The sequence below is a fragment of the Vicugna pacos genome, chromosome 2, assembly GCF_048564905.1.
Source record: "Vicugna pacos chromosome 2, VicPac4, whole genome shotgun sequence".
Lineage (NCBI taxonomy): Eukaryota > Metazoa > Chordata > Mammalia > Artiodactyla > Camelidae > Vicugna > Vicugna pacos.
The window spans coordinates 40,209,123-40,497,480 of NC_132988.1; the positions used below are offsets into that span (position 1 = coordinate 40,209,123).

General features: G+C 35.6%; 1 protein-coding gene and 1 pseudogene across 2 annotated transcripts; both read left to right on the forward strand.

Moving 5' to 3' along the window:
- The first annotated feature begins 3,550 nt into the window (after positions 1-3,550).
- Positions 3,551-233,761, forward strand: LOC102525260 (N-deacetylase and N-sulfotransferase 4). Of its 2 annotated transcripts, XM_006217356.3 has the most exons (14): positions 3,551-3,986; positions 36,879-38,101; positions 122,264-122,351; positions 129,020-129,174; positions 152,815-153,000; positions 154,889-155,017; positions 202,413-202,595; positions 213,891-213,987; positions 218,461-218,584; positions 220,472-220,646; positions 226,097-226,267; positions 227,205-227,314; positions 230,784-230,886; positions 233,482-233,761. In XM_006217356.3, exons 2-14 carry the CDS (start codon positions 37,124-37,126, stop codon positions 233,599-233,601), a joined length of 2,619 nt encoding a protein of 872 aa, XP_006217418.1. In that variant the 5' UTR covers positions 3,551-3,986; positions 36,879-37,123; the 3' UTR covers positions 233,602-233,761. The 2 variants fall into 2 exon arrangements, with proteins under 2 accessions (XP_006217418.1, XP_072828820.1); XM_072972719.1 differs by lacking the exons at positions 3,551-3,986; positions 202,413-202,595; positions 213,891-213,987; ... (4 more) ...; positions 230,784-230,886; positions 233,482-233,761 and adding an exon at positions 184,176-184,218 and having other exon boundaries at positions 37,124-38,101.
- On the forward strand, positions 133,474-145,654 carry LOC140688524 (guanidinoacetate N-methyltransferase pseudogene; annotated as a pseudogene).
- Positions 233,762-288,358: the final 54,597 nt, after the last annotated feature.

Below are 288,358 nucleotides of genomic sequence, written 5' to 3' on the forward strand. Positions count from 1 at the left end.
TAGAGGCTTTTCCCCTCAAGGCATTAACTTTGAACATAGCAGTTTCTCTTATTCATGCTTTTTCCTTTAAAAAAGAGTTAGAGCCTTTCTATGTTACTTGGGACAACTGGAAAGTTGCTTATGATTAAAAAAAAAATCTTTATAAGGAAAGGGGAAAGAAAGTGGCACCATGGTAAAAGAATCCTGCACGCATGAGCTTTAGTAGTTTAAACTGTAAAATAAATTAGTATTTAAATTGTACATATTCAAAACTGTCATTTTTATGGTAGAATTAAGGAAGAGAAATGAAACTTAGAAAAATAAAAATACATATTTAAAACGATAATATTTATAATCTGTACATGCATGTGAAAGGTTTTAAAATTAGAAATGACAAGGCACTTGTAAATATTTCTTTGGCATTTTCTTTGCAAATTTCTGTTTATTGTACATGCATAGATTTAAAACTTGCCTTTAATAATAATTAACAAAAAAGTAGTTAATGAGAAAAAAATAATGAATGGAAATTTTAGCACTTGTTAAGTTTGCTGAATTATTCTGAATTCTTCTGTTATTTCTGTTAGTAGATATACTTACCCTCTGACTTTTACCATATAAAAATGAATTGACACATAAACCAAACAGTGGGTTTCTTCTTTAATAAATATGTCTTGGTTTTGTTTCCTGTTTCCTCTACTGAATAAATAAGCACTGATATATTCTTTCTATGCTCTGTATACATTTTAAATGTGTATTATGGACTATTTTCAAAGTTTTATTTTTTATAATTTCAAAACCATGCATATGATTCATTTTTTGAATTTTCTAGGAAACTCATTCTTCTTTTAAAAGAGTTTTTGTTAGCAATTGAATAAAAATATATAGAGTACCAAAACTTTAGTTGTTCAACAAATTTAATTCGACTTAATAAAGATCCATTAAGGGTTTAGTATATATCTCAGGACCTGGACCTATGTCTAAATAGATAAAGAAAAAATTATACTGTACTTTGTAGGATGTCAAAAAATAATAGAATTCAACTATGAGCAGGTGGGCAAATGCTTTGCATAATGTGTATTATTACAAGTTAACTGGATAGATGCTATATCTAACTTAAGTGGAAGGCCTATAATCGTGGAGCACAAGTTGACTGATTAAAAAACACTTTGAGAAAATAATTCTTCCCTGTCTTCTCTTGCATATCACATTCCTTCTTTCCAACACTCAAGATCATTTAATTTCCCCAACATAACAGATTTTAAAATAATAAATATTAAAATTTTCACATAAATTATTTAATAAAAATACAATATACAAAGGAAATTATAAGATAAATATTCAAGGTATTTTGGGGATTATTTTATTTGTACTGTTTAATATGGACACTATGAATTTCTCCAACTTTCCCCAGGAGTAGCAAAGAAAGCACTTTTTAGTTGGTTTCCGTCATTTATACATGGTATATCTGGTAGGACTCTCTGTCCCCGAGACTTTATTTCTGAATGAGAAATGAACAGTAAATTGCTTTTTTTTTCTTTTCCCGCTAGGAAGTTGATCTCAGAAACTTGGGTTTTTTTTATTTTGAAGTTTGTGTTTAACAGATAATTTAAAATACTTTGTGTTAATATCTTCCATTAATGTTGTATATAACACTTACATTGTCAAAGTGGTTTCACTTATTATTTATTACACTCCAAATGATAATGCTGTTGCTTTAGCTACAAGCATTGTTTATAGACTAATATTGGATAAAAAAACCTACCAACAACTTTCACTTGTAATCAGTTCATAACAGCTATGGTTATCACCAATGCTAAGGATATAAATATGTCAATAGGATAAAGAACTTTAGTAATTTTAAAATGTTTATGTTTATTTTCATTTTGTATTTGTAAGGCAGAAATGATGACTAAACTTGAGTAAATAAAAAGACATTCATATGGGTACTTACATAAAATGGAAAATCTTCAGTGCATTTTTTAAATTTATTTTATTTTACCTCTCAGTAGTTAGTGTTTGGCATAATGCTGGCCTAATAATAATTATTTTATTAAGCTATCATTAAAGTATTTAACTGCAATTTATTTATCCATTTTGAATTTTGATGTGAATCACTGTGGAAATCCTGACTTAATCTTCAAATACATCTTTGCCTTCTGAAGATTCTTTAAAGGTAGTAAGTAGTTCTTTGACTCTTCTCTGAGGGGTTTCAAAATACAAAGTTTTCCTTTAGCAACTTTTAGCTTTTGCACCTGAAAAAAAATAACTGACACATGATCCACAATTTAGTAGTGATAGTGTTGTTAGGTTATGAAATAACTGGTAGATATTCATTATAATTTACTAGATTTTTTTTCTAGCCTCTACTTAGCATATGCCTACAGATTGCTTAACCTCAAAACTTTGTGCAGCACAATAGCACTAGTAAGACTGAGTGCCTTAAAATTATTCACCCAAAGAGCACATCATCAATAAATCCTTTGCTTTGAAGGATAACCTCCTCCACCTGCAGCATACTGAAAGGGTCACTGACACCACCCCAACAACTCAAGCAGAACTTTTTCTCACCAAAGACACAAAAATACCAGAAAAGAACTCTGGGTTTGAGGAAAGTTTGCAGCTCTGTTCTTTAGCCTATAAGGGGTCTTGGGTCAAATTGTCATAAACACATTTTATCTCATTAAATTAAATGGTGGAGGCTAAAGAAGATTCAAAAGCAAGAAAAGCCCAGGGAATCAGATACCCTGGAATGAGGGGATACACTTGATACCTTTGCTTTCATCTTGTACTTATCTGAATAAAGGTTTCAAAGAATTTTACATAATGTAATTAAATGCAATTTATAAAATCTTTGTGAGTTAATATGAGTTAGAAGAGAGCAAAAAGCAGATAATTTTCATCCTGTACTGCTGAGGAGAAAATGAGACATGGGACAATTAACTTTTGTCCATCCTGGGAGGAGAAGAGGACTTTTCCATAATAATCCAGTAATCTGCCTCAATTAATGAAACCATTTATACACTAAACACACACATGACTACTCATTTTGTTCTTCTTCCTACATTTATTATGATCTAAAATATTATTATTAATTTCAGGAGTGTGTAGGTCACTAATATTTCTCCAAGTTTCCTATGGCTTATCTTTGGATTTTGTTGAGTTCATAACTCATGGGTTTGACTGGCACGTATTTACTGGAGAAAACCTTGCCATCAACTTTTCTTTTTTTACACAAGAGAATCTTTCAGTATAGTGTCATAGCTGCAAAGTGGAATTTTACTCTCGAATTTCATAGGAAATAGTCCAACTGTACAATGAAAGATTATGCAAATCCTCAAGGAGCATCTAATCAATCACCGTGGTGTGAGAGGAATGCAGCTGATCGCTGAATTAGCTTCTGTTGGAATGTATTCATGTGTAACATCCCACTGACTGGATGACATCACAAGAGCTCCAGGTCCTTGAAAGTCTTGAGGATGATTAGCTGAAGGAATTGGCTGTTTCTGCCAATCATAATCGGGCAGAGCTGCCTTTATAGTTCTGGAGATGTGAGAGAAAGAGGGAGGGAGGGAAAGACCGACCGCAGCTAAACAAGGAGCACAGCAGCAGCAGCAGCAGCAGCAGAGCAGGAGCAGCTGGTATTCCGGTGATTAAATAGTTCTCATAGCCTTTTTCTGTACTCGGTCCGCTCCCTGGTGTAATTCTCGTGTCCAAGAAGGAAGCTGCATTTTAACGGTGTGCTGAACAGAGGTTTGAATCATTCCAGCTGGCTGCTTGTTTTGAAAAGGACAATGTGGGTATAAATAAAAAGAGACTCTGCTGGAAGAGTTGAGATACTAGGACTGGAGCTAAAGAGTGAGCTCGGAATATTAAGGCAGATTGCACGAACGGAAAGCTCCTTCTAATTAACCTGGAGTCAAGTGAATCTGAATACCGGATATCTCATTTTCTAACTTGGGATAAATTCAAGTTAGGAAAAGAAAAAAAAAATTGAAATGCTTCTCTAGGTAAGTTATTGCTTAATTTGCTGAAACTAAGGTATATACATTAAATGAATATATGCTGCTTAGCTATGTAAACAAGTTGAACACAATAAAGTTTTATTTGTGAAAGATTTATGTAGAAGAAGGTATTTTTTAAATCAAATGTGGTGTCCGTTTTCAGCATATGTGTGCTTACTTGTCATTACGCTTTGTAGAAGTTATATTTGCACTGTAAATGGAAAATACAGTCCTGCCTTAAAAAAAAAGAACTTGAAATATTTGTAAACTGTTGCTGCAACATTTGCATAATAAACACCTCACTTGATAACAGTTTTAGCCTTTTTGTATTGAAAATGCCGACATTCCAAACTCAACAGCAAAACTGTGGGTTATAAATGTTTGCCTGAGAAGTGTTACTGATAACATGGCATTCAAATTACTAGAGATGGAAACTTCTCTCTTTGGGACCTGAGATTTATAGCCACGCTCTGTCCTAATGGTCTGCTTTGGAGAAACAGCTGTCACAGACATTTGAAATCGTATGATACAGTCATAAATTGCTGTTAAAAAAATAGATGCTTTCCTACTAGGTCCTATTAGGAAAGAAAAATAAATTTTTAGAACAATATATGCTATAAGCCCTAAGCACAGATTCCCAGGAAGACAAAAACAGCTGTGTGTTATACCTGTAAGTACTTCCAAATTCCTCATGAATAGAATAAGTTGGAAAATAAGAAATGTTATTCAAATATGGTTTTCATTCAGCTCTTCCAATACCTCTGATAGAGAAAGCTGGAAAAAAAAGGGGGGGAGGGGACTTTAAAGCTGTATTTTCCTTGTAATTTGTCCTGATTAATAAGATGCTGTATTTTTCAGTTACTATCAAGAGTACTTTCAAGTGATGATATATTTTGTTCATTATAATAGGTTATACTGTGAGTTCTACTATAGCTCTGAAAAAGTTTCAGTAGTTTATAGTTTATTATGTTTTTTAAAACTCAGCTTTTCTTGCTTTCACGGTGTCTATCAGAATATTTTCATCAACTGAAGATCGTAAATGTTTGAAGGAAATTGCACACAAAGATATTGATGTGTTTTCTTAACGATTTTAGTTATGCGCTTTCTCACCAACTTCATGGTTCAAATCCTGTGAGTTTGTTGCCACACATGGAAATAGATGAAAACAGAAGTTGCTGTAATTGGTTGACTATCTTCAAAACTAGGAGGCAATAATTTTTTCCCACAAAGACTTAAAAGGCCTTTTTTTATATCAAAAGAATAATTTTAATTTCTTCAATTAAAATATTCCAGTTAGCTACATCCTGATGCCAGGTAGGTGCTGTGTTGGTCATGGTTTTTCATGAAACAACTAACTGTATGTCAAGAATGTAAGGTCCACTGACTAAAACAGTCTAAGTCTTAAACTGGAATTTATAAAAAAAAGAATGATTAATAGGCAAAATATATTCACCAGTTACATTTATCTCAGTGCAAAAATGAAAATTTAACACCTGCTGAGATCATTGATATTTTTATAGTAAGGAATCCTGTGAATATTCATCTTACAATGATCAATATCACACAGCACCTACCTTGATAGAAGGCTCATGATAAGCTAATGGAGAAGATTTTTGGAAACTGAACACTAAACGAAATTATCTTTTTTCTTTCCTTTAAACTCTATCTTAATGACAGTTGGTCAGCACTAAGATTGATGCTTAGAAAATCCTTTGAAAAAATAATAATATGTATGACTTATTAACTATAACATGAAATTCACTCTTAGAGGGAAGCTATAAATGCAATTCAGAAACTCAGGCATCATTCTTAAATAAAAAAGAGAGAAAACTTCATAAGGATTTTTAGTATTTACTTTCTATAAACTTGCCAGTGTATACAAGTTGCATTTTGTCAACTGAAGTTATTATCTGAGAAATGTGTCCATTTAAGTGATTTTCCTTAAATACCAAAAGAAAGTAAATGGAGACTATTTTATATATAAATACATAAAAATCCTAATTAGGAATTTCTATATTTGATAACCAAAATCAAAATGCATGTTTATGTATGTATTCAACTCAAAAAAGGACAATCATTCATATTTTATCTGAGTATTAAAACTATTGTACCTATTCTGCTCCCCCCCCAAAAAAAATCATTCTTAAGTGAGTGTAGTTTCTTAATTCAAATCCAAATGCTAGCCTTATTTCTTAAAGATGGGAATAAATGCTTCTAACTCAGTAAAATATTTGTACCTTCTAACATTTATATGATCCTCTAGCACATTCTGTTTGAGCGGGAAATGTACCACTGAGAATAAAATCCAAAGATCAAACTTTCTGTGCCTCGTGTAGTAGTAACTACTCAGGGAGAAAAACAGAGACGCGTTTTAGCATGCTTTGTTCAAACCAGAAGATTCTAGCTGGTGTTAGAAGATTCCCAGATTTGGGAAGCAGCTGGGGAAACTTATAAAATAAAGCTAGAATATCAGTCCTGGCTGGAAGCCAAGGCAGAGAAGCAGTGCACCCAGAAGGCTAATTCTTTACAGGCTGAAATTCATTGATAACGCATTATGTTTAAAGTCTGACCTGAAGTTGTCGTACTTTTTTTCTCTCTAGTACAAACTGTGGGATATTTAAGGAACACATATCTTTTCTGAATAGAATACAATTTTAAAATAGCGAAGTTTTCTTCTTTATTAAAGGTTGCTCTAATTTAGAAAAATTTAAATAGTATAGCTGAAACTTCTAAAATACAGTTTATACTTAGGAGCAGAAAGAGACAAAGATGAGCTGCATCGCCTAACCATTACCTTGGAGATGACAGAGTGGTCAGAAATGCCACACATGGATACAAGCCCAAAAGAAGTGTGAAGGTTTTCTGAAAGTAACTGGCCTAGCAAAATTTACAGAAGTAGACATGCTAAAACTGAGGTAGTGTATGTCTTGTGAAGCTAGACAACAAAAGAGAAAGCTACTCTCATCCATTATGTATTCCAAATACTAGGAAAAAGGGAAACCATGTTGTCTGTGAATTTATTTTAAGTTTATGAAGTGAGAGAAGTGGGTCGGGTGGCAGACATAATGCTGCTGCCTTCAGCCATCCAGGAATAACATTTAGTCAACCTTTTCTTTAACACTTCAGGAAATTTTCAGCTATACTGTTACAGGGAGTGTCAAATGGACTTTTTTTTTAGTTATTTTGAGCAAACTTTAGACATCAGAAGTATCAATTGCAGTACAGAACTTTTATAAATACAGTCTTATTTCCAAGCTTTCTTTATCTCAGTTTTCTAAGGAATGCTATCACATTCTAGAGTTGACAAGTCTAAAATTTCTTTTAGAATCATATTGAATTGATAACAGATTTTCCCCAAAGCCAAAACAGTCTGATGACGAAATCCAAACCTATCAATGGCTTTGAGCATTTCAAAACAAATAGATTTTTAAAAATGTGAATAGTAACACGTTATTCATTCCTACTGGTGAAAATGTTTGCAGATATAAACTGATCTATTCATTTCCTTTGCCATCTTATAATTTCTCTGTAGTCAAAATATCCATATAATTCAGGCCATGACAGACTATGATAAAACAGCCTACATAAGACAAACTAAATTTTGGCTTTAAACTGACTCACTGAGGAAATTAGCATCTATAGACCACCTTAAAAATATTTTTTCAGGAGATATATTTGATACTTTATAAATATGAAGTGATAATCATGATTAAGTAATTGGAATTAAGGAAACTTGAGAAGAAATGAAGGAGTTAAAAAAGATTGTGCTTGAATGCTTGAGAACTTAATTTGGTGTGATATACTCAGGAGATTTTGAGAAAACAAAACTGAATATTCTGTTAAGTTCTAGAATAAAAACTTCTGTGTCAAACTCAATTTTCATACTTCTTAGAAATTATTGTTTTCAATATTTAAAGAGTTTGATAGGAAGGCAGCTTTTAATAAGCTAACACACACCACGTGCACACACGCAACAAAAACACTTCTTCTCTTTCCCCAGATTAAGAGAATTTTCCCCATTTTGGACCTTCTACCATCAGATAAAGCTGTGTTGTGCTTGATTTCAAATATTTAACCTCCTCATTAATAGTCTTTAATGCAATGTATTTTCCATCATAACTTTATGGAAGTTGAAAGCTGGGCACATGAGTTCACACAAAGAGTAAATGTAGAAATGCTTCCTTAATCTCTTTTCCCTCACTTTTTTCTCCTTTTCTTTTCCTCCTTTTCCTCCTTCTTTCCTTTTTCTTCCTCTCTCTTCCCTTCCCTTTTCCTCCTTTCTTCTTGTCCCCCCTCTTTCCTCTCTCCCCACTTCTTCCTTTTCTTTCTTTCCTTCCTTCCTCTCTCCCTGTCTCCCTCCTACCCTTCCTTCCTCATTCCCTCCTTTCTTCTCTCTCTTGACTTTTGCCACTTCAGCTCAAAGGCTGTTGTGCAAAGTCCAGGAGCACAGCACTCGTGTTAATACATCAGGTATTATTCATCTGAAGGCCAGGTCAGAACATGGGAATGGGTGGGGAAAAAGGCACAGAGAAAGGGGGTCAGATACGCGAAACCATAAAAGAAAGGTAAGATAGGATGGGAAATTCATGTCAGAGAAGTAGTGATGTTCACCTTAAAATAGTACCTGTTCTTCTACCTATGAATTTCCATTTAATTGACTAAATTCTTTAAGTAGAATCTTTTGCTCTCTTTCCATATGCTTCCCTTTCATCGCCAGTGGAAATTTTTTCATGCAGTAAATGCAGCTTAGTGGCAAAAATAAAATAACAATAAATGGAAATAATCTTTATGATGGTATTTTAAACCCCCATAAATCATTTTTATATTTAATAGTTTAAACATAGTAACATTCATATACAGCCTAAAGGCCGACTGCCATGTGCTAATGGAAGAAAAAGAGAGAAGAGAAAGCTATTTTGTACATTAAGATGCTTTGGCTTGACTCCATTCCTGAATCAGAAATTCAATTGTAGACTGCTGATCCACAGAATTTGTCGTATTTCATCAGACATCTCGAAAGAGTTCTTCTTCCTGATGTACTGAATAGTCTTTCACGCCTACATAAAAATAATTTAAACCTCAGAGATAAATATAGCGACAAAGATTAATACAGGAAAAGGAAACAGATGCAGAAATGCATATGCTCCTATGAACGCATATAAAAGTCCTAATTCTATTCATTACTCTAAAGTGCAAATGAATAATTAGAATTTGAATTAAATTTCATTTGTTTCCCAACCAGTCTTTCACAAATAGTTATGTCAATCCAATTGAGATTTCAGATACTATAATACATAATACACAGTAAATAATACATAAAGTCAAACCCAGGCAATAAAATTACACTTATTAATTCATTTCAACTATTATGTTTCCTGATAATCTCAGCTTGTGAAGCCACTTTCCTTGAAATAGGGCACTTTTTTAATAACCACGGAAAAGATGCCTAAATTGGTCAGTCGAAGTTGAACTCAATTTAGTATTTAGGTTATTCTCTTTCTCCATCTGGACATATTTTTCACTTTAAACAGAAAAAAACAGCTTATCATTTTTGTTCAGTAATGTTCATAGTGATAAAAATAATAAATATACCTATTATTTTTAACATGACACCGTTGAAAATACGAGACTGAACAAAACAGCTCTCAGGAGACTTGCATTCTGGTGGGAGAAGGAGGGGAGTAAACAAATAAAGACCCTGTGGTGAGGCTGTTTTGTTCTATGAGATGAACAAGGTGCTAGGTTCAAGGGTGTAGGTGAAAGCTAGAAAGCTGATCAGGAAGTACAGTTCTGATAAACTGAGACTCAGAAAGTCTATTTACCATAGACTATATGCCAAAGTAAGAACATTGCTTCATTTTGTAGACAAAATGTAATGAGGACTAGCAACTTCTTGTAATATGCAAGCTGACAAGCTGAATTTTGACTCCGCCTTTTGATTATTCTCCTTGATTCTGTGAAATCGTCTGGTAGAGTTTGGGGTATGACACATGGTTTACTGTTACTTTCCCTGGAAAATGGAAAGACCAATGTGTTTTAGAAAATGTAATTCTCAACTTTACGTCTACTTTTTACATTCCAAGGTATTTAACAAGTAGTGTGTGAGTAGATTATCTCAAATTATTGTATTTTTTTTTCTAGTGCCTGAAAGTTAATGCTATTATTTAAATTCAAGCAACAGAAGAACTGGTCCCCTATCTCATTCTCACAAATTGGTGGGTGTAAGAAGTCATATTCCAAATCATCACTCAGTTGGCTGGAACAATGGGCTTAGCATAATGAACTTACAGAGGGATAAATGTAATTACTGAATTTTTAAAAAACATTCCATCAATTACAAAAGTATGTGAAAGTCAACAAGAAGCAAAAGTATAATAAGGCTAATACGATGCTAATCAACCTTAAACTGAATTAACAGAATCACAGCACCAAGAGCAAAGACACAGTGATCCTAGTTAGCACAGGTCTGACATCATTTGGCCTGCTTGCCCATCTCAGGTTCCTGATGCCTCATGTCAGGAGCAGTCTTCTCTGAGCTTCCTTTCCCTGCCGGGTGGACCACTGTCCTTTCTCTATTCTCATGATTGTATCACAGTGCCTATTACCTTGTGATGTAATTATTATGTGTTTAGCACCACCCCTCATTTAACCAAAAAACTTGATAGAATGAATGCTTAGAGAGTGTTTGACCAAGAGGCAGATAGCAAGAGTGTGATAAATGTCAAATGTGATGAATGTAAAATGTGACCTCTGGGTAGCCTGTCAGGTGAACAAAAGTTGAAGAAATCTTGATATGATATATAAGGAAGAAAAGACTATGGAGAAACAGTATAGGTACCTTTATATGTTGCAGGATTTTTTTCTTAATGAAAATGGAATTTGCTTTATAGTATGTGGCACCAGCAGACTAATATGAAATATATTGGGATGTAGTTTCTGTCCAATATCAAGAGAAACTGTACATCCTGAAAATCAATGAGGTTTCAGTCAGACAGAGCAATCACAGGTTGGAGTGCTACTTATCCAGAAGACTTCTGTGGAAGGAAAGTCTGCCATGTGTAGACAAATGTGGCTACCAAAGTGTCTTGAGTTTTTCATCATGTGACTATAAGGAGTGTGGATAAGGCTTTAGATTAAACAATCTGCCCACTTCAAATGCAGCTCTAGCATTTAGTTAGAAGACTGGTCAACAAAATTCAAGTAAATAATGATTAGGTAAAATTACATAGCAGGAATATTTATATTAATCAGTCTGTGTCCTAGAGCATAAAAGCAACTTTTCTTAAAAAGGTCATTTTAAAAAGTGCATAAGCTCTTAAAGAAAATGAAATGATAAATTTCTTAACTGAGCAATGAATTGATTTTTTTTTAATTTAAACATATTGGTTTAACTCCTCATTTGAGCCTATCCAAGGAAGAAAATATCGAAAGATTAGGTGCATGAGTGAGAAAGATACTTCTGGTTTCCATGAACTTCTAAGTGATAAGGATTATAAAGATTGTTTGGCTTCATTGTGACATATGAGTCTTGTTAGAGAAGAGTTGCAGTCATATTATCAAACTGAATTGATTTAAATGTGAAGTGGCATTACAACGCAGAAGGCAGGAGATAATGTTAAATTCCACCAAAGCTAGAGTTAGAAACTTGTAATATAACCTTAACAAAGCTAATTAACCCTTCTGGGCCTCAGATTCATGATCTGCAAATAATAATATACTTTTTTTAAATATAAAGAATAATAACTACTTCATAGAATTGCTGGGAAAGCTAAATATGACAATAAGCATAAAGTTCCGAGTGCAATTTTGGAAGCATGAAAGGTGTTAAAATAGTAGAAGTAATTATTACTTACATGCGTCAGTACTCTGACTGTGGCCTGCAATGGAGCATTTTGTACTGATTTAAACAAACACTTGAGTGATGAGTATTGACTGCTTCCAGTCCTCTTCACTTGGAGATAATGGTCGAAATCACATTTTGCACTGTCTTTACTGTATTTTTGATCACATATTTGAATATTAACAATATTAAATCCATCTTAAAGGATCAAACTTCATTGGTCAACAGTTCAATCTGACTCCACACAGTTTTGAAAATTAACTGAGATTCAAATATCTTAAGGGAGACAGACCACTAACCAGAAGAAACTACTATCAGAAAAAGGTGCCAAACAGTTTGTCTTAATTTTCTGGCATGCTGAAGTAAGGAAAAATGTGGGATTGGAAGAAGATAAGGCAAAGTTTCAGAAACTGAAACTGGATAGAACTAAAACAAATACAAATGTTACTTCACTTGCAATTTTCTCTAGTAAAACACTAAGAACTATTTCATGTGGTGTCTATATTGACATATTTCCTAGAATTTTTACAAAAGTTACTTACGAATGTTTTAAAAGGATGCTAGGCACTGAATCAAAATAATTCTCTCAGGAAGCCTATTTGGTAGAAAATACTGGGAACGTATGGCATGTAAAACATTTTGTTGATCTTCAGGATATCTTTGGGGAAAAGAAAGAATAGGGAAAATGACAAAAATGGTTTTGTTTTACACGTGGAAACCATGTAAACATGTGAAAATTATGCTGCTACGTAATTTTACCCAGTTGTTTTCCTTGAAATTTATTGAACAAGTTTCTAACCAACTGCTGGAGCCAGCTTTGAGGTGAGCAGACTGGTTATTATCCACATTGCTTGTAGCCCAACAATGAGAAACACAAGAGAGCTTGGTAACCCCCATCTTACTCGTACTCATGGCAGGCCTTCCTTCCACAGATGCCTTTGGACAATAGACTGAACTTCTCTAAATTACTAATGTTGACCCAGACTGAGAATAAAAAGATACCGATTATATTTTCAGTTTTACCACACATGTGTTGGTATCTTAAATTGACCTTACGGCTTGCACATTTAGCACAAGATCACTTTCACTCCTCCTGTTCTTTTCTCCCAAAGATATTTTGAAGATCAACAAAATATTCTACATTTCATGATCTCCCAGTATTTTTTACCAAATAAGCTTGGTAAGTGATTATATTGGTACAGTGCCTAACATCCTTTTAAAGCATTCATAATACTGTTTGTAATAATTCTAGATTCCAGTCATCGAGTATTAAAATAGGAGCCTCTCAAAAAATGTTGCCTCTGACAAGAAGCAGAATGCTTGAAATCTTTCCAAGTCTCTTCTCATGAGTTTTTATCATGAGCTTTTTCCAAACTTTGAGAATTGTGTATCCTGAATCAGTTTGGGTGGGAAGATGAACTTCTATATGGAATGTATTTATGTGTGACCAGTCATGTTATTTCTGGTTGATGGCCAAGCTGGTGTTTTACTCTGCAGTATCTAAAAGTTAAAATAACATAAAATACAAAGCAATTATGTAAAAAAAATAGACACAGATTACCAGTGAAACTGAATGGAGCATGTCTGTCTTTGGTAAAGGACTATCTGACTGTTTTGTGCTGTGTAAAATGAAGAAGCTCTGAGAGAGAAAAATAAGTAAACGGTGGAAATAGTAACTATAAGATATAGAAAAGCCAGTTAGGAAATAGATCAGCAAAAAAAAAAGCTCAGTATTTCCATTTCAATAAAGTTCTTTATATCTCTTGTTTATAGCAATGAAATTCTACCTCTTGCCATGTAGGGTGTGGCTACAGATAAGCTGTAAAGGAGGAGGACACCTAGAATCAGTCAGAAAATGTGGGCTCACATCAGCTGTGTGATTGGACAGGTGTCTTCACTTTTCTGTGCATTAAATTCTCCGCTTATTCATTCCTGGAGTTCTTTAAAAAAATAATCTCAATAACTAAAATTTATAGCTGTTTGTACACAGGATAAAGAGTGTCCTTTTAAAAAGAGTTTATTTATATTTCCATTACAAGCAGCTCAAAATCAGTAGTATATAATGTTACACAGATAATATCCTGATAGTGAGATAATATAATGAAAAAAAAACCTACTAGAACTTCCTATAAACTAGATAATAGACTTCAGTTATACTGCCCAAAAACAATCTAAATTTTCTCCAGGCATTTATGTATTGAGTCCTTTAAGAGTCTCTAGATAAGAAAGTCAGTGGTAGAAAAGTGGTTGTTGAAATGAATTTTAGGAGATAGTAATCTTTTGTTACTTCTGCTGTAGGCAAATCCTATCAATAATGATAAAGTAATACTTCAATTCAAAGGGAGAATAATTAAAATATTGAAAGTATAGATTCTGAGAGACTCTGGATTTTTATGTAACTTGTGAACATAAGTTGTAATACTATTAGTAACACATTAAAGTCACAAATAAAGACAATATAAATTTTTAAGTAATTTATAGTTTAATAAATCCCTTTGTGATTTCTTGAAATTAAACTTTGATACTAAATATCAAGCAAAATTCTTTTTCTCTCTCCTCTATGCATTCATAGGTCAAGAAGCTCTCATATGGTAATTTCATTCATTCATCTCTATATCTTATAGTTTTCTTACCTGTAAGAATAGGAGAGCTAAGTGAGTATTTTATGTTTCATGGATAACTGCTTCCACGATTGTCTGCTGAGATAATTAACAAGGATGCAGATCAATATTAAATATAGTAACAGTATTTAAAGAATGATTATTGAGCTAACCCAAAACAATTATCAGTTGATGGCAGTCACTTTATTGTCATTGGCTGTAAGTTGATTTAACTAAAATGTTGGAAGAAAAATACCAAAAAATTAATACTGTATTGGAATTCTAAGGGCAAAATCGGCATGTCATTCCCCTGCCTGGTCCTGGCTCTTGTTTTCTTCTCTGTTTCAGATCTCTTCCCTCCCCCCTAAAATCCAAATCCTCTCATTCTTCCTTCTCTGAGTCCTCTCCTAATTACGTCAAGTCCATAGGACTCTCTCATTTCCCTGAAATCTCAGCACACCGTTACAGTTTTCACTTGGCAACAGGTTTATGTTTCTATTAACTCTTTTGCTTTTTCTTTTTACTTGCAGTTATTCTTAACTTGTTCACCACATACTTCCTTCTCAACTTAGCTTAATCTTTTACTTGACTTCACTACACACTGGACATTTTGTTAAGGTCATCAAAGTCAAGGTCAATTTTTCTGTTGTATTTCTTGATTCATTTATAGTATTCACTTCTTGATGAGACACATTTGTGTCCCTTTGCCTGTAGCTTTCATGGCTCTCTTTCTCTAACCATAATTCAAGCCATGTCAAAGGTTTTAATGGTAGACCTCTACCCTTTAACATACCATTCCAGCATAGACCTTAAATTCTATTCTGATATATTTAACAGCCTAGTGGACATTGTTTTTGAATATCTCATAGACATTTCCAAAAAAATGTATTGCATTCCACTTATTTTCTCTACCCACATCTTTTCTGCTTCCATATAACTTTTTACTTTTTCTATTATCTCACCTGTCATGGTCTATTGCAATTGCCTTTTTACTCAAATGTGTCATAGAATAGATTTCCACTGCTTTGAGAGAGAAGAAGCAATGTTTATCAGGTGAATAGTGCAGCTGTTACTTGGTAAGCATTTAGTAAATATTGAATCAATGAATGTGAAAGTCTGAAGTCTTTTGGAGATTTTTTCCCCTCTCCATTCAAATACCAAGTCATGAAATTCAAATACCATGTCATGAAGTTTCTCTTTCTTATGTGACAGAATAAAAAGAATTCATATGAGGATGTTCACAATATTGCCCCTCCAACAGAGTAAAACATTCACCCATTCCATTTTCCCCCTTAAGAGAAAAATACTTCATTTTCTGAGTATAAAGTTAATTGATCAATATAATAGAGTCTTAAAGGAAATAAGTAAGAGGAAAGGGAAAAGAAGAAATAGTGAATCAGTTGGCAGAAAGGAAATTTTGTCATGTGGGATTTCCACAGTAGCTTTGGGGTACAGGAAAATTGAAAGTAGGAACACCAACATTTTAGAAGTGTCATTTTGTTTTATGAATTGGAACTCTAATGCTGTTTAGAAAATGTGAGTGAAGAATGTAATTTTTTTCAAATAAATTACTGTAACTCTTATATTGTGCTTCTTAAATGCATCTAACTGTGCTACCCAAATGGGGCTACAAATATATAAGAGCTAGAAAATTATGTATTAATGCTGTGAAACTTCTTACACTTAAAAAAATGCACTTTACTTTTTAGAGCAGCAAAAATGATCAGAAAGTACACAGAGTTCCATACACCCCCCACAACAGGGATACATACACATGCTCACCTCCCACACCGCCAACATTCCTTACAATTGATGGGCCTACATTGACACATCATTATCACTAAAGTCCATAGTTTATATTAGGGTTTATTCTTGGTTCTGTATATTCTCTGGAGTTTGACAAATGTGTAATAAATGTATTCATTGTTGCAGTATCACATGGAATAGTTTCACTGCCCTAAATATCCCTGTCCTCCACCTGCTCATCCCTCCTTACCTCTTCCCCCAACTGACAACTACCAGTCTTTTTAGTGTCTGTATAGTTTTGCCTTTTCCATTTGTCATGTAGTTGGAATTGTACTGTATGTAGCCTTTTATGACTGGCTTCTTTCACTTGGTAATGTGCATGTTGGATTTCTCCATATATTTATGTGGTTTGATAGTTCAGTTCTTTTTAACGCTGAATAACAGTCCATTATTTCATTATTTGGTACAAATGTACCAAAGTTTATTTTTTTATCCATTCATTTACTGAAGGACATCTTGGCTGTTTCCAAGTTTGGGGAACTCTGAGTAAAACTGCAATAAACATCTGTACAGGGGTTTTCTTGTGGATGGGAATTTTCAACATTTTTGGGCAAATAACAAGTTGCTCAACTGCTGGATCATAAAAGATTATGTTTAGTTTTGTAAGAAACTGTCATAGTGTCTTCCAAAGTGTCTGTACCACTGTGCATTCCCACCAGCAATGAATGAGACTTCCTGTTGCTCCACATCTTTCTCCAGCATGTGGTGTTGCCACTGTTTGGGATTTTAGCTATTCTAACAGTGTGTAGTGGTAGCTCATTGCCATTTTAACATACAGTTTCCTAATAACATACGATGCAGAACATCTTCCCATATGTTTATCTGCCACCTGTATATTTTCTTTGGTGAGGTGTCTGTTCAGGTCTTTGGCTCATTTGTAAGTTAGGTTATTAAATTTCTTATTGTTGAGTTTTAAGTGTCCTTTGTATATTTTGAGTAACAGTCCTTTATCAGATATGCCTGCTACAACTATTTTCTCCCAGTCTGTAGCTTGTCTTTTTTTAAATTGAAGTATAGTCAGTTACAAAGTGTCAATTTCTGGTGTACAGCTAATGTCACAGTCATGCATATACATACATATATTCGTTTTCACATTCTTTTTCATTAAAGGTTATTACAAGTATGGAACATATTTCCCTGTGCTATACAGAAGAAATTTTTTTATCTATTTATATACGTAGCTTGTCTTTTTATTCTCTTGGGAGTGTCTTTCACAGAGAAGGCTTTTATTTTAATGATGTCCAACTTACCATTTTTTTCTTTTATGGATTATGCCTTTGGTGTTGTATCAAAAAAGTCATCACCAAAGCCAAGGTCACCTAGATTTTCTCCTGTGTTGTCTTCTAAGAGTTTTATAGTTTTTTCATTTTACATTTATGTTTCTGATTCACTTTGAGTTAATTTTTTGGAAGGGTAGAAGATCTGTGTAGATGTATATTTTTAACATGTGGTTGTCCAGTTGTTCTGTTTTCATTTATTGAAAACCTATCCTTTCTCCACTGAATTGCCTTTGCTCTTTGCAAAAGATTAGTTGACTGTCTTTGTGTGGGTTTAATCCTAGGTTCTCTATTCTGTTCCATCGATCTATGTATCCTTTTGTTTGCCAATATCACACTGTCTTGATTACTGTGGCTTTATCATAAGTCTTGAAATTTGTTAGTGTTAGTCCTATGACTTTGTTCTTCTTCAGTGTAGTGTTGGCTATTCTGAGCCTTGCTTTCCATATAAACTTTGCTTGCTCTTTTTAAAATCCCTATCTCTATTTTGTTAAGTCTTCATCTGGACTATTGTAATCAATTCTTAACTAGTCTCTTGTCTCATGGCTCCAGTCTATCCTCATACTCCCTCAAATTTTTTTTTAAAAAACATTTACCATGTCAGTCTCGAAATTAAAGTGTTTCAGTCGTTGTCCAATATTTAAGGCAATGGTAAATCTGTAACATTTTGAATAACATCCTTTATCTTCTGGTGCCTACCTCTCTTTTCAATTCAATTGCCTACTGTTCCCTTTTAAAGTAAGGCATAGACACTGAGAATAGAAGAGAACAAGAGAGAATAAGATAAGATCCCTGATTAAAAGGCTGGATTCTAATGAAAATGATAAACAAGAAAAAAATAGTAATATTACTGATATAGTATAATAAGTTGTTAAAATCACACACACACACACAAGAAAAACAAAAGGAGAGGTTAAGAAGTGTTGGGAGGGGGCTAGCAATTTTGCATTGGGAGGCCAGAAGCAGATATACTGAGAATATTACATTTAAGTAGGACTAAAAGAAATGAGAGTGTATGTCATGTTTATACTTGGGGACAAGTATTCTAGATGGAAGAAACAGCAAGTGCAGAGGCCCAGAGCTAGGTATCTGAAGAACACTGCATGCTCACAGAGAACATGAGAAGTCCGGTGTGGATGCTGAGAGTTCAGTGAAAGAGAAGTGGTAGATTAGGTAGAACTCTATAGACCACTCTATGGGCTTTACTCTTACTCTGAGTGAAACGAGGGAGCCCCTGTGAGGGTGGAGGTTGATCAGAGGATCAATTTGCCTGATGTACATTGTAAAATGAATCTTCTGGCCAAAAAATTGATATGGGGAAAGGTAGAGGCAGAGATCAAATGGGAGGATATCTCAATAATCCAGTGGAGACATAATGCTAATATGGACTAGGGTGATAGCTGAGAAGATTTTAAGATGTGTTCAGATTCTAGATATATTTTACAGGTAGAGCCAGTGGATTGAAAATCAAGTGGGTCTGGTGGGAAAGAAACAGAAGAGTCAACTAACCCCAGGAGTAGGGAGGGGGTTGTTTGTGCATATGTGTGTCCCTAAGCAAATAAAATAACAATGCTATCATTTACTTATCTGGGGAAACTGAGAGGAATCAGTTTGAGGTTAAGAAAATATCTGGCAACTAGATTGGGTTTTATTCAAGTTTGAGATGTCCATTAGATTTCCAAGTGGAAATACCAAATAGTAGTTGAATATACAAGTAGAAGCAAGTAAAAGGTTTAGTTGGAGATGTGAATTTTGAAGTCAGCCTCTAGTCAGTGTTTAAAACCATGAAACAGTGTGAGGTCACCAGGTAAATAAATGCAAATAAAAATTAGGTTCAAGTGCTAAGCCCTAGGAAACTTAACTCCACATTTGGAGGACAGAGAGATGAGAAGAAATCAGAAAATATGACTAAGAAGTTATAGAAAACCAAAAATATATGATTTCCTAGAAGTTGGGTAAAGATAGTTTTTGTGTGGATAATGGGTTAATTAGTGATGTAAAATACTCCTGACAGGTAAAGTAAGGTGAGGAGTGAGAACTGACAGTTGGATCACACAACATAAATTTTTTTGAGCAGTTTTGATAAGATGATGAAGGTTGCCTGATTGGAGCAGGTTCCAGAGAAAACTAGACACGTTATTCCAAAGAGTTTTTCTATAAAGACAAAGAATGGAGGACTAGCTTATGGGGTAAGTGAATCATGAGAAAAATAATAGAATGTTTATATACTAGTATGAATATTGAATAGAGAAGGAAAGCACTGTGGCTGTGGAACAGAGGAGAATATTATTAAAGCAGTGCCTCCAATGATTAGGTGATAAAGCCCAGAACTGATACACAGGGGAGGGTTGTTCTTGGCTAGAATGGAGGATTCATCCATAGGAAAACATCTGCTCACATAAGTGAGTACCTGCACTAGTAGGTACTTGTGGAAAGTCTTTATGCTTGCTGCTGTGTTCTCCGTGTAATAGAAAATAAGATCATCAGCTGAGAGTGAGGGAAAGGAAAGAAACAGAAGTTTGAAGAGAGAGGACAAGGTTATAAAACAGTCATATAGGAGAGGAGACAATGAATGGACTAAGAAAATGTAGCATGGTTGACAGCAGCATTGAAGGGCCACTTGAAGTTACTGATCATGAATTTAAGGGGAGACCAGTTAGTTTGGTGAAGTCTCATCTATCTTCAGAATAGCAGGTGAATTGTGAAATTTAGTCTTGTTGTTTAGACAAATGTGACTGATGAAATAAGAGAAGATAAAAGGATTTAAGAATAGATTAAATGGAATGAATATAATTATTGATTATGAAATTTAAACTGGGTGGGAAGGGATGTGAGGCCATGAGATCAAGAGTAAAAAGTGAAAGGATCATGCCTTAAAGTTGAAATATTTTTGAAGTTGGGGGTGACAGGTGAATTGAGCTAAAAGGATAGGAGATTGATATTGCATAGCAGACTATATAAAATGAATGTTACGAATCGGTTACAGTTATACAGTTGTTTGTTATGATGAAAAGCTCTTAACACATAACTATGGGACTAGTGGCAATGGCAGGGAGAAAGACAAGAATATTAAAGAGAGGACTTAAAAACTGAGTGTATCCCATGGTAGAAGGATCATCTATAAAAATGTCTAGTAGTTTTTAAAAGAACATTATCCAGAAACTAAGATTCCAAGGGTTGAAGGAGCCTAACCCAAGCACTAGTTGACAACTGCTACAAGGAGACGAGGTGTTTGCTATGGGCTGACAAGATGAAAAGTGAGAGATTTTTCAGGAGTAGGAATGGAGAATAGTCTAGAATTAACAATGAGAAACAAGAAGAACATCTAACCAAGCTTCTTTCCAACCAGTGGTAGGAAAACAGGGAACAAAAATAAATCACCAGAGGGGTCCAAGGTTTCAGAGCTAGAAGATGAAGAAAACCTTCAGAAAAGAGTTTCACTGCCTAGGGAAAGAATTTTGCTAGCAATTTACCATGTATTCTGATAAGCACAGTGAAAGGTTTAAAAAAGATGGAGAGGGTGAAGAATAGGACCACAAAAGCATTTTCTAGAATGATAAGCAAAGTCCTCGGAGTCATGAGTGTATGTGGTGACTGACATGGTCAGGAAAAAATGGCATCATGAGAGGAGTTGTGAAGGTCCCTTTACGATGAGTTATGTCCTGAGGGGCCCAAATAATCAGCAATGATCAGGCTATAAGAGTTGGATGGGGTGGGCCATGCAAAGACGAGTAGGAATCCGGTGGACAGTTAAAGGTCTCTGTCATAGTTTTGGAAGCTTTGAGTCATTTCCTAATGTTAAAACCAACCCTGTATTTCACAGCTACTAAATTAGTTTTCTAGGGCTACCATAATAAAGTAGCACAAACTGAGGAGCTTAAACAACAGAAGTTTATTGTCACACAGTTCTGGAGACTGGAAGTCTGAGATCAGGGTGTCAGCAGAGCCCTGCTCCCTCTGAAGGCACTCGGGAAGGGTCTGTTTCAGGCCTGCCTGCGGCTTCTGACAATTCCTTGGTTTGTGGCAGCATAATTCCAGTCTTCGCATGGCATTCTCCCTTTGCATGTGTTTGTGTTAAATTTCCCCATTTTACACTTTCCTTTTCACCATTCATATGGGTTTAGGGATCTACCTTACTCCAGTATGACTGCATCTTAACTTACTTAGTCACGCCTGTAATAGTCTCATTTCCATATAAGATTCTGAAGTACTTGGAGTGAGGACTTCCATGTACAAATTCGGGGAGGGACACAAGTCAGCCCGCAGGAGCTACTCTCAGCTTTTTTATAGATCGCTGGTTTGCTTTATAAATACTTTGTTTAGAATTTTTGCATCTTATATTCTTGGGTCATATTCCCTACGATTTCCTTTTTCATATTATCCCTTCATCAGTTACTACTATCAAGGTTACAGTAGCCTGATAAAATGGGATTGACAGGTATTAGTTTTTTTTCACTTCTCTAAAAAAGACTGTATAAGATTGGAATTATTTGTTCCTTGAGGCTTTGATAGAACCTTATGGTGAAAGAATCAGTTCCTGGAGTGTTCTTTGTGGAAATATTTTTGACTGTTCAAATGCTTGTATTTTGCTTTATTCATTTTGAGGCTTCTTTTATATCAGTTTTATTAAGCTACATTTTCTCAAAAGTTCATTTACTTAAACTCTTGAAATTAAAACATTTTCTCTTCAATTCATCAATAATTTTATTTTTTAATATCTGAAGGAAATGTTATCTTCTCATTCTCATCCCTATATTTTATATGTTATTCATCTCTTTTTATCTTAAAGCTTGTCAAATTGACTAGCCTTTTTAAAAGAACCAAGTTTTAGGTTTGTTTTTTATTGTATTTTTATTTGATTATTTTCAGTTCATCTCTGTTATGTCTTTTCTTCTACCGTCTGTTATTATTTTATTATTTTCTAATTTCTTGAGAAGAATGCTAAGCTTATTAGCTCATTAATTTTCACTTTTTTCGAGTACCTGTTTCTAAGGCTCTAAAATTCTCTATTATGATAGCATAATTCACAAATTTTGATATATGTTATTTTGGATATAATTTTAAACATATAATATATATTCATCTTTTTCTTTGCCTTAAGTTATTTAGGATTATGTTTCTTAAGTTTGTAATAAATTAGAATTTTCTAGTTGTTTTGTTGTTAGTTTTGAAATCAATTATAACATGCTTACAGTACATCTCTGTGTGGTTTTTAGTTCTCTGAAATTTACTGAGACTTCCTTGGGACTCAGTATGAGACTAATTTTTGTAAATATCTTCAAGTTCAATATGCATTCTACAGCTGTTGAGCACCATACTTTAAGTATGTCTTTTAGAGCAAATTTGTTAATTGCGTTGCTTAGGTATTCTTAATCTTACTAATCTTCTATCCAAATTTTCAATTTACTTTTGAGAAATGCCAAACCCATCCTCTACAATTGGGAATTTGTAAATGACACCTTGTAGTTTGGCTTGTTTCTGCTTTACATATTTGAGGTTATGATATCAGATGCATTCAAATTTAAATTTTAATGACTTCCTAGTGAATTGAACTTTTTATTTTAAAGTGATTTCTGTATCTCTAGTAATTGTTTTTGCCTTAACTCTAACTTCCTGATATTTACACAGCTTTATCAGTTTTCTTTTAATTAAAATATTTCTGATATACCTTTTTCCAGATATTTACTTTCATATATTCTTTTTTATTTTAAACAGCATACAATTGGATTTGTGAGGTTTTTTTAGTCAATCTGACAATCTTTGTTTTTAAAAGATAATTTATTTGTATTGAATGTAATTACTAACATAAAGAGACCTATTCATTTTGTGTTTTACATTAGTCTTACCTATTTTAGGTTTCTTTTCCTCCCCTTTATTCTTTTCTTAATTGAATATTTTCTTACATTTCATTATTTCTTCTCTGCTCCTTTGGATATGTATTCTTTATTGGTTTCATTAGCAATCAAAATATGCACACTTAACAACATCTGAAGTCAATTAATATCATGACCTTAATACAGGGTTCTTAGAACATCTTACTTCATTTACTCCCTTCTGACTTCTAAGGTATTGTTCTTATTTCTTTCAATTAGGCTTTGATTTTATTTTTAATCCCCTAAGGCTTTATTATTACAATTTTATGTATTTAAGGTCATTTAGATTAAATTACATTGTATCAATTACTTTATCTTTGCTCTGTTCAACAATTTGAATACTCTTCCTATGTTTGAGAAATTCATGATTTTAGAAGTTTCCACTTCTTCACTTTACATACTAGATAATTATTTCCCAGCTCCCCTCAGTCAAAGCATGGACGTGCCAACTAAAAGTGTCTTCTCAGATGTACCACTACCAGACTTGGAATCAGAACCCAGTGAAGTGAAGAAACCGGTCCAGAGCAGATTCCCTTTAGGTTAGGCTGTCTTCACTTACGTCCATGGTCCAGAGACATCAGTAAAAGAGTCTCTTCAAGAACTAATCTCAATAATGACAATGCTGTTTGTGCAATATTTTGCCTATGGACACTTTTTCCAAATGGACCTTTATGATTTGGGGGTGTGTGTGTGTGTGTGTGGCCTTAACTGTCATATGAACAGAATTATGTAACTAAATCTAATTAAGAACTATTTTTGGATTGCGTTTTTCAATTACCTTGATGTTTAAATTCCAATTATAGTTCGTAAGTTATATTACCATCTGATTTAGTACTCATTTACGATATATTCTGTGATATTGAACATCATTTCTTAGCCTCTAAAAATACTTTAAGAAATTTTTAAATTGGGAGATGACTAGATCATGGTGTTTACACTTCTCTTTTGTGTCTAAGTTGTGCTTATTATTCATTTTATGCTACTTGTTTACTCTTAAGATTGTTAAAAGGAGTTAATCATTTAAGGAGATTCAAATCTTCAAAAATCATGTCTTTTAAGAAAAATGAAATTATTGCACAAGCATGATTGCATATTAGAGAAATGTAAAACTGAATGGTAATTCTGTTACACACAAAAAAGCATATTATTATATTTACTTAAGATACAAATGCATATATCCTAGAGAAAATGCTAATTTGGAAACAACATATCGTAAAACTGGTTTTATACATCTTTGATTTATAGATATTATACTTCTGTCCCCTTAAGAAAAAGATTTAGATCTTAAGAGTTTGCAAAAATTAGCAAGCTATTAAGAAGAGCTGATAGTTCATTTATCTTTTGGGGGGCACAACAGCAAAAAATATATATATTTAATTAAAAAACAGAAATGAGAATTCAGAAACAGAGTTATACAAGCAATATAATACTGGTTGTTTATTTCAAATATGAAGAAGACATTAAATAATGTATCAGCATATAGTTGTGGCATAATTGGTGTTTTAACAGTAAAAATCAGTGATGTTTCTTTCATCTCAGCAGCAGGATACTCTCCTGAGAGCAAAGTTACCTGTGAGCTCTGAGCTCAGATACTTAGCACTTAAGCTGGAAGAGGAAGCACTATGGGTCTATTTTTGCAATAAAAGCAAGAACATATCGCCCTCTTGTGTTGAAAAAGCCAGGAGACTCAAGGATTGCTTAGAAATACAGGAATAATGCATTTTCAAAAGCAAATGTTGTATTTTCTCTTTTCAGATAAATGTGATACAGCAATATTTAGATTAACATTTTGAATTCTAGAAAAACAAATGGCAAATATGATTGATTAACCTTTTGTATGTCCTCTGTTTTTAAACAAATGTTGACTAGAGTATTTAACATTTTGCTGTTTTTTTAAAAAACATACTACATTTTATTGTAGTTTTAAACTTTATGAAAAATGAACTAATTATAATACTTCATCTCCTAGTATTTGTAATAACTTTGCTTACATTGTAAAAAAATTAGTTGTAAGTATTCTTTTAATTGTTAAAAAAGCAGTGAGCACAATTCTGTAGCATGGGTCACCCAACTGGCAAAGGAGACTTTATGCGGTTTTTGTAGCAAGTGTGTGCCTAGTGAAAAATCTTTTCATTTCTCTACAATGCAAGATTGAGGACTATGAGAAAAGTTTGTTAGAAAAAATCTTTTAGAAAATTTAAGTAGGAAGTTAATGATTAAGGCAGAAAAAATAACATTTATCATTATATTCATAAAATGAAAGACTGAGACAAAGTAAATTCTGGGGGACAATATACTAATATTAATATAATCCAAAACTTTCCAGACTTCCACTGTGTGGGGGCACAAATGGGGTCTGGTTAATAATAATATCCTATGAATTACTGGCTCCTCTTTCTTGTCATGCAGTCATTTCTGTGTCCTTCAGGGTCTCACTTGTGCTTGTCAAATGGTGGATCTATCCTGGCTTTCCTGCCTGTCACCAGTCTCAATGCCCAGAAATCACTGAATGTCTCAGCAAGGCCACCGCTGCAGGTGCCCACCGTGGAAACACTGGTGTGCATGCAGAGCTGTGGCTTCCTATACCCCCAGTGCTCCATGTGCATGAGGGCCTTGAGAAAATGTTGCAGATCATCCCAGACAAATCCATGAGTGCGTGTTTGCCACTCCCTAAAGACTCAAGTTGATCGGAGATACCACAGCCTGTCTCAGGGGGAGACAAAACTTTGACATGTGGGGATCCTGACAGCCTTTTTAATCCAAGTATTTTATTCTCCTTTTCAATAACAGATTAATACAAATTTGGTATTTTTAAAGAATTACTTACATATATAATATCTTCTGATGAATTTGGACTCTTCAGAAACAACTGATGTATCATAATATCCTAGTCATAAGTAAACTTAAGAGATAATTTGGTGCAATTGATTTTCCGGTTTTCAAAACCTTAGGCTTAACTTCTGAAATCATTTCTCCAGTAGGACGGTTACAAATATCATAACATGGAATATCAATTTAACTGATTTAGTCAAGATTACTAAGGTTCAACTACATGTCTAATTTAGTTTTGGGTTATGCTTGAGGAGAGAGAAAGTATTTTAGTGTGAAAAGAAATTAATATACAGACTAGGCTATTGAAAATGTACCCGCAATCATCATGGGAAGACGTGTAAATCAATTAAATAAAAATGTAAAATTATCACAAAAAAGATATGGGCAACATATTCTCCAGCTATTTACAGGAAGAAGGATTACCAAGGACTAACATGAATAGGGATGGCTTCTTATTCACAAGATTATAGAATTTAATGATTTTGAAGCAATCTTAATGTTATGAAATTCACCTCCTTTAAAATTTTCCTTACATATTTTATGAAGATAGTACATAGATCCTACAGAAAATTTAAATATAGAAAAGTATAAGGAAAAGATGATCAATCTTTTGATGAGTAGCCTTTCACATCTCCCCTTTTGGATGGATACATGGAAATAGAAAGATAAACAGCTAAGTTCCTTTCTTTTTCCAATGAAGAAACTGAAGCGCAGACTTGTTCTCCCACACTGCAAGTCTCTGGAAAGCATATGAACTGCTCCTTGGGGTAGAGAAAGAAGGTTAATATATGAAAGATGTGAATAAATTGACTTAGCATGATTATTTTGTGCATGTGAAAAAGACTCTCTTCTTGACTAGACTTTAGGCAGGCTTCTGAACCTTCTCCCAGGTGTGCACATTCTTTGGAAAATCTCATTTTAGCAAGAATCCTGCTAACTCCATTCAACCAGAACCCCTCACTCTTAATATCTGGTCACCCTCAGTATCTGATCAGGTTTCCCATCCTCCACCGTCCCCTAGATGATATTGATAACCCTTCTCTGCCTTCACCAAGAATCCTGTTAGGGAGTTTTAGATAGAACCACCCTTACATATAATGTTTCCTCTTAGTAAGTTTCCAGGCACTGACTCCCACTCTGCTGCTTGTCTATAAATTCCTGCTTGTCCATACTGTACTTGGATTTTAGCGCCAACTCTCTCCCCCACCATAAAACCCCACTGCAGTGGTCCCTATACCCGAATAAAGGTTGCCTGACCACCTTTAGGTATCATTTTGTTTTGTTAAGATATGATATACAAGGTGGTCTACAACATGCTGAAGGCTCAATTCGGAATAAATCACCGTCCCCTGGCTCCATGGAAATTCATGGATAATTAAACTGGAATGCCCTTTAATAGAGGCGGCACTGGGATTGCACAATGGAGACACACCCATCTGAACCAGCTGTTGCAGGGCGAGGAAGGGAGAGGGAATTTCTTGATGTGGTTTTATCTAAACTGAATTTCTAAAGGTGAAATCGAGCTGGTCAAACTTAGAAATAGGAGAGACATATTGATCATTCTAGAACTGCAGATTGTTCAGCACGTAAAGTGCAGGAATAACAGGATGAAAGGACTGTGCAAGAGAAAGCATAAGGGTTTGACTGTAATGGTGCAAAGAAAGAGGAAGGCAGTTGCTAGTATTGGGTGTGGGGGTAACTGTAAGAGGAAATTTTACAAAGATGGATGTGAGTTAAATTTGTTAAGGAGAGTTTATCTGGAATCTTAAACTAAGATAAACAGAGGCCAGGCAGATAGACTTAAAGTAGTGAGCAAATGGGATAGACTAAAGCCATTCAGATATTAAAATATTATAATTACTAGACAAAACATATGCAAATGTTGTTTAGATCAAATTACATACATGGTTAGCCCCGGATTTTGACTAAATCCTCAGAAAAGAGAAGCTGAATTTCTAGGAAAGAGGTAAAGACAGAAGGAAAAAGAAATGACTTTACAAGCAATATACATTTTCTACAGAATCAGGAAGCAAATCAGTAAATTGAGCGATTCTTTAGGTTTGGGAAACACTGATGTGAGCACCTTCGCTCCTTGGGTGGCGTTCAACTAGTTCAACCCTCACTTTCTATTTTCTTTGTTAGGGAGTTAAGTAGTGGAGCTACCAGGCTTACGAAGTTACTGAAATCATCAAAACATAACAAGTTGGGGCAACAGAAATGAAAAAATAATGATAGATATAAGGATTTCTCAAACATGTGTCCCTTTTATTATAACAAGTTATGTTCTAATTTTAAGTTAAAAGATAGAATAAAAAATGTATGTTTTTAGCTCACAGAGAAAAAAATGTGACAATAAATATACATATGTTCATGTATAACTGAAAAATTGTACTCTACACTGGAATTTGACACAACATTGTAAAATGATTATAAATCAATAAAAAAATCTTTAAAAAAGTATGTTTTGTAATGACAACTACAAAAAAATAAATTACATAAAGTGAAAGGACTAGAAAGAAATACATGAGGTTTTTTGTTAAGCAATATTCATATTATTTTTATTTTCCTGGGTTTTCAAATTTTGCATGCTTTTGTAGTAGGCAATTTACATACATTGGGTAAAGAAAAAAAGTAGGACTGTCAGTTTTTTAAAAAATATTTTTCAAATTATCTTTGTAGATGAGACAATTTATAGAAAAAGGGCCTGTTTTTGAGAGAAAATTGTTAATAAAGATTACGTCTAAATAAGGAAGCATACCATGACATTGTATTTCCTCAGTTATCTTTCATAGCTCTCCTATAAATTGTTAATATTGAGAGAAAATAAAATGGAGATAAGAAATGGAAATATTGTTAATGCCCACACTCTTCACATTAATTCTATTAGCACAAGCTTTACACCAGTAACTTAAAAACCATCCTCTACTAAAAAAAAAAGGTGGGGAGACTTTCTAGAGATGAAAGGAGAATAGATAGTAAATAGAAGAAATTAAGAACAAATGAAAGCAAAGTAAATTTGGTGTTTTTCATGATGATATTATATACAGTTGAATATGCAGATGTGCCTGCAAAATAGTAGGCTCTTAATAAAGGTTAGTAAATTTATGTGTTGAATGAATGTTGGATGAATGTCTTTGTTTCTCACCTAAGGGAGAAAATAGGAGCATCTCCAAACTTGAACTGAATTTTACACAGCCTCTGGTCTTACTTGGGTCATGAATGCCCCATGGTATATAATACCCCCAAATCTAGCCGAAAATGAGACAGAAGCTACAGATCTATTGAAAGTCATCTCAAGTTTTTAAGGGAATTTTCTAGATTTCAGGTACCTTTAGGATGGACACAGGCATTCCAAAGCTGTTTAATTCTATTTAATTCTGGACCATACTGAAGATATTATTTCAGTACTGTTAAGGCAAAAAATCAATAATGAATTTTTGGGGTTTTTTGGCTTTTTAATATGTTTTTATTGAAGTATAGTCAGTTTACAATGTAGTGTCAATTTCTGGTGTACAGCACAATACTTCAGCCATATAGGAGCATACATACATTTGTTTCCATATTCTTTTTCACCGTAAGTTACAGTTCCTTGTGCTATACAGTATAAACTTCTTGTTTATCAGATTTTGTGAGAATCATCCTGTATTTTGAAATGAGAGACACCCTGCCAGAGTTCAGCAGGTGTTCTGTGCGATTCAGTGGGTTTGTAGATGTAATTCTTGGTGTATTTGTGGGAGAGGGCGAGCTTTGAGTCTCTCCACGCCACCATCTTGGCTCAACCCCCAATAATGAAATTTTGAATATTAAAATAAAACAGAGTTTTAAACAATGATTACTAGGTCACCCGACTTGGGCACAAATAGCATTTCTGCTACTATAAAACTCATATGTGGCAAAACAGAATAAATGTCCATTTAATATTTTCCTTCTCAAAGTTCCCATGTTTTTCTAATGAGCAAGATAAATACACAGATATTTGTGGTTTGATTTTTAAAAACTAGATTCTTCATTTTGAAAAATTATATGTTTCTCTGCTTTAGAAAATAAGACCTAGGAACACGGCAAATAAATGAAATGGTGAGAGAAGACATCACCTGATATTTACTCTTCTATTTACTGATTTGCCTTCATAATCTTTTGAAGTGTGAATATTGCTGATAGCTCAGAACTATATACCTAGTAATATGTTACAATATAATATGGTAGCAGTAATACTATTATTATGTTTGAAATAACATTTTTAGGAGTTTGCACTGATATAAATGCCCAGTTTGGGGACTCAAATAAATGTATATTATGTCACTGAAATCAACAAAATATGAAGTGTTTAAAAGTTAGGTAACAGTCAATTGATTATTTACAAGGGTAGAAAAGATCGTTATTGCATAAAATCATAAACTAAGCATACACCTTTGATTTTGATTAAATATAACAATTACTAATCACTTTAGACCTTTATTTGAAAAAACTTATATATGCAGTTATGGTCGTTGCCCAAATATAATACCACAGTATTTTGCGTCACTGATGCTGAAAGGAGCTTCAAGTGACCAAAACCATATGATATCAACCAATTTCTAGTTTCAAATTCTCTTGAAACAATAATGGATGTTTTCAGGAACCACTTGGAATCATTCAGCTAAAACCTCTGTGGTATTTATAATTCTCTTAAAACCAGTGTTAAACGATTTGAATTAGCTGTGCCCTCTTGCATAGTGTTTCTCAAACACTTCTGACCCTTACTCAGAAAGAAAAATAATCTTACATTGAGATCCAGAAACACAAATAGACACACACACACACACACACACACACACACACACACACACACACACACACACACAGTGAACAAACACGTTTCCTAAAGCACTACTTATCTTTATCCTTCATGAAGTACATCAATATTTCTATTCTGGTCTATTTCATTTTCTTTTATGTGATGGTGACCTATAATTTAAAAAAAAATCTCTCTTGAAATATAGTTATGAATTTTAGAATTCTCTTCTAAATAATGAAGATGTCATTAATATATTTCAATAAATGGTTAAATGTCTTAATTTTCATTAAAAACACTGCTTTATTAATATGAAGTATAAGCTAATTCTTTATAATATTCTTAAGGACAAACAAAAACTCATGAAGCATATAGAAGCAGGATACTTGATAAAATATATTTTCCCTGTCATGTATCACAAGACGTCAAATTTAGTCAAATTATTGCAAATTCTTATTCATCCCAACTTACAACACAGCTTCTTTTGAGCTGATCCAATTTACTTCTGGATGTTTTCTGAATTTCTGTTAGATATTTATAGCTTTAAATATCTGAATTTTTAGAGTTGAAATAAAACTTGCTGATATCTGGGTTAAAGTACTTAATTATGCTAACTGCTAAAGTTTTGGTTTCACCTAACTTAATTCTTGTTTTTTCTCATCAGTACAATGGTGAGTAAATAGAACTTTAGCATCACAAATCATTAGTGGTGTAATCTGTCTTTCTCTTACGCACTCCAAATCTCAATTTCTTCATTTTAAAAATAGACATATAATGGCTAAACAAGATGGATGCAAAAAATGTAGCACAATGACTGGCAAGTAGTAGCTATTCACTAAATGCTGGTAAATGTTTTCTTTTTCTTTTCTTTTCAATTTCAGCTGAGCTTTAAGAGCCTCTTTGATGATCTGTATAGTTCATCAGATCACTTTCAAGAAAGAAACGGTCATGTGTACAGTAATTGTGATTCCTAGCCCTTGGCTTACTTCTGCATTTCCTTCCTGCCCCAAAATAGTAGTAACTACAGTAGTACCTGCAGTTAGTTTGTTTACTGATTTCTCTGCTGCTGCCAGAGATCACTAAAAATTTACAATGATTGAGAACCCTTGGTAAATGGACTCTGCAGATTGTATTTTAGAAAATATACCAACAGTTTGCAAATACGTCAAAGAATGATTTTAAAACAGATAGGCAAAATAATAATCTCTTCATAGTATCTAATCTTAAAAGATAGGGAAATTCTGGGAGACGTTTATTCCACTACCATTGATGTTGAGTCACACTTGGAAGATTAGAAGTAAAAAAAAGAAAGGAAAGAAAAGAATGAGAACAAGGAAAGGCACACCTTAAAAAAAGCCTCTATTTCTCACCACAGTCTGCACAGGATTCACACAGCCCAAATTTTGCGATAGACTGTTGCTGAAATAAATTTACAAATTTTTAACAATAGATTCATTAGAATATGTGAAAGGCAGATTTAGCAGAATTGGGATCAAGTCCTATTTAACTTGCTTGATCTGGTGCTTAAGGAAATGTCAGTTCTTCACAGATGCAACTTACTCAGGCACCCACACAGTTGCTCATTCATTCTGTAACGAAAAGCCAACATCATGGTGGAAATGGAAACTGGGTTAAGAGCACTTTTTAGTGTCATTTGTTGCTAACTGGTCTCAGGTTCGTCCTTCACAATGGATTATATTTAGGTAAAATGAACATTTTAGGCTGTCATCTACACTCCTTAAGAACAGATGCCACATGTTTTTAGACTTCTGGAGCAGCATTTTAATGCCTTCACCATTATCCTTAAATGAATATTCTTAATTTGATATGACTCATTTAACATATGTGTGTCTTTTAAAACAATCTCCATTGTCTTATTTGACTTTTCCAAGATGCTTAAGTTCATGTTCCTACCGCTTGCACTCTGCCTAGCCTTTCTTTTTTATTTTTTTGAAGGGTCACAGTGCTAGACAGGTGTATAGAAAACCTACTTCCCCTCTGTGTGTTTCTCCTTTACTGTCACACTCTACCGTTCTCATAACACTTCTGACACCTGACACCAGTGTATGAGGTTCCCCCCAACACACACACACACCAAGCACTGCTTTGGGACACCACCTGGGTGTCTTACAATTCAAATTTGACACTAACCAGGATTAGCACAGACCCCGCAAGTTAAGGTCTCAGTCCCACAGGACCACTCCCCTTTTCAGCTCCAGTGGCAAATGGTAGGTCTCCAGCGCTGTCCAACTCAGCTGCAAATCGGAGCTTCCCATGATGTCCCCACCTTGGATTTGATTATTTGCAGGAACATCTCACAGAACTCAGGGAAATATTTACTTAGATTTTCCAGTTTATTATGTGATAGAGGACCCAGATGAACAGCTCGATGAAGAGACACATTGGGCAAGGACTGGTAGGGTCCTGAGAGTAGGAGCTTCTGTCCTCATGGAGTTGGGGTGTGTTACTCTCCCGGTGAGTGGATGAGTTCACAAGCCTGGAAGCTCTCCGAACCTCATACTTTGGGGAGATTTACAGAGGCTTCCTTCATAGTCATGATCAATATTTCTAGCCCTTCTCCCCTTCCCCAGAGGACAAGGCTGAGCTGAAAGTTCCAAGCTTCTAATTATTATTTGGTCTTTCTGGTGTCCAGCTCCCATCTAGGAACCCATTAAGAGTTGCCTCATTAGAACAAAAGACTTTCATATCACCCAGGAAATTAAGAGGGATTTAGGCCCTCTGTCCCAGGAACTGGAGGGCAGAAACCAATATATATTGTTGGAGCTCAGGGCAAGTGGCCCCAAAATGTGCCAAAGTGGCATATTGATTATTTTGAATTACAGTTACTTAAGAAGTAGCCAGTGCAAGAACACTCTAACTCTTCTTTGTCTCCAGAAATCAGGAGATAAATCTGCCATGTGAATGGTACCCTTCCTGCACCAGGAGGTAGAGAAAATCCTTATCACAGAGATAGGGTGGAAAAGGCTGTGTAAACAAACTCTGCTTAGATTTTTCACTAACTAGTAGCCAAACCCAAGTTTCCTTGTCTTATAAATTCATCACAAATTTATTATTTCTTTACCTAGGAGGCATAAAAGCTGCCTGCTTTGGTCACTTAAGTCTTATATCTACAAGACCTCCATGCAGATGAAATGAAATTTGATTGTCTCCTGCTAATGTGTTTTCTTTTTCATTTTAATCATTAGACCAGCCAAAAAAACAAAGTGGGCTAGGGGGAAAATTTTTCCCCTCCCCCCTACCTATCTATTGATCGATCTAACTCTATTTGATTTAAACAAATCACAAACTACATCTCTTTGGCATCCCAAACAATGCCTACTATCTCCGATTTCAAGCACAGAACATAAATGAACTTTCTTGTTATATCATCTTTTATTGTCCAGGCTTCCTCACCTCCACTGGCCAATTTTTGTTACGGAAGAATAGATGGGAGGATGGAATGGGAAGTATAATTTATCCACTTAACACACACAAACAAAGAATGAAACACATATCTACAGTGGTAATAATGTGCATCTATCATTCTTCTAACTCTGAACATATTAATGTTAAATAAATGTCACATTTAAATTTTATTTATTCTTTTGGTTGGCAGATTCTAGTCCCATATGCTTTTTTATTTCTTTTTCACTATTGCATAGAATGAGTTGTTCTGATATGCAAAATTGACATCTCATCCTTTGTACTTTCAAAAATAAAAGTCATATTTTTGATGTCAGAATAGATAACAATTTAACAAATATTACCTTGTCGTGTACTTAGCTTCTTTTCAAATTCCTGATTGAATGTATTCTTAAAATACTAAACAAACCACCAGAGCATGTGGATTTGATATGTCGTTTTGTGAGGTGATGCAGGGTGGGGGTGGGAATGGACTGATTCCATGTTTCCTTAAATGGGTTTTTTAATCAAATGCATGGAGAAGTCTGGGAAGGAATATAATACAAGACTGGATAATTTTCCTGGGCAAATTCCAAATATCTTTCAATATTTATTATATATTACATATATAATTTAGTTTGATTTTTATTTTTAAAATTTACTGTATGAACATTTTCAGATACACACAAAAATAGAAGGTAGACCATAATTGACTTATGTATATTTATCCTAAACCTAACACTTTTTATTGTTGTATTTTATTTCTTTTTAGTAAAATCTAATTCAATTTCTTTAAAAGGAACAGAATTTTAAAATAATTGAAATGATTTTGGACAGCAAGTAATTATCTTAAAAATTATTTTTGATACCAGGGTATTAGTAAGTTCTTAGCATGTGGAACTAATTTTCCTTTAAAGGAAATGTGAAATCACTGGGGAGATTTTTAAAATTGGTTCATTGTCTTTCAAAAGAAAAATTCAGGTCTATGTATATGTTTAGAATTTGAAGAATTATGTTTGGTAGACTTTTAAATTTTAAGTTGTGGACTTTTGAGATTGTTTTAAAAATTTTTTTCCAAAATCTAAGACAAAAACATTATTTCAACTTATTGTTGATTTTTTAAAATTTAAATTGCTAAGTAGGAAAAATGTTTTTCAGAACATAAAAGTATTAAATGAATGTATTAATATATTATATTTAATCATTTAATCTAATAATCTCTTAATATCATTAATTATTCAAATTCCTCAAATTAAAAAATTTTAAAAACTTGTAAAATATTTATAACATAATAGAATATACAACTCATCTAATAAAACATGCTAATCTGATTCTTTATGATATAGTGCATCAGTAATACACACCTTGAAGTCTAGGTATCAGATTGAAAATCTGAGCTCTTTTGGTTACTTTCCTAGGGACACTATTTTGGTAAACTGGGAAATGGAGAGTTCCATTAGTAGTCAAACACAGTTTTGAAGGGAATGAAGAAAACTTGTATAGAAAGAAATTCACTAAAAATTAGAGTCATGCATACAAAGAAAAATGCCTAAAAATAACTGAAAATTATGTCCATTTGTAGTGAAGCAATACGGGAAAGATTTTTGTTGTTGTTGTTGTTACTGTTTCAATGCTTTCTTTATTTTTTTCTTTTGAACCAAAGAAGGTGATAAGGGAAATAGAACATGTGATTATTGGATAAAAATTAACAATGAAACACTCATTTTTATTCTGATTATAGAAATTGGCCAAATTGAAGAATGTGCTGTGAGAAAAACACGTCAAGGTTTTTATTCTACTCTAGGCTCCCTGGCCTCTGCTTCATTGGGAAGAGCTGAAGATGCTTGTTCTCATTTAGTTCTTTGTCCCATAGCTTCTCTCTCACTTTGCTTCTAAGAATGGAGGAGAAATCCTATTTATTTTGGCTGTTATGATGAAGAGGGCCAAGTGACACCCTGTGACTTCAGAAAAGAGTATGCCACTAAAGGGAAAACCCTGTAACTACTGTATACTTAAGGCAAAATCATTCCCTCAGTTTGGCATTCCAGAAAATTCGGTGGACACTGAAGAGCAGGTTCCACTGCTCCAACCCCCACACAGATGCCTGATTTCCTGATTCCATAATGTATATAATGTTTACCAGCCTTGTAGAAGCAAGGCTTATGGTAATTACCATTTTACACTAAGCTTTTTTTCTTACGTCTTGTTTTTTGAGGTGACTAGTTTGAAAAATGATCTCAATCTGTGTTTCTATATATATGGATATTTTGGCAAAATCAAATAGGCATCCTTATTCTTGAGGACATGAAAAAAATCTACTATACTCTAAGTAGTAAAATCTAGACTGAAAACATCAGGCTATTAATATTTTAGCATATTAACACACTAAAACTATCGTTTATATATTTGTTTCCTATATATTAGCATATGTATACACATAAATACTTATATTTCTATTTTTGTTTTAGTCTTTATTATTTCTCATCTTTTTCAGATAATGTTTAAAGGACCCTACAGCAATCTTTGGTGTTGGCCATATTCAAAAGCTCTTCAATTTTTACCCTCCTGGTCCACTGCCCTCCAGCTTTAACTTGCTTGCAATCCCTTCAAGCATTTTACATGTTTTGCAATGGTTACATGAACTTTTGGAAAGTGGCATTTGCACCATCTCATACTTTATTCACAATGGCACTTTAGGAAGAGATCTTGGAAAAAGCTTCCAAAGCAGTATTTTAAAAAATGAATCTTATTGGGAAGCTTCGGAGAAGTTTTCGAACCCTGATTGTTCTTTTAGCTACCTTTTGCCTGTTGAGCATTGTCATTTCTGCCTATTTCCTCTACTCTGGCTATAAACAGGAAATGACACTTATTGAAACCACTGCGGAAGCAGAATGTACTGACATTAAAATCCTACCGTATCGATCAATGGAGCTGAAGACAGTTAAACCTATTGATACATCCAAAACGGATCCTACTGTCCTCCTGTTTGTGGAGAGCCAATATTCTCAACTTGGTCAAGATATTATAGCTATCTTGGAGTCCAGCCGATTTCAGTACCACATGGTCATTGCCCCCGGCAAGGGAGACATACCTCCTCTTACAGACAATGGCAGAGGGAAATATATTTTAGTTATTTATGAAAATATTCTGAAGTATGTTAGCATGGACTCATGGAATCGAGAGCTTTTAGAAAAATACTGTGTGGAATACAGTGTTAGTATAATTGGTTTTCATAAAGCCAATGAGAACAGCTTACCTAGTACACAATTAAAAGGTTTTCCATTAAACCTTTTCAATAATCTGGCTCTAAAGGACTGTTTTGTCAACCCTCAGTCTCCTTTGCTGCATATTACCAAAGCCCCCAAAGTTGAGAAAGGCCCTCTTCCTGGGGAGGACTGGACAATTTTTCATTATAATCATTCAACCTACCAGCCTGTGCTTTTAACTGAGTTACAGACGGAAAAACCCCTTCCATCCTTGTCTGGCAAACCGCTCTATGCGACGGTGATTCAGGATCTGGGGCTTCATGATGGAATTCAGCGAGTACTTTTTGGCAACAACTTGAACTTTTGGCTGCATAAGCTCATCTTCATAGATGCCATCTCCTTCTTGTCAGGGAAGAGGCTGACATTGTCTTTGGACAGATACATCCTCGTGGACATTGATGACATCTTTGTTGGGAAGGAAGGAACAAGGATGAATGTCAAAGATGTAAAGGTAAGAACATTTATAAATAACATCATGATTTTACTTCACTGACTTGGTGGTATTGATAAAATATAATTTTGAATATCTTATATTCCTAATTACTCAAACCTTTAAGAGGCAGTAGGTTTGAAATAAAGTAAGCATTAAAAAAAAAACAAACTTGAACTAAGCCTTATCCATTCCTCAGCTACACCTTAGATGTGTCAGAGGACCATTGAATTAAATATTTCAAAGAGTATTTGAATTTAATCCCCCTGCCTCTTCCTAGGCTTTGCCCATCCCAGCTACCCCCCCCCATAGAAATGGCCTCCTTTACTCTGCACATGTTGCAGTTTGTAGCAGCGAGACTAATAGAGGCATGGAAACCTATCACTGGGCTGGACTAATTATTCTTCTGCCCGACCTGGGTTTGACAATGGTGTATGAAATACAAGATGGAGAAGCAACCCAGGACCTTTCTGCAACCTCAAGTAAGCATAATTCTTGCCTATATGAAATATTCATACACTTGTAAATATAGCTATGAACAAAAAAAAGTTTTACAGGGAATGTGGTATTGGACTGACCTCAGGAGGCTTCCATCACTATCTCTATTACCATATCGTTTTGGGTAAAACAGTAGAGTTACTGGAATCGCTCCTAGGTTATGATCAAATTGACTGCAGAATAACAAATTTACCCCATGATTGCTATTAGATAAAGAAAATGCCAAATATGTTTTGCTGGGTTAGGTAGGCAGTTCTGAGAATAATTCCTTTTTTTATCATCTTGATTCAACATTCTCACTTGGGTCTATCTTGTTTTATGTATAATTAAATTCATTCTGTGAATCAATAATTTTAGCAAACATAGAAACAAAAATAATAGGACACAGCTTAGAATTATAAAGGAACTAAAGATTGCTAAGATCATATCATCTTTTTTGAATTTCTGCTGTTTAGTCTTTTTATCCTCTAAAGATGAAGCCTTCATACCACTTCAAAATAACAGCTTTTTCCCCTTATCCTAACATATTATGACCACTATCATAAAATATAATTAAGACCAGTGAAATAATTTCACTTTTTAAAAATCTTCAAAGGAAATGTAGACCAAGAAACTGTTTTTAGTGAGCCACTAAATGAAGAAACACTTAACTGAGATCCAACAATTTCATTTTGGGCATAGTTGTAAAGGGATTTCTGGAGTTCAATCTAGATTTCTCTTTTTTTTTCCTGTTATGTTTCTCATATTTACTGTTCCTTTTAATTAATATAAATGCTAGTTTTATTTTAATTTCAAAATCATAAACTTAAGGCAAGGTCCTGTGCTTCAGATGGTTCCCTAAGCGATTCCTATCCTGAAATCTTGAAAAGAGAAGGTTTTCCGATGTCAGTCTAACAAACTATATTGCTTGAAAAAGTTCTTTATAATTCTAACAAGATTTTCCCACTCCAATTCAGCTATCTCACTTACTCTCTATAGAGAAACAAAGAGCTATTCACCTCTACTCAAATAATATACAGGATTATTGATGATTTCTTAAGTGATATAACCCCAAACAAAATAACTGAATACTGAAATTTAACGAAGGCTAGAGCAATGCCACAGGCAGATAAAGAATCAGTAAAGTTGAGTGTGTGTGTGTGTGTGTGTGTGGGTGTGTATGTGTGCATACGTATACTAATTATATAGTCTACACACACACACACACACATGGTAAGTTAACTGGAAATACTCTTTTCTACCCCTTCAGATGTTATTTCTGGTTCTCTCTCAGAAGTATTAATCAAAGAATATCAGAAACTTTGTAGGGAGTGAGGTCTATTAACCTCTTGGGTTTCTTACAGGTCAATTGGAATTATTGGTTTTCAATATAAAAATCATAGTTCTAGTCTTTGGCATTTGATTTCTATTTTGACTAATGTTTTTTCCATAAATATGATTTTGTGGGAGAGAATCAGATTCTCTGTGTAGAGAAGTTCTGCATACTCCCAGTTCTCCATCCTCATGTTCATTTCCTGGTGCTGTAACATTTCATAACACACAGATAGATGAGCAGAAATCCATCCTCCTTCAAAAGTGCCCTGAATTTTCTAGAGGAAGGGTACTGGATATCTAGTAACATTTTTCTGTATTATTCTGAAATTGAGAGTACAGGTGTTTTGTTCCCCAGTGGAACAAACTGAGGAAAGCTGGAGGGTCATGGTTGAAAATGCTTGATTATGTGTGCCACTCACCCCAGGCCACTCCCACAGTTAGATTGGGAGCAGGGAGCGGGGAGTAGTTAACAGCAGATTCAAACATAGCCTTGTCTGCAGCACTCTATGGACAAAAATGTAGTAGCATATTTTTATTTGAGCCAATTTACCCACTTTGAGATAGAGATTCTGGATCACAGTGCTAAAGAATCAGCATTTTTAATGTACAGAATCTGATGCAGTGAAAAGAATATGAGCTGTTTAACTGAATTTGAAAGTCCGTATTCTTTCCACTGCATGGTTCTGTCAGATTTAAACTATAACATATCTAGTTTTGGGGTTTGGGGGGTTTTATTAGAAATTTTCATACTTTATCTTATTTCATCATGCTCTCATTTGACCAAAGCTACTGAGGCAGAAATTAATTTGTCCATTTCCAAATCAGGCAAAATTAAGATCAGGCAGTTTCAGTAACTATCATCTAATTGTTAATAAAATTTCATTGTGTATCTAAAAACTCAAGATATGAGAGAAAAATTAATGAATAGAAACTTCTAAAAACTAATTATATTTTGAAAGATTGTGAAATATTAACTAGGGATAGATCAGAAAATATAGCCACATTTTGATTTGGTAATATTTCAGTGTGGTCCTCAAGGCAATCCCAGAATACTTCCTGTATATCTAAAGCTCTATTAGCAAGATGACCTTAGGCTATTTAGGGGGATTTCTTATACACTCGAATTTATTCTTTCTTGGTTTTGAAAACAACTCTTGTTTTCATTATGATCTTAATTATATGTAGGTAATGTTCATTCCAAAAGTGGTATTGGTTGAGTGAGCACGCATTTTTAGAGAAATCTAAAATAATAAAGGGCCATCCTGATTATTAAAAATTAAAAAATTAATTTTAAAAGTTTCCTTGCAGCCCAATAACCTGATTTCTGTGAACAGTGTTTTACCCCTGGTTGGAACACTTGGTACTGTACATAAAACTTTGGTAGCGTACAGAAACTATGTTCTTTGTTCATAGTTTCCCTAAGGCAGAATAAACACTCTTTCTCAATGAGGTTTTTGAAAATCGTGAACATGGTGAATGTAAGCTTCCACACTGGCAGCAAAATCAGATTTATTGTTGATGCTACCAGTAAGTTTGGTTCTCTACTCAGGCATGTTGACCTGTCGTTATTCTTTCTGTTGGCAACAAAACATCATTAGTAGCATTTTTATATGTCTGCACTTCTTGAAGAAATACATCCATTTATTTATTGAACATCTACTGTATGCAAGGATATATTTAAGTCATTATCTGCCTAAGAAATCCAAACTTATTTTAAGTATGTGATCCTGCTTAATTTACCTTTTCAATATTTATTCTTACTACTTCTCAATACACACTGTTTCTGTTAGGCTAGCCCACTGTGTATTCATTCCTCTGTGACTGCCTGCTCATGTTCACTTTCACCTCTTTTCTCAGCTTCCATGCCTTGACTAAAATACTTTCCTTGAATCTACCCATATTTCAAAAGATAGTTCAAACAGCAACTTCCTGTGAGAAGGTGACACATGTAGAAAGTGACTTCACTTTAAGCTGAGACTGAGTCCTTGAATAATCATTGGCCTTAACTGTCACTTAGCATCTTCAAGTACATGAGTCAACTCCAAAAGCAGGTGGTGAACTAGTTTTCCTCTTACATCTAATTATGTCCCAACATATGTAATAAGCAACCTTAGACATAATTGAAAATATTATATTGACAGTTATTATATTGTTTTTAACTGATGAGTGCAGAATTAATTAGTCTCAGAATTGGCTTACTACTGTAGAAAATAGTAACTTAAATACAGTTTTGAGCTTTGTCTCAAACCTAGTGATATGTATATTTTGAGTCAGTTGCAAAACTAGGGGGAAAAAAATCTACATTGTAAACCTGAAGTCCAAATCAATAATAGACTCTAAGCACTGGGCTAATCGTTAATGGGTAATATGTCATTTAGTATGACAGTACTAAGAGGAAACATTTTGTACATTTTTTGTATGAATAAAATGAGGCTTAGCAATATTAAGATACTCATCTAGCTAGTAAATGGCAGAGCAAATCCAGACTATTTGTCCTGGATGTGTGAGCTTTCTTTTAGAAAACAATGGCTTGTGCTTGGGTTTCAGTCTGGGCATCTACACTTACTAGTTAACCTTGAATATGGCTGAAAACCTCTCTAATTCTGAGACTGCAGATCTGTAGCACCACAGGAAGCAACACTATTTTTAGTATCATGGTGAGGCCTGAATGAGAGGAATGGAAGAAGCTAGGACAGAGCCTGGCCTGTTGGATTGACTCAGCTTAGGTTGGTGGCAGTCAGGATGGAAAGGGGAGATTGAGAACACCCAGACAGAAGTAGAATTGACAGGACTTGTGCACATATTCAAGGAAGGAGCAGAAAAGAAGGTGGAGATGATGTAGCATCATGATTTTTAGCCTGGGTATGTCCGTAACATACGCAGAATCAGGCAGAGGAAAAGTTGCTAGGAAGATGAGCAGTTTGATTTAAGACCGAACAATTTAACATGGGACATCTAGATGCAGGCATTTGAAAAGGTATATCTAGATTTTGGATACCATCAGAGGTGGCAGTGTAGATTTATAAATTATCAAGCTTAATACTTGTAATTTTCATAATGATCACTAAAGGGAAATGAGTCAAAGAAGAAGAAAAACAGATTGAATGCATCATCTTGGATACCCTGGAACAAATCCTAGGTCATTAAAAGTTAGTTTCACACAAAGAAAAATCATCACATGTACCAAGATGGTAGCCTTCCCCTCAGACTCTCATTGTTTATAAAGAAGAAAGCCTGGACCTCAGTAAGTACTGGCAGTCCTCAGAAAAATAAAATTAAAGGAATGCCTGACTGGGAACAACAGTATGTTTGTGCAGCAGAAAAGGCACAATCTTTCATCTGGAATCTGTAATTTTGAATTTTTTTCTTCTCATTTATGACCCCTTGATTAATAAGAAATGCAATAGGACCCCCTCCTAACATGTCTGTGAGATGTACCAAATGTCATAAATATTCCTGATTTATAGTAATATATAGAAGTTAAGTGTTAAATGAACAAGGAAGCTAAATCTTCGTTTTTAGCTCTTGTACCCAACAATTATGTTCTACTAAGAGCATTTTACTTAGTTTTTATGTATTATTTTTTTCTTGATGACATTGTTTATTGTGAATGTCTATTTTTTGGTTAGAAAAAATGGATTTTAGAGGCATACTTTCATTTAAACCTGTTTTCTGGATTTCAGTCAATTATTATTACTTCTTTATGAAGCATATTTTAAAACAAGACCTGTTACCAAGTAAGGGTTTTCTTTTTTTTTGTAAGTTTTCTATATGCAGATGAGATTTTAATTTATGATTAGACATTCCCTGAATTCATTTGCACTCAAAACAGGCTAAATAGGAATGGATCTGACACTAACTTGAGTGCTCACTTTTTTAGTTCACAGTATAAGGTAATTTCTGAGCAGAGAGCAGTCTCTTGATACACCAGGGGAAGAACACACTTAAAGTCTGGGAGCTCCATTTTGTTACTCAAGATATAGCTATTGTCTCCATGGGAAAGAGAAAATGTTAGAAACATTTTGGTAAAAGCAACCAAGCTGGCCAGGTCCCAGCAAAATAAAAAACAACCCCAATTAGAGCCCTTAAATGTTATGAATAATGCTTTAAAAGTCCCAGGGATATCCATGGGGGGTATTTTCCAATTGGTTTTATATATTTTGCCATTCTCTGTGATTATACAAATAGTGATTAATTAATTAGCCAGTTAATTGGCTCAGATTATAATAAGGCTCTTCAGTGAAGGTTGTTGTTAATGATAATCATCAAAATATACTACAAAGTGGTTTCCTATCTGAAGCATGACTAAAGAGAAAAACAAAACAAAATAAAACTTGCTCCTTTATACTCCTTGTAGAAATACACAGTATGTTATAAAATATATTAAATTATCACAGAGGAAAGCACCTTGGTTATAGAATCTTGCAGCAGCTAGAATATATTATAATTATTCAGATAACAGATTAAAATGTTAAAGCTGTCATAGGTATTGAATTTTACTTTCATTCAACCCATCATTTTTTTATATCTACTCCAAGTTTTGCTCTCCATCTTTCTGCTGGGGTTGATAATTTCCATCCAGTAACTTTTTCTTCTTTTTTTTTTAAATTGAAATACAGTTGACATACAATATTAAGTTAGTTTCAGGTTTGATACATAGTGATTTGATATTTTCATACTTTACAAAATGATCACCATTGTAAGTCTAGTAAGCATGAGTCCTCAGAATTATTACAATATTATTGATCATATTTCCTATGCTGCATATTATATCACTGTGGCTTATTTATTGTGTAACTGGGAGTTTGTACATCTTTATTTGCTTCACCTAAATCACCTAACCACCCACTGTACTCCTGTCGGGCAACCAGCAGTTTGTTCCCTGTATCTATCCATCTGCTTTCATTCTGTTTGTTTTGTTTTTTTAAGTTTCCATATATAAGAGAATATGCAGTATTTGTCTTTCTCTATATAGCTTATGTCACTTAGCATGATACCCTCTAGGTCCACTCATGTCATTTTTTATGGCTAAGTAATATTCCATGGTACATATATACCACACCTTCTTAGTCCATTCATCTATTGATGGACACTTAGGCTGCTTCCATATCATGGTTTTTGTAACTAATGCTATAATGAACATTGGCATGCATATACCTTTTGGAATGAGTGTTTTTGTTTTCTTCAGCTAAATACTCAGAAGTGAAATTGCTAGATCATATGGTAGTTCTATTTTTAATTATTTGAGAAACCTCTATACTATTTTCTATAGTAGACCCACTGATACACAATCTCTCCAATAGTGTACAGTGGTTCCCCTTTCTCCACATCCTCACCAACACTTGTTATTGTTGTTCTGATGATAGCCATTCTGACAGATGTGAAGTGGTATCTCATTCTCTTTTTGATTTACATTTACCTGATGATTAGTAATGTTGAACATCTTTTTATGTGTCCATGGGCCACCTGTATGTCTTTTTTGGAAAAATGTCTATTCCGTCTTCTACTCATTTTTTATTGGATTGTTTGTTTTTTTCATTTTGAGTTGTGAGAGATCTTCTGTGTATTTGAATATTAACCCTTTTCAGATATATCATTTGCAAATATCTTCTCACATTCAGTCAGCTTCCTTTTCATTTTTTGATGACTTATTTCACTAAACAAAATCTTTTCAGTTTGATGTAGTCTTTCTTATTTATTTTCACTTTACTTGCCTTGTCTGAGGAGATAGATACAAAAATATACTGCCAAGGCTGATGTCAAAAAGAATACTGCCTATGTTTTCTTCTAGGAGGTTTATGGTTTCTCATCTTAGATTTGGGTCATTAATCCATTTTGAGTTTATTTTCATATATGGTGTGAGAAAATGTTCTAATTTTAATCTTTTACATGTAGATGCCCAGTTTTCCAACACCACTTACTGAAAAGGTTGTCCTTTCCCCATTGTTTATTCTTGCCTCCTTTGTTGTTGATTAATTAACCATAGAAATGTAGAGTTTATTTCTGGGCTCTCTATTCTGTTTCATTGATCTATGTATCTTTAGCTGTTGAAAACTTTTTCTGCTAGTCTTCAGGTTGTTCTCATGGATAGTTGCTCTATTAATATATATGTAAATATCTAACTAGATAAATTATAATGACACAAAATAACACAATATGGAGTATTCTTCCTGCAGTAAAAAATAAGACTGTCAGTTAACTTTTCTGAAGCAGCAATGGAAGCAAGATCTAAAATCATCTTTCTTTATGGATGATTAGTCTTTTTCTTTGCTAAACAGAGAAACAGAGAGTTATTTTCTTAGCATAGACACTGAATGATGGGAAGATACTCTAACCCAGTCTTAAAAGTCTACCTCAAACTAACCTGGTCTGAATACAAGTTGCTTGTTTTCTGGACATGAGCATATGTTTTACTGAAGGAGATGATTTGGGTGAAAACAAAATTTTCATTGGTAGGTGAAAATAAAATTTAAAAACACTGGTTTTGAGAACAGGACTGAATCCTGGTTCTTCTAGTCATTAACAGTGATCTTGTGCAAATTACATCATTTTATGTGCCATCCTTTTCTCCCTAGTAAAGTTAGATCAAGTAATACTACATATTCAACGAGTTGCTGAGAAGATTAAATGATTTAACCCATGAATAACACTAAGAAACATGCTTGACATTTTGTAAATTAGTTAATTTATTTAATAATAGAGAGTTCAAGAAAAAAGATTTCTTTTTTTTCAATAATTTGCTTACTGTATTTCATTGATTCTGATTCACATTTTTAGTTTCACAGTTTAGCATCTCAGATGTTGAAGTGTAAGGGTATGTCTTTTAATTGATAGCATCTTATATTCTATGAAGTTCAGTGATCTATATTGATTTTGTTTAAACTGAGATCATAGTTCCTAATTTACCTACCAGATTACCTAATATAAGTTCACATGATCAAATCTGAAAGTTGTCGTCATTAGGTGTTTTGCCCTTTTGTTTTGAAAAATAAACCTATGAAAAAAACATCTCTGCTCATCAGGAAGATAATACTGTATAAAAAGGAAGTGCTTCCTCCAGTTGCTTATAATAAAGTTGTGGGAAATATAGTTAACATAACCTTTATGATTCTGTGTGATTGCAAATGGATGAGTTTGGAATGCATCAAGTAATAGCACATACTTTTAAATGAAAAAGATGCTCTCCCTATTTGAAATATATAAATAAAAAGAGTTTCTGAAGTCTGTATTTCATAGTTAAAACTTTTACAGTTATTTGCTTGCCAATAACTCTTACAAATAATATTTTATAAAAGATATTTGATAGCCAAAATGCCTTATGAGATTTATACCACATAAATGCTGCATCTGTTTTTCTTTTTAAAGGAAAGACGTAATGAACAAACCACAAAATAAATATAAGTTAAAAAGAAAACAGAAATTTGTCTTTCTTAAGAATGTCTATACTTGTAAAGCTTATACACCTGGGCAAAATTTTTTGTATCCTTGAATAATATAATTTTTCTTTAAAAAAAATTGTCTATCTATCCATCTATATTATAGTACTAACATGCAGTGTTTAATTCTCAATTAATTTTACAAAGGGAATTGAATTCAGTAAATAAATATTTCCTATTGCTTGTTTTAATTTTATTATTTTTTATTCACTTTACTATTCCAGGATAAGCCATTACACACAGTAAACATTTCTCATATAAGATGAAATATGTAAAAAGTTCCATAGGTTTTTTTCACGCCCACTGTTACTTTTCCAACATTAACTTCATTTCACATATAAGTAGAAACAGCCATAACTTTTGGACTATTTCATATTCTTAATAATAGAGCAATATTCCAAAATCTTATTTCAATATACTCAACTAGAAATCACTTAAAAATACCAATTTGAAAGATAAAATTTGCTTACTCTATCTGTGTGTTATAGATTGCCTAATTTAATTATTTTAAGGACTTCTCACTCATAAATGCTACATGTAACCTACAATGAAAGAAAAAAGAAATTTTTTTTGTGTCTGTGGAGAAATGTTCATATGAAATACTGCTGCTAGTAAGAAAAAGTACCATTCCTTATCATACAAACCCCCAAATATATACCAGACCCCAAAATGATATGTAATAATACCTACGATGGACTCTCACAGTCTGCTCTTGTTACTCCCACATTCAAAAGACATAAATTTTAAACAGTAAACTATGTTTCAAATATTCAATTTTTATTGAGAATTTTGAATGAAATTTTAGTTTTTGTTACATAACTATTTAAAATTTAAATTTTGTTTTTAAATTTCTCAGACTGTCAGTAATAGTTATTTGATTGCAATTAAAGCTTTTATGATGCTTAAAGACGACTACCTCGACCTCTCAAAATAAAAATGCATTTTGTATTTTCACAGTGAAAAGGAAGTTATAGTAATTTACAAGAAATACAGTAAAGTGCTCTCTCTTTTAAAAAGTTTTACCAAATTAAGGTAGAAGAAGGTCCCTGCTGCGAATTGTTCATCTTAAGGCCAATAAGCCTTGTTGGGCCTTTTTTTCCCTCCAAATGGCACAAATGAAGAAAAGACCTAGCACATTTTTAAAAATGAAATACGAAGTCATTGACTGACAACTGTGTAGCAATACTCTGGAGTATAAATGAATTTCATTTGAATGATTTGTGTACCACAATAGCCACTGTTACCATACTGTATTTGTCACTTAGTACATAGAATGTAAACAATAAATAAATTTTTATATGGGAAATAAGAAGAAGGTAGAAAAGGAAACATCTGAGGGAAGACAAGAGATAGCACTTGAAAGAACCAGCTTTTAGAGGTTTAGCGGAAACAACCCAAGACACATGTCAGGTTGTTCCTATACTGAAGCTTTAGAGAGAGCTAACCTAGTAAGATTAGGTGAGTTCCAGGAACACTATTATAAAAGTTTTAAGATTTCTGGTGACTGCTCCTTTATGTGTCATTTATGGAATTTGTTTTTCTTTGTTTAGTTAAAAATCTTAGAAAACTTTGAAATAGATGTGACTAATTTGTGGGGTTAGTAGAAAATAGAATAACTATATGAATGTGCCTCTGTTTAAAGAAAGAAACTTGGATGAAACACAAGGTTCTGCTAGAATAGAAAAAGTGGGTGAAAAGAGAGATGATCTATAAAAAAAATTCTTCAGAAGAATTTTATAAGGAAAAAAATCATTGAATTCTATAGGTTAGTAATGTCTACAGCTTTGACAGTTCTCTATGGCTGTCCTTGGTCTCTGCACAAATGTATTATCAGTTCATTGGAAGGCCAAATGTATCTCTTTGTAATCCCTCATTGTAAAATATTACATCCAAGTATGGTCACATGTGTACTTTATGAAACCCCTTCCCTAGTGAAGGTAATATAAGACATGGTGAAATGAAATATTATGGATGTCTGCAGGTATGTGTTTGGGGTCTGTAAGCAAAGAGGTAATATGCAACTGTGTTTATTCCCTAAGATTATATTGCTCATTCCATATCCAATTTAACATCCTTTCCATTTAATTTCTGTTATCTTATCTTTGGTTATGATCAATTTTTACTATATTTGTTGTTATAGTCAGAAGTCAATTATTTTTTTTTCTTTTTCTTATTTTGATTGTTGGCGATGGATGAAGTTATATTTTGGACAGTTGTCTTCATCACACTAAGAAAAATTTTAATAATTTTCTGTTCAGTGCTATGTGCTAATAGAAAAGAATATAAGTTCTTGCTTCTTAGTCTTAATAAATTTGGTTTTGAGTGTGTGTGCAACTTAAGATTACTTTGCATGGTGCCAGCTACTCTTCTGTTCTGACTCTCTGAAACCTTTTTTTTTTAAATAAGAAGGCACAATTAATTTTTGCTACCCACTAAGTTTATATAATTTAATTCTAAGCCTTTCTTACTGCTCTACTCAAGAAAAAGAAAAAGTGTGGAGTTCCTGTGGAGTACAATTTTACTTTGTACCATTACTACTGAAAAAAGAGAATTGAAAGAGATCTTGAAATTGAAACTGTTTCAGAATATGCTACATTCAAACATGGCCACATTTACCTCAAAGCAGGAGAAATCAATTCAAAGCTTTGTGTTCTGCTATAAAAAAAGTGTATCTGGATTTCAATGTCTTAAAATGTTAAAAAAAAGAAAAAAGAAAAGGAAAGAAAAAATAGATGGTGTATGTTGAGCACAGGATAAAGTTAAAAACTATGTTCTAAAATCTCAGAACAAAATATTAAAATTTAACAGGAAAACAAAAAGAATTGTTTCCTATACTGGAAAACTGAACATAGGAAGCACAAATATCTTACTCAGATAACTAGCTCATCCAAATTTAAAAAGAAGTTTTATAATGATTAGCTTGAAAACCTTTGTTGCAGCAACAAACCCATCCCCCCAAAAATAAAATTGTCAAATATATTGTTTTTCCATTTGCAATGGTACTATTGAAGTTGCTTTGCTATTCAGTGCAAGTGAAAGAATAAGTCCTTAGAGCAGTAATACAATTTAATATCATTAACATTATTCAAGCAGTTCAGAGTCCTGTTCATCAGTGACAGTAACAGCTCAGGTGGGCTGACAGCTATGAAAAGGTAAAGGTGTCATTTCCTATCCACAATAAAGAGGAAAAAAAGGTGGAAAGGGACCCCTGTATATATATTTATTGATATATAAGTACATACATGTGTATACATATATATATATAGTGAATATACATGTGTGTATATATATATATATATGGATTCCCATAAAAGACATCAAGCAGTAAATACGCACATATATAAATATGCATATCTATAAAAGTCATCATGCAGCTTGATAAACAGGAATCTCACATCTGAAACCTGCCCATTCTGATATGTGCGTGTGTACATGCATTCAAATGTGTGTATACATGGGTGCAGTGATGCAGAAAATTTCTAGTCACAAAATCAAAGCTGTGTCCGTGTATCACAGTCATTCCTTCAAGCTCCGCAGCTGAATTGATCTGCTTATTAAATCAGCCAGAATAATAGTCTTGAAAGACTAAATTGAAATATTTAAATAGTTTATGCTAAATGTAAACTGCCTACCTGTATGCAGCTGTTTTCCAAAACAAAAAAAATTAGGTTTTAAAATTTTGAAATTTCTGCCGATGTCTTATGCTTATATTTAAGCATTGCTTGATTGGATCACTTGGCTGAAAAAGAAATGAAATAATAAGAATGCCATAGTAGTGAATGGAATTGAAGTGTTAGAATAGATAGTCTAACAACAAAGCAATAGGTAAAAAAAGCAACAATGATAAACAAAAGTGGGTTTTTTGTTTTTTGTTTTTTACTACTGACTATGCAAAGCATTATTCTCTGTGTTCTACAGATTTTAATTTAAATCTTCAAGATTAAGACATGGGTGCTTCTAGTACTCCACTTTACAGAAGAAACAACGGAGATGCTTTTGAGTTTAAAAAACTTGTTCAAAGTTACATAACCAGAAGGTAGCAAAGTTGTTGTCCAAACTCTGAAAGTCTTAATTCCTACTAAATATACTACAGTGCCTCTTAATATTGACTTTTGATCTTGAATTTTCCCATTGAACATTATATTTTCAAATTGTTTGCTTTTCTGTAGATATTTTTACTTGAACAAATCTTTTGTAATTTGACTGTCCTCATTAGAAGATGTAACCTTAGTATATGGAAATTTAAGATAGGCATTATAATTCATGATTTGTTCCTTGGTTCATCTTTTTTTTATTTTTAAAATATTATAGTGAAGCTTAAATTTTAAATTATTAGATATTATTTGATCTATTACATTCCTCTGTTATGAGTATTAGATTTTGATAAAACATCCAAATGCACATGTTATAGATGCATGTGTTTATATACTTAATCACATTAATAAAAGTGATTTTTTTCTTCCAAAGATCTGAAAATTTATCTCTTTATAGCTAGTCTGTTCAGTTCTTACTATGTAATACTGGAAGGAAGAAAAGATTTTTAGAAATGTACTTAGTTTATCTCAAGCATATATTCTAACAGTGCGTAGATATTACTATTATGGTTTGCCTGTTGTTGGCTATATTTTTACTTTAATGCTCAAACAATAAATTGGTAAAAATGCTTTGTTTTAAACACCAGATATACAGGGAGAATCTAGGTAAAGAGTCTTGAAAACATATTTTAATGAAATATGTTAGATGACGTTGTGAGAGTTGTTTAATTCTTTAAAAGTAATTTTTCAGTATTTTAAATCTTAATTCACTGAATTACTCCAAATTTGATATTTTAAAATGGTGTTGGAAGTTAAGGAATTTGTAGGAAAGTAGCAGTTTTACATCTGGTTCTTCTATCTTAAGGATTTTGGTCATATTAAATATCATTCCACTATAAATACCAGAATATGAAGTGAAAGACTGAAAATATTTTATCCGTTTATTTGGGTATGAATTCATCTGTATGCACAGAAAGTCATAGATGATAGAGAATACAGAATATTTTAAAATATCAGGGTATTCACATTTTTGTTGTCTATTTGGTTGAAAAAAACCACAAAGTCCAATTTTTTAATGGAAATTGAAGCATATTTTTTAGCCTCTGAACTGAAACTGCTTCTTGCCTTACGTGGGTTTATAATTTTCATATAGAAATTTAGATTTTCATTATAGGAGAACTTTACATTTTAGCTGATCAAGAATGTATGAGAGGGGCGTGTGTGTGTGTGTGTGTGTCCATGTGTCCTATCAGTCTTATAGTCCCTGGAAACTATTTAATTTCTTTTAGCAAATAGACAGGACACACCAGAAAGCAAGCTTCTGATAGTCTTGTTAAATATGGTTAATCAGTAAGTCAACCACTTTATGCTTACTTTATGCTACTTCCAGTAAATATCAAAATATGTAACACTGTGTACATATGTTTACTTATAAATGTTAGTAATGATACAGAAATATGTCAGAATTATCTGATATCTGCCAATAACTGGTGGTCATAGAGTTCAACATAATTTAAGAGATGAACTGGTTTAGCCATGGTTGAGATTCAAGAGAAGCTAAATTCAATCAATAAAATGTATCAATGAAATTCCTACTGCAATCAAAGTATAATTTTACATGATTAGGATTAGAACACAGGAATAACTTCTGGAAATTTAGGTTAAGATCTATAGTCTGCTAGAAGCAACACAAATGCAAATAATTTAAAGGTATTACAAAATATGATAAAAGCAAGATACAAATAAAAGATGGTTTGTAGCCACTAGACTGTTGAAATTGTGATGAAGTTAACCAGAAAAAAAATTTTTATGGAGAAGGTAGTATTTGAACCAGACTATCAATGATTTAAGGGAATGTCACCAATCAGATAATAGTATAAACAGAAAGAATTCCTCAGGAAAATTCTGAGAAGAGAAGGTACAATATTTGTCTGGTGTGACTGGATCTTATATTTGTGTAGAAACTACGACAGAGAGACCAGAAAGTTATTTTAGTATGATTTTGTGTAGTGTCTCGAAGGGCACATTGAGTTTCGCTTCATTCTGCAGTACATGAAGAACCATTGGATGTTTTCTGCTTTTGTTTCGTTATGTTTCAAGAAGGACCAATCGAAGTTTTGATTTAGAAAAATAACAGTGTAGGATGGGTGGTAGGACTTGAGGCAGGAGACAAGCCCTCAGAGACATGGTTCAGGGACTTGTGGCAATAAATCATGCAGGCGATAATAAGGCATAAACAAGCCCTGTGTCAGCAGAAATAGACAGGAGAGGATGGATCCAGAAGACATCCCACAGATAAAACTGTGCTTCTTTCAAAGAAGGGATAGTGGAGGCAGGCAGGCATCTCGAAGGACGAGAAGAAAAGAAATAGTCAAAAATGATTCTAAGGATTGATCTAGTGCCATTTAAATGCTGGTGATGCCATCCAGAGAGAAAAAAACTCAGTGTGTATTTTGGGGGTGCAGTTAGGGAGAGAGCTGGAGTAATAAGCAAGAAATCCAACTACAAAATAGGAAACGTATTACTGTTTAAAAATGAAAAAGCAGTGAACTGTTGAAAAATTTAGGTCGGGTTCATGAAGATGCTGAGTATTGATATGATTGTTCAAGAAAAGTAGAAAGAGACAGAAGAAAAAGGGCACCCTGTGGAAATCCAGCAGGGAAGGAGGGCTAAGGAAGGATTTGGCAGTCCTTACAGGGAAGCATTAAAAGTCACAAATGAAATTAGCTAAGGTAAGTGGTGTCTTTAAGTATATTCGTTTTGCTCCTACAGACCTAATGAAGGGAGTAACAGAGGTTTGGCAGGAGAGACTTTCCAGGAGACTTGTGGTATATTGAAGCAGGAAAGTATATCCTACGTGAGATTAGATCCTAAGATGGATACAAGCAGGAAAGCAGGAAGTGCCACTTCTAGGAGGTGATGGTGATTACATCAGCATGTCCACATAAGAGCTGGAAGGAAGAGATAAACCTGAGATGTTTAAAGGACAAGTCACTGAATGAGATGAGTTGAATCAGACCCATGAGTATCACTTCAAGTTTACATTGGGAAGCTAAGCTGTGAGGTGGAGCTAATGCCATTGACACAAAGAAGGCCTTTGGTGGAAAACCCAATTCGAGAAGATTTCCATTTTAAGCAAATAGACTTGGTGAAAAAAAAAATCTAAAGAAAATACTTTCTAAGTTTAGAGACACATATTTATAAGTTAACAAAAAGGAAAACAAATAAGAAAGGTTTAGAACAGCATCTCCTGATGATCTTCCTAATATTTATTAATAATGTGGAAGTTATATTGCAAATATGTATTTTAAGTGTATACATTGCATTTGGTAGTTTCTATTTCCTCTAATCTTTTCAGTAATTTAGTGTTTATAATTATACTTGGATCATTTTGAGGATTTGAATTAAAATTTTTGGAACACTAAGAATAATGCTTTTTTGCACAGAGTAGGTAGTAAATATTGAGTGATTCATTTAAAGCCACACAGTGTGAGAGTGATGCTGAAACAGAACTGAGCATTCTGGTCTATATCCTTGTCCCCACGCTTAATTATAACAGATTTTGATGGAGGCTTGTGGTTACAAAAGAGACTATACTACAACACTATGAAACAACAATTAAAATGCAATACTGTACATCCAACTTTTAAAAAATCGTTTAGCCACCTCCATATCTGACATTAATTTCTGGCTGACATTTTTCTGTGAGTCCCTCAGGGGTTGCTGTATTGCTAAGACTCTTTCTTCTCCCCTCCTCCTTACTTTTTCCCTCTTCACCTCCCTTCCTCTTCCTTCTGCCTGCTCATCCTCCTCCCCCTCCTCCTCTCTTTTTCTCCTCCTTTCCCTCTGCTTCTCTTTCTCTTCCCTCCTTTCACTTGCTTAATGCTCATCCAAGACTGCCGATTTGACAGTTGACTGCCTTTATCAAGAACAACTTAAACAGCTCTTTGTTTAGCTATCTCCTCTTCCCTTCCAATCTTTGCCCTTTCATGGGCTGAGGTTGCTGAACAGTTGTACCTCCATTAACATATTTGCTAACCGAGGACCACTCTCTTGCTCATAAGCAGAAGCAGCATAAGCTCTGCGGTTACGCACGGCCGATTTACTACGTATTGTAAGTCACCTTGGTTGAAGTAACTACAATACAGTGTACTACTCCTCCTCCCATTCAGCAGTATATTAATACAAAATATCAACTCTTGCATTGACCATTGACCACCTCCTCATTTGACAGTACCTATTCCTGTACACTGAATATGCTGATGTCTTCCTATTAGGCAACATATAATCTGCTATAATCTGTTGTCTGATGCCTTCATCTTTGGAATTTTCTCAAGCTTAGATGACCAAGAGGCTATGATGCATAGTTCACCAAGCCACTGACACGACGGTGTAATCTGGCCTGATCATTATTAATAATAGCAGCTTCAAGAATGGCAGCCTACCATATCTGAGAGTCTAGATGTTAAGTTTAAACTAATACTTGATATGGTCATATTTGTGATAGATTTTGTTCCAAGTCTTTTTCAAAGACTCTTTATGAACAAATGTGTGTGGAGGGGGAAAGAAAAAGACTAAATACAAATAGTAAGCCAGGGGCATTACATTAAAACCATTTAAAGTATTTATAACTATGCCTATACTAATATGGAAATGTAAGACATTTCTATTTTTATTAATGTTAGAATCCTTAGGGAAATAAATGCTGCCTGAAGTATGTGATCTATGAGTAACAATTCCAGTTAAATTGACATTTTAATTTATAAAGATTGTTTTACCATAAACTGAATGTGTGTGGGGGTGGGGGTTATGGGTGTCTTTGTGAGAGTAAGAAAAAGAAAGGATGAAAACACACAAAAGAGCAGAAAAATAACCCAAAATGGTGTTACTTTTTCTTACCAGAATTTGTTGTTGATATTAGGACTTACAATAGCTTAGCTTTCAGAATTGAAACCTCTGATTAAAAGCATCCAGAGGCACGAAGGATTTCTTTTTCTGTAATCGAAATTTCTTAGAAAATGAGCAATTAGTCTTCGGAAATAAAGAGATCATGTTAACATTAAGATCCATGGTCTTGCAAGTCTATAAACCATGCTTAAATCGTAGTATAAATATTTATTCACTGAGCATGACCAGAAATATAGTGAAGAGTTTGGTTTTATGGTGATACAACAATTTCTAATAAAAGTTGTGTGGCACATTGTGAAAGTGGCATTCTATCATAGACTGGGTAGACGGAATCTGAGTCTGAGTTTATTTCCTATGGCCAATGAAATGGCCTTTCAGAATGCTTTATGAAACTACAAATCATTTGAGCTGCTCCCTGGTTGAGAAACTTAAAATTAAATTGGAAAGAACCTCCAAGACAAATCAGGAGTCTTCTGAAACTAAGTTAACTCTGTCAATACCACCATCACCCTTACAAGATTACAACTCATTTAGAGGCCTATGGGGGTTACTGTATTCTTTTAAAAAGTATAAGCTAATCTTAGGATTTTAATGCAAGTTGCTATTAATTGCATTATTAGTCAAATTTGAATGTTTTACTGGTCCCTTTTAAAGAAAAATAATTATAAACCACAGTGATAATTTAAATCAAGTTTATACTACAATATTTGTTAATACTAAACTAAAAGTGAACTCGTAGTCTGTATCCAGTTATAACCCCCCATTTGTAATTCACATAAAAACAAGGTTAACTCACAGTCAGTATTAAAATTTGAAACATTAATTTAAGTGATAGAAGATGTTACTACTTAATTATTTCCTACAATGTGAGTAACCTGAGCAGTGTGAATGTGGTACATCTGTGCAGAGACTCATTTAAGTTCAGTGTCCTCAAACTTTCTCTTGGCATCAGTGACTCATTTATACATCCTGTTGGCCTTTGCTTGGTGTCATCCTACTAGTTATTTATTAATTATCCCTGTGTCCTTTCTCATTAACTTACAGAATCAAATAGGTACCACTTGCACAAATTGCACTAAAATAGAGACCCAGGTTAGGCAGTAATACTACCTGGACTAGGCCATGAGTTGGAAAGTTAAGCGAGACCACAAAATCTGTTTGGACTCAAGAACTGACATGAGTTACAGTTTGAATTCAGATCAAGCTTGTTTTTTAGTTTATTTCCAAATGAAAAATACAACAGTAAGAAGCTTTGTACAAGTTAATAACATGATGAGGAGGACAGCTATCTATTCCGTCATGGGTATGCATGGACTTTACAATAAGCAAAGAAACTGTAATGGAATAAGGAGCACTCCAGGTCAAAGGAGATTTGAGTTTTGGTTTTTCTGACTTTTATAAAATAATCAGCTGAGGGATAGGGACCACAACAAGAATCAAGGACCTAAGATTTCCATATAATAGTGAAATATGAGGAAATTCTTGATATGTAATTGTCAGGTCTACACCATAAGGCTCATAACAGGCCATTGGCTGCCCTCAGTGTTTGGATCTGCACTCTACAGAGGAAGTGGGTGCACCCCATTGGAATGCCAAGAGAAAACATTTGGGTTTCAACTCTTTAGGTTTCATCTCACTTTTCTAATAATTACATTTTGAAGCATGTCTGTTTAAATCTATATAACATCAAAATTGTTGGTAATCATATTTCTATTTGATCTGAAATATGATGATACTGTTAAAGATTATCATTGAAATAAAATACAAAATTATGAGTCATATATGATTATAACAGAAATCTTGTATGTTCGTTCACTAAAATAAATCCAAGGAATCCAGTTTAAAAAATACTGCCCTAGATAAAGGCACCAAATCACAAAGAAAATGATTCCATTCAATGACGTTTTGTCTGATACTCCTTTCTTACTTAGTGAAACTCATGCAAGTGTGTGACTCCAGTGATTTCTTGGGTCACAATACATACAAGGTTCTGTTTATTTGTCTAGTTCTCCTGTGATTCTTATAGTGAAAATAAACCTACCATGTCTTATCTTTTTATACCATTTCATATCTTTAGATAGATCATGCTTTAAATATTGTAAATATTTATATTATTAAATATTACAAAATTTTAAACTTTAATCATTCTTGTTACTTTTTTCCTTTTAAAAAACTTTTTAAAAACTTGGGTCTCTAGTTTAGTGTAATTTGTTTAAATAGTGACTTGTTAGCATTTAGAGAAATTCAATGGGTAACACACCTAAAGATTAAGTAGATACAGGATTCTTTACTGGGAGCCAACATAATTAGGCTCCATTATGTTTTCATATCTGAGATAACTGCACAAAGACATTTTAGATATTGAGGTAGATGTCCCTCAGTGTAAGAAGGGGCAGTAACATTGTCATGACTGAGTAGTTACGGGAAGCTGACGAACCAGTATGGTATTGATTAAAAAGCTGAGATCAGCGGCATTTGGGAGGAGCCATGTTATCTAGATTCATATTCCCTCACTCTCTTCATCAGATGACTGTACTTTTCCTAACACTGTACGTGCATGGTAGGACAGTACTAGTTATTGTAACAACAGTTTCAGTAAATAGTACACCTGATATCTGCCTCCCCAGGAAAATGTTCATGTCCTTGAGTATCATTTTGTGTGTGACTGTGTTTATTATTCAAGTGTCAGAACTACCCAAGCACATAATAAAATGTTCTGGGAGTACAGCAGACTGAGGATTTAATAGTCAGTGAAAATCACCCAGAAAAGGGTATGGCATGGAAAAGGAGACAGAATTAGGTTCCAGAAAATAATAAAATGTGTAGTCCTGAGACAGTTACCGCATCAGTTTTTCCAGCTTTATTGAGATATAATTGACATATAACTTTGTGTAAGTTTAAGGCATACAACATGATGATGTGATACACTTACATATTGCAAAATAATTACCACCATTCTCACCATTTTTAAAGAAAAAGTCTATGCATTGAGTATTTTTTTTTGAAATTCCACTATTAAGTCTTTACTGCTGGTTAGAATGTTCTTTAGTGGTTACCATCCAGATTTCTTTATAAATCAGACAACAAGATCTTATTAACATTGCCTTTATCGTCTGCATCTGCTGCTCACTGGCACTGAGAGAAATGTGTTTCTTTTTTCGTTTTTTATTGAAGTGTGGCTGATTTACAATGTTGTGTTAGTTTCTGGTGTACAGTATAGTAGTGTTTCATTTATACATATATATTCCTTTTCATATTGTTTTTCATTATAAGTTATTACAAGTTATTGAACATAGTTCTCTGAGCTACACAGTAGGACCTTGTTGTTTCTCTATTCTGAATATAGTGATTTGTATCTACTAATTCCAAACTCCCAATTTAGCCCTTCCCTCTCCTTTCACCTTTGGTAATCATAAGTTTGTTTTCTATGTCTGTGTGTCTCTTTCTGTTTTGTAAATAAGTTCATTTGTGTCATCTTTTTTAGATTCCACATGCAAGTGATATTATATGATATTTGTCTTTCTCTGTCTGACTTACTTCACTTAGTGAGAGAAAAGTGTCTCTCATTTAGTTTTATTGGTGGTTGATATACTAATCTCCCATAATGTATGATGGAGTGTCCATTTATTGAAAGTTCAGCAATATGCTGGCCACCCTGATTTTTTCCACTGGACTCTAGTATGGAATAAACGGCCTTGTTTCCTTATAAACAACTATCTTTTGTGTAAGTCATCCAGTGACATTTTGGCATAAAATATTCTTGGTTTGTTTGTTAACTTGGTTTACATCTGTATTTAACATCTGCATTAATTATGTGGCTTTTCTACACTAGTAATCAAGACAAAGTTCGAAGTGATTATCCTCTTTCTTAAATGCCTTTCTCTCAGCAGGTTCTTAATAATCATGCTAAGTGGGTTGGAATGAAGCTGCCAACGCTGTACAATGTTTATAGAATCCACTGAATATTGGTTTGAATGAATGAAAAGGTGAATGAAGGACTGTATCCTGGAAAAATACAAGATGAAAATTTATATCTATAACTTTCTCTTTGTGTCTTCTGAGAGGAGTTGGGTAAAAACTATACGGGATAAAATGCTGTTTCAGTCTGATTGCCTATCAACAGAGCTGGCTTGTGAAGCAACCGCAGACAATTCTGATAAAAAAAAACAAAACAAAACAAAAACTGGAGATGGAAAAGTATTTAGGTTTGGATTCATGTAAATTTTAAGCCAGTCCTTCAATGTTTGGGAAGCCAGAGCCCAGTTTTCCCATAAAATTTACAGGAATATATGCTTTATATAACTTAGATAACCAGTATGTAGAGGCTCTGAATTTTGAACTATAGCTAGGGACACATTTAAAACTAAAAGTAATAAAAGCAAATAAGAATTTAATAAAACTAGAAAATTTAAATAATAACTTACTGTTTTGGGGGAAAAATATAGGAAACCAGGGAACAACTCTTAGTTAAGTAAAATCTTGCAATTTTAAAAAGAATTCTATCTATAAAAAATTGTTTAGCTTGAAATTATAAAAGCATATTCTTATTTAGGTAAGTTCAGAGATACTTAGAACAATTTTCTAAAACGCATACAATCTAAATAAAATGCAGTCTGTCACTCTAAGAAACCATTTCCCACTGATTAATCTGGGGATTTGCTACTGGAATAGGATTTTCTGCATTACAGATCAATAGTATTTTCCTATTTGAAGACTTTGTATTATCGAGGCATGTATAACCTACTTATTTCTACAGTCATAAGAATTTAATATAGTGTAACATCTGACATCTCATATTTTAGAATTGTGACTAATAACAGTCCATTTGGAGAGAAACATGCAAACACAGACTACGAATCCTTTATGGCGCTCACAAGCTGTGCATGTCTCCTCCCAGTAGTACCTGCTAAGATTCATAGACACAATAACCAAGCGTGATTAGTATATTACAAACTATAATTCTATTTAATTTATTGTTGAAGATGAAAACAAAGTTTCCCATAAAATGACATCATTATTCCTTTGAGAACTGAAAGCACTCTTCTAAAGCATGGCCAGGACCATAAGTACCATAAATATCTCTGGGCAGTCTCTAAAGTATTTCATTCCATTAAAAATCAACAGACATGTTCTCAGCAGTGGGGTCTGTGTGCGTGTGTGTGTGTGTGTGTGTGTGTGTGTGTGAGAGAGAGAGAGAGAGAGAAAGAGAGATGCTTCACTTTTAGAGCAATATGTGCCAAGTAAGTAGATATAATTTATGATTAACTAGACTCTTACCTGTTTACATGCTTCCAGAGGTCATTTTGCAATATTTGCAATAATTGATGCCCTCAGAAAAGTTTTAATTTTGATGAAATATACTTACATGTTTGAGGATTGTGGTTTCCCAGGGCGTTGACATAGAACAGACCCCAACAATTATTATTAAGATCTTTCTTGCATATGGAAGAGTAAAACTTTAAAAAATCACTTCATTTGTAATCTAAAAGGAGGAAAAATATGAACTGTGTGGAAGTTGGTAGGAATACATGAAAACAACATATTGAAAAAAAGTCACTTTAAAAAGGAAGAAATAAAACAATGACCCCAATAATCAGAAAAGTCAGATTTTAGACCTAGCTCTGATAGAATTTTACACAAAACCACCTCATTTATAGTCACTGGGTTTCAATGTCTTCACCTGTAAAATAAAAATAATGGACTAGAGGTGCTATAATGAGCCATAAAGACTCCTACACATTACGAATTGATTATTTTGTATGGGTGTAACAAAGAGCATAGAGCATGTTTTACATAATTTCTTTTTTTTTTTATTGAAGTATAGTCGATATATAGTGTGTCAATTTCTGGTGCACAGCATAATATTTCAATCATACAATATATATACACGTATTTGTTTTCACATTCTTTTTGATTATATGTTACTACAAGATATTGAATAGAGTTCCCTGGGCTATACAGAAGAAACTTGTTGTTTATCTATTTTATATATAGTAGTTAGTATCTGCAAATCTCAAACTCCCAGTTTATCCCTTCCCACCCTCTTCCCCCAGTGGTAACCATGAGTTTGTTTTCTGTCTATGTGTCTGTTTCTGTTTGTAAAATAAGTTCATTTGCATCTTTTTTTTTTAGATTCCACATATGAGTAATAGCATATGGTGTATTTCTTTCTCTTTCTGGCTTACTTCACTTAGAATGACAGTCTCCATGTCCATCCATGTTGCTGCAAATGTCATTATTTTATTCTTTTTTATGGCTGAGTAGTATTCCATTATATAAGTATACAACAATTTTTACCCAGCTATTTGCCAATGAACATTCAAGTTGTTTCCATGGCTTGGCTGTTGTAAATAGTGCTGCTATTAGCATCGGGGTGCTACATAACTTCAATTTTAAACTCCCCCCTTTGATACCATCACCTCATATTTTTTTCTCTATTACCCAAATTCCAACACTTTTTTTTTTTTACCTCTCTCTCCCTCCTCACACACATGTTCTTATATCTCGATCAATTCACTATAGGTTTAATCCCTTGTATACACCTTCAACCTCTGGCCATAACTCACAGGGAAAAACTCCAGCCATGTTTAAATTTAACTGTCCATTTACCCCGCTTATGACTCCAGTTGTTAAAGTTCATCAGAGAAAAACACACAATCACAATCTGATGCACTTTTAATTGATTCCCTCTTACCTTACAAAGGTGCTACACAACTACCCTAGTGCTGGGGTCTACCAAACAGCTGGCTTAAGAGTATTCCCTGGAGTGCACAAGGACATTTCTAGCATGAGTGGTTTTAAGCAAATCAGTCACAACATCCTCAGCTTTCCTATGCCTTCTTTCTTGCACTTGGTCTACACGTGACGGCACCAAGATCCCAACGTTGTACTTGTCTCCTTTTCCACTCTCCTTTGCATAATCGTCCTTTTCCCAATTTGTAAAAGAAAGACATTACTCCTCATCAACCTAAATTTTGCCACAGTGCATTACTCAGTTACAGAACAAATAGCTTCAAAATATTGGTGTTGATAGAATACACTGACTAAACATGAATGAACAAATCCTGTTTCAAGTGGTTCAAGTCAAGTGGTTCCCATTACTGCTTTCAACAAAAGTAAGTGAACATCCTCAATAATTCTGGGAGCTGAGGGGGACACAGAGTACGCATAAAGAAAGCCCTTCTTTAAGATTCAAAAGAATTATTGTTTATTTGTTTACTATTGTTTGTTTTTTCCAAAAACTTTGATTCCACTCAATTTACCACACACAAAAAACCTTATCCTAATGTACTTTATGTATGGAAATATTTCGTTGTTCATATGCTCACGTAACTTTCGCAAAATGTAATAACTTGAAATTTTATAACGTATTCCATTCCCTCCTTTCTGTAAAATTCTAAGCCTTAGAAAAGTATTCTTCTGGATTGAGTTAGCATTATCATTACTGAGATTTTGACCAGAATGCAGTGATCATATAAACTTTGAAAAGGAATTAGTAAGCATAAAATATTTTATTTGAAATGATGTCTTAAGGATGCTGAACGAAGCCTTTTTTTCAATGAGTTTATGTTTTCATGAATAAATTTGATTTATTTTAGAAACAGATTAGTTCAATATCAGTTCTTTCTACCTTTTGTTTTCATAACTGTAATGCTAAAAGCCTTGTTTGTATAACTAAGTAATTCGAATTGGAAGTTGTCCTTTAGCAAAACGATTCAATTCTTTTAACTGCTTCCAAATGAGATGCTAAAAAAACCCAGGGAACAATCTCTCATTCCAAAAAAAAAAAAAAAATTCTCTTTAAAGATCTGTCAGCTAAAAACTTGATTAGGTTACATGCTCCTTCAACTTTTTTCAGGTAAAAAATTATAAACCTCCTGCTCTATAACAGAATGTATACCCGATCCTTAGAGTCCATTCTTTATTAAGTTTCTAGAAAAAGCACAAAAATACTTTCCCACATTTATCACATAACTACTTGCATACTACAATTTACATGATGCCATTTTGTTTAATCTCGTACACTCAGGAAGTATTCGAAGAATAAAAATATTTTTAATTTTATTTCAATTTAAACAATGCATTTTTTCATAGGATTTTTTAATTGGAAATTAGAGAGGGAGACATAGATATATAGCCATCACAACTATGGAGCTGTAGATTTGGCTCAATTAATTTCTTCAGCATATCTGCCATTAAAACTATTTGGCATGGGCAGTCTTTACTATCAGAACTATCAACTGAATCATACTTATTTACTCTTAGAAAAGTCTATCTTCATTATTAAATTTAAAAAATACTTTCATCATAATATTAAAAACTACTCAAATAAATTAAAGACACATCTTGTGAAATAGGTTACACAGCAAGCAGAATTAAAATCAGATGGATCTAACTTCATTGTCCTTATAAGGAGATGATAAATACATGTGCTATTCTCATGACTAATTTATAATAATGCTAATAATGTGTAACTAGAATATTATAGATGGAGCAAGACAAACAATATGCTAAAAGTCTTACTTTTCCTTTGGTTAAACATGTGCCTGTCTATCCAGTATTTGGCTTGGGGAATATTTATAATATTATAATAACATAATACTTACTAATAATAGTGATATAAAAACTCAGAAAGAATCCTATTAATTTCTGTAAGTTTTATAAAAATAAATATGTATACTGTTAAAACATAGTGGGTCTGAAATATCACATAATTTTACTTTAACAGGTTTTAAAAATATTAAATATTTTAAAATGAAAAATAGTAATAGACTCTAATGGATAATTTTGTGATATAACTGATAACATAGTTTTTAAGTATCTTACTACTACAGATGAAAGAAATTCACACTTACATACTTTTTTTCTGGAGGTTTCATCTATTATATCTTGCAAAATTTAGAAGTCTTGGAAAATATTCCTATTCTATTTTAAAAAATGAATCCCACTAAGTGCTTAAGCTGTTAGAATATATTTTATAGTCTGACTAAAGGTACAAACTTGGGAGGAATTTCAAAATTAGTTGAAATATACTTATTTAAATATGTGAAAATGAAGTCATTTTGGGAATTAATGCTTCATGATGATTTTCTCTTTGATTTGCCCTCAGTGGACTTTCTGTCAAGTGCAATGAATTCTTTGACAGTAATTCAGAAATGGAACATATATTAATAAACAACTGTCATTACTCCTGTCACCCCATTTTTCAAAGTTCTAAATAATGTTCCAACAAATACTGGCTTAACAGAAGTTACCCTTAATACCAAATCTATATATGTATGTATGAATCATCTATCTGATACATACACACATACCAAACAGGAAAAAATCAAAAACCTGATGTGTTTTTGATATTGATTAATGATTAAAAGAGGCTATCATAAAATCAGTATTATGAATTATCCCTTTGGCCACCCCCATATACACCAAGAAGTTTCCACCTTGGGAAAACGTACCACAGTACAACACAACTGAGGCAACGGGTCTTTTACTGAGTAGCAGAAGGACTACCATGAATGCAGGCAAGTACTAAATATATTTTTAATAAAAAGAACATGTGAAAGAAGGATCTGGACAGTTATTCCCTCGAAGTTAGTGTAGTTTGGGCTCCCTAGAAACAAGAGAACTGTTTTTCAAGAGCTTTATTGAGGAAGGGCTCAGGAGGAGGACAACATGGAGGCAGGCTAGGGCAGGTCAAGGTGAAGAGGAAGGGTCTCAGCTCGTAATCAGCGTTAGTCTTTTCCCAAGGGGAAATCAGGCATGAGCTGCTTCACAGCCACTGACCTGGGATGAGGGTAAGGTAGGCGGGTGGCTCTTCATAAACAGACTGGGCAAGTAGGCTCCTGTTTGGCCTAGACTAGAGAAGGAAGGAACCAGAGAAGGAAACAGCTGTGGACCATTAGCAAGACATCAAGAGACCTACTACAACTATACATAACCCCAATCCTTTGCCATTTCTAGAATTAGTAGCTCAGTATGGAGTTCATTGCTCATGGACTTTGCTCCAGCAATTCTCCCTTCTCTTTCCCCCATCAGTTTTTCCTTCTATTATGTGAGACTGCAAGATCTAGAACATCCTTATGAGAGGGTGTCCCTAAATAGCTTTCATATCTAAAAACACAGCCATTCCTTTCATAAAATATTCTTATGGAAGTGACTAGAAGACTCAGTTGAAGTTGAATTCCTCTAAGAGATCTACATTCACTTACATCAATCTCCTAGGGGCATGATCAACAAAAGATAATCTTAATTAAATTACCCAGGGAGGGTTTTTGTACAGCATATGTAGTATGATTTTGCACTTCAGATCTCTGAGGATTGGCTTATGGTCCCAACTTCTTCCACCACCCAGGCTAATTTCCCCACCACTTAGGCAGATTTCCTTGTTCCTCTTCTATAAGGGAGGTTTATTTTCCCCTTCCCCTCCAACTTTGAATGTAAAAACCTGGGTTCTCATTTTGGTAGGTTTCTCTTGTTAGACCTCATTAGAGTTTTTCTAGGAGTAGAATGCCAAGTTGTAGAGGATGCACATGTTCATTGTTACAATTAGTGCCAAACTGTTTTACAAAGTGATTCTACTAATTTTCATTCCCTCTAGGAGAGTATAAAAGTTTCCATTGCTTCACATTCTTGCCAACACTTAACATTTCCAGACCTTCATCCTTCCCCATCTAGTGGGTGTGAAATAGCATCCATTGTGAGCTAATTTACATTGCCATGATTACTAATGAGTTTGAGCATCTTTTCATATGTTTCTTAGCCATTTCTGTGAAATTTACCTGGTCATTTTCTTTTTTGGTCTCATTTTACTTGCTTAATTTATCTGTCTATCCTTAAACATTCACACATAATTATATTGTATTGTTCATCTAATAACTCCAATATCCAGTGTTCTTGGTGGTCTAAATCTTTTTTTTTTCCTCCCCCACTGCTGACTTTTACTCACGTTTCCTTATGTGTTTGGAACATTTGATTTTGAGTTTAATCTTTGAAAATATGTGGGGTCTAAACTTGGAGATGCTTCTCATCTGAGAAGATTTGTGTTTTCTCCTACTGCTGAATCAGTAGGAACAATTGACTTGGAATATTTTGGCTCTTATAAATGAGCCTGATTTAATTAGAAACTCTCTGGTTGACCCCCTCCATCTTGCCATCGCTCTGAGATTTATTTTGTTTCCCTATAGAATACTAACATGGATATTTGCCCTAGCGGAAAAAGCACCCTTTACCAGTACCTCCCCCTACTCACTGACTTCCTCTTATTGCTTCCTGCTCGTGGTTCAGCTTATACGTGTGTATGTGTGTGAGATTATTACTCCGAATCTTTAGTCTTTCTTCTCTTAATTTTAGTGAGCACACCAATGTGAAATATATATGCCATTGTAATATGTTCCAAATCTTATTGTAATTTTATTGTCAACATCTGCATATAACCCACCATACTCTTAGAAGAATCAATCCCTGTGTACAATTTGATTCTGAAATAAAAGTTCTGATCTGACTCAGTTTCTGTCCATACTTTAAATCAGTTTCTTTCAAATTATGTGACATAAAAATAATTTAGTACGTTGTAAGCAAGATGCATCAAATATGAAAGCAAATTATTATTCTGAGTATATTAAAATTTTGCCAGCAAAGCTTTAATGAGTCATATAAAAATGGGTTTTGTGGTCATGGTAAAAATTTTGAAAGTCACTGCTCTAAGCTGCCCTCAAAAGCTACTCCTATAACATCTTTTTTGATTCCTCAAGCTGTAATTTCTCCTTCCTTGGAAATACCATGGCATTTTGATTATATTACTCATATAATATTTCATGAGGTAACCTTTTCAACAATATCCCTTCTTTATTTCATTTATTCAGTATTTATTTCATTAGTAATGTGTGACAAGCAATAAGCATTCTTGGTATCTTATTTAATTCAGAACAAGTTATGAATATTATTTGCCCATCTGACAGATGAGGAAAGTGATGTTCTAAGAGACATTAGATAGTTTGTCCGTGATCTCACAGTTATTTCATTGATTGATCCAGGACTCTAATCCAGGTCTCTCATACTGAAAATCTATGGTCTTCACTTCATCATGCTGCCTTTATGAAATGCTAAACTGTGGTTCTTGACTTCATTTTTTGGCAAAAGATATGGCCCCTGGTGAACAGTTGTATATTACCACTACTCATAAATGTATCTTGTATAAAGATAATACTGAGCAATTCCTGATGAGCTGGATATACATATAATAGTTTATTTTCTCCAGTCAATAAAATATGTAGAAATAAAAGTACATTTTAGTGATAACTTTGAATCAACTTTATGCCACTTTTAAAATATACCTCATTCTCAAACCTTGGGGACTGTAGCTCATACTAAACATTCTTATACTACTTCTACCAACTGTGACACACATTCTAGTGTATTGGTAGAAGACCATGACTGAGGACCAGTACTTTGAAGGACACAGTATTGGATTTCGTTCTGAATTTTGGCTATAATTTTATTTATATCTTGACTTGATTTTTAAAAGTGATTTTTAAATTGATAGGATATTTGTGGTTTCTTTATGGTCCGAGTCCAGACAAAGAGTAGGTACTGTTTTTTATATGTAAGCAGCATGTGTAGTGGGTTAAACAAGTTAAATCTGCATTTCCCAAACTGTGTACCTCAGTACCTGGGGTGCACAGTAACCTTCCAGGAGTGCCACAGGATCTTTCAAATATTTGAGAGAAACACAGGGACATCTGCCAGGTACCACAGATACTACCATTATCAGGTTTGAGAAACCAAACATGTAATAATGGAACTTTGGCTATTTCCCTTGGTCTAGGGATACCATGAAATAACTTACTGAGACACGGAAAGTGCTGTGAATGGAAAAAGTTTGGGAACCACTGACACAGAAACAGAGGGCCAACTCTCTGTTTAAGTCACCGGTCTGCCAGTTGCAAAGACATACAGTATATAATGAGTACTGTAAACTCTTTGTTAAATAAATTTAATAAGTCAATTATTATATCTCTAGCACCACCCTTGGAAGTTGGCATATAATAGGCACTTGGTAAATATTTGATGGCAGTGAATAAACAACTGTCTAACTAAGCCCTTTCCAAGAAGCCTTTGCTTCATAAGGAAAAAATTACCACCTGTTTTTTATTTCTCAAGTTACTCCACAAATATCTAAGGGGCATAGTCTTTACTGAGTGTATGTTGAGAAAATTCAAAGCTATAGACAGGGACTCAGACATCTCACAAGTACATAATGTGATCTGTCAGAAAAAAAAAATAAATGAAAAACACCAAATTCTGGGGATAATGATCAGTAACATCCTTGGAATGAAAAGGAGAGTGATATCAAAGCTAGAGTGATATCAAAGCTCTGTGATTAAAATAACTTCAAAACAAGACATTAAATCCTTTTCCTCAACAGTCATATTTCAGTGATACACTTTCAATCAGAGGTAATCCTTCTCAGAGAATGCCATTAGCCAGTCTGTCAGCACAGGGCTAACCAGAAATCACCTTGAACTGATTTGCATTATAGCCATATTTAATACTGAGGATTTTCTAAAAATCTGTTTGAATTTTCCTTCAATGAACTGTGAAAGTTCTTCTGGAAGACTGAGGCAACTGATAAATAATTACATGTATTTAAAAAGTTATATTTAGTAAATAATAATAAGAGATACAGGGAAAAAAGCAGTCACTTGTTAACTAATTTGTCTAAAAGTTATCTTTAACATACTCTGTATTTTCTATAAATTGAGAGTTGGATCTAGAGACTAGATGAGATTCAGGCTCAATATCTGAGTAAGGCTCCTTCAAAAAAAGGGTTATCCTCTTTCATCTGGAGACACATAACGTCTGGCTGTCTCCTTTCGTTTGCTTTTAGCAGCCATTAATGATCAATGCCTAGATCAATTAATTCATTAGGAGTTGTGAAATGATGATACTGTAATTCCTTCTTTATTCATTAACTAGAGTACCTCTAGAAAGAGAAAGTTCTCTTCTATTCAGTTATTTGTGGCACAGTTCATAAAGGAAAGGTGAAATAAATGCCATGAGCACCATGAAGGATGCTCACTGTTTTCATATCAAATACATTATCTGTTTAAATGTCATATTCCCAACTCATACTGGACCACAAGCTTTCATTTCTGTCTCGCATGTATATCTCCTTTATGCAATGCTGAGAGGTCGTCAACGACACTGAGAATACTTGAAGAGGACACAGATGACTTATTTCCTATAACTTACCATTCCAACTCTTTTGTGGTTCCTTTACTTCTTAAGATGTAGTCCAGTAGAAAAGTACAGGACAGTCATTTTGATTAAAAGGCTGATTTGATAGTAGCCTACTGTGTGGTTATGCCTCTGACTGGATGCACATTTATCTTCATTTCTTTCATTTCATTTTTAATATTTATAGATTGCTTTTTAAAAAATAATTTTAAAAATATATAAACTTATCACATGCTTCCAAAGAAAAATTCACCAAAGAATACTCAAAGAAGTCTAGTATTCGTGTCTGTCTTCTTTCTATTCCATCAATCCCATTTAGGTTACCTTTTCAAAAAACTAGCTTTGATTTATCCTTTTATTTTTTAAAAAAGAAGTAGATACCTATGTACTACTCATACTCCCCTCTTTTTTAGATAAATGCTATTATACAATACAAACTCTTCTGTGTATTAATTTTTTTTCTTAACAAGAGAAACTGGAGATGAATTCATACTAGTATGGAGAGATATACAGCATAGTATTGGATTTAGACTTCAGCAGTATGAATACATTTTCTTCTAACAGATGAGTTAAGCCATTATATTTATTGATTAATCAATATGTGCAGCTTTGGTTCTGTTATATTATGCATATATGTGCACAGACACACAAACATCTTGTTATCAATGCATTTGCCCTGCTTTCATTCCGTGCTTAATTTGGATTTACTACTAACAGATTTTTTCCCCGACTCAGTATAGAGTTTGTTCACACTGAAAGCTTCTGTTCGTTTGTTCTGAATTCCATATGCCCAGATCTCTCTAATTCCTGTAACTGTTCAATGTTTTCCTTGGGCTCATTTGTTTAAGGACACATGTCTGTTCTCAGGAGTTTCACACTTTGCTCCCTCCCCCACAGGTGCTGTAACTACATTAATCTCTTGCCTGTAGGTAGTTTGATCCTACACTTTCATTTTGAGGGTTTCATTGGACTAACTGCTCACCTACTTTTGTATTAGATGTAGTCTCTGGTTTCTAGTTTCCCTATATTTCTATGTTTGTGGGATATTCAGAGAGATACGTTGCTGTAACCATATTCTCAGAATATTTCTTATAATTTAATTTTTAAAGCAGAAAAGTCACATGTTAAAAAACTTACATGCTTATTAACAGCTTATTTAATGCTTTGAAAATAAATGATCATAAGTCTTTATTTGAAGATAGAATATTGATATTAGAGATGGGGTGAGTCCAGTTTTTTTCATTTGTCGAATGTTAAATTTAACGAATGGACATAGGCCACTGGACCCTTTTTCAGACTCGGGTTTGCTTCACTAGCTTTCCTTTTTTTCTTTTTTTTTTTCTTTTCTTTTCGTTTTTTTTGTTTTGTTTTGTTTTTTGTTTTTGTTTTTTTTTTGCAAAAGATCAGAGAAATTTCTGGCTTCTTTGATGGTATTCATAACACCCTTCTTTTGCAAAGAGATATGAATACCATCCTTTTTCTATTGTCTATTCTTTCCCCAGCTTTCCCCTCCTGTTGCCTCTGAAGTTAAGAACAAATCCAGTTGTAATGATTTTCCTAGCCAACAGCCACATAAAAAAGATTGAAGATAGCAAAAAGAAAAAAAGGGGGGGGTAGTTAGGTTATTGGACTTCCTAAAATTTATTGCAGTTGTCCCTGTTTATAGTTTCTCACTCTTTTATGAAATGGTAAAGAAAAGCCCACTTGAGTACATTCACCCCCTAAACAAACATTAATTGAACAGGTATAAAGTGTAGGGCACTGTGCTTGATTCTAGACACACAAAATATACAGTCTGTTCTATCTAGATGAGGTTTTGACTTCTGTTTTTAATCCCCACTTTCTGATTTTGGCTTCAGATGCAAAGTCAAAACATGCATTTAACATAGAAGAAGTCACCTGTGAACTTAACCTCAAGTTCCCATCTTTGATGGCCTGTTTATTCCAAAGGGTCATTCTCCCATCCTCTGCTTGCTCCTTTCAGATATTTCGTCATAAATATATTTCTTCTACTTTAAGTGTAAGGTTTTGAAGCTGGCATAATATTGTGGCTTAAGTCGCTGAATACCAAAATCATTCATGATGACTCAGAACTGACGCCAACTAGAATTACTAGCACCCTAACTTTGGCCTCCAGCATTAGCTATTTATTGGAAGGTGTTCAAACTAATTATTTATCCATCGATTCTAAAAATATTGAACACATGTGAGATTCTAGATACTACATTTATGCCCTGGAGATATTTTTGAAAGTCCCTGATCACACAGAACATTCTGAAATGTCTGTACATCATATATACATAAACATACATGTATAAATATGCATACATGTAACAAGATAGCAAGAACAACCAAAAATTCTGTTACTGAGGATTTGCATGATGTGTAGGTAGATACTTCAGAAGATGAAATTACATCTTTCTCGGTTAGCTATGGATTCATAGACTCAACTTTTGGTCCACAAATTAGCAAGTATATGTTTAACATTCAGAAGTCACCCATATCTTCTTCAGCTCCCCAGTGGTACATTTTGCTTATTTACCTTGACTTGTTTTGCTTTGACTCTATTTCCATGGGTCACTACTCTCTAGCAGTGTTCACTGTGTTACAGACTACTCTCGCCTCTCAAACTTCTTTCTTTCTGGAAAGCTCATTAATGCTCGCCATCCTTACAAAAGAAAGAGAACCTTAGGGTTACAGCCTTATTGATCTTAATTAAGTCAGTCTCTCTTTTTCTGAAAGCTCTTGTCGCATACACATTCCTTCTCTGTCCTCCCCCCACCATTCCTCTTTCACCTCTTCCATTTGGATAAAAATATTATAAGTATAAAAATAAACAGATATGAAGAGTATTATGTAATTGTATTCATTATTCAATATCAAAATGTTGAAAAATGTTGTTGCTACTGAATAATGATTTTGTTTTAATATCTTTATAGTTAAGACTGTCTTTAGACATCAGAGACTTGAGGTAGATATTTCATATATCATTAAAGTGTACCTTTAGGTTGATTCTGTATATATAGAAAAGATGCACAAACTTGCAGTAAAAATCCTGGTAAAGAATTTGAGTTTTAACATCTGCCTGTTATATAACCTTGGGAAATTCATTAATCTCTTGTTGTAGACTGTTCACTTATAAAGGAAGAATACATAAGGATTTTTATTTTCATCCTTCTGCTGAAATGACTAGATAAAGGGATTTATTTTAGATCACTTTATAAATTATAAATATTTACTATTATTTCTTTTTCTTGTTAGAAAATTTATACTATTTATACCACATACATTCACATATGTAATTACTATATTTAAAATTATAGAAATGTATAGTTTATGCTAAATCTGTGTTTTAAAATGAACAGTTTATAGCTGTAAACTATTGCAACCAGAGATGTTTTATATTAAAATAATAAGAAAGTAAACAGAAAAATCATAGTTTCCTTTAAAACTTGTGTTCCAAAGATCTTTTAAAGAAAAAGCTCTGTTAAAAAAATTATACAGTAGTCAACTTACAGAAGATTTCCTGACCAATGAAAATTTTCCTCCTTTGAGAAGTAAGATTTTTGAAATAAGAAACACAATTAGCATTTACATTTTTAGTAATTCTGAGTTCCTCTACTACCTGTTAAAACTGCTATGCCTTAATAAACAATCAAAGAAAGCAGTCTAACTGAATCTTTGTTTCCCAAGATAACTACTCAAAAGCTTAGAATCCCAATTATCTTGGCCTGCATACAGTGGCATAAAATAAATCCAAGCTATGCTCTCATTATCTTTCTGTATCCTTACTGGTAATGACATTTTCCATTTTAAGTAGAGTTCTATAATTGACTTTCAATAAATGAATTAGATTTTCTGCTACATTCTTGGTATGCAGCTGACAAAGGAGACACTGACCAGGGAGTCAGGAATCAACATGGTACTTCTAGACCCATATGTGACTGATACATTCTACTGGTTTTAAACATTCACTACGCACATATCCTTATGTCGAATGTTCTTACTCCTTAACTGGTAGTTCAGATAGGTACACTTACAGAATAAAAGTCAACTGATTAAACATTTCATCAGGTTCTCTTAAAACCAAAAACATGCATTATAGGTTAAATAACATGGCATGTATTTTAATCTCCAAATTTAAGGGTGACTATAAATTATATTTCCATAACTAGTCACTCATTACTTTTCAAGCATGTCACACATGCATTTTGTTTACCTCTTCTATAGTTTCTATGTCCCTTGTCCAAACAGTCCCTGCGACTCTCTTTCCTTGTATTATCTTACCTTGAAGAACCAGCTCCAATCCTAAGACCATGTAGACTTTACTCATTACTTCAGCTATGACCTTTGTCTTTTCACAAATCGGAGTTTTTGTTTTCTATTTTTCTGTGTCATATAATGAAATACTATCTAGTGAAATTTATTTTATTCTATTTTGCATATTCCTATTGTTTAAGTTAGACGATCTTTTTTTAACCTCAAATTTTCATGTCCTTAATGGTATGGATTCTCTGGTTTGAGGGGATGATATTAAATATATGGTAAACAAGTTTAAGTTGCAAGCAAATGAAATAACAGAATAATGGGTTAGTATTTGACTATGTTCTGGAATACAACAATCTTTGGAAAAAATAAAAGAAAATTATAACTACCAGTAATTCAGTCCCTCAAAGACTATTTTGTTCATTTGAGTACTTTGAGGAATAGATGCCAAGTTGAGATTAGACATGCAAGAGATTTGTTGGAAGGAAGGAGGATGGAGAAGAGATGCTAGATGAATGAGAAATCCTTGATCCAGAGATACCCATTAAATGAGTCATGTTTCTCACAGGAATAGTCCTGAATTAGCACCCCTGCTCTCCTCAGTGATCAGGTGGGAGTCGGATGGTGTGGAACACTTGGTGCAAAAGGGGATCATGGATCCAAGGGACCACCCCTGGGGTCATCAATCAGGGGTGCTCCCTTAGGAGATGAGAATAGAGCATTTTCATGGTCATCACAATTATCAAGACGATATTTTGGTTATTTTCTCCCAATCGTTTTAAGGTATATATATTTTAGAAGAAAGTAATAGAATTTTGAATCCTGCATGTTTCTATTTACTATTATAACATAAGCACCTCAAATGTGATGTAAGTAGTTGTAAAGTTTTATTAATCATTGCATAATATTTTATTATTGTTTTAATCACCTCCATGTCACCCTGTTGTGAGGGTGGCTGAACACATAATACTTGACTCTGGACAGATGAGATCAATAGCAGTTTATTGCTCATATATACTCACAGCTTGAAAAAAAAAAAAGGAAGACACCACATATCATGCAGGGCCACATGGGGCTGTACTTGGGAAGAGAGTGAACAACCAGAGGGTTTAGGAGACAGGCTTTGTATCATCAAGAGGACACAGTGCCTCTAGCTCTTACTGGAAGATAAAATTGACTTCTTCAAAAAGTTCTGCAGGCTGGCAGGGAACTGAAGCTTGCTGTTCAAGAATAAGGAGGAACTCTGCCTAGTCGCTCGATAAGGAGGATTTTTGGCTAGGGGACCTTTTCTGCTGGAGCAAAGTGAGAAGGGGAACTTGTGGTTAGGCCCTTCGAGGCCCCCTCTATTCCCCAGATGTCAAAGCAGCACATAATTAATAAGAGTATTAATATGCCTTACACCACAATAAGCAGGGTCAAGATATAATTAACATGTTAGTATCAAAATACAGTTAACTTCTTTCGATACTGAGTCATCAGGTTGTTTGCAACTAACCAGAAAATTTAAGTAATTCTGCAACTAGCATATTGCGAATAATCTTTTTGAATCGAGATTTATTCTGAAATAGCTTCTCAGAAGTTTGTTTCTTATTAATTTTTTTAAATGCTTGGTAAACATTGTTCAAGTGCTACCCCAAAGACTGACAAACAACCTGCCACTAGGCTTAGGTGGTGCAGCTTTTCTGTACCACCCTCACTAATGGGAATTATCACTTAACAAGTGATAAAAATGGAATCTGAATTGGTGGGTAAATTCTGCATTATTAAATAAATAGAACTGATTTGTGAGAAAAAATCAAACGTGAACTCTCCATATAATGTGTCAAAATAACTTACCATTAGATTAAAAAGTGGAATATTTGGGGTTTTTTTCAGTTTACATTTATTTATTGTTGTAACATTTTGTTTCAAACATCACACAATGCACCCAGATATCAGCTGTTTATTGTAAGATAATTGTCTCTGCCATAACTAAGAATAGTGGACTGATGTTTACAATTCATTTCTGACAGCTTAAAACTTATTAGTGGCATTGCTGTCTAATAATCAAATACTTCATCCTAGACTGAATGTCATAATTAAATTAACAAAGTTCTCCCCTCTCTCTCTCTTACTTTCAAAACAAATCAAATAAAAAAAAGCAGTTTTCATTTGTCAAGAATACTTATTCTAAACAAAAAGTTATTTTTTTGTTTCATTAACCCAGGAGGCTCCAAAACAGTAGAAAACAAGACTTCCAGAGTAAATATGTGAATACTGAAAAAGATGATAAAATTACCTGGAAGAGCCTCCTTTTCAACCACTTGCAAAAAGAGGAAGAGTTTACTTTCTATATAATTTTTTGAAAAGCCTTGCCTGCACCTTCAAGAACACATAATCCAAAAGGGCCGTGTGCGGTCTCTAGGGCAGAGTAGGTCCCAGACATTCCTTAGCTCTTCTCCTCAGATTTTTAGCAGCTTTCATTTTACAACATCACATTGGTAAGATTTTGCTTTTTTCAGCTGAAGACTACGCAGATGTTTTTAAGCACTGCAAGCAAAGCACTCACACATGGGACTAACGTGGCATGCTCCCAGCCCACACATCACTTCCTGGCGCCTGCAGACATGCAGCTGTCCACGCCACACCACACCCTGCAAGCTTCAGCATGCGGACGTCAAGGCAAATATTAAAGTCAGATTAAACTGGAAAGAAAGAGAGGGCCCATGGTCATTTTACCATTGGAGCCATTGAGAAAGTGGCTTAGAAGAGCCCAATCTGCCTGCGATCTCCCTGTGAAATCATCCATCACCGAAATCAGAGCAAGTCTAACAGTTCTTCATGAACTCACCATCATAAGGGTCTGTGTACTAACACACTCCAGGGCATCTCTCTTTCACAGAAAGAACAAATGTCATTTACCAAATGGCAGTGGATTCTCAGCACAAACTTAATACTTTCATAACAGTATAGTAATAGTAATCATCCGCTTTCAGCAAGAGACACTCCTTTCAATAAGAAAAAAAAAAGACTCATATTAATTAGCATATATACCCACTGTATCAATCTGCAGTGACAAAATGACCACATCTAGTGCTTATGGACCCTGGGACAAAGGGATCAGCCACCCTCAATGCAGGGCAGAGGGACCCAGCTTTTCTAGTTTGACCCCCTAAGAAGCCCTTTGTGTCCAGAGAGAAGAGCTTATCAAGAAAAAGAAACTGTCCAATTAAAAACTCCTTAAAGGACAAGGTAAAAAGGACTTCAGAAGGTGTATATTAAGATTTGCCATTGTGCACATATGCAAAGAAGCCCCACTAAGCTCAGGTTAAGCACATGAAGTTCACGTTGTCCTAAAGCAAAGGAGGTCAGGAGGTCACGGTGATGCCACCTAGGAGATAAAGTAACGGCAGGACTGCCCTGCTAGGAGCTTAACTCACTGACTGGACAGAAGTTCGTATTAAACATCACCTAGTTTCCCTAACCCACTGTATATAACTAAACTCACTAAGTGATCAGTCCTTGAACTGTTTAAGGTGGGAAGGTTTGCACTGGAGGAAGCCTGTGTTGTTCCTCCTTTTGGAACATGAGTGTCCAGGCTGTGCCACTGAGAACTGTGTTCAGGAGACCTTACTATTGTCTCTATCTAACAACACTACGAAAACTTCTGAACTAAGTCAGGGACTTCAGCTCTCTTGTTTGGGAAATAGCCACCCTGTTTCTCCATCTCTAGATCAGTTGAGCCTTTATGTGCTTACTTGTCATTCCACTCACTTGTTCCTCCCAAAGGTAATAAAAAACACACATCATGTTGCCCTCTACTCAACAGCCTTTAGCCTTTAAAAAAAATTGTATCCTCTACTTCATAAAGAAAATGAAGGTTACCCATATGATCTCACTAATATAGTATTTCTCATACATAAAACATATCTAAATATGCATGCATCCTTCTTTTTCTTTCTAAAATATCAGATGAAGAAGTGTCCCTCTTCCTCTTTACTACGAGCTCCTCATTCTGTGTCTCTGATCCCAATTCATTCTTCCCTGGAGTCTTATTTTGTGAATGAATCACTCTGGTCCCTATATTTTCAATCTATCCTCCTCTAAGGCATTCTTTTTTTTAATTTTAATTGAAGTATAGTTGATTTACAATGTCAGTTTCAAGTGTACAGCAAAGTGATTCAGTTATACATATACTTACATATATATATATTCTTTTCAGATTCCTTTCCACTGCATGGTATTATAAGAAATTGAATATAAACCTGTGCTATATAGTAGGTCCTTGTTTTTTATACTATATATAAATTATATATAAAACTAACAGTGTCTGTTAATTCCCAGCCCCTAATTTATACCTCTGCCCTTTCCCCTCTTGTAACCATAGTCTGTTTTCTATGTCTGTGAGTCAGTTTTTGGCTTGTAAATAGAATTTGTATCATTTTTAAGGTGTTCTTCTTTACAGCCTGTTAACATGCCCAATGCTTGCTTATCCTAAAAACCCTTCTTTGAACTCTCATGCATTTCTAGGTGCAGCTGATGTTTTTTTTCTTTTCCTTCTTATTGACACTTTTTGAAACAGTAGTCTACTCTTGATTTAACACTTCCTTTTATCACATTTGTGCCAGATTATCTTACATGTGCCTCTCCAGATCTGGGCTGACCTGTATGGATTACATCAATGAACTACCTTGTTCCACAGCTTCCAATTGAGTTTTGCTGATATGAAACACGTATGGAAGCTTGGCAGAAGGAAAGTGAGGTAACAATATCCGTTTACCTGTGGGGTTGCTGCACTCTGGCTGAGTGTTATGACTGAAACTCTCGCCTCTCCTAGGTGGCCCCTCTACATAGAATTCATTTTCTCTTGGCTCTGATAAACACTCCGGTCCTCATGACCTCATGACCTGTAAGGTTTGGAAGTGGTCATGGAGCCCTGTGTTTAGGTCCTAAGCTATTATCCTTTGTGTTTTGCCTACTCCCCATCCTCATCTTTATAAATCACTTCATTATAAATTCTCCTCCATCTTCTTAATTTTAACGAGGCATGCTTTCTGCAAGCATCTTAACTAATAAATACTATGTCCAGTCTTCACCCAGTGTACTCTGGCTTCTACCACATCTCTGTAACACAGCCGTTTTTGCTAAATGTTCTAAATACTTGCTAAGTGTCCCTAATTTCTATTTCCAGTTTGTCTTTTTTAATTCTTATTTTATTGATATTGCTACTACAGACAGTGATATGCTCCTGCAAACTTGCTGTCTTCACAAATCCAGGCACACAGTCACCTTCTTGTCTTCCTTGTAGCTCCCTATCTCTTCTTCTTCAGTTCTTTTTCTTTTTGTATCTGATATTGCCTTTGCAATGTTGTTGCTCCCAGTGGTTTCAGCTCAGCCCATTTTTATTTTTATTCTGCACCTTCAGATTTGTGAGGCTGATTAACAAAGTTTCAGCAATGACATGGACACTAATATACTCCAAATTTATGCTTGCACCCATGTCTCTTTCCCAAGATTCAGATTTTAATAGTAAACCACCTGTGAGGCACAACCCTCCTGACAGTTCCTGTCCAAAGTGTACCCATAAATTCTACCCTTTACAAAGGATTTTCATCCTACATGTTTATTGTTCTTTAATAGCAAGTTCATACAACCAGACGTTCATACTAAGAGTCCTGAGAGTCATGTCTGATCCTGTCTGTCACCTCTAACACCTAATCAGGACTTACTACTGATTATATCCCATAAATATCTCAGTCGGTGGATTAATATCTGTGGAGCTCCTATGACAGCACCTGCCAAAACAGTTGAGTGCTCAAAAACAGTGCTTTAGCGTGATGTTAAACTTTAAGTTTCCAACAAGATACAACAGACACGAAATTACAAAATCAGATCAGGATATGAAGGGTTTACAAAAGAAATAGTCAAAAACTGCATCCATGATACTAGAAACTTCCCACTCACTAAGAGACTGTTAAAAAAAAGATCAAGAGATCAATTTGAGAAAAATTCTTCAAAAAGATCTTGTGAAGCCTCATTTTCCTCCCCAGGAGAAGTTAAAATGTAGGTTACTCTCTTTTTCATGTCAGACATACAGAGATTGCACCTCAAGGAGACAACTCAGAGAGCTTAGTATGTTTTACCTCCAGTTTTGAGACTAACTGCTCTCACCCAGAAATCCAGAAATCCAGAAATCAATACGTGGTCTGACAAACTGCTCTGGTGGAGAAGTTAAGGGAGAGAGGGTTTCATTTACCATCCCAGAGGGCAAAGTATGTGTGTTTCAAAGGGGAGCAAATTTAAGACTCAGGGCCAGAAAGGGCAGTCCGTAGGTTTTAAGTCTTGTCCAGGAGGAACTTCTGCGGACACATGTAGACTCCAGCATGTGTACGGAGCTGCCCACCCGTGAAACTCACTGAAAAGGAGTGAAACAGGGAAATTAAATACCACACCTACACAGCATGGGGAAACACAGTCTGAGAACTCATAGGATTCACAGCATTGGGAACATTCAAAGAACCTGTGAAAACACCCCAACAGAGGAGGGGTCAGCCAGGTTACCTCTTTTCCCAGCCATCCTTCTTTTGAACCAGGCTGGAAGCTAAACAACAGCTGAACCTCAGGAAAGTGTGGGAGTCAACAGATAAGACAGGAGCCAATCGTACCTTCTTTTAAAAGACAGGCTGGAGAGTGAGGTAGGGAGATGTCTTACCTGAAATATCGGTTGATTTGTGTTTAATGTGATTAATATTTTCGTCTGCCTAGTTTTAACTATGGAGTGAATGAACCTGTGAGGAAGGAGGACTGACTGCTATTTAAAATTGAGCAGAAAAGTCAGAAAACTGCTCAGGTTTTCTTTGTAGTACAGAGAAACAGTGCACCTTATTGTATGCATTCAAAATGATCATGGAAGACGAAATAAAGTCGAGTTTTGGTTATGCTGCAAGCTGCACCCAGGCTCTCTGGGTTCATTCCTATGATTGTTTCTATTATTATTATTATTATTATTATTATTATTATTATTATTATTAATGATGATCATGATGATGGTTACTATCCTCTCTTTTGTAAAATTGTAACAGCTTCCCAGCTCTTTTACTGATTCTACTTTGGTTCCTTTTAAGTTCATCTTCCACAAAATCACAAGAAGAATCCATACAAAACATGAACCAGTCAAGTCTCATATAAAGTCCTATACGAAACCCTTCAGTGACTCCTTTCTCTATAAACTTCTATGCCTTACAGTAGCCTCCACAATGCCGTGCCTGCACATCTCTCTAGTGGCACAGAGACATCTGAGATGACAATCTGAGTCAAGGCCAAAAAATAGAGCATGATGAATAAGAACAACAAATCTCTCCTAACTGGACTCGAACATGGCAGACACAGAGTAGCAAGAGAGTAAACCAGAGAGGTGGTGATAGTATTTCATGAATTCTGTGTATGTAAATTATTTTTTTCCTTCAAGAAATGAAACTATGAGAAAACGTGTGTCTGAGTGTGTATATGCATATGACTGTGTACATGTGTGTGTAAATTTGTGTATGTATATGAGTGTTTTTGAGAACAAGCATGCAGAAACTGTACTTCAAATATATTTTACTGAGAAGTTAGTCTCCACCATATTTCCTGTTTTAGACAGTGACTTACAACACATCTTTCTTTCAGAGCCCTAAACTGACCCAAACCAATGTGTTTCCATAAACACAATAAACTCCACTAAAATCAATGATACAACATGTTTGTTATAGGAAATTAACTTCAGGTTTACCTATGTGCAATCAAATGGAAAATGGGCTACCCCAAAAAGTTGAAAGGTGAAAGTAAGCTTTATTATTCTAGAACTAGAGTAAGGAGTTTTGGAAAGAAAAGCACTCATTTATGACATTCAGTACTATGAATGGAAAATCATAAATACTAATTTTAAGACTATAAAACCGGTTCAATGGCAATACGAGTATTAGCTCACTAATCTAAGTGACACTTTGATAGAAAGGAACAAACTGAGCAGATATTATTTGAGAAATTGGTTCAGTCTGTAAGAGATTTATGTAGGATTTACACAAACTCTAATCAACAAAGTCATAGTGTAAACATGCTTTTAGAAATGTGTCCAGGACTGGTCAGCTTGAAAGTAAATATTTCAGGCATCACTTTAAATTATGTCCCTGTATACTAATTTCTATTCATCTATGGTGATAAATATATACCACAGGATCTATGAATTCTAGAAATGTAATGCATGCTATACACATGATAACAAGTCAATAAGACATTTATGGAAAAAAATCACTTTTGATCATGGTCATTATGAAGAGCAAATAACAGAGATGGAAGCTTACTAATAAATTTAAATTTCCCCCAAAGATTAGATTCTGTCAAGAACTCTCAAATATATCTTTTAGTTTTAAGTTTGTTTTTGAGTGTACAGTTTGTTTCTTCGTGTTGACAAGATAAGTTTTATCAGGAAATTACATATCTTTGCCTCATCAAAGTCATTCATTCTCCAGGGAAGGTTCTGAGCTAGAAAACAGAACCAGATTGTCAACTCAGACTGACATAGGTTAAGTATCATATAGTCTCACACTTTCCAGAATTTCAAGGATACAGGCAAACAAGAAGCTCAGATGAAGCAGAAAATGTTCCAGGATGACAAGGCTGCCCTCCAGGTCCCGTCTTCCCATGTTAAACACACCAGTCTCACCCAATAGAGTGAGGTCCCGGGGGGAGGTTTTGAGGTTCCTAGCACAATGGGGAGAAGTTAAATTATGAAATGTGTTCATTTTATAACCTGAAGCTTTCACAGCTTATGTAATAGTCTCATAGAGAGATGCAGAGTTCAATTTACTGTAAATAATCTTAATTCTCAGGGCATTTCAAAAATCTGGTCTCTTCCTTCTAGCAAATTGAATCAGGTTATTTACCCAAAGATTCAGCTGATAAGACTAGACTAGGTCACCTGCCTTCTGTTCTTTTTTTCTGAGGATGTCCTCAAAAAAGGGAAAGCTCAGATCACAGGTCAGTTGCTCTGATTCCTTTTCCCAGGTAATATATTCTGTAACTGTCTGTGCATACATGTATAATCCTTGTTTAAAGAAATGTACATTTTCATGAAAAGTTTTTAAAAAGTTTCCCCTAATAGCATATTCTGTTTGGGGGGAAACCTAAGAAGCCCGTTAGACAAGGTTAGTAATTTACCCAGAATTATGTATTTGGCATAAAATGTCTGAAAACATTTTTCAAATAGTTAAAGCAAAGCCAAATATTATATAGGTGAGGAACCTTTCCTTAGTCTAAGTTATTTGACAGCCACATTGCTGATCATGCAGGATCCACAAGAAATGGTAAATGAGGACAAAAATTGTTAAATGAATATTTGGAGGAAAAAAACAAGAAAGAGGAAATGGTTTTGAAGAGAGAGCTGCAAAGAAGGCATGGAGGATGTGTTGTCTTAGAGTTTATGATTATTACCTTAAAAATTAGCAGCTGTGTTCTGACAGAGAAAGTATACTTCTCAATAAATATAAGAACTGACACACTGTTTTGAAAAAAAAGAGGAATTTTAGAAGATCACAGTTTTCACCTTCCGGTACCTTATTTTTTTTTAACATTTTTTATTGATTTATAATCATTTTACAATGTTGTGTCAAATTCCAGTGTTCAGCACAATTTTTCAGTCATTCATGGACATATACATACTCATTGTCACATTTTTTTCTCTGTGATTTATCATAACATTTTGTATATATTTCCCTGTGCTATACAGTGTAATCTTGTTTACCTATTCTACAATTTTGAAATCCCAGTCTATCCCTTCCCACCCCCCACCCCCCCGGTAACCACAAGTCTGTATTCTCTGTCCATGAGTCTATTTCTGTCCTGTATTTATGCTTTGTTTTTGTTTGTTTGTTTGTTTTTGTTTTTTAGATTCCACATATGAGCGATCTCATATGGTATTTTTCTTTCTCTTTCTGGCTTACTTCACTTAGAATGACATTCTCTAGGAGCATCCATGTTGCTGCAAATGGCATTATGTTGTCGGTTTTTATGGCTGAGTAGTATTCTCCGGTACCTTATTTTTGATTGTATTGATTGATAAATATTTTGCTGACCAGGAACAGTAAGCTTAATAATAATTATATAAATTTTATAAGTGCTTTATTATCTTAGCTTTACAACTTATTTTATGAAGATTCTGAATTTTGGAATCTTAAAAAGTAAAATAACACACATCTACCACAGACACCATTTAATTTTGTCTCCTGGTGTTTATGTAAAACTCTGCCCAGGGTACTAATTGGTAAAAGAAGATTTATAGTCCATCTTGCAATCACTGACAAATCACTTATTTGAATAGAATAATATGGAAACACACTTTAATAATTTTGATTGAGTTCCTTCACTTTTAGCCATTTGTGAAAAAATAAAGTCAAAATAATGCAGCTGAAATTGCTTCCAAAGAGGAATTTTAAAATAGTTAATGACTCCTCAGTGCCTATATTGTTTATATTGAAAAGGAGGTTTCATTAACAAAATTCAAATTGACACATTTCCGTATTGTACAGAGGATCTTAACTCTGTCTTGTATGAAGAAACCTGCTACACATACTAGTTAATATGGCAAAATTTCTGCTGCACATGTACATATGCAAATATTGCAATTTGGGTTGAAGAGACTTGGAAATCAGTACATCAGGAGTGGGGTTGGTCATTGCTCTCAATGGTTATCTTTTTCTATTTTTGAAAGTAAATTACTATTAGTTTAATTTCACTTATAATTAGTAATTTTAAATTTTTGCATTACAGGAGTGTTTAGGGACAGACATAGGCATGCTTCAACTGCATTTTGACTTATAAAAATAACTAGATCTTGAGGAAAATATGTATTGTTCAGATACATATATCCAAACCCCTACTACTGATCCATAATATCATACCTTTATTAATACAGTAATATGTATTACATTTTTCTTCTCCAATTTTTTGTGGGAAAAGATCTGTAATTGTTACAAGCAAAAAAATACGTGCTACTCTCCACTCCTCTCTCTGCCTACCAGATTAGGAAAGGGCTGTGAAGCTGGGCTCTGGGAGCCTGTGCTTCGCTTCTCAATGATCTCTAGCCCAAAATGTTTGGGATGCACTGTTCTAGATAAACTACTGCTTTCTTATTCCTAAGTAATCAAGACATTCTATGGTATAGCTAGCATATTTTTACACTGGCTTCACACCTTGTCATCTGAATGTTTTATCCTTTAGGAAATAAAATGTCTTCCTTTCAAAGGAGTGACTTAGGTGGCAAGGAAAAATCAAATCCTTGTGTGGTGTTGTCCAAACTAACCTTCATGGTGTGTAAGGATTCACAGCCTGAATGGAGTTAAGATGATACTGGGAATTTACCTGTGTTTAGGGAAGGAAGAAATGTCTATGGAGGGAGTGCTCTGGAGAAAAGAGTATTGTATGTAGCAATGTTTCATGCAGAAAAATATTATGTGGCTCTTTATATGGATAATATGTTTGGTGGATAAAACAAAGAAGAAAAATATGTATGTTGAAAAAAATGCCCTTAAAGTAATTGAATTCCATAGAATTTGAAAGTGACATTAAGCAAAGAAAATACTTAGTAATCTATCCTTGCTTTTCCTATAATAGTTTGCTGAAGTTTTAAAAAGCTAATTTGCTTTCTTAAATAGAATGTTCTCCCTTAATGACAATTAGTAATATTTGACAACCTTTAAGTGTTTGTTCTGTTTGAGTGACTTAATTGTAATTGAAACTGTTTCATACTTAAACATCAAGTAACTAATTGAGCAATAAAATTCATTTCAAGAGCACAATAATTCCCTAGGTTCTGTTAAAGAAAAACGATTTCTTAATCTTAAGATCTCTCATTTTTTCCCAAAACTACTCTGAAGTCTGATTCTGATAGTTAGCAATACTTTGTAGTATATTTGAAACTTGCTTAGAGAATAGCTCTTAAAAGTTCTCATCACAAGAAAGAAAAATTGTAAGTATGTGAGGTGATGAATAGTCAGTAAACTTGTGGTAATCATTTTGCGATATATACATACATCAAATCATTATATTATACAACTTAAACTAATACAGTGTTACATTCAATTTCATCTCAATAACATTGGAATAAATTAATATATTCATGCATTAGTCAGGGTTCTCAAGAGAAACACAATCAATAAGAGATAGAGATAGAGACAGGGAGATTAATTTATTGTAAGGGATTGGGTCACGTGATTATGGAGGCTGAGAAGTCCCATAATCTGAAGACCCTGGAGGGCTGATGGTGTAAGATCCAATCTGAAAGCCAGAAAGCTCAAGATCCAGAAAGTGCTGCCTTTTCATTTTAGTCTACAGGCAAGAAAAGACTGATGCCCCAGCTCAAACTATCAGATAGGAGGAGTTCCCTCTTACTCAGCCTTTTTCTCCATTTAAATCTTCAATTGACTAAATGAGGCCAACACATATTAGGGAAGGCAATCTTCTTTACTCAGGCTCCCAATTCAGATATCAGTCTCATCCAGAAACACCATCACAGACTCCCCTAGGATAACATCTGAACAAATGTCTGGGTATCCTGTGGTCCAGGCAAGTTGACAGATAAAATTAACACAAGGAATTTCAGTTAACTGAGTTATTTATTCAATAAATGTTTGAGACCCCACACTAAGTATGGTAAAGTGGTAGCAGATACAAATATTATGGACTATTCTTAAGTCCAACTGGAAGTATAATGCATCTGTAATTTACTTATGGTAGAATGTCATTAAATGGTGTAAATAATGTACTCAAGGCAGGACTTTAAGTGCAGTCCATGTGGCTGAGCTGTTAGTCCAAGCTGGTTGGCTGGGGAGGTAGGAGAGGCATCATTTAGGCTTAGAGGAGAAACCAATATTTGCTCTAGGCTTTGAATTATAAATTCAACTCGAATAGGTGAATATGAAAGTTAAGCAGAATGTCATTTCCCATGGAGGATGAAACACAGATGATGTACACAGAAAAATTTCCCCATTGGAACTTCATTTAATATGATGTGGACTTGGATGGCAGAAGGACAACTCTGGGAGGTAGGCTCGGAAAATGACACGGGAGACACATTTGAGAGGATTCTGTGTGTCAGACAATAGCATTTGTATAAGCTACAGTAGATAATATGTAGCCACTGACTATTTTTGACTGGGCTAACATTTACAATGGTCTAGTACTGGGTAGGTAAGAGTTTGGAGTAGCTGGAGGCAATGAAAAGATTAAAAAGTGGATCATGAGAGGAAAACTCTTGAAGACACAGTAGGTGGCAGATGCTGAGAGACTGGAGCATGACCTTGATTGGTTTTAGCCTTGGGAAAAACGTTAGAAATGATTGCAGCGTTAGAGGAAATCAGAGCACTGGAAGGAGTCTGATTTTGAAATGGAGACAGATTAAATTTTAGATATACTGAACTTGAGGTGATGGAAGGCATTTGACTTGAGAAGTTCCTTAGGCAATTAGCAAATGGACTGTGACTCAGGAAAGAGTTCCAAGCTAGATGTGTATTTAATGGGCATATGTAATATGGTGATGGTTAAAATAATTTTATTTTAAAAGTATATAAATTTCATAGGAGTGAAAGAAGTAAGTATGAGGCTTAGGAATTACTCTGCATTGAAAGATGAGGAAAGCCACTGCAATAGAAAAGATAGGAGTAATAGAAGAAACCTACCCAGTTTAATAAATCCTATCATAAAAAGACAGAATTTGTAAAATGTGATCAAAGAAAATAAAGACTGAGAAAAAGATCTATTCTGCAATTAGATTTTCTTAGTAGAAATTTATGATAGTGCTAATTCTAGCTAAATTATTGGAAAGAAAGGAGTAAATGTAGCTTGTTTTCAAAGACGCTTGCCAATAAAAGGACAGATGGAATAATACTGAGGGAGCAAGAAAATTTTGGTGTCTTTTTTTCCAGAGAGGGATTTTTTTTGTATTCTTTATACATTTAAGTACAGTTTATAAAAGGCAAAAAGAAAAGTCACAAGTTAGAGGTAGAAAATTCTGTTAATTGAGTTATTCATGAAGTGCTTGATCACTTGGCAAAGTTAGCATAGTCAGCAAAATCAGTTACGGTGTTGAGAAGATATTTACATCAACCTTTACATTACAGGAATTATAATTTATTTTAAGTTATATTCTTTATCTTAAGAACCATAGAGCAAGCACTTACTCCAATAGAAAATATTTATTTTACTTATTTGGGTGAAGAAATTCCAGTAAGAAAAAAAAGCAAGTGAGGTCACTTAAACTATGGTGTTGGGATGATAGTTTTATTTTGTAACCATCAAATAATAACAGCATTGATTTAGAGTGACATTGAGCCATAACATCAGGTTGTGAAAATTTAAGATGCCGGTTCAATTTCCCATCAGATAACCCAGCCATTTATAAGTGAAAGCTCCCATATATCAGTGATAAACATTAAAACAAGATGTTTTTCTGGTTGTAAAAAATGGCCTCAGGAATACCTGGCTTTAACAGGCATAATATCTAGATTGTAAAATTGATAAATTTTCATTTGTTTTATGATGATAGCACTGACGGTTAGAATCAATTGTTGCCTCCTTATTGGTTTGTATTTTTTTGTTTTATTTTGTTCTCTGAAATGATGGATTAGGCCTAAGACTCTAGTACTCATTTTAGGTGGTCATTAAATCCTCCTTTCACTTCTCCATCCACTTCGGCTCTGGCATAGGCACACACACAGAGGCACAGACACACACACAGACACACACACACGCACACACAGACACAGACACAGAAACTCTTTCTCTCTTTTTCATTTTGCTATTTATGTATCCTGTTTGTAATGTCTTTCATGAATTATTACAATTCTTCTATTAAAATTAACAAACTATGTGTTTTTGAATGTAGACATGAAAAGTTAACAACTGGTCTATGTATCTGCAACACTCTTCCTGTAGGGCTATGTAACTATTATAAGTTAAATATGTTATTTTGTATTTCTGTTATTAGAGGCTGGGTTTCAGGTGAAATAGAATCCTTTTGCCTTAGGAAGATATATTGGAATATAAAATAAAGTAACTTCTGCAGTTCTTCAGAGAGATAAGATATTTTTAAATAAATTATAGATATTATATTACTTATGATTTGGAGATAAGTAGACCTTAAAGAAATAGATTTTTGTTGTCTATTATTACTTGATATTGCTATTTCTCTAACTCATTAAATACTTAAGAAAAGGGGTGTCTAAGTTGACAGCAGTAGATCTTACAAGAAATGTCAGTTCATAAAGCTATCAATCATTGTAGAAAAGCAAGTACACATGGAGATTGCAGCATGGAAAAAAAAAAGTGATGCTTTAGTGTTGGTCGGAAACTGTTATAAAAGTAGAAAGTTTGATGGTGCATGAAGTATAATGAAAGGTTAAGAGAGAGAGAGTTGAATGGTGTATCTGAAGGGATAAGTGATAAGACTTTTCTCAGAGTGTAGAAATCAGATAAGCACCAGGGTGGCATGACAGCTGTGCAGTGAGGTTAAGGGAATTGTTTAGGTACCAGTAGACACGTGACACAGAGATGAATAGAAACTATTCAACAGACAAGTCATATAGTGGGGTAAGATAAGCACGTTATGTCTGACTGCTAAACTTCTGAAGGCAAACTGAATGTAAATATTATGGATGATTTTGTTATTTTTCTGTGTTTTACTTGTCAGTGGCAAGTTGCCCCATATTGTGGTGATTGCTGGAAAGGAAAGGCACTGCAATTAAATTGCATAAGAAAACTAAACTATCATCAATGGGAAAAAAACCCTACAACACAGGCTTCTTTGATTACCAATGTTTGTATTATCCAATTCTGAGCTAGTGATAAACGTCAGCATTTTATTTAATCAAATGTTGCTGAATGGTTGCTAAGTTTTCTTAAGCAAAGTTTCATCTCTTATTTTAACTGAGCAAAGTGCATAGCAGCTTTATTTTTAGGCACAATTTAAAAGAAATTTAGATTGTATTTTAAAGAATGAAGAGTTTATATACAAACTGTCTTTTATATCATCTGAAATTCCAAGTCTGTATTCAGACAACCATTTAAGATATCGAAATCACAGGGAGCCATTTGACAAAATGAAGTTACAGATATCAAGAGCTCTATCTATCTTATGTTAATTGGAGTGACAGAAGAAGAGACTAAATAAGGAAGGCAAAATATTTTAAGATATAATGGCTGAGACTATTCCAAGAATATTCCAAAATTGATGAAAGATATTAACATCATGTTCAAGAAATCAGGCAAAAAACAAGAAAAAAATACAAAAAAAGAAAGAAAGAACGGAAAAAAATCTCACTTAGGCACATTATGTCCAAGCTACAGAAAACCAAAGTAAAGGAGAAAATCCAAAAGAAGCATACATATAGGGGAGCAACTATACAAATCATGGCTGACTTACCAGAAATAAAAGGCTTGAAGACATTGAAAGACATCTTTAAAATGCCTAAAGAGAAAAATAAAACCTGTGTATTAGTCTACTTGAGCCACCATAACAAATTACCATAAGTTGGGTGGCTAATCCAACAGAAATTTATTTCTCACAGTTCTGGAAACTGCGAAGTCCAAAATCCAGGTGAAGGTTGATTCACTTCCTGGTGAGACCTTTCTTCCTGGCTTGCAGATGGCTGTCTCCTTGCTGTGTCCTCACACAGCCTTTCCTAGGTGCCTGTATGCAGAGAGAGTGATCTTTCTCTCTCTTCATCTTATTATAAAGCCACTAATCCCATGTGACAGCCCCACCTTCATGGCCTTCTCTAACCTGTATTACCTCCTAAAGGCCACATCTCCAAATGTAATGTTGAGGATGAAGGCTTCAACATATGAATTTTGAGGGACACAAACATTCAGTCCACTCTTCCTCTGGCTTCCCAGAGTTCATGTCCTTCTCACGTGCAAAATATGTTCATTCTATCCCAACAGCTCTCCAAATCTTAACTCATTCCAGCATAAAGTCTGAAGTCAAAGTTTTATCTAAATGTCATCTAAGTCAGACATAGTGAGACTTGCGATACAGCTCATCTTAAGGCAGAATTCCTGTCCAGCTGTGAACTTGTAAAACTGGAGAAGTGTTTTGAAAACACAATGTTGGGGCAGGCATAAGTAGACATTCCCATTCCAAAAGGGAGAAAAAGCTAAGAAGGAAAGGGTGACAGGTCTCAAATAAGTCCAGTCCAAAACCTAGCAAGGCAAATTTCATCAGATCTTATGCTCAAGAATAATCCTCTATACAGTCTCTGAAATAAATTGTCTTGGAAAAAACGAATATCCACATGCAAAAGATTTCACCAGACTGTCCATGTTTCTAGTATGTATCTGAAAAATCCTCCAGTTTCTACCCATTACCCAGTTCCAAAATTGCCTCTGTCTTTAAAGTTTTTGTTACAGTAGCACCCTACTTCTCAGTAAAAAATCTGCATTTGTTTGTTCAAGCTGCCCTAGCAAAGCACTGTAGATGGTGGATTAAGCATCAGATTTATTTCTCACAGTCTTGAAAGCTGGAAACTCTAAGATCAAACTGCTAGCTGATTTTTTCCCTGGATTTAAGAGAGCTGACTTCTTGCTACATCTTCACATGCCTTTTCCTGAATGTAGAAATACAGAGAGATACCTCTTTCCACTAATCCCATCATGAAGGCCCCACAGTTATTACCTAATCTAACTCTAACGACCTCCCAAAGGACATATGTCCAAATACCACACACTGGGGGTTACGGCTTCAACATATGAATTTAGGGGGATACAAACATGTAGTCCATAACAATCTGAGACTTAAAGTTCTGTACCTTCTAAATAAATTCTTCGAAAATCAAGGTGAAATAACATTTGAGATAAAATGAAAATTGAAAGGATTTGTTTTCAATACATATAACCTATGAGAAGTGGTAAAAAGATGTTCTTAAATCTGAAGTGAAATAATGCCACATAAAAGCCAGTATCTGCAGGAAGCAATGAAGAACACCAATAAGAGATTAATATTATTGATGTCTTTATGTTCTATACATACAGAATTTAATTTTTTAAAAGACTATTAACTGTTTGAAGTGACAGAAATAGCGATGTATTTTGGAATTCACAGCATATGTATCAGTAAAATATATGCCAAGAGCACAGAGAAAATAATTACAGGATTGTGGTATTGTAAGGCCCTTACATTGTCAGTGAAGTAGTATATTATTTGAATATATACTGTAATGCCTTAAAGATACAGATTATAATATTTATAGCATTTAAAAATTACTATAGCTAAAAAGTCGAAAGAGGGGAATGACTAGATCATGAAATGTTCCATTTACCCAAAAGAATGCTTAAATGGAAGAATAAAGGACAAAAAAAAATATGAGACACACCGAAAATAAACACTGGGATGGTTGATGTAAAACATAGCCGTATCAGTAATTATTTAAATTTAAGTGATTCAGACTCCAGTTAAAAGACAGAATATAACATTGATGCAAGCTCCGACTCTATGCTATTTATAGGAAACGCATTTTAACTATCAAGAGTAAAAGTGAAAAGGTAGAAAAAATAGAGACATGAAAGCATAAAGCAAAGAAAGCCAGTATGTATAGATTAATAGCAGACAATAAAATTCAGCATAAATAGTGCCACCAGATATAAACAGTGATTTTCATAATAATGAGAGGGCCAATCCATCAAGAAAAAGACATACTAATCCTAAACATGTACACAACTGATAATGAAGTTACAAAATACATAATGGCTGTATTATTAAAATAATGATAAAACAGACAAATCCATAATCATGGATGGAGATTTTTAAGACTCCTCTTTCAGTACTTGACAGAAAAAGTAATAAAAATTTAGCAAAGATGCAGAAGACTTGAATAATGCTAGCAACAAAAGTGACCTAATTGGTATCTATAGAACATTATAGCAAAGAACCATGCAAATATGCAAAACATTTTACACTGAAAACCACCAAACATCACTTAGAGAAATTAAAGACCTAAAAAAAGTAGGAATATACAAGTTCTTGGATTGGAAGAATTTACATTGTTATGATGTCTGTTCCTGCAATTTTCCACTTCTCAACAGATTCTTAACATGTATGCTTCTTGCTTGTTGATATCTGTTAAGAATCACGAAGCTGAGACTCTATAACTTGTATTCACTTTAAAAGTGAAAGTATAAAGTACCCTAGTATAATGTGACACAAAAGAGTAATCGTCATCTGACAGGGTGAAAGGAAGACAGAAAGAGCATACAACAGAACTATTTCTTGAAGAGTTAATACTAGTTTGGTATCCATACAGATATTTTAACAAATGATTTTGGAGATGACAGTCCAACTGCAAAAGTCTTCTCCAATTCAGTTCCCTCTCTTGTTTAATTACCTATTTTCAATGAACTCGTTCTCAAAATTTTAAAGAGAGCACAGCACATTACCGACACTGTCCTATATATCAATGACTCATTTGTCCAGAATAGCTATTTCAGAAGCAAGTGAGTGGTTAATTCAGTGAGTTTTATGAGCAGTTTTTTTCCCCCAGAAATACTTATTGGAAGGTTACTCTAGTAAATTATTTAGTAAAGCACTGGAAGATCGGGGAAATTGCTGTGACCTCATCTCAAAACATTTGAAGCTCTGCAGTTTATGGGAGGGCTAATAGGCAGATTGTATCAACCTCAGAAAACACAGTGTGCCGTCTGACAACCACACGAGTGAGTGCAAGTGTGTGTGATTGCTTTAGGCAAGAGCAATGGCAATCCGCTGTGTTAACTATAGTATGTGTGTGATATTTTTTGGTCCAATATCATAAAGTAAGCTATTTGTAAATCCTATAAAGCCGTGCCTGTGTCTTTCAAAGACAATCACATAATGTCACTGCCACATACTATTGCCAAATAAATATAGAAGATAAATGAAGTTGAGGTAAATGCAACAACTTCTACATAAGATTACCATCTAAAATTTTAGTTGAAATCTGGAAGAAATCTTGAGTAAACTATGAGTGTAGGTAAAAGAAAAATCTTCTAAAATATTGAATTTATGGAGCTAGACTTAGATAGTCCATGAATTTACTCAAAAGAGAACTACAAAATCAACTCATCATAACAGGCTATGAATAAAAGTCATTGGTAACCATATGGCAATAAGGAAAAGACAAATAGTATATTTATGACATAATAGTTTTTATTATGCTGTCTTGAAATATATTACATTTGATGTGTGTATGACGAAAATTGTATAGTGAAAATGTCCCCATCTCGTCCATCCATAAAGATCTATAAGAGTTTATCATATCTTTGAGGCTATTCTTAAGGCCAACTCAGAGATTCCCTTCTGGGTCAGAAACCCTAGAAAAACATACTAAGCGCTAGGTCACTCCCTAGTTCTGGAAATAGTCAACAAATATTTAGTGAAAAATGAATAGAAAAAGTGATAAATGAATTATTATTCTTTTTAGGCAATGTAGCACCAAACATATAATAGGTATTCAATAAATGTTCATAGAGTTAGTAATAAAACTTTTAAGTATTAAATTTTAGCAATTAAATTAAGTATAAACAATTTAAAATTAAAGAATCAAGTCCTTGTTAAAATTAGAAGGAAAATTCCCCCATTATGGTAAGACTGAAAAATATTCAACCTTGTCAATTCAACTATATTTCAGTTTGATCACCTGCAAATTAAGTTAGTTACAGCTTAATTTTCCTATGAAAGAGGTTAAACTATTTTTCACTTTTTCTCCTATCACCAATTTAGAGACAATCCTAGGGATTCTTTGCCTGATTAGTCCTGAAAAGGATGAAACATTAAGTACTGAGGAAATACCATACATGTCATATATAACTCACCAAACTAATACAACTGTTATAGTAAAATAACTTCCTATTACAGGTTCAAATGGTACTGTGATTTGGGGGTGACTGAGAAGGGGCAGTTAGTGTGACGAGCAGCAAGATGAAGATACATTTATACCAACTCCATGCTCAAGGCCAGTTTAGTTTACAGGATGACAGATAGCCATGCGGTTTGTCTGCCACAGCTCAGAAAGCCTCCTGTTGTACTCAGCGTGTGTAATGCACTCGAAGCTTAGGGGCTGGGGAATAGAGTATTACCAAGGGTCAGCCGCAAAAGCAATTGGCAAAGGCCTTTTACCTCCCAAAGGAATGAAAACTGAACTGTCCTATTTGGAAGACTCTTTTTCTAGATCTCCACTGAAAATCCTTTTATCGTTATTGTTTTCATAATTAATAAGTAATACAAATTTAAAGCCAAAACATGTATTAATATTGAAGGGTGATCATGATAAAACACCTCTAATTATTTGTGTTTGTTTTAATGGGCTGTGGCGTTGTATTAGTACAAGTGATTGATGTTTGCCTCACTGTTTATATTTTAAACTTGAATTATTTTATTTTTGGCTACTTAATTTAAACTATTAGAATTTAGGAGATTAGATCCATATAGATAAGCAAAGGGCAGGACATTTATTTAATTTTGAGAAGTAAAGACAGCCATTGGTCAATAAGTAAGGAGAAAGAAGGTCATTGCTGTAACAGGCCACCCAGTAGTCTAGGGACACACAGATCCGAGTCTCCTCCTCATTCAGCCACTTACTGACCATGGGAACAGGCAAAATCCACTTAAACATTTTGTGCTTCACTTTATTTATAAAATTATTATAAAATAATTAATATTTATTAAATCCTAGTATCAATTCTATAACTCCCTTTACATCATAATATAGTAACCTCACAATTTAAGTTAGAAGTTATCTATTTGTTCTTGAACAGAAGAGGAGCAGACCATAGAGACATTGCATGACGAAAGCCCCTAAATGTTGGAGCAGGATTCAAACCTCTCTCTGCCCATGCTCTTTCCTGTTGACAATGCTGTCTTTAAGGATAGTAATAATATGTGTCTTAGGAAGTACACACAATGAATATAAAAGCAAATTGATTTTATGAAGCAAATTGAAAATTGTAAACCGTTAATGAAAACTGGACACATTTTAAACATTACTATTAAGTACTGACCAATGCTATGTTGCTGGATGCTGTAAAAATAAAATATGCTACATGATTTCAACCCTGAAGGAGTTTACGATATTATATACAGTCAAGACTAACACACTAGTGAAAAAATAGCTAGTGAAAACACTTGTAAAGATGTAACGAAATTCTAATATGGGGCTCCAGTAAAAGTTACCTAATATACACAGTTGTTTTTTGGTAATCAAACAGGATCAGACTCTGGTTATCTTAGGCAAAGTCAGTTGGTTGGAAGCTATATGATAATTCACGTTTTATTAAAAAGTTGGGGGGAGTGAAAAAACAGTTTTCAAAACGGGGAGCATGACTGATAGTCTAGGTGGGGGAAAGTAATGGCCATACTTTCTACAGCAACTCTTTAATAAATCAATCAGATCTAACCATCTGTCTATAGATCACTCCACTGAATAATTAAAATCCTGGAAAAGACAGCCTGATTAGTCTAGTTTGAGTGCGTGCTCACTTCTTAGGTAAAGCTGAGCAGGCATTAAGAATCTCACTAAGACCTCATACAATGGAGGAAAATTAAGGTGCTGTTACCAGTACAAAGGAAATGAATAATTGACAGGGAAAATAAAAATGACTGCTTTAAGGAGAAAATCAAATATTATGATGGGTGGAGGATTTCAATGAAATCTTCAGGAAAGATGTAGATCCTGAGAGATAAATAGGATTTGAACACATGGATGCAGAAAAATCTTTCAGAAGCGGAAGAATATTTGCATAAAAATTAATATCATACCAAGTCTTTGGATAATGAAGACAGATTTTTAAGTTTCTGCTTCAAGGAATCTGGGGACTGTTTTGTTTTACTTTGCTTTCTTTTTAAAATGATTAGCAAGCCACTTGGAACTGTGTTTAAACAAAGTTCTCACTGCATACGTAGAAGGGCTACAACATCTTAATATCCTTTGTATCTTTGTGATTTATCATCATGAGTTGATTAGGGAAATATCTGATTTCTTAGCAGACTTCTAAGAAGTCATATCCCCATGAGGCAATATATAAGAGAAATGAAAGATTAAATTCTTGGGAAATCAGGTAAAATGTTAAAATGAAGATACTTGGTTTCCCTACATTGTCTGTAATTTATATCAGTTAACTTTACCCTAATTTTATCATTCTTTTGATTTGGCATAATAGTCAAACCAATTCCCATTTAATACCAGATGATCTAGCTGCCATGATATTTTAGAGCAAATTGAATTGATAAACATAGCTTTTAAACAATTATAAGATTTAGTATTTTAAAACATACTTTTATATTCTATTACATTCCAACATGGAATAACAGATGTTAGTGACTGCTGATAAAAAAAAAGTCAGAAGCGTATATTAATTACAGATTTTGAATATATTCTAGAAAGATGGCAATGTTGACACAAACTAAAATTGGCAAAGTGAGGATTGATAAGTATAGGTCTTTTAATTGATCACTTTCACCAAGGGACTTCCAAACATGTCAATTTCAGGCTTACTAAATATCTCATTGAGACTATGAGGTATTATACACTTCCTGTCCTTACTATGATTTTTTTTCCCCTACTGCAGCCCATATTTCAGAATAATCTTCCTGGAAAGCCTTTATGGTTACCAAGTGCCTAAAAAATAACTTCCAACTTCTTAGCAAGAAAAGAACAGAAAGAACACTCAGAATGTTTTACCATTCTGTGAACAAGCTAGGACCTTTGATAAGTCTGTCCTTCTGTGTTTTTTCTTAGGCTTTAAATCTTCTCCATTTGAGAATGTCAGGTATCCAGTAAGTTTAGTTAAATGAATGCACATCCAGATAACATTTGTGATAAAGGTTTTAATTTATCATAATATTAATCATCTTTATTGAGCACTTTCTTTGTGCCTGGAAGCAATTCTAAGCACTTTCTATGTAACATCTCAATTATTGCTCACGAGGAACTATTGAGTAAATGCAAATATTAGTCCCATTTTACAGATGATGGAATTAATAAATAAATAAAAATCCAAATGGTCACACACCAGTGCTGAACAAACCAGGATTCATAATCCAGAGATTCTACAAGGGATCTAAAGCAAGACCATCTATGATTAAATCTAGCCTTTGCCTTACACCAGCTGTTTTACTTTAAGCGATATTCTTAACCTCTCTGCGCCACAGTTTCATCATCTGTAAAATGAAGCAGTAGTATCATGTGCCCAATTGGTACGATTAAATGAGTTAATATGCATATACTGCTTACAACAGTGCTTAATAAATGCTCAGTAGAGGTTAGTTTTTTTATTACCTATTAATTTCTACCTGAAATTACATTTATAAATGTACAACCTGAAAGCACATTTACAAAAATGAGCAGATGATTAAATATCTCAATAAATCATAAAACGGACATTGATGTGTTAGTCTGTCCGTTCATTTGCACACATGCATTTAAGTACTTAGTACAAACCAGAAACTGTGCTTGGCATCGGTGATACAGCAGTAAACAAACAGACTTGACTCTGCTTTCATTAAGCTTATTCCCTAATCTTTTGTGATTATAGTAGGAGATAAACAAGATACATTCTCAGCTTGATCCAAGGTTTAGGCCCAGAATGGAGGGGATAGCAAATCATGCCTTGTTACAAGCCCTGGGACTGAGGTGACTCATCTGAGAAAGGCAAGCCAAATTTAAATCCAAAGCCTGAAAGCAATCTTTCTGCGCCAGTAAGAGACCCTCAACCAAAGGGCAAAATATGTGCCATGAGGCAGGAGCGTAGGCAAACAGAGGCAAGACCACAAAACACTCTATTGATTAAGCCTGGAGTTAAGTTAAAAAAAAAAAGTCTGATTGCAAAACTATAGTCAGACCACAAAATTTCCTCTATCAGCAATGTCACTTTGATGATATATCTGAGAGCAATGAGGCTTAAAAGCCTGAATTCTAGCTCTTACGTTATAAGACTGCTTTTAATTCTTGCCCAGAGCCTGCTTTCTTTTAGAAGCAATGTTTCCCTAAGGCCTTCATCAAGGGGGTGAAGTATGTGCTACTCCAGTGTATCTCCTACCCAGGGAATAGTTAATGGGGTTGCACAATGTGAGCCCTGACCTCCAGGTCTCTGCACTTTGGGGAATCCGTTTTCAACTCGGATTCTAAGCTGGAAGTGATTCTTTCCATTAAAACAGGTTTTAAAAAGCCTCTCTCATGCTCATAGTATTCCAGTAAAAAAAAAAAAAAAAGGATCTCCAGAAGAGGCTGTAGATATATGATGCTCACTTGAGGGGACAGAAGGAGAATGTTGCAGAATGAAACAGCTTTCTTGCATCTAGCAAAGCAAACGCTAAGTTTTGTGGACAGTTGAAGAATTCTGAGACTGGAGAACAGAACGGGAAAGCAGGCAAGGGATAATAAGAGCCTCTGGTGGAAATGATTAATCCCCGGGCCCTCTAAGCACAGAAATCCAGTCCAAAGCAGAACGATTCCATTAGCCACAGTACTTAAGTTATCATCAGTGGAGGAAAACCAGAGATGACTATCACAATGTATTGTAGATATTTATGTATCATAGGCTACATATAATTTCCAATATAGAGTGTCATTTCCAACAAATCCTTTAATCCTCTTCAAAAGGATGCAAGTTTAAAACCCCTAGAACCAGGGAAATATTACTCTTATATTAAAATCAGGATTTTGATGGTTGGAGTGGGCAAAAAGAACATCACTTACCTAATTCTTCCATAATGAGTCATATTTCTCTCTGGGTATATTAAGAAATCCAGTGGTATATTCAGTTCAGTTCAGTCCAATACAGGGCCTAGACTCAGGACAGTGCATTGTGTGTGTTTGTTTATAAAAGAAATATGAAAATAAGATTAAGTTCTTTCTTCCTAAGCCCTTGCTGTCATGTAGGAAGTTAAGAATAGACCTACAAAAACTACAAGACTGAATCATTTACACAGCTTTCCTTGGATATAATGTTATTCCTATATATTCAGATTACTTATAAATGCAGGTGGACATTATTTTCTACCTTATGGGAAAAATCTGTCACCAAACAATTAGAATGGTGACATACCTCTCACCTTTAAGAGCTGATTTTATGAATTTTTGATGCTGTTATCACCCATTTTACAGATATATGTTTTCTTTAGAAACTTGAAGAATGTATCTCCGTTTTTTAACTTGTTCTATCTCCTTCATCTATGTTGATGACTAAATATCCTAAGAGAAGTAAAATGAAAATAAGATGGAAATGCTCTCCTAATAAAGAATTGAGAAAAACATGATGGAAATTTTAGATGTATAAGCAGATTTGGAGGAAGAGTAATTTTTATAATAGGTAGAGCTGCAGTGGAGTAAAAAGTACCCCACAAACACAGCAGCTCCAAAGTTGGAAAAAGAATCGTATTTGCTATGCAACAGGCAATAGCATCAGCCTGGATAATACAGAAATGAGAGAAGATTCAAGAGATAATACATGACTCCCTCCAGGGTCCCTCCGTTTAACTAAGTACAGCCTGGCCAGGTCAGATAGCTGCTTCATGGAAACCTGTTCAACTGAACACCCTGCAGCATCATTGATTTTCAAGAATGCATTGAAGTAACAGTAAGTAGTTATTTCTTCTAAATGTGACTTTCTTTTTTTCATTTTGGTCTATGAGGCCACCTATGAACACGTAAAAAGGAATTCTTCAGAGTCCTTTTCTAATTTAGCCTGAAAGAAGAGCCTCATACTGGCAAGTAATTTGAGTTCTCAATTTAAACCAGCGGAAGGCTGCATACTGAATGAAAATTGGATTTTTAATATTGGCCTTGTTGAAATAACTTAAGGAGTTGGCGGTAATGAAAATGAGGGATGTTTATTTGATTCCAGGCTGATCACCTTTCTGACAGGTACAAGGAGGGGCACGAGGTTTGCTGCAGAAAGTAAGGGCCTCCAGATCGGAGATGGAACTTTGGAAACAGAAGTAAGAGATGAACATTTGGACCTTAGAACGCCTCTTGCTTATTACTATGACTTAAAAATGTCCTTGAGGTGAAAAGGCATTCTCTGACACTACAATTTGGAGGTAGACATGAATAATAGCATAGCATAGTAAAAAGATGAGGGGCCGGGAAATATGCATCCCAATCTCTACTCTAAGATGAACTCCCTGTAGGAATTTAAGCAGTCTTATGACCATAGTATTCTACTTCTTCGTACATAAAAAGTATATGCACAAGGCAGGTTTTCATGATTTATATCATTTATATCTCATATTAATTCTTCAAGGTAGGTCTTTTTATTTCTATTTTAAAGATAGGAAAAGCAAGCTTCAGAAAACTCACTCTGTCAGTAGACAATCCACATTTCTACTTTAAATCTTTACTGCATTATAATTTTAATGCATCAAAAAATGAAGGTTTTTTTCTTACAGTAACAAGAGATTTTAAAAGAGATGATTATCATAGAGAAATTATAAAAGGTATTTGTAAAAATCAAATGTACAATATAGGAAACAAATAAAAACCAGGGCATTCTAATTAAAACAAATGGCTGGGAAGATAATTTTGGAGAATTCAAATAAAATTTGCACAGAAGTTTTAGGATCATTTAACATCGCTTAGTCTCTGATCATATATGGTGGCCTAGAAGAAATGTATTGGGGTACACAAAACAACTGTACACGTGTCTAAAGTAGATGCTTTTTCAGATTAACGTTGCATTTCAATGTCAGAATTTTAGCAGTATAGTGATAATAATTTTATAAAAGAGATGTCAAAATACATATTTCATTACTTCTAAGTGAAAATAGAGGTATCAGTTTATTGAAAATGAATCATAGTACAAATTATTATGAATTTAATCTTTTCTTAATTCAAATTAAAATGTGTTATCATATCATCGTAAATGTTTCATGTGCTGATTCCAGGTTCACAATTCCCCTAACAGATAGCTCTGGCTTCATCTGATTATATCATTAAACAACAATTCATAAGTGTATAACTTCCTGCCCAGTTTAGATGATATTGGAAAAAAAAGAGAAACAATAACTTAAATGCTTCTCTGAGATTCTGGGAGAGGAATTGGAGGAATTGTGTGAATTAGAGCAGACAGGTCAGCACACATTTCAGTCTCTAAATTTACACTTATGGTACCACTTCAATGATTTGTAATAGTTACAAATCAGAATTTCAGAGACTTCTTGAAGTGACCTATTCTAAGAAAAGCAGATAATTTATTCAGAGATTTTTCTGTTGCTGCTCAAAGTGTCTATTGAGATTTTTATGGTTTTCTCCATTCAGCGTGGCATTTTCTGGTTAGTTAATCATGAATACCTAGTTAGTTCTAGCTTGCTGATTAATTAACAGGAAAAGTGAAAGCCGTTAATTTTGTTTAACTTTAGGGGTTTATTTTTCACAAGATCAAAGTGTTCTTCAAATTGTAATATTTTCCTTATCATATCATCTGATTATCTAACCGAATAGGCTTAAATACCCAGCTATATAAAATGGCTCAGTAACTAACAAAAACATGGTGTACATTTGAGCATGATTCTCTATTCATCTCAGCCAACTAACAGTAATTGCAGCTCCACTCAAAATATCTGCACCCTGGTGCTGTGAAATTTGAGCACCTACCTCCTAGTAACTGATTTCCATTGGTTCCAAACACTATCATCATTCATTCCATGCATATTTATTGAGCACTCTATGTTCCAGGTGCTTTTTTAGCCTCATGGGATATATCAGGGTACAAAGAAAGATAGGTTCCCTACCCTCATTAGAATGTGTGTGGTGGGGGAGACGGTTAACATATATAATAAATAAGTAAATTACGTGACATATTGAAGATGTTAAGTCCTATGGAATATAAAGAAAACATAGAACAGGATAAAGAGTATTGGGCGAGATTTGGAAGTGGCTGCATTATTAAATAGCTTGGTCGAGGTTGACTTTAATGGACATTTTGAAAGGGGTCCCGAAATTAACTATCAGTACTGCTTCAAGAAACCAAGAACCCTGCTTTTCTGTGCAAAACCAAGCAAATCATTGTTAGCCAAGGAAGAGATATTCAAATAATTACATGAAATGATGGAGCATAACTCCCATTACATTTGAAATGCAAATTATACTGAATCTCTTATCAAGAGTTCTCTTCCAATACAGACTTGTGGTTACCAGGGGGGGTAGAGGGTGGGAAGGGATAGACTGGGATTTCAAAATTGTAGAATAGGTAAACAAGATTACACTATATAGCACAGGGAAATATACACAAAATGTTATGATAAATCACAGAGAAAAAAATGTGACAATGAGTGTGTATATGTCCATGAATGACTGAAAAATTGTGCTGAACACTGGAATTTGACACAACACTGTAAAATGATTATAAATCAATAAAAAATGTTAAAAAAAAAACAAAGAGTTCTCGTCCAAGAAAGAGATTGGGTCACGGTTGTTTTGTTTCATCTTTAAATAATAACTTCATCAGATTATTTTTATAGAAATATATTCTAACCCATATTGAAAATTAATGTTCTAGAAGAGAGGAAGGAATCTGCTAATATATCCCAGCTACAGTTGACACATGGGCCCCCACACATTGGAAGTTAAAACATATTGAAGACTGACAGAAAGAAAGGATGTTTGAGGTCGAGTCAAATATCTCCAGTAAACAGTAAATATGTACATTTGATTTCGTGGATATAATAATATAATTTCACACGTTGGGGAACCTGCATGGCCTCAGATGGATTCTTTGTTGCCATATAACAACAACAACAATTTGTCCTCATTGAAAGCTTCTTATGTACCGTACATTGTCCATATATGGGAGCATTACATGTTACTTCAGTTATTCTTCCCAGCAAGTCTACAAAGTATAGAACGTCCTCAATTTACAGATGGGAGAGTTAAGAGAGAGAAGGCATAAGTAGGTAACTGGTAGAGCTCGTTTTGAACCCATGCATTACTGACTCATGAACTCTTAACTATAATGTGACATTAACTCCTATAAGAAGTTTTGACAACCACTGCGGGTTGAACAGAAGGCAGTCCATTGGCATTTAGGAAAAAAGTTTTAGGACATTGATTGATACTCATCTAAAACTAAGAAAGATACTGACCTACAATATTATTTTGTAGAGGTGAAAACCCCAATGCCCCACGAGGCTGAATCTCAGGCAGCCTCCTGTCTTAGACCACATGCACAGCATCCTTGGAAGAGAGAGGGAGTGACAGTGAACAGGGTTGACAGTAGCAACCTCACTGCTTTCTTCGAGTTCAGTCTGTTACTACATGTTGTAGTTTATAAAACCATACAAAGGCATTTACAGATTTTTATGCTCCAGTTTGACTAAATTAACCCTCCCAGATGAAGCAAATAGTTTGAAAACTCTTCCTTGGAAGAGACTGCTGATTAAATGTAATACCAGTAACTCAAGCACAAATGAACAGCAAGAAAATGGCAAAGTGACAGTGCTCCCATTTCCTCAGTGCATGTTTTGTCAGTCAAGTCACATTATAGGTTTCAAACAGGATCTCTAATCAGACTGACTTGTTCAGTCACATTCCGTTCAGCTAAAGCATTATGATTTTTGTTAGCACCAGAAAAGGTGCTAGGTTGTTAATAAACAGAACAAAATATTTAAAATAATGTTCATTTCATTTACTCGTTTCGATTTTGCATGTTTTATAAAGTATATAAGTGATGATAAGAGTACAAGTATATGATTTATAAAAATAAATACCCATGTATTAAGGACACCGTCTCAAAATATTCACTGATAGTTGTGAGGCCACGGATCTAGATCATCAAAATGATTATCATTACAGATGGGAATGAATTTTTATTATGAAATTAACATTAATTTACTTCTGTATTAACATACAAATTAATAGGAATTAGGTGTCCATACCTACAAGTTTTAAATAATGTCCCTAAATGTCTGAATGAATCTTACTGTTTCAAGCGTAGTTACAATTCTGGTTTTTTTCCTATCCTTTTATAAATGGTTAAATTTGGGAGATAAGCATGCATTTATGGAAGAATATCATATGTATAATTAATTTTCAGGTCATTTTAATTCAACTAAAATAGTGTTAACACCCCCCTGATGTCACCATTCACACTCTTCCCTTTGACTTCGATATCTTTCTATGAATAGGCTCCCAATCTATGAATGGGCTCTGACACTAAGGCACAAAGCTTTCTCTATTTCCTCTCTATTTCTTGGCACATAAGCAAGTTGGCAAGTCCTGTGTTTTGTTCCTCTGCAAGGCACTCCATTTTTCTCTTTCTTTCCATTCATGGCTACCACCATCAAAGCTCTTAAAGCCCAAATATTATTTTAATAACCTCCTTTTTTATTGCTGGATTCCCCTATCATGTCCAAATCTCATATAACAGCCATGATTGATCTGATCAAGCCACACTTGCCAGATTATTCTAATTTTAAAGATTAAATTTTTTGAAGACTATTTATTTCCAGCCCTCTTCAATAAACCATCTGAAGTACATAAATCTTCCCATCTGGCTCATAAACCTCTCTGTCTCACCTGTCTTATCTTGTACCCTTTGGCCTGCTCATTCTGTATTTTGCCCGTTGTCTGGCACAAGACAGTAATGTCAAGCCTCTTTTGAACTTTCAGAGAACTTTGCTAATAAAATACTTGACATTTTTAAGCTTTTTATTATAATTACTTAGGTACATGTTTTTCTTCATAGTGATTACCCTTGAGGATAGAGACCCTGTTTCACACATTAAAAAAAAAAAAAAGCAAAAACAAAACCCTTACTAACTTCTAGCATATTTGCATGTGATGAGTACTTAAAATTAATATTTGACAAGTAAAAATACTCTAAAATAATGCAATATTTCCCTGGTTATTTGAAATTCACTTTAACATATTCCAGTACCTTCCAGGCCCTAATATTCTCTGTTTGTCATTGATCAGTATATTTAAGAAAACATTAGCTAATGGAAAGTCACTATATATGTGGAAGCTACTTAGACACATGTACAAAAAGGTTCAGGAATTGGACAGTATGTCATTTTGTGGAAAATGTGGAAATAAAGTATATTCTCACAGCTAGATATTCAAACTGTGGGATGTCACTTAAAACAGCCCAGTTCGCTCCAAAATCAGAGAAGGGGGAGAAGAGAAATAAAATTTACAAAACAATATGATAGTAAATAATTCACCTTTGCATACGCTCGCTCCTTTTCTTACACTGGGTCAAAGGTTACAGTCTCGTCAAAGATCTGCTTAAAACTCAGTTACTTAATGAAACACCCTCTGATCAACACCATGCTTCTCTGCTCTTTAATTTGGATTCACTAAGCATTTACTTCTGTCTAGTTGCTTCTATTACATCCTCATTTTCATGCTACCTTTTATGCAGCTTTAGTTTGTTTTTGTTTGTTCAACAGAAATTTACATTTTTTAGATATAAGGGCAATTACTTTTATTTATTGTGGTTCCTGCTGAGATCATGGAACAGTTTCAAGTATCTACTAAGTACTCCACTTGTACAAGTTTTATTGAATGGGAATAAGAATATGATTTTTAACAGGTAGAGCACTCTATCAAAAAAGTCATTGCATTCTGTTTGAGACATATAGATGTATCTTAACAATTTGACATCAATCTGAACCAAATAGCAGGGTCAAATATGGCTTTCAAAAATGAAACAGATGCTGGAGCATACTTTTAGCAGTTTCCCTGAGATTTATCCTTAAACAGTGTCCCTAGAAAAGACAATACAGAATGTATTGACCATTATGACTCATGAATAAAAGCAGAATTACTAATCAGCTTTTACATCTTGAATTGAGGTGGTATAACCAAAATCAGAGGAGCAATGTCTTCATGGAAGTTCACTTTAAAGACAAAGACATAACTTTAAATAACAAGAGAACTCCTTAGCAGGAGATAGACGTTATGACTGCACAGGTTTCCAGGATTCATACAAAACTGGTATAGACAATTGCCTTCACCACTTGGTTTTGAAAACAAAAGCTCAAATATAAGTTTTAAAATTATGTTTAATGTGTTCCTCTGTCAAAAAGAGATGTAAAGAACACATTAATTATTCAACATAAACATCTAGAAGTCAGCAGAATAGGTGTCCACTGGAAGACATCATACCAATTTGGAAATAACACTGAGATAGAGCTATTTTCTATGTCTTATTCTTCCACTCACCGACCACTACATCTAAAACTAGTCTTCTTTAAAACAGAAACAGTAATTTTAAGATTAGAAGGCAAAGCAACAACGAAGTATGTTTGCAGCCTATCCTGTTCCTATCAGATAAGAAAAAAATATGAAGAAATGCATTACTAATTCAGGTTATTGTCAAAATAAATGAGTCCTAAGCTTTTCAAATTGAGTCCAAATTAGTAGTGCACACCCAGGTAAAAATTTTTATATCCGAAACACCTCTGGAATCCTAGCATGTAAACAAAAGTAATGAGCAAGAAGGTGTTTTTTCTAAAATCTCAACTAAAAATTTTTTTAAATAGATGCTTTGCTATTTGAGTCTCACTTCTTTATTTGAAATTCCAAGCACTTACTATCTATAGCAGTATGAAACTAAATTATAAATACATAGCACTGTTTAAATACTAATTCATTTATGTGAGTTTTAACTCCTTCCTTTAAAACATTAAATTCTGAAACTCAAGTGGCTGTTTTAAGTAAAATATACATAGCACAGCTAAAATATTTAAAGTTCCGCTAACCATCAGTTAAGTAGATGATGTCAAACCTAGCACGGTAGCCAGAGTTCCCACAGGAACTATGAGGAACGAGAGGTTGGAATCATAAGATTCAGATTTCAGAGCCTGGTTGAGCCAAACCACTTTCTAGATGAATTATTAATCTCTGAAATAATCTGAAATAAAGACAACAATACCTAGAATTATTTTATACACTAAGTGAAATACTATGTGACCATATTTTGAAAATTTTAAAATGCTCAACAGACATTATTCATAGTATAGAAGTATAGAGTAATATTTTCTCAACTTAAAAAAAAAATAAACTTTTGAAATAAGTCCTCATTTTTTCAATTCTCTTCTTTTCCAAATCTTAATTTTCCCTTTGGAAAAAGGCAAAGAAATTGTCAAAGGGAAATTTTAAAGCTAATTTTATTGTCCCTCTTCACTGGATATTTTTGGCTTTGAAGCTAATCTGTATTAATATTTATTCGATAACTCTCAAGAGCACACAATTGAGCTCACCTCTCATTTCACTTTAAACACATTTAGGCAAGACTATAAAATGGTGTGTAAAGAAATATATAGAACAATTTCTTTATGATCACCAGCAATATTCCTTAAACACAAGGAATGTTTCCTAAATTGTCTCTTTCCCACCTCATTTTGCCCTAGTCCATATCACAGTGTTATATACATAAAAGATGCTTGATAAAAACTGATCTGCCTTTTTGTATTGTCAGTTTATCAAATAAACTTTATTCCAAGCATTATCCATGAAAAAAAACATTTATATGAAGGACTTCATTAAAAATTCAAAACTTCTACTCTTCAAAAGACGCTGTGAAAAGAATGGAAAGACAAGCCAGAGAAATTATTTGTAAAACACACAGCCGATAGAGGACTTGCATCCAAATATATAAAAAATCTCTAAAAACTCAGCAAGAAGAAAACAGACAACCAAAATGAAAGGTAGGCAAAATAACTGAACAGATACCTCACTAAAAAGATAAATAGATAGCAAATAGTATATGGAAAGATACTCAACAGCATGCTTATGTCATTAGGGAAGTGCATATTAAAACAAAGAGATAACCCTACCACACATTATTAGAATGGCCAAAGCCAAAGCACTGATATCACCAAATGCCGGGAAGGATGTGGAGCCACAGAAACTTTCATTGCTGGTGGGAATGCAAAATGGTACAGTCACTTTGGAAAACAATTTGGCAGTTCCTTACAAAACTAAACATACCATACCATCCAGGAACTGCACTCCTTGGTATTCATTCAGCTGAGTTGGAAACTTATGTCTACACAAAAACCTGCACGTGAATGTTTACAGCAGCTTTATTCATAATTGCCAAAACTTGGAAGTAACTGAGATGTCCTTCAAAAGGTCAATGGATAAACAAGCCATGGTACATCCAGGTAATAGAATATTATTCAGCAATAAAAACAAATGAGCTGTGAAGCCACAAAAAGACATGAAGGAATCTTAAATGCGTATTGCTAAAGGAAGCCAATCTGAAAAGGCTACAGACAGTATAATTCCAGTTAAATGATATCCTCAAAAGGGCAAAACTATGAAGACAGTAAAAAGAACAGTGGCTGCCAAGAGGAGAGAGAAGGGATGAATAAGTGCATGGGATTTTTAGGGAAGTGAAACTATTCTACATGAAATTGTAATGGTGGATACATGATATTCTATGTTTGTCAAAACCCATAGAATTTACAACACAAGCAAGGAACCCTGATATAAACTATGGACTTTAGTTAATATTAATGTATCAATATTAATTCATCAGTTGTAACTAATAGGGACTCTGTGAGGGGATACAAGGAAAAGAGGGTATATGGGAACTCTGTACTTTTTCTTACTTGTGTAAACCTAAAACTGCTGTAAATAAAAGGAGGAGGAGCCAAAAGGAGCCTAAGGAGACAAATACTTAAATGTAATGTGGTATCCTGAAGCAGAAGAAGGATAGTAAGGAAAAACTGAGAGAAATATGAATAAAGCATGGGCTTTAGTTAATAATTGATCCATATTGGTTCATGAATTGTGATGAATGTACCACACTGAAATAAGACAGAGTGGGTGCCGGTATACAGGAAATCTCTGTACTATCTTTGCAGTTTTTCTGTAAATCTAAACAATTCTAAAATAAAAAGTTTATTGAGTAAAAATATTTATTGTTCATATACTCTAAGGCAGGGACAATGCTTAGAAACATAAAAAAGTACATAGTAGTTTTCATATATAAATATAAAGTTATTGAAGGCATGTGTTTAAATCAAAATATATTATTATTAAGCATTTAGATGTTAATTAGAAAGCAATGTGAAAGATTAAAATCATCCATGTGTGAAATGTGTATGTTGTCAGAGCAAAATGAAAATGTTTGGAAAATGTTTAAAGTAACCACGCTATTTGTTAAGTGCAAAGGCTCCATCTAATTGTTATGCTCTAATCTCTTGGTTTCATTCATATTAAAATTTACATAAGTAGCAAGTTGTTCATACTATCCGTTATGACAGGCCTATATGTTATTCAAATTCACCTTCCCCTGTGGTCAGAGGCATGCATTGCCTACCGATACAAATAACAACTGACATTCCCAGGAATTTCACAGTCTGCTCTGAATACACAGATTCTTATATCTCATGCTAGGTCCACATATCCTTTACATTGTTAAAAATAGCTGCCCCCCTCCAAAGTATTGATTTACTTTTGCTTCACATTCTGTGATAAAATATTTGAGATCAGTTTTTCTTGCTTCAATTAATATGGTATGTTTTCCCTCAACCCTGTAACTCATTCCTCATGCAAAAGACAAATCTTGCTCCTGCAGCCCTATTGATCCAGGTGGCCCTTTTGGTTAAGAGTAAAGTCTCTTTAATTACTTTGGCTGACTTTCATTTTTTACAAAGTCTTAGGCACATTAGCTATCACGCTGTAGTGTTCCCATTTGTCTTAAATTTCGATGCACCTTGGTCTCCGGAGATTGATTGACTGTCTCTAAATTCTTAAGAAACCACCGCCTGCCCCAGACTATACTAACTCTGCTCAGCTTAGAAATCTGAAAGAGCTATCTCTCAGCTTCTCCCAGGGTTTGATAACCTCTTCCCTTTCCTTCACCGGAGGTGTTTTGACCTTTAATTAAAAGGAAAATTTGTTGTCTTCCTTTCCTAAGACAGCAAATAATGAACTCATTAAAATGAGGTTAGTGTTCAGGCCTTAGAGCAATAAGAGTTGAAGTCTCATTAGCAGCTAACAATGCAGAACACAGCACATAAATAAACCTAATATGGCACAGCAAAATGCCTCGGTGCATTAAATTTGAGCAGAATCAAATGTTTACCGTCAATGATGGCTAGGGCATGAAGTTTTAATGCACTTAATAAAGGAAAGCAAATTGCTTCCTATTAGACATGAATTGTTACCACAGAAATTGCCCCAAAAAGTGTATTATGTAAATGTGGGCTATGTTAGTAATTAAGATATTGTAGAAAAATATCTGTCTGGCTTAATAGATGCAGCAATTAGGGAGAATAAAGATGGCTCAAAATCTCTAAAGGTAATTCTAGAGATTAATGTAAAATAACACGGGATGTGAGAGTAAGATATTTTTAAGAGGCTTTGTTTCATTTTTGGCCCAAGGTGAGAGATATTTGCAATATCAAACTAAAGAGTCAGTTAACAAAATGAAATGTCCCTGTAGCTGAGTAAATATATTCTGGGAAAAAGATTTCTTGAGAGCTTATTTAAAAGAATTAACTACCCTTCATTTATAGAAGTACTAAGACTTGTGTTTCAACAAATTCTAATACTTTGTAAGTTTCTTATGATGCTAAATGAGCCATAGTTGGTAAAATAATAATTAAGTTTTGAGTTTTATTTCGACAGTTCAAAGAATGAAATAAGAGTGTAAACCCTGTTTAATATCCAATATCTATACCATAATATTTACATAAAATGATTGGTAATGATGTGATTTTCATTCTACATTGTTTCAGATTCCTGAAATAAGGTTAGTTAAACATTTTTCAATATATTCCCACTGCATTTAACCTGTATCTATATTCTTCTTAAATGAAAAATCATTAGAGCAATATTTTTACTTGATATCTCATGCCACCATTTTTTCCCAAAACACTTGAAAAAGCTTGCTTTCAGTCCATACTTTGTGGACCCTCAGGAAAACACAGAAAGAAAAAAAATGTTGTTTGGACCAAAAACTTCAATGGATTAGGAACACCTGCTTTTTGTAGACGATGCCAGCTCCCTAAATGATACTCTGGGGATTTTGAATAGATTTATTTTGCTACTTGAGAATAAAGGTAGCTGGTAATTTCCAAACAAAGTTCATCTGATACACAGAATATAGGAACAAATGCAGGAGTCATCATGCACCATATCCAATTTTTTTCACAACCTGCATTCAATTCATCATTTGATATTTAAAGTCCTAAATATCTTTATATCCCAAATCTGACCACTTTCTTCCTAAATTACCACAAACTCCAAGACACTCCTTTCTCAGTTAGGCTAATTCTTTCTTCTAAATGTTTCCTTCTTCCATACTTGTCCTCTTTGACCCAGTCAATTCTTCCTACAATGACCAGATTTTAAGGTATGATGAACCTTTGCTTGAGCAAAACTCTCCAGTGGCATCTCAGTACCATCGTCTTACTGCACCGTAACTTTTATTTATTTATTTATTGTCTACCTCACCCACTGGAATATGAGCTAATAAAGAAAGAACTTTGATTTCTTCAAAGCTGAATCTCCAGTACGTAGAACAGCTAGACTACAGTTGCTGTTTAAATATGTCCTGAAGAGGTAAATACAGTAACATATTTCATGTATTTGAGAATCCTTCTTAAAATTAAATTATAACCAAAGTCCTTGATAAAAAATATAATGTGAAAGGGGCATAATGTCCATCACAAAACTCCGAAGGATACCATTTACATAGAAAATATTTTGAACGTCACCTTCTTTTGTTGGGAAATGAGAGCTGTATGGGAAATGTCACCATTAATATATTTTTGTTTTTGTTGTTCTCCTATAGGAACATCTCACTAGTTTCCTTTCATTTACAAGCAGAGTTGATAGACTAGTAGGTGTTTATCAGATGATGTCAAGACTGTTTTGTTATGAATGTGAATTGTAATTAGGCTTTAAATAAAATTGAGCTTGAGGAGGTGACAACAAGATCTCACAGGAGCTTTTTATTTTTGAAACTCTTAAGTTTTTGTCAGAGGTTGAGAGAGACTTGCTAGAAGATGAATTGTCTGCCATGCACAGGAGAAATCCACCTTAAAATATCTGTACTATGAATTGTAATACACTTTGGTTACAGCTTCTGTAACCAAATCATGCTTCTATATGGATAATGACATATGTATTCCATATTTATTGTTTTAATTTAAAAAAATTAAAAATTAGCAATAGATGTATCTTTTCCTTGTTGGCAGTATAATAAGAAGATTCTACTACATATGAACTTAGACGATAAATAAGATTTAATGCCTCAAATGTATATAAATTGATTCATTTGATGTTTAGCCTTTGGAAATAGTTTCTGTGATATGCATTTTAAAATATATGTATCTGAATGTGCATTTGCAAAATACTAAACTACATAGCATGTGAAAAATTTCCAAAAGTTTATAGAATTGATCATGAAAATTTTAAGTAATCCAGGTTTATTCAGACATGGTAAATAACATGAAAATAAGACACAGAAATGCTTTCACATGGAGACTATTTACATAAAGGGGCACAGTGTATTAGCAAGACCTAGGAGACAGCTTGGAAGACAGAAGTGGTTGGGTAATGCTTGCTTAAGTACAGTCTCATGTAGATAAAGTTTTTGGCATTCTTAAAATCTGTTTGATTGCTACAGGTAGATGTGTTTATTTACAAATAAATTTTCCTCATTTCACCATTTAGTTAGGTAAACTAAGTACTGAATTTATGCTATTATAATGACTAAATGAAACTGACTATTGCTGTTTCAATTCTTTTATCGGTAATAACCCTTTTTTGTTTGTTTTCTAAGCCATTGGAATATTGACTTACTTGGAATGTTCTTAAATTTTTTAATTTGTTACTCCCATCCTGTTATTCAAATATGTCAATATTCTGAAATAATGATCCTTTTTAAAAGTCTAAATAATTAAGTGATCATGTAGCACATTAGTAGAGTAGCCCCAAATGATAAATAATAAATTTATTAATAGATGTAGATCTGTTAACTCGATTATGTATTTAAAAGTAGGTATCCTTATTCAGAAGGAAGATTAATATATTCACTGTGGGTTGTAAAACACTGTGGCTACTGGAAAGATTGTATGGGCTTTAACCTGGAATTTGTTTATATTTTGAGTAGAGAGAAATTATGAATGTAATCACATAGAAGAAGGGAAGAGACTATTCCTTACTAAGAAAAAATGGATAAAAACCTGCAGATATCCCTTGATACTCTCAGTAATGTATCCCTTGCTCCCATGGGACAGAAATGGCTACAGAGATAAAATTTGAAATTAAAATCCTGAATACCTCCCATCTACAGAATTCCCCTTCTATGGTTCTGAGACATTTTTAGAAGAATTATTAAAAGACCAACATAGTTGTCAAAGCTACGGCAGGAATCTCTGAAGCCTGTCTCCAAGATTGTAAAAATGTCACAGAGCTCAGATGTTTCCAAGGTGCATCCATAAAAGAATGGGGAGTTATTGAAAACTGGGAATAGAAAGTATACCTCTGTGCTCAAGAAACATTTTGGAATTGTTACAATGCAACATTTAATGAAAGAATGATTTAATATAGCTAATAAGTGAATATCTCAACATGAAAGAGATTCCTGACTGTATGTGAGCAGAGAGTATTTCTAGAGATGAAATTAGACAAGTCAATTTCAACACCGGACAACAATTACTGAATATCTATGTTGTGCCAAGATCTGTTATAAGACCCCCTAGACTTGTAGTGAGTGAAGAGTGGATAGAGAATGAGAAATGTGAGCAAAGGGAAGCAGGATTCCTAAGGCAGAATATCAATATCTGACCTTGAGTAAGGAGATGGCTGCTGTAGAGGCTCACATTTTTTAAGGCCTAAAAAGTAAAATGAGAATTTTATTTTTTTGATCCTGAAATGAAAAGTAATTTTGGTAATGAAAACAACTTAATAGCTGTTTTTAATAATTTTTCGGTAAGATGCTCCAAGGAGTAACATCATATTTATCAAAAGTGTAATTATTTCTAAATATATTTCTACAATTTTGTAATACTAAGAAACTGATTCTTACCTGAAGCTCTTTTGGGAGAACAATTCCCGGAATAATAGGAAAGCACTCTTCTCCACAGATCGCATGCAGAGAGCTAATGTGATTATATAGCTGAATACATAAGCAGAACCACATTTCATATAAAATCACAGCTATTATATTGTGCAACTTGTGTTGGATACTAAATAAGAAACTGTATTTAACTGAGGATATCATGACCCCAGGAAATACCTCTACCTCCCAGGTATTAGCCATCCACTTAATGTTTTTTCCTAAGACTGTATCTTAAAATTAGGCAAGTAGGAGTGTGTATTGCTGGCACACAGTCTGGGGAAAAAGCTAAAGTAAATCAAGGGCAAAATTTTTCTTACAAAAGGCTTCAGTGTGTGGATGTGAATTAAGAACCTCCCAAAAGGGGTATAATATAGAGTGTTTCCCAAACATTTTGAACATGGCATTTACCTTTTCATGGAACTGTTAAATTTTACAGACCTAGTGACCCATGGATCACCGTTTGGAAAATACTCTTCTGTAATCCGGACTCCTGTTTCCCTGGTTCTCCTCACTCATACAATAAAGTCACCCATGATGACTCATTATTAAAGGCAGCCCAAACCTCCACACTCCGAGAACCCCAAGCCAGTTCTAACGATGGTGACTTGTGTCTGTTTTGATTCTTCCGTGGCAGGTCAAAATTTCTATCAAGCAGGCTCTCCAACACAGAAATCAGGACTATGTGGGGTGATTCAGGTTACATTTTTAAGTTTCAACCTAACATGAAGAGAATTGGGGCCCAGTTTAGTGCACATCCTCCTTGAGAATCTCTGGAAATATTTTGAGTTATAAATAACTTTGCTCCCATCCTCACCTAATAAAGGTTTGACTTTGTTACCTTGTGCAGGTGCATTTCTCGCCTGCTCTCTGATTCCTGATGACTCCTGAAGCCATCTGTCAGTCTTTGGGCTTACGACGGCCACTTTCATTCCACAGCCCCCAAGAAGTCCTAATATAAGACAGTTCTATCTTACTACTGCTTTATCATTTACTTAAACACTTGGGCTGAGGGAAAATGAGATGATTATTTTTGTTTTTATTTTATAACATTCTTTTAAGGAAATAATCATGCTACATGAACCATGAACTCTAAAGTTACAATATATATGTATCTTTTTACAACTCAAAAAAATCTTGTAGGCCACAATAGAGACTTGGGAGCAAAGCTTATAGAGAAGTAAATTAAATAATATAATTGAAGATGAGAAATAAAGGAACCAACTTATAAAGGAGAGCCAGTGGTTCTGAAGGGTCATACGAGTTCATATTTGATTCAAAATTCCAATCAATTTGGTAGAACATGAAAACATAGAAACAGAGTTACAGAAAACAGGGCACACCCATAGTTTAAGATGACCCTTGTGGACTGAACCTGAGAATCCAGTTGAAGAGAAACCGGGCTTATTAAGAACTGGGCGGTATTTCACCACATTTATGGAATTTTTCTGATCCCAGGGAGAGAACCAGAGTGCTAAGCAGAGAGAGAAGCAGAAGCTCGTCTCACATACTCTCAGAATGGACCACAGTCAGTGGCTTAGAATTCTATGGACATAGAGATGCCAATGGCATTCCTCCATAACAAAGTTTAGGGCACAAGACAAAACCATCCACAACCACCAGGAAGGAAGTCAAAGACACATGGAGTGCTTTGCTGATACAGTCAAATAAAATTTACAGCATTGTAAATGCACTTCAGGTTTAATGATTTCTATAACCTTCATTGTGTTCTTTTGATAATCAAGCAGAAAATACCATCTCTTCACATACGTGACATGAATTAATATTACAAGGTCAAACTAATTTTCAATTTTTCTCTTCTCTTTGCATGTATCTTTAACCTCTCGGTATTCAAAAAGCTCTCCTCGAACTATGAGACCACTCCCCTTACTACTATATTCATTCATTGTGCAGTTACCTCCAACCATGGGTACCAACGTTTGAATGCAATGACAATGTGGGACTTTAAACTCTGTTTCTCCTGTTAGGGGGGAGGTAGAGGTTTCCGCAACACAGTCATCCTGTTGTGGGAAAGACATGCTTAGTGTGGCCATGGAAGTATTGACTTTTCCCCTCAAAACCTCTCTCAACTCTTCCCCCACCTCACTGAATGAATATCAGATATCTGAATCACTAATGAAATCACTCCACTTTACTTTCCACGTCAGTCCATCAATAATTACACTCTTTACTTCTTTCCATTCCTAGTATGACCAGTAGAAGCCGGAGCTTTATTTTCTCTTACTGGAACTACTACAAAAGCCTCCTAAATGATTTCCGTTTTCCCTCTAGTTTTCCTACAATTAATTCTCAGCAAGTAGCCAGAGGAATCAATTTAAAATGTAAATCATATCCTATGTGAGGTGAAGTAGACTGTGGTGTATTAGGAAGATGCCAGGGTCATTCCTGACACAGAACCCTGTTCTCACTGGCCCCTTTGCCAGGAGCACACCCCCAGAGCCCCCGTTCTGGGCATAACTGGCTTCTCATTTCTCTCTGAAGGAAACTGCCACTTTTTCAGGGAGACCTTCATGGTCCTCATTGCCCGTCCCGTTAAAATGCAGGTACTCTGTTGTATTAGTTTCGATAATAGCTTGTATGATGATTAATTTTGCATCACTAATATGAATATTAATTAAATAATGATTTGATTGATCTGCCATGTGTATAAACTGTGTGTCTAAAAAGAATGTAAGCTCTGTGAGAGCAACAAACCTAGTGGTTTTGTCTACCAGGCACCTTCTCTCTCCATAACCTAACGTAGCTTACTTAGGCTCTCAGCAACTTATTTCTCTCACTTGTAAGATTGAGTTAATAAAGGGATCATGGAGAGATTTAAAGAGATAATTTGAGTGGGGTGCATCTAAGGGTACCTAACAATACTCTTGTAAAAGCTCAGTTCTGGTAGATATTGTTACCACTCTCCACCATGTCCTTAATACCTAGAAGAGTGCCTAAAACAGGAAGCCAGGGTTCTATCAGTATTGTTTGAATGGATAGATGAGTGAATGATGGCACAAAGAGGAAGAGAGCCTAGAGAGCTCCAGATTCCTGGCTTCCTAGAGACTTAAGTGAGAGAAGAGAGATGGCACTGAGAGACTTAGGTGATGGGCAGAAAGACAAGAAGATAATTGTTCTGAAACATGATGTCTTTCTGCCCAGCAAGTCGTTCTTCAAACTGAATATGATTTCAGCAGAAGGATCCCCAAACCCCAAACCTTTCTCCCCACAACAGACCCCCAGATCTCTTCAGTATTATTATGAGAAGCATGTGTTCATTCTACCTTAGTTAACTCACCAATCCCACAATCATAGCTAAACTGCTCAATAAGAAATTCCTTAGAAGACTTAACATGTTGGTATAATAATGTTTGTCAATTTATAAATTATATCAGACAATTTCCTCTTTGCGTAGCGATAAGAGTTTATCACAAAAAAAAGAAAAAAGAAAAAAGGAAGAGAATAGATTCCTGAAGGAATGGAGATTGCCTCTAAGAGGAAAGAGTATTCATGAAGGGAGGCAGAAACTATCAAAGGCAAACTTCAAAAGCTTCATGCTTTCACCCTGGGTCAGTCCTATTCATCTTCATTTGTACACTGACAAATAGTCTCGGCACAAAAGTTCATGAAATCCCAAATCTGTTTCATCTTGGGTGGCCATACCGACTTTTTGTAGTGAGACCTGAAGTTATTAAGGTTGAACCAAATGTTAAGGCAAACATGTTCAATTTTGGCACTCTCCTTGTGTTATCTGGGTGGGCCATTTAAACTTTCCATGAAGCAATTTTTTTTTCTCTTGGAAAATAAGTATAGATGTAACCTCTTCTGATTCCCACATCAAGATCTTGTAAGGATAAATAAGACACCATTTATATTTGAGTTACTGAATATAAAAAAGACTATACAAGAACGACAAACAAAAACTATCACCCTTAAATATTTGATTGGAAATTTTGAAAGCATTACCCTATACCAAAGTATGTATATAGTCATGCCTTATTAATTATGTAGGCAAAAACAAACAAACAAAAAAAAACAAAAGAAAACAGAGGAAAGGCATAGAAAAAGGTAGGAGATGGGGAATAGTTCAGTGGACAGGGTGATTTGGGGGAAACAACAGTGCATATAGTTTAATTGGAAATGTGGGGGCACCGCTGATACCTAATTGGTGGGAAGAGAATGACATTTTAAGTGATCATTAACAATATGTATTGAGCTCTAAGTACCAGGCACTTAGCTAAGCACTTTGTATGCCTTATGCAATGTAATTCCCTCAGTAATGGTGTGAAGCAAATGTTAAGCATGACCCCATTTCACAGATAAGGGAAAAGATGAGAGTAGTGAAATGACCAACAAAGTTGAGTCATTTACTGAATGGCCTCCCTGACCTCAAGGGTGAAGTGCATTGACTGCCTTTGGGATGTTAGCAGGACTGCAGAGTGTAAGGTAGAGCAGAGGAAGTGGAGAATATGGCTAGCAGCCTACAGTGTTTTAAAAGTCCAAGAAAAAGACAATGAGGCCTGCCTAAAGTGATGGCAAGTTGATTGGGGTGGTGGGGGGAGACTGTTTGATTTTACTTAGATTGCCCCAAAGAAAGCATCAAGTGTGGGCCACTTCCCCAGTCTAAATTAAATTGCTTATTGCATCTGTCACAACATGCTCTAGATTTCTTTTGTTGCACACTTATCACAAGTTGTAATTACACATCTGTGTGACCCTCTATTTAATCTCTTTGTCCCTCTCTCGTCAGTGAAGTCCAAGTTTACAGAGGCTGTGCAGGCCAAGCCCAACACTCTGTCCACCTACAGTAATTATGTACTGAATTTAATGATGGATGGTGGATAAGTAAATGTGGAATAAAGAATGACTTCAAAAACTCAGAGGTAGAACGTTGAGCAGATGGGGCTGGAGTGGTGAGGAGAACAGGAGAAGGAAGAACTTAAAAAAAAAAAAACAACAACTATTGCAAGATATGAAAGCTCAGGGACTGTTCATTGAACAAAACAAGAAAGCCAGAAAAAGGAACTCGCTAAGAAAAAGAGGCATGAATTTTTTTTAAAGCTATATTCCACAGTATTTACCAATAAGCTCAACTAGTTCAGTAGTTTTATTTTTAACTCCACTCTTTTTAGTATTTAGTTTGCTTTTGGGGAGAACTTTTTAAAAATAGTGTATATAACTGAGTCAAACTAATAGTCTATTTTTTCCTTTTTCTATTTAATTGATAATATTTAAATAAGATCGGCTGGGATTATACCCAGCATAACTGTAATCTTGGATAATCATAGACTACATAGCTTATCATACAACCTGTTAATTATGTAGTCATTTCTTTCTCCTTTTTTCTTTGCAAATTTTCAGGACAGCCCTCTTAATTCTGGGGGAATAAAAAGTTAAGTTCACAAATTTTTGAGGCAAATGCTTAGCTACCATAACTTACGCTCAAAAGACATTGTCTAAACCTCTGGCAATTCGCCTTAAAAGATGGATAGCAGTAACTAAAAATCAGTCTTTGTAAATCTCTGGTTTGAAATGAGTTGCTCATTTCCATCAGAACAAAGTAAGCCTCCTTTAAAAAAATCCATTTAAAAAATTGAAAAAAGCATTCTGAATCAGTAAGCAAACTAAAAAGCCCAAGGATAAGAGAGTTCTGAATTACACCACGTATATTGACATACGAATAATAACAGTGGAAGGACTGGCAGAAAATGTACAGGACTAACTCTGATGCAGAGACTACTGGTATGCTCTTATCCGGTCTACAAACAAGGAATTCACATAGAATAATTCTAAAATCAGAAATTAGGAAAATGTTTGCCACATTTAGAGAATAATTCTCTATGGGATTGCTTATTCCTACCTGTCCTTTCCTTGTTCATATCTCAAGATTTGCAGTTAACACCCTATAAAATACAAATTGCTCTTTAGTTTTTAAAAATCCAAGCTTTCAACTCAATAATTGTGCCTTAAAAATGGCAGGAGAGGTAGCACGGTTAAATAAAACACTCAGTTGCAACTTAAACAAAAGTTATGTTCCTATCTCTTACCAACAAATACAAGATTTGTCTTCATCCAACAATTCTGAAATATTTTCCCCAAGGAAAAGATGTATAATAATCAGAAATTCAAGAAATGTCTCACACAGAAATGAAAAATGATTTCAGCGCTGTGTGGTTAGAGAATTGCCTCTCAGCAATTTATAATATGCTTAGGACTTAACCGCTTCATAATTTGGTAACCTTCAATAAAAGTAATAACAATAGTGATTATAGTACCTGAAATATGAATAGCACATAACAGTAGCCATCAAACACCCAAAAAGCAACAAAGCCCACATTATTCTGTTTCACTCATGCAATCACATTTGAAAAAGAGGCATCCCAAAGCTTCATATTTATTTTTCTAAAATCATGTTAATTTCTTATTTATTTCAGGCATTACTAGAGACTCAAAATTTACTGCGCACTCAGGTTGCAAATTTTACCTTCAACCTTGGATTTTCAGGGAAGTTTTACCACACAGGTAAGAAGGAGCTTTGTGTTCTCAGGCAGCTACATATAACTAGGAGAGGGGATTTTTAATGTTGCATAAGTAGGAGAAATGGAGTATCCAGACCGATTATGGGAAAAACTTGGGTGCATTATGAGTGGCCAAATCCAAAATCAATGAGTTTGTTTACTTTGGCAAATACTTTTAGAATCATGGGCAAAAGAGGAAAGAACTGACTTTGTCAGCTCAGTAAAAGAAGCTATAATCATTGTTCTAAATGTGTCTGTGAATCTTGTGTCAGCATAGTCTAAGTAGGAAGCATGGTGACCATGATGATGATGATGACGACAATGGCATAATAATGGTGATAATGATAATGGACAGTGTTTTTAAATTTTAGGACAATCTAGGTGACAGCCAATTTTGTATATATTATTTTCCTTTGTAAAATATCTGATGATGAGAGAGGAATTTTATAGCCCCAAAGAAGTTTACTAGATTTTCAGAATCATCTTGCTGAAGTTACCATCCCTTGCAGGATTTTCTTTAAAAATATTAGAATGACTTGACCCAACATGCATTAAACCCATCACAGTCAGTCTTGTAGTTCTTTCCACATTTATCCGGTCACAGTTGCACCTCTGTTCAGTCTCAGCCTCTCAACAAATTCTCAGAACGTGGTTAGTGTTCCTGCACTACTCTATGTTCTGATATTTCTCACTTCTTTACCCATCTTCACCTCCAGAATGTGACTCTCATTTTCTGAGGAGCAGAGTTATAATGTCAGGCACTAGTATAGACAAAAGTATGTGCGTAAAAGTGATTGTCTTATAATAATAACAAAAATGGCACAAAGTGGTGTCTCAGAGCCTGTACTAGGGCAATACCTATTATCTGTTCCTATTTCTGAATCTATAGTGAAAGCTAAATGCTTTGTTTAGGATTTTGCCTTGTTGTTACTTCATAGTATCTTAGTGAAAACATTTCCTAGTATTCTCTATGCGTGCATGCAGTTTATTGACTCATTAAAAATTCCCATGCAAAGGTAGTCTTTAATTATCATAAATGCAGTTCGTTTACCCAAAGAGGCTTTTTAATGTTTACCCAAATAGGCTCAGCATGGTTTCTTAGAATATTGAAGCAGCAATGTCTTACTGGCTTTTCTTTTATGCTTTTTTTCTCCTGCTTTGAAACATGTGAAACTGTTTAAAGTAATAGAAGGAAAATTTGTATTTAGACCAGTTGATAAATCAAATCGTTGCATATTTTAAAAGGACATTTTGCAGAAAAAGATTTGGGTCAGCATATCTGCACAGGCAAAGCAATTCCAGCTTACGATTTTGAAAATAGACATGGTTTTGTAAATCTTTTTCAAAAGCCCCCTCAAGAAATGAGTTCAGACCTAAGAAGCATTGACTATGAAGTTATAAAGTAGATAACTCTAAGGCTGTATCTCCTCATGCTGGGGGAAAAATATGGGATTATTTGGAATTCACACACAAACAATACTATTTTGTCTTAAATAGCCGTATAGGGTAAGTAAAGTCATTTTTTTGGCTGAAATATATCTGGATAACTGCCTCAGCTTTTATTTGCTTTTCATATTGAGACCTATTAAACCTGCCAGACATTTGCAGAGTTAATATTGATAGCAGGTTATAACACTTCCCATTTCTTTTTCCTGAACATGTTCATACCACACATCCACTCAGAAATGAACAGCACACTAGCTAATATCACAGGGATGGTTGTTGGAGGAGGATATCAAACAACAACAACAACAACAAAAAAAGACATTTTAATTGCATCTCTTAAATGGACCTTACTGACACTTTCTGTTGGTACTGACCTAATAAAAATAATGGGAGAAGCACTCTATTCTGTTATGCTGTGCTGACAGTGCATTTTAGAGACTAAACTGTATATATACATATACATATATATATATAAGGCCTAGACGTTTAATTACCTTCACATAAATATGAAACTTTATTTGATTTGCTATATTATGTGTAGAATCATTGAAATGCGTCCATAACATTTTTCAAGGGTGCAATCATACTATATTAAGTACTTATTTATTCACTCGAGGATATCACGGTTCTTCCACAGTGGAGTTAAACACTGATGATACCCACTATCGAGAGGGCATGCCTCTTCCCTGTCTAATCATACTCCTATATGGAGGTTTCACTATCAGGAGGCTGACAAATCAGAAGAGCGCTTCCCTTACCTGTGCGCTTGATTGGGATGTGTGACCATGAGAAGATGGCCTTGTCACAATGCCTGTCTCAGCTCTCTCCCAGGATGACCTAATTTCCCAGGGCACGAAGATGCTGATTGATGAGCCTTATCATTCTGAGGACATTTAATCACATATGCCCAGTGCAATAATGATAGATTCTGCATTCTTAGGCCGCTTCATTTATTTGTATTTCCCATGTATTCTTTCCTGTTCAGTTTCTCTGTCCTTCACACGCTAAAAACAATCTCACCCAAAAAAGGACGTATTACTAAGCCTTCCCCAAAAGGCAGTCACTCACAGGCGCCACATTGAAAGGAGAAAGACATACTGTTGATTAAAAGTAAAACAATAAAGGCATGGAGTTCAGAGTCAAATATTCTAGTCTGGCAATATTTAAAGCTTGATTAGAACTGTACAATGAAAGCTCAGGTGAAAAATGGAGCTATGACAGGATTAAGATGCTTGTAGGAAAGAAGGGCTGCGAATATTTCTTGTAGGACATGATTTCCAGTGACAATCAGTTCCATTCCTTGTAATTGATAATAAATTGAATATGACTCAAGCAATTACCTCATATATAATATTTGCAAATTGGATAAATATTGCTCTTTTTCCATGAGAGTTCATTTTACAAGAAAATAGACCTTTATATAAAACTATCAACTTTTAATAACGGAAAAAAGCAGTGTTACATTCATTCTCTTTTGTTTGTTTTTGTTTTCGCTTTTCTGTATAACATTGGTTCAAAAAGACATTGGAAACAGCCCGCTTTTGTTTAAATCCAGGCTCTGACATTTCACTAGCTATGTGAACATAAACAGATTACTTTTCTGTGCCTCAATTTCTGCATCTCCAAAATGGGAAAAATAATAATATCTCTCTTATGTACATGTCTCTTATTTACATGTGTTACATGACACATGTCATGCTATGTGTTTATTATTATGAGTTTTAAAAGTATTTTTGTATAAAAATCAAGTACTATCAAAAATAGTGGACAATTCACATGACTCTGTTTCTCAGTTTTTGAACTATAGATAACTTTTAATCAATTTTCATTACCAAACAATTCTTTTTATTTAGTATGCTGTTTAAAATTATTCTATACTCACCAATATGAACCTGTGCCAGGTTCAGTGTACAAAGAAAGTTAGAAATGTCTTTTTGCCATTTAGGGATTATAATTTTTCATATATAGTAGCAAATATAAGACAAACATTTGTACAAAAGCAATAATGCAGCACTGGAATTTTATGTTTCTAATTTTAATGTCACACTGTGCCTAGTGGAAACTAACCTATAGCTCAGATCCTGCTAGAATTATTCTTATTTTGGCAGACTTAAAACTTTTAGAAGTACACTATCTTCTCATAGCGCATATTCTCCAAGAGGGGAGACAAAAAAATGAGTTCTTCGATAGTTTATTTCTGAATTAAAACACTGCTATCCTCTGATAATTAGGAAAGTAAAATGATAGAATATGAAAACGAATATATGTATATTCATGTATGACTGAAGCATTGTCCTATACACCAGAAATTGACAGAACATTATAAACTGACTATACTTCAATTTAAAAAAGAAAAATGACTTAACTTTTAAATGAGAGCAAAAACTATCATATTTTTAATTAATAATGATGTAGGTTTGAATCTAGACCAAGTTAGAAGTGAAAGGCTCAGTTTTAACATAGACCCTTTAATGAACAGGCACTAGTGGTAAATATAGTGAAGTATGAACTACAAATTATATTCTCACATGTCATTTAAACATCAATTAGGTATAGAAAAATACATGTTTACAGTGAGTCAAAACTTTCATATTTTCATTTAGTTGGATTTGAAAACATTTGAAATTCTGCTTTGGTCTCTCAGCATGACTTAATGTCATATTTTTCATTAAGCAATTTCTAGTGTCATGAGCTGGCCTTATGTGGCTTTGAATTATATGACCTGTATAAAATGAGAAAAAGGCTGATGGGAAATTAATCTATGGAGTCAAAAAAAAAAAAGAGGTTTTAAATATCACTTCTAACCTTGTAGGGAGTGCTTATAAATTAACACACTCTCTGGTATAAAAATTACCAAGATTTTATGATCAGTCATGCATCTGTTTATATGAATAGTCTGCAAAAATTTTTCTTTAAATTGAGTAATTGACCTCCTTCCTGGTCAAGTATGCATAATGTGCTTCCTGCCTCTTCCAATAACAATCTGTAGAGTTCAAAGTGAATGGAAGCGTTCCTCACACATTCTATATTCAAAGCACAACAGAACTGTGGGAGAACCATCAATTCATTCATCACAAGTGACATAAAGTAGCTCTTTCTAACTTACGCCTTAGTCTGCTAAATTATGACCACGAGAAACACTTGGTCTATAGTATAAACAATTCATACTTAAATCTATCTGAAGGAAGTGCCAAACTTCCTTTCATTTGGATTTCAGTATTTGAAATTCTTAATATATTAAAGCTTAATGAATTGTAAGTCTATATTGCTAACAATTTTGGCTCAAGTTAACAAAAATTAAGAATTTTTGTCTGTTCATCTTATTCATAGGACTTTGTCACTTTCAAAACTAATATTTCTTTATCCTTTAGTAGCAACTGTTACAGTAGTAATAGTGCCAAAACGCTAATTAAACTTGGTGGTCCTTCCACCTTTTGATAACTATGGATTGTGAACTACGTACCAGGAAGGATGCTACGCTTAAATACACACAAAAGTTGACACACACTTAAGCAGACATATGAAGGCTCTAAAGTTCACTGACTATATATTAACACAGACAGAACTAAATTATTCCCTTATTTACTCTCCTGGGAAAGTGGCATGAGACAATGTAAGTTAAAGGGATCCAGACTTTAAGAATTTAATCATCTAGGCCAGCAATGTTTTTAAGAATGTGTAAAAGTATGTAAATTTAGAACACCGCAGGTATAAGCCAGTAGATTTATTTTTAAGAAGAAAATGATCCTAACATTTATGAAGTGCATACTATCTGCAAGTCACAATGTTAAGTGGCTTAATAAATTGATCTCATTGACTCTTCACAAGAGCCTATGAGATGGACATTTATATCCGCATTTTAAACCAGGTAACCAAGACTCAGAAGTTAAATGTACAAGATCACATATGTGCCTTACAAATGCAGGTGTTAACCATTTCATGGCATTACTACATGATCCATGCAGTATGTACCATAGGACACACACACAAACGGAATATTTGAGGAAGACTCTTTAAAAAAGAAAGATCTTTAATATTTATTTGTTCAACTTAACTAAAGAATATAAAATTATCTATAAAACATATTCTAATTTGAAAAAATATTCCAAATAAATATACCTCACACTGTACTTACTTAGTTAAGAATCTAGAGCCCACATAGGACTCAATTCTTATACTATCAATTTAGAATAGTTTTAAATCGGACTGAATATTGTAAAATTGTAGAAAATCTGTATGAGTCATACAGTGATGGTGTTCTTGGATAGTTACAGTGAATTCCCTTAGAAGTAAGTTGCTGATGTTGTTTTTCTTTCTTTTTTTCCCACTTGTGGCATGACATATGGCTTTTTCCCACGCATTGGGCATTGTTAACAAATTTTCCTAATAGAGGATGAGAAAATAATATTTTAGTTTTAAATTCTCAAGCCGCTTCTATTGTGTTCATAGATTTATTGTTTACATTTTATGAAATGTCTGTATCAAAATGGGAAATGTTTATGTTTATGTTTATAATGGTAAGTTGAAAATGTAAGGACACAAACGTATTTATACAATAAGACCTCAACTTTTAAAAAAATAAGTAGAAAAAGATTTAATGAAAGATACCAAAATGTTTCCACTGGCTAGTTCTGGAAGATAGTTTGGGGGTTTTTGTTTAGTTTTTGTTTTTGAGTTGTATGTATCACTTGTCTGTGCTTTCTATGTTTCTTCAATAAGCTCACATCACATATTTGTATAATCAGAAAAACAGAAACAAACGTCATCAGTTACATTAAAAATTTTTCAGCTCAGTATTAGATTCATATGCAGAAATATTTTTCAGTAAAAAGAATATTCATCTCTCTTCAGGTTTCTCCTGTATATGCAATAAAGGAGAGAATTACCAGTTGATAAATTTAAAACAAAAATAAACTAAAACTCAGCCTGTTTTTTTTTTTATTACCACCATATGCTAGCAATTATAAACAATGTCAGTGATAAAATAGCCCTAGTTCTAAATTAAACAACCATCTGCACCTGGGACCACCGCACTTGCCCCACCCCATCCCAACCCCCAGCCCCATTGCCCCTGATGTCATTTAGGCTGTGGTCATTTTTCTTGTATTAAAACAACACAAAATTGGATTTATGCATCAGTAGCAAGAAGAATAATAAAAATCTGACAAACGTAGCCTTTCAGCTAATACAAGACTTTGACTTATGCCATTTTTATATGCTTTACAGGGACCGAAGAGGAAGATGAAGGAGATGACCTTTTGCTTCGGTCTGTGGATGAGTTCTGGTGGTTTCCTCACATGTGGAGCCACATGCAGCCCCACCTCTTCCACAATGAGTCGTCTTTAGTTGAGCAGATGATTCTCAACAAGGAATTTGCACTGGTGAGCACATTTCATTGCAGGATTTTTTGAACTATGAGTTGTGATGTATTAGTGGATTATAAAATCAATTTATTGGATTTAATCCAATAGAAATGGAATGCAGCAGAAGCTACCAGAGTGCATCACAAGTATTAAGGGTACATATTGCTTTGTATTATTTTGTTTCAGGCATGTGTGTCTATACGTATTGGGTCATGATGTGTATTTCAAAAAATAGGTCATGGTCAGAAAGTTACTATCTCCTGCTTTACAACGGAAGGATTATTCTTGCCTCTGTGAGGAGGGAGAAGAGTACTTTATCCCTTGTATTCCTGGTGCACGATGACTGCCCTCTCGAAAAGCATTTGTTGCCAGGGTGAATGAAAGGATGGATGAACTGAATCATTACAGCAGTGATCCTGGACCAATGGTTCTCAAACTTGAGCAGCATTTTTTTCACCTAGAAAACTTTTTTAAAACATAGCTGCCAGGCCCACTTCTGGAATTTCAGATGTAGTTGATTGTCCGAGAGGCCTGAGAATCTGCATTTCCAACAAATTCTCAGATGATGCCCGTGCTCCTGGGACTACACTCTTGAGAACCACTGCTCCGGACTAAGATTTCCCAAACTGTGGCCCGTGGGCCACATCTGGCCTACTGCTTGCTTCTTATTGTTCTCAAGCTAAGCTCATTTTGTTTGGGGTTTTTTAGTTACACTTTTAAATGACTGAAAAACAATCAAAGACATATTTTGTGACATAAAAATTATATCAGATTCAAATTTCAATGTCCAGAAATAAAGTGCTCTGGGAACACTACCACACTCTTCTCTTTATGTATTGTCTGCAGCTGCTTTTTCACTATAACAGCAGAGTTGGGTAGTTTCGAAAGAGATTCTATGTCCCACAAAGCCTAAAATATTTAGTATCTGGACTTTACTGAAAAAGCTTGCCCACCCCTGTGCTAGACAGCAAGGAAGTCAAGTATCCCTTTAACAATCGAGTGAAAGAAATCTTTTCCCCAGAAAAATACTCAGAGGCACAGTCTCACATCTTCACACGGTGGGGCAGATTGTCACAAGGAGTCTGTGAATCCCCCAAAGACCCTGAGCCCCAGTTAAAACCTCTTTCTTAAAGTTTTCATTTAAAATAAGCAGTTCATTTGCACTGTGTGATTACTGACATGTTTCATTTTTTAAAAGTCAAATTAGGAGGCATAGACCCAAGGCCAGATGAGCATCGTATTTTACAATGTTGTGCCTCGGTATTGTGTTAATGGCTCACCCCTCTTTCCACCTCTACATCCCCAGACCTGGGTCAGATCTGCACATAAACAGGATCCTTACTAGTAAGTGTGGGTAGCATACAGAGCAGTTCAGATCATGGACTCAAGCACCAGAATGCCTGTGTTTGAATCCTGACCTTCCATCAATGGCTGCTTGATCTTGGACAAAAATTTCTTAGCCTTAGTTTCCTCATCTGTAAAAACGAGAACAACCGTGGCAACTACCTGTGAGGACTGTTTGAGGATACATATAATAAAGTGCTTAGAGCAGTGCCCGGCATGCGATAAACATTCAGTAGGTGTTAATGAATTACGATCTTTGTAAATCCAGACAAGTATGCAGTTCAGTCCTGCTTTTACAAAGCCAAATATTTTTCAATATATGGACTCACAAGAGATTGATCTCCACTTACTTTTAGGGAATGTCTAACAAATTTTGTACTGCTTCGTAACATTGGAAAAGTAAGTAAATATTCCCTTTACAAAAAATAAACTTCCCTTGAGCATGCATGCTGAATTTTCTTAGTGCGGTTACCTTGAAAATAAACTGTGTTTATCATTTGGCTTAAACCTCCCCCATTTCATTGTCACTCTGAAGCCTTGCTTTTTAGGTATGTAGATTGTATTTCATAATGGTTGATTTCACCTGTTTGTGTAATTTCTTTTTTAAAAGCCATGCTGAAAGCACTGGGAAAGACTCAGATGTAATTGCTTTGTAATGAAATGTTGAAAGCTATTTGGGGTCCATTCAGAACAATTACATTTGTTTAGTCAGTGTAGCTAGAAGCTGGACTGAAACCTATAAATGTATTTTGTAAAAGAAAAACAAAATCTTATTATATGTTGCATAATCAAAATATTACAACTAAAGTGAAGTCCGTTAAACACACCTACTGAAATGACATTGTCCTTTTCCTTCTGGTATTAAGCTCAATAAAACTTCTCAGGACTCCAAGCAGTGACACGCAGAACCCCATCTTTAACTGTAAGCATAGGATGACACTATGTGTGTTGTCCAGAGAGCCAGGAAATGTATTTCTTTCTTATTAAATTAGTATCTTTTCATATCCAGATGACACTTCAAAACCCTCAATGATATCAAGATGGGAATAGGATAGTGGAAAGGCTACATTTGAGCCCTGAGTGCTAGTAACAAGTTCTAACACAGCTGGCAACTCATTTAATGTCTTCATGCCTCGGTTTCCTCCCTTGAAATGGTAATGATTCCCTTTTTCATTCTCGAAACTACAGAGTTTTTAGGTAATTAATTTACATCAGCTCATCTGCCAACCGAAAGCACTGGACCAGATAATCCACTGATCAATTCCAGTTCTAAAATTCCGTGATCATTGACAACGTCAGTCCACAAATTTGGAATGAATGTCTTGAAATACTCATCTAGCTGGAACTGAAGCAATTATGGAAAGAGATTTTCAAACTAAATGACCAGTTTATACTGAAAAAAATCGAAAGTGTTTAAATCTCTTTCTTATTCCATGCTGACATTCCTCCCTGTTCCTTGGGATGACCTTGGCTGGCAGAGGGATTATCAGTGGAAAGCACAGTTCTCACAAGATTTGCAAAAGTGATTCAAATAACATAGCTGTATATTGATATCTTAAAAAATTAGGCAATCAATCAAAATGTGTTTTTTGGTAGAATTTCTCTGAATTCTCTTGGGATAGAGTTTATTTTCTGTTCTAATATGTCTAAAAATCATGAGAAAAACATATGCAAGAGTGTTTTTTTACTGTCTGTGTTTCTTTACTTCATTATGTTAGAAAAACCATTATTACTATGAAGTATGGTCATTTCTTAACCCATGCATACTTATGTATGCAATATGTTTAATCCATGCACACATGTGTATGTTGCATGTGTGTGTGTATATATATATATTTACATCTTTAATCCATGAACACATGCCATGTGAGTGTGTGCATGTACATGTATATTTGTATAGAAGGTGATTCTAACGATTTGCACAGGCAGCCAAGATATGGTCATTATAAGATGCTACGCTTGTATGGTGATGGGGTGGGGGGAAATATTTTTTAATTCTTTCTCTTGCTAAATAATGTTTTTTGCTGTCACTAAATAGAAGCAAGACTTCAAAGATGACAACAAACAAACTAAGGCTAAAGAGAACAAGGATCATCAGCTAATATTAAAATGTCTGATGAAAAAGTTACTAAAAATTGTTCCTGACCTAACCGACATCTCCTTTTCAAACACAGAGAGAATGCCTATAGGATAAACCTGAATTATTTATTTTTATTCCACAGTAGATTTGGGGGGGGGGAGTACGAAATGTGTTTTGTTGCTTTAAGTTTTGCATATAGATGCATTAAAATCTCCAAATGAGTGGGGCCTTTTCAGTTCACTAATAGTAACAGACCAAAAATCCTGAAGGGAAAAAGAGTACTTTTTGTCTTCAATGCTAACTTTTCAAAAATGGTGTGCTTTTTTTTGACATTTTGTCAAACAGTTGGGAATCTTATTCATGAGTAAATAAGTGAAGTATTCTTGAAATCAAGGCATAGGTTTTTAAAGTCTGCTTTTAAAATGCTACACATATTTAAGAACTTTATATAATGTTTTTTCTTAATAACACACAATATTCATGATATGAAAAATTCTGACATTTAAAATGCTCTCATAAAACCCAAACTCATCAAAGAGTGACTGTGGACAATCTTCAAGTATCATAATGGCCTGCACACTAAATCAGCTATGTAGAGATTTCAGTTAAAAATAAAAGGAGTATGAGAGTGTAATTAATGGCACATTAACATAGAACAGAGAGGGGGCTACCTTTCAATAGCTGCTATGCCTGTTTCTTTACTAATTTATGCAGTATATAGCCTTGTACTGTGCGACAAATACCAGATGTCAAGAAACCCTGATCAGTACAACTAACAGGGTATTTCAAGGTTAGGAAATGTAGAGGTGATACTATTTAATCAAAATTTTGACCAAATATTGATTTAATGAAAGTTTACTATGAAGCAAATAGTGTATTTTGGAGGCTTAACGATGGGTAAGGCAGTCTGTGCACTCAGCAGAGTGGACACTCACATGAGATGGATGTAGAGAAAACATGAAGAAGCAAAGCATCCAGGCATAGGAAAATTTAAAAGATTTCCAGCAACTGCATGAGTTCCTGAGGGAGCCTGCAGAATACACACCCGTGTGGTACAAATATCTACATAAAATACTTCAGGAATTGAGTGTACTTGTTATCTATTGCTTCATAAAAAGTTAGCCCAAAACTTAACAACTTAAAACAAGACACATTAATATCTAACACTTCATGTAGGTCAGGAAGTTGAATGTGGCATAACTAGATCCTACATGTCAGGGTCTCTCAGAGGACGTCAACCAAGGTGTCAGCCAGGGCAGCAGTCGAGGCTCAAGTAGAGGGTGGACCAGCTCAGAAGCTCACACACAAGGCTGTTGACAAGATTCAGTTCCTTGTGGATTGTTGGCCTGTGGACCTGAGTTTCTCTCAGTTGGTGCCTCAGTTCCTTGCCACATGAGTCCTCCAGAGGGCAACTCACAACATGCAGGTTGTTTGGACATTTTGGGTCCTGTGAATGTCCCTATCAATTTTAGGATCAGCTTATCAATTTCTGCACAATGGCCAGCTAGGAAAAAATGTAGTAAATTTTTTGTTTCAGTATTTGTACATTTCAATTCCAGGATTTCCACTTGATTCTTCTTTACAATTTCTATATTTGTATTGACAAATCTATTTGATGAGTCTTTGTCATTGTACATTCCTTTCTGTCTGTATGTATGAAACCATATGAATTTTAGAATCAGCTTATCAATTTTCAGTTCTTAGAGTATATTTGAAATCTTTGTCTGCTAAATCTGGCATCTGGGTCTTTTAAGGCAATTTGTACTGCTTGCTTTATTTTCCTGTGTATGGGCCACACTTTCCAGTTTCTTAGCATAGCTTGTAATTTTCTGTTTAAAAGTGGACATTTTAAATAATGTTTATAGCACTCTTGATATTGATCCCCTCTCCCTACCATTAAGGTTTTGTTGTTATTGTTACTTATTTATTTATTTGATTAGTATATGAACAGGCAATTTAAGTGAAGACATTTTCCCCTGCAGTGTGAAGCCTCAGTGTCACGGAGGGAGCACAGTCACTCTGGAATAACAGTAGTTTTTGCAAGGTTACATTTGCATCTTTTCCTGATGTCTCTGTTAAGCTGTCTGCCTCTGGTATAAAAGTTAGCCAGATATGAGCTTACACTAATTACCAACAACACACTCTACTGTTTTTGACAGTGCCCTAGGGTGCAAATTGTGCCGTAGTCTGGACCAATAAAATGTGGTCCTTTTTGCAACAGTCTTTGAGGTCGGTGTATGAGGCTTTTTATGACTCCAGGAGTAACATTAGCTATCTCTTTCCCTGATTCTCTGTAGTAAACTTTTGTTTGGTCTATTATCAGCTTGTTGCTGATTTTAATTAAAATAAAAACAACCTCCTCTTAATTGCTTACCATCAAAATTTTCATTTGTTTTCAAGGGTGACCTTAGGCTGGAACTTAACTCTCTGTCCCAAATAAAGTCAATTCCCTTGGACAGAAGTTAGGAAAGCTCTCTCTTTATGACCTTCCTGTCACCCTGGGCACATTCTCTGCACCAATGCTCCAGAGCTGAGGGTGGAGACAATGACTTACTTCTATCAAAGTGACTCCCAGATTATGATCAGGGTGCTGGGTTGTGATGGTAGCCTCTGGTCTTCTCAGCTTGCCTCTCCTGGCTTAGAACCACCACCCTACAACTGAGCTGGAGCCACTCATGGTTCCAGCTCATGGAACCAGACAAATCATGGTTCCACTATTCATGGTCTGCCTTGGGGCACAACTTCAGCACTATGACTGTGGCTACCTAAAGGAGGAGACTGCCAGGTCCCTCAGCTGTTCTTGCCTAAAATAGAGACTCTGCACCCAGAGCTGCAGAGAGGAGAAATGCTGGTGGCCTATCACTCTCAGGGAGAATCACAGCTCTAGACTGGAAGCGAGGGAGAAAGGAACCCCTGTGTTCTTGGGTGCACCCAACTTGGGTGGGATTTTGTCACTCTAAACTGAAACTAGTGGAGAAAATGGGTCATGGTTCAAATGCCACAGACTTGCACAGTTCTTATCAATCTTAGTAGATATTCTTGAATAAATGTTTCTTCATTTACTGTATGTTCTTGGTTCCTTTTCCAGAGATTTGAATTTTTTTTAATAATTTCTACCAGTTATGGTTGTTTTGCTGGGAGAGGGTCCACAGAGCTCCCCACAGCACCATTCCAGAAGTCTGAATTCTCTCGTCATGTCGGTTTGTTTCAAAGCCTCTTCACTGGTCTCCAGTTCCACTCTTGGCCCTGTTGAGTCTATTCTTGTCAAATCAGCTACAATGATCTTGTTAACATGTAATTCAGATTCTATTACATTTCATCTCAAAGGCCTCCAAACTATCTTAAAATAGCCCACAAGGCCCTCAGATCTGACCCCTTGTTCATGTACAGTGTGCTCCTACGTGACTTTTTTGTGCCTCCCTTCACACAGTCCTTGATAACAACGGTTGATCTTCACTGTTGTCACACTTGTGTTGTGCTCCTTCTCCCAGTTGGTTGACCCTGGTTTTGACCCCAGGGCTCTCCTACTCTTTCTATAAATCACTGCTGACCTAACTCTGCTCAGGCTCTGGGGTTCTTGAATTTGAAGGAGCATTTCCCTATTTCCCATTCTCCATACCGTCTACCCACACTTAAGAACAAATTAGAAAGGCATGGGCTAAGGAATATTTTAGTGACGTCATCTTGTGTTAATTCAAAAATTACCCTTGCCAGTACTGAACACAAGTAGAGGAGTGAGAAAAAAGTATTTCTTTTGTCTCTTCCAACTAAAAGTAAATTATGTTCTAGTCTTATCTTCCATTTCCCCTTTTCCTTGCTCCCTAAGGATGTGATGACTTTCATTTTACCTCATTTTTTATATACTTCAATCTAGGTAATCCACTATCCTAACTCTCCATACCAAAGTTGCCATCCAACTTTTAGATTGAAGCCCTGTGATAGACATGCAGCTACAATTGTTGGTAATTTCCCCTGATAAGCTAGAATTTCTAGACTGGGTTTTCAAATTAAAACTCTTTGTATTTTTGGAAGTAATTTGTTTGTTAAATCTGTTCTGTCTCTTATTGAATCAATATTTTAAATCCTAAAGCAAGGTAGGCATAACATATTTTTAAATTTGAAAAAAAAAGCATTAAATAATGAAATCAAGTATTAATGGCATTTCCTTGGAAGACAGAGCAGTGAAAATTTGCTAAATGCTTAGTAAATGGAATATCTGTATGATCTTGAATATATTAAATTCTACTTATTGGAAGCCTATGATGAGTAAAATGGTCTTAGGAAGGAAGAAATAATAAAATCACAGTGGGAAGATTATAGGACACCAAACAGCAAACTTGAAGCTCATTTATATGAGCACTTAAATAATTTTGTTGCTAAATATGAAACATTTATTTATAGATGACATTTTCCAACAGTTTAAGAGTTTTTCCATATATCCACATGGTCAGCAAAGATATCTCTTAATCATTATGTCTGTTAATTATTTTTTTCTCTTTATGATGTGCATACATTTCTCATAAATTGGAAGTGTTGTTCACAGACACAATTCATCCATCACCATATTCCTTTTCTGTGACGATATTGCCTATCACAGTCCTTTGTACCTTCCTGTTAATACTCTTGTGTCTTATTCAGGATAGTCAAAATTCCACACCTATAGATTCAACCTTTAATATTTGCTATATCAAGGTGGACTATTGTGTTACAGTGAGTGAACTATCCATTTGTCACTGAGAAGCTTCAGCATTTGAGTGCTTTATTGTTTTTAACCATTTCAGAGAGTCACTTTCTAAAGTACATAACTGATTGCTTTTAAATTGCTAAACGTGTGCTGAGTATCATGTCACATTTTTCAGGAGGACTAAAGGTTTTCATGTTAATACGAATGATTTTACTGTACTGTGTTCTTGCTGTGCTCTCAGAATTGGCTGGAATTATGTGGAATTTTTGTTCCTAAACTGTATTCCTAGAATTTTTTAGTTCTCCTGTCTACTTTTCTATTTTTCCAGTCTATAGTTTGTAATATTGGTAGCTTCTAGCCATTGTCTTCTTATCTGGGTCTACCAGCCAGATTCCCATTTCAGTAAAATGAAGTGGTCAGACTAGATGACCACTGAGGACCCTGATGTCTCTAAATCTGTATGAATTTGAGTTGCCCTGAGCTTGGAGATCACATAGAGCAAGTGTCTTAAGCTTGTTTCTAAAGTAATAGTGAAAGCCCTCAATTTCACAAATGATAAAACTGAGCTCATAAGTGACTTGTACTTGGTCATCCAGAGAACCCATGCTCTGCTTTGTGGTTCCTAATCCAATTCTCTCTCAATTGTACCACACAGCACACTCAAGAAAGAGCTGATCTTCTGTGGGAGAACCAGACAATATGTCCCCAAGATAAAATGAACCAACTTGTGTGCCCTGTTTTCCTAAAGGCCTTTTGTTAACCATAGTCCAGGTAATTAAGGTAGTATACAAGTGACCTCTGCAAAACTGAATAAATGGTGAAGAACATAGACTTTTCTTTCTGTAGGAGAGAAGATGTTATTGTACACAACTTCAAAGACTAGTATGAAAAACTAAAGTGTATAAATGATGTAATGATCAGTGTATTGCATAACCATTAAAAATACTTTGATTTCTCTTTCAGCTACCCATTGACAGTGGATAGGGTTTTTACCCCTTTTTCAAGTAGGACGATATGGTTTAATGAAGTTCTTAGCTAGTTTATTCAAGCAGTCCCTAAGATTTTCAATTCCTGTTTTCACCAAACCTACAACATGAAGAATAGCATGAACTTTTTGCCTGAAAATTAGAATTGTTTTTTTACTAGCTATTAATATTCATACTACTTAGTAATGGATTTAGAGGGAAAAATGGCTTTTCTTGGCATGTGTTGTATCATGGTAAGTCCTTGACTTGCTGGTCTGGTATTGACAGCTGGACGAAAGAATTTCCCCTAGAGAGAAAATGTCTATAATACATGTTTATCTATTTGATTTCCTAACAGAGGGCACCATCAGATACCCTTATCCCCCAAATTCCTATTTTAGCTGCAGCATCTTTTTTTCCATCAAGTAGCTATTGTATTTCTGAACATGTTTAACCTCAAAGGAATAAATACCACCTACAAGATGCACTTTAATATCGAGCAGCAATAATTGAAGGAAATGAACTATTTTTATCACTCAAATGCATTAATGTGGATCTATCAAGGCTTGCCTCTGTCTGTTCTGGACAACTTGTTATCACTATTTTTGGTAAGTGTAAAGTCTTCAAAGTCATTCCTCCTGCTTTATAGCTCTTCCACATTTAAATCATCTTTCAAGATTAACTAGAGGAACTCCAATTATTTTCAAGTGCTGATACATAAAACAGTTGCAACAAAGTTATCCCCTAGGAGATAAGCTGCTAACAGCTTAAAGTAGTTGTTAATATTTAATTTCTTGCTTTAAAATGAATAAATATTTCCTCTAATTATTAAGTTTTATTTGTATAACATGGAGCAATAAACTATGCACAAAATGCAAAAGAAAAAGTCATGTTCCTCTGAAGAAAACAAACCTTAGCTATTTTTACACATAAAAATCTTTTAGAACATGAGTTTACCCTACACGTGCCATTAGCTAATTGCTCAGAGTGTTAGTTACTGTCATTTTTACCATATTTCTTCAGGAAGCAGGTGACAACTGCTTTTGAAATAAGGGGTTGATGATGATAAAACCACCACGTGACCTTTTCAAGGTCATGTAACATGCAAATGAAAGATGAGCATTACTTACAAGCACAACTTTTACACATCAATGCTTCTTTTTTTTGGAATGTTTGGCATTAATGATTAAAAGTTGTGTTTTTAATGACTGGGACATTGTGCTGTACATCAGAAATTGACACATTGTAACCGATGGTATTTCAATTAAAAAAAAAGTTGTGCTTTTAAAGAAAAAAGTGAAAAAAATTTTTATAGAATTGATACATGTATATGTGAACTCGAATTGTTGGAATTATTGCTTTATAATTATGTCCAAAATTTTTCAGACACTTCCTCCAGTGTGGAAAAAGTACCTCCCATCTTTCATTTGTTCAGTGTCTGTTCCTTTCTTTCTACCTTTCCTTCCTTTCTCCCTCTTTTCTTCCTGTCCTTTCCACAACAGCAAATCAGTGAATATGTATTATCTGCTAAGCACTTTACTCAGCACCTGGGATGCAAAAAATGAATGAGATGCAGCTTATTCTCAGAGATTTTACTGAAATTTAACAAAATGGCTTTTCAGGCTTTTGAGAGAAATGTACAGAGCCCAGCAAAGCCACAAAGGAGACACAGGTTAGTTATAAAAGGAAGAAAAACAGTAAACAGAGACATTTGAGGTAATGATATTTGTGAAAAATGAGTAGATGTGCTTGAGGCAGAAGGCAGGGGAGAGCATCCAAGCAGAGTGAGCAGTGTGAGGAAGAGCACAAAATAGTGCCCGAAACAACATCTTCCACTCTTCTAACACATACATTTCTTCAGCAACGACCTGTCTGTGAATCAGGAAACCATTGCCTGAGGGATTTGTCCGGCAGCTTGTTTTTGTATCATTGGTATACTAAGAGTGGGCTTTACATTTTTAAATGGTTGTAAAAACCAAGTAAACAAAACAAAAAAAATATGTGACAGAGACATTATGTTGCTGGCAAAGCCAAAAATATTTACTACATCTCTCTTGAGAGAAAAAGCCTTCTAAACTTTGACCCACACACATAATGATGCAGAAGAAGGTATATCAAATTAGAATCAAAATAATGGACAGTATTTCATAAATCCCTAATTAATGCACATTTATCCATAGTGATTATTGGTAACCTGCTGTGTCCTTAGAAATATGAAATTTATGCAATATAAAATATATTCCTGATAATCCTGGCCTTTATGAATCTCCAAAAGGATCATGAAATATTGAGGAAAGGAAGAAGAAATTGATTTGGTGTCAGAAGAAGCTTTGAGTTGGGAATTAGGAGATGAGACTGTGTGGCTTATGTGGGACCTGAATTCCTACTTTTCTCCCTAAGCTTTAGGGCCTCAGAGACCCTAAATCCACCTGTACTGATCACTTTGCTTAGAATTCTACCTTTTGAAATTCCAGTTTTCCAGATTCTCGTGTCACCTCGCCTAATTAATGTATTCTAATCCACTGTTGTCCTGTAACCTCTTAGATCAGCACTCTTGTGTACCTTTTATACATAAGAGTAGAAGTGGGCTGCTTAGCCACAAGGCATAAGAATGCTTTTTTTTTCTTTTTCATATTCTTTATCATCATTATAGGATATCATAAGCTATTGAATATAGTTCCCTGTGCTAAACAATAGGATCTTGTTGTGTATCTATCATATATATAGTAGTTTGTATCTCCAAATCCCAAGCCCCTAATTTATCCCTCCTCCCCTCCCCTCTGGTAACCATAAGTGTTTTTCCTATGTCTGTGAGTCTGTATCTGTTTTGTAAATAAGTGCCATTTCAAGTTCATTTCTGCCATTCTTTTGGATTCCACATATAATTGATATCACGTGGTATTTGTCTTTCTCTAATTGATCTACTTCACTTAGTATGGTAATCTTTAAGTCCATCCATGGTGTTGCAAATGGCATTATTTCATTCTTTTTATGGCTGAGTAGTATTCCATTGTATATATACACCACAACTTCTTTATCTAATCCTCTGTCAATGGACATTTAGGTTGCTTCCATGTCTTGCCTATTTGTAAATAGTGCTGCTGTGAACATCGGGGTGCATGTATCTTTTCAAATTAGACTTTCTAGGACATGAGAATTCTTATCTCTACATTCTGATTTCAGGGTGCAGATGTCTTAATACTTGGCCATCATTTCTAAATGCATACTCAGTGCCCATTTTCACATTCTTCCTAGTGAATAAAGCCAAAGTTTGCTCGTGGATCCAAAACATCTAGATGAAGGACTGATTTTTCAGCTTTTATTTCAGGTAGTGAACACTTAACATAATTCTGGCTGATTAGATGTAAGCATAAGTCATGGTATGGGACTTCCAGGAAAGCTCCAGGAAAGGAGGACAGATATGGCTGCTGTTTGCCCTTCTGCCCTTTGCTTTATTCCTTTCTCTTGCCTAGTATATGGTCCTGTTGGCTGAGACTAAGACATCCATCTTAAAACTATTAAGGAAAGGCCAAGAGATTCAAGAGACCTCACTTCTGGCATTCTTGAACTTCTGAACCAACCACTTATCTTCAGATTTCCAGTTACTCAAGAAATATAAGCTATTATTTTCAATCCACTGGTTTTTATTTTCATTTTTGTTTTTCTGATACAAAGTTTGAACTCATTCCCTCTCCAATGCTTTTTCATTGCATTGTTTTCTCTTAAGCTGTTTTGAGATTTGCCTACATTCAAATTGTCACATTGTCTATGACCTTTTGAAGGAATATTTATATAGAATATCCTAAATATGTGGCTTAACACTTTTTAAGAAATGTTGATAATGAAATTTATGCCTAATTATCAATCATTAGATAGCAGTTTTTTTAACATTTTTTATTGATTTATAATCATTTTACAATGTTGTGTCAAATTCCAGTGTTCAGCACAATTTTTCAGTCATTCATGGACATATACACACTCTGGATAGCAGTTTTGTGAGTGAATTCTTAAAATGCTCAATGATAGCATAATTAACTTTCACTGGCAGATTTTAATTTTAATGCTTCAATGACCAAACTTGTTCTTATTATTAAATGATTAAGCTAATCAAGAGCCAAGGTTTTCAAGATTTTTTTTTAATTTAACCCCTATTCTACTGAATATACCCTATTTAAATTGGATAATCCACCAAAAGCATGAATTACCAGATGTTTTTTTTTTCTTTTTCCTTTTTTCCCTCTTTTGTTTTTTAAATTTGAAAAATTCTTTCAGCTTGATAGTTTCTTTTAGACTTCATCTCTAGTGACTGAACATTTTCATCATTCTGAGATTACCTCTTGAGAGTCAACACTTCAGTTCCCTGCAGTCATTTCTGCAGTAACGTGAGCAATATGAGAATATGAGAAATTGTGTTCAAACATGTTGACAGCAGAGAGAGTTAAAGCTGGTTAATAATACAGCAGAATTGGAGTCTTGAAGGGGAGTTGTTTTGAGATGAAAACTGTGTCAATACTTTAATTTCTAAATACGATGCCACTTTAACATGAAAGATAACAAAATGGAAATATAGTATTTGGTATGACAACATGTCTGTAGAAAAATAGAGTAATTTAATCATCCTTATAGGCAGTTACTTAAGTGATCATAATTTACTTAAGATTTTTGATTATATAGGTACCGTTTATTAACATAAGCTTACTTTTTGTCTGATGAAATTTACTTTACATGATAGTAAGATTTCCACAAAATTGGAAACAATCACAGATGGGAATTATTTTAACTCTTAGAAAAGGCACAGGATGTCACAGAAGGACAAAATGTAATAACACCTTGTATTTTGGAGGTAGGGGCAGAAATTTACAATGAGAGGGATGGTTCATTCCTCCACCAAATGTTTAAAGCAGTTTCCATAAATGCATTAAGCTGACATTAAGGGGAAAAAATAACTCCTAAGGGAAATTTCCGCTTGACTCAAAAAATAATATTAGAAATATATTCCATTGCTCAGAGTAAGTAATAGTTTATGCAAATCTACTTCTGCAAAGTGATGGGCTTAAATTAATTATTCCAAATCATCAGCTATATTATTGTGGAAGCATCCAAAAAGTTTGGAAATATGTGCAAAACTTAAAAATGAAGGACATTCTAGCCAACTTCAAAAAGGGCAAGTTGCCCTCTTCAACTTGTCTGCTTCAGACACACACACCCACCCACCCACCTGCAAACATACCCCTAAGCATTTCACTTAAACCACTGTTTTACTCCAGGAACATAAGCAATCAAATAGAAGATTGGCAAAAAAAAAAAGAAAAAGATGTATGTCATGAATAGATATTTGAGGTAGTAAGAATGGAGAGTTATGGCAAGGTAAATTAGGTGCATTATTTACTTGAGATAAAATTACAAATGAACATACTGTGAAAATGCTGTGATTTGTATTAAGCAAAACTATTTTGAATATCTTTTTTTTTCTGCATCTTTCTGCTTACAGTCACTATAGAAATGTCATAATGGTATGGATAATGCTTCCTGTTTCCATCTGACTCTTTACACATGTTAGAATCTTGAACGTTATTCCTTCCAGCGTAAAGTCATTGTTAGAAGCTCCAGAATTTTAATATCTGGTATCATTTCTCTTGCTACTAAGTTAAATCTAGAACCAGATCTTTCCATGCAGCAGAGGCAGCAGTGAGGAGAAAGGTACTGAGATGCCGTTCTGGCATTCCCCGAGACAGCCTCATCTCACATCTTTGCTGCCCCTCCCACTTCTCAGGTCCTTGCTTTTCTCCTTATTCGGCTTTTCTCAAGAACCAATCAGCATCGGCATTCCCTTGAATCCTTTCTGAACTTCTTTAGGCTTCTGGATTCATCATATTCCCCTGTAAAGCTTCAACTCCATTTAAATCCAAATCTCTACCTAGTCTATGCCTGTAACCCTGAAAATGAATGTGACTGGGACCAACACTGAACTGTTCTCACTTTAAAGCCAAGACTCAGTGGCCACAGACCTCAAGTGGCCCCTCATTGCTGCCCAGAGATTAAGCAACAAGTCCTTATTTTGTTCCTAACCTTACTCTCCTAGATCACAGTTTCATACCTTCTCTTTCTGTAAACTATGATACATCTTGCCCCTCTACACTCTCAGCTGATGAGCGTCAATATTTCACTGGGGAAAAAAAAACTGTGTGTGTGTGTGTGTATATATATATATTCTCTTTCTATATATATATAGAAAGAGAACTTCTGCATGCCCCATTACTACAACTACTGCTTCAACGTGGTGATAACAAAATGGAAATGTAATAATAGGTTTGATTTTAATTTGAAATGTGAAGGTGTCTACACAGAAAAAAACATTAAAATTATAATATCTTCATAGTTAGTTACTGAAGTGGTCATAATCAATTAGTAAAGTCTTTTTGAATGCATAAGTACCACTTATTCCCATAAACTGTTAGCAGTGACCGAAATACATATTGCGGACCGGCGTTCTGTGAGGGCAGCACACAGTCTTGGCTTCTGTCTTAAAAACAATGAATAAAAGAACTAGAAATGCAAAAACCATCGTTCTATACTCTTGAAACTCAATTCTGTCCTTTCCCAACTGTTCAAGAAGATCATTCCCGGCCCTCTGCCCAGAAGACCCTGCAGGGACACAGCCCTGCACGTCCGGAGCTTGTGAGGCACAGGGTCCAGCCCGCAGCACCAGCGCCGCGCAGCGATGCCCATCTTCGCGCGGGGAGAGAACGGCAGCCCCGCGTGGAGGGTCGTGGGCTACGACGCGGCGGACACGCTCCTGCAGATTCTGGGCAAGCCGGTGATGGAGCGCAGGGAGACCCCCAACCTGCACGCGCTGACTGCCGCTGCCGCCTCCAAAGGGGCCCGGGTCCTGGAGGTGGGCTTTGGCATGGCCATCGCAGCCACGAAGGTGCAGGAGGCTGGCCCCCAAAGACAAGCACTGAATCACTGAGTGCAATGACAGTGTTTTCCAGTGGCTACAGGACTAGACCTGGCAGAGCCCCACAAGGTAGTTCCCTTGAAAGGCCTGTGGGAGAACGTGGCGCCCACCTTGCAAAAAGTCACTTTGATGGGATCCCGTACCACACATCTGAAGAGACTTGGCACACACACCAGTTCAGCTTCATTATGGACCCTGCCTTTTGCCTGTTGAAGCCAGAAGGAGCCGGGGAGCTGGGGGGAGGTCCTCACCTACTGCAGCCTCACCTCCTGAGAGGGGAGCTGATGAAGTTCAAGTACTCAGACATCACTACCACTTTCCAGGAGACGCAGGTGCCCTCCCTGCTGGAGGCGGGCTTCAGACAGGAGAGCGTCCACACGCAGGTCACAGAGCAGTCTCACGGGCCAAGTGCGGCTGTTCCACCTGCCTTCCAGCGCATGATCACATCCCTCGACACCAAGCACTGAGCCCACCCCTACACCACCCCGAGGACTCTGGGCTTCAAGAAACCCGAATCCCCACGCCCCTATTCAGGGCCATCGTCGGGGGCAGTGCAGGCTGTGGACTCTCAGACCCGGTACACATGCACACCAGCTGCGTGGCGCCAGCAAACTCCCCTAACCTTCTAATGGGATTACCACTGCCTTCCTCCCAGGGCCTTGAGGATGAATTAAATGCTAACACTGGGTTTCGCCAATTTCGGTGGGAAAACAGTACACACACACGCACGCACACACACACACAGTTTTCCCCTCTCTAAATCATTTCCTTCTCTTTAAACATGCTGTTATTTCTCACATCTTTACATAATACTATGCTTATGTTGTTTCTCCCTCCAGATGCAGCACCATTTCTTGACTCTACATTTCAGCAAAACTTAAAATAGTAAACTCACTGTCACCATTTCAGCTTCCCCTCTTCTCTCTTAAATCCACTCTGATTTGCTTGCCCGTCACCATTCCACCAGATCTTCTTTCCAGCTCGTTAAAGGACAACCAGTGTCAAATCCAATGGGCAATTCTTAGTTCTCGTTGGAAAGTCCTGGTATTCATCCCATCTCACATGCAATACTCTTTCTCAATATATTTTCTGGATGTCTTCTCTCTGACTTCTTAATGTTAATCTGTCTCAAAGATTTACCCTTAGACCTCTTCTCTGTTTACACATTCATTCTGTTGGTGATCTTAATGAGTTTTATGACCTAAGTAAAATTGATATGCTGATAATGCACCAAATTTAGGTCTCCAGCTGAACTCCCTTGTCTAAATGCTGAGCTTATTTATTTGATTTCCTACCTGAGATAATCAGTTGGCTGTCTAATCTCAAACATATGTCCTATCTTTCTCCCCCAAAGCTGTTTAATTTTTAAACTTCCCAGTCTCACTTGATGGAGTGAGACTGGGAATCCCTCTAGTTGAACACTTTCTCTCATGTTTCATATTCAAGCCAGCATCAAATTCTGTGACTCCACCTTCACAACATACCCAGAACAAAATCACTTCTCACTAGTTACCTTGTCCCCACTCTGCTCCAAGCTATCAGTATCTCTCATCTAAACTGTTACAGAAACTGGCTCCTACTGTCCTCCTTATTTCCTTTTAGCCAGCTCTCAACATAGCAGCCAGAAGAATTTTTTTTAATGATAGTCTACATCATCTATCTGCTCAGAACTTTCCAGTAGTAGCTCCTCATTTCACCCAAGATAAATACCAACACCCTTATTCTGGCATGTAAGGGCTTACATGATCTGCACCCATTCCTTCTTGCCAGTGATACTGCATCATACAAACTTTGTCAAAGTGTAGTCAGTGTGAGTGGTGCCCACTGGGCTCGTACTGTAAATAACTGACAAGGCTTCTTGCAGAAACGCTGCCTCTTGACATCATCTCTTGCTATTCTCCCCCTTTGCTAATTCTGCTCCAAAAACAATTGAATTCTTATTCTTCCTCAAAAATACTTGAGGTGCTTTCAACTCAGAGCAATGTAAGTACAGTCCCTTCTGCCTGGAATGATCTTTTGCAAGTTATCTGTACCACTTCATCTCTAACAAATTTAGACCTTGACTCAAAAGATTACCTTCTCCATGAGGCCCTCTCTGAATAATCTGTTTAATATTGCAGCCTAGACCTCTTCATGCCTCTCTTTTTCTCTGCTTTATTTTTTCCTACAGAGTTCTTAGCACCTTCTAATATATTACACAATTTACCTTCTTGTTTTTTGTAATCTTGGATGCACGCCACTGAAAATATAAGCTTCCTGGTGGCAGGGATTTCTGTCTGTTTTGTTCACTGCTGTAACCTCCACATCTATAATGGTCCCAGGTACATTATGTTACATAATAAATATGTGTTGGATAAAGGAAATTAATGGACCAAAATGTGTTGAACATTTTGATCGTCAGTAAATTGGGAATTCTGACCACAAAAATTTAGCAATGCAGTACCTAATCAACCATATTTTATACAGCGTGAGTGAAGACAGTTTTCCTGTTCTCTTTAAGCAGTGGAGTAGATCTTCAGCAGGGTCAAGATTATTAGAGGAATGTGTCTCAATTGCCCAAAATAGCTCTACTTAGAACTGGAAAGTTCACACTACAGAAGCAATGCCATTGCTGTGCTATTTCTTTTTCAAAAGAAAAATCCATTTGTCACACAGAGCTCTCCAGAGATTTGTCACCATTTACTAGGCTACCGTCCAAAAACTGTCAAGACTGACCCAGCCAATTTCCAGGGTCACACAGTCATTGCTTTTATCACTTATGAAAACAGAAGACAATTTTAGTTCCCAAAACACAGTGCAAAATAAATGATCCTAGGACCATTCTTACTGTTGACAATATGATTCCAAGTCCTTATTAAAAGGGAAAATAGATAATGAGATCTGTTTTCTTTAGCATCAGTGTCGCTCCCTGGAAGCTGTGTATTCAGGAGGACAAATCAGTACTTTAAGTTCAACAGGGTACTTTCCAATGCATGATCTCTTTACTATAAGTGCATTCATTTATGCAATCTTTATTTCATTAATTTTTCTTTTACATTTATTCATTAAATATTTATAATGAATTTATTTAATGAATTTATGCCTATTATTTCCTTTAAAAAATATTTGTTAAACACCAACAAGGTGCCAGGCATGTTGCTAAGCCCTGGGAATATAACACCATCCTAAACACATTAGGTCTGGTTTCACAAGCCATGTCTCCTGGAGTGCAAACAGAAGGTGCCAATAATAGGGAAAAAATGCTGTTTGGCTGGCCCTTCCTCCTCTCTGTATCAAGACCTCATTCGGGTTTCTGTCTAACTATTTGTGGTAGATCCAGGGAATGTCTCCTATGTGTCCTTGAGCCCAGTCCTCCTAACTCTCATTTTTCTCCTTTTTTCTCTAGTTCTCTATGCTAGGTCTTCTAAAAAGTATCTACCAGTGGCTGACCACAGAATTGTTCTTTCTAAGTCTTCATGTGAAGCCTGCAGATCCTTTTGCTTATTTATCAAAATGTGGTTATCCTCACAAGGGGATATTGCATTATACACTGGCACAAAGGTGTTTGCAGTCATCAAAATTAATCTATTGGAGCAATGTTCTTTCAGTAGAATTTATTTCCCTTCTTTATGTACAACTAAAACATATATGGTTTCACCATGGTGTTGACCCATGACACTTATTATTTATATAGACTAGTCTCCTAGTTATTTTCTCTACACACTAGTCATTAGCTGATCAGTGCATAAGACTTAACAGTCATATAGAGAGAGATAGATACATAACATGATAGTATCCAGCTAGACGAATTGGTGTTTCCCATGTGTCAGTGAGTTTTCTTGGAGAAATACTGGGCAGCGTTTTAGCAAACTCTTCCTCTTTTCCTAGAATTCAAACTACTAACATCTCACCTGAACCCCTTAAACTTTTTATACTTATTAGAAAGGGGCAAAGACAATCTGTATTAGTCAGATTTCCATGACAGAAGCAGAAGCCATTTGGAGTCATTTTAAACAAAGAAAATTTTTATTCTGCAATTTAAATGCTTCCAAAAACTCTGAAAGGGCTGATGGAGCAGACTCTAGACTGTACTCCTCTGGGACTTGCAGAGCCAGACAGAACTGCTTCCCTAGGGCAGCGACTGCTTCTAACACTGCTCCTGGAGCTCTGACAGAGGCAATAAATTTCCAGTGCTGCCTGCAAATGGGAAACGAATACTGCTTCTGAAAAGATCTTACATACCAGCAACAGGAGCCAGGAGCTGCCAGACTTTAGCATCTCCCTATCTACTGCCTTCTGACATCTGTCCTGAGGACTTCTAATTGGCTGAAACTTGTTTGCCTCAAAAATGATAGCTGCAGAGTTCGGGAAATGGAAAATTTTGCTTTATAACCCCTCCAAGTAAAAAATAGAGCAGTAGGAGTTCCAATTCAGAAATATGTATTAAAATCAATTCCCTTTTGTCAGTAAAGTACTTCTCGTCATTAACTGAGAGTGGGGAGAGAGCCACAATAGTAGCAACTTAGAAAAGCAAAAGCAATGTGTCTAGAAGACTTGGGTATATTTTCTAGCTCTGGTATTTGTGGACATGAGCAGGTCATTTTCCTCCTCTGAGCCTCAGTTTCCACATTTGATAAGAGCATCCAGGCTACCTCATAGGATAATCATGAGGATAATGTTAGACACAAATGTAAAAACACTTCATAAATATCAGATTCTAAGCAAATGCAAGCAGATCTGATCAGTGAGAATGATTCAAGAAAAATTAAATGAGTTCACGTCTATTACTGTTAGTGTGTTGGTGCTAAACAGATTTAATTTTATTCTAGTTTTTGGAAAGAGATGACCCTACTTTTATATAGTCGGTAAATTATCACATTATCTCATTTTCCAATCAACTGGCAATTTAATGTAACTGGGAAACTAGATCAAGAGACATTCCCCTGTAAATACTTGTGGTGTCATGTCATATTATGATATCATAGAACTCCTAGATCCTGTAAGAGACATTGTTTTAATAAATAATAAAAGCCATGTTTGGGTTACTTTACTTTGTCATTTCTGAGTCTAATTTTATAGTCTCAAATGCTTCCTACAGTCACATTAGAAAGTATTTCAGATTTTGTAATTTTTGTGATCTTGTGTAAATATTTATTTAGTTCACCTTTTGGTTGACCGAATCACTGTGAAGTTTGAAGCTCCAGACAGTAAAGAATGACAGTTTCTACAGCAAGCCCCTTGATAACAGAAAAAGAGCTCCGAGGGAATTACTTTTCATCTTGTGTTATCATTTAGACTGAAGAAATATAAACTCATAATTATCTAGTGTGATTTACTATTTTGATTGAGCTCCAGTTGTCTGTGTGATAAGATGACCTTATGAGCAGTATAACATTAAGCCCCCAGAAATCAATAAATATAATAAAATCCTTTTACTGTCCCTTCCTTCCTACTCACCAAATCAATTGCTTTTTACCTTCTGGTTTTTTTTCATGAAAGCTCCACAATTCATTTTACTACTTGTCAAAAGTGAATTTTTTTTTTTCTGAAGAGATACAGTTGTTTAAAATTTCAGTTCTCTTTATGATTTTATTTTTCATCTTTGCTTCTGGAAGCTTCACATAATTATCTAGCATTCTAGGCCCAAAATTTGGAATAAAATATTATACAGTGATAAAAAATGAGGACTAACAAAGTGGTTAGTGAAGACTGTTAGGATGCATGCACCATTGATTTTGTTATTCTTGTAATCATGGGACAAGACTATTACGAAACCTCAGTATGAATCACTTGAAAGTGTAATGACAGCATAATAGTCTTCCCCTTTTTTGTAAATCAGAAGTGCTCCTCTAAGCAGCAGTCACATAAATGCTATTTACTAGACAGAGAAGTTTGAACACCCTCGACCTTAGATTTCCCCCAGGAGAAAGTGCGTCTGTATCTCACGCCCAGTGCACCCGCATCTTGACCACTCCGTGGTACTCATCCTCGCGTGATACTCGACCACAAAGGACGATTTTTGTGACACTTCACTGGACAGCATGGAACTGACCAGAGATAACTAAGGCTTTTTCCAGTAATGTTCCCCAGTGATTGTCAGGGTAACAGTAGTTGCCCGTCCCCCTTGTAGTTTCCAAGTAGTTCTGTTACTAGACTTTTCCATCCTGGTCTTAAATTGAAAATGCAAGCTCCTGGAAGAAGCATTTTTCCTCTGCGCACACAAAGAAATGAATTTTCCCCTGTACCTAGCCAAAGACTCCAGCTCATTTTACAGCGTTGATATCATAATTCAGTCTTTCTCTGGAGTCATTTATTGTAATAGATGTTAGAAAACACACGCTCCTGGTGAAAGAGAGGTGAATTTGGCTCTACAATGAGGGTCACTCTGTGAAAGGAAGAATGAAGGAGACTTGCAAGATATTTAGGGCCCATCTTCTGAACTGATTGTGGCATATGACTTAGGCATTGTAGATATGTGATCCATTCACTGCTTGCTTATTATGCCAGACTGAATTCTTTTCCTATGCTTTGTCATGTAATAGAAAATACCAATGGCAATTGTCAAGTCAACACTTTTGTGTTCTGTTTATTGACTCAATCAGCCTCCATATATTACTGTGTGTTGTCATTTATAACCTCAATTGATGAGATTCAATCCTATAAGGCATCTTTATAAAGCAGACAAGCATTTAAAGAGAGAAATACAAAGAAGCAGAAATTATAAGACTGCAGATCTCTATCACATACCTCACAATATAATACCATTCTCTGACAATGTTTTATACTCTTGTTTTAAATGTATACCCCTTTTCCTTTAGAGATGACTGTTTACCCAAAGCAAGCATCTCCTAGTACGTAGTAGGTTTTATAAAAATGAATTGAGCTTCTAAGGTCCAAAACCAATCTTCACTTTTTCTTTACCTTCTGTATCCAAAACATCACTGAATCTTGTATGGCATTCAACCCCAGGCTTTTAATCTGACCACCAATAATCTAGTTTGGGTACTTGTGTTCCCTCTAATCTGCACCATTGCAATAGCTTCCTAATGCACAGCCTTTATTCATTTCTTCCTCACTTCTATGTGTGGTTACTATATCCTCCTTCCTAAAGGCATCTCATGGTCCTCCATGCTCAGAGAGCTTCCTCACCTACACCATTCCAATAGAATGAATTCCCACTTCCTCAGTTTAGCAGTAAAAGCTCATCAATTTATGGTTCATACTTAACCTTTCTGGTTGTCTTCAACATCACAGACTCACACAGACACACTCAGACTCACACAGACACACACACACACATACACCACATTGTGCTCTTCCATCCCTCATATTTGGGTACTTGCTCAAGTGACACCTTGTTTTTCTATATCTATCTGAGGAAGGGCCATGTTCTTTTCTTATCCTCCCCCTAAACTTTCTGTATTCAAAATTCAGAATCAATCTCACCTACACACCACACACCCAAAGTATTTACTATGTTTGTCATACCATCAGAGCATCATAAGTTTATGAGCTGCTGAAGGACAAAAACTCTATCCTATTTGTTTTATATATTGCATCATTAGCATAGAATTCTGTGCAAACAATTTGGACTGAATCGAATTCAGCTGACCACACGTCCTACGATGTTGTTCTGGCTTTCTTTTAGGAACATGGAATACCTATCAACATGGGCTACGCTGTGGCGCCACATCACTCAGGGGTCTACCCAGTTCATATTCAGCTGTATGCAGCTTGGAAGAAGGTCTGGGGAATTCAGGTCACCAGCACTGAAGAGTATCCACACCTGAAACCTGCAAGATACCGGAAGGGCTTCATTCACAATAGCATCATGGTGAGCACATACTGCTGTGTGTATTAAAGGCTCTTACTATCTACATGTGGAATAACGACAAAATGTAACTTCAGAACTTTTTTACATGAGTATCATAACTTCCTAACATACCATGGTGATCACATAGTGACACATTGCTTGGCTGTATACAGACTTGCTTCTTAAGCTGTGGGGAAGTTTCGGCCAATTCAAGACAAGCTCAGAATATTGGAAATGGGTTTCATATAGATTATCCATGGCAGTTTCTGGATTAAAGTTTTGTCTAGGGACCCTATACTTCCGGGGAGTTTCTCCATGTATATTTGTTTGGGTGGTTTTATTTAGAGTTTTCCGAGCAAAATGTGGGTTCATAAATCAAAGAAACACCTCTCAAGTCACTACACTATCGACAAACAGAATCTAACAAATAGCATCTGAGAGCTAAGTTTATCCACTCAGTTTATTTTAGCTTTCAGACACTCAAGAATATCTTAGGATATCTTTTTTTTTTCATTGTTTTTTCCCTTGCATATTATAAAAATGAAGGTGTATATTTTCTTTTCAGATATATTAATTGAAAAATACTAATCTGATGTAAAAATGATGTATATGTTTCTCTAGATGAGAATAAAACCAAATGAATTTTAGATGGGCATTTATAATTGTTTGTTGAAATGAAAAAATGGTATTCTTTACTTTCAGTTAAAATAACCCATCTTAAAATCTCCATTCCCATATCCAGCGCTTTAGGTCATTTCACGTGACCTGATCAGTTGCCTAGACCATAGGAGAGGTTTACAAACTGTTCTCCCTCCTTTAAATATTCATACTTTCTCAATCCATTATACAGATTGCTATTAGAATTATCTACCTGTTTATCTATCTAAAAAGTATCCAAAACCAAAGAAAAAGCAATGTCACACGTGCTTAACCAGATCTAATACTCAATATTTTTGATCAGAAAACTTTATTTTTTTATTATAAGTTGGTACTAGAAGACCTAAAGAAGCCTCAAATTTAAATGTAGCTATTGATAATGCAAATAATGATATTGTTGTCCATAGAAATCCAGGAACTATGAAAAGTATTACTCTTTATAATTGCAAATCAGAATGAAAGTACTCAGTTTTCTTTAATTGAGTTGCATGACCATTTGATATATTATTAATTAAAACATTCTTTTTGACCAGTAATACATACATTCATTTACCTTGAATTTAATACAAATTTATGAAAATTAACAAAGAATAAATAAAATTATAGCTATTCTGTACAATTGGATGCATTTTTCCATTAGAGCATAAGTAGTTTATTATTCAAAATAAGTTTTTGGAATAAAATTACTTATTGCTTTCTCTGTTGAACATTTAGATTTACAACAGAATTAACCACAGAATATGCCAGAAGCAATCATTAGAAGATTGACTATTACTGTGATTGAAATTTTAATTCAGAGTAATAAAAACAAAACAAAGATAGCCAGGATGATGAAACTGATTGTTTTGAATCCCAGAACCCAAGGACCATGCAAGACTTCATTTCAGAAGCAAGAAGAGTTAATGGTCTAATACCATGAAAAATGTAATCTTGGAAAATCTCTATATTTGAATTAAATTAACCCTAAGAAGACTTTTATTTTTTACCAGTTCTTTAACATACCTCAGCTGGTGGGTAAGGTTTATAGAAATGAGTGAAAATGCTTTCAACCTGTATGTCCTATAGCTCTGATTTAGCAACTCCTTTTAATATTTACATAGTTATACCAACATCAACTCTTGAATACAGTAATATTTTGGCTTTTGCAGCTAAGGAATGCCAACAGAAATGATGTGTAGACTCTGAAGTTATGACACAGTGATGGAGATTTTCATTAAGTCATGTCAACATGCTGCTTTTTCTTTTTCCTCAGGTCCTCCCTCGACAGACCTGTGGCTTGTTCACACACACTATTTTCTACAAAGAGTATCCAGGAGGTCCCCAAGAACTGGATAAAAGTATCAGAGGAGGTGAACTTTTCCTCACAATCCTTCTAAACCCAGTAAGTATTCTATTTATGCTTTTTATGATAACATCAGAATTTTCAGTATATGTCTCATTTTGTTTTTATGGTCAACCATTTCACAAGAATAGTTGGGAAATACTAGAGAGAAATTAGACTACCTCTTCAAATTATTCAATTTCCTTATAATCATCAATCAAGAAAAATATAGATTTATTAAGATTCACATGTTGAATATGACATTTAAATATAAGGTAACATCTCAATGTTGGCTTTTATTTTTGAATTGTTGTAAAGACATATTAATATACCTTTCTCTAGCCAAAAATTAACATTCACAATATGGCAGTGCATATCTTGTCTATAAGCTGAGTTTGTTTCTTGCTCAGGATATCAGTAGACATCCATGTTTCAGCCTCTAAAAATGATGACGGTGCAAAATTGCATTGAAAATACGTAGCTGTGCATTACCTTTGTATACTAGGTTCATCTGAGGCCTATTTTTTAAATCTCCATTAATTTTATTTGGAATCAAAGACAGAATTTGTACCTTTTTTCTTTCATTGTGCCCTTTCATCTTCCACAGTTTTGCAATTTTATTTACAGTTATATGTAGAAAAGTATAGCAGTGTGGGAACATATCATTAGAAAATGTTGGGATTCTTTCAGCTTTCTGACTGTTTTTCCATAAAGATTTTCATTTCTGAGGTCTTAGAAAGGCCATGTTCTATTTTACACCCCAGTGTGCACAGAAAATATGAAATAGTGGGTTGTATGCTATGCCCACCTTGTTTAGTGTAAGAAATTTTCATAGAGAAAATGATTCATGCTTTAGACAAAACTATAGCTCAGTTGTCTGTAGCAAGGCTCCAGGTACATTTAAAATGAATAATTAGATAATTTATTTATGGTATTTTTAATTCCCAAAGAAATTAAATAAAAACCTACATTGTGTAAAGATGAAAACTCATAAATTGGATTGGAGGGGTAAGGAAGTGGGTGCAAAAATGCTTTATCTGATGATGAGTGATCAACAAATTTCTCCTCAAACTGCAGGGCTATTCAAAACAAGACAAAACAAACAGTCTATTGTGTTGGGGAGTCACTGAACTGGGGGACAGCTTGAATGCTCTATGATAGCAAAAAACTATTTCTCAAAAATTTTTGCTCTCCTTTAAAAACAATCTTGTTGAACTAGACAACCATCAATTCCTTATGGATATTCCAATATTTTGTGTATAATTCAAACTCATTGAGACTTAAAAGATGTCAAAAACATTATAAAAATAGTTTTTGGAAACTGAGGTGTACATGTGAATGTTAATGAAAGCAAATGTGGGAAATCTTTCACTTTACACCTTCCCTCACTAATTGAGAATTTGATCTCCACAGAGGCAAGGGTCACATCTTCATACCATTTTCACTCTGGGGCTACACTCCTGACCCCAAATCTGCTCTGGTCACCTCCTCAAGGGACGGGGATAAGCATCAGAACACTGATGATGGCCTCTCCTAAATCTCTTGCCCCCAGATCTAATTGCTACTGATGTCTATTACCTGGATGCCCGTCTGACTACTTGTCATTAAAGAGATGGGAGTATAATTCAGTACTCCTTATAAAGCATCACTCGGAGATTAATTGTTGGTCCTTTATATAAGATGGAAGACTATTTGGCATTTCTATCTTTGGCACTTGTGGTGAACTAACAAAACAATTCTAACCTCACTTTAAAAGTTTAACATTGTCACACAATTTTATTTGAATTACAGAAGGAATAGAAGGGTGGAAGAGGGGAGTTTTCAGGAGACTTCTAGTATCCAATCACAAACTGCACTTACTATGTTATTGTGAATTGATGGTGATCTCAAAGTAGGATTTATGAGTAAAGGAGAGAGACCCAGAGAGACACAGCAGAAAGAGAAATGCTAGAGATGGTCAATAGTGTAGACAATGTAGGGCATCCTATGTATGGTGATGAAGCCTGGATTAGGCAAATATTGGTCCACAAAGATATGGGAGTAAGAAATAATGTTGCTCAAAACATGAATGGTATAGTTATAGGCAATCTAGGTAGATGCTACTCAGCTCTCTAGGGAGACAGGCAGCAGGCAGCATCTGACAGAACCCAGGTCCAAGCAGGGCTTGGTTCTAGAGCTGCATAAGCAGAAGTTACCAGATGTATTAGTCAGGGTCCTCCAGAGAAACAGAACCAATAGGATGATGGGGGAGACATTTATCACAAGGAATTTGCTCATGTGATTATGAAGGTTGACAAGTCACAAGATCTACAAGCTGGAGACCCAGGAAAGCTGGTAGTATAGTTCCAGTCCAAAAGCCAGCAGGATTGAGAGCCAGGAAGAGTCAATGTTTCAGTTTGAGATTGATGGCAGGAAAAAAAAAATGTCAATGTCCCAGTTCAAAGTCAATCCAGGCAGAAGGAGTTCCTTTGTACTTACAGGAAGGTGAGACTTTTTCTTCTATTCAGGCCTTCAACTGATTGGATGAGGCCCATCCACGAGGGAGGGCAACCTGCTTTACTTAGTTGACCAATTCAGTTATTAATCTCATCCAAAAGCATCCTCATAGAAACACCCAGAATAATCTTTGAGCAAATATCTGCATAACCTGTGGTCCAGTCAAGTCAACACAGAAGCTTAACCATCACACCAAATGAGGTGCTTAAGGTGGGAAGCAGACTGAAAGTGAATGAAATAAAATGGGGAACACAAGAAGAGAGGAGAAAATTATGAATGAAGAAAAGATAATATAAGCATGGAATTTTTTTCATACCTGTGTCTTATTATAAGTAGAGAGGCACCATAGATGATGGGCTATGATCAAACTTCACTATTGTGGAGAAAAGAGGCTGCTTGATTAATTACTGTTTCAAGTTAGATGGTTCAGCAAGTCTCGCAAAGAAGGAGCCTGTAAGAATGGAAGGAGGAAAGAAGAAAACAGACAGAAAAATAATGCTGATACCCCCAGCCTTCTCCTCTGATCTATTTTTTTTCTCCAACCATCACTTAATTCTTTGTCAGAGTGAAGAGTATCTCCTTGTTTGTTCACCAAAACCATGCTGAAGAAAAATATCTGTAAATTCATTGACGTGACACTATGTTATCAACATGAGTTAATTAATACGGTAACTCTAAAGAATACTTGTATTCTAACAGAGCCAGTTCCAAAAGGAGAGGTTTAGGATTACGTTATTTAGGCATCAAAGTCCCTTAAGGAAATATAATTTAAGTAGAAATTACCCAGCGAGATGACCGCCTCTTCTACCTGCTGCTCTAACTGATTCTAAATGTGGAAAACTGATTTTGTGAGGGCTTATAAGTAGGATAAGTGATCCCTAGTGTTAGCATAAACTCTAAATATTTAAACCCAATCTAACTTTATTTCATTTTTTCGATATGACCTATATTTTCACATCTCAGAAATACTGTAGACATCATATATTATGACATCTCACTTACATGGTGATTTTTCTGTGGATGTGTAAGTGATCTATAGATTTTTGTCCTTGGTATTGGATTTTAGTATGTTAATGAATGGATGAAAAGGGATATATATAGCATGACATAAAGCTGACAGTGATGGTAAATACACCAGATGATCATCTTAATAGCCAGTTTTACTTAGCACATTGGAATGATAGACTTAATCCAACAAGACAAAACTTAACAGGGAGTAATAAAAAGCCCCAAAATTACTTTCAAAGAAAACAGTGGTATAATTCTGGCAATACATAAGGATAAATGTTCTATAAATATAGATTGAATCTGCTAGAAAATTGTATGCACTGCATCATGACTTATTCAGCTCTTTATCATTGAAGTTGTCTAAACTGGAGTTTTGTAGGAATGTGGAATCTATTACTTTTAGTTTCTCATCTGATGCTAAGACTATGTGATTCTGTTCTTATCCAGTTTGTCATGGGGTATATCTCTTTCATTGTAAAACATAAAAAATATGAAGTAGGTTTAATTTTACATGTCATAAACTGGCATTCTATATTTAGTTATACTCTGTGATTGTAAGATCAGAGGGAAGAGTAATGGTAACATACCAACATGTATAAAAATTAAAAATTACACAAAATGGATAGATATTCAGTGGTGAATGTATTGAGGGAAGTAGGGGAGAAAAAAATGTCTCTCATCAGTAGCTTAAAGAGATATTATTTCAAGATTTGGTGGACAGTTTTGAACTGACTGGTAGTTTCCAGATTCATTTGTATGTAAGCATCCTGTGAGGCTAATAAAAGCTGGAAAAGGAACATGAGGGAAGGTCCTGGAATCTCCCTCTCAGGGGTACTTTAAAGTAGAATCAATAACTATATAGCTCTTTCTCATCACCTTGGGAGTTCATCTGCCTAAAGAAAGGGAACTGCATTAAATAACCTTGAAAAGTTCCACTTTCTTTTTCTGGTTTATAACTTTCACAACTCTGCTCAGTAGTCAAAAAGGCACAAACCACACCGAGACCAGCATCACTTCTTTTCCTGTCCAGCTTTAAATGTAGAAATTCACATTATTTTGTGCTGCCCACCTCAAAATAGACCTTTATCCTTTCTGTGCTCAGAAGTCTCATATTTTTTCTTTATGAATTTACAACAGTTAATTTTTCCATTTAATTCTGACTCCAGCTGCTATCCTGTTCTCATAGTTTTATACATTTTAAAAATATCGTTATTTTCTAATATAACATAAAACAAAAAAATGCAAATTGGAATATATTTTTACATCTTAACTCACATATGAATTCCTGTTACTGCTGCATATTAAATCTTTTGATTCAGCAAACTGCAAGAAATGGGGTTTCTTGATTTCCTTAGATACCTACTTGTTTTGCCCAAATTAATCTAACAATTGAAAATCATATAATGTAAGGACTGTTTGAATGGCATTTCATAAGAATAGCTAGACATCTGTCCACTTAACATTCAGATAACCTCCTCTTATTTTTCTTAGATTCTATCATGACCTCATCACATACTGATATTTTCCTGCACTGTTCCCCACTTGTCGAACACTAACATGTATTTCCCTGGTGCAGAATCCTACCTGTATTTTCAATAGAATCTTTGCACAGACAGGAAGAAATATAATTTAATCATGTATGAGGTGAAACAGCTTATACCAGGTAACCCACCATCATTCAAGTCGAGACACTACCCTATAAAATATGTAGCAAGTGACAACAGAAAAGAAAGTCTGGAGTCTTATCAGATGGTGTCACTAGTAACTATAAAAGCTTGACGTGAATATGCCTTACTGGATTTATTTTTTTTTCTGACTTATGTTAATCTTGTGCTGCATAAAGAACAGTATCAAAATAGAATTTCCTGGATTTTCTTGACAGATATATTTAAAGAAGCTTTGATTCTAAAACACTTTAAAATGGCAGTCTGCTGGAGCCAGGAAACCTACTACATTGTCCGAAGTTCAGAGCAGTGCCTAGAGTCACTAACCTTTGTCTGTTCTTTGGCTTGTGGCAAATTCAGATGAATAAAAAATATGTGCCTGAAAGAGCGGTGTACTTGAAACTGACAGTAGAGTATAATGGACCTGCAGTGATATACTTCTCCGTGTGCTGTCTTCTGAACTTTCATACATCTAGGCTGGTTAATGAGCTTTCCTTCTTCGTGTATATCAATCTCCAAGTTCATGGAATCTAATAGCAGGTGCAGTACGTTATGGATTAGTGCTGGCTCTTCAGACAGATTAGAGAAAAGGCAGCTGCTAGGTGTAGGAGAACATCAACACAAAATAACCTGAACCAAACTTTTTATTTTTATTGCTGAAATAATACTGAAGTAGATATGTAAAATAATTCACAGAAACATATTTTATGTGCAGTGCAACAAAATAAAATGCAAGCATCCCACATCTTTTTTTAGAACAGATTGTGAACAATTACAGGTTACCCATATACAAGGCTCCAAGTATTCTTTAACGATTTTGATGTTGATTTCCTGTAAATGCTGTGCTTTATAGAAAATTGTGACAATCAGATAATATTTTATGTAGAACAAAGCAAATATATATTCCATCAAAATATACTTCTTTATAAAATAATATATTAATATTTCTAACTAAAGGTCACAGGAACTGACACATGTTCCAACATGTTTATTTTAAAAAACATAATAAATTTCTAACTGCTCTACTGTAGCACAGTGTGTCTTTTATCTGGGCAGGACTTCGAATCAATTAGTGTTACTGGAAGCTCTGAGGCTTAGAGCCTAGGAGCACAGCCACCAGCTGTGAGAAGGATGGATCCCTGTCGAGTGTATAGATTGTGGGAAATTCTGTTTCCACTCACTGAAAGACCTACAGTCATCTCTTTTTTCTTTTCCTTTATCTGTTTGGTTTTTTTTTTAACTTTTCTTAAAGATTTGCAAGACTAACCTTTACAAAAAAATGTGAATCACCACTTCTGCAGTGATTCACTCACAGCAGGGATGTTGTAGAATCTGGAGTCAGCTAAGATCCATGGCCTCACCTCAGATGATACTATTTTTTTTCTGTCCACACTGAAAATCAGGACCAGAGTTTGTATAAGAATTCAAAGAACGTGGAGAAAATTTTGCTTTTTTTCTGATTTGGGCATAGTGCGAGTTTTAATTTTCCAGTCGGATTTATTTAGCAATGGGTAGCTCAGAATGTAAAGTACACCACCAGAAAGAAGAGAATAATATTTTTGTCTCCCAAACCTGAACTCTGTCTTCTCATCAAATAAGAGGAAGGTTGCTAGTATTGTGTAGACATGGATCTTTTTAATGTAGTGGTTGCTACGGATCCTGATGGAATACAATTTACATTCTGATATATTTCTAGATCAGGAACAAATCCATCAAATTGCATTGTTTTCTTTCAATTTTGTTTTCCTAGAAAAATAAATGAAAGCAACAATATTTTATTGGGGAGGTCTATTTCATTTTGTGTAACTGGCTAATTTAGTTTTCCCAAAGCATGTTATGAAAGGTAGTGGAATAGCTCTTTAGCATAAATAAACTTTCAACAGCAAAAATATACAGCCTCCTATTTATTTAGATGTTAGTCAATAGATAAACCTTTTTTTTTTTTTACTTTGAGGCTTGCAATATATAAATATTAGGTGCATATGCCTAACCTCTCTGAATTAGTGTTTATATAACTTAGTCAGTTGGTGAGATAGTAGGAAAGGAGATGGGTTCTGTAGGAGCCCACAAAATTAACATTAAAAATGTGTGTTTCTTTTGGTGTGTGTTTTTACCCCACCATGGAGTTCAAAGTATTGGTTTTAGTCTCTCTTTCACAAATTATGTAACACTTAGTATTTCAATACACCTTTTTTTCTTTTCCTTGATACTTATTTATTTTTAATTTTAAAGTACAGTGAAGTAGAAAGACCATTTTGGATCACTTTATTTCATTTTGTTTATTCCCACTTCATTCTCCTCTGACTGCTCCTCAGCAGTAGATATTGTGAAAGTAAAAGTATGAGCTCTTTTCCAAAACATGTTGATGTTTCGTATGTTTGTATTTCAGGAAACGCAATTATTTTGTCTTAGTTTTCCCATTAGTGGTTTGATAAGGAGTATTTATGTAAATGCTAAACTTGCTGGTATCCACTGAAGAGAGAAAAAGGAAAAGCCTTATCATTTGCATCCATATGGTGTTATCAGCAGATGTCCAAAGGGTTCTGTCACTCAAGTGAGCTTGAGTTGATATTTACCTATTAAATTTTTCTTTGAGATTCATAAAAGTTATGTAAAAATTATTGATAAAATTAATTGGGAATCTGGCACTTAATTTATAATGAATTGTTAGAATGCCTTCAATTGCTCAGAGTGCAAAACCTCCACTACTATTTGTATCTCAATCATTTCGTTTCTTTGTTTATTTGATTTTTTTCCAACGAGATCTTCCTGATGTGTTCACTATAAAGTAGTTCTGTTGTTTGGATGTTCATGTGTGCGGATGACTCCATCACGGGAATCCTGTGGGAATCCTGTCCAGGGAAGTTGCTCTTTGAGCTGAGTTGTAGGGATTCACCAGACAAATGAGGTAGATGGTGGGGATGCGGAGTCAGGGTTTGCAGTGGGAGATGGCGGAGATGTAGAACGTTACAGAGGGTGCATGATCATGGCAAGTTCGGGAATTATCAGTGTTTGGGTTTCGCAGGAGTACAGAATGAAGATAAAGTCGTAAGAGTAAAATAAGAAAAGTTTTTGTATGACATGTTGACAGTTTGAATACTATTACTCTGTTTTGAAGAGGGAAGAAATTTAAGCAATGGAGTGACTGAATCAAATAATTATTTGTAGTTCTAGCTGACAGTTCAGGGCTTTTGTACACATTCCTTATGCTTATAGTATTTTTGCATTCCCACTACTCCCCCCTTAACCTCATTATTTACCCTCAGATTTTACATCTAATTTCTCTTCCTCACCTGAGTCTCCTCACAGGTTTAGGTCCACTTTCACTGTTATAGGTACACGTAGAGCCACATGCATAATACTGTTCACAGTGGTATCTTTGTGTTTGGTGAGTGTTATCTTCCTCACCTGCAACATATGCACCCCCAGGAAGGCAGTACTGGCTCAAGAGGTACTTGTTGAATCAGACAGTAAATAAAAATTATGACATCAGATCTGCATGTGTCCACCACATGCTGTTTCCCATGAGTTGATAAAGTTGTATTAGAAAGGAGTCAAGGATGGAAAGAAAGAAGAAAGAAAATGGAAAGCCCTTTCCTCCTCTTTTGTAATATTAAATGGGCGGCAGGAATGCAACTATTTTCTAGTAACTAAACTCAGAAATTATTATTTTATTTTATTTCTCCTGGCTGTATAAATACTGAAGAACAAGTAATATAATTTCCTTATGCTTCAGAATTTCTTGGTCTATAAAAGGGAGAAAATAATGTTGCTTCCCTTACTATTTTGCAGATAGCATGTGATGTGGCAAAAAGCAAGGGCTTTGCTTTTTCAGAGAAAATGTAAATAATTTGGGTACATTTCTTATTTGCAAAAGGAGAAGTATATATCATTTTTATTATCAAATGATATTTGAGGTGTGTCAGCAGCCCATAAACTCTGGGTTTATTTACAGTTTGAATTCTGCTTGATTGTTTCTCCTGGCTAGAACACATAAATCATGGGATAAAGACATTCTCCTTTACAAAGGTGTTTATTTCATTATAGGTTTTGCTTCTGAAAACGTTCTCGGTTGTGTTACTTGATTATGCTTTCTGAGCTATTTTTAAATGATAAAATTTCTGTCCTTATTCTTTATTTCAGTGAAAAATTGAGTCATCAAATGCAGAGCTTGCTTGGTCGGTCAAGACTGCTTTTTGAATTTGATTTTGTTGTCTACCAAAGTACCTCAGCTGTTCCGCCAACAGTTTTTGTTTCTGTTGTTGGTGTTGCTGATTTTTAGGCCTTTTAAAAAATTATTAATAGAGCAGTTTGCTGGAAACACGAGGTCCATACTTGGTGTTACTTTGTAGTCAACACAGACCACTGTGCTCAAATGAAGAAGAAGTAGAAGTACAGCCATCTCCATGTCCGGTCCATGAAATTAATGATATGGAAAATGGAAGACCTTCCCAAATGAAACATAATTACAGATAATTTAGATGAATGAATTGAACTTATTAAACATAAAAAAATTCAACCCCACAAGCTGAATAGAAAACCCGAGGCTGGATTTCATTACATATCACTAGGAGGAAACACTCTTCCTGTCTATCAGCATTGATGCTATAGGTCTGTCTCCACTGAACTTCACACCTAACAGAACAGTCAGTGTTCAGTTACGTCTCTGTGATAACACTAACTAGAGATTTAAGAGTAAAGAAAAGGTCATGTTTGGGGGAGCAGAGAGTTCTTGGGGACTGCCAGCCTCCTTTAGCACTATATGAAAATTACTAGCTTAAACAATGTAAAAGACAAGATTTCAAGCATGAAGTGGTTCCCTGATTTATAGTTGTCACTTTTAACACAATTTAAGATATCCAATAATGCCGTTTAGAGTATAAAGTGTAAGTGGCAGAATTTTGCTCTTTCTTGAATCTGTTATTATATCCACTTAAACTCTCTCTCACACACAGGTACACATTCAAATCAATCGTGAATAAAAGATGTGACTTGAAAATTGCCATTCTCCTGCAATTTCCTTTCAGAAGTCCATTCTGTAGTTCACTTAAACAACTTGCTTGAGCAATCAAATCTATATGGGCAGAGCTTTCTGCATGGGCTGAGATGTTATGCTCATAAACACAAAGATTTTAGGAATTATGAGCTATTTAAAGAAATAAGAAAAGAAACTTTAAACACATCACATTGCCCTAAATTGGAATCACCTTTTATCCCATCTTTTGCTGAATGCGTCTTAAAAATCTATATGCTATAGCTTATAATGATTGCTGAATCTTCAGTCATTTAGATTTTGGAAAAGAAGCCCATCCGTACAAGCACAGTGATAGTGACTTACAGTGGAAGGAGTCGTTGGCTCAGTGGCCATGGTTCTGGAAAGGACTCTCTAGAGAGCAAACTCCCAGTAATGTCAGGAGATGTTCTTTTTACAGGTTTATGCTTGCAGTAGGTCTGATTATATATCTGTTGAATAACTAATCCATCAATAAGTACTGTTAACTCTACTTTCAAAGTACGTTTCAATTAGTGCTTTTCTCTCCATCTCCACAGCCAGCCTGCCAGACAATGGCTGCATTCTCTCTCCCCCAGAGAACTGCTACCATTCTGGCCACAAAGACTCCATTATCCCCAGAGCAGTCAGAATGTTATTGTTAAATGCGAAATAGAGTGTGTCATGGCCATTCTTAAAGCCCTCCAAAGACATCTCACTTAATCTCAGAATAAAATTCAAACTCTGGTCCGTGACCTGGCCCTCTGCTTGGCTTCTCGGCTTGACCAAGTTCCACTCTGACCACACCATGCTTTTCCACACAGCGCTTCCGGCAAGCCAAGATTGTTTGCCCCTCAGGGCTTTTGTATTACCATCACTTTGCTTGGAATGAGCTGCTTCCAGGAATTTGTAAGCCTTGATTTCTTCTGCCTTTTATGTCTCAGGTCAGAAGTCACCACCTCTGAGAGTGGTTGTCTGACCTTTTTCCAGTCATTCTCTAGCACTTTTCTGTCTTATCTGTTCCTGGCATTTTCCACTCTCCAGAGCTCCCCTGTTGATTTATTGCTCACCATATGTCTCCCTTCCCCAGTTATGTTCCCCACCCTCACACACCAGTGATCCACTCCACAGTAGCCACATGAGTCCAGCAGCGTTTATATCGGGGTGGCGGGTGCAGTGCAGGGATGATATGCGTGGCATAGAAATCACTAAACCATTTGATTGCTAATCACTGTTTATTCCTGGATACATATCTTTGTGAGCTCTGGAAGTGATCTTTGGCTAAAGATTTAAAATGTTAATGTGCCAATGAAAGCAGTTCTATATATTTGATCATTGTTAGTTTATATATTTTGGCCCACAGAGATAAATTTCCAATTGTTATGGGAAACAATCTACATACCTGAAGTGTTTTATAATATTTATTATGCAAATTTGACTTAGAGTAATATTCTGTTTTACCTTACCTAATAACTGGTTAGGTTAATAGCTGCTTAAAATTAGAAGAGGTTATGGAGTGATCATATCTTAAGAAACACAGATCTAAATCTGGAATATGAGGGTAAAATCTACAAAATTCCTGTGATATCCAAGCCACCTTCAATATTCTCTCAAGTGTTGACATCCGTTATTTTTAGTGTAATAAAGCTCTTTGTTCTATTTATAGTGCCTAGTACTTACTCAACATCAACTATATTTAAAATTCTAAATGCTTTACATGCATTAACTCATTTAATCCTCCCAACAACAATATAGTGAGGATTTTATTATTATCCCTATTTTCTGAATGAAGAAATTATCTAGAGACTTAGCTAATTAATCCAATATCATGCAGATAGAGAGCAGCGGGGCTACAACTCAAACTCAGGAGGTCAGGTTCCAAAACCCCACTCTTTGAGCAGTCCATCACACCATCGCTCCAAATAAGACTGTTCGAAATAGTAACATAATTTGGGAAAAAAATTGATCCTTTTGAGGGAGAGTGATTTAACAGCAATAACTACTCTATCAACTTCCAAGACTGAACACATTTATGTAATTGCAGGTATATCTGTATCTATCTATCTATCTATCTATCTATCTATCTATCTATCTATATACATATCTTTCAGGATTCCATGCTCCTCTCAGAGCTGTAGGCTCCTTGATTCATTCCGTAAGCACCTATTAAGTATGATTAGTGTGCCAGAGATATAAAAAAATCATGAGTGCAGTCCTCACAGACTGGTGGGAAAAATAAACATACAACAGAAAATTGGGATACGGTTTAATGAGGCCTGTCACCAAGGCATGGAAATACAGAAGAGGAGAGGTTGGCACTGAGTGAAAGCATCAGAAAAGTCTACAAGGACAATGCGACATTTGCAGTGAACAGAATATATCAAGTTTTGACTGTCATGGAAGGGGAAGGGTGTTTCACACCATGAGGAAACTAATGAGCTAATGAGCTGGAGGCATATAAAGAAAAGAGTATGGAAAGAATCAGTAACAAAAAGAGGGAAGGATAAGGGTGATGGGAGAGAAGGAGATGGACAGAGGGCTGGGGGCTGCACTGTGCAAATTTTTATGGGTTATTCGTAGGGGTGCTTAGGTGAGTGATGTGATACTCAGGTTTAGAGAGAATGCTAATATTCTTTCTCAATATTCAAACTATTCCATCAAAATAGTGACTTTCCTTGAAAAAGGATAGTTGTTTGGGTTTTTTTTTTTTTTATCAGATTGTGGATTTGCTAGAACTAAACAAAAACAAAAACAAAAACCAAAACAAAAAACCCTGTCCTCATCTCAAGGAGCATAGGAGTAAATCTTGTTAGGTCTTTGTTCTCGAGTAAGATAGGGGTATAAGAGACCAACAGTATATGTCGTCCTTTCTTCCTAGGCTGTCTTTGCGAAATGAACAACCTTAGGACTTCTGAAAATTAGTCTTTTTGAATTGATTTTAAAGCTGAGTAACAAACAGAAATACTGCAATTTTGGATCCTGTCTTTGTGTTTTTTTCCCCTTTTCCTTTCTTTTCTTCTGTCTTATCTCCTTCCTCCCTCTATCTTCTCCCTTCCCCTTCTCCTGCTGCTGTCTTTAATTAACAGCTGCAGCTCATTACTTCTAGAATTATTATATTATTAGACCACAAAAAAGTAGTAATTATACACTATCCACTGACAATGTCACTTTAATGATAAAAATAATAGACTCCGATTAACAACCAATGAAGTAGACTTTAAAATGAACTCATATTCAGAAAAACACACAGGCTTTATACTACTTCATCTAGTATCTTTAATGAAATGTTTTCTGTGTTGAAGGAAAACAGAAAGAAATCTGTTCTTAAGATTGTCACTACCCAAGAAAAAAACAACTTTTTATCTTATAACTTCAAAGATGAAAAGGAGGGCTGTAATTCTTTGTACATTTTGACTGTTAAATAGGTAATTATAAAAGAGAAGTGAATTTTATTTCTTGTGTATGTGTATATACATACGTATATTTATAGTTTAACTTCTAATTTGACTTATTAACCTCATTGCATCCTATCTGGTGTCACTGGAGGGGAAATAGTGAGCCATTAAGAAATAAAACCAAATTCAAGAACAGCTGGTCCACTGGCCCCATTATGGCATTAACTAGTCTTTCGAGGTTCCCTCTTGGGGATCTGACAGCCTTGTGTTTTTGTTCTTAGAAGGCTGAGCAGAGGCCACCTATTCATGATTGCTGGAGAATTCCTGAGAGCAGAGGGAGGCTAGTGAGAACATTTGCCTTCAGGAGTTATGTTACCACGTCACTGGAGGACTTTGCTTTTAGGGTTCATATCTAGCACTTTTGTTAAACAATATGTTACATTCATTTTGTTCTTCATTTTAAAAAATTCATAAGGATAGTGCCAATATTTTAAGAGCAAACAGGGATCCGATCAACATCTGTAGTAAAGGAGAAATTACAGGACAGACATAAAAAAATGCCCCTGTCTTCACCTGCCACTGTCTGCATCCAAGTTAACCTATTGTCTGTCTGGCAGCGATGCCAGGAGGGAGCAGGAACTTGATGAAACATTAAAGGGAGACAAGCAGTTGTTCTTGCCTTTCAAAAGTTAGTGATTAAAAACATTCACTGGAAATTCAAGTCCTCCCCATCTCAATTTCCTGCTACCTCAGCTTTCAGATGAACTGCAAAATTCAATTTAGGCTGGTACCATGATTGTTGAAGTTTCAAGGAAATCTAGAAAAAAAAGGTACTAATTCTGAAAGAATGATTGTTACCTTATTAAAAAAAACAAAATGTTCCTCATAGTTTACACACACTTTCCAGCTGGCATTTAAAGGTTATTAAAGTGTGTTTGCTATTTCTCTTGTATGGGTGGTGAGAAGTAAGGAATTCCCTCTAATGTAGTGGTTACAACCTATTTAGATACACACCTTATCCATAAAGATGATTTTGAGCAAGTATGCACAAAATATTAATAAATATTTACGTATAAATGAAATTTATTCCTATGCATTACTATATAATACACTGAGATCTAAAATAGATATAAATAAAATTATAATATGTTTCTGGAAATGGGTTTTATTAAACTTCCTGAGGTTCTTGCATTCTGGGCACCACTGCAGTAGTAGATTGAAAAACTGATTAAGAAGCAGAAATGTATTTTAAATATGCAGAAGAAATTTCATGTGTTATTGAAATCTATTTTTTAAAAACAAAAAAAATAGGTAATGACAGTGATCTCATTCTACCCCACCCAAGTTCATTTTTTCTATAGGCCAGTGTTTCTCAAAGTATAAAAGGTAAGCTTACTAGAATCATCTGAATCAGAATTTGGAAGTCTGGGTATTTATGAGTAGCATAGTTAATCTTTCAAGGAATGTTATTGTACGTACTAAAATTTGAAAAGCACTACTACAGGTGAAAATAATCAGTTTTGAAGGGGGGAAATAGTGTTTTTTGTTTTGAAAACTTCTGGAAAATTCTATTTCTAACATAGGTAACTTGGGATCAGAAATGTTAATCAATAAAATTCACAGACTCCAAATTAGCCATCTGAGTTTAGAAGTGTCGTAAGGAATTAAGATCGCAGCATCCATATTTAACATACAGTAAATATTAATGAAATGATACCAAAGGATATGAGTTAATTATTATTTTTGAATAATTATGTGTTTATTGTTCTTTCCTTGGCTTGTGACTCCGTGGTAAAAAATTGGATGTAAGTTACATTATATGAGCTCAAAAATGTATTAATGCTCCTAAAGAACTTACACTGTAACATTATGGAGAAAGTCAGATTCAATAGTCATGTCTTTTGATAAAACATTGTAAATTTCCATTTGAGTAAGATATAGATATGTTGCATCCACTCTTCTCTTGGGCATTTACTCATAAAAGTAAGTTACTTTTAAGTGGGCTGGATATATAACAATTTATACTCATAATGCCTACATTGGCTGTATAAATAGAAATAACTCATTTTATATGACAATGAGTTAATTTATTATTTTGACAGTAATGACCTCAATGGTGAAACAAACACACTAATTCTTGCCCAAAAGAATGGATTCAGGTATATTATCCTGTCTACAATTTAATCTGAATATACAAACATTTTCTGAGAGAATTTTAACCACTTCTGAAGGAACATCTAGCAGTCATCTTTGAGAAAAGATGGGATGACAAGTATTCTTGTTAAGCTTCTTGATTTTATTGAGAGATTAACTCTACCACCTTGCTCCCTGCCTTCCATCCTTTATACCTGTTCATGGACCTGGCTTGTGGTTTAACTGCCAATATGAAAGAGTTGCACTGCAAGTACTTCAGAAAGTGTCATTTCAAATTCATTCTGACACAATACCCATCAAATATCTATATTTGGGGTGAAAGATTTAAAGCCTATGAAGTCTTACCATTTTCCCACATGTTCTTAACATCTACTTGAGAATTGGAGCAGATACAAAGAGATCTGTGTTCCCAGATCTTTCACATCATGAACAAGGCAGCTCACTGCCACCATCCTTATAATGAATGTTTTTCAACTAAATTGTGTGTTTGTGTTGCCGTAGGCTTTCTAAGAAGCGGCTCTGTTGACCTCATTATTTATTGCATTGATAGTGCCATTTTTTGAGGATCTTAAAAGAAATTCCTGACAAAACTTAGTATCAGAGATAGTTATTCTTCTTCTGAGAATTGGTCATCTTTATTTTTTTATAAAATGATGATTTACATAGCCAACTAGTTTCCCCTTTTCACTATTAGAAAGCTTAGAGCCAAATTTATGTTCCACTGACAGCAGGTTATTTTTATAAACATATTTATTAGACTGTGCCTGGCTACATCGAAGCTTGTAAACATTTTCCTCTTTCTCACCTACCTTTAGTTTATGTTGTACATTCATCTAACTTCTTTTTATTCCCTTTCTGGAACTAGGTAAATGATAGTACTAGAAAGATAGCTAAAATCATGAAAAGACACAGGGGATATAAACATAATTTTAATATAATTTTAGAGTATTATTAATAATTCCATACTTATTCTAATAAATTTGATGATAAAAAATACATCAGGAAACCATGGAAGGGTGTTTTAAAATCTTCACTAACTAGAACTTTAGTAGAAACTACAGTAAGGTTACAAAGAAAATAATGTCTAATATCCACATTAGTTTTATAAATTTTTCTCCATTTTTCTATGGAAGAACCACAAATGTTATGGAGGTATGTGGTAAGAAAGGTCTCTGTGATGAGGTGATGATCGGCAGGGAGCAAGGTGAACTGAAGCAGTCGTTAATGTGGATGCCTCAAGGAAGAGTGCTCCTGACAGAGAGGCCAGCAAATGCACAGATCCTGGGGCAGAACTTGGTCAGCATGTCTAAGAAATAGAGCTCCCCAGAGGTTGAGGCACAGGGAGCCAAAGAAGTGATTGGAGACAAAATCAGCAAAGTAACAGGATCCATTCATGCAATGCCTTGCAGGCCATGAAAAGAGTTTGCATTGTACTCTTTATATTTTTATAAGTATATTTTTACATTTTTATAAGGACTTTGTATTTATATATATATAGACTGTGAGCCATTGGAAGGTTTTGAATAGGAGGTCTAATACAGTCAGATTAGGTTTTAAAATGAAGAGTCTGAGGTCAGCAAGTGTGGAGCAAAGATACCAACTGAGAGGATATCGCAAGGCAGAAATATAATGCTTGGACTAAGGTGGAAATAGTGGAGATAGTGAGAAATAGTTGAGTATAGAATATATTTTCATTGGTGATGGATTAGATGTGAAATGTGGAGGAAAGAATAATCAATGATGACTGAAGTGGTTTAGCTTAAAGAAGCAGATGGATGGAAGCACATTTACTAAGATGGGGGATATTGAGAGAGGAGTCAGTCTGGGGAAAGGTCTGTCAAGAGTACATTTATTGATAAGTTGATTTTGAGATATACTTTCGGCATTCAAACCATTGTTTGTTATTTGGCTACCTAAGTCTGCAGCTCAGAACTCTGTTAACAGTGAGATATATTGGCATCAAGATGGCATATAAAGTTACAGGATTGAGTAATGTATCTACAGAATGAAAGAATAGATTCAATAACATGCAAAATTCTTTCTCATACTTAGGAATCATATCCAGACTGCTATGTCTTACTAGTAATTGCGAGGAAAATCTCATTTTCTCTAGTTCAAAAAACCAGCCACTACACACACGCATACACACACACACACACACAAGCCACCCCCTTGAATGACTGTCATTATACTGAAATATGATGATGTTTTAGGGTCTCTTCTTTCTTCTAATAGAAATGTTCATTTCCTGAAATGGCAATTCTGAGAAATTAAGGACATGGATGATTGAGATGAGCTTTCCATTTTTGCTCACATACTAAAGTTTATGCCTCATTGGATACCTTTAATTTTTCCCCTATTTCTTCATCCAGCTTTCGAGTGGGTCTGAAGAGAAAGTGCTCTGACATATTTAAGGCGTCCTCAGACAAAATTTGTACCCATGATCATATCTCTTCAGTGTCTACAAGGTCTCATAGTATCTTTTTTCCAGCTCATCTTTCTTGCTCCCTTGCCATTTTGGACGATAAAGAACCCAGCTCATAAATGTTTAACGGACAAGATAAGCTACTAAATACAGGTCTAAATATCATCCCTTTACAATAGTCTAAGAATTATCTGTCCTGGAATAATTCCTTATGCCAACCAAGAAGAGTTCTCTATAAAGCCAAGCTGTTTAAGTCAAAATTTGAAATAAAATCTACATTTCAAATGAGATATTAGCAACTCTTCTGGCATTTTAATGATACATCTTGCAACTCATCTCAGTAACCTTATAATTTCATATTAATGCAGAAGATTTTCTTTACTAATGAGTAAGGATTTGCCCAAGGAAATTGGTCATATCTTAATCTATACATTCTTGAATGGCCATTGAATTCATCTAAATTAGAAATTTAGATTTCAAGTAAGTCTTGGCAGTTGAGATTTTTTAAGCCTCTAATCCTGATGCCATGTCAGCTTAAATGTAATGAATTGCCTAACAACCTCTCCATCCTCAATATGCTTTATTCATAGTCATCATAATGATTAAGGGCAAACATTAAATTTTTGTATTATCATGGCTGTTGTTTATTTTTCATTGAAAGGTATACCTGAATAGGAGGAGGTAATTTTTTGATAAGTGAATGTTGAAAATAATAATAAATATTCTTCAATTATAAAGTTTGGGTCAAATCAAAATACTATTTTGGTTAGGATATTGGCAGAGGTATGATATTGAGGTAATAGAATAAGAACTGATACATTCCAAGCATTATATTTTGTAACTTTTTTTGTAAAAATTTCCTTTATTTTTAAATGTAATAATATCAGAACATATTCCATATCAGTTAAACAATTTTTTAAATATATTATTTCAATCTGTGGTTCACTTTCTTTACCATAATTGTGAAAATTTAAAAAAAAACTGTGTTTAATCAAAAATGCTTCAGGATAGTAGAAGTAGAAGCTTACAAGCATTAATTTATTGGTCTAAGAAAAAAGACTTGAAAGGTTACTGTTGATGCGTTTATGTGTTACTATGTTCCTTGACTTTGCTCTTTTTTTCTGATAGAATAGAGAGAAATATCTAACTTCAGATAACAAAAATAGTCATCTAAATTCAAATATAATTAATAACTGAACCTGCACAGTGTCCTGCAGCTGCTAGTCTATAAAATGACTGCATATCACACAGAATGGGAGGACCAAGCATTTTATAGTTAACAAATTCTACATAATTACAGAGGAGGTCGGCGTAGTGTTTTTACTGCCCCAGAAGGGGAGAAAGCCTCACCAGAATGTAATTCAGCAGAGTTGATTTTAAATGTTTAAAATTACGTATTTTTCTGATAACAAAGGCAATAAATGCATGCTTACTGAGGACAACGTGAAAAATAAAGGAAAACAAGACAAAATTCATCTACATCCTGCCATATTTAACATTTTAAAGTACCTCAAAGTCCTTTTAAAATATGCATTGCCATAGAATTATACAGTTTCTATCCTGTTCCCATTTGTTTAACTTAGTATTGTAACCTGAGGATTTTCCCCTGACATCAGAATTATTTAAATGTTCCTGCTATAGGCTAAAATGTGACTCGGGCATTGTTTACTTGATCATGCTCCTGCTGCTGTGTACCTCCTACCAGTGTTTCTCCTTTAATTCACCTTCCACACACCTGCCAGAGATACATCTCATGTTAAACAAAAATCTTTTCAAGTCCTCATGCCTCTCAAAATTATTTAATGCTTCTCCTTGAAGTCCACACCTCTGAGCACAGATGCATATCTCTTCTCCATCTGAATCTAGCCAGCGTTGCTCGCCCACCTTTGCACAGATTGTAACATCCAGCAATGTTGATGTTGGCTGCTTCCCAAGAGCCACTTTTTTTCCTCATGCCTGTAGAATAGAGTCTGTGTTCTTCCCATCCCCACATTTGCCTTCTTTGCTTAACCTTTCCCCTTTCCACTCAGTTTAGGTACCACAGCCTCTTGGAAATTTCCTGACCACCCCACTCTGGGGTTGAGTTTGGTGCTTCCCCTCTCTAAGCTCCCGTAATAGTTTGTTCAGACTTCTGAGTACCTATCATCACATATTAAAACCCCCTTTTCACTTGTCTGTTCGGCTCATGTTATGCAATGACTCTAGTCTTGACAGACAGGCTTAATCGTGAAAAATAAATGCCCCAGAGTCTCTTCAGAAGACCTGGAGTCCTAGATATGTTCGAGTGCTAGTTGATTGGATGCTTACCTGTAGTCCAGACAAAGGCTAGATTTATACGTATAATACATATCCTCCAAGTTTGAAGTCAGAAGGTCTAAAACAAGATAGATAAAGAAAATTATTTTATTCTGCTTCACTACATGTGCTGAAAACTTAATTATTTTAAAGATATTGTATCTGTGACAGCATGTGAAATTGACTGACTTAGGGAACAGAATGGGTTAACCACATCCATTTGTTTATATCATGGAAGTTTAAAGATTACATTTATAGTGAAAGGTATGTTACTAAAGAATGCGTATCTGTAGAATAATCTCCCCCAAATATCCCCTTTCATAACAAGAAATGCTGCTAGAGGTGATAACATGATAGAAAAATTACAGTACAAACATTAAAGTCAAAGGGACTTTTATCATCCAACTTCAGGTAGGTGATTAAATCTGTTTCTTCCTAACTCAAGCTTTTCTGCACAATTTTTCTTCCTAAATATGATTGTGTAAGTCTATCTTTCTTTCCAATCCCTCTCCCTCATTTTCCTTCTTAATAAAGACTTCCTAAATGAAGCAAAATATCAGGGTGTGCGGGGACTAATACTTTTCAGCTTCATATTTTATTGTTAATTATGTTATGGCTCATAGAAAAATTGATCCCAAGGTTCATAATTTTTCTTTTTCTAATTTCTTCTGTTCGAAAGCTGCCTTTCCACCACTTCCTCATTAATATAAACCAATAGTGGTCCTTGTTTGAAAGCACTTCATCAGAATTAGCCTCAAGTGAGTCAGCTAATGCAAGAAATAGTAATAAATGAACATGTGTCAACAAGAGGGCTGTTGAGCAAAAAATTCAGTTACCTTCTAGCACAGACTACAGGATAATTTATTAAAGTGTCAGAAGCAAACCTTCAAGGTAAAAAATAGCTCATACAGATTCTCTGATTACCCAAAATGAATCTTTAATGTAACTAAAAGGTGAAGAACAGAATTGCAACTGTGCTGTTCACCATTCAAAATTAATTGGAAAATGGTTGATCTGAAAATACCATATACTCTAACAGTGATCATATAGTGAATAAAATTAATTCCAAGGATTGTTTACACATAGGAGAGCTCCAAAATGAGTGTTAATTACCATTTGCAAGTGCTTTGAATCATAAACGTTATTTTTTTAAAAAATGCACAACAGCAGCTACACAGAGGAAAACAAAGAGAAAGTCATGAAAACAAATAACTTATCTTTCATATCTCAGTTTTACTAGTTCTTCGCAGTTTTTTGTAACTTACACTTTAAAAGGCATTCTTAATCTAAGGTAAAGTCAAATAAAGCTCTTTCTCTCCACTTACAAGGACATTCTGATTAAAAAGTCAGATTAAGTCGTCTCTGTGAGTAGCTGGTAAGTTGATAAGAAGTCCCTATTAACACATCACAGAGAGGTTGAATTTGTGTGTGCTACACAATGGCTTTAAGGAGAAGCTAAATATTATCTGTATATTTCTATCCAAGATGAATAGCTCACTTCACAAGCTTTATTATCACATATCAGCAATGAAGTGGTCCAGGGATGCATAATTTAGGAATTTTATAGGGTACTACATTAATTAGGTTGAAGCTATACATGTACCACAGACATGTCTGTAAGAAATAATTTCCACCATACCACTATATTTTGGGCAGGGTGGATGAAGAAAGAAACTGACTTCTAACAAATTATTATAGCCTGTTTTTTTTGTTTGTTTGTTTGTTTGTTCATTTGTTTTCCATTTTCAACCTGGGTTGATAGTGTAGGTAGTGTAGCTTTAAGAATATGTTGAAATTTTAACTCTACAACCTATTACCAAAGAGTGAAAATGTTCCTTTTTGGGTTTGTTTCAGTCTTTAATTAACTGTTAATTATATGGCTGGCCAAGAATAACAGAGTCTCAAAATTGATTATTTGAAAATTTCTTTAATACACGTGTGGCCTACAGTAATTAGTAAAGGAACTAGTACATGTAATACCTATCAGTCCACTTGGAATTGTATGTATTTAATATTATTGCTATTCATATTTTATATCGTGCTCCTTATTTAAAAACAATCTCCAGAAGTCACCAAAATGGTGCACATCCTTTTTGTCCAATATCTCAGAATTATCAACATAGTTTTTCTAAAATTTTCTTTTAACATTCATCTATTGCTAGCATCTATGTAACAAAGCAGTTGGATAAATATTGTCAAAAGTAAGTTCGAAATACACAGACATTTCTTTTTTTAATATGTATTTGTATGATCTTTAAGCAATCTGGTATCACATGCACATAAAGTAAACATGTATGTATCACTGATACTAAAATTTTCTTGTTAGATGAGATTTCTAATGAAAGTAATGGCAATAATCATTACTAATAATAACTCATACGACTCCAGAATGATTAAACAATAAAATTCTGTGAAGTTTTCTGTTTTTACACTTTGGTTATCACCCTACCATTTCATATTCCTTTATATTTTAGATAATTATTAATGTGTTAGTTGACGAGAGGAAAAATAGATGAGCAGTATGTGATTTGCATAGCAATAAAAACTTATTTCATCTGAGTGAGAAATAGGAATTGTTAAAAGTATTCCTACTCAGATATAATTTGTATGGAAATGTATAACTTTTTTGTGAATTAGAGGATCTTTTATACTTCCCTCATACTTCTAAATATGCATTAATCAAAGGTTAAATATTTTTATACTTACACCACTAATATTATGAAATACGCAGGACATCAGGACTAACTTTTTTTAAAACATGAATATAATAGGAATTATGATGCCAATCCCAAAGAAACCCTAAACTAAACATTGTAGAATCTTATTTTATTCCATTAGTGCCTGTCTTTGATATCTGTAACTTAAGTGAAAATTCCTCTAGGTGTCAATAATCTAGAGATTTCCAGCTCCTGGAGAGTTAAGATGGAAACCAAAGTTCAGATCGCAAGTGTTTCAAGTTTGAAGATAGTGCTTGTGCTGCCTTTTCTTTATTTCTTTTTTGTGTTTCTTTATAATAAAACAATGCATATTTCAGGTTTCTGGTCTGGCTTGTGAAGAGTTTGGAAGTCACCACTCCATCCTAACAACAAAAACTGAACAAACTGAAAAATTCACACAACTCTTCTTAGGTCAGAGAAGTGAGGTCACAGGGCAAACTGCTACACCCAAAATTATGACTTAATGGAACAGAAACCACCAGTCTAACCAGTGGCCAGGTATTAAAACCTGATCTATAATTTATAAGCTGCTGGAGGCTCAGTCGGGACGAGTCTGAGAATCCAACAGGGGGACCCAGTGTTAGGGGAGTCCCTACACTTTTATGAGTTTTACATTCAGAAGCTCACCCAGGAAACTTTTTATAAAATAAGCCACAGGGATGGAACATACAGCATGAGGAAGACGGTTAATAAACTGTAATAACCTTGTATGGGGACAAATGGTTACTAGACTTAACATGGTGATCATTTCATAATGTATGCAAATGTCAAATCACTATATACTACACCTAGAACTAACATAACATTGAACATCAATTACATTTCAGTAATGATTTTGTTTTTAAAGAGTGAATATCTGAGAAAACTCCTCTTGCGCTTCCAGCAGGGGGAAGGATAAAGGAACCATTTTGAAATACCCCATAGCACTCCGTTTTTCTTAACAAGGTCTTTCCACAGGAGAAACTGTTTAGCCAAAGCCTAACCTGCAGGGATTTTATAAGAACCTAACTGACCTGGGAAAAGAAAAATGCCCAGCTCCAGGCCCTCTAGCCATTCTGTCCTACCTGAGTGATGAAGGTGACTGAGAAGCCCTTGAGAAAATCACTGTCTAAGGCATAGGCTCACTATAAGACTGAGACCTAATCGTAGGACTGTAGAGTCCTTTACTTCTGCCCACACCTCACAATCACATCAATAAAGGCCTATTTACAGTGACTTTTTATCCAGTACATCATGTCAGGCTATCAAGATAAAAATTAAAGCCATAATAAAGGATTAAAAAAAAAACACAGTTTGAAAAGACAAAGCAAGCATCAGAACTAAACTCAGATAAGACAGAGATGTTGGAATTCACAGACCAAGATTTTTAACACAATTATGATTATTAATATAAGGGCTCTGATAGAGAAGGTATGCAGTGTGCAAGAACAGACGGGCAATGTAAACAGAGAGATGGAAGTTCAGAGAACCAAAAGAGAAATGCTAGAGATCAAAAACACTAACAGAATGCTCTTATTTGTAATCTGGATATGGCTGAAGAAAGACTCTCTGAGACTGATGGATATCTCAATTAAAAAAAACTCCAAACCTAAAAAACAATGAGAAAAAAAGACTAGGGAAAAAAGAAAAAAACAGGATATCCAAGAACTGAGACAACTAATAAAAGTATAATATACATGTAATAGGAATATGAGAAGGAGAAGGAAGAGAAAAAGGAAAGAAATAGTTAAAGCAATAATGAATGAGAATTTCTGCAAATTGGACGTCAGACACCAAACCATAGAACCAGCAATCTGAGAAAACACCATGTAAGATAAATGCCAGAAAACAAAAAACAAAAAACTACACTGAAGCATGTCATGTTAAAAATCAAAGATAAGGGGAAAATCCTGAAAGAATCCAGAGGGGAAAAAAACACCTTATCTATACAGAAGCAAAAATAAGAATTACATCCAACGTCTCCTTAGAAACCATGCAAACAAGAAGAGAATAAAGTGAAACAGACCCATAGATACAGATAACAAACTGGTGGTTGCCAGGGAGAACTAGGGAGTGAAGAATGGACAAAATAGGGGAAGTGATTAAGTTCATAAGCTTTCAATTATGAAATAAATAAGTCATGGAGATGTATTATACAGAATAGGGAATGTAGTCAACAGTATTATAACAACTTTGTAGAGTGACAGTGGTAACTAGATTTATCATAATGATCACTTTGTAATATTTATAAATATAAGATCACTACGTTGTACACCTGTAAATAACATAATGTTTTAGGTCAATTATACTTTGATAAGTAGAAAAAGAGAGAAGAGAATAGAGTAAAATATTTCAAGTGTTGAGAGAAAAAAATCCGCCAACCTAGAATTCTATACCCTGTGAAATGATCCCTCAAAGTGAAGATGAAATGAAGACTTTCTCAGACAAAAATTGAGGGAATTTATTGCCAGTTGACCTGCCTGCAAGAAAAATGCACAAAATCAGCTAAACAGAGGAATATGTTAATCCTCACCTAAAAGACTATCATGATTGAAAAAGCACACTAGTCAATGTCTTTGTTCTCAGTTTTATTTCAAAAGAAATACAGGTAAATGATCTCAAAGATTGGATCATGACTGACCACACCACAGAGACAGACTTTCATAGTTGTCATTGGTTAAATGGTATCAAAGCTTCTATGTCTCTGATAATTTTATACCATTATTCCATGAATATGAGTATATGAAGTATGTTTATATTGTTCAATTATTCTTTTATAACAGAATCACATTTATCTATTGCTTTGTGAGATTAAACACAAGATTCTGGATTCCTCATACAAATTTGTTAGATAGATTTAATCCTTTTGAAAATGCAGAAGCAGATACAGACATGATCTCAGCAGTCACAATCCCCTTTTAGGCCTTCTCATCTCTCCAGCATACCCATTTCTGTCTCTATTCATACATGCACTCTCTAATAACTAATGAATTAGCTGTGAGGGCATAATATATGTGAAATGCACTTACCTGTATTATAAAAACTTAAGTAGTGTGGCTATGAAATAGAGATATTTTGGGTGGTGAAATATACTGGTTACTCAGGCCTCATTCTTTTACAAAAGGAGGATAGCACTTTATGACTCTTGAAGAAAGTAGAACAATTCACACAACTAGATACCAAAGCTTATTATAAAAATATATGTACCTTTCTGTGAGTTTTACTTCAAAGCACAGAATGGTAAAAAAAGTTATCAGGGTAGAAAAATTTAAGTAGGCTAATAGTGCAAAGTTAATTAGTCACACTGTATCTAACTATAAAGGATGTATATGGTGTTCATGATCAACTCATAAATTCAATAAGTTAATATTAATTGAGTGATTATAAATATAAATATGCTGGGCAATTTATAAAACTCAATTCTACCTTAAGGAGCTTCTAACTTAATAGGGAAAAATGTTAGGTTACCCCAGGTAAAACTGCCTGTACTCAACTATTTTTGGCCTACAAAATGGCAGTTTCATGTGATTCACCTAATATAACAAAAATCTCAAACAGTATGTGTGGTACAGGCAGTAGGAGAAGGATGGAGTACTACAATTATTCAGGAGGTGAGCTTGAAGAAAGAATAGAATTTCCACAAGTAAAGTTGGAAAGGAGAGCACACAGACAAGAGTATATACAAAGGTACAGGGAAATAAATGTTTTGTTTGTGGAATGGCAATGGGATGCGATTGTATCAGTCCAGACGTGAGACTGAAGGTTGGGATTACATCCTAAAGGGTCTCAAATTGTGTTGAAGTAGCTTCAACTTTAATTGACAGGTACTGAAAGCAGTGAACATTTCTGAGGAGGAAGACAGAGATATGCTTGATGGTGAATAACATAGTGGTTGATTCTGAATAAATTATGGGGCAAAGATGGAAGTTGAGACCTATGGGGAGATTCTTGCAATAAAGCTAAGGAGACATTAAAAAGACTCTAAATTAGAATGATGGAAATGTAAATGGAAAGGAAAAAACCAGCAAGAGAAGTGCCATGGTAGATGTCATGGTCAAATAACATAAAGGTCCTAAACTGATAGAAATGGTGAAGAGAAGTTGGTTTGAAGAGAAAAATAAGGAGTTGAGAAGACTGAGAAGTCTACATCTCAGATTGCAAATGTGGCACCAGATTTTTTCAGTCTTGAAGGTATTTCTGATTCCTTTACATTAAGACAATAATCGAAGACAAGACCTTTTATAATTTGAGAGAGGCTATTGCATAGAAAGAGAAAAGGAAAAAAATGTATGCAGAACTCAGAGAACTTTTCAAGGGGAGAGGAAGAATCAATAAAAGAGAACAAGACTGACCTGAGTTCGTTATCATGATGGAAGATGAGCAGTGCAAAGACAAAGGAAAAGTCAACATTGTCAAGAGGGGTGATATGTCAAATGGGACAAACCTCTGGATACGAGGTGAAGACCTCTAGATTTGGCAACAAGAAAGTCATTAGTGACTTTCAAACGAGGTAGTTTCTGGTATGAAGGTTAAAACCAAAGCCAAATATAAAGGTACTAATGAGTCAGTGCCTAGGGGCAAAAATGAAAGAATTTGAAGAATTCAGTCAGGGCAAGGGAGGGAAGTTTGCATAGCAGCTCCAGGGTGTAAGTAAATTGAAGGCTGTTTTAAAATAAAGAGACTAGATGATGGTAGGCAAAGTGATAGTGGGGAGTAGATAGAATAAATTTGCAAGAGTATATCTTAGAATAGGAGGAGGGGGTGGGTAATTAACAGGAAGAATGCCCTGAGGACAGAGGAGAGTATCACCGAGAGGCAAGGGATTAACTTTGGGTGGACCGGCCTAGTCCGTGCTGTTCTGAGGAGGCAGGAGGAGTGAAAAGGAGAATACAGAAATTGACACTACTGTACTTCAATTAAGTAATTAATTAATTAATTAAAAGGTTCACATGCCAAAAAAAAAAAAAAAACGAAGTTAAAGTTGTTTGAAGATACTAAGAAAGAAGTTGCAGGAATCCTTAACTATCTCTTAGCACTGCTTCTTGTACTGAGATAGGAGTAATAGTTGTTATTCCTGCTGGGGAAAAGTTTCTGCATTGTAGTCAACCTCTATAATTTTAGTGAAAATATTGGTGGTGATGACTCTTGAGGAAAAGGTGTTTCCAGGGCTTCTCCCAGCGCATTTCCCATAATGAGTCATTGTCTCATTACTTGTGAGGTGAACCTATAGGCAAGGCTTTGTGTGTTAATGAAGTTTTATCAGAATGCCCCTGACTTCCTGCTGTTATTTACTTAAAGTTCCTCTAACATTTACTTTATATTCTTGCGGTAAAAGGGAAATAAGAATTACCTCGGTTCTTAGTCACCTGAAAAAAAAAGAATTTTTAACAAGAGACAGAAAACGGGATATAAGCAAGATTTTCCTTAGTAAAGTATAAAGGTAGTAAAAGATAGTACACTCCAGAGATCTGGGAGCGGACCAATCCAAGAGAGGAGAAATGGCCCTGCTCCTTTGTTTTTCCATCTTATATCCTGGCTTAGGGGCGTTTTTGTGATTGATTGATTGATTAAGGGCTCAGGTTCTCTGAGTGATCAGGCTGACTGACAGCTCAGGTTCCTCTGGCACGCCCATCCCCTTTTGGGCAGGTTCTTCAGACAGAGAAACCTATGGGAGGGGGCTCAAACTGTAATGTTAATTACATTATAATAAGCATTGGATCAAGTTACACCGGGTCCTTCTGTTATGCGCAGCTGCAGAGTTTTGATTTTAGCTGCCTTCTTTTGCTGGCCCTCATTTAGAGAAAGTAAAAGTTTCTGGAGTCCCTTATCCTGAATGCAGACATACTGTTATTTTCTAGGTTGTTCCTTTCCCCTTCCCCTCCCTTGCCCAGTGCTCATTTCTATCTAACTGCCTAACATTCTGACTTGTGGTCTTCCCAATACACTGTATTAGATTTGTAAGTATTCCGACCCCCAAACTATAGCTTGGAAAATGGTGCAAATGTATGCTCCCAAAAAAGGCATGTCAAGAGACTTTAGAAAGAAGGCGAAATTTCTGTTTTTAATGATTCAGAATTCGTATGTTTGCTTTACAGTAATTAAAGGAACTGTCAATGGATAAACAGCAAATGATTTGGGGTGATATACAGCACTGGAGTTTACAAAGAACAGCTTGAGAAAGGTACCAGGATTCTTAAGAACCACCTCTGTCATTGTTGTACTTTCACTGTATGTTCAAAAACACAGTTTTGTGTTCACTCTGAGCCAAGTACTCTTCTCACAACTACCTTATGATGTGGGTATCTTATCCCCAGTTTGCAGATGTAGTGACTGAGGTTCTAAGAAGAAAAATAAATTCCCCAAGGTCAACAGCTAGAAAATGATGAAGTCAGAAGTTACATATGAAAGCATCTGATATCAAGTTCTGTGCATTTTTCTCATCCAAGTCTACCTCCCTGGAAGTTGCAGCTGTTCCATTTGGAGACAGCACAGAACATTTTTTAAAAGAAGTTTATAATTGATGCTTGCTTTGACATTTTCTAAAGGTCTTTGTAAACCTCTGTGAGGATTATCAGTTTTGCTGCACCTCTCTTGAGTTTTGTGCTTTGTTCCTAGTATGGCTTAACTTCAAACACTTTATTACCTAATGTGAACACCAGTTTTATTATCTCTGCCAGATATCACATCCAGCATAGGGTTTACGAGCATGTGCTTCTTATTTCTTGACTTAGTATATTCTTCAAGGTTATCTTCAGCCTACTCCTTTCTTCGACTTCTTAATATTTGATAAGCAATAACCAGTGATATAATCTGTGTATTCATCACCTGTCTAAAATGAATGGGATCAAAATCCATGTAATATAAAATGTACTAAAATGAGCCCCTTATAAATATCTTGCAAAGGCAATCTGAAGAAATACCCCCATTTTCCAAAGAAAGAACTGCAAATTGAAGTATTCAATTTTGTGGCAAAAAGGGTAGCTCTTCTTTTGCTCAAACAAGTGCTTTTTTGAGATATAAAAATCTATGAAAGTTGGTTTGAAAATGTAGATGTGCATATTTTATATCATGAAGAAAGTTATTTAAGAAAGTATGATAATATCCAGCATACCTAAATGTTAAGTGTGAGGACAGGACAGCTCAGCAGAGATGTGTGTATGAGAACCTGGAGGTGAAAATGACATTCAAAAGAAAAAGAAAGAAAGAAAAGAAATGAACTAAAGGAAACTAAATCTAAAATAGAAATAAATTAGTGGTTCTGATCCCCCAAAGTATCAAAAATGTAGAATGAGAAAAAAAAATCAGAATGAATATGAGATGTAAGATCCAATAGCTAAACTGTCATGAGCTCTTCAAAAGACACAGTAAGTGACTGATCGGTTTTCTTAGGGCCAAAGTCAAGGGCTACTCACTGATCAGGAAAGTGGTAACAAGGCCAACAATATTAAAGATGGTTAAAGAGGACATTTTTATCAGATGTAAAAAGAAAATTGTAGATTAGACAAAAAAAGAAAAAAAGACACGTTGCACATAGAATACTGTTTAAGCGGATTTGAGAGTCGTAAACTTTCTGTGTTTTAACCCCAATTTGTGTTCTTGTGAGTAGGTTATGTCAGCTCTCTGGGTTTAGCTTCTTCGTCAGTTAAGTGAACACTAAAAGGCTGTTGCAAAGACTAGAGTGTGAGTGCTACTTACTAAGTACCAGTGATTAGACATTTTTAAGCCTCATTTATCCTCTGAATCAGTGACTAGGCAAATAAATGCTTTTAAGCTTGAGCCTTAGTGAATGGGTAGCTTGAAACTGAACTGATTCTACTTCGCAGGTGTATTATTTCTCCCTGGAATTTCCATCACTTGTAGTAGAGTGTTGTTACATTCAAGATGCGTGCTAGCAGTAATGAATCAGGGAAAGAGCAGCAGTATCAATATGCAAACTTCAACAGAAGGCTTACTAGGACCCAGACAACCAATCATATGAGAAGAATCTACCTCCCTTTTTACTATAATGAAGGCAGTCAAGGAAATCTGAGATTACTAGTGACAGCAAGTAGAAAATCCCTGGCTAAAACATCAGTGTCCCTTGCTCACCTGCCGTCCAAAAAATGAAAAGTTAAATTGCATGGAGAAAATGTCATTATTTTACTAAGTGAATTGAATGTACTCCAGGTGAGAAAAGAAAGATAGTATCTAACATTTCAGGGATTTTAAATGCCAGGTTACCTTTAGCTAAGTTGTTTGGGATTTCATCGAATAATTACTAAGTAGATCTACACATGTATGCCGTTTATTTTTGTGCCAACAAACAGACGGGAGATGCTTGTAAGTCTTAATCACAGAGCCTTGTCTGAATAGCTGCAGCTGAATGTCAATTTACCCTTAATCTAAAACTCAGCACTAAACCTTGCAGGTGTGTGTCCAGGCAGACATTTCCCTAAACAGTTCTCACTTAAGCATAGAACTCTTTCTTGTTCAGGTTTGAAATCTTCTCCTGCATGATCCTTAAAACAATCCAGATTCCGCTGTCACAATATTTTCTAATTTCTGTTTATCTAGTTTCTTTATGTACGTTAAAAATCAGACTTAATTTTTGAAGTAAACTAATATTTACAGCAATCAAAGAGCTTGCTGCTGCTCACTGACGAATACCAAGTTAGACCCAGATATTCTGAAGAGCCTTTATTCATAAATAACCTGGTTTCCCCTATAGAAACTGATTTTGAATTCAGATTCTTTGAGAAAAAAACTTCAGCACGTTTAGGAATACTTGATTTCACATTCGCCTCGTCGCTGTGCCGTCATTTTCTGAGTGTAATTCACAATGGATTCATTGCTATTATGCACCTCTTAAAAAGCAACTATGTAGAGCTATCTGATAGATGATACCACATACTCACAAAAACGGGTGACTTTTTCTTATCTTTTCTGGTTTTCTCAGTCCTTCTGTGAGTTCCTATATTTGCAAGGGGTTCATAAATCTAAGCCATCTGTACTCCTATAAAAATATTTAAAACTTCAGTTTGTTATTTGCCAACAAGCAGGCAGGAGACAAGGAGAGGTGGAAACCCAGAGCCAGGTAAGCTGCTGGATTTCGTTCACTCATCCCATTTTCTTCTCGAATGAAGCAGTAGATGGTATCTAAGAGTAAGAGAAATCAATTTTTCCCACCAAAAATGATTAGCTCTACCAAAAAAGGCATGCTAATGAGCAAAACCATAAACTGTAAACATAAAAATTTAAGAGGTTTATAATACTTGACAAATTAGGCAATACTCCATAGTGCACAACCTGCTCCACTGTTTAGGTCCACAACCTGATCACTTATGTCACAAATATTTCTCTCTCTTTACCAAGAATTGGCCATGTAAAATCTTCACACATCGTGGAGAGTTACTTGCAGGAAAACAGTAAACAGCTACAAGAAAGTGTTTTCTGTGTCCATCTAAAGAGTTCCTCAATCCATCTGGGGACCTGCCTCTATGTTCTGAAGAATTTGATGTACATTCAGTTCCTTGTTTGATTCCAAGAATGCAATAGGAGAGCTGCATAGACTGATACTTCTCTACTACGTAAGACAGTGAAACAAGCTCCCATATGCCACCCATCCCTTCACTTACCACCCTATAAATATCTTTCTCAATGCTGATTGACTCAATGATCTCCGTCTTCCCGTAAGCTTTCCTGGACTATATCTCACTGCTCCTCTGGGTAAATCCTCTACTACTGCTAAGATGGCATGCTCACTGTGTTAGTTTGCTAGAGCTGTCATAACAAAATACCACAGTCGAGGTGGTTTACACAGAAATTATTTTCTCAAGTTGTGCAGACTAGAAGTCCATGCTCCTCCCTCCTTTGCTTGCAGATGGCCACTTTCATGCTGTGCCCTCGCATGGTGCTTCCTCTATGTTCATGCATCCTTGGTATCACCTTCTTCTTATAATAACACCAGTTAGATAGGATTAGGGCCCATCCTAAGGGCCACATTTTAACGTAATCACGTTTTTTAAAGGCTCTATCTCCAATTACAGTCACATTCTTGAGGGACTGGGATTTAGGGCTTCAGCATATGAATTTTAGGGGGGCACAATCAGCTTGTAAAACTTACTATTCCCCAGTGTGCCCTATGTGTCCCATTTTCATGCTCTCCTTCCTATGCAAGGTGATATAATACTAAACACTTTCTTCTTGAGGTAGCTAAAATTCACTCATACTCAAAGTCTAATTGAAGTCCCTCCTATTTCGTGAATTCTTCCTGGACCGCACCAACCCACTGAAGACCTCCGGTCTGTTTTCAAAGCAAATGCTACCTATTGTGTTCATCCATATGCCTTATAATATGTTTGCATTGCTTGTTTCCATAATTTAACCTTACTTCCTCTGTTGACATTTTCATTGAATTATATTTTGTTTCTGCATCATAATTGTCAATGGTCCCAAGTAAGTATAGCTCCATGAAACTAGGACAAGTGCTGGAATTGTCCAACACTCTCTTTTTACACCTGCTGTTTCCCTATTAAACAGTGATCTCATGAAAATATAAGTATTACTTACTAATAATAATTTTGAAAGCACAACATTTCAAATTGCATCAGTGCTTGCAGAATTTTAAAAGTAGCTTTCCCTTTTCTTTAAATATTTTATGTTGTCATATATTGATGAAGCAATCTTTCACTTATCTCTTCATGATTTTCTAAATTTCAATACAAATGTTAAAAGGAAAAATAGTTGAGGTTTGCTTTTAGATAACTTAATGACAATTTCACTTTATTTGTAACAGTCTTACATAGCTGCTTAGTGTACCACATGGATCCCATCACTGAGATTTAGAAATTCATGAAGAGATAAGTGAAAGGTTGTTTGATCAATATATGACGGCTTAAAATATTTAAATTAAAGGAAAAGCAACTTTTCAAATTTGTAAGCACAATTTGAAAACCATCTCTTTATGCTCTTGATTTACCAATTTATATAGATAAAAAAAGAAATTGTACTGTATTTTACTTTTGAAAGTATTTTTATAACTTTAAACTCCTTATCAGTAGAATTGTTATTAGTTTTATTAATTAATATAAATGCATATATTGTAATGAATGATACATTTTAAAATACGAACAACTATTTAATGAAATCATGTTACAAAATGAGTGGAACATGAAAATACATAGTTTTTGCTGCCCTGCTTTTAGCTATTTATATACTGATTGAGTACCTTCTTCAAAGTTTAAAAAACTGTCAACCAGTGACCTAAGTTCAATTCATAGACCTGTTTTGTTTGGGAGGCCTACTGTTCACTATTATTTAAAAATGTAAGTGTATCAGCACGGCTATCTACTGGAGCGTAGCAAGCAAAGCTTGAGTTCGCCAAATCAGTACTGAAACCATACTCCCTACTGCCTTGAACGTGAGTTCAAGCTTTCTATCATGTACATCTTCTTTTGTTTTTGTTTTGCTTTTCTGAATTTATAAATCCAAGATGTTTTATGATAATGTAATTGTTGGCCCCTACATCCATTGAGAGACTCCATTTTATTTCCTCTTTCAGTTTCCTGTTCTTAAGCCAGGAACTGTGCAGAGTCTAAGATAAAGAAATGTATAAAATTTATCCCTGCTCCAGATGTGCTCACAACCAGTTGGAAAGAATGGCTGATTATTAAAATACAGTGAACGATAGCATAAAGCCATATTCAAAGTGCTATGGTAATGCAGAAGAGAAAAAAATCTTTTTGAATGTTGCCTCTTTGACCTTTCATTGAAGAAATACTACCAAGAAAACACTTAATGCTTACATCAGATGGGCTGAAATGAAAACACACGATAGCTATACAAGTACCAAATTAAAGCACGGGAACAGTTTTCAGGTATGTAAATTGCTTTTTATCAGGAGCAGAAGGGTCATGAATATGAAAAGTGTTGAATTCTGAGACAGTTTGTTATTATTAAAATTAGCACTCTGTCAGTCCAAAGTCTCTGTTTCAGCAATCCTTTTGTGTTACTGCAGCTGTTTGTTGAGTTACCAGATCCAAGTGTTCCGGGAGCTCCAACAGCAGTGAGTGGACTACATACTTTTTAATCTATAATAGCAGACTGTAATCTGTAATGGTAGACTGTCAGAGATGACACATGTTAAACACTCAAATCTCAAAGAACTGCTGTGACAGATAAGCAAGGATGGAGCTGTTTTGGTACTGAGAAATGGCCATCTGACAGGAATGTTTTTGTTCATGATGCTATTCTTGTATTTAAAAATATAGCCTGCTGGCATGAAGATCAGACTTTGACAGCTTGGAAATTACAGAACATTTTGCTAGTTCAGTAAAAAGACTGAGGCCAGCAAAACCCATAGTTGTATCAGTATACAACACAGAGTAGAAAGTAGGAAAAAGACAGACAGAGAGGGGAAATGGTGAAAGGGAGAGATAGAATTTTATCTTCTTACATGATCATTGCAAAACCGCAAAGGTCACAGGTCACTGAGATGACTGTCACACAATAGGGTCAGCCCCCAAACCAAACTCATTTTAGTCACCTGGCTCACATTAATCAAAATTTTAGTCCTCCTATTTTTAATATCACACTACGTATTGTTGATATTATTTGTCAATCACGATGTTTCAATGGAGGATTTATTCTAATACTCTTTGTTTAACATAAGCTGGAGAAATATTTATATCCTTTATGTGACTTCTTTACTAAAAGACAACAAGGGCAAAAAAAAAACACAAATACTTTTAAATGAGGAATGAATACCCTTTAAAAGTTAATTCAAATCAATGTTATAAATGGATATTGATTTAACCCATGTTAAAACAAGTTTTAAAATAGATAAAAGCATTACCTTTGTTAAAATGTTTAGATAAAATAATTTTTAAAGGTACCATATTATAGTGAACTATTAGAGAACTATTGTGGGAAAACATGATTACATAACACGTTTATTGAAACTTGCCTGTGCTACATAGAACTCTGCTTCCTGTAAGGTAGAGGATTCCATAGGAAGAGCTTAGCCAGAATCCATAACTCTTTAGCCACATTTATCAGAACATTATAAATGTTCTTAAAAGTTAAAAGTTGTGATTTTAAACCCAAAGTGTTTTCCTTCTCCCAATGCTATGTCTGCTTGTCTCCCTAGTAGCTTGGAGTTGGTGGGGGTGTGCACACAAGTGTATGTATGGATGTGCAAGTGCATGTGTGTGTGTGCATGAGTGTACCTGCACATGTGGGTGTGAGTATATGTGTGAGTGTGCAAAGTCTGGTGTCTGTTCTTGGCAGTGTATGTGCTCTTTATCCATGAACAACTCCTTCTTGTTCTGGAGTCAGCTTTTCTAAAATAAAATATAGGTACTCTAACTTGTTTCATGTCAGAATGGCAGATCTCTGTCCATCCTTTTACTTTTAACTTAGTTGAGTTATAGCGACTCAACTTGGTTTCTTGTAGACAACATATAGTTGGATCTTGTTTTTTTAATCCATTCTTACAATCTGTATCTTTTAATTGGTGTATTTAGAACATTTACAATTAATGTGATTATTGATATTGTTGGTTAGTATCTACCATGTTATAACTGTTTTCTTTTTGTTGCATTTCCTCTTCCCTCCCTTTCTTTTTTTGTCTTCACTGGTTTTAACTGAACATTTTAAATGACTCCATTTTATTTCCTCTTTCAGCATATCAATTATACTTTTAAAAACTTTCTGTGATGGCCCTAGAGTTTACAACATACATTTTTAACTAACCTGAGACTACTTTCAAAAAACACTATAAGCTGCTTCATATGTATTGCAGATACTTTGTAACAGAGTATTCACAATTCCTGCCTCCCATTCCTTAGGACATTCTGTAACTATAAAGTGAGTGGCTTAAAGTATAAAAATATATTTTAAAAGGTTGAAAACGTTGTTAATTTACAGAAAGCACATTGGGATAATTTCAATCTCTGTCTGCCAATTATCACTAAGAAATCCTTTGTCCCACTTTTCTTCCATTCCATAAATCTGGCAGCCCCCAAATCTGGAAGAATTCAACTGTCTGCTCCCTTTTTTTCAAGAAGCCTTCCACAAGTCTGAGATCACTGCCCAACCCACCTGTGTGATATCACAAAGCAGGGAACTTCCACATCACATTGTAGTGTCATCTGCTATGTTCTTTTCTATATTGCCCCTAACCTGAAGCTCCTTCAGGCAAAAACTATTCGTAATTTATTCATGATTATCTTTCTAGTTCCTAATAGACTGCCTATTAGTAGGCATTTAATAAATAAATATTAATTGGTTGACTAAATAAAAATTACCTTTTTTCCCCTGAAAGCTGTTGAACTCTGAGGCTTTAAGTGCAACTTACACCAACCACTAATGGACATGTTTTCTCTGCCGAGGAGCTGAAGTACCCATGATTATTCCTGGGGTTATGAATTTGCACTTCGGTGACTTTTATGTGGCATCATTGCAACATGGTTAGAAAGGAGAATTGATCCCTTGAAAAGAGAGTAGCTAAAGATGCTAAGTAGCTCAGATGCATAGCAGCTTTGGTTGTTTGTGTCTCTTTGTGTAAAAATGGTAGATCTTTGTTCAAAATCAGGGCATTCTAAAAGGCAATTAAGGCAACATCTAAAACCTCAGTTCTGACTTGACTGTTTAAGAAATACAAAACACAATTATATGCAATAGTGATATGGTCATGAGCATGTGTTGCCTTTTAATGACATAGGCCTCTATTAATGTACAAGAAAAATGGAGAGTCAGGCTCCGGCTCACTGAAATAGAGCAGAGGCCTTCTGTTCTCTGTTAGAACAGCTGCCCTATTTATGGCTGCTTTCACGAAGTCACTGCCCAACTTCTTTATTCGGGAAGATGAGTGTTTACACTCTAGTTGGTCTTGAATCAAAACAGTTCTGATTTGTTAATAATTCACTAACCAAATATTATGACTGAAAAACTGGGACACTGGTAAATAATCAGACGCAGAATGGAACTTCTGTTGCATTTAGTCTGATCATGGAAATGGAGAACACAAATAAAAAATGTAATTTAGCGATTCATCATACCCCGTTAAATGCCAGCTGTTTTCAGGGATTTAGGCTAGAGTGTTTTATTTTCCCCTCACGTCTTTGCAATCTGGGGAATAATCAGAAAGCAATTAAGTTATTTCATATTTTTTGCTATCAAGAGAAGTGTATGTTATCCAGGATTCATGTGTTTATTCAATAAACATTTCCTGTGCACCTAGTATTGCCAGACATCTTACTAGCACTGAGGATGTAGCAGCAGTAGAATAGCTGGACCCAAGGAGCTTACATTCTAACACGGGAGTGAAGGAAGGGACAAGAAATAACCAAATACATAATCTATCAGGCAGTGAGTGCCCTGAAGGTCAAGGCAGAGGGCGGGGGTACTCTTTGACTTAGAGTGCGTGGTGGGGGACAAAGCAGACATCAGCTCATATTGCTACTCCTCTTGAGTACTGTCTGTTTGTAAAATCTCCTTATTGCGCTTTTTGAAATGAAACGAAGGATTCCATTTAACAATCTCCTCCTCTATTGATTTTTTTAACTGCAGCTGTCAGAGGTGATTCTGGGAGATAAAAATTGCATTTATTAAGAAATTACATGAAGACTATAAAAGAGCTTCATGTATTAGGTATCAAACTCAGTGATTTTTGCTCTGGTATACACATCTCCAACATTTTCTGGTTTGACTAGAAATCACAGTAATTATCAGAAGCATGGTATATCCAGAGATTTCAGCAGAGCAAAGAGACACCAACTTCACTTACAAAAGATATGATTATGTCTGAGACATGAATTCACCAATTTAAAATTATATTTGATGTGTTAACTACACCGTAGTTACCTTAACTGAATATGCATAATGATGATAAATTTTATACAGAGCTTTTCATTTTACAAAATGTTTTGGAATACCCCAACCCATTTGAGAATCACACAGAACTGTAAACTTAAGTTATTGTTTTCATTTGGAGGAGAGAAGTCTGGGATTCAGAGAAATTAATTGATATAATAAGATAAAGACAGTTCCCGAACCGAGGCATTCTGTTTCCAGATTTCATGTTGGCGCTGTCCCACCTTGTGCAGACCAAACCAGTGTGAGTTATAACAACAACCCAAACTCATTTCTCTATATTTTCTGACTTATGCAATAAAGATCCCCAGGATAATATTTTAATTGCTATCTGTTTTGTTTCTTCAAATGTTTGATTAGCATTGTTTTCTTCATTAAACCTGCTCCAACTTAAAAACAAAGGTTTAGTTTTATTACACACCCAAGAAAACTCTTCCTTTAAATAGTCAAGGTTATAGGATGTTAAAACATCAACTCAGAATAGTAATTAATTATAAATAAATGCCTGTAGTGATGCATATCTTACATGAAACCACATTGAAAGTCACATGGAACAAAAAAGCTCCCTCTGCTTAGGGAAGTAGCCTGAGTTGTTAAATCAATAGCTGGAGTTTACTCAGTAGAGATTTAAAGACGAGAACTAAATCATACCTATTTTTTTCCTGTCCATCTGCCCTACAGATGGTGAGATATGGTTGATGTTGGAGATTTTCTTTGCTTCTCTTTCTTCCTTTTATTTTCTTCCTTCCTGCTCACCTGCCTTCTTTTCTCTCTCCCTTCCTTCTTTCCTTTTTCCCTTCCTTCTCCCCCTTCTCTTTTTCTTTCTCTTTCTAAGAATAGTTCTTAGAGGAATATGTCTTGAAATTTCTGTTACAATCAGTCAAACATGTTTCTTTAAGATCAGAAGGTTGGAGTTACTTTCCATTTCTATGACATTTCTATTAAGAAATATGGTAATTTCATAAATGAAATAACCATTTCTTTCATCAATATGTACTGTCTTGAAATGTTGAGTCAATAATCATTTGAAATGTACAGGTGTATAGCGAGAAAAATATTGAAATGGTGACTTCTTTTTTTTTCCATTTCAAAAAAAAAAGTTTTTTCATATGTAAATAAAACTTTATGTTGGATCAATTCTGGGAAAAGTATATCAAAAAATGTTGTTTTAACCTGCAAATAAAATCTACCAGCTAATTAAAGTGATAGAAGGAGGAAAAAGCAAAAAGTAGAAATTTGATAAACTTGTTACCAAAGCCTCTGGCAGGACTGTGGGTGTGAGAGAGCACTGATTCTGAATTCCCATGCCCAACTTTGAGCACTGGTTTGCTGGGGTTCCCTCTGTAATCTCAGATAGATCATTTTAACCCTTTGATCTTCATTCCCCTCTAAAATTAGAATCTTCATTTCCTTTTCTCTAAAATTAGCATGAGTTTTTAGTATTTAATCAAACAATACAACAAAAATGAACATAAAACTACTTGGTAAAGTTATATCAATAGATTAACATTGATTCAACAACATCATGTATTTAAAAAAATCCCTAACCAATCATTCAATATATGATACTTGGTATATCTCAGCAGTAAATTCCAACCAAGCTAATGTTGGGTTTTTAGACTGAGTGGCAGAATAGTATAATTCTATTAAGTTTGGGCAAATATTATTTACGTTTGGCATCTGAGACCACAGATGTATGCCTATATCAAGTTATTAGTTGCCCAGGACTGAAAAGGCAGTACTTGAGCTGTCTCTGATAATTGCACAAAAATTATGTCATGGGTATTTAAATCTAGAAGTGTACCAGCATGCAAATTGGTAATGTTAAGCCTAGTCTGACTCAGTATCTCTTGTGTGGTTCCAGACTATATTCAGAGTAAATGAAGACATAAAATTGCCTTTTATAGGAAAAATACGAGTCCAACGCCAAAGCCCATCAGATGAGCCACCGGAGATGCTTTCCCCTATATTGCATTTATCTTCACATTTTATGAGAACTAAAAGCCTAATCAATAATTTAACAAACTAATGGACATATTTTTAAACACAATGGACTCATTCTGTAAAGTGGCATCCTGCCAGGGCCACAGAGGCAAAAGTGGAAACTAACTACCAATATTTAATGTTTATCTTGAAAATTTCTGTGCTGTGGCATGAGCACAGGGCAAGCTGCCTTAAAATGGGGTGCGTCTCTTCTTGTGCTGCAAAGCTGTTGTTTCTTTCTCTATTTGCTATAACAATGTATTTTTTCTATGAACCATGTATCCGAGTACTCTGTAAATGACTTCATTTTTAGAGACACTATAAAGGCACAGAAATGATATCCAAGTATTTAATATGTCCTTTAAATAAGAATATACACTCTAAAAATGATTTTAAATTCCTATTGAAGATACTATACTTGATATTCTGGTTATAGTTATTAATATCCGTACAGTTCGCAATGACACTGTGTTTGTCATACAAGTGGGAAAAGCAAGGAAACTATTCTGGCATTGGCAGTCTCGAAATATTTTAACTCAGTTTAGAGAGGGTTGATGTTTCATTTTACGGATAAAATGAAGCCTTAATTTTTTATTTTATTTTTCCTTTATCCTTTCTACCTCATAAGACAGCCAAAGTAAAATGCTACACAAAGCAATCACTTGACTCACAACTAAAGACTCAGAAGAGTAGCCACGTTTTTATTACACTATCCTGTGTCACTATGACAGGCAGTGCTTTTACCCACATTGAAGGATTATCCTTAGCTTTCCATTTTTATCCAATTCCCTACTATCAAGATTTACACATCACTATATTTAAAACCTTCTTTTTCCTTGCACTATAGATACGTCATTAAATGGATTTATTCCACAGGTAATGAGCTGCCTAAATTTGGCACACGCGTATTGCATCTGGCATTGAGAAATGCTGTTTTGTTTTTAACAAATAATTAGAGTTTGAGAGTATCTTCATGCTTGGTTTTTAGTTTTTACAACAGATAAAAGGAAGAATTTAGATTTGTTTCATATTTGGATATCACAGATTTGAGAGTGTTGAGACTTGAGGGAGGGACATGTGTACCAGCGTCGGTGACAAGGTGGTGGCAGCCTGGAGGCCAGCTTGATGACAGAAGCCCACACCTCCGTGACCTCTCTGGGGCTGGCTGCAGGTGGCCTACTGACAGTAGCACTGGACATCTTGTTCCTCAACTCATCCATCGAACACGATGTCCTTGTCTTTCTTAATCACTTGAGAGGTCAGGCGCTGCTTGTCTGAATCCGTGCAGATCTCTGAGCTGCGGTATTTCGAGGTGCAGCGGGCTTGCCTCTAGAAACCGTCTGCAGTGGTGTAGCACAGTCATACTGTTTCTAGATGATGCTCTGGGGGAGTATTGAGCCCGAGTGGTCTTACTATATACATAGGGAAGTAGCAATCAAAATAAATAAATATTAGCACAGGATAAGCGGAGGAACCTACACTGTCATGTAAAAAACAGTAGCAATATATTATGTCTGTGAAAATTTATTTGCTACTATTTCATACTGCATTCTTCTAATTTACCTTACTTATGCTTCAAACTACATCCATTCTTAATTTGTCTTGTTCTTCCTACACTCCCTGAATTATTTTTGTTTTGTTTTGTTTTGTTTTTAAACAAGCCATTTGCCCAGAAATACTGAAATTAAAATGTTCTGTCTAATCAGCAGGTGCTTTTAGAAAATCAGATATGCACAGTTAAGCGGTGCTTGCAGAATTTTTCTTCGTAAAGTGCAATCAACTGACCATGTACCATTACTAATTTATTTCTGGCCACTTAGGCATGTTCACATGCTGCGCTGTACACGGTGATTGTGACTATCCTGGCTAGGGTACTCGGTGTTGTTGTTTTTGTTTTTGTTTTTTCTTCTCAGCAAAGAGACATTTAAATGCAGAAGCGTGCTTCAGCTTAGAACCACACAACATCTCCAGATACTGCTTTCTTCCAAAGGTGGATTTTCCATGTGCCCTGCATTTGTGTTACACTTCCTTCAGAAGGCAAGGCTTGTTCTCCGAAGGAAATTCTGTATAAATGGCTTAGAACTAGCGGGCCACAAAATCTTGTAAAAGCATTATGGTAATACCTAACGAAATAGTGTATATCTGCCCATGACATAAAAACAATCTTTACAATATTCTCTGAGGAGTATTTTTATTTGCAAATTTGTTGGATTTTAGACACTTACACCTATAAACTTTCATCTTAACAACGCTTAAACTTTAAATCCTTAAAGTTCCATCCTAACAACACTCTCTAGAGGTCAAGTGGTAGATTTCTAGGACATTATTATATTTCTTCAGGCATTTGGACTGCAGTCTGGTTTTTTATAATAATTTCAGTTCTAAGAAACTATAATTATCCTGAAGAACACTACTTATACTGTCTTATTTCTTAATTACAGTAGTAACATGAGATAAATGCACACTTACTGGGATTAAATGCATATAATTTTGTGGTGATGAGGAGTTCTCTTGACAACAATTGCAATTATATGGTCATCAACTACTGATACTATATTATGTTTTTAAAATTCTATACAGTCCTGCCACGAGGGCGCTTCCCATTTGAAAAAAAATAAAAGACGTTAAAAATGAAAGCAAGTTGGGCCAATGTAAAAATCAGTGACATTGTTACCCTGAGCCTAATTAAAGGATTCCACGTGAATCACAAAAAACATTGTACCAATTAAAATTTGAGGGGTTTAATTTTAAATTTCTATCTAAACAAGTTACATAAAGAAAAGTCCTTAGATGGCTTTTTTTTCTTTTTGACCTTTAGAATAAAAGGTTTTAAATATGCCCCCTGTGGGGAAAATGGACTGGAAACATGATAGGTATGATACTGTCTTCAAAGATGAATTTGCAGTCCGTCAGTAAAATTTGTTTCAAATACTATATAATTCATTGTCATAAAAATTTGCATGTAGGAGTCCAAAAATAATGTATGCTCTATCATTTCAATTTAAAAAAAGGGAAAACTTTAAGTTGCCAAGATAATATTTACATAGATTTTCCACTTTCTTTTATGGATAGATATTCTTTGTCTTTTATTTCTAAAAAAGTGAAAGGGAAAAATGATGGATGTCAAACTCTATACATAAAACTGTTTAGGTGAAGGTTTGGGGTATATTGTGCCAGATTTGGAAGCCAAGCTGCCTAGGTTTTAAATTCTGCTCTGCCATTGACTAGATGTGGGACTTGAACAGATTGTTTAACTGTGCCTCTGTGTTTTCATCTGTCGGGCACAGTAACCGTACCTACCCTATAGGACTGTTGTGAGGACTTACGTGTAAAGCACTTAGATTCTTGCCTAGCACATAGAAAATGCTATATGCATTTTAAGTGATATTTGACATAATTGAGGATATTGAGGACAATGGGCTGTCACTCTCCTTCCCACCTTCAACCATGGTGAGGAATCGCTTTCATCATTTTAATGGATTTTCCTCAGAGACTCCTTTTCAGCTTTCGAGTAATGGGCATTTGTTAAACCTGATACTTTTAACTGATAACTGATGCTATCTTGCCAGAGTATTGTGTTTGTAATTCTTGTGTAAGCTATTATTTTTTTCTTCTAGTTTTATTGCGGTAAAATTGACATAAAGCACTATATAAGTTTAAGGTGCACAGCACAAAGATTTGACTTAATATATATCTTAAATGATGATCACAGTAAGTTTAGTGAGCATTCATCATCTTATATAGACACAAAATTAAAGAAATTAGAAAAGGAATATTTTTCCTCATGATGATAACTCAGAATTTACTCTCTGAACTTTCATATATAGCATACAGTAGTCTTAATTATGTTTATCATGTTGTGTATTACATCCCTCATATTTATTTATCTTATAGCTGAAAATCTGTAGTTGGGACTTTCTGACTGCTTTCGTCCAATTCTCCCTCCCTCACCCCACCCCTGCCCCTGGTAGCCGCACATCTGAGCTCTTTTTCTATGAGTTTGTGTCTTTGTTTGTTTTTGATGTATAATTGGCTTACTGCACTATTTTAGTTCCTGTTACACAACATGGTGATTTGTTATTTCTGTACATTTCAAAATGATCACCATGATCAGTCTAGTTACCATCTGTCACTGTACAAAGTAATTACACATTTATTGATTATATTCCCCACACTGTACATTTCATACCTGTGACTCATTTATTTTGCAACTGGAAGTTTGTATCTCTTAATCTGCCTCACCTGTTTCTCTCCTTTCTTCAGTCCTCTCCTCTCTGGCAACCATCTGTTTGTTCTCTGTATCTATGACTGTTTCTGTTTTGTTATGTTTGTTCATTTGTTTTGTTTTTTAGAGTCTACATATAAGTGAAATCATACAATATTTGTCTTTCACTGTCTGACTTACTACTTTTACCATGTTGTCACAAATAGCAAGATTTCATTCTTTATGACTGAATAATATTCCATTATATATTTCATATATATATATATACCACACATATACTACATCTTCTTTATCCATTCATCTATTTATGGGCACTTATTTAGGCTTTTTCCATATCTTGGCTCTTGTAAATAATGCTGCAGTGAACACAGGGATACACATATCCTTTAGAATTAGTGTACTTTTTTCCTTCTGATAAATACCCATGAGTGGAATTGCTAGATTTTAAGGTAGTTCTACTTTTAATTTTTTGAGAAATGTCCATACTATTTTCCATAATGGCTGCACCAATTTACATTCCCACCAACAGTGCATGCAGGTTTCCTTCTCTCCACATCATCTCCAACACTTGCTATTTGTTGTCTTTTTGATAGTAGTCATTCTGATAGGTCTGAGATAATATCTTATTGTGGTTTTCATTTGCATTTTCCTGTTGATTAGCAATCTTGAGCATCTTTTCATGTGCCTGTTGGCCACCTGCATGTCTTCTTTGGAAAAATGTCTGTTCATATCCTCTGCCCATTTTTTAATTGGGCTGTTTGCTTGTTTGTTTTTGATATTGAGTTGTATGAGTTCTTTGTATATTTTGCATATAACGCAATAATGTTCTATTATTTTTAAGACAAAAGGTGTCCTCTTTGGGCATTCACAGTTATCAAGTGACATGTTAGGTCTTGGGAATAAGAGTTTTGCAGTGTATAACCTTTAATGCAAGGCTGACAATTCTAACCAGGTTGCAATGATATGATATTGGAACGGTTTACTGAAAACTCACTTTTATTTCTAAAATAGCCCATAAAAAAACCAAACCAGCACACCAATAAGCAGAAACCCTTAAGAAAAAGTTAGTAAGCAACCATATAAAAAATAGCCACATGACACTTGACTTTTCTTGTATATATTGATCTGTGAATATTATTTGTCTGATTAATTTCACATGTTATATTTGTTTTAATGTTATTACTCATACCATTATATTACTCTTACTTTTCTAATGAAATTAATGATTTAATTATATTAGTTGTTCTGAAATATTTATAGATCTAAACAATAAGTAATAAAATGAATTTTTAAAATTCATATATATATATAAGATTGAGAAGCAAGTACCAATATTGTTTTAGAAAATTATGAAATCCCTTTCTATGAGTTGCATTAGTAATTTCTGCAATTTAGATCAAGATTATGTAAGTTCTCTTTTATTTAGTATTTTTTTATCCCAACTGCAATTCTTGATGGATTGAATATTAGATTATATCTGTAATCACATTCAAATTTTTTGTTGATATTTCAAGAGCAATTAATCTAGATTTCACTTTTTCCTAGTCTCTGGTCCACAAAAATGTAATACCCAAATATTTTTAGAGTTAATATTTAGGTAGGAAAAACTGTAAAATAATGAATGAGTATAGAAGATTATTGGCTAAATGCAGTTTCTTTGCAAATATTGTTTCTTCATTGAAGTAAAAATTCCTCATTAGATCACAGAAAAACAAATTTTCTTGAGTCTGATTTCATCTCAAGCTGTACACATATCTATACCAAAACAACTGTTTAATTTTAGAACTTGTCTAATTCTGGTTCTTCTCTAGTCTAGGATTTATTAGATTATTGGGTTTGATGGTGTTGATTCCACAATGGAGAAAAATTGATGTGTAAAATAATACTATACTTTCAGTGAGCAGTGAGGGGATGCCAATCCCAATTTCAATTAATTTTAAAAGTAAATTTAAGAGTGTCTTTGAAATAGAAATCAAATGTGTAGCTTTCTACCTGTATTAGTCTTTGCAAGCTGCCATAACAAGACACCACAGAATGGGTGGGTTAAACAATAGACATTTATTTTCTCACAGTTCTGGAGGCTAGAAGTCCATGATTGAGGTGCCAGGAAATTCAGTTTCTAGGGAGACCTCTCTTCTGACTTACAGACAGCTGCCTCTGGCATTCTACTTCTCCCGAAATTCCATGTTTAGGTGAGGTAGTGCCTGGAACTTCTATGCCACTTTTAAGCATATGCATCTGATATTTATGGCCATTTTCACTTCTTTTTCAGATCAGCATTTTCATGACCCATTTGTCGAACTATGGGAATGACCGCCTTGGATTGTACACCTTTGTGAACTTGGCCAACTTCGTGCAGGGCTGGACCAACCTGAAATTGCAAACTCTGTCTCCACTGCAGCTAGCCCACAAGTACTTTGAACTCTTCCCTGAGCAGAAGGACCCTCTCTGGCAGGTAACATCGAACATTCTGTCCTGGGGTGAAAGAAGAGAAACTATCGATATGGGAATGCTGCTTTGTTTTAGGAACTCTGCAGAAGATACTGAACTGGCATTTAACACAAACTTCTTATTTATCCGGTAGTTTCATTCTCTTCAATAATTTTTATTTGTCTTATGGATAAAGTGTTAGTATTTTTGGTTTGTTTTTCTGGGGTTTTATTGATTGGTTAGGTCAGTTTATAAGATTTACATTAAGGATATTGTTTTATTGTTGAAGTTTTCTCAGATCTAATCATTCGACTTGCATTTAGCATGAGTACTAACTAGCAGTAAAAGGTTAGGCGTTGAGTGGCTAGGAAGGTAGAAACCAAGGGCCACCATAATCTAAGACCCTATAACTAGACCCTATAAGTATGTGTACAGCACAGGTGGTGTAAATAAAAAGAGGAAAAGCAGTTTTTAGAAAAGCAGAATCTGTCTTTACTATGTCTTTGTGCTATTTTTTTTAATCTAATCTTTCACCAAGATCAGATCTATTGATGAAGAAGGAATTGTCAGTTTTAAGACTGCTTTTACAAATAGTTCATCTTTAGTTGGGAGCCCCTCAGCCTCACGGCATGAAAGTGCAAACCATCTGCTTCTTAGCAGTTATCTGGGAAAATGCTACCTCCCACTCTCTTGGTTCTTTATGCATCAGATGACATTGACCCACACAGTCAATAAGCCGGCTGCAGAGAGCAGATCAGATAGCCCCCGCCAAGTAGTCAGTAGAGGAGTAGCATTGTCGTTAATGAGAGATCGCTGTGAGACAGACTTTGTACCGTCCTCTCTCCCTCTCCTGGGCTTCTCCCTATCCCATAATTCATGTTCCATGCCTCTCTGCGTCTGTATGGTCAGGAATTCATCCACCAGATGTTTATTGAGCATCTACTACATCTAAGACAAAGCTAGTTGCTGTAGAGAATGCAGAGAAGAGTAAGATGCAATCTTTTCTCTCAAAGTCATTGGAAAGATTTCTTGTTATTCTTATTCACTGTTACGTATTTCAGGGTGTGTTTAAAACTTCTACAGTAGGTCATACTTTATTTTGATGATTTCTTCAGCAGCTGGACCAGCTATATGTTTGGTGTATAAGTTAAATAGACAGATAAATAGATTAAGACATAGTTCTTATAGTGTATATAGTCACATCAAGTAGATGTCAAAATCTTAATCTTTTTTGGGGGGGAGTAATTAAGTTTATTTATTTATTTCAATGGCAGTACTGGGGATTGAACCCGCGACCCTGTGCATGCTAAGCACGTGCTGTACCACTGAGCTATACACTCCCCGCAAATCTTAATCTTAATACTACGTGAGTTGTTTAAAATTAAAGAATTTTATGTATTGATACTGTTTTGACATCAGTGACACTGGTCATTTTATTAGGGAATGAATATAATCAAAGACAAGCCAGCTCCAATATGACTTGGTCAACATGACGATTCTAAATATTGATTGCATGTTTGTTAAATATGAAATATTGCACTAGTTGATTGGGGGTATAAATGAAAATTAGAAACAGAAAATAGAATTGTTCCTTAGAGAACTGTGCCACTTTGGAAGATATGAGAACATATACAGATACACACACATGCACAAAATATTGCATGTGTGACATTTTAATTTTGAATAGCATCATAGAAGTAAATTCCTAGGGAGTTCTTAATAAATAATATGATTAATCAGAAAAGGTTTCAGAGAGTTCACTGTTGCAGCTGTCATTTTTATGTCTAGAAATTTTCATAAGTATTATCAAACCCACTTAGTATAAGAATTTTCAAATAACACTCAAGAGTAAATGTTTACTAAAAGACTCCCATTTTATCATGTGAATGATATTATTTATATGGTTTCTTCTGACTGAAAAATAGAGTTGTGAACCTCTCCCCTTAACTAAAATGCCATATATTCTCAAATGTATTTAAGAAGGAAAACAAGGAATAGAAAGCAGAATGACAGTTAAACTCAAGAGGGAGTTCTCCAGGTGCATGAGCTTTTGAGCAAATCTGAAGCAAATCTGATGAACTTTGCCAGTCATAAACGATGTCAGAAAACTGCAACGGTCAAGTAAAGATAAAGGACATAATAGTTTCGGAGCTCCCTTCCTTGGTGGTTTTCTCTTCTCATATTCGTATTTATACTAGCAAACAAAACAGCTGTAAGTGCTAGCATCGTGACTTTTGTACAGTATGAATTTCATTTTACAAAAAAAGTATAAGCATAACCAACACTAAGTGATAGCCCATTCATCACGACCCCGCAGACTGAGGATCCAGTAATATTATGTGTCTCGGCCATTGCTATACAGTCTCTAAATTTAATGCTGCAGGTACTTTATGGTATTTATAAGCATGACTTCTTACTGAGTGTATTTCATTTTTAAAGTCAGTCAACTGTTACTTTTCCTTAGGTTTTCAATTCACACTTTTTTATTACCACAAATGAAATGAAAACAAGCAAAATGATAATCTTCACAACTGTTTAGTGTCCTTTGGTTCCTTATATAAATTTTCATTAGCACCAACTACCATAAATGTGAAAACTGCTTTGTCACCTAATGAAAGAGTGCAGTATGAATATCTGTCAGTGGACAGCATGGCAAGTACAGTGTGTACAGGATGTGTGTGCTCCCTCCGTTGGAAGGAGAGTCTTCCAAAGCTGTTTAATGTGAGAATATGTGCTGAAGGCACACATGGGACTGTGCGGTGAGAGTGCACCTGCCCCAGTGCAGTCCCTGGTGTGTGAGAGTCTTAAAATTATACTCACAAGTTCCTACTAATTCATGGCCCTTCTTGTTTGGGTAGAATAATCACCATTAAACAAGAAAGAATAAAGTTTCCTCTCTCTCGCTCTCTTTTTTTTTTTCTTCTTCTCATTATTGAAACCAAAACCACAACATGGAGGCAGTTGGAAGGTCAGATTCTGGCACGTTCACTAATCGATGCTTTTAAGCTCTCAAGCTGTCAGATCGGCTCAGTCTCAGGCTTCCGTCAGTCACTCCGGAGTCTCACTGTCAATAAATATGCCAAGTGTGATGTGGATTCCTGCTTGCCCATGTGACCAAGGGAATGCTCAAAGAGTGGCAGTTTCTGTCTTTCCAGGCCAGCATCTCCAGGATTAAAAATGAGCGAAAGCAAAGCCACAGTGGCTAAGCCTAGGGAGTGAGCATCTTCACTGATTCTAGCTGTGAAATCATTTGACTCCAGCTTAGAAATGGTAAGACATGAGTATCTGTAATATAAACAGATCACGAGGTCTAGGGACACACATACTGTAGCTCCTGTTAGTCTGTGTCTGTTGAAGGAATGCTGACACAGAGAATAATAGATTGTAAGAGCAGGAGAAGAAGGTAGGGGCATCTCACCCAACTTACTGATTTTAGATCCCTAAGGAGGTTTCCCCTTGTCTTGCTAAAAGTCACTTGGCTTATTAGGAGCAAGTCAGGACCAAAGCTCAAGTTTGCCTCATTCATACTCCAGTGTAGTTCCAGCCACACCAAGACGGTAGTTTTATATTTAGGAAAAGGAACCTACTTGTGTCATCAACTGTCTTTGTAGAATGAAATATCGGGAATACCTTGTTTCTTCCGAAGAATCTGATAGTGTATTCAGTGTGGATACATTTGACCTATACTTTGAAAGTACCTACATAATAAAAAGAAAGGTCTTTGCCTTTCTGGAATTTACAAACCATAATAGCTCCTGGTTACGTGTACAAAATGGCATTTGTCAATTTGTCTTCATATGTATCCCTCTTTCTACTGCTCTGTACCTCATTTATGACTCTGTATTGCGGACACTTGTGCTTGTCATATACCAGCTCATGCAAACTTTAAGGGGTGTGACTATGTTTATTCATTCATGTTTGTAACCTAGAACCTAGCCTGGTAGCAAGCTACTGTCGTTAAAATCTCATGAATGGATAAGTAAAAGCAAAGGGGTGTGCATGTGCACAAAAAATAATAACAGTGACACACTAATTTCTTGGGGAAGGGTAGGGATGTAATGGGACGTAACCCTGAGAAGCATGTCAGAGTCAGAGAGGAAAGCTTTGAGAGCTATCAGAGTAATTTGGGTTTGATACACAACAAGGAGGAACTACCTGTGCGCTGCGAAAATGAGCGTGAAATCATTTTTTTTAAAGTGTTGCCGGTAAAGATTATGCTAGGAGCCTTTTTTGCACAACATGTAACAGGGAGGAGCCGAAGTTAGGATAATAGTCTAGCTATGAGAGAGGAAAGCCCTGAATAGCTTCATGGCTGTGAGAAAAAGTGAGACCTTTGAAGAAAATGTATTAGAAATTTTTGTGGGTGAGATGCTGAGATTAAAGGAACACTGATGTGTGAGTAATTACCCCTGCAGCTGGGGAAATAAGAGTGCTATAATTTCATGTTCTTCACCACCATTTACTCATATTTTTGCCTTTCCAGGGAAATAGCCAGAACAGTTTTTTTAATCACTTCACAGATGCAGAGCAAAGGCACAGACTTCATGAGCTGACATATTTTTCCTAATCATCATTTGGATTTATGTGTTAACAATGTTACGTTTCTCTTCCTAACTCAGAATAGTATTTAAACCTCTCAGGAATGCTTCCCAAATACATAGGTAATTCTTCACAATTTTATTTAATTTACAATGAAGCACTTTACTGTTTTTGATTACACAAGGCTGTCAGACATTCTGACATCCAGAAATGGTGACATAAGTCGTGGATTTTCCTTTCCTATCAATCAGTGGCAAGTATGATCTTGTCAGGTGTCAAATTCTCCACACAAGTAACTTACTGGGGTTTCGTCATGGAAAAACTACTTGAGGATAGCTCATAAAATAAAATATTAAAATTAAAATCAAATTAAGTGTTAGTATACTTTCATACATTCTGAATCAAAATCATCATAAAATAAATATACTTGAGTCCCCAATTCAATATAACTATTTTTTAAAAAAAACTGATTTCTTGTGTGTGCCCTACAAAAATGTCTGACAGCTTTAATGTCATACTGTGAGTGAATACATTATATTAGACCAACCTATTAATAAGAGTTTAAAAATACTTTCTTTCATTGAGTTAGTTAACCAGATTCTCTGTAAGGATATTCCATAAAACTATAAATAATAATATAAGATATTGTATGCAAGAGTGCACAGCTTCTGTTTGGAGATACTCAGCTACAAAGTAAATGTGGCACCTTCTCCTGAGGTCAGTTTTACTTCTGAGAATATTTCATGGGAAAATACAGTCTGAATTTATTGAAATAAACATGGTGTAACATGGTGAGGAATGCATAGACACTTATGATAAATCAGAGGGATTCTGTACTTAAAGCAACACTTACCGTGCAATCACCCCAGATTCACACATGAACCACAGCTACACCCCTTTTTACCCACTCCCACCCACAGAGATTGGCGTTGATGCTCCTCTGTAAATCGGAGCTCTTTGGTAGAAAGTCTGGGTAAGAATCAGAATATTAAGTGCTGTTGTGGAGCGAGCATTCATTAGGGATCTGTGCACTCAGAAAGGAAAGGCTTTTCCAAGGAGCTGATGGACTCACTGGTTTACTCTCTGGTTCAAGCAAGGCAGAGTCTGTGAAGATGATGTGTGTCTCAGAGTTTCTCCGTAAGGATTTGCTGATTGAAGCGTTGAGAATAAACATCCCTAACCTATTAAAATTCCTCATCAGTGTACCTGGATTGTGTTAGGCTTAAATGACATCAAGAGACAAAAAATTGAAAGTCACCAGCCTGTATAATACAGATTTGGTAAAGGATTTGGTTTAAAGACACGTACACGGCAAAGCTTAATAAGCAGAAGAAAATTTAAAACCACACAACCGGATGGGGAAGAAGCAGATTTCAAAAGAAAAACAAAAGCACCTTTCCTAGCATTCTTCTTGAAACAGTGAGGTCAGAACAGCAGAAGGCAAGCAGAGGGTTATGGAGCGAAAACCAATAACCTGGAAATGTTTGTAATTAACAAAATAATCCTTCTGCCAAGACCACTGGGCATTTTTAATGTCTCGGCTATTAAGGTCTAGAGGTCGCCTAGTTATCTGGAAAAGGCACACGACTTGAGAGGGGATAATCAATCTCATTGATAATTCCACCGTGTCCTTGTCAGTGAAGGATGTGGAGACGCAGTGAGCAGGGAAGATTGTGAGTAGAGAAAAGGCAGGTAGGTTGGAATAACCAGCTCTAATGAGAACAAAAGTTATTTTCGTGTATTCTGTAAAAATATGAACTTCAAGATAAGGTCAGTAGTGTGATTTTTTAAAGTATGTGCTTTTAGCTTGATTGTAAATTGGAAATTTTTACTTAATGAGAAAGAGTAAATTGGGGTGCTCATCCCCTTCAAAGTAACATGATTTCATTAGAATTTATTGCCCATTTTAAGTCTGGTTATCTCAGAGAATCTTCTGTCCACTTTGCTTATGTCTACTTAAAAGTAAATCTTCCTCACCTCATCCTATACTCCGTGTACAGAAGCACCTGCCCCTCCCATACCTGTGTGAAAATTAAGTCATGAGCATTTTTACTATACTGGCTCTGCAACCATTAACTGCATAAAGCAATTTTAACTGAATTTTTTCAAAGTTTCAATATATCTAGAGTATGAGATACTGAAAAAAGTAAATTATTGTGTATAGCTGTTTCAGATACATGGGGAACAATCAGATAGGGATATAATTGCTTTGTAATTTTCTGACCTTTGAAATGAAAATGCTAGCAATAGAACCAAGTATGAAAGTGCATGAAAATGCTTTTTTTCCCTTCATAATCATTGCAGAATCCTCTCTCTCTCTCTCTCACACACACAATTTAACTGCAGAGACAACCTGAGCTTTAGCTTTCAAATCTGAAACTAATGTGCTGTGTCACCTTCAGCAAGACCTAAATAAAACACCTTGCATCCCAGCTTCCTTAGCTATGAAGAAGGGATAATAATATCTGTCTTGCCAGGTTGCTTTGAGGATTAGAAATAATCTATGTCAAGCAAGTGCCTGGAATATAGAAGGTGATCAATAAAAGTTAGATATTATGTTAGCTATTATTCAGCCAATGTAAGGAAAGTCAGAGTAGGAAAAGTCTAAACAAACATTTTCAGAATATAAAATAGGAAATGCAGACATCCTGTTATTAGAGTTGTGATTAACAGACACAAGGGGAAACATGCCTGGAAAAGAGACAAAAGAAGAAATATGGGTGTCCGGATAGCCCTAAAATAGCTTAACATGGAGGGAATGCAGTTATAGATAAAGAGAGCCTGCCTAGATTGAGGTATACAGATGCCACCAACTATACGGCACCTACAGAAGGACTAAAGTAATGCAAATTGAATTGTTAGTAATAAAAATATTCAGAATAGCAAGTGTTGTAACATCTTAGCATTCAGGTAATTAAATTAGGATTATACAGGGGTCTCTGGGTCATCTGGTACATTAGCCTATAGCTTCACGTTTGACTGATGAAACTCCGAGCTATTTCCCCATCAGATAATTCATATATCCCAGAAGTCTAATCACTCAGCTGTGATTAAGGGGCAGCCACCTTAGGTGCCACTGCATTCTGACAGTGGACCCAGAAGTCCGTTCTGGGGGTAGATATCCACAATAAACCAGTCCACCGGCAAGAGTAACCTCTTTCTGTTACTTCAATTCTCTAACTAATCTGGACAAAAGGAAAAATAAAAGCACTAGCTCGTTTAACACTCTCAATAACCATATGAGGTAGGTACTACCCATTATTATTTTCTGGAGAAGGAATCTGAGGTCCAGAGAGTTTAGGAAAATGCTTGAGACAGAAGCAGTCTCCCTCCTGAGCTCACACTCTTAACAACTGGGCTATGCTGCCCCTCTAAGATAAATAGGTCGAGATTTGCAGATACTAGCTACTATGTAAAAAAACAGATACACAACAAGTTTATACTGTCTAGCAGAGGGAACTCTATTCAATATCTTGTAGTAAGCTATAATGAAAAAGAATATGAAAACAAATATATGTTTGTATATGTGTGACTGAAACATTATGCTGTATGCCAGAGATTGACACAACATTGTAAACTGACTATATGTCAATGAAATTTTTTAAAACTTGAGGGAAAAAAATAAAATAAATAAGGAAGATTTATGGTACATATTAACTTCAGTGAGAAGAACTGGCAAGATTTTGACTATGAATTGTGGGGGAAAAATTAGAGCATTACACAGAAAAATAAATTATTCAAAGATTCGGGCGCTGGTATGAGTGTATCTGTAGTAGTACCTGCAGTATAACCAAGGCACTAAGCTGATGTTGACAGTTTTTAGTTCAGAGCAGTGCTACTCAAAGTGTGGCCCATGAACAGTCTTGAATTATTTGTTGCTGATCTGCCATGAGACAGGAAGTTTGTGCCAACAGGTAAACCAGCTGTATCACTAAGCAGCTGGTTGCTTCGTCCAGAATTTTCTTTTTTTTTTTTTCTTGAAGCAGGATGTTCTTGTTGAAGCATGCATTGCAGTAATTCACATTCTGACATGAGCTTTTTACCTTCGCACAGACAAGTGCTTTGAAACACACTGAATTAGAGTAGAGGCAATGTTGCTGTAACGATGACATTCCAAAAATACAGTGGCTAAATAAAGTAGAAATGTGTCTCTCCTCAGACAACTGTCTAAAAATGGGCAGACAGTCTAAGAGAGTTAGACCGCTCTGTTTCACATGGCTGTCCAAGGTCCGGGGTTGGCAGGTGTTTGACATATGTATGGTTTCCACCTCTGAGTCCAAGGCACTTGCTGCAATTGGAGCCATTTTACAGCTGGCAGTAAGTGGAAAGGGGGAAATCTAGGGAGAGTGGCTTTATCCTTAAGAGGATACCTTACATCATTTCAGCTCACTTTCTTTAAACTGAAATTGGTCATCTGAAGAGAGCTCAATTCGAGAGACTGTGAAATAGAGTCTCTAGCTGCAAACCCAAAACAAAATAGGGGATGTTCTGAAGGAAGAAAGGGAGACTAGAAAGGTTAGCCTTCTCTGCTGTAGTGAAAATTATGTTTAGAGAGTTAAGCTGAAGCTAGACTATGGAGGATTTGAGATTGAATCTGAATAAAAAGATTACAGAAAATACAGTCACCAGTAAAAATAAAATAAAATTTCAGTTATGTGAAATACATAAGAAATTTTGAGTTTATTGGCTTGTAATTAACTCATTTTTTCACAGTTTCCAAAGATGAATTCATAAAGAAATGCAAGATGTATATGTAGTTGTCTTTCTATGTAACTAGTCTTTTGTTATTACACTCTACTCATATTCCAGCGAAAAGTGGGGATGGAAAATGCATTGGAATCAAGTCTGAGGTAGGGATCTGGTTCAGTGATTTACTGAGGAAATGCTTTTAGGGAAACTCTATAAGGGAAAAAGTAAAACAAGAAAGAGACGAGGAAAGAGCTGAGCCCAGGTGTGGTTTTAGGAAAAGTTTGGCCTTGATCAGATCTGCAGGGAGAAAGCTAATCACGCAAACTGTCTCACCTTGAAGTAAGCAGGTCAGGCTTCTACACCCCTGTGTCAGTCAGTCTTCGGACTTGGACCAACCCCCTGGAGAGTGGGAGAGATGCATAATTTCCTGTCAAGGGGTTCCTATTGGCCAGGGCAATACTCAGTCTCCCTAGCTGGGGGCAAAAATGGGCTGAGAATGGGGATAGGGTGTTGCACTGGCCAGAAATAAGGTGTTTCCTTCAATGGAGGAAAGAGCACCCCCGCCCTGTTCTACACCTCACTTCACATAGTTGTGCTTGCTTCTCAACACACTCACCTACCCAGGTGCAATTTTTCCACAATTGTAAAGGTAATTCCTGGGGAAACCTGTAAGGAGGGTCATTAGAAGAAATGCAACCCCACTGCTGCAGTTGGTTCCAAAGCTGAAACCAGTACATGTTTCGTCCCACCTCCATCCCCTATTCTGATTTCACCCCACCTGTGGTTAGCGCTTCTCCCGGGCAAGATGGCTCACCTGGTGGGTCAGGCACAGCCTCAGGACCAGCTGCAGCAGCAACAGCTCAATGTTTGTCCCACTAAGTCTTTTCTTACAAGTTTCCCCCAAGAATTATGACAGGGAAAGGCCGTGCCTGGGTGAAGAGAACTTCATTTATGAAGCAAGGAGTACACTGTGGCAGGCTTTTGTGGTGCCCAGAACAGCCCTAGTCAGGCTGTGCTTGCTGTCCTTTCTGATCTACAGTTAAACTTGGGCACCAAAGTGTCAACCAGTAACCCAGTGTATTACTTGAATACCAAAGACATGTGTCCCTGTATAGTGGCTGTTCTTCCTCTCATGATGGTGAGGGTCAGTTGCCCCTATCATGATGGTAACTCATTTCCATGCCTGCTGGTCTGCTGGCACAAGGAGTCCAAAGTGAATGGGCAATAGTTTCAAATTTTAGTGTGGTGGTCCTCTTCGGTGCCTCCTGCTAGGGGCATCCTTCTTCTGGGAACTAGAACTCCTAGACCCAAAGACCTTAAAGTTGTGGAGATGGACAGCACCAGTTCTCCAAATAAGCCATTTAATTCTCAAAAGTGTCATGAATTGGGTGGTAAATTTGGGTCACTTGAATGGAATGAAGATTGGCACAGGAAAAGGTTGAGATGGGGATAAAATTGGACAGATGGCTGTGTTGGGTCTGGCATTTCCTCACCACATCTACACAGCAATGACACCTATGCAATTTAAAATATAGGTCTAAAGTTCAGGAGGGAGGTGGGGGCTAAAAATAATGAACTACATGCTACCAATTTATGGGGTATGGCCAGTGTATGAGATAAGCTGGGTCAGCAGAAAATAGCACATAGTGTGAAAAGGAAAGGGAACGTGAGCCAAGTCTGGAGTTCAAGGATGGCCTTCCAGCCTCTAGGGGAAAAAAATAGGAAAGATTAGGACAGAACACGGATATCCAAGAAACTATGGTCAAACTAGGTAGAGACAAGTTAAGGCTCAGGTTTACAAATATAAAACATAAATTCAGAGATAGGGTGGAATCTCAGCAGTTAGAACCTAGCCAAGCCTCAGAAGGGGATGAGGGCAGAAGAAACTTCAAACTGAGTTCTAGCCTTAGAGAAAGGATGGTGCCGTTTTATATGGAAAGATTTGGAAATCAGAGAACCAGAACCAGACCAAGGTCCTACTCCCAGTTCTAAGGTACCAGTCAAGAATTTGATCCTGTCTTTTGAACAGTTTTTGTGGAACAAAGCCAGGCATTCATTACACCGCAAGCGTCATTACTCTTCCTTCTTGCAGAATCCCTGTGATGATAAAAGGCACAAAGATATCTGGTCCAGAGAGAAAACTTGTGACCACTTACCAAAATTCCTTGTAATCGGGCCACAAAAAACAGGTGAGAATAACCAACTTTCTTTCTTTCTTTCTTCTTTTTCTTTTGTCATGAAACATATTATATATGGTGTTATTTGACTGATTATGTTTCACTTTGTGAAATATTTAAGCACCCATGCAAGTTCATTATTTGAATTGCTCTTTATTCCTGTGTATCATTTTTATACCACAATCCCCAAAGAGACCCTAAAGTTGCTTATTTAATTAGACATATGAAATAAATTTTTAATTATCAACTTTACAATTGTTTAACAGACATCAAATTTTTGACAACGTTGAGGTTACGTGTCACAGTTGTAGTGTCTAATTTTTAATTTCTACTTTTTGTGGCTTTGCCTAATTCACTCCTGAATTAATTTGTTTAAAAAAAAGGGCTTTGGTTTGATTCAGACTATTGTACACTGCATATCGACCTTGAATTGATATTTTTTTCAGAACTGCTGCCATTATCACCTTCAGATATTCTAGATGTGTGGCCTGTTCGTTTGTTTTAATAATCATTACATATATATGGTTTAGACTTATTTTCTACTACACATAAGTTTCATCAGGCATTTTTTTCCCTTGGTATTTTCTCATGTGCTGAAGGACAAGGGTATAAGAATGTAGTAAAAGAGAGTAAAAGTATTTCACCAATGAGATGACACTTTCAATTAGAATATTTTATACTTTCTTCAGTATGTGACAGTTTTATATACTTTGCTCGTGTCCTGATTAATTAAAGTTTTTATTGAGTTGCTATATTTTGAATTCACTCCTTTGACTAGAAGCATTTTCATCAGTGAGTGCACAAACCATAACACAAAACAAGCATTCACAGTAAATAAGCCTGGCCCGGATGAAGATAGGTATAATACAAGCAAGTAGATCATTTTAAAGGTTGTGGGCAAAATTTCCAGACTATTAGATTCTGGTTGTTGAAATCTTTTCTTCCTCCAGGAATATAAATTTTATTACAACAGTACAGGGAGGGAAAAAAAAATCAGCACATATGTTCAGATATATCACTTTTTGTTGTTGTTGTTGTTGTTGTTGTTTAAAATGTGTGTTAATTTTCTACCAAATCCCTCACAGCAGTTCTAACACTGGAATGACAACTAACGAAATAAAACATTCCTTTGTCGTAAAATTATGTTAAAAATTTAATTTAAAGACATATCTTCCATCATTTGTCATTGACTATTACAACTTCTTAGTTCTGCTAGAAAATTACAGGTTGGTAAACATAAATCTAGTATTCCTCCTTGTTGTTTGTATTTATAAAGACAATAACTTATGCTTTAGATTTTGATGTTTGACCTATCACTGTGGAAATGATAAAGCTTTTAGCAGGTTTTGGCTTTCCCAAGACAAACAAACATGTTAAAGTAAGAAATTGGGTGATAATATTTTATATGCTATGAAAATGCTATTTAATGTGAAAACGATTGTGATAATTCTTAAAATCCATTCCATCATAGACGTCTGAAGTCTTTGTTTGTTCTCTTTATTGCTTCAATTGGCAAAACTCCTACTGCTGTCAGAGGCTGTAAATTCCCTGGAAGTTGGGCACATATACATGCTAAGAATCTGGCCTTCAATGCAAAGTTGTCTTTAAACAACTTCAACATGGCCCGTGCATCCCTTGCAATACACATGAAATATAAAAGTAGTCCCCAAACCCCTATTTGCTCAGTTGTTGTGAGATGAGAATGGAAGGATGAAATATCCCACTTCTCCATTGCTGAATCCTGGAAAAAATTCCCATGGGTTGAAAGTGGGGCCGTGAAGGGAAACGGACAGATTGCTGGGTAGCCCTGGGCTTAAGGCACTTGAAGTTGACATTGTAGTTCTGCTAGAATCCCTTGGACACATGAGCATTCTTTGTGATTCTGGGTCAAATTTTGATATTACCAGGGTAGGAGAGGATTTCCAGAAAGATTAAATTTAGCACAATAATTCTAAAAGCATAATTCATTGGCCTTAAATCTAGAAGATCAGAGTCCCGATTGTCAATATTAATTTCTCACGATTTGACTGGCTTACACTGGGAAACTTACTCTGGTAAAACTAAAAAGAAGTAAAGAAGTTGATTGTACGTAAAATAGAGTAAAGTTTCTCCTTAGAATGTTACAAGGTGTGAGAAACTTCCTCTACAAACTATTTATATCAAAGATACTGGTTAAAAATGAATTTCAAGGATAGATGAAAACACAGGTGGTAAGAAAATAAATACACATTTTCAAGCAGTACACCCAGATTTTATGGCTGATTATAGGAATGACAAGCCATGAGTCTACTGATGACACTGTCCCTAGATGAACATGCATTCTCCTTCCTTCCTCTCAGATGCCTGGCGGCATGAAGGCGTATGGCTCAGAACATAAAGGCTTTGACTTTCTTTAGCCCCAGGGAGACCTGGGTGCAATTCTGTGACCCTCAGGGTGATTAAACACTGGTACATGCTATTGAGTATGGTTCTAAAGTGTTTATTTTGAAATATTTAGCAATAATTCAAAAATATTCCTTTATCTGTGCCTTGGATCCACCCAATGTCAACATCTCAGGGATGTTAAGCTATCAATATTTCCAGCTTTTATGCATCTCAAAAATCTCTCTCTCTCCTCTCTCTTTCTTTCTGGGTCTCTCTTTCTCTGTCTGTCTATCTCTCTCTCACACACACACACAAACACACAGATACACACATGCACACACACTTCATTCTCATCATCAACTAAATATTTTTATGTAGGTCCCATCCTAAAAAGTATTTAGAAAAAACCATCTGGATTCCCTAGTCCCTTCCAGCTGCTATTCTGTGCTACTCCAGCTCTAATTTATTTCTTCTCCTTGGAACATTTTTGTTCCTCCTTTCACATTTTCTCCTTTGTGAATTCCTATTCTTTTCTGGAGAAAAATCAGATCAGTTCTCAAGACTGCTATTGACTCTCATGACTTTCATGTCTGTATTTTTCAGTGTGTTTGAGATGGTTCTTCTGCTTGGCGGCCCTTTGGGCCTCTAATTCAGTTCTTAACCAGTTCTGGCTCCTTTAATTTTTTTTTATTACATTTGTATAATTTGATTCTATATTTGTTATTTTTTAAACATATTTTTCAATTAGTAATTAAATCTCCTTAAGGGCATGTGTAATTTTTGTCCTCCCTTTTCCTAGAAGTCACCCATTCTCAATGTCTTAACATGTCTTCCATTGAGGGTGGCTGGTCCCCTTAGATCTGCTCTTCATTTCCTTTAACTGCTCACAGTTCTATTCAGTACTGAAGTCATGTAAATCTGTGAGGATCCACACAGGCAGCATTCTTGTTAATGCTTAAAGCACAGTAGCCTTGGCTCATGTGAACCTGAGATATGTGAGAACAAAATGCCAGTTCTCTGAAGATCTTCTCTGCTTCCAAATCCCCAGCTGCAATAGTTATTGCCCTGCCAGCCCACTTGTGTAGCTCATTCTCAACAATCCTAGGGCTGGGAAATCCACCAAAGTCCCGTGGGTCCAGCGTGTTACACAAGGGATAACCTTTTCCAGAGGGAAGTTTTGATTTCTGAGAGCCGTGAAGATCCAGTCACTTCATGATCCTTTCTGCTGTGGCCCTCAGTTTCCGGCGTCACTCAAACGGAAATAAAGTTCAGAGGTGGCATCTGAGCCTTCTATGATGGGGACACTCAGTGGGTTCTGTCAGCTAATCTGTTCAGCCTAATAACTCAGGTATCAGACTTGACTGCCCCATCTTGACAGGGTAGGACATTCCACTGGCCATCTTCCAGAACCCCACACTCCTCTTTCAACCCTCCCAGAAACACTTATGATTTTAAGGTGCAGTCTTAGAAAACACTTCCTCCTGGAAGCCTTCACTGACCTCCCAAGTCTGAATCACCCATTTTCTCAAGTATTGGAAAAACACTCTGGTCTCCTCTCATTATGGAACCTGCCTTGCTATGTTGCAATTACCTATTTATTGACCCAGGTCCACACATACACTTTAAGTGTATTGAGGCCAGCCAATGTGTTCTTCTTATCAAGAGTTATCACCAATCATTACTACAGTAACTTGCACAGAGTTACTCCAGTCAACATCTGTTGAGTAGATTGATTTAATTTAATTGATCTGAATATAATATTAACTGAGACTCAGATATTGTGCTGGATGCCTTTGATGCTTTAGCCACTCATCTGACTCCACGAGGGAAGTAGAACCACCTGATTTCTGAAGTTCTCCCCGCGCTGTATCATCAGTCTGCTTTACTTTGGCTGTGTACTCGTATTAAATGAGTTGTTTAGATCAATAGAATCTTGAAGACTAATATAAGAACACTTAAGTCATTGCCACACACAATGCACTTAATTGACGTTCAGGAAATCATTTTGACCCTGGAATGAATTGGTCTTTTGAATATTACTTTTTGAGCAAAAATTTTGGTAAAATATATTTGTTGCTTCTTTGATTGCCATGTAACCTTTTGCCTCCTTTTTTGTAATAGGAACAACTGCACTTTATTTATTTCTCCTTATGCACCCTTCCATCATCAGCAATCTCCCCAGCCCCAAAACATTTGAAGAAGTTCAATTCTTTAATGGCAACAACTACCACAAGGGAATTGACTGGTAAGAAAAAAATAACCAACAGTAAAAATAAAGTCCATTGTTAACACATGCTCCGTCACAGCTGAGCAATTATAGATGTAGGCATAGCATCTACATAATTACAGAATAAATTTATGTTTAATTGTACCATAGTGAATTAGAAATTAATTTATAATGATAATATGTTTAATCAGTGTTGCCTATAATTTGATTTGGACAGTGCAATAATGATAATATTTTTCTGGTAAATTAGTATGATTGAATAAAGAGGATTATGGCATATTCTTCGTCAGAATTATTCATAAAGACATTTAAAATTCTCCTTAAGCATATTATTATTTTACTGTGCCTACAATGTTTTTAACTAAATACATAATTTATCTTCACAATGACGCTTGAGGTAGTTTTATTTTATAATCTGTGACGTGTATCTTCATTAACCACCTAGATTATAAATGGTGTGTTATAATATAAGCTGATATTTGTCTTGCAAACAAAAGAGCATTTCCAAACCCTATTAATGCTAGTCATACATGTGCATAAGAGGAAGATTACTTGATATTTGGTAAGTTATGAAAACTTAAAAATCACAATATTTTCCCTAAACTGAAATAGAGTAAACCTGATATTGGCACTGATCTTCACTCTGGGGCTTTTTTCTAGCTCTATCCCAGTTTTCTAAGAAAATACTGTTCTGATTTCCAGTTCCCAAATATACAAGGCAAATCTCCCCTGAAGAAAATTCCCCTCAATGCATACCTCTGTAACAGGTGACTTGATGTCAACGTCACACGTGAACCTGTCCTCAATGAGAGGCCCATTCTTTTAAGATGCAGCTAGGCTTAGAGTGGGGTAGGGGCGATGCCAGTGAGCAGATCCAACTTCTCACTGTGAGTAGAGACGTGTCCACTCTGCACCTGGGCTATCACTATTTTACCTTACTTAAAGCAGGCTAAATGACTTTTGAAATTGCATGTAAGTTACTCAAAGTAGAGCAGCAATTTTATGTGTGAGCTCAAGTGGAACACAAATTGTTAAGCAGGAATATAGATGAGACTTTTCACCACTTCACATTTGGGAAACATAATAACAAATGTCAAAGAGGAAAATAAGTGTCTTATATGAATTCTTAATTACACTCATCATTTATTTCTAGAACATTTGAGGGTTAGAGAAGTGATGAGCTATAAGGAGGGTTACACACATAATTAACGCCTAGCACTGAATTAACCTCTGAACATATTGATTCCATAATCTACACACAGAGGAATGTTCTGACAGCATATGGAGGAGTGAACCTATCAAGGCACCACAGGATCAACTGGCAGGAAATATCCCCTTAATTACCCTAGATAGACTATAATGTGTTCACATTGCTACACATACTACAAATTATGCAGAAGTTAAAAAGGAGGAAAGCAGCTATGCCCTAATCTGTCTAGTATTTTATAGCTATTCTGACTTACACATTTTCCTCTTTTGTGCACTTTAATCTCAAGTTAAGAATTTTATATTCAAGTTTGAAAACATAAATTTACTATTTTAAAACATTTACTAGGCAATATGGTATAATTTGCTCTTTGCCAAGGGTAAACTTAATTTTTTTGGATTTAGCTTTCAGTAGCACAGAACATCAACCCAAAATCTAAAGGAATTTCCCTCTGTTCCTTAGCAACCCATCTATTTCATCGCACTCTTTCCCCTGTCCTAAATAGTCCATTAGAACAATAATATGTTAGGTTGTTTTCACATTTGAAGTGTATAGAATAGTCTCTGTTTTGACTATTGTAACACCAATAGTTAAAAATTAATATTAATTAATGTAAAAATGTTTAAATTATTTTATATCCATCGTATGGCAGAAAAAAATTATATCTCAAATTAATTAATTTCTTTCTCTGCCTTCAGGTATATGGACTTTTTCCCTACTCCATCCAACATTACAAGCGACTTTCTATTTGAAAAGAGTGCTAATTACTTCCATTCAGAAGAAGCTCCCAAGCGAGCTGCATCCCTGGTCCCCAAAGCCAAGATCATCACCATTCTCATTGACCCCTCAGACAGGGCATACTCTTGGTACCAGGTATGAAGCAGTAAAAAATACTATTAAAAGCATGTGGTCATAGCTTGAATGTAAGAAATGGTGAATTATCCAAGTAAAGTCCAGATGTATTGAACAGTTAAATATTAAAAGAGCTAGACAAACAAAACAAATTATGAGAAATGAGCTGAATATTTAATTCATATCAAGTTGGTCAAGGAATTTCAAGCATAATATAAGAGAAAAAAATCACACACCAAAAAATTAATCAATCTGAGCCATATAAACATGTAAGATAGTTGATCTGTCACAATTAACAAAATAAAAAAGTAAAAATCTAAGTAGAGTATCTTTAGCAATACATGGTAAATGACATAAATTCCTTAATTTGTTTAAAAAAAAGCTTCTGCCCATTGACAAAAATTAAATAATAAATGTAATATTTTAGTAGAAAAATAGATAAACAAATTCACACATACACACACAAATGCAATTGCTCAACAATTTATATGAAAATGATCAACCCAAATAGGGATCAACAAAATGTAAATCAAAATGATATTTTTTAAAATATCATCTTGACAAAAACTGTCATATTTATTCTCTTTGCTATCAAGGGTGTGACGATAAAGGTTCCCAAACATTCCAATAGAAGGATACATAGGGAGGTATTTTCTGAAAGCTAATTTGACAATATTTATCAAAAAAGGTTGATAAAGATCCTTTTGTGTTGTGATTCCTCTTCTGGAGGTGATCATAAAGAGAACTTCAAAAGGGTGAAAAACATATAGCCCTTTTTTTATTCATGACAGTACCAACCGTAATAATAATACCAACAAAACGAAAAGTAAATAGCCAACAATGTAGAATTGTGTCACACGAAATGGAGTATTCTTCAGCATTTAATGATGGTTTTAATCAATACAATGATAATTAAAACATTATGTTCATTCTAATGTGTGGGTAGATACTAAATATGCATAAAGATATATAGTTAGAAATTTTGAATGCTCTGTGAGGAAGTATGGAAGATTCTATGAGAGCATTCTCTATAGAAATAAACTTTAGACTTAAAACTGAAGGATGAGTAGGTATCAACTGAGTGAGGGTAGAGGGCAACTGAGGGAGAGGGAAAGTCTGTGTAGTCCACTGGTGCAAAGAACCAGTGCACAGTTAAAGAATTAACGTCCTGTGGTTATAGAGTAAAACCCGAGGTGGAGACCTATGGGCGATGAGTCTGCGAGGCACGAGGTGCTGGAAGCCAAGTAGGAGAACCATGTGGGGACCATTCTTTGAGCAATCAAAAGCCTTTGGAAAATGTTAAGCTGGTGTGTAGTTACCAGAATTCCCCTTGGAAAACTTGATGCTATCTGCTCGTTGAAGAATGGATCGGAGTGGCAGAAATGACCACTCAGTAAAATCAAGTAGAGACTGTTGCAGTAGTCCTGCTGAGAGACGGAGGTAGCAGGGGCAGAAAGAGTAAATAGAAACTACCAAAAGAGATCAAGAAAGTATCAAAAGATGTTTAAGGATTAAAATCAACAGAACCTGTTGAGAAAACAGTGTCAAGTATAAACGAAATTTCCAATCCGGGCAACTGGGTAATGACCATATATTCCCATGAAAAAGAAGCACTGAAGGATTCAGGAGTTGTTGGGGGTTGTGGGGAGGCTAAGGATTGAACACCTGGTGATCAGGAGGTACAGAATCACTGTCATGCCAAAAGGAACAAAGAGGTCTGAGCGGGAGACAGAAATTTGTGAATCAGAGGCAAAAGCCACAAAAAATGGTGAATTTGCCTAAAGAGAAGGTTTAGAGAAGAAAAGTACAGAACAGGTGTGGCAGCCAGTGAGACAAGAGAATAATCCACAGGAGTAGAAGGAAAAAAATCCATCAGCGTATTGACACCTAATACAAGGAAAGGAGTATTGTGAAGTGGAGGAGGAGACAATAGTGTCAGACAGCTCCTAAGATATTGGACAAGTAGGCAAAACAAGACCTGAATTATTTTCACTGAGTTGAAAAATATGGAGGGAAGTGGAAACTTTAGCAACAGAGTGAAAAGAGCAAACCCAGATGGAAATGGCGGAGAAATAAGTAGGTGAGGATGAAGAAATAGAGGTGGCCCTTGCAAAAGATGCAAACAGATGTGATTCTGAAGGAGAGAAACTAGGCACAGTGGGTCAAGGACAATGTGTTCTATGGGGTGGTGATTTGAATTATAATGAGATGTTTTCAAAGGAAGAGGGGTGTTAAAGCTCCCACCTGGGGGGGGGGGATGGGGAATCAATCAGTGAGGAGCCGGAGGGGCCAGGAAAAAGGCTCCAGGAAGTAGCTCAGGTGGGAGGGAAGCACTCCTTTTCCAGAGTTTTTCACTTTTCCTGTGCTGGGCTCCTTCTGCCAGTCTGGTGGGGTCTTACACTGCATAGTACTACAAAGGAAACAACTACATAGAAATATAGTTATCAAAATCACTTTTTAAATCAGTCACAAATATTATTTATTAAATCAGTAAATGGCAAGATCAAATGATGGGACTAATACTACTGTAATTTGGAAGTAGTGATGGGCAGAAACCACACGTGATATATCTGAAAGACCTGTATCGTGAAATAAGAGATTTTTACCGGTGGTAAAATCACAAGTACAATAAATACTGAATTTTACTTAGATATTACTAAAAATAAAGAGGCTTTTTTTTTCTTTTTGCAGATTCGCGTTCATAGATCCTCTGATTTATATCAGTGGGTCTCTGATTGAGAACCCCCGCATTAAAAATTAAGGGGTAGAGTAGGGTGTAAATGTACATGCTGGTAAATTTGAAGGTCTGGGATAGAGAAATTAAAATAACTATGATGACCTCTTTTTCCTTTAAAGTTAAGAATGAGTTAATCTGATGAAAAGGAAGAGGATTTTGAGAGGCAGTAGTTTGAGGAGAGAATAAAGGAATCTGAAAGCTTGGTACAGGAGTGAAATAAAGTTGACCAGAGAAATGTAACATTGCCTGCGGCAATTAAAGGCTAATTAAAGCTGATGATTTTGAATTTATGGTGGTAACAATCCATATGTACTAAAATCCCAATGATATGAGGGCACAAGAAATTAAAGTCAAAATAAAAAAAAATTAAAAGAAAAAATTTTAATAACTTAGCAAAATAGCAAGTAATTTGTATTTTTCTTCTTTCTTTTTCTTGACTTTTCAAAATTCCTTTAATAAACATAGATTGCTGAGAACAAATGATGATGAACAGAAAAATATGATACTGCGATTGAGACTGCAAGTGGTTGGGGATCCAAGTGGAACACTTGTTTTGGGAGCAAAATTCAGAAATTATTTTATCAGAATCCATGAATCAATGACTCCCTCAAGATACAAAAATGTGTCTTTCTCACTTTATCAAAATTCATATTGCAAAGCAAGATAAACCTACTTTTTAAAATTGTGCCAAAAATATTGAGATATTAAGCCTTAATTAAACATTTTGAATGCCAATATTTGGGACCAAATGTTGCACATTTTCCTGACAGAAAGCATGGTCCCTACTTAAAGCAGGTATATATGAATCTTTTTAAAAAAATGGATGAACTCATTTACATAAAAGAGAATCTATGCATACTTCTTCAAGTAAATTCTTTGAACATACATGTGTAAAAAGAATATTTTTTCTGATACTTCTTATTGTTATATTGCTAAGAGTAGGGTCCCCAGCCTGCTCCAGATTTCAAAATAATGAAACCTATTACTTAGCCAGTCCTGTCTATTCAGTAAGTACAGTAAATCTCAATCTTAGCAGGTGTAATTCAGAAACTCCTACAAATGTCGCCTGCCACTATAATTTCTACGCCACATTTTTATAATGGGCCTCACAGAGGACCTACAGTGCTAATTTTTCCTGTCCCTTTTTGGCATCTGGTCATATTTTTATGCTAATCTTTTTAGTTGTAGAAATATAAAAAAAAGGTTGGTGTTAAACTGGTATAAGTCATTATAGAGCAGATTAAGTACAATTCCATATTATCACTGTGTAAAGCAGAAATGTTAGCATCACTGTATTAATATGTGCATAGTATGTTTATATTTCCTTATTCAAATTTTGTAGTTTCTGCACCTTATATTAATTAAATGCATTATGTTATCTCCATTTATGTAGCATAATACATTTATAAATAAGGTCAATAAATATATAATAATAAGGTTCAAAAATTTTATTATTTCTACCAATCTACCACTCACTAGTTACTCCTTAACCATTCACCACTTTTTAATCATCTTTACTTTCTTAGTAATTTTTACTTCTCATTTACGTATAAGTCCTGCTATGACATAATTCTGTCAGGCCCTATTATACTTCCAGCCTAATCCTGTCATAAATTTTCTCTATGTTCACTTTTAGATATTTTGCAAAATCAATTCATCCATTCGCACACACCTCATCCAACTTCAATCAGATTTACTTTAGAGATAAAGTTTTCTTAGTTTGCATGTTTATTCATTTCTGCTCATCAAAATCTTTCTCACTACATTTTAGCTCAAAAGCTTCAACCGTTAAAAAAGATTTCTTCATCTTTCATTCAGATCTAATCAGTCATTGGTCTGGCCATCATAGCAAATAAGATATTTCTCTAATCAAATATGTGACTTCATTACAATCTGTTAATCTATTGTCTTTCAACAAGATTTGGATTTCTTTGAAGATAGTGATTTTGTCTTGCCTATGTCTTTTTATCTCTAGAAGCTAGTGTGGGTCTTTGTTCTGGCAAGGGCCTTAATAATGCTTATGAAATTGAATTGACTTGTGTTGGGCTCTTGAGCTTGACCACTGATGATTTGATGTGAAAGACTCGGAGGATTCAGTACTAAAAAACAGTAGTGAGTTGGTATTTAGGAATGAGCAGTTAGGTGGAACCCTTGGGAGAGCAAAAGCAAAGCGCCTTGGGCAACATCAACATGAATATGACACCTCAGCCTGCATCAGGAATAGACATCCACCTTCTATACCCGTAGCACCTGCCGCACAGGGATACTGGGGGATTTTTCAGAACCCGCAGGAGCGGCTGTAATGGAACAATGAGCACAGTAATAGGTAAACCTACTCCTGCCAAAATCAAAGTCTCTGTTCATCAGGCTTGGTTTGTCTGGCCCCTGACATCTTTTCACTTCTGATCAGACCCATGGAGGAAATCCTGGCACCCTGTCTCTTGTCTTGCACCTTGCAACTTTTAGGCGTGAAGACAACCACAGGCTTATCTGAATGGTACTTGAGAGATACGGAAGGCTTGTACTTTAAATAAGCAATATGCATTCCCTAGGTTTCAATATAGGATGCACTTTTCACCTTATTTTTCATTCTAGAATCAATTAATAATTTTCCACTACTTTTTTGAAATAAAAGACACCAACACACATATACACATATCAAACACCCACACATGCATACATACCCATGCAGGCATAAAGAAAATTGACTTTCCAATTGATTTTTTTATTAAAGCACCAACGATCACATGAAGATCCAGCTGCCCTGAGGTTTAATTTCTATGAAGTTATTACGACAGGCCATTGGGCCCCATCTGAACTGAAAACTTTGCAGAGGAGATGCCTAGTACCTGGATGGTATGCAGTCCACATAGAAAGATGGCTAACTTACTTTGCTACTTCTCAGGTAATGTCCTGAAATGAATTTCTTCTGTTTATTATATCATGATTACTTTGCACTGACAAACAGGAAATATAAATTAACATTGCCACAGATAGCAATTTATTATCAGAGATGACCATACCTAAGGAAGAAACGTGGATTTTTACATTTTTAATGTCAATAATAGCATTACAGTGTTAAGTGGCTGTGAAACACATTTTAGGGATCTTCTTGGATAGTAGCTGGCCTTGGAGTGGTTAAGTCCTTGCACGGGAGACATCACGTGTTTCACAGGCAGTAACTCTCAGCCAATAGCAGAGCAGCCAGTTAGACAAAACCTTTGTGGACCAGCATGTGCAGATACCCTTGTGTCATCTGTCCTGTGGGACTCTTACATGGGAAGAAGGAGGTCATGGATTAGACTGTCAAAATGCGAAGTGCTGTTATAGCTCCAGGAACTTGGGATAGAAGGCGAAATTAGGATTTGAGAAAAGCGTCTGTCTCCTGTATCTTCTTCATTCCAGATCAGGTTGCCACTGAAACCTGAGTTCTCATTGTGGTTTGCAAGGAGAAGATATAGGTAATTTTCATCTGTATGCCCACTATTTCTAAGCCCTTGGCTCCAAGGGTAACTCATGGGATTTCGTAGGCTGGATAATTACCTGATTATGGAACAGATGGAAAACCATGTTTCTGCTGAACTACTAAATCAAGAGAGTGTCAATGTTTATTTCTGATTTACAATCAAGTTAGTTAAGGGTTATAAATAGTGACTTTGGCAAACTTTGTTTATTTGGAAGGACACAGGAAAAGTAAACATTATGATGTATTCCAAGTAGCATATATTGTATATTTTCTTCCTATTCACGCTGATCTAATTGTCATACCAGGTCAAGGGAGGCAGCTCAGTTGACTTCATTTAGTTTTGTTCTTCATAAAGTGATTATTTCTAACTCTACAGCTGCTAATTATTGATGGACAGCAGCTGAGATCTGACCCAGCTACTGTGATGGATGAAGTCCAGAAGTTCCTGGGAGTTACACCTCATTACAATTACTCTGAAGCACTAACGTGAGTCTGTTCTCATGCTTGACTTCATTTCCATTATTTGCCATCATAAATTATCACTGGTAGGTGTGTATACAGCATCATTAATACTGGCTGTGAATTTATACATCATTATGCTACTCAAGAACAATCCAAGGAATATCCTCATTATTCATGTAGTGTCTCCTTTTTGAATACCAGGGACAATTTATCTTATAGGCATTTTATGTATCACAAATTTCCCTTTTTGTAAGCTTTATCCCATTATACATTTGATTAAGTAAACTTTTTTTTTTTACATGCCTACTCTGTGCAGAAGTTGCAAAGGTGAAAAAGATATAATCTCTTCTCCCAAGTAATTTACTAGTTAGAAATAAAATGCAGATGGCCACCATTAGCTTTATGAAAGTGACCAGTATTGGGGGCAGAATTGGGAAGGGGACACATCTATGTTTTACTCTGTATTTATTAAATTATGTATAAGCAAATATAATCACATAATAATTTTGAAGTTGTCTATTATTGCCTGACAGACCTTCCAAACCTACCAGCATATAACGGTAGCCATTTTTTTATGCTCACGGATCCAGTGGGCTGGGACTTTAAACAGGACACATCCAGGACAACTTGTCTCTGCTCAGAATACCTGGGGCCACCTCTAGGAAGACATGACTACCTGGATATGACTTGAATGGCTGGGGCCTGGAATCTTCTGGAGGATTCTTCACTTCTCCACTCACCTCTTAAAGGGTTCTTGGGCTGGGATGGCTCCAAGCTGAGTTCAGTGTGACAAGGCCTCTCTGTGTGACTTTCTCACAGTCTAGTGGTTGTGTGTTCTGAGGGTGTGACATGTCCAGGGAACATGGTCCAGGGCATGTCACACAGCAGCACTGACATCATATTCTATTCATCACAGCCAAGTCACTAAAGCCAGTACAAATCCACGGCGAGGGGAGGGGGCCTCCCCCTCTTGATGGAGCGGGGCATGGGCACCTTGCAGAAGAGAATGTGGGAGGGGGGATAGTGCTGCCGTCATCTTGGGAAAATAAAATCATATACTTGCATAATTGAAAATGTAAATAAAAAGTATAAAGAAGCAAAATAACAAACAAACAAAAACAAAAGCTCCAGGCAGCCAAAATATATATTTAAAAGCACATGTACTTGACTCCCTCACAAGGCCTGATATAAAGCCTATTAAATTGTAGACAAAATCCTAACGAGCTTGATTATATAATTTCCCAGTTCACAGCGGATTAGAACCAGCAATTAGACAATTAGAGAGGGTAATGGAAGGACAGGAAAAGTAGTAATAAGATTGGGTTGTTCCTTATCCACTGAAAGAAGTCTAATGAAGTTTTCCCCTACACTTGGAAATAACAACACAAGGCATGCCCCTGCTGATTAAGTAAACCAAGCTTCCTCTAATACATTTACATTAATAGTTATCGATGTCGGCATGTCTTCCCCTGCCTCCCTGCAGGAGTTTAGGGAATGATTCGCTCCTGTTCACTACAAATAGTGCTTATGGTTCAATAAACCTGTAAAAGCATACTCCTAAAGAAGAGATTACAAACAAGTGCAGAATATATGGCTTTTAATATGTCTCACCCATTCCCAAAATTAATAATGAGAGTGACGTTCAGTGCAATAAACGAACTCGTATGGCAACCAGTTCGTGTCCTCAAAGTTGTCTGCCGCTTATTTGAGAAAGGCTTTGCATCTCAGTTTCACAATTTCAGGCCTACTAAAACCAAACCATAAAGCAATGCTTCGATAGAACTTAGCAAAAATAAATGCCCTTTGTCAGACTTAGGGTAGATACAATGTTGTCCGTGCCGTAAATGAAACCAGCACAGCACAATTAGGTGGATTCAAGGTGATGGCAACGCGACTGTAAAGAATGACTGTCACTATTCTGGATGGCTCTCCTTCCTCAGGTTGTATTAAACTCTGCCTCACAACAGCGGCTGTGGAGAGCAAGGAGAGACGGCCGCCCATCCTGAGACCTCTGCACACCAGAGAGCAAAGAAGATGCTCTCAGTGTGTGTATAAATATTTTGGCTTGGTTGCCAGAGCTGTACTTTACCTTAATGCAGTTAAAAAGTCTCATCCTGTGGCAGAAAATGCTGTTTAGGGGCACCGTTATGCCAACTTCCCCGTCTCATTTTGCACAGCATGCCGAATTGTTTTTCCTCTTGGGAAATTAATGAAAACTAGAGACAGGCTGTGAGAGGCAAGGAGCAGATTGAAAAGTCCAGGTTAGAAATGACCCTGTCTTCCTTTTATCCATTTAACCAGTGATGTATTTAATTTTAATTGATAACATGTACTAGGACAACCTGGACTGCAAGGATCAGGTCTCTAGTAATAGGTTGGGCAGGGAACTGTGAAGAAAATTTCTCTCTCCCCCTAAATGAGCTCACATATGTGCAGAAGCAAACTGCAGGTGCACCGGCATTACAGGAACGGGCCCAGGGCAACAAAATATTCTGCAACTAATTAACTTTACATCCTAGTCAATTATGCGTCATCCTTCTAAAACATCTGCTGAGCAACAAAAATGCAAACCTTTTCGATGTTTTATGCATGCAGCAAGTCCCATAGCAATACATTTAAAATTTCCCTGCTTATTTGTTCATTCTTTCATTTTTCCTATCTTGTTAGTCCTAAACAAAAATTCTTATAGACCTGAGTTTAAACAAATAATTAGGCCATGCATTCTTTCTTTTGTAAATTTGGGCAGCCGCATGGGCAAAAACAACATTAGAATTCTCTTTAAGAGTATAGGGTTCTGAATTATCCAGTAGGATCATCTACTTTCGACAAAAGAACTGACGTATTGTCTAGTCTTACACTTACCATTTGTATAACCGGTGTCTCACATTGTCTGGAAAAATACAGTGAATTATATTTTTACCCTTTTAATTCCTCCTTGAAAAGTGAAAACATTTCGACTGTTAAAAAAAAATACAGTATTTTTCTTAGAAGCATTAATTCATGTTTATATTCACAGAAGTATGTTAATGTTACATTCAGTCCCCTTAATATATACTATTGAATGATTTCAAAGAAATCTGTTAATATATTTTAACAGGGAAATCATATTAATAAATGAATATTCTAAATATTCTAAAGATCCTTTTTATAGGGGTGGTAGTTTTGTTGATTCATCTTTGATCTTTTATGGATGAATAGGTAAAATATGGAACTTAATAATTTCAACATAAGGAAAGAAAAAAGATCTATATGTCTTTTTTCCTAACAATAGAACTATTCAAAAATATATGACATAATTTATTTAACCTCAATTAAATCTCTCAGATCAATTCAGTGAATTATATTGGTAGAACTGAATTAAATTAAATCAAAGCAACAGGCATACAAAAGTGCATTTCCTTTATACAATTGGTGAAGCTCTCTCACTCGAAATTCTGTACACAATTTATAATCATTATATTTTATTATCATTTATATATTTGATCTTTTGTAGTTTTGATCCCCAAAAGGGCTTTTGGTGTCAATTACTGGAAGGAGGAAAGACCAAATGCCTTGGAAAAAGCAAAGGCCGAAAGTATCCACCCATGGATCCAGAGGTAATGTTTTCCTAATCTTTGAAATACTCTGTGCATACAACTGTTTCAAAAGTAGAAGACAGTAAATGTGCTTCCTTTATTTGCTCTTTCTTTGCTATCAATACTTTTATGTATTTAGAAGATAGATAGACCAACAGATACATATGATCAATAAATATCCATAGAAATTGTGTGTTGCTGGGATGCAATTCAAACATAAATGTTGACTGTACAGTAGCACCTTTCCAAATGTGTAAGGTACTTATATAAATTATCTACTAAACAAGCGATTTTGGATAAAATATATAAGCATTATTATTATATATTAAATATATGTATCCAACGCCTATACCATGTGTGGTACTGAGTTAAACAATGGAGAGTAAAGTGTTCTGATCACCAGCTACAGCATGTGGGTGGGTACGTTTTTCCACCAAGCGATGCCCAGACCCCAGCTGCATGTCCCACATTTCAACACAGTTCTAACCACAGTATCAGATCCCACAGGTTAAGGGCCCAGTCCTACGAGACGGCCTCCCTCCCCTCCCCTCCACTTCACAGAGCAGTGCCAAAGTGCTGATTATCACCTGGGCTCTAGATCAACTGGCTATCCATTAGAGGTTCTAACAACTCCCTCCTTGAGTTTGATTAATTTGCTAGAACGGCTCTCAGAACTCAGAGAAAATGTTTTCTTACTAGACCACTATTTTACTACAAAGAATATAACTCAGGAGTGGCCAGATGTAAGAGATGCACAGGGCGAGACACAGGGAAGAGCATGGCTCTTCTGTGCCCTTGCCGAATGCGTGCACTGCTCTCCCCAGTCTCCACATGTTCACCAGCCTAGAAGCTGTCCAAACCCTGTCCTTTTGGGGCCTTTATGGAAATTCCATTACATAGACACGATTGATTAAATCATTGACCAATGGCAGTTAATTCAACCGCCAGCCCCCTCCCTTTCCCCAAGGTTGGGGGGATAGGATTTAAAGTTCTAACCTTCTAATCACAAGGTTGGTTCTAGCAACCAGGCTCCATCCTTGGGTGGGCTCCAAAAGCCACCTCATTAACATAACAAAAGATACCTTTATCACTCTCTCCCTTAGGAAATTCCAAGTGTTTTAAGAGCTCTATGCCAGAAATGGGGTCAAAGTCCAACTACATATTTCTTATTATAAATCACAATATCACAATTAGGATACAGGATAAAACAGTTACAAACCCAAATTTATTATAGGAGGGTAAATTAGTTATGATCACTAATTTATAATAAGATACATAGAACAATGTCAAACTACAAAAAAGCAGGGGAAAAAATCTCTCAATAAAAGTTATGGTATGAGGAGATAAGTTAAGATTGGGAAACCAGTTAGCAATCAGCTGAGAAGCTATAATGAGTATCTCTCCTAAGGCAAGGTGGGCAAAAGGCGACTGGAAGTGATTCAGGTGTTACTATGGAGATAGAAGAACCAGAAGGTCCTCAAACCATACCTTTGAACTCAATAATTTCAAAAGGGCTTCAAAAATCACTTTACTCTGCCAAGAAATCAATGTAATGTTCCCATGACTTCTATAAACATCTTATCCTGAATTTGAAGTGTTTACAGCCTGGTTTAAGGGAAGAAATGTAATGAAATACCTGGTGAATGGTCCAAGACAAAATGTACTTGTCTTAAGTCCATTTCCACAGTATAGACAAAAGTTGCTAAGGGACTTTTATGAAGAAAGAGATTCATTTGTGCTAAAATATTGAGAAGGCCTTAAGAGAGAGAGTGTAACTCTGATCAGATGGAAAATGATGTGTGGGCCATTACTGCCCCCATTCCTTTCTCACAGGAAAACATGCTCAGCTCAACTGTTTAATCAAAGAGACACAGAACCATGTTCATTGGGTTATAATATGAGGTAAGTGACATCCAGAGAGAAACCCAATTATAAATTTTCTGCTTTCTAGAAAGAAAAGAAAACAAACTAAACCCACTGATATATTTGATAATCCTTTTTTAAGCCACTCATCTAAAAATGGCCAATCACACCAGCTTGACTAGAAATATAAGAATCACCAGAAAGATCATTAAAATGATCTTTGTAATGAGACCTTATAATATTTTTGAACTACAAACGCATGATAATTTTTTTTAAATCTGTTTTGGTCCTGATAAATATAAAAAAATTTTTTGCAGTGTTGCAAGTTATTTCTTTAATCATAAAATTTAGCTTTTATGATTATGTTCACTTTTTATTTTTATGTTATGGCCCAATTTTATAGAAATTGACCGATTTCAAACAAAGAGGTGTTTTTTTTTTGGTAGGCTTGGAACCACATCAGGTTCCTACCTACCTCATTCTTCTTTAGAATTAGATATCTCTCATCAGCCTTTCTCCCTGTGTAGATTTCATGAACCACACAATACACAAGTGCTGTCATGGTATATTAGCCACGTAAGTTATACCTGACCCATTTTTACTTTACAGCTACACTTCTGCCAAATCTTTCTGAAAGGTAAAAATGAGTCATGTCTGTCAGAAAATACAAAGAAATGCATCCAGAAATATACCCAATCTCATTTAATGAACTTGTAACTTCCTTCAAGTCTTCTTTTTCTGTTTGCTTTCCAGTCTAGAACTTTCCTCTCTAATTACTACCGAGATCATAATGTGGAACTGTCCAAACTGCTACATAGGCTGGGGCAGCCTCTACCGTCATGGCTGAGACAGGAGCTGCAGAAAGTGAGATAGCACTGGGGACGAGAACAAAGTCTCACAAGTTACTGACTCTTCCTATGAAACAGGAAAAAACAAAAACTTTTATCCCCTTAATGCACTTGTGATTGTCAACAAAGGACCGTGTGACTAAATCTCCTATCTTTTTCATAAAATGAAAAATGTTATATATGCACGCATTGGCAATTACTAGCATCAATCCCTGTGTGAGCTTTTGGGAAATAATGTGGGGTTTTGTGGCATTATCCAGTTTCCAGTGTGGGGATTATAATACAGCCCAGTTCCTCTGTTAACCATAAGGTTTTGGAAACTCTGCGTATGACTAAGAACCCTGATTATATACAAGTGACAAATTAGAATTCTGAGGAAAAGATAAGAACTGAGATTCTGTAAATGAGGTAGCAGTAATCCAATATCTGAAGTAAGGGCTCACATTTTCTCTTTGCTAATTTAAAAACAATTTTGCTTTTATTATGAAAAAATTATATAATCCCACACTCTTATTTTGAGCAGCAATTATTTATTCTATTTAGCCCACACATATTTTCTTCTGTTACCCCTCTTTATGAATTCCCTTGACTTGCTAGGGAAGTTGTGAAGTTGTCACCGCCCACATTTTTGGTCTATGTTCCTGCTGTAGGAGGAGACTATCTGGAAGTTTCCATACTCATTGATAATACTCTTTTTTTCTGGCAGGGCACGCCATTCTCAGTGGATTTTGAATTACGGTTCCAATAAAATCTATCAGACATTTTTGGGGAGAATGAGTGAGAAAGTGCATACTTTGCATAATATATTAACTACTAGGTGTAAGGCCATCTTTATAGGTCAAAAATCTTACCATACTATTAATCTAGGTCTTGCCACCCTGATAATGATGTAGTATGTATGTATTTTTTCACTACCCACAGAAGAAGAAACCTTTATTGATAAGATACGGAATGAAGAAATCAATATGTGTTTACAGGTAGAGTGAGGCACTTGTGCCTTTTATGTAGTATATGTCAGTCGTTTAAAGCATGAACTTTTACATATGCCAGTACATATACTAGTGCAGAAGACTATGTTTTTAATGTCTATTTAAAAGAAGAAATATAATCTAAAACTTACCTCTTTAAACACCACTGATTCTCTAAACTAAACCCTATTTCTCAGCCATGGCATCCAAAAATTAATTTCTAGAGAAGTGATGCTCTTTCTGTCTTAGAGTTACAGGTTCCTCTCTTATGTGGAGATTCTTGTCGTGCCGGTTGGATTTTTGTCTCATTTGTCAATGAAGATGTGTTAGAGCTTTGTTAATCTTCTCAGTGATACATGAAGGTAAAATTTCTGCAGATCAGTAAATCAAACTGTCTTTGGTAGCTTTATCTCTCAATCTGTCCTTCCTCCAGAGTAATTTTTCTATAGGCTGTAAATAATGTTACTTTCTCCTAGAATCTGAGAAGTTATGCTTGACATAATTCAATGTTGTCAAAGGAAATTGAAGATCATTGTTTTCTTGTTTATTTATTGTTTGTTGTTTTAAGAAAGCAATTCAAGCCTAATTTAAAAGAGAATCAAGAATTTTTACATACTTTTGTCAGAATTCAACATTGGATTTATGCTTTATTAAAATTTTGTTTGTTTTCCTGTTGTTTTTCCACTGCATATAAAGGCTCTTAATCTTTTTCAGAAAATGTAAAATTTTTCTTGGGTATGAGTTGATACAAATCACAAACTGTTACTTTTGCTGTTTCTTTGTTAAGTGAGAGGCTGAATTTCTCAACCTTACCTAGGTGAGCATGTGCTTGATAGCATTCCATTAAGCACACTGAAATCACAACAGTTGTGTATTTAGAACTCTAATTTTTGATTTATTTGTTCACTAGTTTCCTTTACATTCTATTTTTCTCTCTTTCATGAACTAGAGGTTAACTTTTTTCCCAAGTTGGGTAACAGAGATATTCATAGAAAAGAGGGGAGATATTTTTTATATTAAGTAAAATTGATGTAATTTAAAGTCCAACTCATCACCAGATTTTTTTAAATGTAACTAATTTTCTGCATTTCCTTATTGTTTTCTAACTAATATACAAAGTATCATTCAGTTACCTACAGATACCTGGTGGCAAAATTCCCTCAAATTCAAGTACTCTCTTCTCCCCTAGTTCATTTCAGTCAATGTGTATGTTCTTCTTATGATTGATAATGAAGACAAAAAGCAAATTTTAATTACATAATTCATCTTCATCTCTTACAGTAAACTACTTAGAGGGACTCTGGGCTATGAGGAGATTATAATAAATCTGGAAAAATTTTACTTTTAAGAATATCTTGGTTTTCCCAATTTTTACCCACTGGCTACTTCAAAATTATTGACTCAAGATTTAACATATGTAATTCTTTAACATTTTAAGTAAATTATCTTTTGTACTATTGAGTGACATACTTTTTAAAAGTTTAAAGATCTTCCTAAAACCTTTAAATAAGCTAGTGTCTTCTCTTTGCTTCGTTTTCTTTTTTCCAGTGACCTAACTTACAAATACAATTGTTGATTACATTAATAAAAGTAAGGAAGAATATTTGATTATAAGCTTACATCAAAATATTGCATGTACTTGTCAACTACCAGTCTCTAAAAGTCCTATTACAAATCTCATACAAAAATGAATTTTGTTTGTATTTAACAATGGCTCCAAAATAATTAAATAGGCAACAGGAAAGAATGCTAATGAGAATAATTTATACTCTTTCTAACAGTGTATTTTCTTCTAAAAAGAAAATAGCTCTTCATTCAATAAGAGATTTTCTTTGTCTCAGTTTCAACAAACCCATTTACATTTATCTTATGTAGTTTTGGTTCTTCTATGACACTGTATTAATATGATATAAGGTAACCTGTTTACCATGAATAGCAACTCATTTTAATTATGCAAGCAATTTGTAGTGGAATAATATCTTACAAGCCTGTTTTTAGTGGCTAGAAAACATATTAACCATTTGCTTAATGGAGGTACGTCAAAAACAATGCTGGGCAGTGATTTCAAGAAGAAAGAAATCTAATAGTCTTGCCTATTGGATTTTACCTCAACTACAGGAACACAGCTTGGCCATGGGTACATATATATCCTCAATATATGTACATATATATATGCAAATGAATATCTTTCTGCGTGAGCCAGTGAAGTGGGTGGAAAAAGCAGAAACAGAACTCAGCATTTACCGAAATTGTTAAATAACTGATTTAGTAAGTGGATAACATATCTTTGGTTCTCACTTCTTCAGAATAAATACTACTGCTGGTATGGTCACTGGAGTAATGTTGTTTCTCCTCTAAAACTCAAGGTTTTAATCAATAGATGAATCTTTTTCCTTCCCTTTTACTTTGTTCACTACATATATACCCCCTGAATTCCAGCCATATAACAAGTGTAACCAGGAAGTTATGGGAGTGGACTTTTGATGTCCGGGTTCTCTCCCCAGTTCTGTCTCAAGCAAGCTGTGTGGCCTCGGATAATTTGTAGAACTTCCCTAAGTCACAGTTTCCTTTCCTGTAAAATAGAGCCAATAATGTATTATTCATTGGGTCATTGTAAACATTAAATGAGAATATAAACAACTTAGCACAATGCCTAATGTAGTTATGCTGGAACGTGTTTGTTACAAAAATAATGTATAATATTCAAACCTCTATCTCTTCTCTCACCAAACAAAAACATGTTTTTCTACTCCCTTTAATAATAAAACATGTATCTTAAACATATCCCTAATTGTATTTGGTTAAAATTAGAAACTGTTTTTCCCATCATTATCCAAAAATCAGTTTTGTATGCCTCCCTGGTGTTGCTCTGATCCACTTTCAGAGCAGAATAGTCCCATCTCAGTCCACTGACGTCTCTTTATCCCTTCCTCCTACCTACCTCTTCCTTAGTCCACCTAGTAGAATATCTCACTGTACCTTCTCTTTTTAATCTCTCTCTTCAAGTATTTGGCAACTCAAACAGATATTCTATCAGGAATATCAGTTCTAGAGGTACAACTTTCTCAGAGGAAAGTCACAAAGTTTAATGAGAAGATATAGATATAATAACAAATCAATGCAAAAGCACCTAGATAGTTAAAAATTACAAGAAAATTTATCTGAATTCTCTACAAGTCTTCATCTCCTATTTCACCTTCATTGAATAAGGTCTCCTTTCCATAAATAAAACATTCTCTTATATTTCAATATGTTGTTTTCAATTATATTTATTAACACCAAACAGTATTTTTTGCATTTTTTATTGCAAGTATAAGGTATTTCAGGCCTGAAATAAGACATTTGTATAAATAGTTAATTTTCGTTCAAAAATATTTTACCATTTCTCATGTGTCTACCAAAACCTGGCGCATAGTAGGTACTCAATAAAAAATTCACTGAAATGCATTAAAATGTGCTGAGTGGTACTTATTTACTTATTTGCCCAACCTTAATATATATCATCAACCTTATTCTTGGTTTGCTTTGCTTTACATTCCAGGTCTAGTCATTTTATTACGGCTTTCAATGTCAGAACTAGTAATTCTGTGTCTCCAGCCTTAAATGTAGTCATGAATTCCAGACCTATCTTACTCTGTTCATCACCATCTAAATATCTGCCTGACTCCCAAATTAAGTACATCCATGATGGAGCTCTTCCCTTTTCAGGTACATTTTCTGCTTCCCCTTGATCTCTTGTTGTGTTTTTAAAAATACACCCAATCAAATCAAGCTTTTAGGCTTCTAGGAATCTTTCTCTTACATAAGCCCAAGTTACACTGCTTCTTTTCCTGAATATCTTTCCCTAAACCAGAGCCGCTAAATAGAAATAGAACTTAAGTCACAAATGTAAGTGACCCACGTAATTCTAAGTTTTCTAGGAGCTACTTTGGAAAACTAGAAAAAGATGAAATTAATTTTAATATTTTATTTAAGACAATATGTCCAAAATGTTATTTCGACATAAAATCAGTTTACAAATTACGAATGAGCTGTTTACATTCTTGTGCTCCTACGAAGTCCTCAGAATTGAGTTGGTCACCGGTCTGGACTTGCCACATTTCAAGGGTTTGATAGTCGCGTGAGGCTAGCGGGGTCTGTGTTGGACAGAAGAGCTCTAGCTCCTTCTCTCCTCGTCCACTTGATTTTGACTGCCTCCTACTCCCCCACTAGTGAGGGAGGGGTTCTTACCCTAGGGTTATCAGGGGAAGCAAACACAAAACTCCCAGTGCTGCACAGATGGGACCTACAGCAGTTTATCTGTTACATATCCTCACAGCCCAGGGAGGAGGACACTGGAGGACATCACACTCCATGCCAGGCTCCAGAGAGTCTGTACTTGGGAAGGAATGAAGAAGCTTCTGACCTGGAGCAAGAGGTGGCATCTTGCTTGGTCTCTGGACCAAACGTACAAATGAAGGTGTGTCAGGAGGCGAAATTTCACATTGAGTACATTTTCCCTTATTTTATTTGCTGAAAGATAGACTAGTATTCGGGGTGGGGAGTGTTTGGGGTCGTGGGCTTATTGTAACACTTGGCATTTGAGGCTCAGAACAACAGGCTGTGATTTGTCTACATTATTTAAAATAAGCTGTCTTCACTCTGTGCTCTACAGAGAGGAGCTATAAACACGTCTTCCCCCTGTACTTTTAGGTAATAAAGTCTATATACTAAACTCTCACAGGTCCAAATCAATTGTAATTTTCTCCTACATGTTCCCAGGACATTGCCTGGGAATCACACAGAGTCTTTTCCAGAAGCCTTTAATATTTTGATAAAATTAAGCACATGTAAACCTGTGGCTATGTATTGAAGAGATAATGCTCCCACAGACAAGACTCTAAGGACACTTGGATCCCATTTCGAAACACGGCAAAGCTAAAAAGAAATACGATGATGGACGTCATTAATAAGAAGTCTATCATTAATAAGAAGTGTTACCTTGGTCACAGGTAACACCCATACAATATACACAGACTCCAGCCACCTCCTTCCTCAGCCAGTTCAATCAGTGTAAAGAATAAAAGCATTAAGCAATGTGTGTGCCATTCTCTGCAATGAACCAACGTGTGTGAACCTCTCGTGATTTCCATAACAAAGTCCATCAGACTATTTTAAATGAGTTCGACCTGAGGAAGTACAGTGTGTAATATGTTGTGTGGGTGTGCAGCCGGAGTCACCGCTCAAACCCTGGCAGTACCATGTACCCATCTGTGAGGTCCTCGGGCACATTCCTGACACTTACTATTCTGCAATTTCCTCATCTTGGCATTGCAGGTAGTAATAACACCTTCTCTTTGAGCTTTTTGTGAGAATTACATGAGTTAAAACACATAAAAGCACTTAGAACAGTTACTGGCCACTATAGGAGCATTTGTTCTTAGTCACTTTGCATATACTTTCATTTCTCTGGGATGCACAGTCTACTCTTTTCCTGTTCCTAGCTGTCTATATGCTGATAGTATTGGAGTTTATGGGCCCTGATAAGGAAAGTATTATTAAGATAATTATATAAAGGATAAAACTGGAAAGGATATAAATTTGAGCAGGCAATGTTGTAACCTGAATTCAGCATGAATAAAGTAATTAGATACAAGTTCCTAGTTTTAGGTCCAAAAATACAGTTGGTCAAAAATAATTTTAGTTAAGATTTCTCAAGCTAATGCACTACAACAGATAAATTTTGAAAGCTTAATAAATCAATACAATCAAAGTTTATTTTAAAGTCACGTAAAATCCAAGCAATCAGTAGGAAAGGAGAATGGGTAAGGGAGGAAATTTTGCTCCGTATTATGTTGCCATTTTAGGTTTTGACATTTTTAAACACAAACATAGCTTCCATCATCACGATGGGTGGACATCCTCCCTAAGACAGGGGAAGTGAGGATCAGAATCACTTAGGAGTATTTTATGGGCCTTAGAATAATATATGACACTCAAGCGCATATCATACTGGCCAGAATTTGGTCACAAGGCCAATTTAACTGAAGGAAGTCTTGGAAATGCAGTCTGGCCAAGAGGAAAGGGAAAGATGTCTGGTAAATAGTTAGACATTCTTTGCTGTAAACCACTCTTCCAGTCGCCAAATATTCATCATGTTCTTCCTGCTACACATAGAACACATTTGCCTTTTCCCCAAGGAAGATAACACGAAGTCCTACTGGGTCACTTCATTCAGCTCAGTGTAGAGAATCTCTGAATCATGTGTTGGCCTCTCCAGCAGGTCCAGAAATGACTCCCATGGTTTGGAAATCCATGTACAAATCACCTCTCATCACAGGCATATATACAAAGGTGTCCCAGGCGTGATAACCACAATAGACATTCCCATTCGAAAATGAAAAGAGCAGGATACATTGCTGTCAGTGGGCAGTAATGATGGTGCATTTCTGCTGGGAAGGCAGGAGTTGCCTGATAGTGGGAAATTTTTTTCTTGATTAGGATCTAATTTTTCCCACACAAAGGAACTCCCTTGATAACTTTTTTCCCTCCTGATGGTTCCTATCTCTAATCTCTAGGGTCATTTTTTCCCTCAAAATCTGGCCTCATAATTTCTTTGCCAATGTACACCCTCAAAAAGTTAGTAGGTATCTAATCTGTGTCCACTCAGTTCTATGTGCCGTTATGACAAAAACTCCTAAAACTGGTACTCAAATCTACTTGATTCCACCAATTTCTTGCCCTAGTCATTCTCTCCTTCTCCCTCTCCTATCTCTCTGTGTCTCTCCCCCTTTCTTCCTCCATCTTTCCTGCCTGCTTCAATTTAATGGCAACTACTAAAGAGCCACCAGTCGTTAGTGGAAAAGTACCATTCAGTCTCTTTTGTCAAAGGGCTGACTCTTAATGGGCCTTTGTAACTGAAGTTTTCTTTCACTCTTACACCAATTTTGAGGTTCAGGGGAATTCAGGTTTTTCAAACTTTTGAGTCCTCAAATATCTGGAGTCTATAATTCATTGTACGTTTGCCTATAAACCCACTAATTCTTGACTGAGTCCATCTCTTCCTTCTAATGTCTTTCTTCTATTACAAATCAAACACATACCATCACAAAAACTCTCTACAGACCAATAAAGCCTTGGAGGCATCTTTCAGGTTATCATGTATGATGGTTCTACCAAATGTTCTGCCACTCCTACCCAGCCTCCCAAAACAGTCTTCTCATTAACATCACCTACACTCCTGGACAAGATGACAAGTGTTAGTTTATCTTTACAATAACACCACCTCTGTAGCTACTAATATTCAAACTAGTTAACATACTAATAACTACTGTAATAGATTAACACCAAATGCTTAGTAGTATCATAAAATAAAAGGTTGTTTTTTGCTCACCTGTACTCCAAATAGTGGACAGAGATGTTCACCTTCACACTATTTGTGAGGCATCTGCCTTCTTGACCGTGTAAAGCCCAACATTGCGTTGGGTCAATATCCAGAAAACAGCAGGGGAGGAGAGAGTGGAGGCTTTCTGAGTGGAAGGTTTTTTTTTAATCTATGGCCTAGGGAAGAAGTTTGTGTGTAGAGGACTGATCTCTAAGTTTTTGAAACACAGTCTTACTCTTGCTAACTTCACTTTCTATGTCTATACCTCATTTTCAAATCAAGTAATCTTCTTTAGTCAGGAGAATACACATATTAGGTATATTATATAGTATGTATAGATGTATGTATCTGTATAGAAAATACATACACACATCCGTGTATAAATGCACACATGCATATTACGTTTGTGCATTACAGTAATACAGGTAAGTAATCATGTCTTCAAAACAGCAAGCATGAGGCTACGCCCAACCACTGTAGTTTGCAAAACTGAAATTTATCATCACAGGGAACGCAGTGTTGTTATCTTTTTGAAGCTGTTTCACTTCTAAAAAGAAGCAAATAAATACTTTTATTTTGTCTGTAGCATTTTATTCTTCACATTATGACACTTACACCACTTATCACTAAATCCTTTCTTTCTGGTTGACTTTACGATTCAACTTCTCCAATAAAAGTTTTATAACAGGAGTCTAATGAATTAGACCCTACAGAAAGAAAAGTAAATTGGTCTGTTTCAAAGCTCAAAGCTACAGCAATAAGTTCTCTGGATTTATTGCAGACCACTCCACTGCTCCAGAGAGGATACTGAATGCATTGTTTCCCAGCCTCCTTTACAACCTTTTTTAAAGGCAGAGACTGCTAAGATCTATTCCATCAGGATGACAGAAGGCCAGAGAGTCACTGTGAAGCCAAACAAGAAAAGCCACGCTGGATTCAGTAACTTGAGCACCAGGAGATAATGGTGATTGTGTGGGACATGTTAAAAGACTGCATTCAGGTACTGGTCTTAGAAAGCCTGTATCATGACTCACCCAAGGAAAACAAGGAAGGTCACAGAAATAAGCCTAATCCTCTGGGATCACATCAGAGCAGTCCCTGTGGTAGGACTGGCCAGGACAGGACAGAGGGTCCGTGCAGTCCCGGAAGCTCAGAGGAAAAGAAGCACCCAGGAAGTCAGGGGATGTAACCTGCATCTCAATGAGCCCAAGGCAAGAAACTTAGAAGAGGAATGCAAAATAAAATGTGTTACTTTAACTGTGTTAAATTCTAGGAAGGGATTGTTTTTGTAGTTGTTGCTATTTATCTCTCTAGGGGCAAACCCAGAAGAGCTGGGAAGGTGACCCTGCACTGACCATCAGGCACATTGACACTAATTAATCTTCCCAAAGGCAGCAGTTTTGCTACATAAGTCTTGGTGTCAGATTTAGATAAAAAAGGAAAAAGAACTCAAATCACTGAATTCGTTGCTAAAGTAAGTTTTAAAATAGAAAAAAATTTAAGCATAGCATTTACATGATTAAATAAATGACATTCATTTTAGTTGGTATAGGTGATAGTTATTTCCCATCCATAATTTATCAAGTCATAATTTAGCAACCAATAATTTAATTTAAAAGGATTTTAAACGTAAATGAAACAAGTGAAAATACGAATGAAAAGTTGCTAAAATTTCACTGTTTTCCTTCTTAATATGTTTAAATCATTTTTAAAATAATTAAGAAAGTAAAGTTAGTTTGGGCAATTGGTACAGCATTTTTGATCAAAATAATCATTGTAAAGCTCCAGAGATGAACTAGAAATTTGGGGGCAGTAAGCAATAGGCAAACTTTAACACATTGTATTGGTAATATTATATGAAGTATCACTTTTTCCAGTATTTACGAAGATGAAATATGTAACAAAAAATGCGGTTTATCCATGACACCCAAACACATAACAAAAAGCTTTTTTGTCCATGTGTTTTACATTACTGGCTGGTCCATGTATGATTAGAAACACATTTTTCATTTAGGATACATTTGTGCATATTGACACTATCCTGTAATTGTATGATTACAGAAAATGCCAATTTTTTAAAATGAATTTGTTTTCCTTCATGCTAATAAAATCGTTGCTCAAGTATACTATGTATTATACTATGTACATATATTAGGGCTGCTTTGTTTCAGGAAAAGGCTCTACCAAACATTAACATGTCTTCCACTACTTGTTTGTGCTGGAGCAATTATGGTGTCTCAGTATCCCACAATAACCCCCGCTGACATGTCAAGTGACAGCAATTGTCCAGAGCCCTCTTCTTCATTCCCTCTATGGGATTAGAGTGTCATTTTTATCACATTTTAAATTAGATAATATAGACTCACTGTTTGCTTCATTTGAAATATTACTGTACTTGTATCAAACTTTGTTGATCAACAGAGGTTTTAGTTTAAAGTATTAAAATTATTCTTTTTAATTTTTTAACTGAAGTATAGTTAGTTTATAATCTTGTGTCAGTTTCTGGTGCACAGCACAATGTTTCAGCATAATATTCCTTTTCATGTGGAACAAAAAAAAAAAACACAAACGAACTTATTTACAAAATAGAAAGAGACTCACAGACATATAAAGCAAATTTTTGGTTATGAAGTGGGGAGAGGAATAAATTGGGAGTTGGAGATTTGCAGATTCTCACTACTATATATAAAATAAACAACAAGTTTATACTGTATAGCACAGGGAACTATATTCAATAGCTTGTAGTAACCTATAATGAAAAAGAATTATCATTGATTTTTAAAAGTTTTGTCTCTTATTTGTTTATTCTACAATAAATTTTAATATTTGACAAAAGTATATACACATGTTAATCCTATTAATGTTTTGAAGGGAGTTCTATTATATATAAAATAAAATTTCAAATATCATTAAATTACTCAGTTTTCCATTACATGTTGTGCATTTAATTCTTTTTGTATAAAAATATTACATTATAAAATAAGATTTTAGAGATATCTATTGAGACATCTAATTAATATTAGTTAGTCCCACACAGTTTATAATTTAACTCACGTTATGCATGGGGAAATATTTTCTCCAGTGTCGTTTCTAAAGCGTTAGTTTTCATTATAGAATAACTGTTGTTCCCATGGGAGAGCTATGGAAATCTTTTAATTATTTTGGTTTGGTACTATACGATGGTTTTCCAAAAAAAGTTTTTTGCACTGGATTTCCTTGAGTTTCTTGAATGGAAATTTTTGATATAGAAAATTCATGATAATTTTAGCTCTTCCCTTCATATAGCCATATAACATTTTTTATTGTATCATTAAGAACTTTAAAAAAGTTGACCCAGGCAGGAGGGTTTGGAAACATTTCCTAGAGGAAGATATTTCTGAATTGAATTCTAAATTGTAAATGTGAGTGAAATGGGTATGTAGGAGAGGGGAGAGACAGGAATTAGGGCAGGAGTGAAAAAAGTCAAGAAAGTTCAGTTTAATGAAATATATGATTATTATGTAAGTTCAGCTGGGTTTCCTTCCAACTGGAATATGTGTGTCTATACACATGGCCCAGGGAGGAGATTTGATGGTCTATCAATATAATTTGGGGTCAAAAAATTCCTCTAATATGGCAGGTAATCAATTCAAAATCAAATCTTTATTCAGACTAAAGTGATACAGAAAACTTTTTTTTTTAAGCATTACAGTACTTTTTAAAAAGCTTTATTGCATCTGCAGCAATTGGTACCACGTGTGTTTTCTGGTCTACACGTCCCCACTATTCTGATGTGTAATGTACAGAAATATGGTCCAACTTACAGGATACAGCTGTCATATTAAACAATCTGGTTTTGAACAAGAAAACAGGGCATTCTGTGTAATTCTTAGCTATGAAAGTTTCCAATGTTTTAGACTCTGAAACCACTCTATCTAATATTTTAGGCAATCACACAAATTTAACAGATACAGCATTAATTTAATGATTTACTAGCATATTTTTTAAAAAGCACCTAGAAGTTAGTTACAAGATGGAAAATGGTATACCTTGATTTTGTGTTTTTAAAAAATACCAAATTATTTAAATGGATACTTTACTCTATTTTCTCAAAATGCAGAGTTTATTAAATTTGTATGTAAAAAGCCATTTAACCAAAATGTCTACATCAACTTTAATTTTTGTCGTCAATACAGCAGCAGCAAGAATACTTTTTATAAGTGTGCTCTAAGCAAGGCACCCCTGCAATAAAGCGAAATGATTATTATAACTTACTATAAACATACATAAATACAGAAATTAACACACTGGTAACAAAAAAGTGATATGAAACTGCAAAGGAGGTGTCTGCATGACCTAATGCATAGTATCTGCCTTTTATATAAAAAAATCAAACATTTAAAAAAGTTACTATAAACAAATGAGTTACCTTGAAGAGACGTCAAGGAGGATGAGCACGAAGTCATAAACAGTATTTGGAAAAATGACCTCCTTAATGGTCATCCACAGCTCATTGAATGTGGTTTTTCTCTGAAGTTAAGGGCACTTTTAAAATTTAGTTTCACAATTGAATCACTTAAGTAACAGCAAGTGCATTTTAGATTGATACATTTGTAATAAAATAAAAATCTACTGCAGTTTTACAGACTGAGATGCTTCCAGATGCTTGTATGTCAGGAATGACATTATATTTTGAAGACTTCTTTGTTTCATCTAAAGAATGAAACACATCTCCAAAGGGGAGATTAAAATGTGCTCATATTTACTGAGTTCCAGGTGTATACTTTAAAAAATATACTAAAATGACTGAAACTTGGGCCTTGAGATGATAAATGCTAAAAAATAAAACTTTAAAGTTTATTACATACTGGAGAATATTCATAAACTAAGCATGCATCATTTTAAATGTTTCAATCACTATAAATATATTATAGGGACTTCTACATTTATTGAAAAGAATTCAATTACCAAGTCTAAACACTGAGTTGAGTAAATTAGTGACAGCAATATGTTTTCTATTTAGGTGATTTGATGAAAAAACAAAACTATGGTTTAGAATAATAGATTTTGCATTTTGGAAATTCAAAATGTTATAGAATGTTTAAAATTTTTCTAAAAATGAAGTCTTTCTTTTGTGTTAAAAGATTAGATTTAAATAAATATCACAAATATATATGATATTTGGCAAGGGGGTTGAGATTTAAAATTCAACACTTTCCTTATTCCCAAATATCATATCTTTTTAAAATAAATCTCACATATTATTTTGCATACTTATTTTGAAGTAATTTAGCAGAGAATTAGCAAAACTTAGTGTTGTGTGTATGCAAAGTAACAAAATTATTTTGTTATTTTAAGTACCTAGTATCATAATAAATAGCTTATATTAATGCATTGGACAGGGACGTGAAATAGACCCCTGCATATTAGCATTCAGGCTGAGCAGAATGACAAAATGTAAACAGCAAGGGCAATGAATGACGAAATGTAATATCACTTTATAATGCTTTCTTATAATAGTGTATCTAAGAAAGTCATTAAATTAAAATAAAGTGTATTCTGTAATTGCCTTCATTGAACAGAAAATTGAAAACAGAATTGCATAAGGCACATTCATTTTACATTGCATTAATTTCCTATTTTTAGGAAATTGACAAGACTTCAAAATTACTCTTTACATTTCACACTCACTTAAATGGACATCTATATAAATAATGCTGACTATAATATGATAACATGATGTATGATTTCAAATGGTGTGTTTGGGGCCTGTAAGAGTCAATCCTATTTCCAGACTTTTCCTCTTCTTTTGACTAGCCACGAAAGTCCTTTACCATACTACTACGAAACCTAAAGCTCCTTCCCTTCTCTTTTGAAAAAAAAAATTACAATTATATGTATTTATAAGTGTCTATAAATAGAAAGATACAGTTATATAGATATAAATCTAGAGATATAGACATACCCCTCACAATAGAAGTCAGAATCCAGTACAGTCTATTATTTCAGTGTATCTGTTACTCTCATTCCTTGTTCCCTCCTCATCAGCACCAGCCAGGCCAGAACCCTCAGTCAGGCCACACTAGTCATCTAGAAAAGGAGAAATGTAAGCATGCAAATAATTTTACAAAATAACTCAACTTGGAACTTAGCGATTGAATTAATTGCCCAAATAAAAAATAGGCTAAGAAACAAGAATAGGCATATCGTAGAAGAGAAAACCTGAATGGTCAATAAACATGCGAGAAGATGCTCAAAGTCACACATTATCTCACCTAGTACTCAAGTCCATGGCGGAAGCGCTGTTACTGTATCCTTTTAACAGATGGGCAAACAAGTCTCAGAGAGAGTCCGTGTGTTCATTATCAAGGTCACACAGGTAATAAGTTACAGAGTTGAGACTGAAATCCAAATGCTACACTGAGGAAAGGCTGATTTGTTTAAGATAATGAGGAAAAAAATTTTTTTTCTGATTACATAGAAATTTCTTTCAATTGGAGAAATACAGAAGGCCAGAAACATATGCAAAAGTGAGTAGGATCCAAAGAAAGGCAAAGACTGTAACAGCATGTTTTACGTCTTGGGCCTGATGAAGACAGATCTGGAAATTTCATGGGGTGATGTTTCTGGCCAAGTTCCACAGCTCTTTTTTTTTTTTGCTTTCTTTTTATAAAAATGATAACCAAAGCACTAAATTCCAAACTTTAATAAGGTAAAGAAGGCTGTAGTCTTCCTCACAAACAGATTCCCATTACAGAGCAGGGTCATTGACATCTAACGTGCGTTCCCATAGTTACTGAGTGGGCGGATGCACGCATGTATTAAAGAAGAGAACAGCAAACAGTATCTAACGTACTGAATTTGCCAGTAACAGTCCAACTCTAACGCTGCTTGCCGTTGTGGTGATGACACATGCACTCCAGGGTACTCTTTCTTTCTATTACTTTATAGGGAACTTCCACATCTTCTCTACCCTCAGAGTTACAAAAAGAATTCTCTTGCTAACTCTAGCAGCCTTAGCATGCTTTTTTCCTCCCAATTTAACCAGAAATTGACTTATTGTAACTGACTGTACTTCAAGTAAAAAAATGTTAAGAATAAGAAAAAATATTATTTTCCTCTAGGGGTCAATATTTGTCACTAACATTTCCTGTTGTTTCGACTTCAACTGAGACACCAAGATTTTCAAAATACCAAGAGGAAGGCAGAAAATGCCAATGGGGATCAAAGAGGCTATCAAATATCAAGTTCTGTCCCCAATAATAGAGGTATTTTGCTTCTAACTAGGCTGTTTTCTTCTGGTTTTTACCTCAAAGTATCTAGAAGTTTGGGGTTCTGATTTATTCTCAAGATATGGTGTCTAAGTTATTGTAAAGTTTATGATGGAATACAATTATAGGATTTTAGGCAGATATGTTTCTTTAGCAATCATATGAAGATGGGTATCTCAAGAAATACTAGCTGAACAAGAAAACACAGGTAAGATCCATGTAATATCCCTGGAAATTATTATGGGGATAAACATCTCAACTTGCCAGTCATTCCACATACCATAGACAACACCATGTTAGTTTTCCCTGATTCTAAAAATTTTTCCATAATTGCCATAAGGCACACTTCGTACATTTCTATCATATGAGAAACGATTCATTTTTCTTTCATTGGTGACCACCTGGTATTTACTCAGTCTGCTGTGTGCCAGGCCTGGAACCCGTCCTGGGTACCTACTCTTTAGGCGAAGTGCTTTTCACAGGCAGTTCACAAACATGAGACAAAATGAGTTCTATCCTGTTTCTCAGTGTTTCTTTCCAAACTGTCACTTATTTTTGTTCAGGCAATACTTCTTTGTATACGGTTATCAACCTTTGCTGTTTTCTTTCATCTTCACATCTCCCGTCTCACAGAATGAAGGAGACCTAAGATCAATGAAAATAAGAGAGAACAAAAGGGTATAGAAATGTAAAGAAACACAAACTTTAAGTTAGCGGAATCTAATTTATCTGACAGGAGCTTGCAAAATAATGAATGCACATGCAGAAAACAGGCAACTAACAGGCAAAAAATTAAACAAATGTGTTTACATTATCAGCAAAAATTTTTATGAACTTGATGTGATTCACAGAAAAGCCTAATTAAAAAAAATACCATTCTGGAATGCATTTTGCCCAATAAATGTAATAGTTGCAACTTACTTGCTTTTTTCAAAAGAATCTTGCATTCAGGAACCAAAATCTCAAGTGAAATCCAGTACACATGTGCACTTCGTTCAGACCTGTGTGTCAGCTCCCTTCCCTGGGAAATGCTTTGAGTTATACAGGGTCCTCTTTTCCACACTCCCTAGCATTCTTACAGACCTATGACTTTGCCTATCTGTCATTTTTCTTGGAGAAACAGCCTTCCAGTTTATCTCAGAAAATACATCACCAACCCTTTCTCAAGCTCAACAACCTGCTGCGACAGACAGCAGATCCCTGCCTACATGTCTTCGTCTTGCGGTGTATCCATTGCTTTGCAATTTCAGGTTTTCATGGTAAAACTGGCCAATCAGTTGGAATATGTCACAGATCAAAAAAAACTGCCCTTCCCTTCCTACACTACCTTTAAACTAACCAATTTTGCAGAGGAAACCCTTAGCCCACTTAGTATTTAACAAAGAGCAATGTAGAACTTTGATGTGGATGCTATGACAGGGACACACCAGATAATGTTATGGAGTCAGGGCTGACGGCCTCGCATGCTTTGAGCATCGTCAGCTCTTGGACACTTGGCGATAGATTCACAGGGAACTGCCTCACTCACGGTCATACCTCTTTCTTCTGTGGCTCATTCAGTGAGTGATTTATGTGGGAGCCTAGAGGCGTGGCCTTCTCAGCTCAATCTGAATAACACTGAGCCAACCATCCAGTTCCCTCGCTCCTTGTGGGATGGTCCAAACCCATCTAGGGGCCTGGGTCACAGCTTGGCTCTCTATCTACCCACTCCTCCTCCATCTTCTCTCTCCCACAGGTGCTGATCTTAACACTAATAATCATCTTTCATACCAAATTTCGTCTCCTCTTTGGAAAAGGCAAGGACATATTCATCCTTCAAACCTTTCTTGCTTATTCATAGGGGCTGCAGTTTAATGAGGATTGCCCCAGAGTCAAACAAAATGACATCCGTATCCTACTCACAGAATCCACTACCTCCCAAGACTACTTAAACATTCTGATCCTCAGTTTTCTCATCAGAAAAATAAGAATAATCATATCAACACACAGAGTTTTCTGTGGGGGTTAAATAAGGTAACCTATTTGAGAGGCAGAGAGAGAGCTCCCGTCAGTAAAAAAATAAGCAGTCCTTCCACATTAGTTATCTTCCCACCCTTTTCCTCCACTATTTATTACTTGATTTATATTCTGTGTGTATGCTGATAATGATGCCATTAGATTTTTTTTTTCTTTCTGCAAAGCTTTGCACTTAGTCTTATGAAAAATGGGTTAGGGAAAAAAAACTGCAGCCCAGTTACAGTCCAGGTTATTCGTTAATTGCAGCATCTCTCAGCTTTTGCAGATATGTATGTGGCTGTGACCCAGTTTATAATAATGCTTAGCAGCATTACTTCCTGGTTTCTATATTAGAAAGTAGATGCCATGTTCTATTAGTCACACAACTTTTAAGAAGTTCCAGCTGCCTGTGGAAAAATAGAGAAAGTAAGTAATGCTGCTCCTCATTAAATTCTAGGCATAATATTACAATATCTTCTATGTATTGGATATTAGAGCCTTATAGTTAAGATCATCAAAATATTAGAACACGAACAGTGCACTGTTAATGAAGTCTCGTTAAGAGTAATATCAACAAAAGCAAGTTACAAGCTGCCTTCCTAAAGCAAAAATAAATATATGATAATAAACCAATCTCTAACCATTGACTTCAAAATCTTGGAAGGCATAAACATAATATTAATTCTTGGCTATCTTTGAAAATTAAATGCATATCAAACATTATCAGAAGTCTGCTGAAAAAAAGAAATTATTGTACTTATTTTATTTGGTCCACTCATAATTCCTAGCTATCTACATATAAGAAATTTTTGTTATTTTTCTGGCAGAGATCTTATTGGAAGTCTAAAATTTCATCATCATTGCCAAATGTATTTTGAAGATATCTCCCTGACTTGAGAGTGCATTGAGAAATGGGAAAGTCTGTTAGCAACTCTTTAAATACAGTGTAATGGTGAGGTACTCGTTAAAGAGACATATTCTATTGTAGAGTTATCCTTCATTTAATGCTGTTAACAGTAACTACTTCATAGTTTAAACAACAAACCTGCTGTAGAGTGTAGAGACCCTAAACTTTCTCCTTGCCAGCTCAGAACTGACGTCAGATAAGCCTGAAATATTAGCTCTTTACTACCACATGGCCTGGGCATAGTTTAAGTCGCTTATTTCTTAGGGTTTCAATTTTTTCCGTTTATATAATCGATGTAAGAATCAAATTTGAAAAGATAGTTAAAACACCTGCATAGAGTTGTTTTCCAAACAATTTAGCTACTGCCTCCTCCTAACCTTAGGTGTTTTGTGTAAACAGCTGCAGAAAAATCAGAGGTAAGTGTTTGAAGAGGCTCAGTAGTAGGCACTGGGAGGTCCCAGTGTTTTGAACTGGAGCAGGAATATTAGGAAAGGCAGAACATTTTTTTTTGGCATCCATTTGCAGTAAAATATTAACACATGCATGGGAAATATACACACCGCCTTGTTACCTTGAGCTTAGATGTATTTGTAATATTACATTTTGTTAAAACATCTAAATCCCTCTAGCAAATCGTAATATTTTTAATCTTGATGGTTATGATTTTCTGCAGGTTTGAAATATATCACAAGTGGGAAATTGAAATTCCTTGCATAATTATCTTAAATGTTACATGCACAGTGAGCTGGGAAAAGTCTTGACATATTATGGTGCCATCTGGAAAATTTTTCTTCTCTTTATTATGAATGTAGATTTTGTATCTGAGAAAGCCATGTGAGTTGTTAGTGTTTATATTTCTGTAAATGTCTTTACTTTCCAAGATTTAACAATGAGACAAAATTCTAGGGGAAAAAATGTGGAGAATTTAAAGGAGCCAGGACTTGAAATGATTAGGATCATTCCTGAAGTCCTTCCATCCCATGGTGTTATTTTAGCCAGAATAATTCTTACTTTCCTGAAAACAGAATATGGCTTATTTTAATCATTGCTTTCCCTGGTAAGAGGACCAAGAAGTTGGCGGGGTGGGGGGGAGGGGTGTGTGCTAATTACAAGGTGAGAAAAATCCTTGTAAATGTAAAATGTAAAATGAAATTTGTCCAAAGGTGATTGGCGTCTCACAGTAAAAGAATAAATAAGTGGCTTATTCTGAGAAATGTGGATATAGACTCAGGGCAGCAAGACTAAGAATAAGAATGTACTTATTAAGGGAATCTTGTAAAGGATATAAATTATAGTTCTCTTTTCTGGTCTGAAAACAGACACAGTTAACTTCTAACTTAATTCTTTTCCCTGAAATACACTCATTTCTTATTATCCTCAAGTCTTCCAAGCCAGATATGCATAATTGCTGTGAGTTATGTGGGACATGGGAAGTATTGTGGTGCTGAGGCCTGGATCTGTCTATGGGTTTAGAACTGACCTGGTCTGGGAGAGAGTTAAGTCCTGGGTTTAGTTCCCTGGTTCCAGGGAAACCCAAGGCTAGCCAGTGATTGACTGAGAATAGCAGACAGAGGTGGGTGAGAGCAGAGACTAAATTCTGACAGAGGCTGACTCAGTGTGGATGGGAGACAGCTCCCCCGCCCCTTCTATGCAGAACTGCCAGGCGAGGAGGCTGAAGTAGGAAGCTTGGAGACAGACAGAACGTCTGATTTCTTATCTGTTTCTACCTTTTTTCAGTGTTTGTGTGGAGCCCTAAGGAGGTGCCACCACTACTCTGGGTAAATGGTTAAGAGAACTGATAAGACAGTTGAGCTGCAAATCTAGTAATCCTCTTCACCAAATTTTTCACGTGGACTTCCATCTCAGAATTAGTTTGTTCAGAGTCCTGTGACAAGGACCTACTGTGTAACACAGGGAACTATATTCAATATCTTGTAATTACCTATAATGGAAAAGAATTTGAAAAGAAATATGTATTTATGTATAGCTGAATCACTTTGCTGTACACCTGAAACTAACACAACATTGTAAATCAACTATACTTCCATTTAAAAAAAAAGATTCCTGTGACACAGAAAAGGAGCAAATAATAGATTTATTTTTGCTAACTGAGAATGTTCACATAACATAGAAAATATAAATAGTATTTTTCCACAGCGGCAAGATATAAAGGTAAACAGTCAAGGTATTTGTCATGGTAGAGTGACATTTTAAAGATTTCTATGATACTGTGAAATAGGCTACTTTTTTTTTATTTTAAATTTTCTGTCTGTGTAGGATTAAGATAATCAATCTCTTAATGCTTATAAGCAGAGATTTTAAAAGAATGAAAGAAAGAAAGTGGTTCTGTGTTGTACAGAATTTAAATGTACAGAAATTAATCCCATATTGGAGAATCCATTAAAGTAAAGGTCCTCTCCGTCCTTTCAAACAGTTGCTTACTTAGTAATTAATGATAGGTCACCTGGCCTAAATAAGAAGTAGGAGAACTATGCCCTTGAATCTTTCCCATCCCCTTTGGTAAATGCCCACATTTTCTGTTCCATCATTCCAAAATGTAATGTTTCAGTCCTCCCTTCTTGACTGGCAAGACCTCAGAAATCCCCTTTAGAAAGCCTTTTACATGTGGTAACTTATTGAGTCCTCTCACTAACTACAAAGCATGACCATTTTTGTCATTTGTAGCCCATTTCTTTAGTATCCCTGCTCACTGCTCTGAGATGGGTGCAGTGTGGAGCAAGTGGAATGAACTAAGACTGTGACCTTATTTCTACTCCTAACTCCGTTACTAACTGCATCACCATCAATAAGCCTCCATGAGATTGTGCTTCCTCACTTGAAAATGGGAAAGTTTATTCTAATGAATACTATCTTCTTCAGATGTTAATAAGCTTTAAGAAAAATGTTAAGCAGCGTAAAGTAGTGTTATTTCTGGCATGACTTTCCAGGACTTCTACTGTGCAGGTGTTCTCTTAAATCTTCACAATGGAGCCACGGTGTGCACCACATCCCAGCTTTATTTGATTATGAAACCCTGTGTTATCAGAACATCTTATGGAAGTAGTATCATAGGCAGCAGATTTAGGGAACATGGGTCTTGATATTTCTCTGTTCTAGAATTCTACCCTACGTCTTTTTGAACGTAAGAAAAGTAAAGGTATAAACGTCCAGTAATAACAGGTAGTATTAATGGGTTTTCTCAGACATACTTAATCAAAATACCAGGGTAAGGGGGTTAAGAATCTAAAATCATCATGGGTGAGGGTAATATAACAAGCAAGAAAAGTTCAAGTGAATGGTTGAACTTATGCAAAAGTAAAGGGAATTGTTCTAAAGTCTAAAACAATGCGTACTTGTGACACTGGAGGGGTGGTTTAGTAATGAAGCCAGCTTTTGCCCTGGCACCTTTGCCTGGGTTAAAAAGCCACAGAACCTAAATATTTAAAATAAGCCAGAAGAAAAAGCAGGATGATGCCCTCTGCGAATGAGCCTGGAAAAAAAAAATCGACCCAAAGAAGGAAATGTGAAAATACTTATCAGTCTTTCCCTGTGTAATTCTTAACCACAAGTCCATATGGATTTGTTTCTAGAACTGACACTACTTCAATAACTCCAGAATCCCAAGAAAAAATTAATCTCAATTGGCCTTAGTTGTGATGGCCCAATGTACCTGTAAGATGCTCAAACAAACTCTGAAAGATGACACTTTCAATGCACCACCAGAGGCCCCACTCTGGTTGTTGGTGGTAAAGGGGTATGTGGCCCTTGACTTCATGGAGGTTAGACTCTAGTGCACCCCAGTGCGTCTCAGACATCCACCACCGGTATAAGAAAGAAGGCAGGAAAATATAACATGTTTACATGTCCTGGGTCAACTTTTCATTTTAGTGTAAAGATGGTTTTATGTTAGAAAATCAATTGATGGAATTCACCATGTTAACAGATTGAAGGGAAATAGACATGTGATCATATTAAGAGAGGCAGAAACAAAGGCACTTGATGAGAATCAAAGCATTTATTTATTTATTCTTGTGCTAGACATAGAGTGATAAATATTTAACCCAAAACACGTCTTTGTTAAACAGATACTCTTTTAAATACATATATGAAATATTCATGATAAAAAATGTTTATATAATAGCATCCTATGTGATTGTATTTCATAGTCATATCTAATAATTACTGTTCTGTCCGAAGTAAATGTAAATATATTGAGCAAAAATAATCTACAAATGTATTTTCAGTAAAAACTCTAAACTTGTAAAAATAACACATATAGAAGCATACCATATCTCACTATCAGTTCCAGCTAACCTTAGAATGTAATATCGGTAATGCACACAGGTGTGAGTTCTTGTTGGCTTCACCTGAGGTTGTCTTTTTCTGTTGTTGTTGTTCATTTTTTAATAATAGCTTTATTGAGGTCATTCACATTCCATAAAATTCACCTTTTGAAGGTGTACAGTTCAATGTTTTTATTATATTCACAGGAATGTGTAACCATCACCATTATCAAATTTTAGGATAATTCCATAACCCTCAAAATAAATTCTGTGCCAATAGCAGTTAGCCTCCATTTCCCCCTTCTTCCCAGCCCCTGGAAACCACTAATCTACTTTCTTTCCTGTGGATTTCCCTTTTCTAGATGATATAAAAGGAATTATTCAATGTGTGACCTTTGCATCTAGATTCCTTCACTTGGCATAATGTTTTCAAGAGTCATCTGTATTGTAGCAAGTATCCGTACTTCATTTCTTTCTGTGGCAGGATACTATTCAATTACACAGGTATACCACATTTTGTTTATCCATGCCATCCAGTCGGTGAGCATTTGGGCTATTATAACTAACATTTGTATGAACACTTGTGTACAAATTTTTATGTGGACATATGTTTTCAGGTCCCTGGAGTATACACCTAGGAGTGGAATTACTAGCCTTACAATAACTCTATGTCTAACATTTTGAAGAACTGCCAAACTGTTTTCCTAAGTGGCAGCAACATTATACATTTCTACCAGTGTGTACGTGGGGTCCACTTCTTCCACATCTTCACCAACACCAGCTATTCTTTTTTTTAAGCATGTATGAGCATGAAGTAGCATTTCATTGTACTTTTGACTTGCATTTCTCAAATGACATTATCTTTTCACTTGCTTTGGACTACTGTTTACATCTTTTGGAAAAACATCTATTCAAATCTGTTATCCATTTTTAGTTAGACAAATTGCCTTTCTATTGGTGAATTTTGAGAGTAGTTAATGTATCTCTGTACAGGTCCCTTATCAGATATATGACTTGCAAATATTTTCTCTCACCATATGAGTTGTCTTTTCACTTTTCTGATGATGTCCTTGAAAGCACAAAATTTAAATTTTCATGAAGTCCAATTTATCTCTTTTTTTTTGGTCACTTGTGCTTTTGGTGTCATATATAAGAAACTATGCAGATTTACTCCTCTTTTCTTCGAAGAAATCTTACGCCTTCAGCATTTAGACACAAGTCTGTGATTCACTTTGAGTTAATTTTATATATGTATAAGGTAGGTAACCCAATTTCATTTTTTGCATATGGATATCCAGCTGTCTCAGTGCTATTTGTTAAAGTCTTCCTTAAGTTTTAATAAATGAGAAGGTGTAAATGAAATCCAGATGAAACGGCCAAGCCTCTCACAAACTTCCCCTTTAGACGTAAACTAGAACTTGAAGATAGCGTGGGAACTTTACCAGAGCTCGTAATTCTGGAAAACTGGCGTTCAGCGTCTATCCTGGCCAACGTGGAAAGTCTTGGCAGCAAGTTTTTTTGGTGGGGGAGGTAATTAGGTTTATTTATTTATTTATTTATTTATTGAACCCAGGACCTCCTGCGTGCTAGGTATGCATTCTACCCCTGAGCTATACCCTCCCCGATTTGGCAGCAAATTGAATCGTTTCATATGTAAGTCTCCCGCAAACTAAACAATTTCCTACTGGCCAGTAAACTTGTGAATAATTTTGGAATTTTAAATATAGTGGTTAAAAACCACATTCACCTCCTAACATGAGAAACAGGTGCCCATTCAATCACTCAGTGTATTTTACAAGCTGCATGTCAAGTAACAGCCAAGTGGGAAAGATTCTGCAGTGAGGAAGGCAGAGGCAGGCTCTGTCTTGAGGGAGTCTGACCAGCCGTCCTCACAAAGCAATATGCTGTGGTTTTTTTTCCCTAGAAGATGATGCTGTATTTCATTTCCTTTCGTACATTTTTTTTTCATTCATTCATTAAAACTAATTGCCTGCTCTGTGTCAGGCACAAGCTAGGGAAGAATAATACAACAGTATTGAAAAGCAGATACCATTCTGGTCTCACAGGACTTTAAACCTAGGGATGAAGATTCTTATTAATCAAATAAATTGGACACCAAAGACACAATAGCTGCTACAAAAAAAAGAATAAAAGATTCACTATGTGGTGAAATTCTCTCATGAAGGGATGAATCTGACCTTGTCAGAAATCAAGGGAAATGTCTCAGCAAAAAGCACTTCGTCTAAGATCTGAAGGCAGAATGGCATGGAAGAAATCGGGATGCCCTGAGGAGAAAGGGATACCAATTTTCCAAGCGAACATGGTATTAACCAGGAGTGAAGTGTATTTGCTTGATTGCTTTTAAGTCAGAGCAAGATGATTAGATGCTTCTGCCTGAATTTAGGGAGCAACGCCCAGGTCTGTTGTTTTCATGTCTCCTGTGCTGTCAGCCTTCATAGCCTGCTGGCCATGTGTTTCACCTGTACAGTTCTCTGTTCCTTCTCTAGCAACCTGCCATTTCTAGTTAAACTCCTAGATAGCGCTATAATATCATAGTGAGGTCCTCCCAACCCAGTCCCATCTGTGCTCCTTCACAAGACTATCAAAGCCCTCGGAGGTCACTCTGTGAAGCTCTTCTTGGTACAACTCTGACACAAACAAGTTATAAGACCTCGAACAAATTTCTTTGCCTTACTTAACCCCAGTTTTCTCAATGGATGGCTTTTATTGCCCCTTCTAGCCATAAAATGAGAAGATCCTACATTCAGCAAATTTCTCCACTCCTGCATTTCAAACTAGCCATCCTTCTTGTCATTCCCAAGGGTACTCCAGTGCAGCCTAATTGTATCATTTTCCATAAAGTAGCCCATGCAGAGAAGATGCTCCTTGCATCGGAACACTGTGCTATCACTTGGAGCGTGGTTTCGAGTCTACCCTTTTCTTCAGGAATTTCTGAACTGCCAAAAACAGAGCTGGCTTGAGAAGGGAGAGAAGAAGAAGGAATGCTCAAATGAATCACAAGAGTTGACTCTCCTCACTCAGCGCAAATTGTTATTCGCCTCCTGCGAGTGGGCAAATGACTATTTGCAAAGCTATTACAGGTCTCATTAATTGTCATTATTATTCACAGATATCACTGCAATTACCAGAGGGCCTCTGTGCACTTTACCTTGGGGTTCTCTTTTTAATTAGTCATATTTAATGTAATTAGCTGACCTCCTTGCATAATGAATAAGGCACAGGAAGAACACAGCAAGGTGATTAAAAACAGGATCTTCCTTGTAAGACGGAGAAAGGAGTGAATCTATGAGGATCAATCGGTGGTACTTCATCACCAAGCACCGACTGCAACTTTACCTGCACAGAGACCAAGAGCAATGACATCGTTACACAACATGCAGAATAATGACATTTTAATGGACTTCCCGTCCTCCAGGGAGGGAGAGGAGAGACTCTGTTTTCCAGAGCCTGGAAATCAGGAATTAAATTGCCAACAAGACTCCTGTCATCCTGTTATTTAAACATTTAACACAATGCCCTGCTGAAGGATGATTAATAGGACACCTGCCCGTGGTATCAATTTATGTTGCTGGAACTCATTGTCAAGTGACATAAGCACATTGCAGATTTACAATATATTATTTAGGCTGATTTGTTCTTGTGGTTCACTTGAATATAATATTGGGTTGTTTATCTATATCTAGCAATTTCTAATCCACAAAGTAATAATTTTTGTTTTGTTAATGCAATTGTTTCATCAGCCCTTTTGCAAATAATATTAGGAATAAACTTTCAAAGAAGCATTTGTCCTTTGCTATAATATACAATGTTTGCTATTTACATCAGTCAATCAAAACTGTTACTGAGCACCTACCACACTGTGCTAGTTGCTGAAGTGAAAGAATAATGATAACAAAAGTGTAATTAACTGTTACAGCAAGTATTTTAACAGGCCATAAGCAAAAACTTTAAAGAAGGAAGAGATGTATGGTGACTGAAGCTATTGGATAAACTTCGTAGAAGAAATAAAGATGGAACTGGACCTGATAATATATCTTGACAGGTTTATATATAAAAAAGAATGATAATCCAGACAAAGGGACACACCAAACCAAAACAAAAGGTGGGAAGATTTTTCTTATATTTTTAGGTCAGTGAAAACCTTCTCCTAAAGGGCTCATTTTGAGAAGCAGCAAAGAAATATGGAATACATAAACAGGAAAAAAAATGTATAGAGTTTCAAAGTGCAAGAAGAAGGTTATAAACTTGCTATGTGAAAATCATAATTTATAAGTATGGCTCTTGGCAGTTCTTTCAAGTATTCTCCCAAGTGATCATCTGCAGTGGGCAGGCCAGATATTGTCATCAATCCTCAATTAATAGATGAGAAAACAGCCCCACTATGAGTCAGGGAAGAGTAAGTAGTAGCCACAGCTTGTCGAGGTGATCTGACTTCAGAGGCAGGAATCCTACAAGATGACTGTGTCAGTCAAAGGAAATTAGCCTTACTGCACATCCAGGATGGATTAGGGAGATGAGAAGCTGGAGTCAGGCATCAGCTTCGGTGTCTCCTTTGACTCAGACGATGGGATGGATATGGAATAGTCTGAGGACTCTTAGTCTAGATGAATAGGCTAGAAGTGTGATGAACCAAAGAAGACTAGTTCAGAAAGCAGATAATGATGAAACTCATAAAGATTCATTTGCAGATACTAACTGCTATATGTAAAACAGATAAACAACAAGGTCCTACTGTGTAGCACAAGGCACCATATTCAGTATCTTGTAATAATCTATAATTAAAAAAGAACATATATGTAACTGAATCACTATGCTGTACACTGGAAACACAACACTGTAAACTAACTATAAGTCAATTTAAAAAAAATCATATTTTGATTAAGCAGATAGATTTTACCAAGGATTGAATCCACATTCAGATTTGGATATTTGAATCTAATATCCAAAAGGAAATAGACGTTCTGGGTGAGAAGACAAGGATAAAGACAAATTTAGTGTGGCGGTGATGGTGAAAGTGAGGAGATGAAGGAGCCCTGCAGAACAGGTGCCAGCACCTAGTTCACTGGCTCCTAGCAGCAAGTTACTAAGCCCTGTGAGAGAAGAGGAAGAGGTAAACATGGGTGCAGGTACGGGTAGGCTTTTACACCCATCCCTCTCTGCCCTAGCCCAAACCCAAATTGGGATTACTCAACTATTAAGTCTTTGATTTCCTTTGAAGTGAGGGCAGACAAGAGAGCTTTGACAAAAACTAGAGCATGTTTGATAAAGTTATCATGGAGAATGGGAAAGGGAGCTGGCAAGAGAAACATGGTAGTCGGGTGGTGTTAAAAGACCAGCTGAAGTTGCAACTATACCTTTAGAGTGTTTAATAAGATCGCGGAAGCTTTACGGAGACTAGTTGAAATGGCGCTAAATGCTGGATTAGAGCAGTAAAATGTGTTCCCTCTGTGAAAGCAGACTTGTTTAGGGAGGAAAGCAGTATCTCAAGAAAGTAGTCACTTGCATGAAAATCTGTGAATCCTCAGGGACAGTGCATGTTGACTAGTAAATTTATCACTAAAGACAAATGGAACGGGAAATGAAAATACTACTATTGTGGAAGTATTCTAGACCATCTGATCCACTCTTGTCACAAAGATTAGGAGCCATTGGCAACTTCCAAATACTAGGAAATCCCTGACATTTGGTTTGGCTAATAAGCATAATCCCTGACAAATTCTCACCCTGCTGAAAAATACATCTTGGAGAGAAAGAAAACCACTACTCCAGACCCGTAAGGATGAATTTGTGTTGAAGTGAAATTAGCAGGAATCAGAAAGGATGAAGCCACAGAGAATTTGAAAACAGAGAAAAGATTTTTTTTGGAGAGTTAAGCTATTAATACATAAAAGTTTAAAGCAGAAATAGGCAAATTTGCCTTGGGGACTGTGGGCCAACAAGGAATGTTTTATATTTCTGCATGCTTAAGTCTTTCTAAGCAAATCACTGAAATTTGGCACTTGGATTAAAGCCTTTGCAGGTAATTTATGCCTGATTGGCTAGCAAAAGATAAGAGATATTTAGTTGTTAATATGAAGGTAAATAGCTTATCGACAAGACTTAGCAATCAGGATTCAATAAGCTAAGATGTCTAATAAAAACTCTGGTGTATATGATTAGAAACGGAAGGAAAGAATTGGGCAAAGCCACACTTTCAAATGTCAGCAGTGTCTTTGGTGTTATCCCGGGCCAACGGTCCTACTCAACTATAGCAGAGTTTCTCAAAATTGAGTAGGCTATGGAGCTTTTTATAGAAGAAAACACACTGAAAATACTGTCCTCAAACGTATACAAGGCTGTTCACATCAATTTCAGAACATTTAATTGAGAATTAAAAATTCTTTTCAACTGGGAATAATTCCTAAAAAGAAATGGAGCCTGGTCTTCATAATTCATTTTTTATGAATCTAAAAATGTAAAGCAGAAGTAAAATACAATCAAAAAGCTAATAAATCCTCAAAACACATTGAAAGTCTTTCAAAGTTCCTGAACAGCAGTGTGAAAAATATTTCATATTTAGGTATTTCCTTCTCACTAAGATAGAAGCATCACGTTCTCACAGAGTGATGCCCTAATGATTAAAACCATCCAACTCATTTTAATTAATCTGATTTCATGATTTTAGATTACAGTTTGACTTTCGGTGCACTTTTGACTACAGAGAAAGAATAAGCTCATCATTTAATGCAAGTATCCACATGTCCTGGTTGATACAGATTTGTTAGGGTAAATTCATAAACTGTCATCCTGTTTTGTTTTGTTTTGTTTATTTTGCTGTGCTCTTGGCTAGTCTTGCAGCTAGGCTGGTGACTGTGCATACATTAACAATTGTATTTCCAAGACAGCAAATCCGGGAACAAAAGCCTGAAAGGTGATCATCAGAGATTTCTTCTGAAGGATGACCAGCTTTCCTCAGGTGGCACTATTCCTCTCATTGCAGAACACAAACAAGGACAAAGAAACTCTGTCATTTTAGTTTATAATAACTGAGAAGATGGAGTCATGTATCCTTGAAGGCAGAAATCCAAATATTTAGGAAAGGGTATTGATCTCACGATATGAGATTTTGTCCTAGAAAGTGCTTAGGGGTTCTCAGAAATATAATATTTATTTTTTCAATCATAAATGATCCCATTAAGAAAGATAGAAGATGATAGCTAAAAAATGCCAGGAAAAGTATATACAGTGTGTTCACACGAGCTCACACTTTAAAATCCACACAAAATGGTGGGGAAAATGTACTTAGAGATAAATAAGGAGATGTCACACAGCAATATGATCAATGTCCTCGCATCTAAAGCCCTTAATGAGTTTAGGCTTAAAAAAAAATTGCTCTTAACAATGTTTATTCTTCTGTTTGAATTTAAATCAAAAAAGGTGATGAAATACGAAAGCTTGTTTTCAGCAGCCTATGATGTACTATTGATGGACAACATGAGGCACATCTTCTCTGTTATCATGTTCCTATTGTCCCTCTCAAGGAGAATGATTTTCAGCATGGTAAGAAGGAAATAAAACATAATATGAACAAGGAGATTGCACAAGAATAGCCAGGCTGCTGTAAGTGAATTAAGTTCTCACGGTGGGAGGATAATTGTATACCAGGATGTAGGAAAATGTGTCAATGAGATCAGTGAACTACTGTTGGAAACCTTTAAAGACTTTGTAGAGTATGAATAATGCCAAAGTCCTGTGGAGAAATAAATACCACAGCTAATTTAAAAAGAGGAAAGAAATAGAATCATTTATCATTTTATTATTTATTATATATTTATTATTTATACATTTATTTTTTTCTACTAATTTCATACAGGCTTTGAGAGGATTTACACAACAGCACTGTTGAAATAATAACAACAATCAGTGAAATATAATAGAAAAAAATCATTAAATGGGGTGGAGAGGACAAGGCCCTAGTGGTTGGTGCTTGAAGTGCATGTAAGAGGCTTATGTCTTCTCCAAGCTGGACTCTTTTCCACTGGCCACAGCTAACTGACTGATTCAGGGTTGAGCAGATAATTATCTGTGGACCATTCAGATGATTATTTCCAGCAAACAGAAGTTCAGAACGAGGTAACATGGAGGCTGGAATTTGTTGGAGCTCCATTGCATACAGTGCCCTAGATATAAATTGAGTGAAGTGTCTGCTGAGATTCTCACAGCTGACCTGGATCCTTCTCTCCATGAGACATGATGATCGATCTTGTCTTCTGATACTTTCTTCTACAGGCTAACTGTTGTCAACAAGAAGCCTTCAGGTTTCAGCCACTGACCACAGGAAAAATGTGTCTGCTGCTAACATAATAGCCCGATGGGAGTGGTGTTGTTAAGACGGCTCTCTTAGGAGGTGTCCTTCATTTGAAGATTTATAGACTTTGACAGCTTCTTCCATCTTGTGACTCTGCCTTCCTCTAAATCCTGAGTTGAGCAAGGGAATAAAGAAAGTGTTTATGGTCCAGACCTGAAAGTGTCAGAATCACTTCTACACTATCCATTGACTAGAACTCAGTCCAATGGCCACACAATATCTGCATACCATCTAGCTGTGTGCCCAAGAGAGAGAAAAAGAGTTTGGTGACCAGCTAGTCAGTCACTGCCATAGTTAACCCTTCTGGTCACCAAATGCCTCTTACTCCTTCTCCCACACAGGAACATATTTATCTCACACTCAAGAGACATCATTCAAACATCATGTAGTCACTACATCCAGTTCACATTCCCAGGAAAGGGCAAAAGCTTGATGCCAAGTCTCCATCACACTCAACATTCTTTGTCTAAGCTGATAAGAGTAGATTTACGATGAATGCAACCAAAAACGTTACCTAATAAGCAACAACTGAAAACAGAGTTTTAAGGCAGTATTTTTTAGTATGAGCTGGATCTTGGAATTACTTAGAAAGTTTTTTTTTTCTTTTTAATACAAATAGGCTCTACCTTCAAAAATTCTGTTTTAATTTAACTGGCTTGGGGCCCTGTCATTGGTATGCTTTAAACACTCCCCAGATGAGTGTAATGTTCAGGCAGGACTGAGATCTATGTCTCTAAGAGAAAGGTGAAAAGACAGCAGCTGCATGTGTAAGTAACCATCCCTACAAGATAAACAGAAGCAACAAGTTACAAAGAAATGGAGAAATATAGGAGAAATCTACTCATTTCCTAACCTTTGTCAACAATCATCTGAGTAATGAGCTCTATTTATATGCAACACATATGTATTAATCTATTATTGCCAAGGTTACATTTCAGAATGAAGATTTTTTTTTAAATGTTATCTGAAAGAATTTGCATTCTGACGTGAATAAAAATTATCACAGGAGCTAGGAGACTACAATCACCTGAACTAGAGTGAAAGAAATCTGGCTCATGAATGCTATTATTCAGTGTGAGTCTGTGAATTAAATCTGTGTCTCACAGAGTATGGAATCTCAAGATGCCACTGTGGTTTTCCCCCATTTTTAAAAACTCTTTTTTTTTTTTTTGGTAAAATAACAATTTCAGATGAAAGAAAAATGTAGGGGAAAATCTACCCCAGGCTTTGTTGGCTATTTATAGATATTGAATTTCTCGCCCCCTCTCCTCACAGGAGTCCTTTATCTCGCTGGACTTGCTCTCTCCTTCCGCCTCGCCACAGGCAGTCCTGTGAAGGTGGGACTGAAATCCTACCTGCAGTGACAGAAGAGCCCCACAGGCCACCTGGGTTTGGGACTTAACACTAAACTGGGAGCTCAGACTATTAAGCCGTCTGCCCTGAAGTTTTCCCCCAAATGTTGTCATAGGATACAAATAGGCATACCTTTAAAACCACCTGAAGATTTAAGCAGACTTTCGGAGATTATCGAATCAAGACTTTCAGAAATAAAAATGATGGAAGCAGACAAGCAGGAAAAATACATTCTTTTACACCATGACTCGGACTTGGAAGAGTTTGACGAATATCAAGTTTCACTGATGCATCAGACTCAAAAAGGGTAAGTGTTACGATATGTGGATAGACTAATTTTATTCAAAACCGACTGCCCAATTTACAGCTGTGTGTGTATATGTGCATGTAGTGTAAATGAACACTCAGAAATTCTATCTTTAGACATACAGAGGTATTAGATTCATGACAGTAAAATGTTTCATCTAAGCATTGGAATATGAGACAATGGGATACTTTATTACCATACGCCATTACTAAGTGATTTTAGTAATTTTGAAGAGAGGATTTAAATGGAGGGCTACTTCTCAAATTACCTATCTCTAGTCAGAAAGGTATCAATACAAAAAAGACTTGTTTCCTGTTGTCCTGCCAACTCAAATTCATTCCTTAGCTTCCCCAAACCTGTTCATTTAGAGGCAAGCATAACTGAAAAATAAAAAATAAAAAGCCATGTGGTTGTTGTCCAATATTGATTAGCTGTAAATAAGGTCATTTTGGAATGTTCGTTGCCAGGTGTCTTCCACTTATTTTTCTAAATCATAGGCATCTGAATGGGCTAAAATTGAACCACTCCTGATACACATAATGATTTGACATTTATAAGAGTATGAATTTAGAGCTTGCTTCAGACTAATTGGCCAAATCTGATAAGACAATTTTTCAAGCTGTTTTATATAGTTTCATTTCACAATCTTTTTATTTTTAATTTTCTGCCCATCACTCTCTTTCAAACTTATCACTTAGTCTTTAAAAGCAAACTGATTACAGTCCTTTGGGAAAACAATTCCAAAGTGTAAACAATAATGACAGACAGTTTCAGTCTTCAATTTGGCTCCAAAAAAGGCTAATCCTACACAGGAGAAAGACATTTCGATTAAGAAATGGCAGGCAACAATGAAAAAGAGACACTGACTGGTATAGGATATAACTCCTCCTAAATTCTCAGCGTTGCTTTTAGTAATTTTGTGTAATGTGAAGGCTGCAAATGCTTCGCACGTGTGTTTTTATGGAAAATAGCTATAGGTGCTTTTTGTAAATTGCCGAACTCCACCATGTTATGACATTAACTTTCAATGTCTATTTGCATTAAGTCTCCATTATCAAAAGATGCTGGAGGCAAGTATAATGTAATACTAAGCATTTTTTCAGGATGTACTTGGGTCATCAACTCTGGATAAATCTTGTTGATAAGCTATGAAACTTATATAATGTTATAAACCAATGTTACCTCAATAAAATAAATTTTAAAAAACACTATATTTTATTTGGACATGATAAAGTGCTTTACTTACCCTAATTAAGATAAAACTGCATTGCAGAAGTCAAATGCTTTCTCATCATGATATGTAAACATTAAAACAAGAAGCATATTAAATGATAGGACAGCCAGTGATTTTCAGACATCATAATTAATCTAGGGTGAAGAGTGTGGAAAAAATAGTCTGCCTAACTTGAAAAGTAAAGACAAAGTTTTTGTTTTTACTCTAGGAGATATATTGAAAGGTTAAAAGCAGTATTTTCATGTTTTGTGTCCCAGTTGAGAAAGTATATTTTTCACATGATACACAGTGACACTTTCTTGTAAAACAGATTAAAATTGAAACCACTAAATTCAATGTCTCTAAATCATACAGAACACTAACAATTGAAAATGTCATTTAGTAATCCCCCTTCTGCTCGTGGCGCACAACAAATCCCTTCTTCTTGCACATAGAAAATTGAGAAAGAATTTACAGGTGAAAGATTTTCTTTAAAATCCATGAAGTTCTACCCTAGTTGTCTAATGATTCCATTAAAGAGAAGAAAAACAAGAGGAACAGGGAACAATTGAAATTGGGATAATTCACCTCCTGAAAAGAAATAGTCTCTTTTAATTAAAAGTATAGAATTTTGTTAAAGGAATTGCTCAAATTACTGACATTTTAAATCCTTTTTGCTTAAAGTTAATATATTCCTTCCTTAAATAAACACGTTAACTGCAAAGTGCATCAGGAGAATAATCATTTATGTGGTAATAATTTAAATATATAGATTTTAGGCTGAAGGTTTTGCTTATTCAGCTGTGACTAGCAGGTAGGTGTAACTTCCAAGAGCAGGAAGAAAACATGCATGGGGCTTTGTTTGGTTCAGTTTGTCTGGTTTTCTTTTGTTTGATGCTGTTTCTGCTCATTCCTTGACTCCCTCAAAATACTGACTACTAGAAACGTTGATATTTGCACTCTCAGAGTTCAATTTCCTCAGATTCCAGAATAGATAAGCACGAACCAGGTTCCTTTTGAAACTGTAAGCCCTGTTCCTCCTCTGTGCTGCCTTTCTATTTCCCCTTCTCCCAAGAAGACTGGAGATAATAATTCCCTTAACAGAGACAAATAAAATGTATCCCAAGTGCAGAAAGGGGGAAAGAAAGAAGGGGAAAGTAGGGAGGGAAGGAGAAAGGGAAAGAAGAAAGGCAGCAAAGGCCAGAGGGAGGTCACTGTGACCAAGATTACTTCCAGACTGTTCCTCAGCTTTCTATGGGACAGATTACAGATTTTTCCAAACATGCATTCTAAATTTAGAAGCTGTATTGGACTGCAATTAAGTAAGGAAGAGCTAAAGTCTTTTTAGAAAATTCTCTATTTTTTCCTTCAATCTTGCACTATTACAAAGTTCATATACAAAGCCTTACTAAAATCAAGTCACCATTTACTGAGGATGATGTACAAAGATTACTGAATATATTAAGTCTTCACAACAACATTATAAGGTAGAATTTTGTAGTTTGCAGATGAGAAAGTTGAGGCTTAGGAAATGCTGTTTGCTCTGTTTCTAAGTATTAAAACGAAGAAATTAATCTTCAGTCTTTCTGACACTTTCTATCAGTGTTGAAACCTTTGTGCATTTTACTCGTGGCAGGAGGTAGATTAGGAGTTCAAGTCTTACACTAGCTCTGATGATGTCTAGGGCAAAGGTTTAACACCTGACCGGCCCCTGCCAGTTGTGGCCCTGGGTAGGTCACTCCGATGGCCTTCATTAGCTCTCTGAAAGTCTCCTTAACAGCAGCCATCTCGCTGGTGTTAGTGTGGGTGATGCCCGGGGGGCCGCCGTAGATTGTGAGCTGCCCGAGGGCGGTGCGTACTCTGTCATGTGCTTTAACCTCCACAGACCGATGTAGTGCTAGCATGTAGTTGGGGCTCAGGAAATGCTTGCTGAAACAACTGGTTATAAATTATTATAATTTACTGTGAGTTCAATGTACTTGGGGGAAAGATAAAATTCTGTGCAAATGGTAACCTTCTAACAGCAGCTGCTTAGATGGTTAACTGCTGACATACTGACTCACGATCAAATATTTGCCTCTGGTTGGAAACACGATAGGCAGTGAGTTCAACTTGGAGAAAATTATGTGACTATCTCATCTGCTGATACTTGAGTCAGCTTCCGTTGCCAGGCAAGGCCTTTTCTATCCATTGTTAGAAGGCACAGAAGAGGGTTTTCTCTCTACTTATATGTAGATGAAAGCATAACTTCATTCAGAGAAACTGATTTCACTGAAGTTTCAGGAATAAGTCTAAATACGTTACTTAAAATCAGAAGTTAGAAAAAAAATGATTCTTTTTATCATTTCTGCCTGGTAGTGTATAAAACTTATTCTTTTCCAAAGGGAGAAAAAACAAAAAGATAATCACCTTGGGCTAAGTGTGCCAAATAAATCCTTCCTTTGCATCCATTATCCCCCTCGGCTAACTACTCAGGTCATTTGATTGTTCTGGCTCAGTAACTTGCCATCTGAGAAATAGCATTGTTACAGCAAGAAAACTGTTGAATCTCACAGTGTGCCTGGTCCGAGCAAAAACATAGCAAATTTATAATTAAAGTGAATTAAACAATTTTGCTAGAATGGATAAAGGCAATTGATATCTGCAGACATTTATATTTAGACAAACATAAGAAGCAAATTGAGCATGTCATTGTTTCAAATTGGAAATTAAAAAAATAATAGATTACTCAGAAAGCCATCCAGGAACACAGAAAAATTGGCCATGGTGGAAATTTTAAGTGTGAAAGTGATGCAATTAAATATAATTGGACATCGCTCTGAACAGCAAGATGATACTCCCGGCAATCAAGAATAGATTCAGAATAGGAAAGAAAAAATTGAAGACGGCACCATCAACAGTCATATTTTTTAAAATGTAGTCAGGCAATGTGCATTATGGCTTTCAAGTAAAATTACTTTGACAGTTTCATTTGGCCCATAAATGAAGTGTTTTGTTCACCAAATCTCTATAGTACCTCAGGACTTCCAAAAGTCATTCGTGATCCTTAGAACAAAGGGCTGTTAAATTCAAACTTGAAAGGCTCACAGTGGTACTCTGAGATACACCTACGTTTTATTTATACATTAGCTCAACAATCTCTGATACATTTCTACTACAAGTCAGGCAATAGGAAATACCAGGGCGTATGATCTTTGCCCTCGTGATCCGATTGCTCAGAGTAACATGTTGTGAGAGTCTTACACAGAGTGCTAGATAATCCCAGAAAGAGAGCTACTAACTCCCTGGGATTATGAAGAAATCCAGTCTGACCTGAGTCTTGTTGAAAGAGTAGAAATTTGCGAGGTAGAGAAGAGGTAAAGCAATTCATATCTGAAAGATCAAGTAAGAGGGGAAATCTCTATAGCTCCTTGTGCTAAAGCAGCACCAAGAAATATTACAGCCTATGAAGGAATTACCTCAAGAGAAATAGAACTAAATTAAATGCATATATGGCAGCTCTGATGCCTCCACATTTTATGCTCTTGGAGAAGGAGGAGAAACCCTTCCATGTTTCCCCACAAAAATCCAGACCGCAAGTATTCTCTCTACCCTGATTAAGAAGTTGTGATACACTACGTTTTTGCATTTCAATGAGTCCTGCACTCTCCACATGATGTGAAGAAGTTGGAGATGGGTAAATCCATAAAGAAGTTATGTCCCTTGAAAGTAAAGCATATTTTTTTAAGAACTGAGACTCTGTAGTCAGACGACTTGAGTTAGAATCCTGGCTCTAACATTTACCAGGCAGCTTTGGGAAGTTCAGCAAATTTTGTCATCTTTCTGAGCCTTAGTGTCCTCATCTATGAAAAGGAAATAATAAGGCTTCAAAGGTTGCTGTGAGGAGTGAATGTGATCATGCTTATTAGCGTTTTGTGTGCTGCCTGCCACTGAGGAAGTGTTTCATAGTTTAGTTATGGCTGAAATAACTGTAATCAGGAGTCATACACATACACACCTGTGCATGCAGAAGAAGGGAATTTTATTTTATCTTGACAAAAATTAACCAGAATTGGCTAATTGGTGTCTACCTTCTCCTTGACATCCTTTATCATATCTTAAGAATTTTTATTGAAACTAAGCAAAATGGTATTGGACAGCATGCTTCTCCAGTCTTGACAGTGCAGCCACCCGTCATTACTAAGACTGCTTGTTATGTGAACAGCTAAGGGAAATAATAAGGCTGTCCCTCTGATATGATATACTGTCCAGGTGACATGTCTTTAAAAATTTTTTTTCTCCCAAGATACATCCACTGCCACCACTTTATACTATTTTACTCTCTTTCCATTTATTCCCCATCATAGGGATAGCTGAATCCTTACCTACAACTATAGTTCTCACTCCTCAAAGAGCCAATTGACAAGTCCCTCTGCTCCCTCCTTTTCAAAACTATCTCTTCCTTCCATTTCCACTGCTATCAACCCAACCCAAGCCCCAGGCTCTCATATGTGACCTACGTAATGGCCACCTGTCCTCCAGACTGTAATCCCACCAATTAATCCTCAGGTTCACGGCCAGAATAGCTCTGTGCTCAATAACCTCCAATGATACCATTATCTGTAAGAAAAAGTTAACATTGCTTAGGAAAGTGTTCAAATGGAAAACCCAAAGAAGAAAGAAAATCACACTAAGATGCTTTTTCCTAAAAAAGCAATAGGTAAAAAGATAGACACATGGAAGGAAGGAAGAGGGGAGGAAGGGAGCTCTTTGACTTTACAAATGAAGGTCAAGCTGACATCTAATGTGCTAACAGAGCAGCAGCCCTGCATTTCTCACCATGGGCAAGAGGAGAGAAGCTGCACATCATGGCCCGGTGACTATTACAAGATCTCTTTCAGGTATATTAACTTATAATACTGATTTTTTTTTCTTAAAAACCGTCATTATTAACCAAATGTATAAAAACAAAGGGATTACACCGTCTCAGAGATATATTATAATTTCAAATGATAACTTCATTTTAGATAAGATATTCAATGTATCGTGCTGTGCATTTTTCTTGATACATTCTATGTATTTTTTGTAGTTTCACTGGTCGCTATGGAGAAGTATAGTTCTCCTCTTGCTAACCATCAGATAAAATATACCCTAATTAAAACAACTTATTGTCTCTATCTCGGCAGGAAACTCCTCTCAAGAAGTCATAAAACTAAGAAGTTTTCATCCTCTGATCAACTCCAAAGGCTCTCTCAGGCTCTTTTTGTGCTGCTGATACTCATTTCCCAGATATTTTTAAGTTTCTTTGTCCTAAAAATTCATCAGAATGTGAGCACACTTGAAAAAAAGGGAGCGTCAGCACAAATGAAAGGTAAATGAATGATGAATTTCTTGTTTGTTCTAAATCCCATTTCAGTTATAAGTTAGAAAAGCCTTGGGTAAAAAACTAGGCTTAGGTAGCTCCACTGATTCTGCTTTAATTTTTTTGAGGTTATAAAGTTTTACAGTTCTTTTCTTTAACAGAAAAACAGAAAAACTTTCCAAAATTTTCAACAGTGGCTCAGACACCACCACCATTGTTCCCCTCCCTCGAATTCTATCTGAATAATTTTTTTCTGAGCTCTGTTGAATCATAGAGCTTTCTGCCATATATACATATATAATATTACACGTGTACTGTAATGTCTTAAATGTATTCATGCCTGTCTCCAAATATTCTGTGAACTATCAAAGCCACCCATTCCCAGGGACCAGCACAAATTGTGTGAATCCCTTTATAATCTTTAAAGTGGCACACACACACAGAAGTAAAATTAAACTGAAGCTTGTCACCCTTATGTGGGCATTTGGCAAAATATCTTTAATAAATAAACATATATATTTTTTCTTATCATAAAACTACCTCAGGCCTGCATGCTTCTTCCACTGGTAACCAGTCCCACTCGCCTTCAATATTTTAAAGATATTTTTCTGGAAAAATTCCTTCATACCTCTCGAAGCTGTGTTTGCTCTTTAACATAAAAATATGTAATAACTTTTTGAAAGAGTGTTGTTATGGCAGAAATAAGATAATACATACATGTGCATAGCGAAATTGCTGGACAGTGCAGCCATTTCAGTTTTAGACAGTTTGGCAAGAAGGATAACAGACTTGTCATCAGGGAACTGGTGAAAAATTTGTGGTCAAACAAAATGCCAGTAAGACAGTCATTTTTTATTTACTCCAATTTCTAATATAATTATCAATATTTTAAAAACAAAACAAAAATCAAAACGCTTTGGGCCAGAGAAACTGATGTGAAAATGAATACTTAGACAATAAGCAATCAGGGCTACAAAGGCTTACCTGAGCATTAGTTTTCCATTCCTCCTCTTGGATACAGTTAGATTTACAACTCATCTGAAGCAACATTCCTTGACAACTTTATAATCCGAAGAACCCAGAGCAGTTGGCTCATAACTCCTTCTCTAAGATTATGACTAACTAGTCTACCTGCCACCACCCCAAAATTCATTCCCTCCCTCACAACCAGATGTCACAAAATATACCTGCTCAAAGCTTTTCAATGGCTCCAACTGCCTTTTGAGTAAAAACTAAATTTCCTTGCACAGCACTTTGTGATGTAGCTCTGCTTACTCAGCCTCAGGGCCCTGCCATCCTATTCATGGATTCTCCATGAATGCTGAAAATAAAAGCTGTGGCTCCCCAAGCACACCATGGATTTTCCAAAGATACCCTTTCTTTCTGATTCCTCTCTTCCATGTTTACTACCACTTCTCATTTAGGAATCTGCTCAAATACTAACTCTTTGAAGAACCCTTCCTTGACCATTCACCCCTTTCTGCCCAAAAATCTGCCTCGTGGAAACCTTAGAGTATTCCCTACGTTTGGTTGTGCTTCTTTACACTTACCTTCTTCATCAGACAGTAAGCTCTTGGAAGGTCAGAGTGCTCTCTTTCTCATGATTTCTCATGTCCCAGTACACGGCTTACTGCCTATCACAGTAAGTATCCGTCATATTCTGCATTCATCTATAGTATACGGAGCACTCAGGAAGGACTGTCCTAAAGGGCAATAAAAAGCACACAAAAGTTCTTAACTAACCCAAAGACATTAATAGAGAATTGACATCTAATCTGTTTGAATCTGTATGTTCTTTAGATACAAGACCTCCAGATGAGATCTTCTAAAATGTAGAGGAAAACTGTAAGCACTTCAAGTCTAAAAAATAATGATACAGAGAGTCACCTAGGGCTAGTCACTAAGTTTGTGAATGCCAGATGACAGACTTGATGTGCACGAGTGACTAGTCACTTCTTTTTACCCCATCTGCGATAAATAAATTACCACCTCACACTCAGCAAACCCAAATATTGTCAATTATGCTTTTCAAAGTCTCCTTAATAAAGAGTAAACCAATTCAAAGGACCTGATTGATATGAATATATACACAGCCAAAGAAAAATGGTAGCATTAATGAAATTAGGAAAGGCAAGAAAAACAATTGTTGAATGCTGGCAACTTGCCAGGTGTTGTCTAAAATGTCTTACAAGGTTTGAGCCCCACAATATCCTGTGCCCAATTAGGAAAATACTATCACAATCATTTCACAGATGAAGAACCTGAGGCTTAGTGAGGCTTATCTCTCACCCAAGGTCATGCAGCCAACAAAAATCAAAAAGGTGAGGTTTGGACCCAGAGAATCAGATAGCAGTACCTGTGTGATTATCCACTCTGATCGCCTACCGTGATTCAGTACTACGCCATTACTACCTGCCCTACCTGTGCTTAATAATAATGATAATAATAAGGTAGGTATCAACCTCTCTCTTCCCCTGAAATTATATGAGAAATAATACTCAACACTGTCATCTTTAGGGCTAGACTTCAACACATAATTTTGAACAAGGTAGGTAATTTGGAATGCATGTGAATTTGCAATAAACATGACTGAATGCTGAATTGCCGAGATGCCTCTCATAGCTTCAGGAAGACACGCGGCCTTTCTTCAACCACGTTCCCTTTCTTCAACCACTGCTGCTTATTCTTCCACTTACACAGCCTTTCCTTACAATGCAAGCTGTTATAAAAACACACTACCCTGCGAAGCCTGAAATATCAGCCAGTTTGAAGGAGAATATCCAGCAGGGCTCCTTTTATGTATGTTTGAGAGTTTAATCATGTGCTGCTGGGCAGATGTTTGGCCCGTGAAGGTTACACAGTGGTCTCTTAAAGCAAACTATAAAAGTGCTCGTCCAGGGGAACAACCCGACAGGCTGATGACGCTTCCAGCCTGGGCAGTTATTTCCGCAAATCTCCATACTGTGGACTTCTTAAACCACATGACCCATTCTCATATCCCTGGGTCTATGAATTAGAAACAATGTCACTTAGGGAAAATATCTCCTTCAATGTACTTCCTCCTCTGATCTCAGCCACAGGGAAAGCCGTTAGAAGTTCCTGGTCCTTCAAGGGAATGAAAATTCAAGCAGCTTTCAAGATTTTCATACACACACACACACACACAAAGTATTTGATTATCGAAACTTGAGGGGGAATAAAATTTTACTGTATTCAGCTGTTTTGAAACCATTTGTTTCTCTCTCTAGTTTTTGGAACTTGCCAAATATTCAATATCCAGAAAACTCTTTTGACCTTATAAGTAGGCATGGGAATCATAATATTGACTTCTCCCAGCAAGATGTCCCCCTTGGGAGTGGTGGTGAGTTACCTGATCCGTTTGTACCACCGCAGCACTGGACAATACCCTTGAAAAACCAAGGTTGCCAAGATGGGCAGCCCAGCATTAAAGATCATTCTGAGATTGGCATCAGGTTCATTTGTGGTCTGCCTGTGACTCAGCAGAAATTCAAGATGGACCCCGAGAATAAAGTCGGCTTTGTGGCATTTGTCAACGAAGCTATATTACTGTTTTGATCTAGATGACTCTCTAGATAAAAGAAAGATGCCTGTCAATCATACAATGGATGTAATTTCAGACGTGGTGAGCAAAAATGGCCCTGAGCAGCAAAGGATACTATGATTTTTTTTTTCTTAATTCCCTGGATTATTAGTGTCACATCCTTTCCAATTCCTTCCCCCCATTAATTCTATCAGCTGGGAAAACACCTTTAGCATCGAGAAGGGAAAAAAATCACACTTAGCAGCAGCAAGGTCCTGCTGAAAGGGACAGTGGTGTTCACTGCAGCAGTTTCTCTCTGTGCGACCTCATGCAATCCTCCAGGCCAGTTTACAAGATACAATTACTGGGCCTTATATGGTAATGAAAAAAATGCATTTACAATGAGATGTTCATCTTAAAAAAATTCAGAACACTTCCTTTTTTAATGAGAAAGATACAAGTTTTATTACTATACTAGTTCCTCCCAGCCTTATTTTTCCCTTATGTTGTATATTTGTGACTTTTTTTTTTATTAACCTCAGCACTGCCTTGAGAATCTGTTCAATTATTCTGTTCTTCCTGAAGTAAAGTATTTAGGTTGACATCAACAAGGACTGTGCACTGAAAGGCACTGACATATTAGATTCAAAAGTCAGCCGTTGTGACTTCGAGCACTGTTACTATTAGGACGAGCACAAGGCGGTACCTCTGGTCAGATACTGCTATCTGGTTACTTCTGCCCTCATTAATTTATTTGGAGGCTGGATTTTTGGCTTGAAAATGTCCTACTGATTGCACACATATATATATATATATATATATATTCAGTTTTTCCTCAAGCAGATAAAATATTCCAAATATATATAAACCTCTGATGATAACTTTTCCAACTTTGCATACCAAGTAACATACTGTCTTACGCTGTAGCCTTTGTCTATAAGAGCAGACCATGCTGATGAAGGAACTGGTGGATCTCTTCGTTATTCAATCTGTTCTCTGTTGGTATATGCTTTGCTAACAACATACGAAATTTCATTTTCTCAAAGAGCACACATTGCATTTTTTTACAAATAAATTCTAATAAAAAGAAGCTTTCATAGATTTTTCTTATTTTTTTCAAAGTGTTTTTCTTCTCGGTACTAAAGACTTAAAATTTGTTCATGGTGAAACAGCACTATGTAAATAATATTTGTTTACAAGGACAGGGCATAAAAGAGTGAAAATAACTTTGCTTTGGATTCAAGCAATCTTAAGCTCCCATCGGCTATGTAACCTGGGGAAGTCACTCTCTTCTTCTGAATTCATAATCCCCATGTTCTGATAAGGAAATTAATACTAATACCTGCTCTGTAGGGTGGCTAAGAAATTCAAACTACTGATTGGAGTGTGTCTACTGTCTGGTGTAGTAAACTCAAAGAAAAAGCAGGATTGCTATTTTTAACAATATTGAAATAACTTACTTAGTTCTTTTTTAATTTCAATGATTCTTTGTTTTTCCTCTGTGACTTTTTAGCACTTTGAGCTTTGTTTTATCCCTGGTCAGATTATTAATACAGCTTCTGAATGGCCTCTGAAGGTTACACATATATGACCGTGGCCCTTATTAATTCAGGGCTGTAGAACTTTCTTCCTTGCTTTCATTTGTCTTTAAATACATATCTATCATGTTAAACACTGTGCTGGCAATTAAGATATTACAAGGAACAAAACAGGCACTTTTTTTGCCTCCAAGGATCTCACAGCCCAATTGTGGAGCCAGCCTTCAATCAAACAATTACTAATACACCAGAAAATAATAGTAGAGCATAACTTTGCTAAATAACACGTAGGAAAGAAGTATGGTCTCTGTGACTAAATAGAAAAGGAATCTGGGGGCCAAAAAAGGCTTTATTGAATAAAAATTAAAATTGACATGAGATTTGAAAGACTAGGAAGAGGCAAATAGGTGACAGGTATAGTTGGGGAAAGAACAGAAGTGAACAAAGCGGAAGAAAGAGCAGGAGCCCAGGCCCTGGGGTGGGAGGGACAGGGCGTGCTCAGGCATCTGAGACAAGGCTGGAGTGGCTGAACGGGACCCAGGTGGGAACGGAGGTTGGTCGGGGAGGTGTGGGGGATGAGACTAAGCTGCGTCCTCAGATATATTAACGATTTTAATCTTTAGCCAGGTAAGCCACTGAAATATTTTTAAGAAAAGGGTAGGTGATCTGACTATATTTGCATTTTGAAAGATCTTTCTGAATGCTACTTAGAGCATTAGGGACCTGGGAGCTTTTCAAATCCCATGTACCTACAAAGCACCTGCAGATGTTGTTAAATGCAGGTTCTGATCCAGTATGTCTGGGGTGGGGCCCGAAAGCCTGCATTTCTAACAAATTCCCAGATGCAGCAGCTATTATGTATGGGTCCACAGACCATGCTTTGTAGCTACAGGTTTTGAGAAAGGAAATATGGATAGAGTAAAATGGGAGGCCAGAAATCAGTTAGGAAGATGTTCCTTAATTCATTTAATCATCCCTATGCATTTAGCATTTACTAAGGAACAGCCCCAGCCCCTCTTCCTGACTGTGGAAACAGAATGGTTAACAAACCAGGCAGGGTCCCAGTTTGTAAGGGGCTTACATGCGGGTGGATGCTGCACTATGTAGGTAAGAGATGATATAAGCTTAGGCTGGAATAGTGGTAGCCACACAGAGCACAATGAGCAGATTGTGGAGATATTTACTTACCTGGCAAAATGGGATAGAGAGACATTGGCTTTTGAAGGATGAGAGACAAGATTTGACAAGGCAGACTTAGGTTTCAAGCTATCTTCGAGATACCCACATAAAGTACATGTTTAGTCTATGGATTTAGACCTAAAAATAGAGATCAAGGCTTTCAGTGTGATCATGAGTTAGCTTTTCCATAGGTTGAACGTATGGTACCTTAAATATATTCATGTGAGGCTATCAGGTAGCAGCCTCCCTCATCTAGCCACCTGCCCCATTGCTCAGCCCCATCCCCCATGCCTCCTACTTTTCTGAGAAAGATAGGGCCTGTTCCCACACTCACATTCAGCTATAGCCGATCTCACCGTCACTTCTTTTCTACAGTGTCTGAAGAGTGATAGCAACTCTTTAAAGTCACATTCCTTAAATTAATAATTTACGCTCAATGTGTTCATTTTCTCACCCAGCTTTCCTGGTTTACCCACTGCAAAATAATTTCTACCTTGGCAACCCTTTGAATCAGTCAGTTCAATCTACAGGTTTAAGTCCTCAACTTGTTTCAACTTCTCTGCCGCAGAATTGTCTACTTCTGTCTCCAGGTAACTCTTATTCCTCCGCCTCTCCTACATGTATTGCATACGTTTTCCTTTTATCTCTCAGAGGATTTCTTCCAATCACTTCTCTGGACTGTCGGTCTTCCAGAAATCTGTTTAATGTTGACATAACCTAAAACTGTGTGCACTCCTTCTTCTCATTGCACACGAACACTTCTCATTAAACACTTAACTCAGTGATTCAACTGCCATTGATCTGCTTGAAAACTGAACCACTAACCCATTCTTTTCTGAGCTCCAGATCTATATAGCCAAGTGCCCTCAGGACATTGCCACTTGAATGACCGCAGACACCTTAAAGTCAGCATGTCTAAAACTGACCTCACCTTCATTTACTGAAATGTCTCCTACTCTGTTTTACTGTTTTTGGTAAGTATTCTTGGCAGAAACCTGAGATCCAATCAAGATTTATTTAACCTTCTCCTTCCTACCCCCAAACCAGAAGATAACCAAAATCTATTCATTCTGCTTCCCCTCCACCCTCACCCCCACTACTGCTTTCTTAGGACCTCTTCAGTCCTTCCAGGGATCACTGAGCCAGCCTCAACAAAAAAAAACAAAACAACCTCTGTATGTCTTTGCTCTTTTTTCCTTCTACTTCATCTTCTAACCAGTGTGAATTTCCACTTTGTAGCTTAAATATCTTTCCTGGTTCCCTGCTCTCTCTGGGAAAATGGCAGAACAGACCAGCATACTAGTTCTTCATGAAAGGACTTCTGTATCTGTCTGATTTCTATTTCTCATGATAATCTTTCTTTTAGTCCAGCAGTACTGAGTTCCTGGCATTTGCCATTGGCCAGGTTATTTCATTGCAATATGCCTTCCATATTGTGGAAGGATCATGGGCTCCTCCTATCTGGAAGATGCTTCTCTGGTCAGTTTGGAAGAAATATATTCATCTTTACAGACTCATTTCAAGCATCTGCTCTTTTTTTTTTCTTTTTTGAGAATCTTTCCTGATCCTGCTTCTCTCTCTTTTGTGTTCATACTGTACACATAACATGTTCCTTTCATGGCAGAGCAATTTATTTGTTTATTTGTTAATATGCCTCATTTACTAAACTGTAAATTACTTGAGGATAAGATTTTATCTTTCTTGTAACTCTGAATTTCCCAACCGAACTCTGTAATAACATAACCTTAGCACACAATCTGATATATACGATAATAATTCAGTTTTCAACCCATGCCTGCAGAGTGCCACATCTTGTCCCATGCCACTGTGAAATCCACTGTCCTAGTCAGCTCTTCTATTTGCATGGGGTTATTTCTCCCCTGGATCTTTTCCTTTACACATCTAGGCAGTATTCCAAAATAATCTCTCTTCACAACAACTTACAACAGGAAACCCGTTCCTCCGAGTCTCCCACAACAAGCTTAGATCTGGCATCAATCTCTCCTTATTCACCATACACCATAGACTGCCATCCTGTCCTGGGAAACACATCCTTGCCCCCTTCCCCGCACCTACTTTGTACACATTAGTTGTACAATTGAGGCATTCTGGAGGGTGTTAACTCCCCTATACCTGGGACAAGAATAACAGAAATTATCTTGGACAGTCTTTTCTGGGTATATCCTAGTTTATTCATTTTCATCATAAAGTGACTATAAATGTATAATTTTTCATGTTTGACAAACACAACATACCAGAAAGCAAAATTTCAATTTGGAAAACTGTCATCTATTAAGCATTTATGAAGTGTCAGGTACTCTTCAAAATGGTTTGCTTGTGAAATGGGACAGCATCAAATCAGATAAGTTGGAGAGAGAGAGAATGAAGGGAATTATTTTATTTTATATTTAACAAAACTAAATTCCCCTATAGATTATTTTTCTGTTTGGCAGTAACTAATCTTACTACTGACAGATATGATCACTTATGAATCAAAACATGCTGACAATTAGGTGAATATTCAGCCTAATTAATGTATTAATCTCTCAGCCAGTGCTTACCTGTCCCTCTCTGATCTTCTTCCAATTCTCAAAAGTCTTTCCCTCTTACTCCACCTGTTTCCATTTTTTAAATTTTCCTGCTTGACTTGTGCCAGGAGCTGGGAGCAGCAAGGACAGAATGGAAGTATGGCTCATGGTTGGGTGCACATCGGCATAATTGTAGGTAGAATGTCATTTCTTCAGTTTCATCTGCTCCTCCAGCTGGTACAGGTACCTTGCGGTCTCTCTTGGCATAGATGGCTTCTGAGGTTGGTTTTTTTCGTGCATCCATGAGAATGACCTTCAGGTGCCCATATGGTCCCCCTGCAGCTTCCTCACTTGGGTGCTTCTCTAGAGGCAGGGCTGAGGCTTCCCCTTCTCTCGCCCAGTGGGTGACAGACCCCACGTCCTCTGCTGGTGTGGTCATCGGGCCTGCTGGGCTCCTAGATGGGTTTAATTCCCCTTCCAGCCCGCTGAAACACTTCAGAAGAAAAACTCTAAGAATACATTTTTTACTTCTCACAGCCTCATGTAATGTGCCAATTTGATCAGCATGCCTTATTAACTGAAATAAAATTCTTCATTCAAAATGTTAAGTATTACTGTGAAGAGAATAGAGCTCTGAGCCTTCACGTTGGATATCTTTCTGTGCTAACAACTCATTAAATTTCCAACCTTTGTGTCTAATTAATCAACTACTCACAATTTTACCTAATTACACCAGAAGTCATCCCTCATTCTCATCCACAAAAATGCTATTCCAAGTTATTTTCACTGTCTTGCAGAAAATCAGGTTCTCTGTGTTTAGAAAATTTCTGGTAAACTTAACAAGCAAGGAAAGGAGGGAAGGAAGAAAGGAGATTAAAAACTAATAAAGATACAAAGAAAGGAGGGAGGGAAAGAGGGAGGGAGGAATGGAGAGGAAGGAAATAAGTAAGAACCAAAAAAAAAAAAAAACAGAAAGGAAAATTCTCATTATTGATCCTCACTCAGTTCGCTGTGATGCTCAGTGTAGTCCTCCCTAAGTGTCACAAATCAAGGGCTTATTAGTCCCTTGTGTGAGGTCTTGTTCATGATTTAAAAAAAAATTGATAGAACTCTTCATCCCAACCAAGATCTTATCTAAGAAAAGCAAAGCCCTGATGGGTTTTTTTAAGTTTTTTTTTTAATTCAAGTACAGTCAGGTACAATGTTGTGTCAGTTTCTGGTATACAGTGTAATAGTTCAGTCATACATATATATACAGATATTCATTTTCATATCCTTTTTCATTGTAGGTGACTATAAAATATTGAATATAGTTCCCTGTGCTATACAGTATAAACTTGTTATTTATCTATTTTATATATAGTAGTTAGTATCTGCAAATCTTGAACTCCCAATTTATCCCTTCATACCCACCTCCCCTCACCTGCTAGTAACCATAAACTTGTTTTCTGTATCTGTGAGTCTGTTTCTATTTTGTAAATAAGTTCATTTGTCTTTTTTATTTTTTAGATTCCACATATAAGTGGTATCATATGGTATTTTTCTTTCTCTTTCTGGCTTACTTCACTTAGATTGATGATCTCTATGTCCATCCATGTTGCTGCAAATGACATTATTTTATTCTTTTTTATGGCTGAGTAGTATTCCATTGTATAAATATACCACAACTTCTTTATCTAGTCATCTATCAATGAACATTTAGGTAGTTTCCATGTCTTGGCTGTTGTAAATACTACTGTTAAGAACATTGGGGTGCATGTATCTTTTCAAATTAGCATTCCCTCCAGGTACATGCCCAGGAGTGGGGTTGCTGGATGATACAGTAAGTCTATTTTTAGTTTTTTGAGGAATTTCCATAGTTTCCCATAATGGCTGCACCAAACTACATTCCCACCAGCAGTGTAGGAGGGTTCCCTTTTCTCCACAACCTCTCCAGCATTTATTGCTTGTGGACCTTTTAATGATGGCCATTCATACTAATGGCCAATAGGCTCATGAAAAAACACTCAATATTGCTAATTATCAGAGAAACACAAATCAAAACTACAATGAGTCCTTATGTTTTGACTGGGGTCTCAGGGCAGGTACTTAGCCTCTCCCTGTACCTCATCTTCCTCACTGCCTGCCCCCCCCCCCGCCCTCCCTCTTGCACTGTTACCCTTATGATTTCTGGTAAGAGCTCCATGGCATGGAGAACCATAAGGAACTGGCAACCAAAGTTTGTAAAACTGCAGTTGTGTAGATCTTGTTCTGGAATTGCTTCAGGCTCACCAATCTGCAGTACAGGTAATTTATTCTGTCTTCTATTTATTGGAAACCAGGATGTTATTTTATGCCTCCAATTTTCTAGCATCCTTCCATTTCCCACAAGTCTTCACAATGTATTAGCAGCAGACATGTGGACATCTCTTCCCCAAGTTCCCTCAGAACTGAGGCTCCAATCTGTCTGGGTCATCTGGAGCATCACGTCCACTCTGTAAATTATCTCACCTCTCTTGCTGATCAATTCCCATCTGACGACCTGTGCTCTGCCCTCTCTAGCTGAGGGATCATTTCCTTGACAAAGCAGCTAAAGCTCTGTGAAGTGAAGGAGCTCTGTTTCTCCCCTGTCGTCTGTTAACATTATACCATCTGTCCCAAGCAGCCGGCTTATACTTACTTTTGTCTTCTCCTTGCTTTTAACATGCCGGAAGAAGCCCTTTGGTACTGTTGACATTTTTCTGAAGTCACATTTTATTCAGGCTTATAGATTTCCTGCTATAATCTATATAAGTTTACAGCACTTTTAATATTAGTTCTTGGTCATGTCAACCAATTTCCCTGTCTTGTGCATGACAAATTCCACTCGAAATCAATTAGAACGTATGTGTTAGTTAAAGTTCTAAAATATAAACCTGAGCTCTTCAAAGTGTTCTTTCTAGAAAGAGCAATGTCACTACACCTGCCCATCCCCACCTCCACATCCGACTTTTACTCATTCATGTTGGAATTGTTCATTAGCAGGATTTTTTTGTTTTTTGAGTTCTCAGTTCCTGCCAAACTACTTTTCCTTTTAAAGTCCCAGGATGAGATTCCATAAATATCATTATTCTTACCTATTATTATCTACATTTCTCCACTTTCTGCTGCTCATGTGACTTTATCTGCCTGGTGTTCCCTGCTTTAGTTACCATCATCTGTGTCCAACATTTCCACATATCCAGCCATCATTATCTGATGGTCACCATTAGGTCCAGAGTGCTAGCCCTAATTATTGTCCTGTGTTCTGAAAAATGAAAATGTCATTCAAGATCCCTGTTATGGGTTGACTTGTGTCCCCACAAAAATTCAAAAATGAAGTTCTAACCCCTCGTATATCAGCATGTGACCTAGTTGGAAAATAATGTCATTGCTGATGTAATTAGTTAAGCCATACAGAGTAGAATGGGTCTCTTTTTCAATATGCCCAGTGTCCTATAAAGGAGGAAAATTTAGACACAGACACACCCCAGGAGAACCGCATGTGAACTTGAAGGCGGAGATCAGGGTAATTCATCTACAAAGCAAATAATGCCAAAGATTGTCAGTAAATCTAGGAGAGAGGCAAGGGACTGATTTTCTAAACAGCTCTCAGAAGGCGCCAACCCCACCAACACTCAGATCTTGGACTTCGAGCCCCCAGAAACAAGGAGCAATACATTTCTGCTGTTTAAGCCGCTCAGTTCACAGTACTCTGTTATTCCACTTCGGTAAGCCAATATACCAGTTACAAACACATCAACTAGTATGCTTTTAAAATAATCTGTCTTCCAGATGAATCCTCATGATAAGAAAATTCCATTACTACAGGAACTTGTATATTTCCTTTGTCAGGTTTTTAAATTTTTTTCCTAAAACCCATCCTCCATTTTCTCCATCTGGCTGGAAAGTCTTACCTCTGTGTAAATTTTACTTTCATTTTGTTTACTGCTTGGTCACGTTAGAGAGAGGATAAGTAAGTTTCCTGACGCTCTTCATGTTTCTTTCACCAAATTACTCGGCTCTTTGTCTGTGATCGCCTTTCTTACTGTGACGTGATTATTTCAGCCAGACAGACAAAATAGTATTCAAGTCCATGAACTCAGGAGTTAGACTGCTGATTTTACATCTTTACTAACAATATGACCTTGACCAAGGTTTTTTAAAAATTTCTTCAGTCTCCATTTTCCTCATCTACATCTGATGATTTAAAGAAAGAAAGGGGAAAAAGAAAAAAAAAAAAACCTTACCCTTACCCAGTAAGTTAGTGGAGATGACTAAACAAGCTAATGCATGGAAGAATCTCAGAGCACTAACAATGTATATTTAGTGCTCAATAAAATTTAGTTCTCATAATCTATGCACTCTAGTTTTTTTTTTTTAATTCAAAGAGTTGTTTTGTTTTGTTTTTTTTCTCTCTCCCTTCCCTCTTTCTACTTTTAGATTAAAATCCTACTGATTATATTGGCAATGTCTGGGTCACTGTTTTTTGTCCTTGGCAAATAATTCAATCCAAGTCAAGGATACATTCTCATAGACTAAAACATGTCAAGGAAAATAAGTCCTGTGTTTCTACACAGGAATCCTTTGTTCACCCCCAATTTTCTTTCTTCTGTAAAGTTTTAGTCTTCCATTCTAAGAGGGAAAATCAAATCTATCTTCAAGCCTTCTAGTTTTCTACTCGGAAGTTCACACTTCCTCAGAGATCCCTTGCCAATTGATCTGGCAGTGGTATTTGTTCCAATCCAGACCAGCAGGAAGAAGGTCATTGCAAAAATTCCACCAGATACTCTGCCATGCAGACTATAATTAATGGAGGAGACAACACCCCTCCCTCCTCACAATAGCCCATCCACAAAAATCCACTGTACACACCAGTCATTAGCTGCCTTCAGTGTTTTTCTTGGGGGCTGCCAACAGATTTCCTCAAAGCTGTTCATAATTAAAAATCTTCTTTACTCTTTGGAAAAAGAAAGGCTGCATTTCCTCTTTTTTTTCCATGCCATTTGTAGCAACATGGATGGACCTGAAGATTGTCATACTAAGTGAAATAAGCCAGAAAGAGAAAGAAAGAAAAATATCGTAAGATATCACTTACATGTAGAATCTAAGGAAATGACACAAATGAACTTATTTACAAAACAGAAACAGACTCACAGACATAGAAAACAAGCTATGGTTATGGGTAGAGAGGGGGAAAGGGAGTTTGGGATTTGCAGATACTAACTAGTATATATAAAATAGATAAACAACAAGGTCCTACTATACAGCACAAGGAAGTATATTCATATCTTATAATGCCTATAATGAAAAAGAATATGACAGGAATATATATAGGTATATATGTAACTGAAACACTATGCTGTAAACTAGAAACTAACACAACATTGTAAACCAACTATACTTCAATTTAAAAAAAAGCATGTCATTTCCTCTTTAGATATCTCAGTTCTGCTCACGTGAAAAGGAAGGTATTGGTCATACAGCGTTGGTGGTTCAAAGCTTCTCTCCTTTCTCCTCAGCGTTTCTAGTCACTAGCGAAGTTTCCCTGATTTCAGTGCCTTCATCTTCCCCCTGCTTTTTAAATTCAGGTCATTTCTTATGTGCTCTCTGGGAATATTTCAACCTCAGTAAAGAAATCTTCCTCAAACCCTCAAAAGTTCTTTCCCTTCCTTCTCTTTCCCTTTGGCTGTTAAATTCAGACATCCATAATAATCTGCCCAATGATTAGCACTAGTCCCCGAGTTATTTTTTAATCACAAAATGCAAACACAGATGTAATCAGCCACATCACAGCCCCGCTAAAAATTTTTTTGAACAAATTTCTGTTTTCTTAAATTTAAAAAAATCTACTTCTCCCCTCTCCTTGGCAGGCCTTTAACCATTTCCAGATTTAAAAGAAAGAAAGAAAGAAATCAGTTACTGATAGCAACAAATTAAATCAAGAAAAGACTTCCCTAAATTTGTCATGCAGTATTGTCGGTCAAAGATAGTCCTGACCTGACGTCCCTGTTTCCCACTTTTCTTTCCTTGAAGACCGCCACGTGTCTGATGATTTAATAATCCTGTTCCTGGCATGGGGAGGTATATGAAAGGACATTTGGATGAGACTAGCAAACTCATTATTCACATCAACCTAAAATGTGATCCCTTGAATTCTAGCGGTGAAAGGTTAATGGTATAATTCACTAGACTCCTTTGAATTTTAATTAAAATTATAAAAAAGATTTTGAATTTCAGTATGACCTGGAGCTTTCTATATTGACTATCAGATGTGTCATCAAAGCTCAATTTCTTATGTGCAGTAAATGAAGAACTCTGACAATATTTCTCATTTACTTCTCATGAATTTTATTCTGTAAACAATTCTGGCAGTGCATCACAAATGGTCATCATTCTTCTTTAGTGAGCAGTGCTACACACTATCTGTCAATGAGCTATATGTACCACATCCCAAGAGTCAGACCCTCAGAATGATGCTGATAGGTATCTTCAAAATATGCAGTATGAAGCAAATTTGTATTTTCAATATTCAATAGAATATTCTTTATATGTGTTTATCTATTGCATGTTCCCTTTCACCGTGCTGTGCTTAATTTCCTTAGATCTTAAAGTAAAGCCTTTAGGAAATTAAGCTAACTCTTTTTCCTT

Coding starts and splice junctions, on each gene's coding strand:
- LOC102525260 (XM_006217356.3), top strand. CDS start 37,124: ATGAATCTTATTGGGAAGCTTCGGAGAAGTTTTCGAACCCTGATTGTT. Junction 129,175..152,814: donor TCAACAAGGAATTTGCACTG/GTGAGCACATTT, acceptor GCTTTCTTTTAG/GAACATGGAATACCTATCAA. Junction 227,315..230,783: donor AATTACTCTGAAGCACTAAC/GTGAGTCTGTTC, acceptor GATCTTTTGTAG/TTTTGATCCCCAAAAGGGCT.